The sequence below is a fragment of the Pelobates fuscus genome, chromosome 5 (assembly GCF_036172605.1).
Source record: "Pelobates fuscus isolate aPelFus1 chromosome 5, aPelFus1.pri, whole genome shotgun sequence".
Taxonomy (NCBI): Eukaryota; Metazoa; Chordata; class Amphibia; order Anura; family Pelobatidae; genus Pelobates; species Pelobates fuscus.
The window spans coordinates 290,641,713-290,930,070 of NC_086321.1; the positions used below are offsets into that span (position 1 = coordinate 290,641,713).

Consider the following 288,358-nt stretch of genomic DNA (forward strand, 5'->3'; position numbering starts at 1 on the left):
CCTTATTGGCCTGGCTTCTGCGAGTAGGATGTCAGCGGCGCCGTGTGGCCTCGGGTGCCGTGGGTGCCTTAGGGCTGGTAGAGTTTTACAGCCCCCATGTTGAGAGGAAAAGGGTGCCGGTTAAGTCAGGTCTACCATAATCTATGGCCGTACTGCCATGTGTTAAGGAGTGTGCCCTTATGGAGTACCCTTATGGGAGTATGGTGGTGGATCAGCTCCATCCTGTCTGACTAAAAATACATATTTTTATTTTGTCAATCATTTTTTATTGAAGTACAGAATCGCATGGGGTACAGAAAGAAGATTGGGATACAGTACAGATTATACATAGCAGGTGTAGTCTAGTACATTGCATATCAACCCCAGTCTCTCATAGATCATATAATGCAATAAACACTTGGAACTAAAACGCAGTAATATGTCTTAATATTGAGTTTGGCCGATCTCTCGGTTGAGGGATCGTTTAGCTGCTCGTTAACCTACGTTCTTTTCTTTTCTTTTCTTTTATGTTCTCCTATGTTAGTGTCTTTCCTTCCCCTCTCCTCCCATTCCTACCTCTCTTCCCTCCCCTTCATTCCCCTCCCGTTTCCACTCTCCCCCTCAGCTCCTTCCTCCTCCATTCCTCCTCTCCCTTCCGTAGAAAGTGCCATCCCTGTGGAGTGATGCGTTCATGCGTGGTAGTGACCGAAGCCGCGTGTGCAGGGGTAGATTTTGCGTTCAGGTGATTAGTGAGCAGCTTGTGTGTAGGATTAGTGTTCTTCCCCGTGATCCTCCCCCCCCATCCCCTTCTCCCTTTCTTGGGGGGGGGGGGGGAGGGGATGCTGTTCCTCCGTCTGGTCTGGCAAGAGTGTACCCATGATGAGAGATCGCGCAATGGCCCGAGCGTGCCACAGGTGAGGAGCGTTGTCAGGTGTATGTGGGTGACGGCTGGGACGTGTCAAGGCCGTCTCCTGGTGCGTGTTACTACGGGGCTATGTGCGTGTTAGGTCCGAGGCGACTACCCGATAAGTTACTGTTGCCTGTCCCAGTCGTCCATCCCGGGTGTCTCCATCGGGTGTACCCTGTCCCCATTGCATGGATCTAATTTTCACGGCTGCTCAAGTCATGAGCTCCCCTCTCGCTCCATATCTCCGTCTCGGCTCCACCGGGCCCCTATCCCTCCAATCGTGGGGGGGGGGGCTGGGAAGCAGGGTGGGTGAGCGGGGCCACAGAGAGAAAAAAAAAGGGGGGGGAGGGGGGGGAAATTAAAAAGAAAGAAAGAAAAAGAGGAAGAAAAATCCGGTATCTCCCTAGGTCTTGACGTCTAGGCGGTGGTCGTCCCAGCGGCCATGTTCTGCCTCTGGGCCATGAAGGTACACCAGGGGAACCACGTGATGGCGCATTTGTCTCCTGTTCCGTGTAGCGATGCCGTAAGGGATTCCATACTATATATATCCTCTACCCTGGTCATCCACTGTTCCGTCGGCGGCTCCGTCGAGCGCCATTTAAGTGGGATGAGAGACTTGGCTGCATTAAGCAGATGTTTGGTGAGGGACCGTTTATAGGTGGCAATGGGGCGTGTGGTGTGGTGGAGTAACATTGGCAGAGGCTGGAACGGGAGTTCCGGCTCTGCTATGTTCGTGATTTTGGAGTGGATTTGTTTCCAGTACTGCTGAATTTTGGGACATAACCACCAGATGTGGATGTCTGTCCCTCCTTCGGCTCCACATCGCCAGCAGGTGTCTGGGAGCTCGCTATTCATGCGGTGTAGTCTTGCAGGGGTCCTGTACCAGTTGACCATAATTTTATAATTAAGCTCCTGGAGTTTTGAGCATACTGTGCCTTGGTGTGCGAGGACATGAATCTTCTCCCACTGTTGGTCCGTTATCGACTGTTCCGTGGCTCGCTCCCAGTGTGACATGTATTTTGGTGGCGCCCGTGGTGCGGTCGTGATCATCATGGTGTAGAGGAGGGTGATCCCCTTCAGCGGTCTATCTCTGGCTGCGCACATATGTTCGAAAGCGGTGAGCTCTCTATGAAACAGGTGTTTGCCTGTCGTGGCCCGGTAGTAATGTTGTATCTGGAGGTATCGGAATCTGTCCATTAATGAGGTGGTGCCTTCCGGTCCCAGCTCCCTGAGTGGCTTCAGTCGTGTCGCGGAGCATAGGTGCCTCATGTAAGTCCAGTCCATGCCCCCGAGACCCGTCACGTCTGCTGGTCGCAGGCCGTCAGCGATTTCCGGGTTATGGGTGATAGCCGTCAGGGGGCCCGGCGTCGTGGTAAGCCTGTATGTCAGTCGGGTGGTGATCCATATCTGCATCGTGGCCCGGATAAACGGGTTTCGGGTCGTGGTGAGGCATTTTAGAGGGTATCTCGTCCACACCGCGGACGGTAGTTTATGGTTCGTTTGGTCGTCTTTTAGTTTCCGCCAAATTTTGTCCGATGTTGGGACGTGCCAGTCCACCAGACGTAGTAGATGGGTTGCTCTGTAGTAGTGTATTATGGATGGGAGACCCAGTCCCCCCATTCGTTTGGGTAGGGACAGGAGCGTCCCGCTAACCCTGGGCCTACTCGTTTTCCATACAAATCGTATTATATCGGTGTTGAGCGTCCAAAAGAAGGCTCTGGGTATCATGATCGGGATCGCTTGAAATAGATAGAGGAGTCTCGGGAGCAGGTTTAACTTCAGTGCATTGATTCTCCCGAACCAGGAGATACATAGGCTACCCCAGGTCGTCATATCTTTTTGCAGTGTGCGGAGGATAGGTATGAAATTTTCTTGATAAAGGCGAGTCGTGTCTCTGGTGAGCCAGATCCCTAAATATTTGATCTTGTCCGCGCACCATCTAAAGGGGTACTGCGTTTGAATGTGGGATGTGTCCGAGGTGGGTAGATGGAGTGGGCATGCTTCTGATTTATCAGTATTGAGCTTTAGATTGGACAGGGTTCCATACTCTCGGAACCTAGCGAGGAGGTTCGGGAGTGAGACGAGTGGGTTGGCCAGGAAAAAGAGGAGGTCATCCGTGTAGGCCGCCACCCTCTGTTCCATGCCATGGCATTTGAGGCCCGTCACTCCCCCATCCCGTCTGACCGCCCCCAGGAAGGGTTCCAGGGAGAGGGCAAACAGGAGGGGGGATTGCGGATGTTGAACGGTTGTGATAAGGCGCCGTTGATGCGCAAACGGGCAGTGGGAGTTGTATAGAGGGAGGCAATCCAAGTTAACATGTGCGGTCCGAATCCCACCGCACGGAGTGTCGCCAGTCCACCCGATCAAGCTAGCTTCAATCATGCGGTGAGGTCGTGGAGGCACCGGTCAGTCACTGTTTACTCCTCCGCCCCCGCTGGTCCTCCCCAGCGGCGCGGCGGCGACATGCGGCTCAGGCTGGTGGCTGTAGACCCACATCTTCGCCTCTTCTGTGGCCCACCGGTTCCTCCAGGAGCTAGTTGCGGAACCGTGTGTGCGGCAGGTGGAGTGCACGGAGAAATCGTGCAGCGTCATCCGGCATCTTAATCGTGTGCCACGTAGTTCCCTGACGGGCTTGGAGACTGAAGGGGAATCCCCACTTATATGGGATTCCCTTGTCGCGGAGGGCCGTGGTGATAGGCCGCAAAGCCCTTCTGGCATCCAGTGTGCGGCTTTGCGTTGTCGGGGGACAAATGGAATGGACGTTGCCGGATCTCCCATCTCAGGCGATGTGGTGGTTGTTTGTGATCCTCTCGAAGGTAGGAGTTCCTGGCGTATGCCTAGAGTAGGGAGGAGGTCTCGTGCTCCTTGCATGTCTTGGACCGTGTGCTGGGAGTTGCCGTGGAGGATTTGTAGCGCTTGTGGGCCTTTTCATTTATAGGTGATGTTTTGTGCCCGTAGTAAAGACGTAAAAGGTTGGAAAGAGCGGCGCCAGGTCATCGTGGACCGTGAAAAATCTGTGTAGAACGATACTGACATATTTTCAAACACATAGGGGGTCTGGTTTCTTGTAGCATTCATCACCGCTATTTTATCCCTGTGATTAGGGAAGCGAACCAATAGGTCCCTGGGTAAGGAACTTGTTGCTTTGGCAGGCCGTGGGAGACGAAACATCCCTTCAGGGATTATCTGTTTGGCATGTTTAGGTGTCAGGAGGGCTGAGAGGAGCCTCCGTACAAGGTGGGGCAGCTCAGTCTCCGGCGTTTCCTCTGTTATGCCCCTTATCTTAATATTCTTGCTTCTCCTCTGATCCTCCATTGCCGCCAACTGGCGTTCGAATTTTACATTTTGTTGTTGCAGCTCAGTAACTTGTTGCTGCAGCTGCTGCGTTTGTATAGCGTTCTGGTTCGCGCCATGTTCCAGGGCGCCCATGCGGCCTGTCAGGCCCTGCAGGTCCGTTCGCATCTGGGCTATGTCGGGCTGCAGTGCGAGCTGGACGCCAGCGAGTAGGTCCTTCAGTACTGTCGCCGTGACAGGGGCTGAGTCAGCTGGTGGGGGCGACTTGTGGGGTTTTATTGATGCTGGTGTAGGCTCTACCTCCAGACTTGGTGTAAAGTCGTCTGAGAAGTCGGAGTAGTCATCCTGAAGGGCAGCCATGTTTGTGCCCAGAGCGTCCTGTGCCTGTTTCCAGAGGTCGCCAATGCTTGCTTGTTGCCGCGGCTTGTCGGGTTTGGATTTTTTTGTTTTCCGCCCCATCTTTGCTCCAGCTGCCCTGGTACCCGTTTTAAGTCCGGTAAGTCGCGGGTAGCCGGTGTATTCGGGGTAGAAGTTGCCGTTTGGATCGGAGCTAAGACGGCGTGCGGCCATTCAGTTCAGTGGTTTGGCTCCGCCCCCGCTTCCCCCATATTTTGGGGTCTAATGCCGACTAGGGTTGGGGGCAGCTGACTGTGACAAGTATAGGAAAAAGGGGAAATGGGGTATGAACTTGGAAGTGAATAATCGATGAAGACTAATAAAGGGAATAGAAAAAAAAACGCAAGGGCAAGGGGTCCACGTCTGGATTACGGGCAGTCCATACACGAGAGATACAGCAACAAGGCTGAAACGATCGTCTGGGGTTGCTGTATCTCTCGTGCAGAGAAAACTTGCTGGCATTTCGGATCTGGACTGCCCGTATGGGTGGGACCAGTCTGATATGCTTCAGATATGTTCTCTCTGTAATGGCACAAGATGAGCTAAAACCAGCTTGAGTTCTGAGCGGGGACCCACCGAAGGGCAGGCTATTTCAGCTGCTGTCCGTTCTCAGAATACTCTTGCGACCCGTTTTTTTCTCTCCATAAGTTTAAAGGGTAATCCAGATGTGGACCCCTTGCTCACGGTGCCTAGAGAGATATCAGCTATGCCTCACTGATGATGCCTAACAAGGCTGAAACGATCGTCTGGGGTTGCTGTATCTCTCGTGCAGAGAGAACTTGCTGGCATTTTGGATCTGGACTGCCCGTATGGGTGGGACCAGTCTGATATGCTTCAGATATGTTCTCTCTGTAATGACACAAGATGAGCTAAAACCAGCTTGAGTTCTGAGCGGGGACCCACCGAAGGGCAGGCTATTTCAGCTGCTGTCCGTTCTCAGAATACTCTTGCGACCCGTTTTTTTCCCCCCTAATAAAGGGAATAGCTTATAACCCAGTTTGGGTCATTATAAGTACTCATACATTGTCAATTGATAATCTGTTTGTTGTCTTTGTTGTTTGTTGTCTTTGTACTTTTGTATTATGTGTTAAAGTAATATTATTGTAAAGTATTTTTTTATGTAAATGAATTTTATATACTTTGTGATAAAACTAATTAAAAAAAAGACACTTAAGGATTGGGTATTTAATTGCCCTGGTGTATTAACTGAATTGCAGTTGGCACACTTAATGTTTACTTAGATTGGGGTATAAGTTGTGTTTGGATTTAATTTGGTGGCACTATATAATGTCGATGTATTCTTAGGCTTGTACTTGGTAGCAATGTAGTAGGATTGTAGTCTTACGTATTCGCGAATTGTGGTATCAAGTATAACTGTAAACCTTACACTGGAAGTGCATCTTTTTTTAAAAATAGTATTTCAAATTACTGCTGCATATCTGTTCAGAAGCCAACTGTGTTTCATTGCCCTTGTTTGTACATGGTACAGTGACAAAGTTGAATCTGCATCTGTTCATTTCTTCGACTGTCTGCAGTCAGCTTGTGGATTAAGAGCAGTGCGCATACATTTGATAAGGAATTCTTTCTGGTGAGTGGCTAAGGAGGCTGACTTTTGAGCAGTATTTGGCAAAAAAATATTCTGCAATAAACTATAAAGATTTGAGCATGTAAAAAAAATATACAGCATTTTAATTGGGCCTGCATATATCAAATCCGTTATAGTTGTTTGTGTGCCCTAAGAATCCCTTTAGGCAGGAGAACCCACTCCTAACTCTCACTGTGGCAATTGGGAATGGAGCCTTGCGTCATGTTCAGACCTTTTCTTTATTTCTGATTCTTGTTATGATTCAATAATGACTGCTGCATTTAACAAAGCCTTTGAAGAAATGTGCACCCAATTTTATCTTGCATGGCCAAGCGCATCTCGCGCTTTATACCGGATCAGCATGTGGTCATAAGCCCTAGACAAGGCAGACACTCCTTGACCCCTCAACTATATGCATCACACTGCCACCTACCAAGGCCGCGAGCCATGGAGGGGAACCCCCTTTTACACAGCCCACAACCCAAGGGGGTCTCCTATCCACAGTATTTATGCTCTGTGGAACCTACCTTGGTTACTGATTCAGATGCCTGGATCAGTTCGACAGACACACACCAACTCAATCAGCAGTTATAGGAATAAGATTGCCCTTGCGACCAACATGCCTGCAGTAGGTGGGGAAGGATAAATGTCTTACATATATATCTGGGGATGTATAGGCAGAGTATATAGATATTGATTTGAACATTTTCTTTTTATTTGCAAGCACTATGATTACTTCAGTAGGCCTAAGTTTTTTTTCCAAAGAGTTTCCCAGCCCTCACTATTTGCTCGTTTATTGAATCTGCATTGCCACCAAGTAGTCTTATTGAGAAGTACTTGTTCTAGTTGTTTAATGACATTGTATTGCACCGCACGAGAAATGTAGGATATGTCGTTTTGCCAAGTCGTCTCTATTATTACATATTTTCTGTTACGGAACAAGCTGCGAATGTGATATCCCTTTAATTTAAAAAACTCTTTCCACGAGTTGTACCGAGCATATTGTATATGCTATGCTATATTCTGTCAACTGTGGATAGATGTTTGCTTCTAAATGTGTTACATATAACATATGTTGAATGAGCAATAAACAAAAATAAAGATCTAATTATTTAAATCATATAACTCCCATGAGAATAGATTAACATTTGTCACTCCTCTCCCAAATCCAAACATTATCTAGCAATTCAGCAAAGATCATTTTTACGTTCCATCTTTTAAAGAAAAGATGTGCATACCATATTAGATATAATTGACAAAAAAATAACATACCTAAATTGCCTCAAATACACTGAATACATCATATTCTCGGTTTCTGTGACTCTGTCCTCTTGTGGTTTTCCGCTTATTAATTGGGTTCCATAACCACCTGTACGCTGATGACACCCAGATATATATCTCCTCCCCGGACCTCTCCCCTGCCGTCCTGCAACGTGTCACTGCTTGCCTTTCTTCCATCTCTGACTGGATGTCCTCCCGCTTTCTGAAACTCAATCTCTCTAAAACTGAGCTCCTTGTCTTTCCTCCTCCTAATACTGATCCTCCTTTTTCGCTCTCCCTTCAAGTTAGTGGTATCCACATAAGTCCATCCTTGCAAGCGTGCTGTCTTGGCGCCATACTTGATTCTGGCCTCACCTTTGAGCCTCACATCCAGTATGTTGCCAAATCCTGTAGATTTCATCTTAAAAACATAGCCCGCATCAGCCCGTCTTACGCAAGCTGCTACCAAGGAACTTGTCCATGCTCTAGTAATTTCCCACACGCATTATTGTAACCCTCTCCTAATTGGTCTACCCAAAAGCCGTATTGCCCCTCTACAGTCTGTAATGAATGCTGCCACCAGACTGATTTTCCTCTCTAGTCGGTCCTCTCACACCTCACCCCCCTCTGTCAGTCATTACATTGGCTTCCTGTATCCTATAGGAGTCAATTCAATGTGCTAACCCATACCTATCAAGCACTGAACAATTCTGGCCCCTCATATCTCACAGATCCACAGGTATGCCCCTTCTCGGTCTCTCCTTTCTGCCCGTGACCTTCTCCTGTCCGTTGCTCGCATCCGTACGGCCAATTCACGCTTGCAGGACTTCTCGCAGGCGGCTCCCTTCCTATGGAATAGCCTGCCTGCCATCATCAGACTCTCCCCTAGTCTTCAATCGTTTAAGAAGTGCCTTAAAACCCATCTCTTTAGGAAAGCGTATGGCCTCCCAGACTAACCTCTACCTCACATACCTGTCTCTTGCTGTCTCCTAAATGGCAGCATTCTACTCTCTCCTCCAGCTCTGCTTCACTCCCACCTTATTTGATTGCTATTTCCTGTCCTAATGAGTTTTATACACAACCTCCTATACACCGTAAGCTCATTTGAGCAGGGTCCTCTTCAACCTATCGTTCCTGTAAGTTTTCTTGTAATTGTCCTATTTATATTTAAATCCCCCCACTCATAATATTGTAAGTTGCTACGGAATTTGTTGGCGCTATATAAATGGCAATAATAATAATAAATCTTAAAGATACATGTTCAATTCAATGTAAAATATGGAGATATACGTACTCCTCACCTCTGTTTCAGCTCTGCCATTTTCTAATTTTCGTGGGTGTTACTCTTTGTGGAGCATCCACCTCCTGTGCATCCTTGGCTCCTCCTGATGTCTTCTTTGATTTGCTCTGCTTAGAGAGGCTACAGCATTGGCAAGAAAGCTTCCATAGCAACCACTTCACATGTGCTGAAATCACCGGCAAAGAGTCTATCTATGCCAAAGAAGTGACTGAGAAGCGGTATAAATATTTATTTTATTTTGATTAAGGTTTTTCTCCCAATTTGTACATTTTCTAGCACCGTATATATATATATATATATATAACCGTATATATATATATATATAAATTCATGCCTTATCTAAAAAAAATGAATGGTTTGGGGCATGACAGGTCCTCTTTAAATTAAACACCATAGCCAGATTAGCCATGTACAGTACAGCAGCTATAACTTGTTCCTGCTGGTAAATGTTAACATACGAACTGGAGCCTGTGGGTTTTTATTCCATTTTCAAGGTGAACGGATCCACAGATTCAGAGCTGGCTAATGTGAAAGACACTATACAATACAGAAATTACAGCATATAAGACACATTTCTGCAGAGAATAAAAATTACAGCACAAATGAAACATGTTTGAGCTGAAAGGATCTTTTCCATTAAAAAGACACTTCCGCTTGCTGAAGTGCTTTATGCGTGAAGGATATAGATTTGTAGATTTTAATAGAAATTGACACTTTTATAAATAAATCTTGTTACACCCCCTGGCTGTCAATCAGACAGTCAGTCCAGTTACTTCCTGGTTGCTTCTCTTAGTGGAGCTAAACTCAAGAGGCAGACAATAGCTCTGAACACCTGCTTTGTAAAGACTTGGAAGCTGCACAAAGTCTGGGCTGGGGAACAAGGGAATGCTGTGTTGTTGTTTTTTTAAATTTGGGTTATGAAGTGTCCCTTTAATGCTGCTAGATTCTGACTATACATCATAAGCAATCCTGATAATGATGTAACTAGCTCTCTAACAACATGCTTGAATTGAATACAAATTTATATAAGACAAAAGACAAGTTCCAAAAAAGTAACTTTTCATTTATTATATTAAAACAATAACATTTATTTTATATTAAACAGTAGACACACATAACAGATTAATATTTAATATATATCCCTTCCTCTGCCCTAACAACTATTGTTTTTTAAAATTATTTTTTTCATATTGTATAGGGTTCCAGTGGGTATGATCCTGGAGATATGGGTATCTGACAATTCTTGGCATATTACACTGCAAAAGAGGGACAAAAATATGTACAGATTTCCATATCCCCTCCCCCCCCCCCCCCCCCCCCCTGAGCTGTGACTCCAGCAGAGTTCAAAGTGCAGTGATGTAGGGTAGCTTTACTCCTCCTTAATGAAAAGCAAAGCTATCTCCAGCTAAAGTAATAATTCTCATTTTGTCCATATCATGTTTAATATAGATCTAGCTAGATATCCAAACAAAATTTGCATTTAAATTACCAGTGGTGATTTCAACAACTGGGCTATTTGAGAAAAGCAGATGACATAACAAGGAAGAGGTTAGTCTCTGACATGCATATAGATGGATTTAAAAGCACACTTGAGTTAAACATCAACAGGTGACAGCTGGCTGTAAATATTGTATAATTCATTGATTTCAAAAGAACTCTTCATTAATGCAGATTCACATTTTTCAGTTTTATGTATCTATATATATTGTTGTTGCACTAAAATGTATGCAAATATATGTTGGTGTTTTAATGTTACCCCTCACACCAATGCTGAGAAAATGCGTTAACCAGGCTTCAAAAATAACTTGGAGAGCCAATTCACACGCTAGACACCAACACGTGCTTTAGATAGATTTTGGCAACATATTCACATAACTCTGCCTCACTGCCAATAACCATCTTCTTCTTATCTGCCTCCTTAGTGTAATCAAGTCAGCAGTACTGCTTACCTTCCAATCAGAAAGAGGTTTGTTAACTTTTTTTTTTCTTTAAACAAAAACTAAAAAGATTTGAATGTGGAGAAATCCCCAGCATGACTGAGGCCCAAAACCTCAAATCAACACAGTAAAGAAGGAGACTAGATTTAAAGGAAGAAAAACTACCACAACAAGAGGACATAGTCTTAAATTAGAGGGGCAAAGTTTTAAAAATAATATCAGGAAGTATTACTTTACTGAGAGGGTAGTGGATGCATGGAATAGCCTTCCAGCTGAAGTGGTAGAGGTTAACCCAGTGAGGGAGTTTAAGTATGCGTGGGATAGGCATAAGGCTCTCCTAACTATAATATAAGGCCATGGACTCATGAAAGTATTTTAAAAAAATTGGGCAGACTAGATGGGCCGAATGGTTCTTATCTGCTGTCACATTCTATGTTTCTACTTAAAGGACAACTGTCACCTCCCACCTATTTTAATATTACAACTCTTTCATCAAGTTTTGCAAATAGTTTTTTATATTTTAAGTTAAGTATATAAAAAACAAAAAAACAACCTCATTCCTACCTTTGGTATATGACAGGATCCTTTAGCCATTCACATACACCATGGGTCAGACAGTGTTTTAAAACCAACAGTTAGTCTCTGTGATCTTCCCTGCGCCACTCCCTGCACCGAAGCAAGGAAGACCAGCGAGACTGTCCGTTTTCAAATACGGTCTGACCCAAGATGTATATATTCAGAAAAAGAGTTTGAATATATACACCTTCAACAAGCAGCTGAAGTAAAGTGACATTTCCTTGTTCCTTTACCCCAGTAAAAATTATTTGAAGAAAAAAACATACCTCCGCAGTACTTCTAAATTGAGGCATCTTCACTGTCCAACATGTGCACTTTCTCGAACATAAAAATTCTGTATGCAGAGGCACCCTTTCTATCCAGAAAGAGAACTAATGTATACACCTGACCCAGTTTATATTTAAATATAGAAATAGACTATTAGTTAAGTATTTGGTTGTGTACAATACATTTGACTGCTATTCTGTGGTCAAGGAGGATTTATTTCCTAGTTTGTTGCAATTTTTTTTTTTTTTTTTGGATCAACAGGAAAAACAGATGGGAGAAAGGCTGAACTTTATGGACACTTCTCTTTTCAGCCTAAGTAACAAGTGACATTTCCTCTAAGTTGTGTTGGTGCCCAGAATGTTACTTTAATGCCAAGTGAATCCACTCTAGGCCATTCGCTCATTAGACTTGCTGAAAACCTGTTGGTGCTATATATTTTAATCAAACTCTTAATTTGGCATGTTTATTATCTATTTACTAGTGCCCACTGTTTAATGAATGGCTGTCCCGCTAACTGGCATAATAACCATTGCGAAAGTTCTAAACTATGAACTATAAAAGAAAATAATTTGAATGACAGCTTTTAAAATTTTATTTTAAACATTTACCCATAAACTGGATATGCTAGCAACCATTTGCATATTTACGTCCCTGGTTCATACATAATTTAGCAGAGAGTGCCATCAAGGTATCACTAAAATGAATGGGACATTTTAATTCATTGTGCTCTGTCCTGTGAGAAATCCTAAATGATAAAGGTAAATGATCTGTATTTTTTATTCTCTGTTATGACTGATATTAGTGTTTGCAATGCAAGTCTCAGCACATTCCCACCTGAGAAATGTAACCTATCAAAATACAGAGCCCAAATGCACATAATTCCTAGGTATGTATATAAAGACACATTTATGTGGACTTTATGTATTCTCCTGCTATCTGCCATCAGTTGCTAAAACATTTTCAAGATACAGTCTATAAAGTCTTATTTAGGAAGCAGTGACCATACTCTGCAAGTAGTCCAGCATTTATGGAAGCCACAGTGAGCATTTCAAAAGCATAAGAGACGTCTTTTAAAATACATGACCATCCCTGGTAGCATTAGGCCATGTATGAAACCAATACAGGCAATGGCATTTCAAGATTCTCACCCAAGAACATTATTGGCAGTTAAAAAAATACTAGGATGTTAATTTAGATTTAATTAGTGCCATCATAAGTAAGCAGCATTTACAGAAAACAAAAGTACATTGCTAGTACAACCTGTATGTCCTCTAGCTCAGTGGATATACAGAGTTGATGGTTCCTTGTTTCCACTGGTTTATTATAAATACAAGCTGTGTCCAATGACAATGTGTTGTCATAATTTTAAGGCAGTTTTTGCTTCACACAACTCTGAATTAATGCTAAAAAAGATCAAATAAAAAATACACATTTAAATAGGGTAAAATAATGGAATAACAGCCAATAAAAAGTTCAGAGATCCTAACATTTACTAAGGTCTGCATCTTTGAGCGAAAATGTAATTTAACCCCTTAAGGACACATGACATGTGTGACATGTCATGATTCCCTTTTATTCCAGAAGTTTGGTCCTTAAGGGGTTAAAGGGTTACTCCAACCACCATGACCACTTCAATAAAGCTACTACTTCTGAACCTGCAGAAAAATACCTACGAGCTGTAAAGTGGTGATAACCATATTATTTTGTGAGGCTTTTTTTTTTTTTTTTACCCATGGAACTATATTATTTACCTTTCTATCTGCAAATCCAAAGGATATAGCAACATAATTATTCTAAAATGTTTTGCAAAGGCAAAAGAAAATAAACCCCCAGCTTAACAGCTATAACAAAAAACAAAACTAAAACCTTAAAGATTTCAATGTTAATTGCTATACATATTCTATGTTTAGTGGATATTTACTGAAATACCATCACCACCTGCATAAAATGCTATTTCTGTTTGAATTCCTTCATCAGTTTTACCCCGATCAGTTCCTTCATTTTAAATCATCAATAATATTTGCTGCAATTTTATTTATTTTAACTGGGGATACGTCTTCAATAGCTGCCTTTTTCTATGAAAGGTTAGGGATAAGAAAAAAAATGGTTAGCAATCTAAAAACCAGCTCCAATTATGAAAATTTAATATAATCTGCAAAAAAGAGTTAAAAAAATAAAATATGCAACACAAATGCACTAGTTGACATTAGATTTAAGCTGCTTGACCCTGAATACATACCTTGCGCATGTTTGTGATGAGGGATTTGTAGTATGAGGAAGTAAAAATAAGACAAATACCCCCCAGATTAAATAAAATTTAAACATGAGATGATAAGTGGAGAATTCCTATGGGGTACTAAAGAATAATATTGCTGTCACAGCTCCCCAGTTATTGGCTAAAAGTTCAGACAAAAAAGATGGCTATTTTTAGTTGAAGTCATATTGGTGTTCCTATTCCCCTTTGAGGGAGTAATTTGCAATGCAGTTGGCGTTTGGGGTCCAGTGAACTGGAGGCTTTGATTCTCATGAGCTTGGCATTTCTGCTTTGCTGAGGGCAATTGCTAGCTCCAAGTCTTCTTGCTCCTGTCGTTTTAGGCGATCTAGTCTCTCCTTCTCAGCCCGCTGGCTCTCTCGTTTGGCCCAGGCTAGCTGCTGCTCCTCGTTCCCAAACTGTGGGGTAGAAACATGGATGCATCGGTAACTTTGCCCTTCACAGCTGAAGACCATCAATGAACATAGACATAACTCATGAAAGAGCAAAAAATACTACCTATTTGTTCCACACAAGCTACAGTTTTTTCTACTCATTCAAAAATCTTGGATTCTGGGTATCTTTTTTTTTTTTATATTAATTTGTTTTCCAAATGTACAATGCCTCACTTTTTCTAATGCTTCTAATAATGCTTTTTCTAATTTTCTAATGCTGAGATCATCAGAGAAGCCTCTTGCTAGCATTGCAAGTGAAATTAAAGCACCGTTTTTCTTTTCCAAGAACTGACCACTTCTACTGAAATTTTAAGGCTAATCTAGTGTCTACCTATTCCTGATATCCTGGCCAATACTCCTATAACCTGCACATCATTTACAGATCTCATGTAGAACCTTGGGAAAAGTCCACCTTGGACATAGCCATTCTCTAAAAATTCCCTAGAATTACAAGCTCAAAATGCAAATGAACACAGATAGGCATCATGTTTTAGTTAGACTTTGCCGTGTGTATATTTTATACATATATCAGAGGAAATACACCTTATAAGACCCAGATTACAGGTAATACCAAGAAACAGTGCATCAGGACTAGTTTTATAATAATAATAAAAAAAAAAAAAATCAATACAATGTGTATCTAGTACTTGCTCACAAAACCTGTGAGGTACAAAGAGTATCAAGTCTTGGTTAAAAGGGTCCTGCAAACGAGCACTTTTCTGTGCAAATCAAGCAACAGTATACAATTTAAAAAACAGATGTACTTCAGGGGAAATGTCACTTCCCAAGGATTTTCATATTATGTTTACCTATAAATATAACAGTGTCAATTTGTCCTCTTCATTTTCCCCGGTTTAGCCTGGTCTATACTGGTATGATGTATGAGGTCATTTTCCAAAGTTAAAATAAAACTGAGCATTTGATGGAACAAAAGGTTAAACAAACACTTGAAGCACCAGAACCAATACAGTGTGGTGCGGTGCCCTTTATCTGTATTCAAACTGTTTTAAAGCGTCTTGACTTGTTGCCTCGGGTCCACCTTCTCTATAGCTGACAAAGGGACAGAAACTCTCGGAGCTAAGCCCGGCAGTGCAGGGATTGGCTCATTAGCTGAGAGTGATCAGCTGACACTCAGCCAATGAGATGGATCTGCACTGCAGGCCTTAGCTCACAAGAGCTGATGGAAGCTACAAAGCAAGAGCTGATGGATCTATGTTGGCTGTAGTGAAGGTGGTGTAGTGGCACCTGGTGCACCCTAGATAAAAAGCTAGCCATTCCAAAAATGTGCGCTGCAGTGTTTATGGTGTTTGGAGTGTTCCTTTAACACACGTTGTAGGTGATTTTTAATGTTTTATTTAATGATGTAACTTATAGTGACAGTTCTCTTTTATAATTAGGTCCACCAAAGCATTAGCAATAGCATTCACACAAGGCACACTTACCCTTCTTACCAATTTTCTCTCTACAGGAAACCAATTTTACATTCACAAAAACACAAACCTCTTGAAGACTAAATTACATACTTTACATTTCTTGGTATGTATATTCGTTTATAGCTAGTAAACTAGTAATTTTGCATATAAGACTAATTCAGCACCTATTTCTCGTTACTTTAAATATATTAAAGGGACACTATAGTCACCCAGACCACTTCATTGATGTGTAGTGTCCCTATTATTTTAACCTTGCAATGTAAAACAATACAGTTTTTTTTCTTCTTTTTCATAAGAAATGCAGCTTTTGTAAACTGTATTAAGATATACACTTAATGAATGAATGTATGTATTCATCGGAGTGTACCTATTGAACAGTAATTTATATATTTTTCCAATGTGAGCAGCGAAATGTTAATTTAAGTCTACTTCTAGTGGCTGTCAGTACAGCCACTAAAAGTGCTTAGTAAATCTCGATCATATGATGAGGAAGCCTCATAGGAAAGCATAAATTCAATGCTTTCCTATGGGGAAATTTGAATGCAAGTGCATGAGGATCCCAATACTCCTCTATGAGTAGTACTGGATTGGACATTGACGGAGGAGGCCGTTGCAGGTCTCCTCCGTAACGGTGCAGGAGGCAGGGGTGTAAGCAGAGCCAAGGAAGCTTTGGCACTTTTTAAGAGGGGAGAGGATGAGATTAAATGAGAGTAGGGACAGTAACACTATAGCAATAGGAATACAGATTTGTATTACTAACGTTATAGTGGTCCTTTAAGTTGGCCTGTGAAGAGGGATATCTATGAAACAATCTACTATTTTACATAAACCAAGAGACCAGCCAGTAGATTTCTGGTAAGCCTCTCTGGCTGATGCGGCCTTACTAGATGAGCACAATAGATTGTGCCAGTAAATGTATTTATCACATATATGAGGAGATTAAAATCTGCACTTCATATATGGGATATCAGGCACCATGCATATCATGAAAATTAAATGTACACTTATTACTTCCAATTTTGCACAATCTGTGGTTTTGTGGCTACAGTGTGTCACTTGCATTTTCTAATCCCATAGATTATTTTAGGAATAGCCTGAATGAGATTTAGAGATGGAATGAAAGGTTGGGCTAATGTGAGAAAGCATCTGTAAATATGATAGATCTATCAATTTAAAATACCTGAGATTATTTAATCGGTTTCATTTCCAATCTGCAAATTAAACATTAGATATAAAAACACCCTTATCTATATCCCCATCTTTTCAAATAAATCCCTTAAAAGACCATTTAAATCCTGCTGATTATTTAATGAAAGAATTTCATTTCCTTCTTCATGTTAACATTCCAAAGTGTAAATCTATCACTGTTGCTACAGCTACTGCTATATTTAAAGGGACAGTATAGTCACCAGTGCAACTACATGTATTCCTAACCCTATATTTTTAACACAACCATCTAGCCCCCCAGGGTCCCTCATGCATCCATAAATATAGTAAAAATCTTATGGTATTCAAGCCAGAAGCTGTAAATCTGCATGCTGAGACATGGAAAAACCAGCAGTCTGCTGACATGTGAAAGCCTGATCCAATCACAGTGCTTCCCCATAGGATTGGCTGAGACTGACAAGGAGGCAGATCAGGGACAGAGCCAGCATGATTCAAACACAGCCCTGGCCAATCAGCATCTCCTCATAGAGATGAATTGAATCAATGACTCTCTATGGGGAAAGTTCAGTGTCTGCATGAAGTGGGAGGAGATACTGAATTACAGGATGCTCGTGCACAGCAGATCTGAGTGGATGCAGTTATATTATGCCTCCATCAACTCAGAAGTCCCTCTCGTTCACTCTGAGTGACTGCAACTGGGGGTGTTCCTAGCTTTCAATGTAAACACTGTATTTTCTCAGAAAATACAGTGTTTACATGAGAAAGGCTGCAGGGAGCTATAGTTCTCACCTGAACAACCTAATTAAGCTGAAAATGTTCAGGTGACATGAGTGTCCCTTTAAATAAATTCTACCTCTAATCTTTCAACTTAAACATTTTACAGTTGCATATCTCCCTCTATTAACTCATCCACTAAATTATATATAATTAAAATTTCGGCTCTACTTTTAAACTATGCGAGCATATTTTCCATCCCACTTTCTATACTATTTATTAAAAATCAAAACAATTTGCAGTTCATGGACTGATCAATAATAGGTAGTGTAGAGTAAGACTATCCTTCCTCACTGGTAATTAACTCATGGCATCATTATGATAAATTGATTACTAGTTGGTTTGTAAAATAAGGCTCCTATATAAACAAAGCATAACAAGGCCATTGGGTAGTAAAATATATATCAAAAAGCAATAAAATAATTACGTAATTTAGGAGTTTGATATGTCCACACAAATTTTATTATTATTGTACATAATATTGTGTGCTTTTTCAAAAGGTGCTGCCGACATTCTGTCAAAAATTTCTGACTGTCAAAAACATACCACAACACTAGGACTTTATTCATTCAGTGCAATCATTATAGCGTCATTTGTAAAAGTAGCATCCTGCTATGGTTAGGATGTACATTGCTGTACACTCTGGTTTGAGTGCCCACAAATCCCAGTGCCCGCATTAGTTAGGAGGTATAACTGCACTCAGTATTGTATGGATTGTTATCCAATAATTTCTGCCCACAACAACTCCAGTATACACGGGATAGGTGATAAACTACTATGTCCCCACAGTGATCCAATGTTACACCACTGTAGGATTACAATATAACAACAAATACCATTTTGGCTGGCACTGCAATGAGCATGAACTTTAACAAATGTAGTGCTATTACAAAGCCTCGGTGATGCCACATAGTATTTTAAACTAAGATTTCCCAGTTTGAAAGATATAAAATCATGTATATAAAAAAATATTTTTTTTTAAACGGCGCAACTTCACAAACTGAAATGTTGAAATATATATTGCTAAAACATATTTATATGTGTCCTCTGTTTTTCTATGTATACAGCACTCATCTCTACCACAGGTGCCTCAAATGGCCTTGTGAATACCAAGAATTACAAAGGCTCTGAGAAGACAATAGCCCAAAAGAGTGGATTAACCATTAGAGGAGAGGCTTGACCACTGTATTGCAAAAAAATTGCCATTATTGTCCCCATAAAGATTATTTAATTAATACTGTGAATGCTATGAAAATATATCCTCTAGTTATATTGTGCATTTATATTAAGTTTATTTCAACAGACAGATCACATATGCAAATTCCATACATTCCTTATAAAATGATACACACACTTACATGGTTTCATGATCCCTAAAAAGCCCCTCATCATCACCTTTCATCACTTCTGTTGTTCAATACGAATGGCATTTACATCTCTTCTCTGCATTCAAAAGTGAGAAATAATAGTTTAATCTATCCTTCTAATTGAATTAGTTGCCTGTATTTTACCAACCAATAGATAAAATGCTTTTAAAACCTAAAATTGCTTACCTTCAACTTGTCCTGGAGGTCTCTGATGATGTCCCACATGACTTCTGCTTTTAATTTAAGTTGATAGAAAACTCCTGCCCAAACGGTATTGTATTATCTAGGAAGCTATATGGCTATCTTAGAGTCTCAGATAGAATTCTGTTCAAATTACTTAGAAGCTCTTTAACATTAAAGTTTCTATGTTAATTTCAAACTAGAAAGCCAATGAACATGAAGGAGAAGAAAGGTTTGAGCTTCAGGAGCTTAAAGAAATCACGGATGAAATGGATTGGCTTATGGGGAAAAACATATTCATTAAAAAGACATTAAGGAACGGGAAAAGAAGACCACAATTAGTAAAGTCTGGTACTAGAAAGAAACTGTTTAAAAGGGGTTAACTTATGTTATAGAATAAGTTGTTGAATTCTCTACATATTGAGGCTTTTAGGAGTTAAAACTGATATATAGCAGAAGTATGTATCTAACAATCATGTGCAAATCTTTAAGAATTGTTTTTTGTTTTTCTTTTCTTTCTTTCTTTCTTTCAAACTGAAAGTGTCCAAATTCTGCATGGATAGTTATTTTGGTGAATTCTCCAACACTACCTGCCAGAATCCAATCACACAGGGAGTTCTGGTAGTATGTGACATCACTTTATATTATGAAAATATCATAAAAAAAGTAAGTTATTCTACAACTCATATTTATTCCAAGGCCATTTTTGTAGGAACTCCTAACTAATTATTATTAGGTTGGATGGATCCACTGTTTTGCCTCAGGAAAAACAGCACTACATTCAAGCAGCATTGGAAACATCCCTTAGGGATTTGTGTGCACAGATTAACATCCCACCAACAAGTGGTTTAGTTCAATCCTGATCCTAACAAATATAATGAAAAAATTCTGATCCAATATGTGAGATTTCCAGTCATTAGTTTTGACCATGTGTGCACAATAACTACTTGTTCTTAGCTGGCAGCAATGGAACCCAATATTGCTGCTCTTGTAGGCCACCTAGGTCTGGACACAATGAATATTTTGATGTCCTTCATCACACTTATTGTTTTGTTCAAGTGTATATGGCCTGCCAGCTTTAAGAAATCATTAATTCTCCTGTCAGCTCGACCGAATAATTCATTCCATGAGCTCTGTTTTTTCCCAAGGATAGAAAGAACATTTGTTGGGTGTTTTACAGTAAGATTTGATTTTTGGGATCTTTGCACAACTCTGTGTAAACTACAGAAGCTGTAATAAAGTTAGCTATTTCAGAGATGCTGATACCACCACATCTAGCATTAATAATCTCACTGCAGACAAACTTTATCATGCCATGCCTTAGTCATAGATGTTGCTTACTGAGTTGCCTCAATTTACAAAACACCTACTTAGGTTAAAGAGTCGATATAAGCTTCAGATTCACACATTGTTGAACCACATTTCCCACAATGCTCAGTCAGGTTTCTCTAATTTAAGAGACAAGTAATATAAGTAACACTTTAAAAAATATCCTATAACAGCTACACTGTTACAAAGATCATTAACACATTAAGTGTATTCTGATAATTATAGTGTCATATTTAGGAAAAAGGCCAAATTTGAGATGGTTTTAGAAAGAAAGAAAAAAAAGGAAAAAAAAGAAAAGTCAATCACTGTTACATTTGATAACAGGATGCTGTTCTGCCCACATTGATTTGGTTGATTTGGTTTCTGCAATGCTGGTTGCAGGGTAAACTAGCTTAATACAGATGATGTTTTCAGTTGTGGAACCACAATACACTCAACACTCCTGACATTCTGACTTGAGGTAGAGTACTGTTTGCCAGATGTAATACAAACTGCAAAACATGCTATCCATTTTTCAGGAGGAATTGATCATTTACTCTGTAATCTTCAAGTATCCAAAATATAAAAGTGTAAAACTCATGCACCAATTTATTTTCTCTGGTTTATTAAGTCCATTTGAAACGGATTATGATTCTATAAGTAAGTGGCGACTTTAGTAAGAGTAAAGATTGAGGTACTACCCTAGGGTTCAATCACTTAACTAAAGCTCATAACTAGACCTCATATCAGTTAATATTTACACATTGATTTTTGTACGGTGGGACAAAAATAAGGGCGATAAACAGTAAGGAACACTATAGATTCAGAAATACGAACATGTATTCCTGATCCTATAGTGTTAAAAAAACAATATAGCCCTACCTGCTCCCCCCCTCCCCCATTGCCCCCTTACTTTGATCCTAGTCTGCTGGTGCTGGCTCTGTCCCTGATCTGCCTCCTTGGCCAACATCATCAGAAGTAGTGATCTCCACCAATCACAATGTTTTCCCATAGAAAGGCATTGGATTGGCTGAGATTGTCACAGAGCCAGCACAAGCCAAACACAGCCCTAGCCAATCAGCATCTCCTCATGGAGATGCATTGAATCACTGAAGCACTGACCCAGTAAGCACCTCTAGTAGCCATCTGTGCAGTGACCAGTAGAGGTATCCTCTAGGCCAGGGATAGGCAACCTTCGGCTCTACAGATGTTGTGGACTACATCCCCCATAAGGCTCTTACACACATAATGCTGGCAAAGCATCATGGGAGGTGTAGTCCAAAACATCTGCAGAGCCGAAGGTTGCCTATCCCTGCCCTAGGCTGTAATGTAAACACTGCTTTTTTTTTCTGAAAAGATAGTGTTTACAGCAAAAATCCTGCAGGGACTGACTATACTCACCAGAACAACTACAATAAGCTGTAGTTCTGGTGACTATAGTGCCCCTTTAAATAGTTAAAGCTTATTGGAAGTGGTGTATGGTCTCTCATCTGTAACATGCTACTGCTACCTTGAGAGATACAGGATTAAAGGAAATTAAACAAATGTGACACATGGGTGCACCTAAGGGTATTTGTCTGGTGACTGTTCTATTTAAAGTGTTTGTTTACATATCCCAATATTTACAGTTAGCACAAAATAAGTCACAACAATATAGTACGATAAGAGTGTAACTGCTCTGCAAAGTGAACTGGGAGTAAATAAGTAAAAATAAACTTGCATTGTAAGGTATTTAAAGAATTCTCCAAGCACCATAACTGCACGCTCTAGTGTGCTACAACCTGTTTCAATATTCCTTTAACATATGCTCTGCAAATGACTACAAATTGATCTTAATTATAACACATTTTTAATGTATTACCTTGATCTAACAAACCTATTAAACACAGAAGGACCTGTTTAAATAGATTTAAAAAACAAAACAAAAACGGGATCTCTAATATATTTGCATAACAAAGTTACTCATTCTTACATGTATTTGTTGTGTGTGTTTATTTTTCTAACGTGTCCCGTTTTCAAGTATTATGGAATTTCTGGGATTACTTTACCTTGACAGCTTCTCTTCCTTGAAGTAGTATTAGAATATCAACTGTCTTCCCTTTCAGTACGAATGTACTCATGGACAAGACAGCCAACATTTGTCAGATTGTTTCCTTGACATTTCACCAGGGTTGCCATCTTTAAACCCAACTAAAGTCCATGCAGATAAGCAAGAGCTTTTAGCTTGTTTCAGGTGTTAAGATTGCACTTTGTTGGCAGATAGCTGGTGTTTTTGACTAAAAAAGACAAAGATGTCTACCTCTGCAGAGCTAGAGTAAATCAAGAGATGTATTCAAATATGTTTTTACACACATTGGTAAGTGGAAATTCAGTCCCATTCTCTGTGAGGATCCCCAGTGCTGTTTCAAGGCAGTAACGTATTAATATTGGTGGCACAAGTGATCCATGTGGCTTTAAACAATAATGTGGGGCACAGGATGTTTAAGGCTCAGTAGAGATTAGAGATATCTGACCATTAGCCACCAGCAACAACCAAATCAAGCACAAGCGACAGAGTGCAACAAAAATAAAAGAGTCCAGATAAGTGTTTGTCAAAGCAAACTTAACATATTGGTCCTTTACCTTTTACATTAGTAGCCATATTATAGGAAGTGATGGACATGGAGTAGCTTTTGGCCAGCCTAGTAGTTGACTTGGAATTGTGAGCCTTGAGACATATATTCCTAAATTCAGACTGCCTGCAGGATGAGCATCCAATAAATGTAAAATGGTAAGTCACTTGTCAACACCCACTTGAAAACTGGACACAGAGAAATCCCATCTTAAATAAAAGTCACAGAAAAATAAAGAAATCTGTTCCCCAAAAATTACAGACCCAAGTTAAAAAAAACAAAACAAAAAAACGAAATAATTTTAGTAATTACAACCCCCTTCATTTATGTGCTTCCAAGAGCAGTATTCAGAAGCTTTTTAACCATTCTATTTCTCTTAATCTGCCTATATGGATTTTTACAAATGTATTTAAAATGTGTTCTATTTTATACTTAGCATTTTTATTAGACATCTTACTGAAGATGGTTTAAGAATAATTGAAAATGCTTATTAGATTCCAGTGCTAAAACCCTCTTATTTTGTTGATTTCACATGTAGGCTCTTAAGTATAGGCTGATCTCACCCAAAGTAACAAGGGGCAGACAATTAATATTCTGATTTTGCAGCAGGAAGAGGAACAGACAATTTGTAGACAGATTTTGAGAAATAATTTTGCCACATGGAGAAACTATCTAGTCAGTAAGTTATCCTGGGAAAGTGGTCACTGACTACCAATTTCTGACTTGTATTAGGTTTTTGTCAGTGTATGGTCTTCATTCAAGTACCAATCGGTTTTTATTTAAACTCACATTACTAAACAGGGAACAGATGAGGTGTGCTTTGTTGGCAGACTCAGATATAATCCCTACTCAGCAATTCAACTTCTTAATGTATGCAGTCACATGATTTGCGAACAAGATGCTGGTGAAAGTCTAAACTTCACTGCTCCAGACTCTGTTCATTATTAGCACTTTGTATTGTACTTATATTCTGACATATACAATAGTTAGTTTACCGCTTATCTGGAAAACTAATCCGAGATCACAACCCTTATAAAGCAGGAATAGATGATAGCAGAGACATGAAAGGAAGAGACCCACAGAGAAATAAATAAAGGAAGGGGAATGCTGGAAACGGTTTTCATTTATTGAAAAAAAACACACAAATTCTTACTGTACACATAAAGAAAATACAACATAGCAAGGCAGACAATGCATGGAACATTAAACCAGAAGCAGTAAAGATGAAGAGTTCAAAGTAAGCTATTAACAAACGGGCTACCTGATTGACTTTTATAGAGGTCAACAACATGCCCAGAAAATGACAAACAAAAAGTTTTGTATGTGTGCTTCAGCCACTTGTGTGATCGCGACAATAATAAGGTTCCCAAATAATTTTCAGCCTGGGTACATACAGTGATACTGCTAGAAGCATACACATGCCACACACCACACACACACTCACACACATACACACATACATTCATACATATACACACACATACTCTAGAGCTGGAAATGTTCACTTTAAGGTGACAAGTAAAACAAAACATCCAGCTTCCAATATATTTTTGATGACAGTCTGCCTACTTAATTTATTTTAGTTAAAACCAAGCAGTAGTGATAACTTTCCAACATGATCTCTCACATTACACACACACACACACATATCAAAACAATGGAATATAAATTAAAAGAATAATACACAATACTAAGAGGATACAATTTTAAATAACCAGGACAACAGTAAACCTTGATTTTGATAAACATGAAACATGGTCATCACTAGTGTAAATATTTTGGGCTAGACTATAAAGGGTCTCTATTGTACTGATATTCCTATAAATGATATGGGTGAAAATTATAAACCAATTAAAAGCAGTCATATCTCATATGAACATAACACTCAATAATACACAAAAGTATGAGGTATGATTAATTTACTTCTGATATTATAATTATGAGTGTACAGTAGGCAAGTAGCTGCATATTTTGTAACCAGATGTAAAATATAAAACATGGAGGGATCAATAGTGGTTCATAGCATTTCAATGGAATACAGATCGATACAGCCAGGAAACCATCCAAGCATTGTTTATTTACTACTGTGATCCACTGCAATAGAGGGATAGCAGCATTATACCGGGCTACAAAATCACTGCATGGGAAGAAACTTTGCGGTGTTATACTAAAAGACGCCTCTATACAGGGAGATGGGAGATTCAACTTACAGAGCCAAAGTTTGCAAACCCGGCAGATGTTCCCTTAGAGTGTTTTCCTGGCTGTGAGGAGGCGAATGGGTCTTTGCCACTGAAGGGGTCAACAAAGGCCTTCCGGCTCTGGAAAGGGTCTCCTTGTTCTGTTCCAAATGGCTGGAAGGGGTCATGGCTCTTCGGGAAATGTGCTGTCCCAAGTTGACTCACTGGTGTGCTCTTACCTAAGGAAAATCACATAAAATAGCAAAACTGAGGAATTGTGAACATCTACCCACACAACAAAATATGGTGTTACAAGATAAAATAAAATCATTTGTAACACTGACACTGGAAGATTTCAGTTCAGAGAACTTAACAGTAAGCTAGAATGCAGGCAAAAAAAAAAAAAAAAAAAAGTATTCAAATTAAATAATATGACATATTTAAAGGGACACTATAGACACCCAGACCACTTCAGCTCAATGAAGTGGTCTGGGTGCCAGGTCCCTGAGGTTTTAACCCTTTAGACGCAAACATAGCAGTTTCAGAGAAACTGCTATGTTTACATTTGGGGTTAATCCAGCCTCTAGTGGCTGTCTTCCGGACAGCCACTAGAGGCGCATCTGTGACGGTGGATGCGAATTTCGCATTTATCGCGCAGAGCGTCCATAGTAAAGCATTGAGAAATGCTTTCCTATGGACACTTTGAATGCGCGCGCGGCACTTGCCGTGCATGCGGCTCCACTGACGTCGGACGGGGGAGCTGACGTTGGACAGGGAGTAGAGGACACCAGCGCCGAGGGAGCCCGGTGCTGGATTAAAGTAAGTAACTGAAGGGGTTTTAACTCCTTCAGGACTACGGGAGGGGGACCCTGAGCGTGGGGGCACTATAGTGTCAGGAAAACGGGTTTGTTTTCCCGACACTATAGTGATCCTTTAATAATAATTAAATGTCATCTTTATATAATAAAGTAAAAAACAAACTGGCAACATGCTGCTTTGTAATTTATTTGAAAGTCATACAAACATAGAAAAAGTGGCAAATGCAGCAACTGGCAAGCTTACTTATGAACTTCCATTGTTATATGATGTCCATGGGTAATTGGCTGAGGTTATCTAGGCATCATTATAGGGTAAATATTTTGTAACAATGCCTATGAGATCTCTAAGTGTACATACAAGTTATCCCCAGTATCTGCTGTCTCATAGGATCATACAAAGCCACCATTTTGCCAACGGTGATGTAGAAACAGACCAGGCTTCCAAGAGTTTTAATGAAAAGAGGTTCCTATAATCAGTAAAAACGACACATTTATTTAATTCCTCCTTGATAAGTGGAGCATCAGTTTTAGGCCATTTTGCATGAAAAAACTCCAAACACGGTACGATATGAGCTAACATAATTTTCAGATATGTGCTTACCTAATAAATGAATTTATTTGTTCGTAGTCAAAGAAATGAAGTAATCCTTATATGTAGAATTTTACTTCATGGGCTGTCAAATAAATTCTAAACCAATGCAAAGTACTAATCAGAAGAGAAATAGTTAAATGTTTTAATCCGATTTTGAAGGGACACAGCCTAATGTAGTTTTTCTTATGTATACAGCCTGTCCCTGCAGGCATCTTAATGTAAACACTAGATTTTCAGAGAATAGGCAGTGTATACATTACTGTCTAGTAACACCTCCAGTCACCCAGATGGCCACTAGAGGTGCTTTCTGGGTCACTGCTGCACAGTGTGCAGGACCTACATTCAGCGTTTCCCCGCTCTGCACGGAGGTGCTGAACGTTCCATATAAATATGCATTGGTTCAAAACATCTCTATGAAGAGAAGCTGATTGGCGCAGCGCTGTTTTTTTAGATTGGCTGAGATCGACAAATATGATCATCTCAACCACAGAGATGGGGCAAGACCAGTGCAGTGCTGGGAAAAAAGGGAGTAAACTCAACCTATTACATTAAACAGAAGGGGCCAGGGACATAAATGTTGATTTTACCACTATAGTATTCCTTTAACCACACCTCAAGTACAAGTAACAAGTCTTTAGTTTAGCACACCGTGTGTATAGGTGTATAAGGTTTGGAGGTTGATAGCCAGATGAAGTGTAAAATTTTGGTTGGTGCTCATTTACAAATTCGCATTGCATTTTTATATTTTCACAGTGCTCTCACAACATAATTAATAAATCCATTTTAGTTCATTTAGCACTATTTCATTTCTCTCCCATGTTAAAATTAGTGTAGGACCCACCGATATTGGGGTACTGTGGCATAGTGGTGCGCTTAAAACAATATGGCCATGTGGTAGAACAGAATCCCCATATTTGTTTGCCAAGATAGGTGATTTTAAATAGACTTGTAAAGTTTCAGTTAATTTATCGTGCTGTTGTGTGCTGTTCCTTAAGTTGTATTGTGTATAAATGTTGGTCTCTACTGACGCACCACTGCTGAGAAATGCATGTTCTGGGTGTGTTCCCAATACCCATTTTTTCTATCCCATATTTATGTCATTTTAGATGAGCCTCCCTAACTATTGTTTAAAAAAGAAAATTTTAGGACATGGCACTCAAAGTGAGAGCCAAAGTAAATTAAATACAATTTCCCTCCTGAGCCACGTAAAATGGAAGAGAATATCAATAGTAAAAAAACAAAAAAATAAAAATAAATAAAATATTGTTGGTCATTACAGCTGTGGTGTTGGCTCTAAGTTGTCTGCAATCAGAGGACATGCACCCCTATATCATAACTTTCATGATCTATGTGTGGTTGACAGCACAGGGAGCTGTGACGTTCAAGCCAACAAAGGATAATCTGGCCAGAAATTCATGCAGCCCACACTCCTGATGTGACACTCAAGTGTGGATGCAGTATTGGCTCGCCAATCTATACCTTCACACTGTAAATGGCATGTTATCCAAACGATGATCAGTATTTCCCTCCCATCTCTGATATGTGCTCCAAACGTATAAGTCAGCGGAGGAGCAAAGACATAGAACCTGGATGAGAAGTACTGAATTACTTTTTGTTACATATTTTATAAAGCAAGAGTATACTGACAATTTTTTATATATTTTGTATATGTTTGTCTGCATTTAAGTTGTATGTTAGTGTCATTTTTTTCCTTATATTTGTATTTGCTTTGCCAGAATGTTTTCAGACCAACACTGCACAGTCTACACTCATATAAAGGGAGTCTAAATCCTAGAGCATACCTGCAGATTAAAGCTTGCTTACTATAGGGGACAGATTGAAGATGGTGCAAACGGACAATGAGGAATGGTTTTTGAGATTCCCAAGGGAAAATTAGATTTGTGCATATGCATTGTCATTACACATACTTTCATAGTGTAATGTAAAGCTTGAGAAAAGGAAGTACAAGATAAAAATGCACAATGTTTTTTAACCACTCGAATAACCTTATAAACAACCTGACCATGTATAAAAAACAAAAACAAAGAAAAAACAAACCATAGTGGGTAAAATAGAGCACCCTCAGAGATGCGCCTAGTTTCAGTATTGAATTATTTCCTCTACTTACTAGTCATGCAAGATCTCTTGAATGCATTACACCTCTACGAACTTAAGTTTCCCTATGTTTTAAAATCACCCATTTGCATTTTGCTGGTAGATGGTTTTGTGTAACCGACATGTACTTTATACATATATTATAAAAGATTACGTTTTACTGGTTAAGTGATGGCCATACCAGTGTGGTGAACATAATACAGGCCTGGCTTATCTTTTGTAAGTACACATCCCTAATTGCTGACAGAGTATCATGCTAGTGTTGGACATCACTGGTATATATTTAACACCCCACAAGAGTGCGCATTATTCTTTCATCATATAGGTAGGGGAGTTTGCAATTGCTTACCACCAGAGAGCAGGGTGTGTAAATTTTGAACTTCATTCTAAAGCCATATTTTACAGTTTTTGACAAATGCCAGACTGCATGGACTTGGTTCTAGAACCATAAACACATAAATAAACTGAAGTGGTTATGGTGCCTAGAGTGTCCTTTTAAGTTTTCTTTTCACTTCATTCGGGCCCTGGTCAATGCTCCCACAATTGGATCCTAAGCGTGAAACACAAATGGGAGAGAGGGGAGAGGGGTAAGAGGCACAAGAAAGGAAGGCAAAACAACATCATCTCAATTGTTTATGGTTCCTGGAATTCTATAGCACTTTCTAACCAGTCAGCAGCTCTCCTCTTTTGCTCCAGGTTAATGCAGAAACATGCATTACAGGAATGCAAGAACTTCAGCTGACTCAGAACTAATCGCTGCCGCCCCTTCGCTGCTCCCATTAATACTTCTGGCAAGCAACGCACACTCACCATGAAATTATTAAAGAACAGAATAACACTTAAAGGTGCCAGGGTACTCCACGCACAATTACACCGTCATTAGGATGAAGATGTGGTGCTAGGAAGAATCCTTTTAATACAGAGAAAGCTGCTAATCACATCAACAGAGCACAAACATAGGACCCCAGCCTTGCAACAATTTCCATTAAAATCACTTTGAAATGGGTATCCTTTTCGATGTGCAATTTTCTACTCATTTCCATTCGTCATCAGATAGCATGGCAATACTGCAAATTTACAAAGGATAACTCCAACCACCATGACACCTTCAATAATTTGAAGTGGACATGGAGGTAGAAGATTGGATGTGCAGTGTTTCTGTTTCACCAGTAGTCCTATCTGAGGAAGCCGCTCCTGGTGAAACGCGTTTCAGACTAAAGATAAGCACGATTGTTTGATTACTGCACTTTAATTTTGTTATTGTTTTTAAATATACTTTTACATAATAAATAGCAATTTTCTGGATAGAGGAAATGTCCCAGTGTATCTGTTGAAGAGTAATACTACCATGGGAGCAGGGGGTCTACTACACAAATAGAGCGGGTAGAAAAAGGCTCTTTACCAAGTGAGTGTATTACCAATTTTTTTATATTATTAAAAACATATTACACTATTTTGCTGTTCTCTCATTTCTTATACCAACACCAAAGTGAAGTATAAGAAGGTTTCTGAAAGTGGGAATCCAGGTTCTGAGTCCCCAGGTGTTATAGACTCCACAAGCTTTCATTATTGAGCCGATATAAGGGCTCTTCAAATGTGAGTTGGCAATTTATTCGCCCTCCATATTGTATATTTCACTTTCAAATATAGAGACTTTTTGCACTGATGTTTTTTGCATTGGTATTTCTGAGGTTCTCTGCAAACTACAAGGTTACAAACCTGAAAATGTTAAATGTCCAACACTTCGCTATCGAATACGTTGATTAATTAAGTATAAACCAAATATTTTTTATGGTACCAGTTCACCTATTGGTATTGTTTATTTTATATATTGTGTCCTGTGATAATCCCTTATTTGGTTTATTATAAGAAGGAAAACTGGAACATTGAAGGTCTTGCATCAATAGGGCACAGAAGAGGGTAACCCTAGGTAAACAGTATATTATAGAGAAGAACTTGCCCTATAATAATCTCTAAAACGTAACGTTTAATATATTCATTTTCAAACACATTTAATCCCAAAGTAAAATAGTGTGAAAAGTAAACCCAATTACAGTCAATTTAATATAAAGGAAAAGTGAGAAGAAAAAGAGAAAAAAATAATACATGCATAGTTAATAACCAATCGATCATCGAATTAGAGATCAATACGTTTAATTTCCTGCTAGGTATATGGAGGTAGAAAAATATTTGTAATCTTGTGATGTTAGTCAGAATGCAAGAAAAACAAAAACTGACAGTCTGAAATGACAACAGTATCAGGAAGAGTAAGTGTAGCAAAGTATAAGTATTTGCAACTAGATACCAATGTAGCAATTGTCCTTGAAGTGGGCTGCTATACTAGCTATTAGGAAAGCTCTAACTGGAACAGAAAAATCTACCTATGCCCAATGGTAGTTTTAGCAAGGAAACAAACCTGATTAAAAATATATCAAACTAAATATATATATAAAAACTTTATTCTAAATGCATTTAATATATATCTAAATACATTTATCTAATACATATATCTATATCATGAAAGACCCTCACGGGGAAACACCACCATCTAACTACCGACCAATCACCTGCCTCCCCACAACATGGAAGGCCCTGTCAGGCATCATAGCCACCAAGATCGAGGGGCATGAGTCACTACATAAGCACCAGTGGATAAAAACACCAACTACTGATAGACCAAGCAGTTGTGCAGGATTCTAAGACCAGACAGACCAATCTGTGCACAGCCGGGATTGACTACAATAAACCCTATGACACAAAGCCACACACATGGATACTGGAATGCTTGGCTCTATACAAGGTCAACAATATTATAAAAGCCTGCATCAAGAACTTGATGGGCAAGTGGAAAACAACTCTAGAAGCCAATTCCAGGACAATAACTCAAGTAAACATCAAATGTGGCATATACCAAGGTGATGCACTATCCCCAATGCTGTTCTGCATAGGCCTGAGCTCCCTAAGCCAGATCATAAAGAAGAGTGGATACGGACACAGGTTGAAGAGTGGAGCCATCAGCCACCTACTCCACATGGATGATATCAAGCTGTATGCCAAGAATGAGTGGCACATTGACTGCAAGGATAAGCGCAATAAGAGGGAAGAAGATCAGGACAGAAGGAGCTCAAGTACCAGAAGGCCAAATAGGAGATGTAGAGAATAGCTACAAATACCTGGGGGTACCACAAGCACATTGCAAACACGAGAAAGAGGTAAGGAAGATAGTAACATCCATGTACCTCCAGAGAGTCAGATGGGTCCTGAAGTCCCAGCTCAATGGCACGAACAAGATCCTTAATACATATGCCCTACCGGTCATCAGGTACTCAGCTGGAATAATAACCTGGTCAAGAGAAGAACTGGTCACCATGGATGACAAGACCTGGAAACTACTCACAATGAATGGAGGATTCAACCCGAAATCCAGCACCCAGAGACTGTACATCTGCCGGAAGGAAGGATGAGTGTCAAGGCCACAGTCCTGAATGAAACACAGAGCATCCACAAAAACATCACGAAGATGGCTCCCAAAGATGAACTGCTAAAGGAATGCATGAGACTTCAACAGATACAGGATGCAGAAAAGGAGGAGGTTCCATGGCAAGACCAACCTCTCCATGGGGTGTACCACCAGCAGATGATAGATGTGGCTCACATAACAAAATCCTACCAGTGGTTGGAAAAGGAAAGACTGAAAGACAGCAGTAAGGCATTAATCCTAGCAGCACAGGACGAGGCACTCAGCACCAGAACAATAGAAGCAGGGATCTAGCACACCAGGTGCAGACCTCTGAAACAATCCAGCACATAGTGGCCGGCTGCAAGATGTTAGCAGGAACAGCATACACTGAGAGGCACAACCAAGTTGCTGGGATTGTGTACCGAGACATCTGCACAGAATAGGGGCTGGACCATCACCCAGGTCCAGATGCTAGATACCACAAAGGGTAGTTGAGAACGACAGAGCCAAGATCTTGTGAGACTTTCACATCCAGACGGACAAGCAAGTGCTGGCTAACCGACCTCACATCATGGTCGTAGACAAGGAATGGAATAGTGGTGGATTTGGCAATACCCAGTGACTATAACATCAGGAAGAAAGAACATTAGAAAATTGAAAAATGCCTAGAACTCAAAGAAGAAATAGAAAGATTGTGGTATGTGAAGACAGTAGTAATGCCAGTTGTGATAGGAGCAACCGGGGCTGTGACTCCCAAGTTGGGGCAGTGGCTTCAACAGATTCCCGGTGGGACATCTGAGATCACTATCCAGAAGAGTGCAGTACTAGGAACAGCTAATATACTGCGCAGAACCCTCAAAGTCCCAGGGCTCTGGTAGAGGACTGAGAAGGAGGAATAAACATACCAGCCAGGAGGGGTGAGAAATCAATATATATATTTTAACTTTAAAGTATATTTTGAGATATATATATCTATATATAAATATTAAAATACACTAAGAATGATAGTGTATGTATATAAAAGTACTTATAGATCATATATTTATATGATCCAAGTACTTTTTATTGAATTAATAAACGGTTTTAAAACTTTTTTGCAGGCATATGGGAGCTGTCTGACATCTAATGCAGTCACAGCTGCAGACAGCCATTCCGTCTATGTGATTGCGATGACCCCAAGATCACATGGCCCGGGAGCGGCGAGTACACCAGAGACGGCTGCCTTGGATATCAGGCAGTCGTCAGGATCATAACTCATGAACTTGTCTAAATACATTTATAAGCTATACAGTTCAGCACTTGCCCTTCATTTTGTCAAAATAAGTTTTATATGCAGCAGCATCTCCATCTCCTTAAAGGAATACTATCGTTTAGAATACTCATAATACTATAGTGTCCATTTCCAGCCTCCCCTTCACCTCAGTGTATAAAGGGTTAAGAACTCTTGTAACACTTACCTGACCAGCGATTACATGCTAATGAGGAAACCCAATGTGCATGCACATTGAAACAATGTTTTCCTATGGGGGATGTTGAAGATGTTGATTCGCGGAGTTGAACTCTGTTAGACTCCAGGAAGTGCCACTAGTGGCTTTCTGGAAAAAAATCCACTAGCTGTTGCCTTAACTCTGCACTGTAAGTGTGAGGATGGGCTTATTGTTGCAGAGATGTTTTGCAAACTAAGGGAGTTATAAGATACATTCTGTGCGGGTACAGTGATGAGAGACCTAATTGCACCAAAGGATGCAATTAGCATGTCATTATAGCGCTTCAGGAGTACATCATTAAAGGCTGGAGTCCATATCTCTGTCTTTTTCCCCCCCTTTATCCTGTGTAGTACTTTGCTAACTGGCTCAAGATACCAAGGTCCCATTCACATATACCCAATTTGTAAAAAATCACAGCAACTAAAGCTAGTATATTTACATTACTAATTAGCCCCGAGGAGCACATGGAGGAAACCAGGAAAGCCTTAATAGCATGGATGAGAAACTGAAAGCAATATTTAGATGGACTATTAATATATTAAAAATAACCCCTGCTTGTTACATTTATCCGTGTATTAATTATTATGTAACATTCTATGAAAACCTTGGGGGTTTTCATAGAATGTTACATATTATTAATGGTGGCACGTGGGCTGAACTACATACTCTTGCAAAAATAATCCTCGTTGGTGACCCGTGCCCATAAGTATTTGAATAGTTTTTTGCCACAAACTGTGGTAGAAAAGTCACGCCTTGCAAAACAACATCTAAATTCCCGGCAATGCAACAATGTTTATTTACCAATGTTTAAATTAACTAGAAAACCAATATTTTGTTTTATTCTTTTTTTAAAAACCACAGGCATTGGTTTCAAGCATTTACAACAATGGCGCTGTTAAAACCACACCAGAGTGAAGATGAAAGCAGATGACAATTAAATTCAAACCCTTAATATATACGTTAGATAGGCTTAGTCCAATCAGGATTTTAGATAAATAATTCTTCATTCGCAGGCTGATCATGTCATCTGCAGTATAAAACTGAGGTATTTTAAACTGTTTGCATGTGTGAAACTTTAACCGTTAAAAGATAAGCCTTCTATAAAACATTAGTTGAAGTTTGGTGATGTTTTTTTTTTATAGAACTTCTATTACAAGCTGAATTTTGGTAGCAACAAATTGAAGCGGCACTGTCATGCCGAATCCAGTTTTGTTTTTTTAACCCCCCTCCCGCCTCTACTACATCCAAATGACCCCCTAGTCACCCCCAAATGCCACTAAGCCCCCCCAGATTACCTATTTATTAATCTGTATTTTCTGTCCCGATCTATATTCAGGGCGCCGTCATCTTTGTGTGGGTAGATGAAGTCCCTGTGGGACACGTCATCTGCCCACACTAGATAGCACTGAGATTCCCGCACATGCCCAGTGAAACACTTGGACATGCGAACTGGAATTTATTCTATTCATTCATTCATCAGACAGACGAATGAATGAATAGAAAAATCAGACGAACAAACAAACACTGAGTATCAGTGTTCGTTTGTTCGTTCAGTTTATTACAAGGAGGGAGCTACCGGCACGCAGCTCCCTCCTTGTAATATGTAAAGATAGAAGCGTCAGGGAGCAGTGCTCCCCACCACTTCATAAGCCCCCCAGGTCCCCCCTCTCACTCTATAGGGGTCAATATGACCCCCATAATAGCACAAGGGATATTAAAATCTCCCCAATGCCCCTACTCGCTATACCGCGAGTAGGGGCATGTCTACTAAACAGTGAGCAGCCTGTGGCTTCTCACTGTAAAATAAAATCCCTACTATCCGGCCCCCACCCCTGCGCGGAGGGTGGGGGCCATAAATTACAATGGGGGGATGGGGACCTACTGTCCTCCCCCCGCCCCCACCCCTGGGCGGCGGGTGGGGGCCATAATGATAATGGGGGGGGGACACCTACTGTCCTCCCCCCTGGGCGGCGGCCATAATGATAATGAAGGGGGGGGGACACCTACTGTCCTCCCCCCCCGGCCCCAACCCTGGGCGGCAGGTGGGGGCCATAAAGATAACGAGGGGGGGACCTACTTTCCTCCCCCTCTCCGGCCCCCACCCCTGGGCGGCGGCCATAATGATAATGGGGGTGGACGACGACACCTACTGTCCTCCCCCCCCACCCCTGGGCGGCGGGTGGGGGCCCTAAATCAAATAAACCCCCCCCACTCCATCAAAGGTGACTAGGGGTCCCCAAGCCCCTAGTCACCCACCCCCCACCCAAATAAAAAAGCCCCTACCTACCCCCCTCACCCTAAAAAATAGTGAGGGGGAATAAAATCACTACCCTGTAAATAAAATTAAACTTACCATTCGACGTCTTCTTTTTTCTAAAATCTTCATTTTTCAGCCCCCAAAAAGGCCAAATAAAAATCCATTATACCCGTCGAACTTAGAATAAAATAAAAAACCCGAGCGCAAAAAAAAAAAAACCTGATGAAAATGAAAAAAGCAGAGCGCCAAAAAATAATCCATCTTCACCCATGGAGGGCTCCGCGCAGACTGAGCTCTGCAGGGCGGGGGAAGGCTTATAAAGCCTTGCCCCGCCCTGCAATTAGGCTAAGAACACTCTGATTGGTGGGTTTAAGCCAATCAGAGTGCTCTTTGTCATTTTACACAGCGTGGGAAAATTCCAAAGAACTTTCCCACGCTGTGTAAAATGACACAGAGCACTCTGATTGCGTGGCTTAAAATCCATCAAATCACAGTGTTTTACTTTACAGGGTAGTAATTTTATTCCCCCTTCGCTATTTTTTAGGGGGGTGGGGGGGGCAGGGGGGAGGGGGTAGGTAGGGGCTTTTTTATTTGGATGGGGGGGTGGGTGACTAGGTGCTTGGGGACCCCTAGTCACCTTTGATGTGGGGGGGGGGGGAGGGGGATTTTCATTTAGGGCCCCCAACCGCCGCTCAGGGGTGGGGGCAGGGGTGATGGCAGTAGGTCCCCCCCCATTATTCTATTATAGGGCCCCCACCCGCCGCGCAGGGGTGGGGGCCGGGGGAGGACAGTAGGTCCCCCCCCATTCTTTTATTGATCCCTCACCCGCCGCGCAGGAGTGGGGGCCGGGGGGAGGACAGTAGGTCCCCCCCCATTATTCTTTTATAGGACCCCCACCCGCAGCTCAGGGGTGGGGGCCCAGGGGAGGGCAGTAGGTCCCCCCATTGTAACTTAGGGCCCCCACCCGCAGCTCAAGGGTGGGGGCCGGGGGGGGGAGTACAATAGCCCCCCCCCCTCATTATCCTTTAGGGTAATAGGGTTTTTTTGTTTCTTTTTACAGTGAGTAGCCAAAGGCTGCTTACTAGACATGCCCCTACTCAAGGTATAGCGAGTAGGGGCAGATCATTTTCTAATACCAAGTAATTTTTACTTAGTATTAGTAAATGTGGCTGAAAGACCAATTTAGGTCTTTCAGCCTTTTAGTAGATAGCTCCCTAATACCGTGGGAATTAGGGAGTTATCTACTAAGCAGCTGCAAGATGCAGCCACAGCAATGAATAGGATCGGAGTTTCATTCATTAGAATGAAATTCCAATCTGAACAAAGTCCCGAATTGCGTTCTAACACGAATGGAGAAACTGTTAGAACGCAATTCGTCAGTTTTGCAGGCGTCCTGTCTAAGTGACAGGAAGCATCGCGGGAACAGATAGGAAAGCAAAGGATCATGGGAAAATTGCTGTGACCACCGGAAACGAAGCACACTTTGCTCCTCTGCTGGTCACCGGTGGTCACTGCGTAGGAAACCTCCATAAGAGAAATAGTCCCTACTTTGTCTTATGTTTTAAAGAAAACTAGAGCAGATTGGAAGAAAAGAACAACAGATCCTGAGGGAGGGAGAGAAGAGGAATCTTTTTGGGAAAGGTAAGTTCGGCATGACAGTGCTGCTTTAAGTGTTTAAAAGGAGGAAACGAGCTATAAGGAAAACAAGAGGAGGACATGGGAGCTGCTCATCATTCCGCAGTTAAAGGTAAATAAGTATAAAACACACACAGAGTATAGAGATAATGCAAGAGGGGAGGGAGAGGATTAAAAGAAAAAATAAAGATACTAAAAAAAAAAAAAAAAATTAGAAAAAAAAAAGCTGCACTGACAGAGAGAAGCTGTCTGCTGCTTTAGGCAAAAACCTATTGGTATTCCATGAACCACTGTCCAAGAAAGTTTATTGGATAAGTAGTGTATCTACCTTTACCACTTTTACACACATCACACAAGATGAGTGGAGCTGCTTAATAACCATACAGGGCTTAATGCATTGATCAATTCAAAAGCCCAAAACACTGGCAGAACACATGGAAGCTGCATTCCTAAGCATCAGCTGCCACCATATTCTCTCTGGTCTGGAGCAATGAATGACAGGTACTGGTACTCTATCTCCCAACTAACCTTCGACAACAATGATACATGTAAGCTACAATGCTGCCCTACAGACCCCCCACCCCCTGCTGCCATAACCTATACATTACCTACCCTAAAACCAACCATTAGCCCTCAAACTCCCCTAAACTCTTACTTAAACACTTGCAGTACTCCTAACCGTAAATGTAACCCTAACACACTGGCCTTAGCCTACAAATATAAAACATCTTTTAAAAAAACAAAAACAAAAAAAAATACATTAGATTCTAGCCAACATTCCTCTAACACCAGCATCATTCCAGCCATTTAAACTACCTCAGGGAAATTTCATCCTGTCAGTGTGTGTGCATGCATGTGTGTCTGTCAGAGTATGTGTGCCCAGTGGCGTACATACCGGGGGTCGCGGCTGCGACCGGGCCCGGCCCACCAGGGAGCCCGGCCGCCCTGCGACCCAGGTATGTACCCACTGGGCCAGCCTCTTCTCCTGGGGGGCCCAGGAACCGGCCACCTCAGGGCCCCCCCGAGGCTGACCCTGCTGTCACCCGGCGCGCAGGCTAACAGGTGCGCGAGGGAGCACTCTACCCTGTGTGCTTCCTCTTCAGCTCCCTCATGCACCGCACTGATACCGGTGCCGGAAGATGATGTCATCTTCCGGGTCCGATATCAGTACGCGGCGCGCGAGGGAGCTGAAGAGGAAGCACACAGGGGAGAGTGCTCCCTTGCCCGCCCATTAGCCAGCCCGCCGGGTGACACCACTGGACCCCAGGGAATCCCCTCAGCACTCCCACAGGTAAGGAGGCTGAGGGGATTAAATAAAAAAAAAAGTGTGAGTGTGTGAGCGTGTGTGTTAGTGTTAGAGTGTGTGTGTGTTAGGGTTAGAGTATGTGTGAGTGTTAGTGTGTGTTAGTGTGTGTGTGTGTTAGAGTGTGTGTGTTAATGTTAGAGTGTGTGTGTGTGTTAGTGTGTCAGTGAGTGTGTTACTGTGTGTGTCTGTTACTGAGTGTGTTTGTGTGCGTCTGTTAGTGAGAGTGTGTCTGTATGTCTGTTATTGAGTGTGTGTCTGTCAGTAAATGTGTGTGTCTGTTCATGAGAGTGTGTGTCTTAAGCACTTACCTGAGAGGCGGATCGGGGGTCGGAGAGATCCCCAGCGCTGGGGATCTCTCCGCCCTGATCTACCTCTCAGCTCCGAATGCGCATGCGTGGCAAGAGCCACGCGCGCATTCAAACCGCCCATAGGAAAGCATTACTCAATGCTTTCCTATGGACATTCAGCGTCTTCTCACTCTGATTTTCACAGTGAGAATCGCAGAAGCTCCTCTAGACGCTGGATTAACCCTCAGTGAAACATAGCAGTTTCTCTGAAACTGCTATGTTTTCAGTTGCAGGGTTAAAACTAGAGAGACCTGGCACCCAGACCACTTAATTGAGCTGATGTGATCTGCGTGTCTGTAGTGGTCCTTTAAGTGTATGTGTTTATGCATGCACTGGCGTACATACCGCGGTCGCAGCCCTGCGACCAGGTGCCCGCCGCCATGTGTTGCGGCCCCAGCACGCGCAGAGTAAGTGTGCGGGGGGCCCACGGATCAGTTTTTGCACCGGGGCCCCATGGGTTGTGTGTTCGCTACTGTGTGTCTGTTAATGTGTGCCTGTCACAGTGTGTGTTGTGTGTGTGTAAGCCTGTCAGAGAGTGTGTGGGTCTGTTTAGGCATCTGCCCCTCTCTGATCACATGAGAAAGGTGATTTTACTTACCTTTTTTTCCGCCGTAGCTGGTCCAGCCTCTATGGCAGAGATAATCTTTATGATCATAGCTAAGCCAATGTTTCCCTTAGGAAAGCATTGGGAGGATGTTGCGGATGTTCTCTACGGGTAATATTCAGCGGCTGCAAGCAGAGACGCTGCACTGACATAGGACTCTCTATTGGCCGTCTGAGTGACTGTCACTAGAGGTGCTACTAGGCAGCAATGTAAACACTGCCTGTTCTCTGTGTTTACATTGAAAAGGTTAAAGGGACAGGCTTTAGACACAAGAACAACTACATTAATCTGTAGTGGTTCTGGTGACTACAGTGTCCCTTTAAGAATTGCCCTTTTCTCATTGAAAATGAAACTTTGTTAGTTTAAAAAAACAAAAAACGGTCTCCTAACTTTTTTAGCTGGTTCTAGATTCCAAACAAATGTGTGAAGCCCTGCACTACCTTATCCATATTCACTTAATTTGATCTTGCCACTAACAGCAAGTACTCCTATCACACCTACTATGTAATAGTATTGATGAAGTGCATATACCTAATTATAGTTTAAGTTATGAGCAGAAGATCAACCGTATACAAAGTTTCCACTGATATAGAATGTCTTAGTTTGGGATTCTTCCAGAGTACTTGTGTTTAATTTTGTTCCATTCAGTGGCGGAACAAACATAGGAAGAGTCCTGGTGCAAAGTTTTTTTGGGCCCCCCTCTAACATACGGGTGACCAAAATGTATACCCATCTGTCAAACTCCCACGATGCTATGCCAGCTGGGGATTTACCATTTGCCCATCTTTGCAATATTTTGTATTTGTGCAATAGAATGTAAGCATGTTTTTGTATAGAGTATGTGAGTGCATGCATGTACTGTTGCCAGTGAAATGCAGTGGTGTACTTGTGTGTAGTATTTATGTTTGATTAAAAGTTGAGTTTGTATGTAGTGTTGCCTTTCAATAGTTTAGTGACCGCGGATCTACATGGTACGTCAGTCAAAAAACTGTTGTTAACGACCGCTGACGTACCCTGTACATCTGCCGCAAAATGAGCGCTGGAAGCTGCTCTAAGGCTATTACACGATGCCTCGATATCGAGTCGCCCGGCAGGGTAGTGCAGAGCATCGGAAGCCTCTGCCTGTACGGAGTGCCTTCTTCTGAGGAGGACTGTCTGGGCTCCCCCATCTGTAATTTAGGACCCCCAGGGGCTATGTGACCGCTCTAAAAGAGGTGTGCACAGTGCTGCCAGCAGGGGGACTGACTGAACTGACAGGCAGTCCCCCTGCTGGTGAAAATTATATAATATATATATATATATAAAACGTCATACTAAGTATTTTTTTATTAATATATACATATATTAATATAAAAATATACCTCCAGTAAAATTACACACACACACACACACATATATATATGTATAATATATAACTATATATATTATAAAACATTTATATAACATATATTATAAAACATTTATAATAATTGAAAATAAACAAACTAAAAAGATTTTTTTTGAAACTGTATTCTAACTGTATTCCCCAGGCTGCTTAAAAGTAAAAATAATTAAAGCAGTTAATAATATATTATACATATATAATGTAATAATTTATATGATTTCATTATAAGTGTACTTTGAGATATATACTCATATATCTCAAAATACACTTATAATAAAATCATATATGTATAATATATTATAAATTAATTATAATATATTATACATATACAGGAAATAAAAGTGTGTGTATATATTTATATGCACATACACACATACAAATTATATACACACATATTGTATATATATATATATATATATATATATATATACACACATATAATCCACAAAGAGTACACTCGTAGGGCTTTTAAATTCAAATACGGTAAGTGTTTTATTTAGACAAATAAATGCATATAAAGTCGACATTTCAGTCCAGACGGACTTTTATCAAGACCAATATATATATACATACGTGTGTGTGTGTGTGTGTGTGTGTGTGTGTATATATAATAAATAGGGGGGGGGGGGGGGGAACACATTTATAAAAAAAAAAAAAAACGAATAAAAACGCAAACTTTTCTGACTAAGTGGCTACGACAAAAGAATGGACATACCCCATTTTGAATACCCTGGTTTGTCTATGGTATGCTATGATGGGGTTATTTCACATTCCAGGGCTACCATATAGTCTCAAAATGCAACACAGACCCAGCAAAACAATCTGGCAAACTGAATTGGGCAAGACCTATATGGTCCCTGTAACTTTCAAACAGACCATAAAACCTGTACATGGGGAGATTTCGGAGATTGGAGATTTCGCTGAACACAAATATGAGTGTTATAAATCAGTAAAACCTATCACGACGATAAAATAAAATATCACCATCTGAAATACCCTAGGGTGTCTACTTTTCAAAAATATATGGTTTGATGGGGGTAAATTACATTGGCCGGCATCAAAAATGTCCCAAATAGGACATGGGTGCATGATGACCAGCTGTGAAAATTCCAAATTGGAAAACTGGAATGCGCACCCTCTAAATAAGGTCTTTTAGCCCCCAGAGAACCCAACACACCTATACATGGGGGGTATCACTGTACTCAGGAGATGTTGCTGAACACATATTAGGGGGTTCTTTGGCGGTAACCCTTAAAGTTCTCCGTACACGTATTCTTAAATTGCTGTGTGTGTCCAAATAACCACAAATTATTATAATATATATATATTTTTTTTAAATCTGGCATAGATTGGTGGTAAAATAGTTATATGAAAAGAATCAAATACCCCAAGTTTATTATCTTAGATTGTCTTCTTTTAAAAAATATATACATGTGAAGGGTTATTCAGGGATTCCTGACAGATATTAGTGTTACAATGCATACATTTTTGAAAAAAAATGGTTTGGAAATCGCAAAGTACTTATTGCCCTAGAACTTTCCAAAAAAAGCTAAGAACATGTTAACATTGCGTATTTATAAACTCAGGACAAAATTTAGAAACTATTTAGCATGTGTTAATTTTGGGGTTGTAGATGCGTAAAAGATTCTGGGGGTCAAAGTTCAAAAAAGTGTTATTTTTTACATTTTTTTCTTCATATTTTTATAGTAAATGATATATGATATGATGAAAATAATGGTATATTTAGAAAGATAATTTAAAGGCGAGAAAAATTATATAATATGTGTGGGTACAGTAAATGAGTAAGAGGAAAAGTACAGCTAAACACAAACACTGCAGAAATTTAAAAACAGCCCTGGTCCCAAACGGTAAGAAAATTGAGTGGTCTGGTCACTAAGGGGTTAAATGTGGGTGTACAATTATTTGGTGTTTGAATAAAGGGGTGTGTTTATATTAAATGTTTGTGTTTGATTGCAAGGGTGTGTTTGCATGTTGTGTTAGTGTTTGATTGTGGGGATGTATGCACATATACTGCCACATACATACATACATACATACAAACTTACATAGATATATATATACACATTAACACCCACAGAGACACACGCACACACTTAGTTACATATACCGACATATGCACACCTTGACACAGAAATACACACACTGACACATAGAGTTGCAAGAAAAAGTATGTGAACCCTTTGGAATGATATGGATTTCTGCACAAATTGGTCATAAAATGTGATCTGATCATCATCTAAGTCACAACAATAGACAATCACAGTCTGCTTAAACTAATAACACAATGCAATGAATGAAATGTTGCCATGTTTTTATTGAACACACCATGTAAACATTCACAGTGCAGGTGGAAAAAGTATGTGAACCCCATAGACTAATGACCTCTCCAAGAGCTAGTTGGAGTGAGATGTCAGCCAACTGGAGTCCAATCAATGAGATGAGATTGGAGGTGTTGGTTACAGCTGCCCTGACCTATAAAAAACACACACCAGTTCTGGGTTTGCTTTTCACAAGAAGCATTGCCTGATGTAAATGATGCCTCGCACAAAAGAGCTCTCAGAAGACCTACGATTAAGAATTGTTGACTTGCATAAAGCTGGAAAGAGTTATAAAAGTATCTCCAAAAGCCTTGCTGTTCATCAGTCCACAGTAAGACAAATTGTCTATAAATGGAGAAAGTTCAGCACTGCTGCTACTCTCCCTAGTAGTGGCCGTCCTGTAAAGATGACTGCAAGAGCACCTAGAGTGTGAGCTAAAGACTTACAAAAGTCACTGGCAAATGCTAACATCCCTGTTAGCGAATCTACAATACGTTAAACACTAAACAAGAATGCACGTTTACAGTTTGCACAAGAGCACCTGGATGTTCCACAGCAATACTGGCAAAATATTCTGTGGACAGATGAAACCAAAGTTGAGTTGTTTGGAAGAAACACACAACACTATGTGTCGCGAAAAAGAGGCACAACACACCAACATCAAAACCTCATCCCAACTGTGAAGTATGGTGGTGGGGGCATCATGGTTTGGGGCTGCTTTGCTGCGTCAGGGCCTGGACAGATTGCTATCATCGAAGAAAAAATGAATTCCCAAGTTTATCAAGACATTTTGCAGGAGAACTTAAGGCCATCTGTCTACCAGCTAAAGCTCAACAGAAGATGGGTGTTGCAACAGGACAATGACCCAAAGCATAGAAGTAAATCAACAACAGAATGGCTTAAACAGAAGAAAATACGCCTTCTGAAGTGGCCCAGTCAGAGTCCTGACCTCAAACCGATTGAGATGCTGTGGCATGACCTCAAGAAAGCGATTCACACCAGACATCCCAAGAATATTGCTGAACTGAAACAGTTCTGTAAAGAGGAATGGTCAAGAATTACTCCTGACCGTTGTGCATGTCTGATCTGCAACTACAGGAAACGTTTGGTTGAAGTTATTGCTGCCAAAGGTGGTTCAACCAGTTATTAAATCCAAGGGTTCACATACTTTTTCCACCTGCACTGTGAATGTTTACATGGTGTGTTCAATAAAAACATGGCAACATTTCATTCTTTGTGTGTTATTAGTTTAACCCCTTAAGGACCAAACTTCTGGAATAAAAGGGAATCATGACATGTCACACATGTCATGTGTCCTTAAGGGGTTAAGCAGACTGTGCTTGTCTATTGTTGTGACTTAGATGATGATCAGATCACATTTTATGACCAATTTGTGCAGAAATCCATATCATTCCAAAGGGCTCACATACTTTTTCTTGCAACTGTACACATATCAATGCATCTCTATGAGGAAATGCTGATTGGCGCAGTGCGGCATCTTGCTGTGCATGTGCAATAGCCTCCCAATCCTTTCCTATGGGAGGAGTGATTATATCAGCCATGGAGACGGGGCAAGTCATGGTGAGACCAGCATGGCATGGGAAAAGGGTGAGTAAAAATACCTTTCCCGTGCGATCAGAGGGGGGCTCGTAACCTACATTCCCTGACAGACACACACGCACCGACAGACACGCATACTCACTGAAAGAAAGACTCACTGAGAGAGAGACACACATACTCACTGACAAAAAAACAATACAACAATTAAGCACAAAGCCAAGACAATGCAAGAGTGGCTTAGAGACAACCCTGTAAATTTCTTTGTGTGGCCCTGTAAGAACTTGGGTCATGAACCCAATAAAACATCTCTGGAAAGACCTGAAAATTACACCAAGTCGACGTGTGCAAACCTTGTTGCATCATACCCAAAAAGACTTGAGGCTGTAATTGTATCCAAAGATGCTTCACTTAAGTACTGATGTAAGGTTCTGAATACCCATATCAATCTGATATTTCAGTTTTTCATATATAATATATTTGCAATTGTGTCAAGAGTAGTTTTTTAGCTTCGTCATTATGGGGTATTAATGTAGAGTGTAGATAATAATCATTTAAACAATTGCAGCATAAGACTGAAACATCTAAATACTTTCTGAATATATAAACGTATATACACACACACACAGTTTGTATAAATATATAGAAAATAATACACTCAAAGTTTAATATAAAAAACTTAAAGATCACTTGTGTCACTTTATCAGCAAAACTTATCTTTACTCAAAGTAATCTTATTCATATATCTGCAGTAAACAATCCGCTTTTCATTTATAGATAATTAGCACTTTCAGCGGGTGAATGATGGAGGCATATTGTTAACACTATCTGATATGCTTGAGAGAGAAAAAAAAAACACAAAACAAAACGTGGGAACGGAACTGAGAGGCTTAATTAGAAGGGAGAGGTGTTAACCACATGGCCATACTGATGGCACAGTGTCACACTGATGGCATACCGACAATCATTTAGACAGACTACCATTATTTTTAACGCCTCTAAAGCTGGATTTTGCTAAAGCTCATATCACTAAGTGCTGTGTTTGTGGGGGTTATGGGGAGTTAAGATTCCATGATGTATAGAGTTTGGATTATCTTAATATGCATGAATTAAGCATGTTTGTGGGAGTCTAGAATCCATATGTATTGTGAATGTGTCATAAGAGGAGCATCTATGATGCTAACCCAAATACAAATTACACTAAATATACCTGAATGAATGCTTCACCCAGATCAGCAGTTAGGGAGTTACAACACCTACAAAATTATATACATATACATGAAGATCTCCCTCTCCGGGCCATTTCAGGCATGTATGGTGATGTGGTAGGGTGAGGGTAAAAGACTTTAAGCTTCCACTTCTGGCAGTTCCATTGCTTCTCATGCACGAGTCCCGGGTGTCAGAGTACTGCCATAGGTTTCACATTGTTCCGGGACCCATGAAAAGAGCCTGCACATGGCAGAGGTGAAGCCTGGGAGCCTTTGGAGTACCACCTTAACACTAAGGAATGTAGTGTCTCCCCCCTCCCTGACAAGAGGTAAGAATCAGGGGGGAATCTTCAATAAAACAAAAAAAACTGCTTCCCTCTCTCACCTGCCACAGAACACACACAGAAACACACAATGCATCCCTTACACCTACACTGCATCCAAGATGCAACCACACAAACATTCATCCACTATACACACTGCATCACTTACACACTCAAAAACTGCATCCACTATACACACTGCATCATTTACACACTCAAAAACTGCATCCACTATACACACTGCATCATTTACACACTCAAAAACTGCATTCACTATACACATACACACTGCATTCCCCATCCACACACACTGGATTCCCTGTACAATAAATTCCCTAAACACACAGACTACATCCTCTACACACTTACACTAGATTTGTGGACAGGCCTTGAGCTGTGTAAGAAGGCCCAAATCTGATGGCAGCTCTGGCACCACTTCTTGCAAGTCAACACATTTGATAATGTGCCACCTTCTGCTAATGTACATGCATGGCTCATCATCTAAAACTACTGCATATTCTTAATTCATGCAACACATATTCATGCTGGATACACCATTTCCTGATATTAAGCACACCTGATGCATGCACCACCTTCTGATTCTGAGAAAATTCTCCTGTTACTATGCACACCACCTCCTCATACCATGTAACTTAGATGCATGTAAAACTGCCTGATACTCTACACACCTGGCGCATGTACTGCATTACTAACACTGTGCATATTTGTTGCCTGTACTATTGCCTTATTTTACACTTGAACCATGTCCTGACAGTGTCAGCCAGTTATCAAAACCTGACATGGTACAAGTTAATACAGTAATGCACAAGCACTTGACACTGTACACATCACCAGTGGTATATTTCCCCCTGAGGCTAACAAGAGCTCATGCACCCCCCTAACCCCCCCCCCCCCTCCCCCCTCAGGCTTTCGAATGCTAGAGGCGGGGCAATATCCAAAATACACCACTGCACATCACCTACATGCATCACAAACCTAAACTACATACCAAAGGTTTTAAACCAGTGTGTTCTAAGCCTCCAATGGGTGTTTTTTGTGCAAATTATAAAAATCTACCAGACCCTCAGGTGTCAAAAGATACCTGGTGCTCCCTGTTTTAAGCTGGGGGCATACTCCAAATTACTGCGGCAGAGCGGGATGACTCAGCCGAGATATTTAAATGGATTTAAAGGGCTGTGTACAGTGCTGACTGAGTGCTGCATAGCTCATCTATTAGTCTGAGGCCAGTAACTGTGGCCCCCACAAACAGAAATGACCCTCAGCTATCCAGTGATACCAGGGACTTCTTGATAGCAGCATGGATTATATCCTGCTAGCACTTAATTCATTACGTCAACCAGCATTAAAAAACCCTGCACTGCATAGACCGTCATGTGGTCGTGATTTGATTAATATACATAATTTCTTTCAGTGACAGATTTGTGACTTTTTCTACCACTTTTTCTGACAAAAAAAAAAAAGTGGCATTATTTTTCCAGCCACTTTAAATTTGTCAGTCTTCTAAAATGGAAATTTCTGCAAAGGCTGGAGGAATTTACTCTAAAGAAAACAGTTGCCTGTTAGATCACTTTAATAAATACTCTCACAAGACGGACAGAATTTAACCGCTACTTTTAGAACACTTTGATAAATATCCCTTATTGACAAAAAGGTCGAGATCAGTCCTGAAAATGAAAAAAACAAAAAAACAAAAGGTGTATCTTGGAAAATGTTCTCATCTTGTGCCTTGGTCCAGAAAAGGTTGGGAACCACTCATGTACACAAATAACTAATGCACAACTTCCTAAAACTGTAAGCACCTAATGCATGTGCCAGTATCTAGTCCTCTACACATCAAATTAGTATTGTTACTGGGATTTATAAAGTGTCAACAAATTCCACGGTACTGTACAGTTTGGGGAAAAGGACAATACAATATACACAGACCAATACAAAATGCCCTGCCCATTAACTGAATGCATGCACCACTTGATAGTATGCACACTATATGACTCCACCATCACTTGAGTCTATATCTACCCCCTGTTATGGTGCACACCTAACGCATGCATGACTTACTGTGCAACTTGATGCACACACCACCACCTCTTTACACCGTACACATCCAGGGCATGTACTACCACATGAAACGGCATGCCTAATTAAAGAAAATGCAACACATTGAAAACATGCACCGTTACTAATATTGCTCTATGATTTGTGCACCAGTCAGGGTAATAAGTTATACATAAACATGATATTTTCTTTTGTGTGGGATGGTGTCAAAGTGACGTGCATTATTGGGTTTCCATCAGGAGCTACTAATATATTCAAACCAGAACGTGTTACTTTTCCCAGTACTGATGACTGCAAAATGTCCGTTCTCTACCAATAACTTGGTCAGGGTTAAAAGTTTACCACCTCTGCATGTGGCAAGTAGAATTAAAAGGTTATATGCTAGTCAAGATGGGTACACATAGCAGCAAACATCCCACAAATGTCTTTGTTAATATAATGCATTAGCACTGCAGAAGACAAATAATAGAGAAGGGGAAAAAACAAAACAAAAAAAAAAAAAACATTAAAAATGGGAAGTGGTCACGGGTGGGGCACTATAACCTCCCATCTGCAACCAAAGTAGAGAGACCACGAAGTACACTCACACTAATCTCTGACACCCACACAAAGGCTTCCGGAATGCACGAGAAAAAAAAAAAAAATCTGTTCCTCTCTTTTACTAATCAACAACTTTTACCTCGAAACGAGGTAAGCGTTTTACATAGTGAGAAGGAAAATTATGATCATAATATTTAAACAATATTTTCATTTTCATGCCACACTGATTAATAAGACTATTAATTGCAGAGAATGATCAAGTTCTTTTTCAAATAAAAAAATAAAAAATACAAGACACAAACAAACAAAAGACTTGGAAGTTAAAACCTGTATTTGTTAAATACAGTGAAAGAATATGTAATTCTCCTGTGTGTCTACATATAAATATATGCGCACACACACGTATGGACACACTTAAATGTACAGTGTAAAAAAAAATTATTCTGGTAAATGCATGTGACTTTTAAAATTTCATATAAAAAAACCAAACTACATTTATTCAAAAGGACAGATGGCAGACGATAAACAATTGGGATATTAGCTAAACTGAAATGAGTAGTATGCCTTGTGGTACGGCTGTTTTTTGCCTGTTAATGCTTAGCATCATACGAGAGATGCAGAATAGAAACTGTTGCATAAGATAATGGATTTAGAAGCTTTGATTCTGTGCAGTGTGGTCTTTACCCAATACTCTGAGGGTAGGGTGGGGAAACATATGGAGTACACCACACAAATGTATTAATCTATAAATAGCAATCACAACTATATGTGAGGAAGACCCTAGGGGTAGGTAACCTTTGGAACTCCAGGTGTTGTGGACTACATCTCCCATAATGCTCTTCCAGCCATACTGCTGGCAAAGCATCAAAGGGAAATGTAGTACACAACATCTGGAGTGACTAAGGCTGCCCACTCCTGCAAAGCAACACCAACTGGAACTTTATACAGTAGAATATGGCTTTAAGGGACACTACTGGTAATAAATCACAAATCTGTATTTAATGTCATGCTAACAGAGGGTTATTTTGTTGCCTGTATCACTGCTCTCAGTGATTCTCTCATTATCAATAGTGAGTACGAAACAAGGTACAGTTGTAAGAATGGAAGCACTAGTCAGAACACACTACATACTAGAGGCGAGATAGAGGAAGGAGAGGTCAAATAGCTGCGTAGCTGGGGAGACCAGCTTTGGTTCTGCAAAAAAAAAAAAAAAAAATAGCTGTGTGAATGCAACAGCATCCCATGATGGAATAAAATTCACAGTTACAGGGGAAGTTCTACTGCGTAAAAATCCAACTACTATTTAACTAAAACCCCACAAACCATGGTTTTAAACTAGGTGTCAAAAAATAAACGTTTGCTACAATAGTTCCTAAGAGTATACTGGTATAATGTGTATTGTTTCCCACATTAAGCACAGTAGCAAGCAAGAACAAATGTTAATAGAAAATATCAGTTTGACGATTTTTTTTTTACTACCCATAAAAAAAAAATGCTTATTGCCGTGTGCAGTTTTAGTGATTCTAGAAAGCTGGATGACAAATAACAGTCATAACTAGCAAGTACTCTGAGAACAGCACCAAAACAGGTAAAGCATAATTTTGGTAAAAGGATATACGTTGATTACACACACGATTAAATCTTGTCATAAACAACTCCTTCCCAGAAACAGAGAAGCAAACTGCAACAATTCTGCACGACGAATGTTAGAGCCACATAGACAGATAAAACAAGAGAAGATAGATATAACAAGTTGAATAAACAGAATAGTTTAGAATCGAGCTGGCTATATTTGGAGACACTGCAGAGTGATTTTTTCCGCTTATTAAAATGCATTATATAGATAAATGAAAAAAGTTAATTATGGCATATTTTTCTCTGCTATTAGATCTACCTTCCCTGATTATCTCTTTATACAGGAAGTGTATAAGGCTTCTTAGCCAATTCCTGATCTCCTACAGCTTCTGTGACAATTAGCCGGTATTTCTTAATATAGTTTTATGGGAATCAATGTTATGTGGCTGCTATTTTTTGTTGTTATTTTTAATTACGCAGGTGTCCACTTCCATAAATTTTCTTCTCCATTTTATACAGATGCGTTCTCTAGAGAAGTGATCTCAAATTCTACAACTCCCAAAATTCTTCGAATAAAAGTAGATGGTGAGAAATTTATGGAAATTAGAGTTCGGCAACACCTGGGAGACCAGAGTGTACGAGGAAATTAGCAGGTAGGGACTGTCACTAGGCTTGACATTTTAACCATTTATATTTCCAATCACAATTTATATCTTCCATTTATTTAACACTATCTTTCATCACTGTAAGTCTAGGAACACGCTTCTGTGCATCACAATGAGAATGCTTTGCTGGGATATCAAAATTAACTCAGCGAATCGCTTTTAAAAGACACTCATATTTCTGTGATCTGTTTTTAGTAATATCCCACTACTATGCAAATCATATGAACCAAACCTTTGGTTTGGATATATAGAACACTATTAAAAAAAAAAAAAAAAATGAAAAATAATTGCTGAGGACTGGCTTATTGGTTCATATTTTCAAAGTTCCCGTTTAGCCCTACTGCATGCATGTCTCAGATTTTTTTTATAAGGACATATGTCAGTTGACACCAAGGTAAATGCTTGTGCCGATAAGTACTCCGTTTTAACATGAAAACAAGAAATATGCACATTTTGTTTTAAGAATTCACTTTGCAAGTAAAGTGTGCTTAATTTCAGAACTCAAAAGTATTTTTTTGACAAAAGTTGTCAAAACCTACATAGCACTGGTGTTCACAGGATTTCCATGTGAAGTTTTGGGGTTAAATAAGCAATCGGAAATCTGGCCCATTGTAAAATGGTTTATAGCTACAATTATATAAAAGTTAAACTTCAGTAGACAGACTATTCAAAATGACTTTAGCAACTCAGACAAAAGTGCCTTTTTCTTTATCAAACTACTCCTTCTACTACTCCATTTACCCTTGGTACAATGTTGAACATCTACTGTTCCTTATTTATTTATTTTTTTCTAGTTTATCTTCTGCAAGGTAATCTTCGAAAGAGCTATGCATATATCTGGCTCTAGATCGAGAACATTCTTCAGAAATCTGATTGCAAACATGTTACATTCAAGAAAGCATGAACTAATAAAAGGTGTCAAAGTGCAAAGTATTTTGTTTATGGTAAGAGCCCACCGGTAAAATCTGACAATGCTGTTTGCCGATGAAAACCAACTAAGCTATGCTGATGTTCTTTAACAGTTTTACCCGCTATTTCTCATATACAAAACATATTGCAACTGAACTTTCAGGTTTACTCATCTCCTAACTTTTCAAGGGTAACCACAGATTACCGTGTTTTTTTTATCCCTTATGCCAATCTAGAAAGAGACTTGTTTTTTTCAGTTATAAAAAAGAGAAAAAAATGCACTGACTTAGATAAAATTAAAAAATTGTGAAGTGAAATGCAACCGTCGCTGTGAAACAGGCAGGAAAGTAAAGTCAATATTTTAGTGAGATTTGTGAACATCTTTCTACATGATGTTACATTTCAACCTGCTACATTACAGTTTTTTGAAAAGATGTCAAGGAAACGTGTTGCCTATTTGACTATTTGGAATATGGTTTTATCCAATCTCATAATTGAAATAAGGCACAGCTGATTTTTTTTTTCTAGCAAGAAATTTATGATGACAAGCTTGTGATAGAATTGCCTGAAAAGTTTGTGACTTATGTATTATAGAAAGAATGTGAGCAATGGGACGTGTGCATGACTTTACTTGTCATGCCAAAAGAGGATCACTGCTTTTTAGGAGTGATTCAGTACAAAGTACAAGTTTGTTACATGATGTTAAGATGACATTATTTTGACATTGCCCCTATATTAACAAGACTGCCATTTAGATTATTCAAAGGTTACACTATGGTCAATTTTTTCACAATGTCTACCTTGTGAGTTACTTATTATTGTGCTACCTTACACTGTTTATTTTTGTATTTCTTTTTAGGGATTCAGTATAGGATAACATGATGCAATAGATATGGTGCTAGCAGTCCTATGGCAAAGCTCGATGGTAAACTGTTGAACTGTTCAAGGAGGATCTGACACCTATCTCTGTCGGCTGCTCAAACTGCTTCCTGTGTGAGCTGGTATGATAAAGATTATGTTTAATATGGTATGTTGAAGCTGAAGTTTTTATTATCTCACCACGTTGGCTGAGACCCATCAACTGACACTCATAGCTTGCGAATATTGTCCCAGTTTTGTAACAATTGGTATAATAAGCTGTAAGTATGAGCTTATGTTTCCCCATACCAGCATAGCCCAGAAGCAGCACAGTCAGCTCATTAGGACAGATTAAACATTCAGACAGTTCATCGTCTGACTGCACAAAGGGCTCTTGGCACTATACATTACCAATAGTAATTATTTTTGGACTTTCTTATATGCCAACAAAATAATTCATGATGTGTGACTAGACAGTGTTCCTTCAGAAACAGCAAGTCTCATTCAAACATTCTAATCTTTTATGATGATGTTGCCTACAAAGTAGGCTAATAGGAAATTTACAAAGGAAGCATTTTTACACGACAGAAAAATCCTTGGAGGAGTTCCGAGGCCCTGGCTTGACGCAGCCGCGGGTGGCTATTGCTCTTCCTTCCATTTACGCTTTTTTTTTTTCACATATTATTATTGGTATTTATATAGCACCAACTAATTCCGCAGCAATTTACAACATTATGAAAGGAGGGACATTTACAATAAATTAGACAATTACACAATGACACAGGAACAATAGGTAGATGAGGACCCTGCTCAAACGAGCTTACAGTCTAGAGGAGGTGGGGTACAAATACACAACAGGGCAGCAAGGGTGACAGTCACCAAACAAGGTGGAAAAGTAGCAGAGCTGGAGGTGAGAGTGGAGTATGGCTCTTTTAGGAGAGCGAGAGACTGATTTGGATAATTATAGATAAGTTACTCTGGGAGTCCATAAGCATTTCTAATTGTGGGTGGGGAAGCATTGAGTTGTTACAAACAGATCAAGGAAAAAGCAGATCAGAAAGAATTTAAATTTAAAGATATGAGGGAATGGCAGAGATAAGATAGGTCAAAGTCATAAATAGGGAACATCATAAATTAACAAGGCTTTGAGTGCAAAAACAAACACTAAAAAAAAACAAAGTTTAACCAAACAAGAGTTAAGGATGAAGGGTGCAATAGTCATCAATTAATCAGTATAACTGCAGGGGAGTCTAGGAGAAGAGCAGAGAAAGTCACGACCCCTCCTCCTGACATCAGGAACTGCCGGCCGACTCCACTGACTGACTGCTGGCTCCTGTGCAGCCCTCCCTGGTAAGGTAAGACTCGGGGAGGGGGGAATACACTTTAAGTTTTTGTCCTCTTCCTTAGCTCCTGCTCCCCCCCCCCCCCCAACCCCTGTCCCCACCTCTCAGCTCCTGTCCCCCCTTACCACAGCCCCCATAACATCCCCACGACAGCTCGTCTCCCCCAATTTCAACCCATATCACCAACACCACAGCCCCTTTCCCAAATTGTAGCCATCAACCTACTGCAGTTTTTTTTTTTTTTTGCCGTCCAGTATGACAGCCACTAGAAGCACTTCCACAGTACCAACTGAGTAAAAACTTGGTTACGTGACACAGAAACCACAACCATTTAAATAAAACCAGATTGGTTCAAATCCATAAAACCCATGAGAAAAAACAAAAACGTAAAACGTAATTAAGATTAAGAAGAAAAGATAACTGATGCCAAGGCGCTCAAAATATAGGTCATATTGTTTGCACCTAGATGTGATTTTACAGACTTTTTCCACAGGTTGCTTAACACAAGGACATTGCTTCATATATCTCACTTCATTGAAATGTTTCTATATATGGTGCTCCGCTCAAGACTATGGCCGCATCCACATGACATAAAACTGCAGTCACTAAACAGTGGAACAATGTGAGTCAATGTCCATAATCTTTTAATAGGTTTTTTTTCCCCTCTTGTGTAGAAGAAAAAAAAGCAACCATTTTTGAAATATGGTAAATATGCTAATATATATAAATATTATATAAATACACATATAGCATATTTCAAAAATGGTTGCTTATTTTTCTTATACACAAGAAAACAAAATAACCTATGTCCTAAAGATTATGGACATTGACTCACATTGTTTTCTCTCTCTCTCTCTCTCTCTCTCTCTCTCTCTCTCTCTCTATATATATATATATATATATATATATATATATATATATATTTTTTTTTATTTTTTTTTTTTGCTTTTAATAGCTTTAAAAGAATACAATTAAAGGATCATTCCAGACCCATATACAACTTAACTTGCATGTGTGAAGAGTGTGTCCTCTTTTTTTCCTTTTGCAAAAAAGATTTCAATAATAAAGTTACATTTTTATAAATTATTCTGGTTAAATCCTCTTGGCTTTCAAGCAGGCAACAGGTAATGTTACTTCCTGGCTTCGTTGACTCAATGCAGCTGATCTCAAGACACAGCAATTGTCCAGAGATCCTGACTTACAAATACTTCTCATTGAGCCGATTGGACAGCCACAGAAAGTCTGGGTGAAGTTAGAATGGGAGGATGTGCAAAGGCTGCAGACAAGAGAACTGCAGGTTTTGCAAGCTGATTTTAGATATATCCCCAATGAAAATATACATAATTAAACGCATGCAAGTTTTCCTTTGGGGAATATATATTAAACAGTCCTTTATTATGTATTTTGTATTTGGGCAGTGGAGTGTTCCCATGTAAACAACCAATCTTCCAATTGGTCAGTGTGACAAATGCTCCTTCCCTCAGACGTTTGCCACAAACTCCTGGAGGAGTTCTCCTGCCCACCGACTATGTTCCTGGCTGAGACAACATTTTGGAGTTAACCTGCCCAGCCACCATTAGCAGCTTTCCCTGGGTGCCCCTGGTTCTGCACTTTCCCTTCTCATGAATGGAACTGAACGCAAGCTCCCTGGCAGCCATTTGCATGAACCAAACCTACGAAGGGTCCTCAGTGGTACTTAGCCGCGAACGCTATGGAACTAATTTCAGCAGAAAGACTTCGTGGGTCCCTGGTCACCTCAGTGGTACTTAGCCGGGAATGTTATGGAAATGTTTTCGGCATGACGTGACTGTGCGGTTCCCGGACAACTTGGCTCAGGGTTTTGAACTGCATTGCAACCCGCCAGGAGAGTTCTTTTTGGAGGGAAGGTGCCTGAGACTAAAGGGAACAAGCACTGTCTGAGAGCCAGGCGGAGCACCCCGTATTACGGCCGCAGGAGCTCCCGAAAGTTGACCAGCAAAAGCACCAAATGCCCGGAACTATTTTGGGTATAGGACTACATGTGCGACCAGCCCGAACTTTAACACGGTGGCGCTTCCCCTACACTGCATGGATCTGAGCGCTATTTGGAGAACTTAGGCGCTCAGATCAGGGCTATTTAAGGATGTATGATATGTGGGGTTACTGTATATTTTAATGATGTTTTGCGGGAACTTATGGTTTTATGTTTTGTGTTGGGCTCTCTGTTCCTAGGAGATAATTAGCTTACTGGTCTTTAACTCAACTATCTCCCAAGCCCAGAGATTCCTGGAAGGTGCTTGTGTTGAATACAATGGAGACCCCATGCTGGGATCTTTGCATAAAAGGCCGAGTTTGGCTCATTAAAATCAGTTGTACTCCTAGAACTATGTGCCGTCCAGTCAAAAGGAGGGGAAAGGGCTAGTCACTGCTCAGCACCTTGTTCCAGTTCGTAGAGGATTTGGTGGGGAAAGTTCTTGTAAGGAATAAAGCTAGTCCCCTATCCTGTTCCAGGACGGAGAGGTTCCAGGAGGACCCCAGTCAAGCCACGGCAACTAGGGCAAAAGCGCTGAGATTTGTAACCAGTTCCAGCTAGGAAGCAGTCCTTGGTACAGGTACCCAGCCGGGGTACAGGGAGCTCCGCTACAGTCAGTTTGGTGATGATGTTTACTATGCAAGTAAAAAGTGAGAAAGTATTCATAGAACTGGCCTATCACAAGTTTAATACGGCACAAGGACCTGCCAAAAAATGGGGTACATTGGCGTTGTGGCAGGCTTATTTAATGTTTGATCATATTTTTTAACTTGGGACCACACAGCCTGCACCTAGCAGAGAAGATACACTGGGCCATCAGGGAAAGGCGATATGTGTAATGATGTATGTGATTATATTTGCAATGTATCTATGTGTAACAGTTTGTGTATATCTGAATATTTGAGTGTGTATGTATAATATGGTGTGTGTTTTTAAGTATGTGTAACAGTTTGTGTATATCTTAATGTCGCATGTGTATGTATGCAACAGTGTGTACCTGTGAGAATGTGTAACCGTGTGTGTATATCTGAGTGTATGTATGTGTATATGTGTTTGCATCTGACAAAGCGTGGGTCAGGCTAGGTGGGTCTGAGCTCCTGTCTTTATCCACCTAGCAATGCCCCTGAGTAAGCATATGAGGCGATATCCCTGTCCTTCAAATCAACAAGAACTAATGACAGCTGAGAGTAGTCTATTTACCGTACTACTTCTTGTATCACAAAACACATTAAAACAACTAGGGTAGGTTTCTGTGTGATAAATAAGCATGACAAATTGTATGTGTGGGAGGGGATAACCAGAAGAGGGAAACACTAGGAAATATATCTTGAAATACTGGGGATTGCCCTTAGAAATGAGATAGAAGGTTTTCTGCAACTTTATGTATAATAAGCACACCTGCAATATTCTGTGTGCCCATAATGCAATATGCAAGAATTTTTGGATGGCAAGTGCAAAGGAGATGAACCCACAGTTTACGTGAATAGGTTTTAAAAACCATGACAGTTCGAGTATTTGTTGTCAACCAGAAAAATTTCACCTCACCTTGTAATCTAGATAAACAGAGTTTAGTACCCGCGAAAATGAATTTGCATGGTGCCCCTTTCACATAAAAGGTTATTTACATGCAAGCACACATTTTGTATTTCTTTCTTGTGTGAATAACTCTCAGTTCTGCTTTATACCACAATTAAATATTTTGTTTTTGCTTAACACATAGTATGCTTTACTTGATATCAAAGTTTGGGTGTGTCATTTCAGCTACTGCAAGTCTGTATGTGGTCATGTCGTCTCGCACCTAACATACCTTGGAAAACGATAAGGGGGGGGCGGGGGAGGGGGGGAAATGATACGACTAAAAACAAACGCGCGCGCGCGCACACACACACACTTTTTTAAAATCTAAATAATTAATATTCAACCGTAATTGTTAAATAACTCTTTGAAGTTCATAAGGCAACTTATTTAAAGGGTCACTATAGGCACCCAGACCACTCCATCTCTTTGAAGTGGTCTGGGTGCAGTGCCCCTGACCCCCTTAGTCCTGCAATGTAAAACATTGTAGATTTTGAGAAACTGAAATTTAATGCAGGACTAAGACTGGACTAAGACTGTATCACACAGTCACTAAAGGCGCTTCCGTGATTCTAAGTGACTCTTAGTTCCTTAAACAACGCTGGACATTCTCATGAGGGGAAATTAATTGTCAAGCCTCATAGGAAAGCATTGAGGCAATGCGTTTAATGACATCGGAGGAGGCGGAATGAGAGAGTGCTGAGAGCTGAGGGAGAGTGACCCTTTTCATCCTTTAAATGCCTCGGGGAGGGAAGCGGGGGAGAGGGGGACGAGAAGGCACTATATTGTTAGGAATACAGATTTGTATTCCTAACACTATAGATTCCTTTTAATTCAAACACAATTCAAAAATGTAATTGATGTTTTTAACTAAACACCCCCCCCCCTAATGAATCACATGTTCTACGTAATAATTCGTGATAATTAAATTTTAAAGTTAGGATACATTTGTCACAACTACTGTAGGGTACACAATTTATTTTTGTGCTTACTTGTCAAGGCTAAACCAAGTGATAGGAAGTTAGAAATTATTATTGTGTTTTCGTTCCATATGGGAATATCATATGGAACAAAAAAAGTGGTGTAAAATATAAAAAAAAAGTTGCGTTGCCCATAAGCAATGATACTTTGTTTACGTTTATATTAATTTTCTATTCAGGGTTTGTTCTGGATTTGCTAGAGAACATAGGGTTTCAAAATCTAAAAGATGAATGTCCACCATTTTTACAGCAAAGTGTGTTCACTATAGAAGGTCTTATCTCCTGTTCTGATAATTGAACGTTAATCATTCACAGGAGAATGTTACTTAATTGGTCCCTATTGCTTTGCTATGAACAGCATTGGATTGGACAGAAGATAAACTGAACAGATGATCCTAGCCAATGGAGATGTAGCTGGGACTGCCTAAACAGAAAAAAAACTGATGTAATTCCCAATTAGCAGAGAAATAAGCAGTGAGACTGCAGGGGCATGGTCTATAAACCTAAACCACTTCATTAAGCTAAAGTTGTTATGGTGGTTAAGAGTGTCCATTCAATGCTTTTAGTTTTATAACTAAAATCTAACAGAATGACAGCATTTGGGAGACAAAAAATAATAAATTTAAGGGTACAACTTTACATTTTAAAACATATTGTGTATCTACTTTACAGGACGCACTGCATTCCTATCAATATAGTTAATGTATATGCAACACTAATTAAACAAAACTATTTTCTCCAATGTACATAAAGGAACGGCACTGTACAACACAAACTGATTTTAATATGGTACATTGATGTATCAAGCTACCGTTGACATAAGTAGAGAGATCACAAGAGGCTCTGAAAGTGAAGTGGTTTCCTCTACAATATGGGTGTCTAATAAGGAGATGTACCAAATGCGAAATTGAAAGGAAGGTTTGTTATTTTTCACAGAATTACAGGTAAAAGGGCCAACTGTCAAAAAGTATCTTACACCATCCACGTCTCTGGTTAAAGTTGCATCTGTCACAAAACAAAACTTTTTACAAAAATCTCAGACAGTAAGCAAGGTTTCTAAAGAGATCTACACTACACACATTATACAATCACACAACATCTAATATTTGAAGTGTGAATACATCAATACTGACTGATAAAATAATGGTATGCAGTTTCCATCAACGTGTATTTCTTCCAGTAAAAAACTGTTACCTGTGGTCTTCTTTTCTTTATACTGGACTCACGAATGGACTCAACTTGTGCTCAAGCTATGTCATACAAATTCAGTTTTTGCTTTGCACACCAAATCTACATATGTAATGATACATAATTTGCTCCTTTACACAATCTGTTCTTTAAAACCGTAAACAGTATGCCGGTATTTTACAGATAGATTAGCAGACAAAATGCTTGTTTGTTGAAATTATATGCACAATGTGTATGACAACCAAAAGGAGTTCACATTCTGAAAAACAAAGACCTATGTTTAATCTGTCTCCCTCAACCAACAATCACCACTACTTTAGTACCTCCAGATTCAAACAGAGCTATTTATTAAAGTGAGAATTCAAAGCCAAAATAGCTGGACTGGAAAATCAGCTATGCTTTCAATTTGGCTACAAAGGTCTTACATTTGAAAATTCACTTGTAATTTTCATTTTAGTAAATAAACCAGAATAAGTAAAAAAAAAAACACATCAATTTAACTTTTTTTCACTGTAGCAGACATAGTGCTTTATCTTAACTAACTTACCACTTGGAGGTTTTGGCCGTGGCGGGACACTTCTTTTGGGTGGTAGTGCAGGGGTCTCATGCTTGCTTTTAAAGGGGTCCTCTGAGAATCCAGTGCCTGGAAATGTGGCAGAAAAGGGGTCTGGTGTTTGGTGCTGTGAAAACAAAATGTGAAGGTTTATTAAACAGTTTTTTCTATTATACTAAATAAATTACTGTATAAATGAAGAAAAACAAACAATGCATATCTTGGAAATAAAAGGTAATTCAATACTTCTCCACGCATACATACACTCCAACAGACAGTTTTTTTTTTATCATTCTTTATTTTTGATTTGCAGGATTACTTACATAGATTGACAATGACATTAGAGGTTTAACATAACGAGGAAGAACTGGCTTGAAATATGGAAAATTAACAGAGTGGAAGCCTAGTGTAAGGTAAATTAGTAAGGCAGTGGAGGGGGTTAACCCTAAATAGAAAAGAGGAGGAACACTGCTGTAAAAGTAATTCAAACATAACTTTTAATAGTGAAAAAATACAATAGTGATAGTTATACAAAACATTAGCCTAGAGCTGGACATTCAAATTCCCATCATATCTGTCTATTTTGACATATTAATTGATGTCAATTAATTTAATACCTTTTTAAACTTCACATATTATCTCTCTTTATTCTCTCTCGGTACGTTGAGGTCAATTGAGAGCAATTTTTTGTATAGCTATCACTATCGTATTTTTTCACTATTAAAAGTTATGTTTTAATTACTTTATTTACGGCAGTGTTCCTCCTCTTTTTTGGGGGCTTGAAATATGAGCCCAAAATGTCATGAAGTAAGCACATTTATTTATTTTTTATAGTAAAAACAAGAGAAGCTCTAGTAGTTTAACTGAAGAGTGAACCTTGGGAAGCTCCCGGGTGAGTAGTGTGAGAGGAGAGAATAATATGGGAGGCAAGTAACAGTAGGGAAAAAGATGAGTAAAATACAATAGCATATATCAACTTGCGCAAGGTTAGTGTTCAGCCATTGATCAGAACCTCAGAGTGACTGTTCCACCCGACGCCATCATTGGGCAGAACACAGTCCTGCAATATAGGAGCATTCTTTGGGCCCCTAAGCCCATAAGGAAACAGGTGGGTCCATTAGCTTGGTAGGATCTGGGTTCCCTGCCACTCTTCCAACAATCTGTTCGATTCCGGTAAGGGCTGCAAGGGCTCACTCTCCCGTGTTGACCAACTCAGAAACATTGGAGGGAGCATATGTCTCCGCCATTTTAGGGCCTTCTCCACCGCATGGTCTGAGGGTTCCAATGTGGATCAAGGAATGGCACGCTGGGTGAGTTGGGACTCGCTTGTGGTGGGTCATAGTGGTGCATCTTTTGTTCCAGCTTTCCCCAGAAAACGTAAAAAATGCGATCCATGGCTGAAATATCAGGGTATTGTGAGCCGAAGCTGTAGGTACCGACCGCGTCTGCCAAGATGATGGAGTCACCACTAGCTTCATCTGCTCCTCCAGCTCTCCCCTATGTAGCTTCCCGGACCGGATTGCCTCCCTTAATTGGACCGTGATAACACCCGTCAGTCCAAGGGGGTGGGAGGTAAGGGGGCATTTTGTTTGCTCTGGAGGGCTATTAGGCACCTCGGGACGTGGAGATCGTCCGCCTTTCCCGCCCGGTGCGCACTAGGCCACATGATTCAATGTGAAGCAAGTAGACTCTGGCTGTGTGTCAGACTATCGCAAGGTAAGTTCCCTTAGGAGAGGGTCTGATAATGCAGGGGTTTTTATCTTAACACGAGCAGTTAGAGCCTAGAAAAAAAAATGCCTGTTTTCTTAGAATAGTGGAGGAGCTTGCTTGGGACATGTCTTTCTACCATGACGGTCAGTCCCCCCGCCCCCTCCCCCCACAGACACAGTTTTAATCTATATGGAGATTAATCAGTGAGCTTTTTAAAGAATGAATGGAAATAAATAATGAAATGTACCTTCTGAGGTCTTCTACTGGCAGACTATTTATTGATCAAACATTTTCTATTTTGCATGTATTACACATTTGTCCAGTATGCCCCGATGCATTAAAGGGGTACTAAAAGCAACATAAGCAATAAAGGGCCTGATCTCTGGTTAAATATGAAACCACTTAAAGGGACACTATAGGCACCCAGACCACTTTAGCTCATTAAAGTGGTCTGAGTGCAGTATCCCAGTCCTCTTAACCCTGCAATTGTAATTATTGCAGTTTCTAATCCCAGAGGAACTTCTGGGTGGTTAGGCGAATTTTGGACGCCTAGCTGACGCTGGCGCTCACCCAAAACCACAGAGGAAAGCATTATACAATGCTTTCCTATGGGGGAAGTTCATGCACTTTAGGACCCCCATTTAGCTGCATTGATAATGTAAATGACATCAATTGCTGAAAATGCTGGGCTAACACACCTCAGTAGTCAGCCACTAAATGATGTCCAAGTTTATATCAAACTGGAGGATGGTACCCGGGGAACACTAGCAAACTGAGGTAGTTATGTTGCATACAAAACTTCTTTATTTTACTGATTAAAATAATATATTTATAAGGACAATAATAATACATGCCTGGTATGATTACAAAAAGTAGTTACTCAAATATTTAATGGTTATGGGACTAATGGTAAGCCTTCTTTAAACAAATTAAAATGTGGGTAGTTAATTGATTGAAAACTTTTTGAGAACTATGGGTGTACATTAAAAAAAAAAATAGCGGTCAGCCAAGTTACACAGTTATTTGTAGTTCTCCAAAACAGAGCCTTTATTCTGTTGAAGCCTGGGCAAGAAATCTGAATGCCATGGAGCCTCCAAGCAGCAGAGATCATGAGATATTGGAGATATATTTACTCAGCTTGCAAAGTTATTTAAAGTCTGCACACCAAGAGAATATGGGGAACTGCTGTTCAACTAGAACAATAAGGAGCCTTTGTAGCCAATGTGGGAAAAAAATCCATTCTATAGAAGGGCGCAAGTAGTAGAAGATGACAGATTGGCCTTGCATGTACACAGTATGTCTCACTGGAAACTCTTGACGCACAGCTCCAACAGGCTTAACAGTCCTTTGCTCATCAACTGGATGCCATGCATGACAGGAACAGGAGTAAGAATGTAAGGATCAAGGGCATACTTAGAGACATGGATCTTTTAGAGCTTCCACACTATATTGGGTAAGTCCAAGACACATTACACAGTACAAACACCTAAGCAAACTAAAGTAACCACAATAGATGATGTGCATCAAATACCTAAATCTTCAGCAGATTCCTCAACAATGTTATTGTCCGTTTCAAAACAGTCTAGTGCAAGCCACTTTGAGGACAGCTGTGCAGTCATTCCTCCTATACTTTTGAACAGCCAAACTCTGTTTTTTATGTTGTTTTTTTCTTTCTTCCCCGAAGACCTATCAGGACAGACATTGCTGTGGAGGCACTGATTTAAGCAATTTACCACAAGACTCCCCACAAACTCCATCCCATTTCACTGGGCCAATGCTAGAAGCTTGATTGTAGTCAAAGGTGATAGCTCCCTTAGAATCCATGATGTGTCAGAGAATGAAAATTCTCTCAATTTGTTCAGAATGCGACTGCATACAGAGCCTAATGCAAATTATCATAAATGGGACTTGTCTAAAGTGGTTCCACTGCAACCTTAACCTACAATACCGTGCTTCAGAACAGCCAACTCGAGCTGCTTCTGACCTGAAAGAATTTGGGACGTGTAGATTGTAGAGGAGACTGACATACTCACATACTCCATATTTTGATTAGGCTGAGTTATTTGGTTATTTTGCTTTATTTAAGTTGTCTCCCCATTCTCTTAGGAATTTCTTGATTTCATATAGATCATGTGGCCACTTTGTAGATGAGCTCTATAGGTGTTTTGTTACAAAAGATTCCAGAAAGTAGCTACCGTCATGGTAGCAGAGAGGCCAGCATAACTTAAGTGGAGATGTATTAGCTTTAGAAAAAACTAATTTAAATCCAGTTTACCAAACATGCATATGAGGGGTCTTCTAGCCCATTTTTCAGTTCTAAGATGCAAACAAAAAAATGGGTGTATACGAAATATGTCTTCAGTATGAAATTTCATTACAACCACTGGGGTATTTACCAGAATATCTGTTGCTTCTACTGGAGCAGGAAAGTGAAAGGTGCTCTTTCTAATGATACATCATTAGATTTGTTCTCCCCAGTTTTACCACTAGTTGGGGAAACAATATCTCTTGTCCACTTGCACCAGCTGTCGGTTTAAGTTTCCTTCCCTGCTATCTAAAGAATGCCTTTGGCTGACAATGTTACGCTGACATCAGATTGGCAATATTGGATGCCACCTACTTGGTGGCCACACTTCTTCTGACTCCCAAGCAAATTAAAGCAAATTAAAGGGACACGCCGGTCACCATATCAACTTTATTTAAATCAAGTAGTTATGGTGCCAGGAGGAGCCTGGATGCACTCTTGCCTTAAGGCGTTAAACTATTGTCGAACTCTTTAACTCCGAAGTGTTCCTCCAGCGCCGATCTGCAGGTCCCCTGGGCGGCACATGGCTTGTGAATCTCAGTTCCAGGAAGCGCAGAGTGGAAAAGCGCAAAGGCGCAGTTGATTGGTGTAGAACAGTCAGCTGATGCTCTAAGTCAATCAGTAGCTACCCATTGAAATAAAAAAAGAAAGAAAATATGATGCCCTTGCCCATCACCACTCTGCGCTTCCTGAAAGTAAGATTCAAATTCCGGATGCTGCCTGGAGGACCTGCAGATTGGTGCCAGAGGCACACTTTGGGGTTAAACCATTTGAGAACAGTTTAAGCCCTTAAGGGGAGAATAGACAGTTGTTATGGTGACCGGAGTGTCTCTTTGATTTCCTCACTGTAATAATTCTTGCATGCAGCTCAGTGCAATGTACTAGAATAACCCTTGAAGTGGCAGTGTCATTTTTAATTTTTTCTTTTTCTTTAAAGGATCACTATAGGGTCGGGAACACAAACATGTATTCCTGACCCTATAGTTTTAAAACCACCATCTATATCTGCCTCCATAAATATAGTAAAAATCTTAATTTATTCAAGCCTGAAGCTCTAACTCTGCATGCTGTTAGACACAGAAAAAAAGCAGTCTGCTGACATCATCAGAAGTGGTGGCCTGATCCAATCACAATGCTTCTCCATAGGATTGGCTGAGACTGACAAGGAGGCAGATCAGGGGCAGAGCCAGCATGATTCAAACACAGCCCTGACCAATCAGCATCTCCTCATAGAGATGAATGGAATCAATGAATCTCTATGAGGAAAGTTCAGTGTCTGCATGCAGAGGGAGGAGATACTGAATGTTTGGATGCATTTTAGGCAGCCATGACCCAGGAAGGATCTGTAACAGCTATCTGAGGAGTGGCCAGTGAAGTTATCACTAGGCTGTAATGTAAACACTGCATTTTCTCTGAAAAGACAGTGTTTACAGCAAAACGCCTGAAGGTAATGATTCTACTCACCAGAACAAATTCAATAAGCTGTAGTTGTTCTGGTGACTACAGTGTCCCTTTAAGTTTTCCTTATGTCCCTGTACCTTAACCCCTTAAGGGCCAAACTTCTGGAATCAAAGGGAATCATGACATGTCACACACATCATGTGTCCTTAAGGGGTTAAAGGACCACTACACAACCACAAATCACGTCAGCTGGGAAGGGACATCACATTTCAATGGCATTTATTATTTGGCAAATAGGCACTTTTATAACTCAATTAAAAAATGACCACCTCGCTGTCAAACAAACACAGCGTGCCTGCTTTCTACCAAATGTCACTGTGAGCGTACGTGTCCACAGGGCTCCAAAATGACCTGGTCCACACTGGCTGCCTCTCTCACTGCGCTTACATGCACAGAAGTGTGTGTGAATATTTACACTTCCGGATCGAAGCTTCTCAATGAGTCATGGTCATTTCCCCAGTACAGACTAATTTTAGATAAACCCCCAATGACAATATGCATAAATAAATGCTTCATTTAATGATTGTACTCCCTCTCCTGCCACTTTTCTTTATTTATATTTATTATATTTTCTTTCCTGCAGCGAATTTCAATACCTGGGAGCAGCCTTTTTAGTCTCTCCTACTCATAATACATTTGTCCTTCTGCTGGATTCCCCCGCCGTACAGTAAATACACATCACTGTGGCCAGCCGGGGCAGCAGGGAAGTAGGTGCTAATAGCAAGTGCCCAAAATATAGTTATCTTGTGTCCACAATGTTGTACCCACAAGTGAATTAAACCATGAGAACACATTAAAGGAGCACTATAGGGTCAGGAACACAAACATGTATTCCTGACCCTATAGTGTTAAAACCACCATCTAGCCACCCTGGGCCCCTCATGCCTCCCTAAAAATAGTAAAATCTTACTTTTATTCAAGCCTGAAGCTGTAACTCTGCATGCTGATTGCCTCAGAAAAACAAGCTGTCTGCTGACATCATCAGAAGTGGTAGCCTGATCCAATCACAATGTTTCCCCATAGGATTGGCTGAGACTGACAAGGAGGCAGATCAGGGGCAGAGCCAGCACAATTCAAACACAGCCCTGGCCAATCAGCATCTCCTCATAGAGATGAATTGAATCAATTATGAAGAAAGTTCAGTGTCTGCATGCAGAGGGTGGAGACACTGAATGTTTGGATGCATTTTAGGCAGCCATGACCCAGGAAGTATCTCTAACGGCTACTGATGAGTAGTCAGTGGAGCTATCACTAGGCTGTAATGTAAACCATGCATTTTCTCTGAAAAGACAGTGTTTACAGCAAAAAGCCTGAAGGTAATGATTCTACTCACCAGAACAAATTCAATAAGCTGTAGTTGTTCTGGTGATTATAGTGTCCCTTTAATGATCTATTAATCTGTGCACACAAAATATTACAGTGTGCCCGCAATTTAAATAAATAAATAAACCTTTTAAATATTACCTTTGGAGCTCCATAGAAAGAAAATACTACAGATTGTTAATTGTGCAACTGGCATATGACATCTTGCAAAGGTCAACTTTCCACATAGTTGAATTTTTGTACAAAAAAAACTAGCTATGAAAATATTGATACAAAACACACAGATCAAAAAGTTGTTTCTTTGTGAAGAAATCACCTTGCTCCAGCAATGTCACAATTTTAATTTAATTAGAAAACATAAAAATGTATTTGGGTGTGAATTGTTTAGCCTTATTGACACTCTGTACTAGGAGTATTTAACTGAAAACTGCTTGTAATGAGCATATAATGAGGCGTTGGTACTTGTTCAGAGATAACAGAGTTCTGAAAGTAAAGCGGTTTCCTCTAAGTTTTGTTTTTTCAGTCTGAGAATTGGAAAACAGAGCGGTGATGGTAGGTTGAGGGGGAGGCAAAGAACCCCTTAGTTTAAAAAGTATTGATTAAGTACAGAAAATAGCATATATAACCCAGACCTGAAATACACTTTCATTAGCTAGTTCTAACTTTGTAATGGATAGACATATAAAATCACATTACCATTAAGCCTGATAATGATAAAATGTAGTCAGAAGTTCACTTCCCACTAAACAGAAAACTGGCCTTATCTGAATCACTCATCAGGATCTGCAATGACTTACTGTGACCTACCAAAATAACCTTTATTAGACCATAACACAGCACTCTCTAAGCCAGTCCTAGTAAACTGAAGTCATGATACAAAACCAGCATTGTGTGATGTTATAGTGATAATTGAAACCAATCTCTCAACAGCAATAACACCTCACACTGAGATCCAAAATGTGCATTATTAGTTAATTATTATGTTGCAAAGGGTCCAGGTCAGCAATCTAAAACGTACATTTAAAAATAATTTTAAAATGCTCCAAAAAAAAAAAAAAAAGGGGTGTTTTTTTTTCCGACAGACAAGATTTCATGCAAACCTGAAGACTATTTGACATCAAAACATGTCCTGTTCGCTTTATCTCTAAGATCAGTGGAGCAGTGTAATCGTGGTTATGCTGCCAGTGATGAGAAAATTCTCACAAGACAAAACTGCAAACTTCTCAGCATAGCCATGTTACACAGACCATTTCATGGTATACTTTTGCAAAATATTATATAAATAATAGGACTATGAGACAAAACGAAAAAGTCTAGTGTTTTATTTGCAGCACATAGAAGCATGGCACTGCCTATCATGCCATATTCTGTGGGGCACAGATGGTTAGAGCAGGCACATCGAATTTTGTCAGGCACCAAGGTATCTGCCCACAGTAAGCAGTTTACTGGAGAGAATCAATTGAAGGTGTTTTATACAATGCATTTTCTTAGAATGTGTCATTGGGCTAATTTTAAAACTGAAGAATACGATGCTAAAGAAATGCAGCTACGTTATTTAAGCTGAAGCAAAGCAATAAAGAAATAAGCAAGCATTTTAATGTGACACCCTACAGACCTAAAGCACTGCAGTTTTCTGAAACACTTAATGGAATTGTGTACCAAGGGAACAAGGATATAATATAATCAGCAGAGGCTGATTTCTGCCTTCCAGACTTGGAATAGGAAAATAAGAAAATAAAGGGGCGATGAGCCAGGTCGGGTGAAATGTGCACATCAGGGGTCCTTGTCAGTGCTATCTTTTTTGACCTAATGACAGCACATGGGCTTGCTACCGTGCCTACTATTATTTTTTAACTCACATATGCACGGTTATCTGACTTTGTTAGGGATCATGCTTTATCAGTTTAAATGGGTAAAGGAATAGGTGCCCTCGAAGGCACGGCAGGGAGATTGTAGCAGTTATTATAGCTATTAATTGACTATGGATTTAACTTTATACTACTGCATGATCTATTCTCAGACTACTCAAACAAATGATCTTACCTCTCCCTTTAGGAAGTATCTGCTATCAGTCATTATGAACACAGCATTAGATGCCCTTGAACACATGAGAGTGACACTGCAGTAAGATAAGCACCGCTACTATTTGGAACACACACCAAACTCCAACTACTTTAGGATCAACTCTCCTGTTATTTAAAGGAGCACTATAGGGTCAGGAACATCTAGCCACCCTGGTCCCCTCTTGCCTCCCTAAAAATAATAAAATCTTACTTATTTTCAAGTCTGGAGCTGCAGGCTTTGTCCCTTTTTCCTTTAGACCTGCCCACTGCCTGCTGACATCAGCAGAAGTGGTAGCCTGATCCAATCACAATGCTTCATCATAGGATTGGCTGAGACTGACAAAGAGGCAGATCAGGGGCAGAGCCAGAACAATTCAAACACAGCCCTGGCCAATCAGCATCTCCTCATATAGATGAATTGAATCAATGAATCTCTATGAGGAAAGTTCAGTGTCTGCATACAGAGGGAGGAGATACTGAATGTTTGGATGCATGACCCAGGAAGGATCTCTAACAGCCATCTAAGGAGTGGCCAGTGAAGGCTGTAATGTAAACCATGCATTTTCTCTGAAAAGACAGTGTTTACAGAAAAAAGTCTGAAGGTAATGATTCTACTCACTATAGTGTCACTTTAAGCATTGACAGATCGCTGTTTAGCACAAAAGGGAGATTGTAGCTAGACTATCACTGTAATGAATTAAAGTGCACATTTAACTCTAATTACTTTAGGACCAACTCTCCTCCCAGTCAATATTAACAGATCGTTGTTTAGCATTAGAGGGAGACTGCTGGAAAAAACTCTCGGACCCTCTCTCCGGCTATTGAAATACTGACAGATCGGTGTTCAGTATTTGGTATCTACCTACGGCACTTCACCCCCCCCCCCCCCCTACTCCCTCCTCCTTAACAGATCGTAGTTTAGCACTAGAGGGGGACTGCAGTATGAGTAGTATCCAACTCTAATAACTTTAGGACCCTCTCTCCTGCTAATTATACGGACAGATCGATGTTCAGCATTTGAGATTACCTAAAAACAGAATACAAAGAGTTGTCGTTAATGGTAAATTTTCAAGCTGGACAGAGGTGGCAAGTGGTGTCCCTCTGGGGTCTGTTCTGGGACCCCTTCTATTTAACATTTTTATAAATGATCTTGAAGACAGCATTGAAAGTCATGTTTCAGTGTTTGCAGATGACACAAAACTTTGTAAAATAATACAATGTGAGCAAGATATTACTTTGCTGCAGAAGGATTTAGATAGACTGGAGGACTGGGCACTCAAATGGCAGATGAAATTTTATGTTGAAAAATGCAAAGTTATGCACTTCGGCGTAAAGAATACACAAGCAACGTATACCCTTAATGGAAGTGAATTAGGGATAACAACACACGAAAAGGACTTGGGAATTGTTATAGACAACAAACTATGCAACAATGTGCAATGTCAATCAGCAGTGGCCAAGGCCAGTAAGGTATTGTCATGCATGAAAAAGGGCATTCATTCTCGGGACGAGAATATCATTTTGCCTCTCTATAAATCACTGGTAACACCACATATTGAATATGCTGTGCAATTTTGGGCACCTGTTCTAAAGAAGGATATCATGGCACTAGAAAAAGTGCAGAGGCGAGCTACAAAATTAATAAAAGGAATGGAACATATCAGCTATGAAGAAAGGTTAACAAATTTAAACCTATTTAGTTTAGAAAAACGTCGCCTGAGAGGGGATATGATAACCTTATACAAATATATTCGGGGCCAATACAAACCATTGTGTGGAAATCTATTCACAAACCGGACTTTACATAGGACACGAGGCCATGCGTTTAGACTGGAAGAAAGAAGATTTCGTCTAAGGCAAAGGAAAGGTTTTTTTACTGTAAGAACAATGAGGATGTAGAATTCTCTGCCTGAAGAAGTGGTTTTATCAGAGTCCATACAGATGTTCAAACAGCTACTAGATGCATACTTGCAAAGACAGAATATTCAAGGATATAATCTTTCAATGTAGGGTAATAACTGCTTGATTCAAGGACTGCCATTCTGGGGTCAAGAAGGAATTTTTTGTCCTAGCTTGTTGCAAAATTGTGCTTCAAACGGGGTTTGTTTTTTTTGCCTTTTGGATCAACAGCAAAAAACAAGTGTGAGGAAGGCTGAACTTGATGGACGCAAGTCTCTTTTCAGCTATCTAACTATGTAACTATGTACGGATCTTTACTCTGCAGGGGGTATAGGCTCTTCCCTCCCCTCCTCATTTTCCGTTATATTCCTTATTACTCTATTAGGATCATATGTGTCTGATTGTACCCATATATATCTTGGCACATATGTGTGCATAGATATATTAAAGTGTGTGTATATATATATATATATATATATATATATATATATCTACTACATTTTGGAGTAATGCTGTATTCTAATCCTTAAATAGGTAGGTCGATTAGTATCACTTCTTTCATAAGGTTAGAACCAACTATTGTGAAATTATTCAAGCTGGTTACTATTTATCATACTGATCGTATAAATATTGTCCCACTCTTGTTTTACATAATTATACATGAGCACGATTCTACTTAGTTCCACATTGAGTTTATTTGAACAATTTTTTAATAAAATGTATTTATTTTCTTATTTTCCTATTCCAAGTCTGGAAGGCAGCGGACACCCTTTGCTGATTAGATTATATTCCAGTTCCCTTGGTACACTATTCTCTGTCTATTTAATAGTTTCCTTTTAGGGTTACCCCTCATTACTAGTGTACTATTTAGATTATTTGGCTCGACTTCATCCCCCTTTTTCTCCACTTAATGGAATTGTCCCAATTCATTGAGCTTAAGTGGTCTGGGTGCCTATAGTGGTCCTTTAAGTGCTTCATGGCTGAAGAGTGTCCCTTTCAAATGGCACTCTTTAAAGGTGCGCTGATTTCTGTGAGAAACAAACACTGTTATGATTAACTAATAGGTGTGAAGAGGTACTTTAAACTTCTGCAAATAAACAAACCAAACCAATACGGTATCTCACCTATGTAGCTTAACTGTGTTAGCTATATTTGTAACTGGAGGTCAACAAGCACCGCTTAAAAGTACTAGGGATAGACTATTATCGGTTCCGTCGATTATAAGAGCCGATTTTCTCTCTTGTAATTTACAGATATTATCGATAACCTACTCACCTCTCCCAGTCATTGCACACCTTCTTCCGCATCCAGAAACTCACCTGAAGGCAGTGAGGTGAAACAGTGAATAATTCACTCTAATTTACTTGGCCGGCTGCCTGAAAGTGATAGGAGTGTGATTGCTGTGAAGACTTCTCATTGGGAAGTCTGTGATTGGACAGTCACAGAAAGTGTGGGCGGGGTTAGCTTTTGCGAGCTGTTTCTAGATATGCTCACAATTAAAAAATACATAACTGCATGCTACTTTTCATTGGGGTATATCTACTAAATAATAATTGTACTTATTTTTCTTAGGGCAACTAACTTATCAAGCTGCTTGAAACTATCAGGGTCATTCCCAGTACTGGGGAAGTATAAAATTAGCTACTAGAGCTGCTTCCTATCTCAATCTTGCCTAGAGTGCATCACAACACATCAGTATTTCCACCTTCTGCATGCAGACACTGAACTTTCCTCATAGAGATTCATTGATTCAATTCATCTCTATAAGGAGATGCTGATTGGCCAGGTCTGTGTTTGACTTGTGCTGGCTCTGCCCCTGATCTGCCTCCTTGACAGTCTCAGGCAATCCAAGGCGGAAGTATTGTGATTGGCTCACACCACCACTTCTGATGATGTCAGAGGTCAGTAGCAGGTCAGAGGCAGAGACAGCAGCTCCAGACTTAAATAAAAGTAAGATTTTACTATATTTAGGGAGGCAAGGGAGGGCCAGGGGGCTAGATGGTGGTTTAGTACTGTAGGGTCAGAAATAAATGTTTGTGTTCTTGATCCTATAGTGTTCCTTTAACTTTACTTTACTAGTGCCTCTAAGCTTACGTAGCTTCTCTTCAACAAATTCAGGCTAGAGCCAGAGTAAAAGGCATCTCAGCTTGAGCTGCTCTAGCCAACATGCCTTTGTGCTCTTACATGCAGGAGAACTGTATGCAAATACAGAACATGTGGCAGTTATTTCAAGAACTTGAGTTAAATATTTTACTCCTTCTATTGCCAGTGTAAAACAAACCGCAATAATTTTTAATTTTTTTTTAAAGTGCACAGCAGTATCTTTTGCAGAATATTATGTGTAGTTAAAACCATCTAAAAGCAAAATGAAATATTGCTGCACAAAATTTCACTATCGGAAGTATGATCAGTGTTACAAAGAAAAATCATAAGCGTATATTTTGTAAACCACAGATAGCACAGGTGAAAACACTGGCAAACCAGAACAAGATTTGATAGAATAAAAATAACCTGAGTGTCAGGTAAGCACTTTATATAACACAGGAAGGAGCCAGCATTCTATAATCTGGCGTTTGTGCCTCCTCTTATTGACCTCAGGATCTTTTTTGCAATTGCACAGTACTTCTCAGTCTAAGTATTTTTTACTGATGTTATTGCACATTAGTCAATCAGGAGAACAGAAGTCCAAACTTTAAGAATTCTTATGTAATTCTTATTCTAATGTAATACAATCATGGCATCCGTTCACATCCCCATTTTTAAAACTATGATATCGTTACCAAACAAACGAAACTCATATATCAATATAAAAGAACTGTTAAATTAATATATGCATCTCCAGCTTTTGTTGCACTTCCAGCAAATCTTTGCAACTACTTTATACAAATTTTGTAAATGGAAGTCACCTTTATAAAAATTCCACCATTAAATAAAAAATGTTTTTTTTTTTGTTTTTTTTACATCAGCTGTAACTAAAGTGATGATTCTTTCATAGGATGCACGTAATGCTTTTAAATGTATGTAAAGATTTAGCAGTTGACATCACAATCCAGTTTAGTCCAGGCACAGCCAAGGCACACATTGCATTGGAAAAGGATATACAGAAATATCAGCTGAGCACTCTAAGCCAAGGAGCGTTATCCAGCATGGCCCTCCTTAGCCAACCAGATTCTCCTAAAGAAGAGTCCTGGAACTAGGGTATGTAGCAGTAGGCTAATGGAAGGACACAGGTAAGTTAAACAATACTAAAAGGTCTGGTAAATTATACTGGGAAGGCGCATGGGTATCCCTGGCACCATAACCACTAAAGTGGGACAGAAGATCTCAGAAGAGGAGCCAAGGTAGATATGGATAGGACAGCATAAACAAAGTGGTTGAACACTTTAATGTCAGAGAACTGATGGCATGAGTTGTATATAAAATCTGCTTACTTAGACTATGATGATTCTATTGGGATGAAGAGAGGTTCATGACAATCCTCCATAGCCTCTTTCAAACAGACTGCATGTGGACCTAGGGTAACCAGAAAGGTATTCTCTATAGATCAAAGCCACGGGGAAGGAATTAGGGTCACACTGCTCGACTGTAGTAGTTTGACAGTTCAAATTACCCCATAAGTGCATATTAATTTTAAAAGTAGACATGACACCAATTTATTTCAAAGTTCATGGAATTATTTTATGTTACATTACTTGTGAACTTGTAAATTCCCCTGAGTACAAAATGACCCCCTTTGCATAAATCATGTCAAGTTTACATAATACAGGGCTGAATGTATATATCCTGCCCAGTGCAAAAATGGCAAATTGAAGATGGGTCTTTTTTTGTAGTTTACATATTAAATCCACTAAATCACCCTCGGACATTACTATACCACCAATGCAGAATTAAACTCTGCTTTTTATGAAAATTACGACCCTTAATGTCAAGGGACTCAACACCTCTGTTAAACTGAGCCTCCTGCTCAGAGATCTAAAGAAAGAGAATAGATGTTGCATGTGTCCAAGAGACACTTCAAAAGAGACCACACGCCAGCTATCTATAGTAAATTCTACCGACCCAGTTCCACACCCTTTCTGGAAACAAAGCCAAGGGAGTCTCATACACAAGGACACAACGCTTACACTGCATAGTAAAATCATAGACACTAAGGGTGGATTTATCATCCTTGTGGGCCTATTCAACAACACGTTGTATACCTTAGTAACAACACTTTCCCAACACAGAAGCCAAGCAGTACCTTTGAACTCTCCTCCTGACCATTGATGATGTCAAAGCAGGGGACCTGATCCTATGTGGAAATTTCAATTTTATCCAAATGCAGACACTTGATACTACAGCCCGCCCCACAGGTCGGAGAAAAACCTACATGAAGACACATGCAAAGCTATCACTAAATTACTCACACAACAAGGTCTATATGACGCCTGGTGTACTCTACACCCCCATAGGCTGACTACACGTTTCACTCAAAAGTACACAATATGAATACCCATATAGATACCTTTTTCCTTGACAATGCCACCCTAGCACAGCTGCAGGACTGCAGAATAGGGGAGATCACCTGGTCTGACCACGGCCCAGTCCATTTACATCTCCATGATGAGTTTCAATTTAGAGGACGGGGGCGGTGGCGCCTCAATAAATCTCTATTAACAGATGGTACCTTCCAGATTTGGTCCAGATAGCATTAACGGAATACTTCCACACAAATGGGACAGGGGAAGTACCAGACGAAACTGTATGGAGCGCCCATAAGGCGGTAGTTTGGGGGCTTTTTATCAGACGGTCCTCCTATCTTAAAAGACAAAACCATCTCACACTTCTGGAATCCTACAAGGAACTAACCGCACTCACCACAAAAAAACAAGCCCAACCTACACAGGCATATTTAATTAAAATTAATGCCCTACACTCGACCATTGCCAAACAGGTGGAAAAAAAACAAACCGCCTCCTCTATAAACTCAGAGCCACCACATACCACACCTCAGGTAAAGTCACCACATACTTAGCAGCAAGGCTCAGGGCTAGATTGACCCAGTCCAAAATATCCCACATAATAGACGAAGACGGCAGTAAGCACATAGACCCACAAGCAATTAGTGACATTTTTACTCCAAGCTATACAATCTACAACTCGATGACACTAAGGCCCACCCCCTCAACCCTCAGAAGTCGCTCAATACCTAGCAGACGTTAGACTGCCCAGATTGTCGGACAAACACTGCCAGGCCCTACTGCAGCTTATCACTATACAAGAAATCACACAAACTATAAGGCAGCTTCCCCCAGGGAAATCCCCAGGTGTACCAACAAACAGCATCTTCAGGCAGCTTTCCCCCTGATGTGCTACTGTCTACAATAGTGACAATCCCCAAACCTGACAAACCCCAAGTCACATGCAAAAACTACAGACCCATATCCTTACTAAACACAGATGAATAAATCTACACTAAGATCCTTGCAAATAGATTGAGCCCAATTCTGCCAAATTTGATCCATGACGACCAGACGGGATTTGTGATGGGCCGACAAGGCCTAGACAATACCCGAAAACTCACCCTCATACAACGGGAGCTCGGGAGGTCTGGTCGAGGGTTTCTCTTCTTGGCACTGGATGCAGAGAGAGCTTTCGACCGCCTCGGCTGGGCCTTCCTGAAGCAAGTATTGGACAAATTTGGATTCCCCCCGCAAATAACCCAACAAATCTTTGCACTATACTCCTCGCCCTCAACCAGGTTGGATTCCTTTCCCCTACCTTTAGAATAACAAATGGTATGAGACAGGGGTGCCCCCTATCCCCGCTCTTATACGTCCACGCACTAGAACCCCTCATAAGACAAAATGAGACAATACAGGGAATACACCTGGGCGACAAGCAGATTAAAATCAGCGCATTTGCCGATGATGTACTACTGTATATTGCGAACCCCCAAAATCCCTACCTACACTGATGTACATGCTTCAAGCTTATGGACAGGTTTCATATTACTCTGTTAATGCATCCAAGACACAGGCCTTGCCTATTGGCATCCCAGCCCCAATACTTCGTACCCTCACGCACACCTATGACTTTGACTGGAGAACAGAGTCCATACGATACTTAGGACTAACAATTACCAAAAACCCTGCAAACCTCATGGCGGCAAACTATGTCTCTGTTTGGAACAAGTGCAGTCAGCTACTGACACAGTGGACTCCGATGTACCTATCCTGGACAGACGGCATAGTGACACTGAAAATGTTCATCTTGAGGCTACTGTACCTCTTCCGCACCATTCCACTCCGCCTCCCTCCCTCTTACTTCAAAACGATCCAGGCCTACATGGGAAGGTTTGTGTGGGCGGGAGGTAAAGCCCAGGTACCCGTTAACATCTTACAAGCCCCCAGGAAACTGGGTGGCCTAGCACTGCCTAATATCCAAGCCTATGAACATGCAGCAGTACTAGCCAGGGCTGTCCCACATATAACCTCCGAGACCAGACCACAATGGGTGTCGCTAGAACGAGATCTAATGGGCAATCATGAAATCTCACACTTGCTCTGGACACCGACACATCTCAGACCTAACTTAACCTTGCCTTGATGGCGCAGCAATTAATAGCAAGGAGATGGAAGTCCAAGATCCTCCCCAAGAAAGAGATCCTAATAGCGGAATTGCACAAACAGTGGATTTACAAGACTTCCTATAAGTCCCTCTTCCCCCCTTCCACACTCTACCGAAAAACATGGGAGCTTTGGCAAACATGGAGATATGGTAATATACTATGTTTGCAGTCCTGAAAAGACCCTGGGGTTCATCAGCCGCACCAGACTGCCTACAGGCTGTAGCGATACCGGACGGCTACTTAACCCTCATCGCCCTGCTGGTATGAACACCGCTGTACACGGCTGTATGAATGTCGACATACTGCTTGACTGCTTATTACTGTGATGCACGCCCCCTCCCCCCCCCCCCTTTTTCTGTTTTGTACCCGCTCCCTGTGTAACATGCAAATGAACAAAGCTATTCCTACCCACCTCCCCTTTTCTCTTCTGTACCCCCAAATACGTTGGTTAATAACAAAATAAAAATTGTAAAATAAAAAAAAAAAAAAAAAAAATCAAATAAAGCCATAATAAAATGTAATCCTAAACATCACAATATATTTTTAAGGTTTGAGGAATTATACCCCCACCCAATATTTGAGGTACTAATTTTTACACTATATTTTTTACACATATATTGTATTTTTGCTGCAAATTTTTTTAAGTAGAATGTATGCCTTTTTTAAATCTCATAAATAATAAAATTACATTAACTGTACTTAGCAACATCTCCTGATTACAATAACCCATTTCTATACAGGTACTGTTGCAAAGTATCAATCCTAATGCAAAACCAAACCTAATCCTAGCAATAGTGTTAAATGTGATTTCATATGAAATTCACTTGCTGATTTCAGCTGAGGGATTCCCTTGCTGGTGCTAATCCTAAGGGTTTCCATCTGTTAGCATCAGTACTGATATTATCAAAGAGATTTCTACGCTAAAACAGTAAAGCATGGTCTGTGACGGCCATCTACTGGCTGTTTCCTCATGACATGGATATCTCCCTCTTATGATGAAGCTCTAAGCCGATCACAACTGACAGAGGCATACTGTGACATCATGGGAAACTCCCTTAACCCCTTAGGGACAAAACTTCTGGAATAAAAGGGAATCATGACATGTCACACATGTCATGTGTCCTTATGGGGTTAAACTGCTTGCAGTAATAGAATCAACACAGCTGAGGGCGACCACTGCTGCAGTGATTTCAATGAATTTAAAGGGCTGTATGCAGTGCTCATTTTGCGTGTTGCATACAGGTACTTACCTGAAACAGTTCCCTGTAGATGCTGTCAGGTCCTGGTATTCATTCACAAAAAGAGATGCGTCAGTGGTGTACTGTTGTGCATGAGCGATGGAACAATGGAAGCTGTTCAGCTTTTGGCCACATCAGGCCCATGAGAAAGTATTCCCTGCTTTGATTATAATATATGTTGACTGTGTTGGAGTTTCAATTAAATTCCAATACAATCAATGTGAGTATTTCAGAAAATTTTATTTTTATGAAATACTCAAAATGTTTGGTTAGGTAACAGAGCCACTTTAATTAGACTTAAAACATTTAAAATTGTAGTTTGTGTCCACTCTGATTTCTGGTTATTTTGTATTAATTGTATTTTTCAACATCATCACTATTTGGCAATGCACAAAAGGTACTGCTTATTACTTATTGTCTCCTGCATTTATGGCTGAAATAAGCATATTGAGTAATTAAGTTAAGACTCATGATCAACTATCCCATTTTTAATTATTTTTATAGGAAGTAATTTGAAAATGAAGAAAGAAAAAACACAGATGTTATTTGTGTTCGGGGCATTCTCATACGATATAGAATAAGATGGTTGTAGCGATGTAGCTTTAGGAATCATCTGTTTAGATGTGCCGAAACCGACGTATGCTGTAGGCCGGTAAAAAGTGGGCTTACATAGAGGAAATATGAACAATGGGAGTGGAGGGTGGGGCTATTCGTCTGACCCACAAAGGTAAGTAGGGAAAGGGGGGAGTCCCTTTTGTAGGTCTATAGCCCCTCCCACAACTTCAGGCCATGCCTTCCAATATGTGGTTTTAAAAAGTATGTTAAAAAATGTACATGAGAATGGCAATATTTTGTTTAACAAATGTTGCCATTCTCGTGTAAAGTTTGTAATGTAATTTTTGAACATTTGTGTGAAACGCCTATCTTTATCTATCTTTTCTTAAAATGCATAAAATTTGCATATTTTACAGTTTGCTTTATATGCATCATCTAATCTTTAGAACTTCAGCATGATCTATATAAATTCATCAAGAGCAGGCGATTTTAGGCATACACTGCAGGCAACAAGCTTTGTAACAAACACAGTTGCAGGGTAGCTCTTTGTAGTATAACAGCTGGGACAGACATCGCTTTGATGTGCATGCAATATTTCCTTCGTACCGAGGTTGGTGCGTGCAGATTTACATCTAAGAATCAAAGATGTTTTGCACACAGTTACAACTTATTGATCTATGACTGCCACAAAGCAGTGTACATATTATACTTTTTTTTTTTTTTTTTTTTTTTATACGGAAAAACTATTTCCTCTTGAAATAATTTAGCTAGGTGAAATGCGTAATAGGGAAGACACCAAACAAAATGGCACAGTGAGGAGCTATGCTTTCCCTGCCCGTTATGTATTTCTACAGTGTGTGCCTACTCTGCAAGTCCCTGCACCCTCTAAAATTTGCCTTTATAGTATGCATGACAGTATTTTGTATAGCATTTTGCTTTTACCCTGTGCATTTTTTTTTTTTATTAAACCATGTCAATATACCTATCCTTAATCAAAATGTTTAGCCCTTGCTATTATTCTGCTGGAATGGTTAAACTAAAAAGTAATAGTTCATAGCAAAAGAGAGCAAGACCAACCCCAAAATGTTTTTTTCCCCTTATTTAAAAAGTACATTAACGCAAAAAGGTTACAAATGAAAGAGTTGGTGCACTGGAATCTGATAAGGGTGTGTTAATCAAGGATTATCAGGATAAAGCAGAAATTCGAAACAATTTCTTCTTTTTTTTTTTCTTCTTTATTTTTGCTGTGCACGAAATAACTTTCGCATGTCATCAATGCCACAACATTATTCGCAAACAATTTGAAAACACATATTCGTTGACTGTTGTACAGCATTCAGGTTAAACGCACAATTTTTTTTAGGTTAACAGTACAAGTTGAGTACAAGCTGGGTAACTACGTCTATCATAATGGATTTGTCGGTTAGTAACAATAGCTGAAGATTAATATTTATGTTGCCTGGCTGTGTCATCTAGAAATTTAAAGTGTATGCGACATCTAGATCTAACAGAATATTTAATAGATTGTAAAAACCACTGGTAGTCAGTATTAGTGCAGAGAGTATTGGTAAAGGCAAATTAAGGGAACTGCTGCAGAACAGTAACTCAGCTGCAGTGGAAACTTGGAGTCTGCCTGTTTGCCTTCAGGCTGTGCCTCCCTTGGGCTAGTGTATGGGGGAGAGACCAGTGTCAAGTAGTGTATCTAGATTAGCGTGGCTAATAATAGAGGAGTGTGCCTAGTATTGAGAGGTAACTGGGCAGTAAGCTGTAATATTAGGGGAGGTTACCCAAGGCTAGAGAAGGGGAGCTGTAACCCCTTGGGGGTCGTACATTAAACAAGGTGTCAGTTCATGCAGATTAGACAGTTTGACAGCCGGAAAGTGTGTGCTCACGATGTGAAGTACGGCTTGTCGGCTGTGGGGCTGAGTAATGGACGTCTCAGCCTATGCCCAGAGCTGGAATATCCCCTGGTCTGTCGCAGCAGGCACCTCCGATGAAGCCTCTGGGCTCGGTTCCTGCTCTAGCGGTGTTCGGCATGACTGTCTCCTGTTCAGCAGTGCAGAGATCATCCGATGCCGTGTGGAGCTGGGCTGATCTGTGAGTCTTGGATCGGGTTGGTTGCGTGCAGGTGAGGCTTGCTTGATGCATCAGCTCCCGTGTGAGCGGGAGTGTCCGTCCGAGTTGCGTGTCGCTGTTTCTCGCTTTGTCGTCTGCGATGTCTGCTCAGCCTGATGTTCGCTCTGGATGTGTGTAGTAAGTGCCCATATTGGCGGCGCCGGGTGGATCCAGGAGGCCACTGTTTTGACTGCTAGGTAGTAGGGCATTCCACGCTGAAAGAGCACTGACCAAAAACTCCTGCAGAGACAATTGAAAGCCTCCAGAGATTGCGTAGGTGGCTGGGTTAATGTGCTCTTTGTCTGCGGCTTGCCCTGAGCCGCCATCTTGCGTGTGCCTTGGCAGTCCGTTGCCCCCGCAGATTATGTAGCCAGTAGGTTTGGCAAGAGTTCTGATCTGAGTGTCCAGTGGGGACCGGGATAACCTCCACCAAAGAGGGGGGTGGGGGGGGGAGGAGATTAGCAAAGTTGCTCAAGGGGGTCCGGTGTCGGGGACAGTGGCCGCCTCTCCAATTTGAGTGGGCCACACGTAGCATTCTGTGCCCCTGGCCCCAACGGGCTCCAGAAAGGTGTCGCTTGATTCAGTGGTGCACCCCTGACCTGGGTGGTGCACCCTGGTAGTCCCTTGGGCTGTTTAGCACAGATTTTGCCCCAATTTCTGTTTGCCAGGCAGGAGCTCGTGTGACCCACGTCTGCTCTGCCTGGGGGTCAAGCTCCGCCCCCCCACAATTTCTTCTTTTTATAACATTTGTATATTATATACGTTGAGATGGAGTATTCATGTTAAGTGTTAAAGGAGAGACCAGTCCCTGGCTTTCCTCTATTCAGCTCTACTACACTGCGATTGGGAGAGGAGGTTAAAAGGATTGCAGTTAGAATCAAGTAACTTCCAAAGTACTGAAGTCAGAGAGATAAATTACAGACACGCACTGATCTGCTGGCTATTTCACATGAGGTATTTTAAGAATGATCATTGCCTGCTAACCATCAATTTCTGTTGCAAACATGTACTTTTTTTTTGGGTGCGGGGTGGAGACAACAGTTTCACACACACTACATTTTCACCAAGAAAGCCTCACTACTTTCACACCAAAACTGTATTCAGCTAGAACTCCTGAGTACATTAATGGCCACAATAAATTACCTTAGCCAGGTTTGAAGGAAATTATATAGACGTGCTGCCCAGAGAACATCTGATGAAGTGAACCGATCTGTGTCACTATATTGACCCGTGTCTTCATGGTATGAGCAGAAAAAATAGAGTTTAAAAATCTCACTTTATAAATTATGAAGATTCTCTAGGTAACCACTTGATCTTATTGAATGGCAATGGTGTATGTATCACCTTTCCAGTTTTATTTTAATTCAATTATTTTTCACTTTGTCACAATAGGACTTTAAAGCGAACTTCATGGCACTATCTTTAATGCCTCTCAATCAGAAAGACAGGACTTATTCTTCCTGGCACCAATGACATATTAGTACTGACTGTGTGCTGACCAAACAAGAGCAGATGCAGATCCCCGACTTCGAAGAGGCATTTCTGTAAATATATAAATCCAAAGGCGTTTGAACTCCAGAGCCGCACCATGACAATAGCAATTTGACTGCTGAAACATAGTGTCATATAGATACAGTATATCGAACATCATAACCTCCAAGCTTCTTGGGAAACATAAGTGAACATTACATAACATAACATTTTATATGGCCCAATCACACAGAAATAGGTTACCAGTGTCTATAAAGGTTTTGGCATTAAATGTTACAATCCTATATTTATTTATTTAGGGCAAAACTGTGATGTCACACAATAACTATAAATGAGTGAATAACCATACATAACTATTTTGAGCAACGTGACACTTAAATGCTTTCCTCTCTCTTCATGCCCTTGTGCATTTGTTACAAAACGAAATCTGAGCCAGATCATGTCTTACAATTCCAGCTATATTATTTTTCTCTTATTATTTATAATGCTCCAACAAATCCCACAGCGCTGTACAATTTGGAGGACTAACAGACCTGTGTTTGTAACCAAATGAGTTGGGTGCACAGGAAAAGAGGGTGTTGAGGGCATTGCTCAAATGAGCTTACATTTTAGAGGGAGTGCGTTCTTAAGAACTGAGCTTCCATCAGTGTTGACGGTTTGCGCAAATGGTCAGTTCTGTCGTAAACTTTCAGAATATGCAGCAATATATGTGTACCTTGTTTACTTCACCCTATACAAGGCTTTGAAGTGGTGGTTCAGATGTTAGAAAACTTCATTTCATTCTTAGTAGATGGCATTAGTTGCTCTGTATGTGACACCTACTGGTTATGGAAAAAGCAACTTTTCAGAGGGGAAAATTTGCTGAAAATCATCGCCAAACAAAAAAAGAAGAGAAAAAAAAACAAGAGAAATACTCACCTGTATGAGTATATTTGATGCAAATACACAAAAGATGAATCCTGACTGACAAGGAATTGGCTGAAACCCCTTAATCGAAGTACTCCTTTCTATGGGAGTTTTATAAACAGCGATTTAAAAAAAGAAAACAGAAAAAAACACCATACTACAGCCTGGGGGAAGGAACATCCCCCAGTTATGCTTAAGAAAATGTAGGAACTACTTTTTCATATGGGAAGCATGATCTTTTGAAATAGGTGGCACTTAAGCAAAATCTAATTTCAAATGTGATCACAATTTACCCACAATCCAACATTCAAAAGAATCCCAACAGAAGGGAAAACCGCAGACATTTGGGCAGAGGAAAACACAAAGGTAGGCATCCAGATATTGAGATATGGCATAATGAAAAAAAGATAATAAATATAGACATGGGGTATGGGGTGAGAACTCATTACTATACGGGGGGAGGGAAAATAAGGAAAGAAAAATGGAAAGGTAACCAAAAAAAAACAAAACAAAAAAAAAACACATGCTACTTTAAGAAAGAAAAGAAATAAAAAAGTGATCACAACTTACTGTAACATAAACGCAAGTACAGCATTTAATGACCAGTATGAGTGTCTATAAATTTACTTTAATCCTTAATAGTTCTGGGAACATTATAAGAGGAGAAGTGTGGTGGCTTCAATTACCTTTGACATGTGACTAAAATCTGCAAAGCTTTCATTGCTGCTGAATGTGCTGCTCCCAAAAGGGTCTAGAGTTCCAAACGGATCTGAAGAACAACAAAGTTAATTAACAACTCATACATTTCACTATTAAACTGTTACCTATAATTGAAGTTTTCTTTCTTATTATTTATTATTAAATACATAAAAAAAAATGTATTGTATTAAACAGTGCACCCTGGAATAATGAATAGAATCCTGGAATAATCATGAATGCAATTCCGGGCTGAAATGGAAAGCAGAATTTAATATATCATAAAACAGATTATTTCAAGTGGCAGGGAAATTAACAATATTCTAAATTTAAGAGCTCCTGAATGGAAGTGATGTATAAAACAAACTGGAAACTAACCAGACTGGGAATTATTTTCCCACAGCTACCTTTTGCCTAAATGCTACAAATTAATGGCAAAACGGAGGCTAAAATAGTTACAACTTAGCCTTTGTAGCCTCAATGTTGCCATTCCATTTAATTCTTTAAAAGGTTGGTGTTTAGAAACTAACAGTATCAGTGAAAATATTATTTTGATGTAAAATGCATTGAGGGCTTCCACAAGTTGATTAACTTGGGTGTAATGACATAACCCATAGTTGAATAAAGAAACAGTCAATGTCAGTTTAGATGCAATTCACCCACAATGTATAGAAGTTAGGCAAACTGTGAATTTACAAAGTCTGTTTACATCAAAGGCTTTGAGTTCCCTCTGATATTGATCAAACTAAACTCACAGCCATATGAAAACTCCATACTTTGAAATTCCTAGATACATGAAAACACAGAAATGCAAAGCCACCCACTTTAAATACCTAGTTAAGGGGAAACTATAGTCACCAGAACAACTACAGCTTAATGTAGTAGTTCTGGTGAGTATAATAGCTCAGAGAAAAGGCAGTGTTTACATTGCCCTTAGGGACACCTCCAAGTGGCCACTCCTTAGATGGCCCCTGGAGGGGCTTCCTGGCTCAGGGCTGCACAGTAGGCAGCCCTGCTGTTCAGTCTCCCTACGCTCTGCATGGAGACGCTGAATTTTCCTCATAGAGATGCATTGATTCAATGCATTTCTATGAGGAGGTGCTGATTGGCCAAAACTGTGTTTTACCCTGCCCCCTTGCCGATTTTAGTCAATCCAATGCTTTCCTCTTGAGAAAGCATTGGATTGGGTAAAAATCAGCAATTTTGATGATGTCACCAAGGGGGCGGGGCCTGTGCAGCAGACCCGTGGAGAGCAAAGAATAAAGGCGAGTTTTAACCTATTCTGAGGGGGCTAAGGGGGGAGTGCAAGCCACCTAAATGATGGGATTTCACTATAGGGTCAGGAATACATGTTTTTGTTCCTGACACTATAGTGATCCTTTAAGCAAATTATCCAAGGAAAATTAGATGAAATAATGTGGTATAGAATTAGAAAATAAGAAGGGAAATATAGAGATAATGCAAACAATATTAAATGGGCCAAGCCTTTCTTTCCCCTTTATTCATCGTGGTGGCCTTTAAACATCTAAATTTAATGATGGTTTTAAATATATGTTAAAAAATAGTATTAATAGAATATCTTACAATAACATTGCTTACGTCATAGATGAAGCTTAATGTCATTCGCAAATAACAAAATTAAATAAATTATAATATTGTTGTGATTACTGAGGCCTTTACTATCTTTCCACTTTGTGGTGCACCTGTTTGTTCGTGTGGTCTATGGACAGCACTATCACTAACAAAACAAAAGGCCTCCATAAGACCGCAGTAGTAAACAGAAGTGAACCACAAAATGGAAAAAGAAAAGAATATAAAACTAGTATGCTTTAAACAAAGGTCTACAGAAATATCAATTTAATGAGACTGTTTCTACAAATATAAATTACAAAGAATATATATATGAAAATAGATAGAAAGAAAGAGTGGGTGAGTGTAGTTGGACTAGCCAGCTCCCACACACTCCAAATGGGTTACTGGAGGTATATATGGGGCTTAACCCCAGATAATGTCAAGAAAAGAAAAAATTATTATGAAAGCTGAATATGGAGGACACTCATAAACAATGAGTGTAGACCAAATATGCCTTCAAATATATATACCTCAAAATTATGAAAGTCACATATAGAGGGAAAGGGGAGGAAAAAATTGGGGTAAACCTTTATTGAAAAAACAATTATAATTAAGGTTAAAACATGGCCGTAAAAAAATGGCCACAAAATACCAATACACACTAAGACCTAAAAGGTAGGTAACAGGAGTATCTTAGAACAGATTGTGGATGAGGAGCCGAAAGCTCTAAGGTACAAATTCTTGAAAAATATTCAAAGTGGAAGGGGTAGCCCCAGGGGGCAGGAGAGAGAAAAAAGAGGCAAACAATGTCAATAAAGACACTAAGAACCCCTAAAATCGAGGTATTAACACAAAAGGTGTGTGAATAACACTATATGCATGGGGGTGTATAAACTTATCCTGGGGAGTGCAAGGGCTATAGTTTCTGCCAAGGGCAAAAGTGTGGGCAGTGGGGTACACAGGAGCGAGGGAAACGCACCAACAAGAGGAGACACAGCACAGCGTAGCTAGTGTCCACACCTCTCCCACATGACACAGTACCCATAAGACATACAAAACACAGGAACGTCTCAAAGCTTGCCCTAGGTTAGCTGTCTAACTCACATCAGTGAGTGTCAGAACTACCTGCTACTTCGAGGCAGCCTCAAATTGTCCCTAGCTCCCCAGACAATATACCATGCAAAATTGCATCAAACTCTCTCTCACCCCTTAGTAAATAAACCCCATAACGAAAAATTCCCAAAATACAGAGTGTTGGCCCATCCAGATAGGCAGCTTAGAAGTGTAAATAAAGTAAACTAAAATGTGCACTCAAAATTAAACTTGAAGAATTAGCGTCGGCTAGAATCATTCCCAGTTAAGAGTGTAGAGGCTAGGAGTGAGCATTGGCTCAAATTTAGACGCTCGGCTAGGAGTGAGCATTGGCTCAAATTTAGACGCTCAACGCGCGTTTCGGCGTATCTGCACGCCTTTGTCAAGAGCTGTTTGTTTTTTTCAATAAAGGTTTACCCCAATTTTTTCCTCCCCTTTCCCTCTATATGTGACTTTCATAATTTTGAGGTATATATATTTGAAGGCATATTTGGTCTACACTCATTGTTTATGAGTGTCCTCCATATTCAGCTTTCATAATAATTTTTTCTTTTCTTGAGAATATATATATGTATATCTGTCAACTGCTTACAAGGAAACTAGAATTCCTCAAAGAACAATTCTGAAATATCACAGAACAGGTAGTAAGATAATTTATGTCGCACTAAACCATGATGCCTACAGTTACTCCTAACTTTATTTTGGAGACTGGAGTCCTACCACAATGCACCGGTGTTTTAGCAGAATTTTTTTTCTAATTGTGTGCAGCTCATCTATTTTGTAATAATGCTCATTAACAGCAAGTCACTGGATTGTATGACACTCTTTACCTGCTATATATAAGCATGTTTATAGCTATTTAGTCTTGATATCAGGCCAGTAGCCAGATTATTAACAGCAGATTAGTGCAGTTTAATCATGTACCTGATATAAATCTATTCTGCAAGGAAAATGTACACATATTTGATAATCACTAATCTAAAGAAATGAGAGGTGTGCAATTTTTACAAACTTATCAAAAAGTATAGAAAGCGAGTGACCTTTTAATTGCTTACCTAGGATGACATATGCTTTGCACATACTTGCTGCTGTAAGCACAACTCTGAACACTTAGCCAACTGCTATAATCTTTCTAGATCTCAGGCTTGGAATTGTTTTAAAGGGACACTATAGTCACCTGAACAACTTTAGCTTAATGAAGCAGTTTTGGTGTATAGAACATGCCCCTGCAGCCTCACTGCTCAATCCTCTGCCATTTAGGAGTTAAATCCATTTGTTTATGAACCCTAGTCACACCTCCCTGCATGTGACTTGCACAGCCTTCCATAAACACTTCCTGTAAAGAGAGCCCTATTTAGGCTTTCTTTATTGCACGTTCCGTTTAATTAAGATTTTCTTATCCCCTGCTATGTTAATAGCTTGCTAGACCCTGCAAGAGCCTCCTGTATGTGATTAAAGTTCAATTTAGAGATTGAGATACAATTATTTAAGGTAAATTACATCTGTTTGAAAGTGAAACCAGTTGTTTTTATCATGCAGGCTCTGTCAATCATAGCCAGGGAAGGTGTGGCTAGGGCTGCATAAACAGAAACAAAGTGATTTAACTCCTAAATGACAGTGAATTGAGCAGTGAAATTGCAGGGGAATGATCTATACACTAAAACTGCTTTATTTAGCTAAAGTAATTTAGGTGACTATAGTGTTCCTTTAAGCAATAGAAAAAGTTATTTAGTATCCCCTGGGTGGGAATATCACCACAGGGGTGGTCAGTATGAAAGGCAACCAGTCACTCTGGGAATGAACCCTAGAAATTTTATATAAAAATGTCCAAAATAGTTCCAGATCAAAATAATCTGAGGGGCTGATGGTTTACTTTATAGGTGGCATTATTCTTAACTAACATTCAGTTAATACATTTTAGGCAACTATAATAAAGCCTATTGGTTTATCCATTTGAATTACATTTTGTCCTGCTCTATATAATAGATATTTCCTTGTTATGTTTTAACAACTACACCTACCTAATTCAGCCTTCCGTATACTAGTACCCAAGCAGGATTTCCCCAAGAAGAATTTCCTTTTTATATTGGAATTTTATTAACTCACACTAGATCACCTGTTGAACTTCCAACACAGTAATAGACTGGCAAATCCTGTTTGCGCAATCATACATACAATTCAATCAAAAGCAATAAAAAAATGTTTAAAAATAAGAAGAACCCTAATTACGACTATCTTTATAATAGGAACTATAGATCAAAAAGTATATGTTGAACATTTTTATTATTTTATTAAAGCATGCTCATCTTATGCAGGCTGTCAAACACTATTATTATTTTATATAGCGCCAGCAAATTCCGTAGCCCTGTACAATGGGTGGACTAACGGACACGTAATTGTAACCAAACAAATGGACGCACAGGAACAGAGGGGTTGAGGGCCCTGCTCAATGAGATTACATGCTAGAGGGATTGGGGTATAGTGACACAAAAGGTATAAGTAGGGGTAATGAAATAGGATGCTAGAAAAGTATTCACTGAGAACTATTGTTTAGTGCTAGTGTAACTAGCTTTTCCCCTTTCTGTCCACCATGTGAGAATAAAGACATCTGCCCATCTAATACAAAAATGTAAGATGTAAGATACAAATATAGCTTACCATGAATTGAACAAGCATAAAATAAAATAAAAAACATTGTATTTTTGGGGCAGTCTGGAATAAAGCGATATGGAATTTATAAAATTGTATTTTTACCAGAAGAAAACAAAACTGAGTAACATACCTCTAGAACCAGGTTGGCCAAACATGTAAATATTCTGGACCACATTAAGCTGCTTTCTCTATCACCAAGTCTAATGAATTAGATAGCAGTGGGCGGGGGAGGGAAAAAAACAGTAATTTGAAATTCCTGATGGTCTATATGTAATATTCTTTTTATTTAGAATTGGTTTTGCTTAATACTGTGTGACACGAGTACTGCATAGTGTTGAAATTCAATCTAGCAAGCAGGTTTCTTTACAGTCCAGTACCAAAAACAAAAAGAAAAACATTCCAAAATGTGCCATTAACACACAGTACAAAACCGAAAAATTATTGACGTCACTGCAGGAAGTTAATTGCAGGAACTTCTGTTCCTATAAAATCTAATACTTATTTGGGGGAGTTGAGGGATATTCCTTACTCACCTGGCTCTTTCTTAGGTAATGTGGAAGAGGAGAAAGGATCACTGCTCTCAAAAGGATCAGACTGAGGAGAGAAAGAAACATCGTGACTAAATAATAAAAAAAAAAAATGCTGAAGCAAATAAAAGATATTCAAGGTTCTATTTTCTGCCAGAGAGGATTAAAGGACCACTATAGGCACCTAGACCACTTCAGCTTAAGAACACTATAGTCACCTAAATTACTTTAGCTAAATAAAGCAGTATTAGTGTGTAGATCATTCCCCTGCAATTTCCCTGCTCAATTCACTGTCATTTAGGAGCTAAATCACTTTGTTTCTGTTTATGCAGCCCAAGCCGCACCTCCCCTGGCTATGATTGACAGAGCCTGCATGAGAAAAAAAAAAGCTGGTTTCACTTTCAAACAGATGTAATTTACCTTAAATATTTGTATCTCAATCTCTAAATTGAACTTCAATCAAATACAGGAGGCTCTTGCAGGGTCTAGCAAGCTATTAACGTAGCAGGGGATAAGAATATCTTAATTAAACAGAACTTGCAATAAAAAAAAGCCTAAATAGGGCTCTATTTACAGGAAGTGTTTATGGAAGGCTGTGCAAGTCACATGCAGGGAGGTGTGACTAGGGTTCATAAACAAAGGGATTTAACTCCTAAATGGCAGAGGAGTGAGCAGTGAGGCTGCAGGGGCATGTTCTATACACCAAAACTACTTCATTAAGCTAAAGTTGTTCAGGTGACTATAGTGTCCCTTTAACCCCTTAAGGACACATGACATGTGTGACATGTCATGATTCCGTTTTATTACAGAAGTTTGGTTCTTAAGGGGTTAATGAAGTGGTCTGGGTGCCAGGTCCAGCTAGGATTAACCCTTTCTTCTATAAACATAGTAGTTTCAGAGAAACTGCTATGTTTATAATAGACATGAATGAAAAAGAAAAAAGGAAAGAGAAAAAAACTACCAATAAGTGTCTCAATAACAAAATCAATATTATCATAAGTAGAATGAATGTTAAAATATAACTTTTAATAGATTTCTAAAAAGTAAAAATATGAGAATAGATGAAATAAAAACTAAGCTAAGGCTAAGCACTGAACCCTCCAATAGCAAAAGTAGTCAAGAGAGTCTCAGTGAGAAAGAAGATACTTAGTAAATCAGAGTATATTACTTGCTGCAAACCTGTATAGCAAGAATGGTAGAGGGGAGCACAGAGTACATCTATACTCCAGGCTCTCCTGCAGTAAAGAGTCTACTGGATATAGAAGAGATGTCTCTTGTGCTCCAGATATCCTAAACATCACCCCTGTGTGGTTAGGAAGATGATAATGCAATAATTATCAGTGTAAATGAAGTACCTATAGCACAGTATAAGACACAGAAAGACCGCTAGGGTTAGTATGTAGTAATCAAATAAAAAAAAGGTATGAACTGTAATAGTCCTAGCGCTGGCTTGTAGGTAAAGATCTAAGTGCCTTCGAGGGCACCCCTTATAAAGTGCCTATACTGTCTCTATAACCCCCCATTATAAACTAGAAAACGAGACTAAGAAAAGAAAAGAACAAAACGGATGCCTGGATAAAGGAGCGATATCGCTGACAAAATCGCGGTTGTGTTAATACAGCAGCAGGAGTATGCCCAACTAAGCATCCAGAGCCCCTGACGTGCGCGTTTCGTCTGGGTTAGAGGGGAACTGAAGACAGGTAAGTAATTTTTAAATGTTAGGGTAACCAATAAGGATAGAGGGGAGGGCTTTAGTTTTCTCACTACTAATTGTTAACCCTATAGAAACTTAACTGTAGCGATGTGACAATGTTATAAAATATGAAAGGTTGTAACAAGCTAATACATAAAGATAAAGATCACTGGTTATACAGTGATCTGTGAATGAATACACAGGATAGAAATACAAAAATATGATATGGCCATTTGGTATTAGTTCTATGCCGAGTGACAGCAAAAAATGAAAAAATTAATTGCAAGATGAATCAATGGGACAGGTTCTATGGACAGTATTTGATGCATGCTGTCCATGGGAGTATTACAGATACTGTATATAACCTGAGCTATCTACAGTGCTCCTCTGAGAGGAGCACTGATGCACCGCTACGGGACGTGACATGGCACTCAAGGGAGATGAGTAAATGGATCCAGGGCCAATGACAAAGTTGACAAAGGCAGTAGAGTTCACCTAAAGCTCCACCCGTAATCAACTTTTTTTTAACTAAAGAGGGGATATTGGACATGCTTACAAAAAAAAAGTAAACAATTCTGCTTTAACCCCTTAAGGACCAAACTTCTGGAATAAAAGGGAATCATGACATGTCACACGTCATGTGTCCTTAAGGGGTTAAAAAGCTGTTATCAAATTTATAAATAAAATCCGTTTATTAAATGGATTTTTAAATGATGTATGCTGATTTTGTGTGTGGAAAATGTAACTTTTTGTTATCAAGCTAGATTCTACTGTTATCGGACCAACTGCTGATCAAGCTAATTTGCCTGCTACTGCAGGAAGCTTATGCTAAGCAGTAACTGGACAGATAATAGTAGAATTTGACCCATCATGGCTAAGGCCAGTTAAAGGAAATTTTCTTAAAAAAACAAATGAATATATAGAGCTTAAAAAAAATGAAAAGTTTAATTACATATATTTATAAGAGACTGAAAATTATATGACAATTGTCCTTTAAAGAAGAGTAGGCACCAATCCCCTACACCTTTCCAAACTCACACTATAGTCTTTGTTCCCTCTTGTATTCCTCCCCCCTTTTTAAATCGTCCTCTCCAACGACTTCCTCTTAATAGTGACATGCAGAGAAAGCAAGGGATTTGCAAGCACAATCCACAAAACACACTTTCAGATGTTCCCCTAAGAAAGTGAAAGGGCTGGTATGCACCATAGTGCTGACACTGCCACCCTTACACTTCCTCCTGCTCTACTACTTGGCCTTGCAATTAGTAATGATGCAAACATTTTCATAATGTAGTGTTAGAAGATAAATTCAGATAAATAGAAAAAGATGGCTTTGATAACTGGTTTGAGAAAGGTTTTTCTTAAACCTCAGCTGAAAGCCTGTATCATATTTAGAAGACTGCTTCACGGGCTTACTTGTTGCCAACATGTTTGCTACTTAAAGTCCAAATTCTGCATTCAAGACATCTGTGGAAATGCTACCTTTCAGATTTCCTATTCCGAAATAGTAAGTTATTTCACTTAAACATGTGGCAAGCTGGATAAAGTTCTTGTCATTTTCCACTCTCACACTTATTAACAAATAAATCAATCCCTGATTTGCATCCAGGGCCGTCTAAGGAAGTTACCACTGGGGGGCCTAAGGCAGCTACCCCATGGGCCCCCTGCAGCACCTTAGGTAATCAGGAGCCCCCGGCCCTTTAATACTGTTCCGGACCGGGGCACTGTAATATGGGGTGGCTGACTACATACTCACAGCTAGCCCTCTCACAAACTGCCCTGTGATTCTCTTTGTTTCCTGGGAGGAAGTGAGGTCAGATCGCTTCCTCCCAGTAAGAACAGATCACTTCCTTCTCAGTGCCGCTGGGGAGGGGGCACACACCACACAAAGGAGGTTGCACAAATGATGGAGGAGAGGGCTTGGGAAAGCTGATGGCAGACTCCTATCAGCCTGGGCCAGCAGGCTCCCACTGGACCCCAGGGAAACCACCCTTCTGTACCCAAAAGGTAAGGAAACAGGAGGGTGGCTACATTTTCGTCGTCGAGATTGCTTATTAACAAGAGGGTGGAGGGGGTTGACAGGGGACCATGCTGCAGCAGCTAAATTGTATTATTTTTCTCTGGTCTAGCCACCTTACTTGATGATCTTATTACGTTTAGTTAGGTAGCCGTGTTGACCGCTCGGCTGCCGTTCTACTGCAGAGGGCAATTCGATTTTACCTCTAAGGTGGCACAGAATGATGGGAGTTTGGGGGGTAGTTAATTGAAAGATAGATACTATATATCATATAGTGTCTTTTTGTCTATACCTCTTTTTTCCCCTGTGCCACTAGTGCTTGCCAATCAGACAGGGGCAGAACGGGCTAACTATCATTTGTCTCCTCTCAGTCTTTTATTTATTTGCTTTTCATTTTCAGTTATTTTAACTATTAGAATTAAAAGTTACATTTTATTTCTCATTATGAGAAGAACACCCGGGTTGCTGTTATAGTACTAGAATTTCCAGAGGGGTTTCTTGCTAGATATCTCTTTTTTCCCCTTATATGGACTTCTTGTAAGTTTTTTCTTCTTTGTTTGAGTTGAGGTTGTAATTGCATGCCCGGGAGGTGAGGGGGCAGGGTCCAGGGGGCCCAAGCAAATGTTTGCCATGGGTCCAATCAATATTAAACACGGCCCTGTTTGCATCACTGGCTTATAAAATGAGGGGGCGGCATATACCTATATTTTCCACATTGTCAGTTGTTTCCGGTATATATATTTTAACTCTATTAATAACTATCAGGCAACAATATCAGCTGAGTGGTCTACATTGTGACAGTAGCAATTTGGGGTCTACAAATAAAAAAAATTGTGCTCTTTGATTCACATCTCACCTTTAGAGGTAATGTCATTGAGTGTATGCTATTCTTAGTGAAGGGATCAGCAGAGAAGGGGTCAGTCTTTGCTGGCTTTTGAAATGGGTCAATTGATGTAGGAGCATGGAAGGGATCGCTCTCTTTAAATGGGTCATCACCAAAAGGATCTATGAAGAAAGAATCTGCTTGTTTAATCATTCAACATATAGATATACATATAAATACATACACAAATTAAAAAAAAAGGTATACAAAAGGTATTTACTAGGGATCGACCGATATTGATTTTTTAGAGCCGAAACCGATATTCTGTGAACTTTCAGGCCGATAGCCGATATAATTTGCCGATATTCTGTACATTTACCATTTTGGAAAATAAAAAACTATTTTGAAAGGTAAATGCACAAAATATACATGCCACGTGTAGTGGATGCAGTGTGTTTAGACAGGGGAGCTGTGTATGTGTGTGTGTAGTGGATGCAGTGTTTGTGCAGTGTGTGTGTAGTGGATGCAGTGTGTGTGTGTGTGTAGTGGATGCAGTGTGTGTTTGTGTAGTGTGAGTGGTGTGGATGCAGTGTGTGTTTGTCTAGTGTGTATATAATGAAAGCAGAGTGTGTGTAGTGTGTGGGTAGTGTGCGTAAAGTGAATGCAGTGTGTGTAAAGTGAATGCTGTATATACTAAATGCAAAGTGTGTGTGTTTGTGTAGTGTGTGTATATAAGGAATGCAGAGTGTGTGTATTTGTGTAGTGTGTGTATAGTGAATGTAGTGTGTTTATATAATGCAGAGTGTGTGTGTTTTTATAGTGTTTGTATATAATGCAGAGTGTGTGTAGTGTGCATTATATAAACACACTACACGAACACACTGCACAAACACACACTGAATTATATAAACACACTACACAAACACACTGTGTATATAATGCAGTGTTTATTTAATGCAGTGTGTTTGTGTAATGTTTATATAATGCAGTGTGTTTGTGTAGTGTTTATATAATGCAATGTGTTTGTATAGTGTGTGTGTATATAATGCAGTGTGCTTGTATAGAGTGTGTGTATATAATGCAGTGTGTGTATATAATGCAGTGTGTGTTTGAAATAGTGTGTGTATATAATGCAGTGTGTGTTTGAAATAGTGTGTGTATATAATGCAGTGTGTGTTTGTATAGTGTGTGTGTATATAATGCAGTGTGTGTGTGTGTATATAATGCAGTGTGTGTTTGTATAGTGTGTGTGTGTATATAATGCAGTGTGTGTTTGTATAGTGTGTGTGTGTATATAATGCAGTTTTTTTTAGTGTGTGTGTATATAATGCAGTGTGTGTTTGTATAGTGTGTGTATATAATGCAGTGTGTGTTTGTATAGTGTGTGTATATAATGCAGTGTGTGTGTGTATAATGCAGTGTGTGTGTATAATGCAGTGTTGTGTTTGTATAGTGTGTGTGTGTATATAATACAGTGTGTTTGTGTAGTGTGCATTATATACACACACTATACAAACACACGGCATTATATATACACACACTATACAAACACTGAATTATATACACAGTGTGTTTGTGTAGTGTATGTGTATGTGTGAGGGGGCATTTTTTATTTTTATATTAAATTATTTTTTATATATATATTTAATTATTATCATTTATTTTTTGTTGTCCCCCCTCCCTGCTTGTTGCCTTGCCAGGGAGCATGTAAGCTCATTGAGCAGGGCCCTCAACCCCCTCTGTTCCTGTACGTCCAGTGGTCTGATCTCAATTATGTGTCTGTTAGTCCACCCATTGTACAGCGCTACGGAATTTGTTGGCGCTATATAAATAATAAAATAATAATAATAATAATAATATGTTAATCCCTGGTGGTCCAGTGGCATTGGCTTAGCTGGGGGAGGTGAGGGGGGGTGGTGGGGTGGGCAGCAAGCGTTTACTCACCTCCCAGCAGCTCCTCCAGCTCCCCAGTGTAAATCTCGCGAGAACCGTGGCCGTCAGAGCTGGCCGCGGGTCTCGCGAGATTTACACTGGGGTGCTGGAGGAGCTGCAGGGAGGTGAGTAAACGCTTGCTGCCCGCCCCCCCAGGACCGCCGGGCTTGTAATGAGCCTGGCGGTCCTGGGAGGTATTATCGGCAATATCGGTATCCCTATTGGCCGATACCGATATTGCCGAAAATACAGAATATCGGCCGATTATATCGGTAAAACCGATAATCGGTCGATCCCTAGTATTTACCGATTTATTTTTGACAACTTACTGCTTTTAAATGGATCTGCTCCTTTGAATGGATCCGACGTAAAGGGGTCTTCGGCCTGAAATGGGTCAGAGTAGGGTTCTGGACCATTGTTGCTGAACAGAAGTGCTTTGTTCTTGAAGGGATCAGCCTGCAAGGAAAACATATTTCTCATTGTAATAACATTGTAGTATGTTTTTAATCAGAAGATTCAAATAAAAATAAATTGTGGATCGTGCAACAGACATTTTTAAAATTTGAAGTGTTATAAAGGATTCAATTAATCTAGCAGTAAAAGATGTATGCTGTTTTATGAAACTTTCTGACTTGCTGTTTGCTATTATTATTATTATTATTATTAATATTAAAGTATAGAAAAGCTGTAAAGGCTTTCAAAGCATCATTTGGCATATAATGTAAACCGGTGGTACCCTATGATGAACCTGTGTGCAATCCTACAGCATCATTATAAAACATATGTGTAATGAGAAAATTATGTTGCACACTTGGTTGGGATACCATAGGAAATTATCACTGTCAGTGCTGGAGAAATGAATAGGGTTATTTAATCCGCTTCTTCCCAAGCCAGTTTTGTAAATGGTGAGTCACTGATAGGCTGACAGCGTCAATGCCAGAAGTTGCAAAGCAGCCCCAGAGCTTCACCGAGCCACCACAATGCTTAACAGAGTGATCTTTTCAGCATATGCTTCATTCTTCTTCCTTCAGACATACTGATGACATGCTAATCCATTGGGCCGAAAAGTTCCAGTTTTGTTTCATCGCTCCACAAAACAGAATCCCAAAACATCCATGGCTTATTTACATGATTTTTAGCGTATTGAAGCCAACCTTTCTTGTGTTTTTGAGTCAGTAGTGGTGTGCTTCTTAGAGTTATGGCATGGAAACCTTCTGCATTTAGTACTCGCCTTACTGTTGCCACCAAGTCTTGCTGCAGGCACTCAAGGGTTTTTAACAACCTGCCTTCTCAGAAATCTGGTTGCAGCCATAGATAGCTTCCCTTTTCAGCCACGTCCAGATAGTGTAACTACTGTTCTTTCAACTCTGAACATGCAAACTATGCTTCCAACCGTGTCTCAAGGAACATTCAGTGCCTTAGCTATCTTTTTGTATCCTGTTCCATGTTTGTGAAGGGCAATGATCTCTTTCTTCTCTTTACTTTGTGGACCATTCTTTTGACTTTTCCATTTGTCTAACATGCAGTCAAATGTGACACTCAACAAACTCCTAGCCAGTTTAGGAATTTTAAATGTCCCAGCTCAAGCACACCTGGGGCAGCTAATGAAGGCCTTGATAAGTTGCATTAGGTGTGTTTGAGACAACACCTCTTTTGCATATTTGAACTGTTGTGAGGGATTCTATTAAAGGGGTTGAATAATTTTGAGACTAGAGAAGTCATTAGAAGTTGCATGTTCAGTTGAATTTGGGTAAACTACTTGAAGCATTAGTTGTATTGAGCTATTTCAATTGCTTTGCTTGAACAGCTGAAAGTCTGTACATTTTGACAAAAACCTGATATTTAATGGGAGTTGAATATTTTATTTACAACTGTTCATAGAAGACACTTGTTATATGGAGTGCTGTACCACTATTTCTTCATTGGATTTCTGATAATAATGTGGCAAAACCATTTAATTAAAGGACCACTATAGTGCCGGGAAAACAAACTCGTTTTCCTGGCACTATAGGGTTGTTATTAGGTCCCCCCCATCCGCTGGGCTGAAGGGGTTAAAACTCCTTCAACCACTTATCTTTCTCCAGCGCAGGGCTCCCTCGGCGCTGGGGAACTTTCTTCCTCCTGCCGTCAGCACCGAATGCGCATGCGCGGCAAGAGCCGCCCGCGCATTCAAACAGCCCATAAGAAAGAATTACTCAATGCTTTCCTATGGACGTCAGCGTCTTCTCACTGATTTTCACAGTGAGAATCGCAGAACTGGCCTCTAGTGGCTGTCAGTAAGACAGCCACTAGAGGCTGGATTAACCCTCAGTTCAGGGTTGAAACTAGAGGGACCTGGCACTCAGACCACTTCACTGAGCTGAAGTGGTGTGGGTGCCTATAGTGGTCCTTTAAGTGTTCCTCCATTTAGTGACTTTTGGAACCATTGAAAAAGTGACAGCATCTCTTTAACATCAGAGACAGCATTACAGTGGCACTCTGACACCTAATTAATTACCACACTTAATTGTAGAGTAAATGCTACAATGAGTCCCATCAACTTGATCTGCCAAACTGGTTTGGAGTGGTTTGACAAAAAAAAGGACTCTCCTTGAGATACAGGTGATAGAATATCAAGCAAAAGTTCATTTATTTCAGTAATGCAACGTAAAGGGATAGACGCATTACATGCAAAGCAAAATAGTTCAAGCGATGTACGATGATTATGGCTTACAGCTCATGAAAACCCCAAATCCACAAACTCAGTAAATTAGAATATTGTGAAAAGGTGCAATATTCTAGGCTCACAGTGTCCCACTCTAATCAGCTAAGTAAGCCATAACCTGCAAAGGGTTTCTGAGCCTTTAAATGGTCTGCTTCAGTAGGAATCACAATTATGGGGAAGACTGCTGACCTGACAGTTGTGCAGAAAACCATCATTGACACCCTCCATATATACACACACACAAATGCATGCACACAGACGTACAAACACACACAAAAACACATACATACAGACGCATACATAGAAACACACACACACACACACACACACACACACAGACATACAGACACACATACATACAAACACACACACACACAAACAAAATGTTTTAGTCACTCTCCAGGTTTCCTACCTTTAACCCCTTAAGGACACATGACATGTCTGACACGTCATGATTCCCTTTTATTCCAGAAGTTTGTTCCTTAAGGGGTTAAGGTGCAGGAGGGTGACTTTTCCTGGGGTCCAGTGACTCAGCCTGATGGGAGCAAGAGTTCCCACTCTGACTCCCTCCTTTCCTTCCTCCTCCCGCACGGCTCCCGGTGTAAGCTGGGAGGAGTGACCGGGGCAGCCACTTCCTCCCAGCTCTGATGTAATCTCAGGGGGGGTTGGACGTGCCGTTAAAACGCAGCAGTGCTGACCGGGCCCCCTGGAAAGTCATTGCCATCGGGTGGCCCTACCAGCATGGGCCAGCCGTTGGACCCCTTCAATGCGGCCCCAGCGGTTAAAGCTGGCGGGCACCGCGGTCGCATATATATTTATTTATTTCCTGGCCATATCCATGGCAGCACAACAATGCATAGCTCCTCCCTATCCCTAATTAGACAGGAACCTAATTAAAACAGAATGTATTTGTTTCTGTCCTATCACTAGGACAAACTTCGTCATTTCAGGACTAAAAAAGTTTGTTTTCCTGACACTATAGTGGTCCTTTCAATGCCTGCTTGGTCCTCAACCAATACTTTTTTCAGACATTTTCTTTGGTACATTTGAGTAGGTAAATCTGGTAATGTGGCAATAGTGGGCAATCAGTTTTTAATTTCCAATGCCCTTATGAGGTGTGTGTGTTTTCACTTTGCATTCATAATTTGGAAATCTTGTGTACTTCTTTCCCTCCCTTGGTTATTGCTTGGGTATTACCCATAGTTGTGCTGCAATGGATATGGCCAGGAAAAAGGAAAATGTATTCCTACTTACCGTAATTTTCTTTTCCTGGTCATAGGCCATGGCAACACAAAGATACCGCCTTCGGATATTGCTGGAAACAAGACTGAGGGTGGGAGAGGTAGGAGGGGTTACTTATACCTTCTGTTTTAATTAGGTTCCTGTCTGTTAAGGGATAGGGAGGAGCTACCCATTGTTGTGCTGCCATGGCCTATGACCAGGAAAAGGAAATTACGGAGAGTTGGAATAAATTATATATATATATATACACACATAAACATATATATATATATATATATATATATATATATATATACACACAAAATAGTTACTGGTGTTATTGCCCGGTACTTGTCAGCATTAATAGACAAATTGAATTCATATAGCACTCCCAGGACTCCAAAGTATTCAAGGTAAAAAACTTCGCTTTTATTGCTCAAAAATTAAAAGAGCGACGTTTCAGTTTATAATCCAAATTTTATCAGGTGAAAGTTTAGATTACAAACTGAAACGTTGATCTTTTAATTTCTGATAAAAAAGGTAAGTTTTACATTGAATATGTTGGAGTCCTGGGAGTGCTATCTGAATACAATTTTGGGAGATATATATATATATAAATCTGTGCAAACCTGAATGGCAATTATAAGGGTGACGACAAGCAACTTCAGCTCTCTCTGAAAACCGATGCCATCCAAGGTTGTGCAGATTCATATGAATAATGCAGATGTCTACCTTGAATAGACTATACAATAAGTACCAGATACTGATCCTGAACCATTGTTGTCTCTTACCTTTGGAGCTGAAAGATCCAACTTCTCTCTGCTAGGAAAAGACTCAACCTCTGAAAAGTTATTAAGGCTGTTCCTATGGTCTCCATTTAGGGTGTCATTGTATTGCTCTATACTTTTGTTCATTTCCTCCTGGCTCTCTCGCAGTTGTGACAGTTTGCTTCGGGCCTGACAGCGGAACATAATGCAAGAGGATTACAAATCAAGAGAGCACACTTACAAATCTTGAAGGTCTAGAAATCTAGGGAGGTTGCAGGAATATGGGAGATTAAATTTTAATAGTCAAGAAAATCAGGACTAGTTCACGCCACACAGATAAAAACATGGATGCTATTTACAAACGGTAAATATAATGAGGGTCAGAGGGGGAACAGTTTAGCCAGTCTGCTAAGTGCATCTGTTCATGTCATTTACGACAAAAACTGGGCAAATCCTGAATATATGCAATGGAGTATATAATAATATTTGACAAGATGATAACAAAGGTGCATCGGTTCCTATGGGTAGTAAGGTACAAACAATTTATGTGGCTGTAGGCAACACATTTTAATATGAGAGCAAAAAGCAATGTGGCTCTTATTTGCGGTCAAATGTTCATATGCACTGCTTCTTCACCTGATTGATCTCCTCCTGGGTGGATTTGAGTGACTTTATAATTGTCTCCAGCTGAACTCTGCCAGCCTGAATACTCTGTTCCAGCTGAGTCTCCTCTTGCTGCAGCCTGTGCAACTCTGATTTGGCTCTGCTCAACTCCTCCTCCTGTGCTTGAACATCTGACTCCTGAGACTGAATCTGTATTTTCAAGGAAGAAATCTGAAAGTGAAAATAAAAGAGAAGACCGATTATAAATATGGCATCAGATTTGCCATTTGTAAACATTAAGATGCTCATACAAAAAGAATCAGTGACTAACATTTTAGAAGTGCAGAAAGATCTATATGTTGCCAATACCCGAAAGTTAAGATAATGGAGTGGAAAAGCAATTGTATTTCCCTCTATATACAATGCAAGCATATCTGAAACGTCTCTTAATTTTTTTAACTCATTCAGCTTTTATTGAATACATGTCATGTAGTAGATCTGTAGGCAATAACAGAGGACAATGAAAGAAAAAATAAAAATACAGGATTAATAAACACGTCAAGTCCAGTTCAGATAACAAGATGTAACTTAAAGGACCACTATAGGCACCCAGACCACTTCAGCTTAATGAAGTGGTCTGGGTGCCAGGTCCAGCTAGGGTTAACCCTTTTTGCTGTAAACATAGCAGTTTCAGATAAACTGCTATGTTTCAAATTTAAAAAGCAACTTAATAAATAAACGCCAGTATCCACTGGTGAATAATTTCTCAAGTTTAGATAATGAGACCGGATATGTATACCATAACCACTGTGTCACTGCCGAAATAACCGCCACCTACGGTTGAAGAGTATGAATATAGAATATCTATTGAAAATCAATAGAAGTTTGCAGGACTCTGTGGAAACGGTTGCAATATAATTACCATAGATAACAAAATAACCAAATGGTATAACAAAATGTATCAGCTGTTTGTATCTATTCTTCCCATGTAAGGGCAAGAAGGATGAAAAAAATCAGCTGAAAATAAATAATCTAGTAAAGGTTCCACAATATATGTTGACCAGTACACTTGAGGATGAAATAAATTAGGGAAAAATTGCATGTAATCCCACTGTAGTAGAAAACGAAATTCGTCAATTATACTGTGCAGCCGACAGATTGGTTAAAATATACACGGTTTTATTTAACAACACTTAACTGTCAAAGACTCACACATAAAATATAAAAGACATTAAAAGTTCATGGGAGTTCCCAGATATGGAGAGCAACTGCTGTCTGGTTAAAGTTACGAGTGTCCAAAGAGATGTAAAAATCTTTTCTCACCGGCCGGATGAAGTCAGATGTGGACCTCCTCGTGTTTGTGGACAAACTTGCTGGCAGCCGCGTGCGTTCCACTGCGGCTCCGGTTTGCGTTCCAGCTTGCTCCCCTGGGACTCAGAGTAGAATGCCGCCTTACGCGTTTCGTGATCCAGAGATCACTTCATCAGAGGATGGCATTCTCGGTTCTCTCAACTGTTAAGTACATTCTGGTCTAATTGTTTCATTGAAACAGTAACTCTTTCTTTGCTGGAGCACATTCCATTTTGGTGTCGAATTAGTACTACATAAATCCTTTAACATTCATTATACAATTATCATAGTGGCATTAGCTCTTACTCTGCTAGAGCCTATTTCATTTAAAATCAAATTTCTACTACATTAATCCTTTTATATTCGTTATAAAATCCATACATTTAAATAATTTTCATTATCGATAAAATGAATTAAATCACTTTGTACATTCAATGAGACAGGTATCAATCAGCCCATAATTACTTGTAAAAAACGACAAAAATTTAGTTCATTAAATGTTAGCATTACTTGAGCATATCCTATCATAAGTTAAAAATAATACTGTTTGGAAGATTATGCATTGAACAGCAGTTTATCTCTCTGAGTGAGAAGTAGTAAAGTACAAGAAATACAAATAAGAGATAATAAAATTGAATTGGAATCCGGAAAATAAAAATAAAGATAAAAATAAAAATAAAAATAAAAATAAAAATAAAAATAAAGATAAAAATAATAAAAATAATAAAAATAAAAAAAAAAAAAAAAAAAAAATAAAGAACGAAAAATGAAAAATAAAAATGGAAATGAGAATGAAAATGAAAATGAAAATGAAAATAAAAATAAAAATAAAAATAAAAATAAAAATAAAGATAAAGATCAAGATAAAAATGAAAATAAAAATAAAAATAAGAATAAAAATAAATAAAAATAAAAATAAAAATAAAAACAAAATAAAATAAAATAAAAGAAAAATAAATATAAATAAAAATAAAGATAAAATAAAAAACAAATAGATATAAAAATCGACTACATTGAAAGATTCTTAGAATGTAATATACTGGAAAATGTAATCTAAAAATTATTAACTCGTTAAAATTGAATAAAAATAGGGATACTTTTGACATAATAGCTAGTTCTCCTTTCGATGGTTTTCTGAAAGACATAAAAAATTCTCGTTATTGAGCCATCCTATCATAAAGGGATATAATGATACTAAAAGGTATACATATTCATATAAAAAGTGGTAAAACATATTACAAAAATGCATTCAATTCAAAATCAATATTGAGTCCTAATGGTTCCAGACTATTGAGTTTAAAGATCCATTTAGCCTCAGCTCTATCCAGGGCTTTCTCTGGATCTCCTCCTCTCCAATGTACGTTGACTTTCTCAATAGCTAAAAATTTAAGACCTTCTGGATTATTTGAATGGAAATTGGAGAAATGTCTTGAAAGGTTGTGGGTGCTTAATCCTTTCTTAATATTCCTTATATGTTCACCCAACCTTGTTTTAAATTTTCTTTTGGTCCGTCCCACATAGTGTCTTCCACAGGGGCATATCAGGAGATAGATCACACCACTCGTATTACAACTCAGGGTTGTTCTGATTTTAAAATCCTCATCTTGTTTCATGTTTTGAAATAATTTAGTTGTTGTTGCCTGAGTTGGGTTATTCTTGCAACCCAAACATTTGCCACATTTGTGGAAACCCACGTTATCTAAATTTCCATTCTTTTGTTTTATGTCCTTAAGTGTCGGGGCTAACATATTTTTCAGATTGGGTGCACGTGAGTAAATGATTCTAGGTTTTACATCTAAAGTAGTGCCTAATACACTGTCCCCCTTCAGAACTTTCCAGTGTTTGTTCAAAATGTTCTTTATTGTTCCTGCTTGGTTACTAAATTGTGTTATGAAAGCTGGGGTTTCACTGTCAATTCTCCGTGGTTCTTGCCTAGTTTCTAAGGTTGCTTGTCTCGGCAATTCCAGGGCTTTCTCCATAGCACTAGTTAATCTTCTTTCATCATATCCTTTGTTCCGGAATTGTGTTTTCATCTTTTCCATTTGGATTTTACAAACATCCAATTCTGTACAGTTGCGTCTAATACGCCTAAACTGTCCATAAGGTATATTGTCAAGCCATGTCCTTTTGTGGTGGCTGTTCGAGGGAATAAAGCTATTGCAATCAACGGGTTTGCTGAAGGTTTTGGTACAAAGCATCTCTTCTTTAACATATATCTCCAGATCCAGGAATTCAACTGAGGTTTTAGAGTGATTAAAAGAAAACTTCAAATTGTAAGGGTTAAAATTTAAATACTCCTTAAAATCTTCCAATGACGAGAGGCTTCCTTCCCAGATGAATATGCAGTCATCAATATAGCGTCGCCATAGGACCAGGCTTGCGCCGAATGGGGAATTATTCCAAATGAACTCCTCTTCCCATTTTCCCATAAAGAGATTAGCATAGCTCGGCGCAAACCTGGTTCCCATGGCGGTGCCCTCTATCTGTAGGAAAAACCTTTGTTGTGCCCAAAATGAGTTGTGACTAAGGATAAAAGCAATAGATTGGACAAGAAAGCTAATCTGATCATTTTGTAGTTCTGAGCACTTGGCAAAAGAATGTTGGATGGCCTCACACCCTTGAAGATGTTGAATCACTGTATATAAGGACGTCACATCTGCAGTGACTAGGATGTATTCCTTTTTCCATTTTATAGTTGACAGCGTATTGATTACTTGTGTTGTATCTCTCAAGTGTGACTGTAATTGGATCACCATAGGTTGGAGAAATTGATCTACATATTGGGATAGGTTTGATGTGAGTGAGTTTATTCCTGAGATAATAGGTCTCCCAGGGGGTGATGAAAGAAGATTAACTAGTGCTATGGAGAAAGCCCTGGAATTGCCGAGACAAGCAACCTTAGAAACTAGGCAAGAACCACGGAGAATTGACAGTGAAACCCCAGCTTTCATAACACAATTTAGTAACCAAGCAGGAACAATAAAGAACATTTTGAACAAACACTGGAAAGTTCTGAAGGGGGACAGTGTATTAGGCACTACTTTAGATGTAAAACCTAGAATCATTTACTCACGTGCACCCAATCTGAAAAATATGTTAGCCCCGACACTTAAGGACATAAAACAAAAGAATGGAAATTTAGATAACGTGGGTTTCCACAAATGTGGCAAATGTTTGGGTTGCAAGAATAACCCAACTCAGGCAACAACAACTAAATTATTTCAAAACATGAAACAAGATGAGGATTTTAAAATCAGAACAACCCTGAGTTGTAATACGAGTGGTGTGATCTATCTCCTGATATGCCCCTGTGGAAGACACTATGTGGGACGGACCAAAAGAAAATTTAAAACAAGGTTGGGTGAACATATAAGGAATATTAAGAAAGGATTAAGCACCCACAACCTTTCAAGACATTTCTCCAATTTCCATTCAAATAATCCAGAAGGTCTTAAATTTTTAGCTATTGAGAAAGTCAACGTACATTGGAGAGGAGGAGATCCAGAGAAAGCCCTGGATAGAGCTGAGGCTAAATGGATCTTTAAACTCAATAGTCTGGAACCATTAGGACTCAATATTGATTTTGAATTGAATGCATTTTTGTAATATGTTTTACCACTTTTTATATGAATATGTATACCTTTTAGTATCATTATATCCCTTTATGATAGGATGGCTCAATAACGAGAATTTTTTATGTCTTTCAGAAAACCATCGAAAGGAGAACTAGCTATTATGTCAAAAGTATCCCTATTTTTATTCAATTTTAACGAGTTAATAATTTTTAGATTACATTTTCCAGTATATTACATTCTAAGAATCTTTCAATGTAGTCGATTTTTATATCTATTTGTTTTTTATTTTATCTTTATTTTTATTTATATTTATTTTTCTTTTATTTTATTTTATTTTGTTTTTATTTTTATTTTTATTTTTATTTATTTTTATTCTTATTTTTATTTTTATTTTCATTTTTATCTTGATCTTTATCTTTATTTTTATTTTTATTTTTATTTTTATTTTTATTTTTATTTTCATTTTCATTTTCATTCTCATTTCCATTTTTATTTTTCATTTTTCGTTCTTTATTTTTATTTTTATTTTTATTTTTATTTTTATTATTTTTATTATTTTTATCTTTATCTTTATTTTTATTTTTATTTTTATCTTTATTTTTATTTTCCGGATTCCAATTCAATTTTATTATCTCTTATTTGTATTTCTTGTACTTTACTACTTCTCACTCAGAGAGATAAACTGCTGTTCAATGCATAATCTTCCAAACAGTATTATTTTTAACTTATGATAGGATATGCTCAAGTAATGCTAACATTTAATGAACTAAATTTTTGTCGTTTTTTACAAGTAATTATGGGCTGATTGATACCTGTCTCATTGAATGTACAAAGTGATTTAATTCATTTTATCGATAATGAAAATTATTTAAATGTATGGATTTTATAACGAATATAAAAGGATTAATGTAGTAGAAATTTGATTTTAAATGAAATAGGCTCTAGCAGAGTAAGAGCTAATGCCACTATGATAATTGTATAATGAATGTTAAAGGATTTATGTAGTACTAATTCGACACCAAAATGGAATGTGCTCCAGCAAAGAAAGAGTTACTGTTTCAATGAAACAATTAGACCAGAATGTACTTAACAGTTGAGAGAACCGAGAATGCCATCCTCTGATGAAGTGATCTCTGGATCACGAAACGCGTAAGGCGGCATTCTACTCTGAGTCCCAGGGGAGCAAGCTGGAACGCAAACCGGAGCCGCAGTGGAACGCACGCGGCTGCCAGCAAGTTTGTCCACAAACACGAGGAGGTCCACATCTGACTTCATCCGGCCGGTGAGAAAAGATTTTTACATCTCTTTGGACACTCGTAACTTTAACCAGACAGCAGTTGCTCTCCATATCTGGGAACTCCCATGAACTTTTAATGTCTTTTATATTTTATGTGTGAGTCTTTGACAGTTAAGTGTTGTTAAATAAAACCGTGTATATTTTAACCAATCTGTCGGCTGCACAGTATAATTGACGAATTTCGTTTTCTACTACAGTGGGATTACATGCAATTTTTCCCTAATTTATTTCATCCTCAAGTGTACTGGTCAACATATATTGTGGAACCTTTACTAGATTATTTATTTTCAGCTGATTTTTTTCATCCTTCTTGCCCTTACATGGGAAGAATAGATACAAACAGCTGATACATTTTGTTATACCATTTGGTTATTTTGTTATCTATGGTAATTATATTGCAACCGTTTCCACAGAGTCCTGCAAACTTCTATTGATTTTCAATAGATATTCTATATTCAAACTGCTATGTTTACCTATGGGCTAATCCAGCCTCTAGTGACTGTCTCACTGACAGCCGCTAGAGGCGCTTCATAGTGAGAAGACGCCAGCGTCCATAGGAAAGCATTGAGAATGCTTTCCTATGGACTGGCTGAATGCGCGTGCGGCTCTTGCCACGCATGCGCATTCAGCCGATGACGGCGAAAAGGAGAAGGAGAGTTACCCGCGCCGAGGGAGCCCGGCGGGGTGAAAAGGTAAGGGATTAACCTCTTCCACCCCCTAGAGCCCGACGCGAGGGGGACCTAGAGATCCTGTAGTGCCAGGAAAACGAGTATGTTTTCCTGGCTCTATAGTGGTCCTTTAAGCCCAACTTTCCATTAAAAAAAAATTATGAAACGTGATCAGTTTATAGTACCTATATAAAAAGCTAAAAAAAAAGTGTGCATTATAATTTTACCATTATTAACCAAAAGAGGATAATAAAGAATCTTGAAAAAACACTGAAAAAAAATGCTTCAGGTATTACATTATAGCAGTAAAAGAGAAAAAAAACGAATAAGGAGAAAAAAATTATCATAACATTATTAAAATACAGGAGGCTGCATAACAAAAAGCAGACTAATGAAAGTATTTAGAAAATTGGGCAGACTAGATGGGCCGAATGGTTCTTATCTGCCGTCACATTCTATGTTTCTATGTAGGCTAAACTAGTGGAGTTGTAGAAAATTTCCAACTCCACTTTAGTCACAGTTTAGCTATTTTTGCCTTAGTTTTACAATTTGGATTAACTTTGCTAATATTAGTATTTAGTGTGTAACACTGAGATCGTGTAAGATAGAAATATCAGTTGTTTGAGAAAATACAACAGTTGGCTCTCCTTTATATTCAGATGGACCAAGATTGACAGTAGGGAGAAGATCCGATGAAACAGAGCCCAGACTTTACATGGGAAAAGGGACCAACTATCTGTAACGTTCCTTTTAGTCAGTATACAAGAGTATGCATTAAGAATATATTGAGACTTCTGCTCACCATTTGTCCCTCCTCCTGACATTTCTGCCGTACATCATTTAGCATATCTTTTAGCTTAGCTTTCTGCTGGTCCATTTCATCCAGACGGTCTTGGGCATCCTGCTTCTGTGCCTCCAACTCCTGTAATGTGGAAGTCTCCCTGTCTAGATCATTTTGCAGCTCCTGAAAGCATAAGAAGCATAATCACCTAAAAAAAAAGATCTAAGGAGTTCTTATTTAATTAGAACGGTTTCTGGAAGAATTATGGAAATGTCATTTAAAGGAAACTCTGTGACCAATGCAAACTTTTTCCAAGGTTTGTGTTGATATAATGTATAACAAATAAATAGAAAATGTTGATTTTTGCATTAATAAGTTGGAAGTTGTAGCATGTTTTCTCTCACCACATCTTTTCTAATAGTTTGCTATATACTGGAAGAAAGACTTCAACTCCTAAGTCAGAAATGACACCATGCAGAAAAGACACAGAAGGCCAACTTTTCTAATGATGCCTGTAGAAATGCAGGATGAGATCTAAAACATGATGCCCTCCTGTACTCATTTGATGGGAATTCTGTAAAAATTATAGAAACATGTTTTCTCGGAATTACGGTTCCCTAAGCATACTTTTCCCAAGGTATGACTTCATAAATGTAGATGACACAACAGAAAATGTTAAAGGGAAAAAAAAAGAACAATGGGATATACACATTTGAGAATTAACTGGATTAAAGAGGAACTGTTATATAAGATGCATGGACAACCTGCTCACCAAGTTATTTTTGCTATTTTTACCAACATTTTCATAAGGTTTTTTTTTCTTTTTTTTATTGACATGTACAGGCACAACCAAAGCATACCATGCAAATTAACTTAACTCCGACATGCGGAATTCAATAGGTGGTCAAGCACAACCAAAGCATCATGGGGAGTCAAAGTCTCCCTGAATACAAAATGCAGTTTTTTGTTTTTTTCTTTATTTACTTAAAGAAACGTGATAGATCCACTTTAAAGAATAGTTCCACTTTAAATGAATAATCCAGTCACTATAACCAATACAACTCACTTAGCCACAGTTTGATCAGCTGACACTCTCAAACAATGATCTACGCACTGTATTGTAGGACTTAGCACAGTACAGCAAACATAAAGAACAGTGGAACAATGCCCTGTCAGAATTTATTTTCTTTTGTATGAAATGAGAAACTTATAAAGAAAGCATTTTAAAACAAACTACGTATGTATGCATATTTGCATGAAATTTCCACATACTGAAGAATCAATGCAACATCTGCAAAAAATAAGTACGTTAAGAATTGAAAAAAATAAAATAATTTTTCTATGCCAAAATTCTACATATCATTCTTTATATTGTGCAATCAGTGCTGTAGAAATGATCATTTGCCATATGAAATTACAAAACTTCCAAATTAAAAGTTTGCAGTTGCGCCCTTCCTGTTTTTAACATAAAAATTTCCTCCCACCACTGCAGGAAAGTTGCACTTTTAAAGGGGATCTGTCACTTTATTACATTAAGGATCCAAATCTGGATTATCCTTTTGATTTAAGATAACCCCAATCACATGCAGACAAATCAAAATAGAATTTAAAGGGGTACTCCAAGAATCATAACAACTACAGAGTTGATGGTGCTATCCCACAGTAAGAGGTCAACAATTTTAGTGTGGTTTGACAAGTTACTTGAGCCCTGCCGGCCCCTACACCCATAAAACAGTATGACATCTTAAGGTGGAACAGTGCCTGGGCACTGGTGGGATAATACCCACTGCAGTGTAGCAGTTTGTTCTTTTAAGAGAAGATCGTAAACTTTATACAAATACAAATATTTTATTTGTATTAAATGACTACTGCCATTTAATTTGATTCACATCTACCAAGGTCTTAAAGCAAAGGAGGAGCTGTGTGGTTTAATTAAATTCCTTCCCTGTACTGTACACATCATTTAATGCTTCATGCTATTGTCTAAAATTAATATCAAAAATTGACACTGAATTTTAAATAATACTTATTTATAATATAAATGATCACTATAGGGTTAGGAACACAAACATATATTCCTGACCCTATAGTGTTAACACCACCATCTAGCCCCCCTTGGCCCCTCGTGCCTCCATAAATATAGTACAAATCTTACTGTATTCAAGCTTGAAGCTGAACTCTGCATGCTGTTAGACTCAGAAAAACAAACAGTATGCTGACATCATCAGAGGTGGTAGCCTGATCCAATCACAATGCTTCCCCAGAGCCAGCATGATTCAAACACAGCCCTGGCCAATCAGCATCTCCTCATGGAGATGAATTGAATCAATGAATCTCTATGAGGTGAGTTCAGTTTCTGCATGCAGAGGGAGGAGACACTTAATGTTTGGATAAATTTTAGGCAGCCATGACCCAGGAAGGATCTCTAACAGCCATTTGAGGAGTGGCCAGTGAAGTTATCACTAGGCTGTAATGTAAACACTGCTTTTTCTCTGAAAATACAGTGTTTACAGCAAAAAGCCTGAAGGTAATGATTCTACTCACCAGAACAAATTTAATAAGCTGTAGTTGTTCTGGTGACTATAGTGTCCCTATAAGTATTATAATAAATATTTAATATAAATATTAGTAATAATGGAAATTTTGGAAGCATTGCACCTCTACGTTTTACCTTGTGCATTTTGCTTTTGTTGTTCACACAGATGTGAGTAACTGGCAAATTAAAAAAAAAAAAAAAAAAAAAAGGCATTTAAAGCTATGAACTATCAGGCAGATCGACCTACAGTCGAAGGTCTTCTGCCAGGAAAGAATAAGTAGAACTGTCCAGTTGGTTTGTAATATTTGCTCCTATGGCAAAATGATATTTTACAACCTTAAGAAGGATTATTCATCCCTGAAGAAATTTTGCAATCGTTATGAGAAACCAATGCAGGATCTTCCGACTAAGCAATGGTAGCAAAACCAGAGTACATTGATTTTGAAGGCTATTCATGTCTGATAAAGCTCTGCTTATTTGAAGATTAAATTGGGTATAGGCAAATTACAAAATGAGTACCTGTACTTCTGTTGTTTTTTGTCTTATGGCCTCTTCTTTGTCTCTGATGTCTTGTTCAAGTGCATATTTTTCCCTGCAGGAGACAAGTTACACATTATGCATTATTCAGCTGTGGTAAGCAGATTCAGATAGTAGAAATAAAACCACTAACACTCAAAATCTGCCCATTAAAAGAAGCACATGCATTTCTCATAAAATAACAGAGGATAAAATAAATAAGTGGGTGAATGCATAGGTGTATCCAGAAACCTGAATAATAGAACATTTTGTTATATTTTTTAGCAGGAAAATCTATGATGAGGGTCAATGACCAACAGTAGGCATATACATTATAAAAGTATTTGTGAATGATTTGAGGTGTAGAGGACAGACCAAACCACAAGTACAGTAACTTTTACAAAACAACAAATGTGGCAACAGTTACATGTCAGCACCAATATATTAAATTAGTTTAAAAATTAAAAAAACTAACTTGAACAATGAATTCCATCATTACTTTAACTGGACACCTACTTCTAAACAAATGTGTGGACATCACACTGCCCAGAAAAAATAAATAAAAAAAAATAAAAAAAGAAGGTCCCATCTATCAACATAAGATTTCTAAGTGGTTCAGAAGGAGATTAAAGGAACTCTACAGCACCCTAACCACTATACACAACCACAATCTTTTCATCCACTGATAACGCTCTTCAGTCCAAGCAGTTACAGCAACTGTCTGCCCATTAAATCGTTATACACTGGGTAGGAAATATCACTACACAAATAAAACCCTTGAACAAAATACATATTGGCTGCAGATGAAGTATTTATATTGAAAGAAATATCAAGTGATGTTGCCAATTTTATGGCAAGACAGGAGGCTTCATATTTGCTTATCTTTCTTTACTGAAACTCCCAGCAGCAAAGAAACAGTTAACAGCAGTGTAAAAAAGTTTAACCAATCAGAGTGCATCACAGCAATATAAACTGTCATCAGGCTCCTCCCAATTCCTCTTTCTTTGCTGCTTAGCCTCCCAGGTGAGTCTATTCTAATTATACTCCTATTTATGCTCAATTTTTATATATATTTATATGAGTATATTGCTTTAATATTATATATATTTATTCATTTACTTATTCTAGTATTTTTCTCAGCCTTTCTGTGCTTTTACACTCTGCTTAGGTGACATGGGCTGACTCCCCAGTCAACCTATAAACACAATTGCCTCTCTTATTTTTTCTACCATACTTGTATTCTTATACTGTCTGTTTAACTGACACACTTTCCCCGCAGCGCCCGGCATTTTGCCGGTCCGCTCCGCTCAGTTTTTTCCCTCACACACTTCGTGTGTTGCTTTGCGTCTCCATAGAGACGCTTCCCGCCCTTTTCTTTCCGCGGCCATTTCTATTTACCTTTTCCCGGGCTTCCTCTCAGCGCCATCTTGCGGAAATTTTATGCGCGGCGGTTCACTCGCATTTCAGCTCCCACTGCAGAACACGACCCAGCTGTTCGGTAAGTACTTTTTATCCCTTAAAGCCCCAGACCTTTTTATTTTAAATCATTAGGATACATACTCAAAATTTCCCTTTTTCTTGACAGGTTTTTTCAACTTAAAAAATCCTTGCTTGATACTGAGGGTGACCCCCTCAAGCCTTTATTCAGAGGGTGACCCCCTCTAGCCTTCCTTCAAGGGTGACCCCCTTTTTTCTGCCTCTATACAGGGTAATCCCTATTTGATGACACAGGCACATACCTGTTATTTGATTTTGGACATTTCATTGTCCTTCCTCTCTGGGTGAACCCCATTGATATATTGTGGATGAACCCCACTGTTACAAAAATTACTTTCTGTATAAGTCCACCGCCTCATTGTAATTAGTTTGTCTGCATACCAAAATTAAAAATAATTAAAAATAATAAAAATGTATAAAAAAAAAAAAAAAAATTTAAACTATATATATATATTGTATATTATATTATTCTCTTTGTGGTGACCCCACTGTTATTGACATTATGTCTGATGTGCCAGAACCAGCAGTTTCTGCCGAACTTAAGGCTTGGCTATTCAATGCCATCACTGAATCTATTCCTAAAGCTTTAGCGGCTTTCAGCGAGCAGACAATACCAGCCCCTACGGCGGCCATTACCCAACTCTCAGATTCCGAAGATTCTCACACTTCGGAACATGAAGGAGCCCCTCGCAAACGCCCTTGGAAGGGCGATAGCGCCACCGCCGGTAAAGGCAAAGCGCCCGCTAAACACCCTAAAGTGCCCTATTCAAAACCCAAACATGATAAATTTGACGCATTTGAGGGTTCTACCTCTGATTTTAACCTCCAAGTATTAGACGAATACTACGCAGAACACTCTGATACTGAGGCTCCGCCTCATAAGACATTCCGAGACCTTTATCCATCCGATTCTGCAACTAATGAACCCCTCATACCTCTAGAGGAACTCCAATCGGAGTCTGACCCCATAGATACCTTATTTGACACCTCTGGACGCCCTCTATTTGACCCCAGGTGCATTAAGCACCCTAGATCGGCCGAATGGACACCCCCAGACCACATTGCCAAATACTGTAGAATGTGGCTCCGTCGGCCTTTAGAAAAAGAGGTGAGAGCCAAATTAAGGGCTGAATGCCCACGCCCCACCATCCCAGACAAGGTGGCCAATACACCAGAATTCGACCCCTTCCTTGTGACCTTTCTAACCAAGTCAGGGAAAGACCCCCGTAAAGGTCTAGAACAGGGTCTTAAAACTGCTCAAGACAAGTTGATGGATGTGGCGGGCCCGCTCACACAAATCTTCATTATTGCAGACGAGGCTTTATCAGGTGGCACATTTGACGCACATATGGTGCGAGAGTGGGCACAAAGGGCCTTATGCCTTTTAGGCAATGCCAATGTGGCAATATCAACAGAGCGGCGGAAAGCCGTCCTTTATAAAATTGATGCTAAACTTGCCGAACTAGGCACCAAAGAACTTGGTCCAGAAGCTCAAGGCATGTTATTTGGAGACAAGTTCATAAAAGAACTAAGTAAACACGTCTCTGTTTTTACAACACTGACAAAGGCACAATCCTCTATTCGCAAGGTATTTCGCTCTCAGCGTTTTTCTGGAAGAGCTGGTCGCTATAGAGGCCGAGCGACTGGCAGAGCCGCCTTCACAGGCTACAGGCCTCGACCTTCAGACACCTGGAATTCGGGCAATACCCGATTCCAACACAGACAATTTTTTCCCTCTCGCGGAGCAATCCGAGGACGTGGATCCGCTTCCCTACGCGGTCGCTCTGCTACAGGTAATGGACCTTCCTTATTCTCTTATTCCTATTGCAGGCCGGTTAACCCTTTTTTCCCAACAGTGGTCTCAACTAACTCAGGATCCTTGGATCCTTCAAACGGTGTCCGGGTTCCACCTGGATTTTTCAGTCGAACCAATTCAAAATTCCCTTCCTACCCCAATAAAAATGTCTTTGCTAGACGAGTCGACTCTACGGAGCGAACTCAACGATCTATGCACCAAAGGTGCGATTGAAAGAGTTGTGGGCCCACAGGTCTTCGTAAGCAACATGTTTCTGGTAAAGAAAAAATCAGGGGGTCTACGACCAGTCATCAACCTGAAAGATCTGAACAATTTCATCGTATACCGTCACTTCAAAATGGAAGGGATCCATTTATTGAGAGACCTACTCTCCGAGGGAGATTGGTTCTCTCGCTTCGACCTAAAGGATGCATACCTCACGGTGCCGGTAACACCAGCACACCGCTGCCTCCTTCAGTTTCGTTGGGAACAGACACTATGGCAGTTCACCTGCCTCCCCTTCGGCCTATCTTCCGCACCCTGGTGCTTTACCAAACTAATGAAACCAGTGATGGCCTTACTGCGGTCTCAAGGAATCCGCTCCATAATCTATCTGGACGATATCCTTCTCATGGCACAGGACCAGGAAACCCTCCTCCATCATACAAACATGACCTCCGCCCTATTGCAGAATCTTGGCTTCGTGATCAATCACCAGAAATCATCTCTAACACCGTCCCAGACGATACAATTCCTGGGATTCCAGATAGACTCCGTTCAAGCAGTCCTTCAACTTCCGGCACCCAGAATAAAATCCATAAAAAGAGACATTCGGAAGTTACTGATATCACCACACCTTCGCCTACGGGATCTAGCCCGCACCATCGGCTTGCTCTCCGCCTCAATACAGGCTATATTCCCTGCCCCACTGCACTACCGGGCACTGCAACGATTAAAGACCCAATACCTACACCAGTCGACATCTTACGACCAACAGATCACACTCACGGACGAGGTCCGGCTCGAGCTCCATTGGTGGCTACAACATATGGATGCCTGGAATGGAAGAGCCATTTTCGGATCCCAACCAGACTTCATCCTGGAATCAGATGCAAGTTTGCTCGGATGGGGCGCAACCTGCTCGGAAACCTCTACAGGAGGACTCTGGTCCCACTCAGAACGCGCACTTCACATCAACTGCCTCGAACTGATTGCAGGCTCATTTGCAATCCGCAGCTTCGCCAAAGATGTCTACAACTGTTCAGTTGTGCTGAAGATGGACAACGTGTCCGCAGTCCGCTACGTGAATCATCTAGGAGGTTCCAAATCAAAGATGCTCTCAGACCTGACCAAGGAATTATATCAGTTCTGCCTAGACAGGAATATCTCCCTGCGAGCGGAATATCTGCCGGGAACAGACAACCTCGTCGCAGACTGGTTCTCCCGCCACTGGAGGGACTCCAGCGATTGGCAACTGAATCCACAAATATTTCAGCATCTCCAGATTTGCCGGGGACCATTCAACCTGGACCTCTTTGCATCTCGCCTCAACAGGCAGACGGACGCTTTTTACAGCTGGTTACCGGACCCAGCGTGCCTTGCAGTCGATGCCTTCCTACAGAAGTGGCCGATGTCAGGGGCATATGCGTTCCCTCCATTCTCCATGATTCCACGCACGCTACAACTTCTCAGAACTCAAGGTGTCAAGATAACTCTAGTGACCCCGCTATGGCGGGCCCAACCATGGTACCCTTACCTACTGGAAATGTCAGTGGACTTTCCCCTGCTGCTACCCTGCACCCACAACCTCCTCAGAGACTCGATAGGCAACTTTCACCCATTGGCGATCCAAGACCATCTCCAACTAGTGGCTTGGACCATTTCAGGGGATCGTGGAATGTCTCAGGCCTTTCGACAACTGCTCAGGGACTCCTTTGGGACTCATGGGCCCCAGGAACCAGACGCTCTTACATCTCTGCATGGCGCCTATGGAGTTGCTGGTGCTTGGAAAGGAACCTTGATCCCTTTTCAACACCTATAATTAATATTATTAACTTCCTGTCGTCTCTATTCGACCAGGGTAAATCCTACCGGACCATTACCGTGTTTCGGTCTGCTATTTCTGCAGCGCACGTTCCTATAGAAGGCTCTTCGGTGGGCAAACATCCGTCTGTCTGCAGACTTTTGCGGGGCATCCGCATCGCTAGACCCCCGAATCCCAAATAAATCAATTCTGGGACGTTGCCGTCATGCTCACGTTCTTGGAAGCTTGGCCGGACAACGAAGCGCTTTCCCTACGCCAATTATCAGCCAAATTAGCTCTCCTCCTCTGCTTGGTCTCCTTCCGAAGAGTTTCCGACATCAGGGCTTTCGACTTTCACGCCCTCGATTTCACACCAGAGGGGGTACACTTTCACATCACTAGACGCACTAAGACCAACTCATCTACCGTGAGCTACCCTTACTTCTCGGAGAGACCACTCCTATGCGTAGCCCGGTGCATAAGACACTATATCGCTCGCACTACCCTTCTCAGAGCACCTACCGGGCCCCTCCTGGTATCCTATGTACGGCCTCACAACCAGTTTCGTGCCCTACCATTGCACGCTGGATTAAATGGCTCCTAGCCCTGGCTGGCATTGATGCATCTTTCGGGGCTCACTCGGTTAGAGGCGCGGCCGCCTCTTCAGCACTCTTAGCTGGAGGTTCCTTAGCGGAAATTCTATCCTCCGCTGATTGGTCTAGAGAATCCACCTTCCGTACCTTTTATTTTAGACACTCTCCTCATGTTTCTCTGTCCTTGCTATCTGTGCGTTAAAATAGCAAATATGAAGCCTCCTGTCTTGCCATAAAATTCGGGATTATTCTAGCTCCTAGTGACCGAATAATCTAAATTTTATTAAAGACAGGAGGCGAATATTTTCCCACCCTAGTTTTCTCTTCCCACCCTTCTAGGTAAGTATCCTGTACTACCTCCAATTTCTAACTATGACTTACATCCTCTCTTTCGCTAACCTAGACTCATTAGGTCGTTATTATTATAACCCGTTTTTTATATTATATTTAGTTCATTAAATTCTAGATGGTCATTTACTGTTATACCACTCTGTTATTACCATAGTTAGAGCTTGCACTAAATTGGAAGTCAGTTCACTGCATTTATTTGGTTTTCTTTTGCCAAAGAGACCATACTTTCACGATGTTTCTCCTTCCTCCTAGTGTGAAGATCGCTTGCCTTCTGCCTTGACTCTACCTGCGGGTTGATCACTACCTTCATCCTTAAAGATACCTTCACCGTTACCTGTTCATCGTTTTAATGACTACTTTTACATGGTTGACTCTACAACTGATCGGCTACATCAAGAAAGAGGAATTGGGAGGAGCCTGATGACAGTTTATATTGCTGTGATGCACTCTGATTGGTTAAACTTTTTTACACTGCTGTTAACTGTTTCTTTGCTGCTGGGAGTTTCAGTAAAGAAAGATAAGCAAATATTCGCCTCCTGTCTTTAATAAAATTTAGATTATTCGGTCACTAGGAGCTAGAATAATCCCGAATTCATTGCTGGGCATTAAAATGAGACCATGATAATTTGAAGAGCTCTCTGCAGCAATCTTTGCATGCTGCAAAGAGCTCATTATTCACTGTGGGACCCCATTTGATTGAGGGGAGCACAATGTATCAAACGAAACGATAGTGTCATGGTACCAGTAGTGAAATAGCACCTGTAGCCTCATTGATGGAACTATAGCGCTAGGTGTCCTTACATCCCATGTAAGGACACATGCATCCCATTTCATCCCATTTCAATGGTCCCATGTTTACCATAATACCAGGTGCAGTCTAATATATTTAAGGGAACACAATACAGATATCAAATCTTTTTTTAAGACTTACTTGCACAGGCCCCTCCTGGCATCATGTATCTGTCAACTATATGTAGTCTGTTCTGAATATTGTGTTATATATCACCACTGTATCACAGTAAAGTTTGCAAAATATGCTGGTGCTATTAAAAAAAAATATATGTGCTAATAGCAATAATAAATAGACCCTGCTGTAAGTAACCTGTAAGTAACCTATTATAATATCTTTGTTGAAGCTTTTAGCTCATGAATGCCAATAATGCCATCTAGTGGTCATTTTGAGTGATTACAATCTGTAGTTTATTATATACGGTATGCACAATGTTAAAAGAACACACTATTGCATTTATTTATTTTAAGTTTAGTATGCACACCCCCCTTTTACCATTTATTTTTGTTCTGCATGTTTCCTTTGCCATTCTGTGAAAAAACAGCTTCCAAAAGCTGCATGACTGAGCTCTGCAGCTTTTGCAAGCCCTCTGCTTTATCCTCGATCAAGACTTTCAACTCTGTACCAGGGAACTCACCAATTATTCAGAAGCCTCTATGGTGGAGCCACGAGCATGCACGAAATTGCAGTCTACCAATGCTCCTCAATTAACACAGCTCATTGAGAAGAAGGGAATGCTGGCACGCTCTAGCCCAGTGTGCCTGTTACTACCATTAGTTCTGTGGAGCTTATGTAAGTAGGAAATCTAACAGCCAGTTAGCCGTTTCTGCCTCCAGTTATAAAAGTGTTGATTTTTATTGAAGACATTTTTTTTTTTTTTTTTTTTTTAAAGACAAGACTTCACACACACACAGCACGTGCCTGGAGTTTTCCTTTAATACAAAAGGGATGTCCGTATATTCACACTATACATTGATTTAGGGCAGTTACTATGAGAATCTTTTTCTGTGGTTTGTGGTTTTCAGTTATATAGAACCACCAGGATTCCATAGATTCAGCCTGATCAAGAAGCATTACATAAACCTTCTGTATATAAACATATATCATGATCAATAATCCAAGCTCTAAGCATTGGGCCAGCAACATCAATTGTATTTGATTCACAGCTTAAAGTAGAATGGTGATTTAGAAACTACAGGATGCTGTTGACTGTAAACAATGACCTATAATAATGAACTGATCAAACTAGTGGGATATGTACAGATCAAACTAGATGAGTTTTTTTTTGTCACTGGTGCACATTGAGACAATAAGGTTGTCACTGGTGCAAAGTGATTAAGTCTTTGAGCGAACTTAGTACAATATCAACCTAATATAGGTATGATACATGCACTTTTAAAGGTTTAAATCAGAAAAAGACAAATATATGTATGTGTAGCATTAATATGAAGCTAGTGTTTAGTGATAGTGTATGTTGAGGAAATGTAAGAGTTATTGTGTAGCACAACACATAATGCTAATTTTTTTTCATTTTATTTCCCTTTTTTCACATACCTACACAACAAGAGCCTTCTACCAATAAACAGTCACACACCTGTGTCTAGTATAATTAGTAAATGCTGTGCTTCAGAGAAATGCAAATCACCCAGTGTGATTTTAACAGAAGTCTCCCACTCACCTCTGTAACTGGGCAATTTCTTGGCTTATTTCATCCAGTTCTCTCACTCCTGTAAATTCCCCAGATCCAACCGAGCTGGAACTATCCTGAGAGAGGTATGCATTAGAAGGTTAACCGTGGAAAAACAGATCAAGTTACCCTCTCAAATAAATTGCCAATTAAATGCAGTATATTCCTTGGATTCACTGTGTAAAAATAACAGTCACATTTCAAGGCTACAGTACTTCCTATATAAAATGGGAATAATTGAATAACTAACAGGAAATGGCATTTACTTTTTTCTGTAACCCTTAAAATGCTACAAAATTATCCACAGCTTTACATTTATATTATATATATACATAGGGCATCAATCTTGCACTAGAGGTAGAGACACTGATTGTAGGATCAATGCATGAATGCCAAGATCTCTGGGAGCAAGCTGTAGGTCTATGGAAGAAGCAATGTTACTACAGACAGTGGCACAAGAGAAAGGACTTTGTTGGGACATTTGCAAATGACAGTCTAAGACACTTTCCAGTATTTCTGAAGCTCACATTAAAAAATGTTCTTGCAGTGAAGAACTGCATCTTTGTCTTGACTGTACTGTATTTCATGGGGCAACACTGTAGTAGAAACATTATTTCTATAGCAATGACTACCCAAAAGCCTGATGATGTTCTGGGTTGAGTGTAAAAAAAAAAAAAAAAAAAATTGCAATAAGTGTCAGAAACGCATGCTTGTGTTCATACGGCATTCTTTCTTTCCAATGTCATGCCCATGCTTACGGGTCAGTAGCTGTTAGATGAATTTACATGGCATGTTTTCAATGTGTCGGAACAGTCAGGTGAACAATATAGGTTACACAATTCTATACGATTGTTTTTTGTTTTTTTTTATTTAAAGCATTGGGTTTTGGCTCACGCTCAGTTAGCTATCAGCTTCAGCAAGAGACATTTTGCTGTAAAATTACAATGTCCTCCATCTTTAACGTAAATACCTTAAGCAGCTCTCAGTACCTATCAGGTCTGGGTGGCAACAATGATGAATTATATGATTAAATATTTTAAAGACATGCATTCATTGTTTAAAGCAAGCTTGTCAGAATTACAAAGCCATGGTATGATGGCTTTCATGGCAGATTACTTGTTTAGACAAAATTTTCCATTACACTTTATTCGGGCACGACATGTTTTATTGCTTAAAACAAAAATGAAAAGCACTTAAAACTAGAAAATCATATCATGTCATAAATATAACATATTAACTAAATAATATAGTTTGTGATTTTGCATTGGAGTGCTGCACACCTTTTATCCATAGCACTGCCTAAAACATATATTCTATGGCCACAGTAACGGCCAAGTAAATACTTACCAGACGTAACTGCAGAAGGACATTTTGGCTGGGAATTGTTAAAAGCAAGTAAAACTGTTGAAATTGGCTAGTTGCATTTGAAATGAGGTATTGCTCAATTTTAATATTAAAACAAAAAAACATTAATAGTTACACACTCTTAACCCTTCAACCAGTCAGAATGTACTTAAAGTTGCAACACAAAATACACTAAAATTATCATCATGCCAGAAGACAGCATGCATGGATGCAGGAACATTCTGCATGCCAAAGGTGAGGTATGAGAATGAGGAGCATCGTTTACAGGAGTTTACTCACACGGCGCATTTCTGTTAAGCTGGCCATTTCATTTCCTACTGGGGTCATGTAACCCGAGAGGGTCTGGAGGAGAGGAGAAATCCGGGCAGAAAAGAAGCCACAGACTGAACATGTAATAAAAATAATGCAAGTCGAAAGCCAGTGCTACTGCAAATGGTTGTCTGGGCTAAAATGTCTAGCATGGCAACAGGTAGTTAGTATCTGGTATGATATAACAGGAGACAAAGGGTTTCAGTCTCTAAACAGTGAATTGTAGTGAATAGAAAGCCAAATTGCAATATTTAGGCTAAAATAGGTTAAGTACTAATACTTTTACGTAGTAACAGTTGGGATGGAGATTATTTTTCCAATTATTTTGACCCATTTATTACCTTTTGCAATTTGGTTTTCCATGCACAATTTGGTCACTGAATGATTTCAGTCACAACTTGTTAAGTTAAATACAAGACATTAAACACTTACAGGAACACTTTAGTGTCAGGAACACAAAGCACATATTCTGACACTACAGTGGTGAAATCACTGTTAAGGTAGCCAGCCCCCTTTGCCTCACTTTGAAAAGGTGTATTACTTATACTTTTCAGTGCCACGCAGGTCTTGCCACGGTTGGCCCTACCTCCATAGCTGATATTCACAAACGTGATGTCTCAGCCAATCCAATGCTATCCCAAAGGAATGCATTGGGTTGCTATTATGCATGTGCTGCAAAAAGCCGAACTGTGTCAATCAGCATCTCCACATAGAGACTAATTGAATCAATGCATCTTTATAAGGAACATTTAGCACCTCCATGAAGAGCGTGGAGATGCTGAATGCCAGCACAGGAAGCACCTCTAGTGGCCGTCTGAGTGATTGCCACGAGAGGTGTTACTAGTCTGTTATGCAAACATTGCCTTTTCTCTTAGCCTGCAGGGACAGACTATATACACCAAAACAACTACATTAAGTTGTGGTTGTTCTGTTGACTATAGTGTCACTTTAACAATCAATCATTCTCCAAACAAGTGTCATTAGCAACCGACTTATTTAGCAAAGCATAAACAAAATGTTACTCGATACAATTGATAAAATAAGATGAAATGTTACTTGGCAATGTCTGATTAAGAAACTCTGGTTACATTTTGTTATTGATACACAGTTTTCTGATGAAGAGACCAATACTACAAGGTACTAAATCAGGGAAAACTTTGCATTTATTTTTTACTATTAATACAGTATCAGTAACACATATGAAATCTGGCATATAATATACGTGACCCCAGGGCAGGGGTTTAAATATTAAGCTGATGGTTTAAGTCCTTGCACATTTAAGTAAACTATTCCATATGTGCACGTTTTTATGTAGCTGTCTTTTCCATATGTTAAAAATATGCCTAATCTCATACTCTGGATCTTTAACGCCACTATCCTAAAGTTTTGGCTTCCGTCCTACACGCATTCATTGTGGAGATGCTTTAGACAATCACCGTCTCAGGTAAGCCCTCCATTCTCCAGACCTCACTCAAGAGGCAGCGGGAAGCAGCGTGCATACACACGTCAAGTCATATATTCTGGATCTTAGAATGCAAACTCTTGCCGAATGAAGAACTTATACCAGAAAATCAATTATTTTGACACTGGAATTAGGGCTGAAGAAAACCATTCACCATTACTACAATTTATATTTGTTCATATTCCACCCAAAACACTACGGTGCAACCATATTCAGGAACTTACAGTACACATTTCACAAACCAAATTAGAAATGCTGCACTGAACTTTCCTCCTCTTTTGATATTGAACCACTAAAACACAAAAGTGGTTATGCTCATGTTGCATTGTATTATAGATTATGTATTATATAGCGTGTGTTTTAAATAAATGTAAAAAAATAAATAAAAGAATAGCAATCAAGTGAAACATTGAAGGTAACTGTGTTAATAGGGGCTTCCATGTGTGCTCCATTACACTTATAGTTGTATTTACTAAAGTGAGAATTCAGGTCAGGTGAAAATAGTCAAACTGGTAAAAAGTCTCTAAGTCAACCGTGTTTTCATTTCAGCTAGTCTTGCCTTAAAATCTGAAATTCCATTCAAATTCACACTTTAGTAACCCTGCTACCTTTTCAGAACACTGTGAACAAACTGTTCACTGATCAGCCCATGGTTTTAAAGAATATAGTCCATATTCACAAATAGAGATACTGTGGTAATCCCAGTTAATACAATTAGATCAATAAACAGGAAATCAATGTTTCATCAAAACATCAGGAACAATGAAGACAAAGCCTTCAAAACTTAATGCTCAAACTAAAAGGAGACAACGGTAAACGGCAGTGGTATTATGGAATTGAGGTGTGTCAGTAGTATGTTAAGAGCTCAAAATAAGTCTGGTCTGTACAGGAACATGGCATAAAGAAGTTACTCAAAAGGATAACCTGCAAAAATTTAGAGTTTGCAGCGATTCAGCTGCACTTTGGAAAAAGGTTTTATAAAATCAAGATGAAAAAACAGAGCTTTTTAGACAACTCACAACAATGTTTTACAAAACTAATAAGCAATATAAACTGGCATTAGAAAAAGACACGTCATCACAGCAACTGGAAGGACATGGTTTACACCTTGATCTAATACCATCATTCTAGTACTATGTATTATCTCTTAAAAAATAAGTTGCTTAACACATATTAAAATGCTTAAAAAAATATTTTATACCTGTACTGGAGTATTCCTTTCTGCTGGGGGTATCATGTCAGGGGACAAGACTTGTGGTGGGTCAATCCCTTTACTGACTTTCTGCTGAATGAGATACATTGCCAGAGCGAACTGGTCCTTGCTCAGTTTTCCCATTTGCCTGGTGTCAGCCAGAGACCTGTGACAAATAAATGAATATGTATAGCTGTTCTGCTCTACAGTAACAGCTTATTTTATACAAAGTCAATAAACTACACAATGTGCAATGTTAAGGCAAGGACCTTTCAATATGGATTCATCACTTATTTATTTTGATGGGTTATAGAAACGTGTCCCTCTTCACTTTAAGCAAAATACTGCTTGACCAATCTTGGGATTCCCACAGATTTCTATGGGAGAATTACCATGCATTCTATTCACTTCAACAATCAACACTGCAAGAATGTTTATGAGAAAGCCACAGCTCTATCAATAGGTACTGTGGTCACAGCCAAAGCAAAAGGATGAACATGAATGGTTAGAGGGTATCAGGTGACCTATACTTGGTGAAATAATGAGCTTTCCTAAACTTCAGCTGTAAGTCACTATTGCAATCAGACATCACATGTAGAAGCTATAGGACTATTACATAAACACTATTCCTTCAAACTCTCCCATACCGTAATAGGATGGAATGGGTCAGTACATGGAATCTCACTCACCATATGTGCGCTAAGAGATTCTGATGTAGGCCAGACTGCATAAAGATGTCTTTTACTTCCAGTCCACTCACATATCCATCCATATCCAAGTCTGTCTGTAAGAAGATGTCATCGTAACGCATCTTTTCCGTTAGAGGAACCACCCAATTTGCTGTTGGCTTTACAAAGAGAAAATATATATTCATGTCAATTTCCTTGACACCATTTTAGCTTTGTTTTTAGATTTCCCTGAATGGGAAAGCTTTTGTTAACATAAAATACATATGGTAACATATTGCACCTGGAATTGACAATGTTTCCTTGGCATATTGACAACACTTACTTTAAAAACAAAACAAAAACCGTATTAAATACCTGAGTTGGTTTAGAAGAGTGTTTGGGGGACAAACTACCAGCACTGTTTAAACTGCTCATGCTACCATGGGATGGGGTAGAACGTAGACTGTCCTTCGGTGGAGGACTGGCAGGGAGAACAGGTACGGCCCCAGCGAACGTTTTCTTCCTCTTGCTTGGCGGAATAAGAGATTGAGGCAATACAGATGGCACAGGCTCTTTTTCCAGAGCTCTATATACAAGATGCATGGCCTGTAAGATACATGGATAGCACTTTTGTAAGTGTTATACAAGAACACTAAACATATGTTTTAAGTTAAAAGTAAAGCAACCTTTCAAAAGAGACTAAACCAACTTTTGCAATGATTGGAGGTGTGTATGTATTTGTAAGAATCATGGGTGTACATATAAATGTATAATTAGTAACACATTTCAAAGTTCTGGGAGGAGGCACATTACATGTATGGACATTCCTAGCAATATATGTCAGTGATCCCACATAGGTTGGTATTCAGAAAGACTTCCACATTCTCAAATGTAAACAAATTCTAGATTTCATAAATGCGTAAGTGGATTTTCTATATTTTGAATGAATATTTTACTCACCACTGCAAATTCATCCCTGTCCAAATGACCATCTTTGTCTATGTCACTTAGATCCCACACCTGAGTTCAAATGACAACATCATTATTAATACAGTAAAATAAATCAATAAAGTCCAAGGTGGTTCATTTCAAAGATGTTGTTAATCTTATACAACAGAGGAAAAGAAAACAAGTGTGCATTAAACCATCAGCTCTCACAAACTACAGACACACAGGGTTTTACAGTAACATTACAGAAAATTATACCAAAACTATTTGGGCATGGTAGAGGGCTTTAGAAATTACAAAAGGATTGCAAAGATCTTCATACTACTGATTTTTCTATACGATTAACAAATGTTTTAGCTTTTCAAACATGCATTTCTGTTCAGGACATTCTTTACGTAGTTTCAAATTCCACTACATGAAACAGTATGTACACACTATAAACTTGGAAACTTTCCAAAAAAGGTTGTACAGACTATGTTACAGGATAGCTAGCTACATACAATCTGCTGTTTAAAGTGGGGTTAAGAAAACTGTAAAACATAAAATACAACAGAAAGAGTGTATTTTCATAAAGTTTTTAATGCCATTCAAAAATGCAAGATGTGAAAAAGTAAAGGAGCGGGGTCTGAGAGCCACGCAAACTGGATGCACAAGGTGCCTAAGTTCTGAAAGATAAGCAGAATTGTGAGTCTTTAGATGGCTTTAAACTTACATTTTATGATTTTGCACCGTTATGTTCCTCTAGCAACTAGTGTGATCACGGTTTAAGAATTTTGGAATGGTTTTCAAGCTACCTTGAAGCTCTAGAGACCTTGGGCCTAATCTGACAACAGAGTGAGGAAGGCAGCCACTGCCTACCTCTATCTCTATCTCACACCAATCTTTTCTTCACGAATAGTGACTCCCCGCACCCCCATACCCCTCTGGACCAGTGGGGGTATCCTGTTTCTCACAGAGGAAGCGGTTGGTGGATTTTGCACACCGAGCCGGGACATCGTCTGGGCTTTTTTTATTCTCAAGATGTCTGCAACAACGAATTTCCTGCATTATAGCCTTAAAACTGCAAAGTTTTTGGTAACCTTTAATAGAAGGCTTCGAAATAAATTTTGGGCGCGATTGAACCAACACTCAAACCATGTAAGCAAACAGTCCTCATGGCCCAACAAAACTCCAGGTTTTGTCCGTATCTCCATTGGAATAAAAAAAGGAAATACATAAATTCCGGACTGTTGGTATGCCATGAGGACTGGTTTGGAAACCACTGATCTAAAGCATATTACATATGGAGGTAGAGAGGAGTTGGCTAGGAGGAAGGTCTCGACCAGGCATTTAGAAAATAAGCAGCAGCACACCTCTACAGTGTAGCCTACCCAGGCTGAGAGAGATATCCTCAACACACCACCCACATATGTGGATGGAAACCTTGAGGAGACAGCGGAAATTCAAATCCAATTCTGGTCCATTTTCAGATTCCTAGGGGGGATGGACTGGAGCACTAATAGTTGCTTGGTCCGTGGAGTAAAGGTGTTGGCTCCTTCCCTAGCTCGGGTCTGGTACAGTTGTCCACCAGTGCCTGCCGGGATGCCTATTCGAGTGACCTTGTGAAAGATCTCTGCCATTAACTAGCTTTGGCATCAGCTGACTATGCGAAGTCCATGGGTTACCTGGCTCAGTACATGGTTGTTATAAAATACTTTACTAGTGCACCAGTCTTTTGGGGCTTCCCTGTGGTCACTCTATATATAGTTTAAAATGCAGCCAGTGCATATGTCTCTATTATTTGTTTTTTTCTCTTAATTTTGTTATATGCGCACTGTACCATATGTCTACTCATTTAAACAAAAAACCCTCATTCCACATGCTAATGCCTGTAATGTCATATTATGCTATTTTCCATTAATTATTTTGTGTATATGACAAACAAGTATGTGGCTTGAGCGATAAATAGAAAAATAAAATAGAAAAAGTTAAAGTAAAAATAACATTATGAGGTTAAATAACATTATGAATTATTAAAGTTCAACTGTCACCTCAAAATAATTTTAGTAACCCTTTAATCAAGGTTTGAAAGAAAGATTATTTTTTTAAAAGATCTAACCTGTACGAACTTGCTCTTACGAACATAAAGGTTAACTGCATGTTAACCTTCTATATACCGTGATACTGCTGTTGTGGCGTAACAAGGCTGTTTGTTACTCTTGTGCACAACAAAAAAATAAATAAATAAATGAGTATCTCATTCCTACGTTTAGTAAATGATAGGATCCTTCAGCCATATACATACAACTTTGGTCAGACAGTTTTTTAAATCCAACAGTTGTTCTCTATGGTCTTCCCTGCTTCACGTACTACACAGTAGTAGGGAAGACCAGAGAGACTGACTGTTTTTAAACTCTGTCTGACCTAAGGTGCATGTATATGGCTGAAGAATCCGGTCATATACTAAAGGTAGGGATGAGTTTTGTAATTTGTTTTATACATATACTTCATTTAACAACAAATCTATTTCCTTTCAAAACTTTATTAAATAATAATTATATTTAAAAAAAAAAAAAAATTGAGGTGACAGTTGCCCTTTAAGTGGATGTTAAGCATACTCACCCTCCCCAGGATATCCAGAGGTAGTTTGGAGTTTATAAGTACCGGTTTGACCTTGTCTCCTGAGAGCAAGCCATTCACAGGCACCAAGCTGTCAAAAATACCATCAAACTTTGCTTTCTCTTCTATCTAGTGGATAAAATAAACAGGAATTTAGTATTTATTCAGTGAAGAAGTAGCAGGTTTACCCTGTCCAATTATTTACTGAGACTTTATCTGGAGTGTACACAGCTAATGTTAAATGTTCCTGGTAGAATGCACGGTAATTTAGGAAAGATGGGTTTATTTCAAAATCCTCTAAATGAAAGGAACGATCTATAAACTTTTATATCTAAAGTACAATACATAAAATAGCAAAATAAACTATTTACAGGAATTTAGAAATTTCATTTATTTATGATGGCACTTACCCGAACTGACCAATGTGCCTCAACAGGGGGTGGCGTAATTAGCTGTGGGCTGCTGGTGTCATGCTAAAAAGAGATAAAGAGTAGTAGAGATGCATAATTTTAGAAAACAACAAATGTGAATCACATGTAAAATAAAACACTCAAATGCAGAAAAATGAATACATTTAAATGCAGTAAATTTCAAAAGAATGTGCTCTGTAGTGGAAAATATTATCCATATCTATGTTCTAAATCTCCATACTGGCTTTTCCCATTCCTCTGCAGATTACACACTCCACAAAAGATATGAGCATTTCGACCCTTTAAAACCCGGCTCCAAGAAGAGGCTTTTTTACCTCTTCCCTTGATATAACACACTGCACAACTTTCACATCTCCATATTCTTCTTAGATTACAACGTCCACTACTGCTCATTATGCCTTCCTGCTCGTGCACAAATAACACTTTTCATCTACTCCGAGGTACACACATTTCACGACTGCCTTATTGCCTAGAATACATATTTCTGATGGGAAGAGTACCATGCATGCCCTCACGCTTGTGTTGAAAGTGACTAAAACTGCAGAAACCTATAAACAATTATAGCGCGCACAAAACCTGGGCAAAGCCATCTTTCCTTTAAGAGAGAAATTTCTAAAATTTAAGTTGCCATTCCACCAAGGGAAAATATAACTAGTGTTCCAGCAGCTCATGCAAAATAAAGGACCCCCCACCCCCACTTTTCTATCTTGGCCAGCATTAAGTGTTTTAGCAATTTGAGCTACAGTAGCTCATCTGTCTGATCTGGCCATGTGCATCAATGAGCCCTGGGTGCCCATGATCCCAACACCAGTTCACCAGTTGTCAATCCTTGCACCACTTTTGGTAGGTACTAAGGCACTGCACACCTGGAACACCCCACAGGACTTGCTGTTTTGGAGAGGTTCTAACCCAGTCAACTATTTGGCCCTTGTCAAAGTCATTCAGATCTTTTCGCTTGCCCATTTTGAAATTCAAGAACTCACTTGCTGCTTAATATATCCCACCCCTTGACAGATGCCACTGTAACAATATAATCAATGTTTTTCACTTCGCCTGTCAGTGGTTTTAATGTTGTGGATGATCAGTGTATAGAGTTGAATGGTTTCTTTTACGTGCAGAAATGTTTGCAAAAAAAAAAAAAAGATTATTTTACTTACCTATTCCAGTGCCAAGGCTCCCACTACACTGCTCACCTCTCGGGAGGCATGGTCTCCAACAGCGATGGTCCAATGCTCCTATGAGAGGAGCCCTGGGGACCTGATGTGCATCCACGGCAATCCAAACCCTGCCACCCAAACTCCCACATACAAAACCATTGTATCACCAATGACACATCGCGTCATTGAGTTTTACGCAGGAAGACAGTCACTAGAGGTGTATTTAACCCTGCAATGCGAATATTGCCATTTCTTAAAAAAAAAAAGGTAATGTTTTACATTGCAGTGTTAAAAAACAGGACCTACACGGAAACCATGCAGCGATATAATGAGATAATCCAATATATTTAACACCATAAAGAAGTCATTTAAAAGAATATAACTTACAAACTTGGGAGGCGGTACCGGAACATTTAGACTGGCTAAGTTGACTTCATGTCCACTCTGTGCACATGCCACAAGCCTCAGTGCTACATAAAACCCCTAGAAAATAATATAAAAGGGCTTTTCAGACACCCATACATGTTGGTTAGATCACAGCTAGTTAAGATGGTGTGTATTTTCCTAGGAAACTTTTTTTTTTTTTTTTTTTTTTATAAAAATGTTTTGATCTATGAGTGCTTGTAAGGTTACCTGTGACACTTTCTCATAGCTGCATCATTCTAGAGTCAAACCTGAGGTGGATTGGCAAATATCTGATAGTGTTAAGCCTGGCCATTATAAGAATCAGTAATACAAGTCCACCTATTTATACGTATCTGTACCTATGTTAGCGTATTATAGAAAAAGTAATTTGCTAGTAGCAGTTATTATGATCACTGTAGACGGTTCTATTTTACAGCCTTTTCCTGTAATTGACATTTTGTGTGATATACATTTTCCTCCTTTTTTGTAATTCAGAAATAAAAATTGAATTAAATTAAAAAAACTAAACAAAAAAATGAATAAATAAAATAAATGGCTTGCTACATCCATAAAGTATCAGTTATGGGATAGGCCAAGTAGTTATGCAGAAAGTTAGTATTATTACAGACTGAGTCTATTCTCGTTTCAGTGGAAGCTCTCAGCACAAGTTGAAAAAATCTAAGAATTAGTAGAAAAATATGGAAATATATTTTAGAATCAAGGGGCAGCGATGGAAAACAAAGCTACAGCCTAGATTGTTATAATTGTAATTTCTGTGAATTGACTAAGAATTATTCATGTTGGGAAGATGGCTAAAAGGACCAGCTTTACCTACCTGTTTATCCAAATAGCCTTTCCCCTCTGGGTCGGCTAAATCCCAAATCTGTAAAGCAATAAACACAGAGACTGGTTTTATATAATCTTACATTTTTAAGTACCTATTACATTGAGGAAAAAAACATAGAAACGGTTAGGACAGGGGTTGGCAACCTTGTACATTCTAGATGTTGTGGACATCGCCCTTGATGCTTTGCTGTCAGTATGACTGTAAGAGCATTATGGGAGTTGTAGACCACCACACCTGTGCCGAAGGTTACCCACCTCTGGGTTAGGAGTTAAATTCCCACTGATGTCTAGTTTCTTTAATCTAAATTTCAGAGAGAGAGAGTAAGGTTATATTTTAATTGATCTTTAATTTACAGGGACATTCCACAGCCAACATTTTTTCCAAAATATGCAACCTTCGTAAAAAGAGATTCACTTAAAAATATATATATATATTTTAAATAAATAAATCAAAATATTAATATCGCCGAAGAAGAAAAAAAGATTTACCAGGCCCAATAGCCCATTAATATGCTTGAGCATTCTTTAACTTTACTTTAAAATGCATATCCTGTACATATTAGAGGACCACTATAGTGCCAGGAAAATAAACTCTTTTTCCTGGCACTATAGTGTTAATAGGACCCCCACCCTCATGGCCTATAGTGGTCCGTAAATGTCCAGGTAGTGGTTTCTTATTCAGCATAATCTCAGATTTTCATGAATTCCAAAATGTGTGTAAAAATCCTGCATCACAATCAAACATTTGTATATGTTCTTTATATTGTAATATACAAGAAAACTAATTAATTATTATCCAAGAGGTAAATGTGCAAAATGTGTGTTAAAAAATAGAAGTAGAAATTCAAAATTACTTACTATGACAGGCTACAATGAAAGAACCAAGCCTCAAAATAAAGTTAAAAAGTTGTTGGGGGAGGGGGCGGGCAGTAGTCCAAGGCAGTCGCATGGTGCTAAAGCTCCACAGGGAAATCCTGATAAACAGCCTAAAATTGGACTAAAACTGTCATTTTTCTGGCGAAATTGTGCCTACAATCCTGAGGAGCACTCTGCTCGACACCTTTCTGCCTGACTCAAGCAGACACAGTCCGGGCTAGGCTACCCTGAGGCTTGCAGCCATACCAGAGGTGGGGGAGGTGGCCGATCCCCTGCCTCTAATTAGAGCCCGCAGGCTTTGAACCAACAGGGATATCCCGGTCCACACTGGAATACTTGTGCGGTGAACGCTGCAGGATATACTGTCTCCCAGTGCACAGAGGTTTCACAGTCACAATGGCAGCCACACCAGGGCCTACAGCACCTCCTCATGGTCACCCATGTCCTTGGACCAGCTACTCATGGCGTTTGATCAAGTGTGTGCTAAGTTCTGGGAAAGGTTCTAAGCTCGAGAAAGTACCTCTGCTTCTCTGGGCCTAGTCTCAGCACCCCAGACCCATCCTGCTGGACAACGCTTCAGGATCATCAGCGAGTGCCCAGACTAACCTTGCTGAGGAGACGGCGTGGGAGGATGCCACGAAGTGTAAATACCTCGCACAGCCCTCGCCTTCCCACCGGTACTCACTCACCCCAATTACAGCGTGATAAGCATTCTCACCTCCAACACTGCCTGCAAGATCGAGAGATCTGTGTTTCCCGCTGCCAGGTGTGCATGGCAGTGGAAAAGACTATGCTGAATGGCCTGGGGACTCGAGTTCAGGGGAAATGCCCTATCGAGGAGCCTGATAGTGGCAAAGGCTGGGACTCTCCCGCTTCAGTAAACATACATTTTATCCTATAGAATGTAAGCTCGATTCAGCAGGGTCCTCTTCAACCTATTGTTCCCGTAAGTTTTTTATGTGTAATTGTCCTCTTTATAGTTAAATCCCCCTCTCATATTATTGTAAAGCGCTACGGAATCTGTTGGCGCTGTATAAATGGCAATAATATTAATCAGCAGCTTATCTGTTTTGCGGAGGATCTCCTAGTTCTCGATGTTCTACACACTGATGTTATTATAGTATATTGAAGTGCCTTACCTATTTATCTTCTGTTATTTTTGATTGCCCAGTGGTACTCACCTCGTTTTCCTCTACAGTTCTACCCTATGACCTATCTCACTCTTTCTCTTACAAGATAGAACTGTATTCCTGATGCTTTGCAAACCTATAAAATGTGCAACCTGCAACTAGCGTACAATATACTGAATATTGTTCTATTCTTGATCTGATGCTGACCAATATGCACATATTCTTGTTACATCATTGCACTTAAAAAAAATGTAATTCTTTATTTTTGAAGTTGTTTCTTTATATTTCATGCATTCACTCAGACACACTAGCAAATGCTAAAGTGACAAGATCCGATTACATCATATGTCCTATCTGTGTTGGGAACATGATTGTATCTATGTACATCAGTGTCTGTGCTTACAACATCATGGGAATAAGCGCGTACTGTTAATGTGTTACTTTATTAAAGTCATGGTGATGATTCCAAACATTTCTCTCTCTCCGTTGCAAAGTTAAAAATGAACATAAAAAGATTGCAATTCTCATAATGGCCAACAAGAGATGGAGGAACATGAAGGGGTCCCTGACAATCACATTTACATTAAATTCCAGCAGCCAGCCAGCCCAAATGAAAAGGTAAACTGTCACTTCACAGTATTTTTTTTTGTTTTTGTTTTTTATATTAGTCCCTATATTTAACAAACGTGTTTGTGAGGTGTGGAAAATGAAATTAAATGTGAAAATCAACACTTTATCCAGTAACTGGGTACTTTGACATTGGTGTCCTGTAAATCATTGTTCTAATCTAACCTATTTTGTTTGCACTTGCAGCCAGCACAAAGTAAGCATACCTAGAAGAGGAGAAATTAAACAAGGTTTCTATTTCTCTTCCTCATCCGCAATAAGTGCTATGGCTAAGCTTAGAATGAACTGGATTGTGATAAAGCAGCTCTTCCACTCGCATCCTCCTTCAAAATGAATAATTCATAAAGATTAAAGGACCACTATAGTGCCAGGAAAACAAACTTGTTTTCCTGGCTCTATAGGGTCCTTTGGGTCCCCCACACCCTCTGGGTCCCCTTTCCGCCGGGCCCAACGTAATCCGCTGAATGTGCATGCGCGGCAAGAGCCGCGCGCACAGTAAGTCCATATGCTCAATGCTTTCCTATGGACGGCAGCGTCTGCTCACTGAGAAAAATCACAGTGATACGCGTGGAAGCGCCTCTAGCGGCTGTCAATGAGACAGCCACTAGAGGCTTGATTAACCCTATTGTAAACATAGCAGTTTCTCTGAAACTGCTATGTTTACAGCTGCAGGGTTGACCCTAGATCAGGTATAGGCAACCTTCGGCTCTGCAGATGTTTTGGACTACACCTCCCATGATGCTTTGCCAGCATTATGTGTGTAAGAGCATTATGGGGGATGTAGTCCACAACATCTGGAGAGCCGAAGGTTGCCTATACCTGCCCTAGATGGACCAGGCACCCAGACCACTTCATTGAGCTGCAGTGGTCCTTTAAATCTTGATCAAATACAGTTTGACTGTGTTTGAATTTCACTGAAATTGCAACATGGTCAAAAGATATACCAAGAAAAAAGTAGGGGCTTTTATTCTACTCCTGACGAAACTTGACCAAATGTGGAGTTGCCTTTTTTTAAGATTTGTCACCTTCCCCAGGAGGAGGACCATGGCGGCAGACATGAGGGACTTTCTACTTAAGAGGAAATAATTTTAAAATAAATCATTGTAAAAGGAGGGGGGGGGGGGGGTTTGACCAATAAATCAGCACCTAACACGTATTTAAATGTAGTACTTAGAATAAATGTTTGGAATGCACTTTATATGGTTTTGAATTTATCACACAAAATTGAAAGAAGAAAAAAGAAAATCTATTATAGGAAATATTGATGAGAAAGAGTGTATGAGGGATTTTATTTAAGAAAAGCTAAAAAAAAAATTGAAAAGGGAGAAGGTTTTTTTTTTTTTTTTCCTTCTTCTCTGGGAGAGGTAGATTGGGAAGGAACATTGAATGCATTAGACTCCACCTATTACCCTGATCCTGTCAGCAACTGTGATTTAGCCTAGATATAAATATAGGTTAGGATTCTGTCTATTTAGACATTGTCTTAAGACAGTAAGGATGAATGTAAGATTGTCTTGTCCCGGTTGTGTGAGGCGTTGGCAGGGGGGACTTTGGCAGGCTCTGAATAGATGACATTAAAAGTCTTTTCAATTAACGCACTGGGTCTCAATACAACTCAAAACAGAGGCTTTTTATATGACTCTATAGTAAAAAATAAATCCGATTTATGCTTTGTGCAAGAGACCCATTGGAAGACTGGTGTAGCACACCTATGGCGGTTTACCATATTTCCTCGGGTTTTCTGCTCGGGTCTTCCAAATAAAAAGAAGAGTTGCAATTATCCTTGCAGAATGGCTAAAATTTGAGCAGATTGTAGAATTAAAAGATCCCAAAGGAAGATACTTGATACTGGTATGTAATATAAATGACAGATGCTACACCCTTGTTAAAGGACCACTCTAGTGCCAGGAAAACATACTCGTTTTCCTGGCACTAGAGTGCCCTGAGGGTGCCCCCACCCTCAGGGACCCCCTCCCGCCCGGCTCTGGAAAGGGGAAAGTGTTTAAAACTTACCTTTTTCCAGCGGTGGGCGGAGAGCTCTCCTCCTCCGATCCTCCTCTTCTCCTCCCCGTCGGCTGAATGCGCACGCACGGCAAGAGCTGCGCGCGCATTCAGCCGGTCACATAGGAAAGCATTCATAATGCTTTCCTATGGACGCTTGCATGCTCTCACTGTGATTTTCACAGTGAGAATCACGCAAGCGCCTCTAGCGGCTGTCAATGAGACAGCCACTAGAGGAAATAGGGGAAGGCTTAACCCATTCACAAACATAGCAGTTTCTCTGAAACTGCTATGTTTATGAAAAAATGGATTAACCCTAGAAGGACCTGGCACCCAGACCAGTTCATTAAGCTGAAGTGGTCTGGGTGCCTAGAGTGGTCCTTTAATGTTTAGTCCCCCAAATTATACGCTCAAAAGTTCTTTAACCCCTTAAGGACCAACCTTCTGGAATAAAAGGGAATCATGACATGTCACACATGTCATGTGTCCTTAAGGGGTTAAAAATATATTTTCTAAAATAGATCAGGTCAAAAAAGGAATCCTGTTGATTGCTGGGGACATGAATACGGTACCAGATATACAAGCAGATAAAAAAAATATTGCATGAAGGCATCAGAAAGGGGGAGTAAGAGGAATTGTGTTTCCTTCCAGGAAGTCCTGCATGAATTCGGCCTATTTGACATCTGGAGGGCACAATACCCAAATGATCACGTTTTTACTTTTTTTTTTTTGAAAGTTCGCAAATCTTATTCAAGAATTGATACATTTTTATCTAAAAGCTGCAACCTGGTTGAATTTCGGAATCCAAAATTTATATAATTAGTTGGTCTGATCATGCCCCAAGACTTGTACAGATAGTGGAAAAAGGGCAGAGGGAGGGCAGAACTTCCAGAAAGTTAAATGAAGAACTTATACATTAGGATGAAACCAGGAAGTATCTGCTAAGACAGGCTGAAGAATTATTTATGAATAATGACTATAATGAGGTTAGTGGAGGCACTAACTAAAATTGAACCAACGTTGGTACCATGAGGATAATAGAGTTAGCAAGCATTTTTCAGACAAACTTAAGTTTAAATAAAGAAGCCAAATAATTAGGAAGATAATTAAGGAAGACAAAGTTAATATCTGTCCATCAGATACGGGTAAAGCTTTTGTCTCATATTACAGGGCTCTGTATAGTCTCCCATCGGAACGGGCAACCGCAGAGGCAAGCCGTGAGTTTCTCAAAACATTTAAATGACCAAGACAGGATGACTTGAAGAAATTTAGTTCTCCTCTGACCCTGGATGAGATCTCTAAATCTATTAAAAACCTTAAGGAGGGAAAATCCCCAGGGCCGGATGGTTACACAGCCCATTTCTATAAGATAATGGTGCCTACCATAACTCCAATCTTACTAAAAGTATTTGTAGAGGGGGCGGAGCCTGGCATCCATGCAGGATAGACGTGTGGGGCTCGAGCTCCCAGGCTTTCCGAACTCTTTGGGGTGAAAACCCTGATTAATCGTAGGTACCCTGACACTGGGGGGCATCACCGTGAAGCTGAGCTTGTGTTATACGCACAGATACCTGAATCTAGCCTGTAACCCCTTGGAGACCTGAGCCAACGCTGCTGCTGCCTACTGGGAGAAGGCTGGGGAGAGGCGGACGATCTCCTCGCCTTGAAAACCCCCATCTGGCTCGGCGGCGATCCAACCCCCCTCCCCCTCCCCCTGGACCGGTGGGGGATATCCCGGTCCATACCGGGCAACAAGCACGGCTACAGTCTCCTGCCACAGACTGGCTCCCGGAGGAATGTCTGATACACCAAGCCACAAAATGGCAGCCACCTGCTTGCCGACCACGCAGCACTTACACCCCTCCATAGAGAATCAACACAGCCTGGAATCTACACTGCAGCGCCTGGATGACATTTTTCAGAGATTCTGGCGGAGGATTCTGGAGAGGGAGCAGACCGTCATGGCTGAGAGGGAAATCCCTCCTAAGAGCACGGAGCAGCCGAGAGGAAACAGGCCTCCCCTGGGCAAAGCACACAAGCCTGCGCCCACTCACTCATCTGCTCGCCCGCCCGGGCTGAGAACCCCTCAGAGCACAACCCCCAAGCATCAGGCGCCAAAGCGGAGGATAACCCGCCGGCACAGGCGCATAAAATCTAAACCCACTACTTACCCAAAGAGAAGGAAGAGCCTGGCTCCAGCGAACACCAGAGTCAGCATAAAAATGAAGCAGGCACTCATCCAAGCCTAGGGCGGAAACGAAGCCCTGCATCGCTATGCCAACGCCGATCACCGTAACGCTCAAGCACAGGCCACACATATGCCACAAGCGAGGGTCGGATGAACCAGACGCAGCACAAGCTTCGCTCCCCGGGTGGTCTCACTGCTTTAGCCCAGTACCAATAACATGTCTCACAATCTACGTTACAAACTTTATATACCTACATGTCTATGAACTTGCATGCATACAATAGAAGATCTTGCTTAGAATCTCCTCTAGACATGCTCTGCCTAGCTTGTACTCCCTATCACCATAAGAAAATGTGTAGTACAATCAAATGCCTTATAACTGTTATGCATTGTTCAGCTCATTATCTTGCCATTGCTGTTGAGGCACTGAAAGAATGTCTGTCACTCTCATGCACACAAAAATAAAGAATTTAAAAAAAATAAAAAGTATTTGGAGAAATAGATAAGGGTTGCCCGTTCCTACTGGAGATGCAACAAGCCTGTATAAACCCGATTCCTAAACCAGACAAAGATCATAATTCCGTCACTATCACCCCATATCCCTGTTGAATACCGATATTAAAATATTTTCCAAGATCCTGGCGGAGAGATTAAAGGATTTCATTCCCAATTTAGTTCATCCTGATCAAACAGGCTTTGTTAAGGACCATGAGGGAAGCGATAACGTTCGCAAACTGTTACATGTGATCCATATCTGCAAATCTATTTCCTCCCCGGTGGCCTTTGTGGCTCTGGATGCCGAAAACGCCTTTGACAGAGTTAGCTGGCGCTGTCGGATGTCTTGGGGCCCATGAGTCACAGAGCCTCTACTGGATAAGATTAAGAGTCCATCTGCCAGGGTCTCGGGTTCAACTCAGAATGGTTTGGGTTAGCTAATGGGAAGAGACAAGGGTGGCCCATTGGCCCGAATGTTGTATGCACTTTCATTAGAACCCTTGGCAACTTATATAAGACAGGAGGAGGAAATCCTGGAAATTCGCTATGGCGACCAGACTTCAAAGTTCATGTTATATGCAGATGATGTAGTTCTGACACTTTCTAATCCAAAAACCTCTCTGTTGGCAGTTTTGAAATGCATTCATAATTTTGGGAGAATTTCTAACTATAAATTACATTTAAAAAAGACAAGTAATTAATTCTAGTGTCCCAACTGACCAACTACATAGATTGGGCGATTCTTACCCATTTAATTGGTTTAAGAATGAAATGTTTTATTTGGGGATAAAATTAAGTTTCAATTGGTTTAAGATTGTAAACAATAATTATAATGACTTACATCAGGGCTTAAAACTTACCATAAGCAAATGGGGGAATTTATATATACCATGGCTGGGGAAAATAAACGCAGTACGATCTTTTTTAGTCCCTAAACTGGAATACCTATTAAGAACTCTTCCTATAAGAGAACCCAAACTTACGCTAAACAAATTTACGTTTGTATGGGGGAGGCGTAGACCCAGACTTTACTCCTCAAATTTGTCTCGCAAATTAAAAGATGGGGGAACATGTATACTTGATTTATAACTCCATAATGCTATCCCATTTGATTAAATGTAAATTTAAAGTCTCAGAAAATAGTTTATGGTTAGTTTATGAAAGACAAGTTTTATCCAACAAGAATCCTTTTTTCTTGCTTTGGGCAGATAACTTGGCTATAAAATGACTTAATGTGGAAAATAAAGGCTTCGGTGAAATTTATCATGGTACCCATCTTGTAAGACGGAAGCATAATAGTAAAGATTGTATCTCCTTGGATGCTCCTATAGAAGCTTTGTCCCTATATCTTGATAATATAAATATAAAGAGTTGGGTAAATGCTGGCATTGTATATATCGGATAATTATTTGACGGAGTAATTTTTAGACCATTCACTACTCTATGTGCAAATCATGGAATTTCCAGCAAGGAATACCTTACTTACTTTAAATTAAAAAACTTTTTTGAAAAAGAAGGAAATTAAGAGCGGTAATAAGCTGGATAAACTCTATGACCTAGATAATTGCTCCAATTTGCCTTCTATGATTAGAGAATTATTGTATACAAGTAAAACGGGTACAAAGCTTTGTGGGGTTATGAAATGGGAAAGGGAGCTGAGCACAGAATTTGTATCCAGTGAATGGGTAACCGCTTTAAATCTGACAAAAAAAAAACTATTCATAGTATTTCACGGTTTGAGAATTATCTCAACATTTTACACAGATGGTATCTGACACCAGACAGGTTAAGTAAGTTTCAACCCAACATTAAGGATCTTTGTTGGAGATGCGAGAAGGAAACTGGAACTATACGGCATATGGTGGGAATGTACCTGCCTATTACCTTTGAAGGTCAAGTTAGAAAATGAACTTACAAGTTTAACACAGTCCCATATTGAACTGATCCCCCAACTCTTTTTGTTACATTTGGATTTCCCCAAATTGAAAGAAGAAATGAAAATGCTAATTGTGCATATATTAATGGCCACCAAATTCTTTTTTGGCGGGAAATGGAGATCTGAGGCGATCCCTAAGTGGACTGAAATAGCCTCACAGATTAACTATCAGAGATTCATGGTGAAAGCTGTATATATTAGTCTTGAGAACTTGGGGTTATATAATGACATATGAAAACTATAGCCTCTGGGTACAGACTTGACTAAAACTCCTTCCAACCAACGCCTCCACTCTCACGCCGGGACAGGTATGAATGGTTGTGTGATTGGAATTTGATTTTCCACGTTAAAGTATTTGTTATAGATATTTTTAATAGAATTACTTTTTATCACTTTATTAGATTTAAAATACGTTTTGGATTACGGAAAGGGAAAGGAAACGAAGGGAAGGAGGGAAAAAAAGGCGGGAAAATAGGGAAGGAGGGAGTGAAAAAGAACAAAGATTGCAAAAGATTGCAGCAAATAAAACTGTCTCTTTAATTTTCCTACCCTTTTGATCAATTCCCTTCAGCATCATACATATTTGAATCACGTATTTTATCACTGAGGAATTGTAAAAATAAAAATACAAAAAAAAAAAAATTACAGAGAGCTTAAAGAATTGTTATTTTTGATACTAGAAAGTAACCATGTATTCACAAAATGGGGCCCATTGCCTGAAACATGTAAGGTGCAATAATGTCAAGACAATGATAAAACATGCTTGTGTAAGCATGCAATATAAAATAAATACATAAATTACCCAGCATTTACATTTGCTCTAGCAGCAGCATCCTATTTTAAACTCTATAACCAATGTGTTTTGTTTTATATAGAATAGACCTAAATTTTATGTAATAAAATGCATTAAACGTGACTAGGTCACAAATTAACTGACTTGACAGCCTTGAGGTAACAAGCATACCTTCCCAAGGATATTGTCTGAAAGAGCAGACTTTTTAAGGAAAAGAGCAGCTTCTGCTGGTCCTACTCTCCCGGTATGAGATGGATCCACCTGCAGGACACAGAAGATATTCAATCAAATAAAACACCCACAAAATACTATGTATGACGACACTTTCCAACAGCAAACAAAAAAAAAGTTATCCTGGTTTTCAATAGAACAGTGTATGTTAAGAATATGTGACAACATGGAGATTGAAATTATCAGTTATAGCTAAAAGGGAGACAACATTTAGCAAACTCGTTTTCAATTCACTTCTATTTGGTTCAATAACCATATTGAGAAATTTAAATCTGAATGCAAAAGTTGAGATAACTACTATTTTCTAAATGTGTGACTGAAGGTCTTTTTAGATACAATTATATGTTTCTATTTTGTTTTGTATCCTTTCCATTTAATGGACAGTGATCTGATTTGAAATATGTCTATTTGTACAAGACTAGTAAGTCATTAAGCATGGTGGTTTCATTTCAAATGTGTCAATTATTTATTTTCTCCTTTGCCAAAACTGTAATGGGACAAATATTTATTACAGAACTCTGTAGGTGCCAATGAGGTTTTGTTTCTTCAAATAAAAATCGTTCACACAGAATAGTAAATCGTTTCTAAGATATAAGTATATAGTGCCCACATTGCGTGCACGATTTTATAGCCTTTACACACCAAATTTCAGAAAAGAAATCAACTTGCGACATGAATGCTTTGTCCTGGGATCCGTGCTATTAAATTAACCAAACAGCCCATCAGATGCAGATTTGAGCGGTTTTGTCATCATGCTTTGCTATCACAGAGTCCCAGAAGCCACATGCATGCTGCTTTTCGGTCAATCCCATGCTTTCCCATAGGAAAACATTGGAATGCTATTGTGCATGTCATGCTGTACCAATCAGCATCTCCTCAGAGATGCAGTGGATCATTAGATATCTTTGGGGAGCATTCAGCGTTCGCAGTGTAGCACTGAAATAGAAAGCCCCTCTAGTGGCTGTCTGAGTGACTAGGCAGCAATGTAAACGCTGTCTTTTTTCTGAAATAGAGAGGGAAATACACACACACAATATACAAGCACTGCATCCACTACACATGCACTAACGCACAGCTTGTCCACTTTACACACACAATGCATTCAATACACAAATTCACACACTGCATTCACACACTGCATCCACAGCGCACACACCCTGTGTCTACTCTACATATACTGCATTCTTGTGGGGGGACTTGGAGGTGGACCTCGAGGGGCAAGACCTTGAGGTGTGTATGGGGCCCCAATAATTGTGATGGCAGGGCTTAGCTCATTCGAGCTAATGGTAGCTCTTGAAGGCTTCACAGGACACTACACCCCAGGTTAGTCGTCAAAGTATTTACAAGCAATTTGACTACTAACCCTGGGAGGCTGTAGTGGATATGGTAATACCAATAGGAATACAATCCTACACGTACTAGGAGATCTTCTACCAGATAACTCAAAACACTCAATGGTTTACTTTTTAAAAAGCCCTCAACAGGCATGAATAAATAGTGCACATTCAAACTATGAGCATAACAGATGGAGTAAGGTAAATAAAATGCATACAATAAAGTTGAGAAGAACATGGTTATCAGCAAAAATCAGCACGGTTTTATGAAGCACAGGTCGTGTCAAACTAACTTGATTGCATTCTACGAAGAAGTAAGTAGAAGTATAGATCAGGGTGTTGCAGTGGATGTGATCTATTTGGATTTTGCCAAGGCATTTGGTACAGTTCCACACAGAAGATTAGTGTTCAAACTCAAGGAAATCGGTCTAGATGAAAATGCTTGTTCTTGGGTAGAACATTGGCTTAAAAACAGAGTACAAAGAGTTGTCGTTAATGGTAAATTTTCAAGCTGGACAGAGGTGGCAAGTGGTGTCCCTCAGGGGTCGGTTCTGGGACCCCTTCTATTTAACATGTTTATAAATGATCTTGAAGACAGCATTGAAAGTCATGTTTCAGTGTTTGCAGATGACACAAAACTTTGTAAAATAATACAATGTGAGCAAGATATTACTTTGCTGCAGAGGGATTTAGATAGACTGGAGGACTGGGCACTCAAATGGCAGATGAAATTTAATGTTGAAAAATGCAAAGTTATGCACTTTCGGCGTAAAGAATACACAAGCAACGTATACCCTTAATGGAAGCGAATTAGGAATAACAACACACGAAAAGGACTTGGGAATTGTTATAGACAACAAACTATGCAACAATGTGCAATGTCAATCAGCAGTGGTCAAGGCCAGTAGGGTATTGTCATGCATGAAAAATGGCATTCATTCTCGGGACGAGAATATCATTTTGCCACTTTATAAATCACTGGTAAGACCACACATTGAATATGCTGTGCAATTTTGGGCACCTGTTCTAAAGAAGGATATTATGGCACTAGAAAAAGTGCAGAGGCGGGCTACAAAATTAATAAAAGGAATGGAACATATCAGCTATGAAGAAAGGTTAACAAATTTAAACCTATTTAGTTTAGAAAAACGTTGCCTGAGAGGGGATATGATAACATTATACAAATATATTCGAGGCCAATACAAACCATTGTGTGGAAATATATTCACAAACCGGACTTTACATAGGACACAAGGTCATGCGTTTAGACTAGAAGAAAGAAGATTTCGTCTAAGGCAAAGGAAAGGTTTTTTTTACTGTAAGAACAATCAGGATGTGGAATTCTCTGCCTGAATAAGTGGTTTTATCAGAGTCCACACAGATGTTCAAACAGCTACTAGATGCATACTTGCAAAAACAGAATATTCAAGGATATAATCTTTCAATGTAGGGTAATAATTGCTTGATCCAAGGATAAATCTGACTGCCATTCTGGGGTCAAGAAGGAATTTTTTTCCTAGGTTGTTGCAAAATTGGAAGTGCTTCAAACTGTTTTTTTTTTTTGCCTTCTTTTGGATCAACAGCAAAAAACATATGTGAGGAAGGCTGAACTTGATGGACGCAAGTCTCTTTTCAGCTATGTAATTATGTAACTATATGTAACTATGTAAAGTAAAATAGCACTAAGGAATTAGCCTCTGATGAAGTGACCCTGCCGAGTCACGAAACGCGTTAGGCTTTATGACAGTAGCCGCACACACATCCAAAAACCGAGACTAAAACTAACATGTTTTCTGTTACTGCATTTACCTGCTTGTAATATGATTCATATACTGGATTGCCACTGGAGAGCTGAAGAAAAACAAGACAGAAAAATGGTCAGAGTAATTGTCACAATCCAAATCATATCAGAGACAGCAAAATCATACCATAATGTTATATTTACGAATAAATACATACATACATAACACTGCACCGCAAAAAATCGTGTCTGCGTATAGGTGTCAGTTTGTGTGAAAATATACAAGAGTGCATAGTGATATTGATTTGGTACTGACCAAAAACATCAACCTAAACCTAGACTGCAGTAAGATCACAGCTCATTATAATTCATCGCAATTAACAAATGTCTGAGAAACAATTATCCACAACTGGGGAATTACAATATAGAGCATCAAGATTTTAGGCTGTAGCAAATAATTTCACCTATATTGCTACCCTACTTCATTTTCATAAATTAATATTTAATACGGAGAAGAGGAAGGCATCTTTTGATAGGGTTTAAGACGGGGATTGACAAATTCCAGGTGCCAAGACGACGTGTAGATTAGAAATTGTGTCCTGCAGCATGAATATTTGTCAGTCCGTTCCCTCCAAGGCAGGTTGATGGCTGGCAGTAAGGAATGGAGGCGGAGAGGGAACTGTAATCTTCTTGCTCTGCTCGCATGCCCTGCAGTGTGCCGGAACATGACGTTATGTGTGTTTGTCAATGTGTGTGGATAGGTTTAGGTGACTGGAACCCCTCCAATCGCAAAGGAATGGTGCTTTTACTCACGTTTCCCCACGCTGTGTCGGTCTCGCCATGGCTGGCCCTGCCTCCATGGCAGAAACAATCAAGCTTGACAATCTCAGCCAATCCAATGCTTTCCCGTTGAAAAATATTAGGAGGCTATTGCACATGCGTGGCAAAACACTGCGCAATCAGAATCTCCTCTTGCAATGAATCAACATTCAGCGTTGCATCCAGAGATGCAATGAATCAACACTCAGCGACTCCATGCAGTGTGTGGAGACACTGAATGTAGGTGCTGCACACTATATAGTACTGAGATAGGAAGTATTTTAGTGGCCCGTCTGGGTAACGCTGCCTGTTCTCTGAAAAGGAAGTGTTTACATTGAAAAGCCTGCAGTGACCGGCTCTAGACACCAGAAGCACAACATTAAGTTGTAGCTCTTCTGGTGACTATAGTGTCCCTTTAAGAATTGTATTGTCTTTCAAAGTAAAGCTTTATTAGTTTACAAAAACCTGGATCACAACTTGTTTAGCTTCTCCTAGATTTAACCCCTTACTGTTTTTGCGATGTTGTACATTTGCGACCAGGCATCTTTTTACACTTTTGTGGTGTTTGTGTTTAGCTGTAATTTTCCGCGCTCTCATTTACTGTTCCCATACAAATTATATATTGTTTTTTTCAGGACAAAAGGGGCTTTCTTTACATACCATTATTTATATAATCTCATGTAACTGAATTTTTAAAAAATGAAAAAATATGATGAAAAATTAAAAAATACATGTTTTTTGACTTTTATGTGAAAAATATTTTAACATCTACAAAAGCGAATGAAAAAAACTGCTAAATAGATTAAAAATTTTGTCCTAAATTTAAAAATGCCCAGTGTTTACATGCTTTTTGCTACTTTTTTCCATGTTATAGGGCTATAAGTACAAGTAGGATATTGCGGTTTCAAAACATACATTTTTAAAGTGACATTGTAACACTATTATCTGCCATAAATCGCTGAATAACACCCCACATGTACATATTTTTTTTAAAGTAGACAACCCAGGGTATTCAATATGGGGTATGTCCAGACTTTTTTAGTAGCCACTTAGTCGCAAACACTGGCCAAAGTTAGCGTTCATATTTGTTTGTGTGTGAAAAAAGTAAAAAACTAAATTGAACGCTAATTTTGGCCAGTGTTTGTGACTAAGTGGTTACTAAAAAAGACTGGACATACCCCATTTGCAATACCTTGGGTTGTCTTCTTTTGCAAATGGTATGCCATCATGGGGGTAATTCTCATTCCTGGGCTACCATATGCTCTCAAAGGCAACGTAACCAACCTGGCCATTTTCAATGTAAAAATATTTGACCCATATATTTGACCCTGTAACTTTCAAAAACGCTATAAAACCTGTACATGGGGGGTACTTTTATACTCAGGAGAATTTGCTGAACACAAATATTAGTGTTTCAAAACTGGAAAATGTATCACAACAATTATATCATCAGTAAAAGTGCTGTTTGTGTGTGAAAAATGCAAAAAAAAAGTCACTTTCACTGACAATATCATCGCTGTGATATGTTTTACTGTTTTGAATCACTAATATTTGTGTTCAGCAAAGTCTCCCGAATAAAACAGTACCCCCCATGTACAGGTTTTAGGGTGTCGTAGAACGTTACAGGGTAAAATACAGTGACAGCAAATTAAATTCTCTGGACTTTCGGCTTGGGTTGGCAGGCAGGTCCCTTAAATTGCAATCAATAAAATTACTTAATTATGTAAAAATATTACATAAATACGCACGTATAATTTAAATATATATGCATATTTATATATTTGAAGTCTACGTGTATATTTATATAATTATTTATGTAATTTTGTATATGGACATATGAATAGTTCGTATTCTTTTTATTTATTTATATATACATAGATATATATACAATTTCATTCTAAGTGTATTTTGATATAAATATATATATATTAATATCAAAATACAGTTAGAATAAAATTTCGTATACGGTAGATATATAATTTTTTTAAAATTTTTATTATTATTTTTACATGTTTAATTTAAATTACTTTTTATTTGTATTTTATAATAATATATATATCCAATATATATAGTTATTATATATATTATATATATATATACACGTGTGTAATTTAATTATAAGTGTATTTTTATATTAATATATGTACATATTAATATAAAAATACACTTAGTATGACATTATATATATGATATATAGACACATATTATATAGGTATAATATATGTCTATATATCATATATATATATATATATATATATATATATATATATATACACACATATATAATAATCATTTTTTTTTATTAACTATAACTTTAATTTTTTATTTTATTTTACACTTGCAGGGAGACTGCCTGTCAGCACAGACAGTCCCCCTGCAGGCAGACACATGGACACCTATTGTGACCATGTGGTCGCCCTCTTGGGCGATCACATGGCCACAGGGGTCCTAATCCGCCATGGGGAGACTGTCTGGGCTGCAGGCAGTCTCCCCACACCGGGAGCACCGCCGATCGCCGCCGGGGGAACGACGGCGATCGGGTAAGTACCTCTTAAATTTAGGACGGTTCAGGACCGTCGTCGGTCGGCAAGGGAAAAATGCCGATGACGGTCCTGAACCGTCCTGCGTCGTTAAGGCAAATTTGTCAAGCACTGATTTTGGGGTTTTAACTATTTATGATATGCATTAAAAAGCTAGTAAACATTTAAAAACCACACTATTTCATATTATTAAGCGCAATCAATCTCTTTAATTACACTTTTCAGAGGTTTTAATTTTATCTTGAAAATATATCATAGTAAGTACATAAGTCTTTGGTGCATGACACTATCTATAACTTGTGCCAGCCAAATTGCTAGAAATCTGTAGATTTAAATATTAATATTTATAATTTGAAACTTTATACTTGCTAAAAGGCTACTGGAAATTTTGCGCCCTGATGTGTATTTTATATTACCAAGCATGGAAGTTGGCCTGCACTGCAGATGGCTCTCTGTTGCCAGCACGCTATACGTGCTGACCAAAAAGGAAATTAGCGAATGTTGTACTTATTCACAAGAAAGGTAATAGGGAGGAGTCGGGCAACTATAGGCCAGTAAGCCTTACTTCAGTAGTGGGCAAAGTGATGGAAACCATGTTAAAGGATCACTCTAGGCACCCAGACCACTTCAGCTTAATGAACTGGTCTGGGTGCCAGGTCCAGCTAGCTTTTACCCCCTTTTTTTTATAAACATAGCAGTTTCAGAGAAACTGCTATGTTTATACTGAGGGTTAAGCCAGCCTCCAGAGCCTCTAGTGGCTGTCTCATTGACAGCCGCTAGAGGCGCTTGCGTGCTTCTCACTGTGAAAGTCACAGTGAGAGCACGCAAGCGTCCATAGGAAAGCATTATGAATGCTTTCCTATGCGACCGGCTGAATGCGAGCGCGGCTCCTGCCGCGCATGCGCATTCAGCCGATGACGTCGCGAGGAAGAAGAGGAGGAAAGCTCCCCGCCCGGTGCTGGAGAAAGAGGTAAGTTTAACCCCTTCCTCCCCCCCAGAGCCCGGCGGGAGTGGGTCCCTGAGGATGGGGGCAACCTCAGGGCACTCTAGTGCCAGGAAAACGAGTATGTTTTCCTGGCACTAGAGTGGTCCTTTAAAGGATAGGATTGTTGAACATCTAAAATCACATGGATTTCAAGATCTGAGACAATATGGTTTTACTTGATTTTTTTGATTGGGTAACTAAAATAATAGATCAGGATGGTGCGGTAGAAATTGCCTACCTAGATTTCAGTAAGGCTTTTGACACTGTTCCACATATAAGTTTGGATTGCAATATTGTTGAATGGGTTAGACAGTGGCTAAATGACAGGCAATAGAGGGTTGTTGTCAACGGAGGATATTTGAAGCAAGGTCTAATTACCAGTGGGGTACCTCAGGGATCTGTACTTGGACCCATTCTCTTTAATATTTGTATTAGTGATATTGCAGCAGAAGGTCTTGATGGTAAGGTATGTCTTTTTGCTGATGATCCTAAGATATGTAACAGGGTTGATGTTCCAGGAGGGATAAACCAAATAGCAATTTATTTAGGTAAACTAGAAAAATGGTCAGAGCTCAGGCAACTGGCATTTAATGCGGATAAGTGCAAGATAATGCACCTTGGATGTAAAAACCCAAGGGCCGAGTAAAAGATATTTGATACCCTACTAACCTCAACATCTGAGGAAAGGTATTTAGGAGTAATTATTTCGGATGACAAAGGTAGGAAGACAATGAAATAGAGTAGCTGGAAATGCTAGCAGAATGTTTAGTTGTATAGGGAGAGGTATTAGCCGTAGAAAGAGAGAAGTGCTCATGCCACTGTACAGAACACTGGTGAGACCTCACGGAGTATTGTACACAGTACTGGAGACCGTACCTTCAGAAGGATATTGATACTTTAGAAAGAGTTCAGAGAAGGGCTACTAAGCTGGTTCATGGATTGAAGGATAAAACTTACCAGGAAAGGTTAAAGGATCTCAACATGTATAGCTTGGAGGAAAGATGAGACAGGGGGGATATGATAGAAACATTTAAATACATAAAGGGAATCAACACAGTAAAGGAGGAGACTATATTTAAAAAAAGAAAAACTACCACAACAAGAGGACAGTCTTAAATTAGAGGGGCAAAGGTTTAAAATAATTTCAGGAAGTATTACTTTACTGAGAGGGTAGCGGATGCATGTTATAGCCTTCCAGCTGAAGTGGTATAGGTAAACCCAGTGAGGGAGTTTAGGCATGCGCGGGATAGGCATAAGGCTATCCTAGACTAAGGATAAGGCCAGGAACTAATTAAAAGTATTTAGAAAATTGGGCAGACTAGATGGGCTGAATGGTTCTTATCTGCCGTCACATTCTATGTACAAAATTCACACCAGCCAGCCCAAAAGTCTTGTACATTGGTCATAGTGCTTGGAGTGTCCCTTTAACTGCAAGCCTCGGAAACCCCTTCTCATAGAAGAAATCAGGTTTTGCAAAAAGTCCCTTGCCCCCAACACACGGCTCAAACACAGGTAATTTTGAATCAACTCATTTATAGAAAAATATAAGCAAATTTTTTCTGTCACATTTCCAATCTCTGCAAACATAGGCCCTAATTTAATGATTTTGGATACGTTTTTCAAATGAGTTTATATTTTTGGAGAAACTGTTAATATTTCATATTTAGAAAAAAAAAACTTAATATTATGATATATGTTGCTACATTGATATACTTTTTATTTATTTTATAATTCTTTTTTTTTTGTGCATTGGATTAAAGGTAACAATTGAATTTGCTGTGCCACGACAGCGTTAGCAAGAATTGACATAACATATGATAAAACAGCACAATTTTGCATTTAGACATTCAGGCTGGGAATGTTTGAGTAAACTTGAAAACCTGAACAGGCTTATCATGTATGAGTATACTGAGCTAAGGGAATCAGGTTCGCTCAATTACACAGAATTAAACAATGAAAGCATATTGAACAGAAACTAGTTGTGAATAAACTATCTAGCTATACAAATACCATCTGCTCATCAGGCCAAGAAATTTGCTTTCCCCTCAACTTGCTGTATCTACAGGTTTCATGAGGAGCTAGATTTGCCAGAGATAGTATTGTCACAGCTTTCATGGAGGTCAGCTCAGAGTCCAGCCGTGAGTCTCATTGTCGGGCCCCCTGCCACCCACTTGAGTAGAGACATGCATTAGGTTGACAAGTATATAATAGGTCTAGCAAGGCCTGCTGTATATTTATCGGTGTTATCCGGATCCGGCTTGGTGAATGATGTAGGCATCTCAGTAACTTCAGTGCAGGCTTTGGTTGGAAGCTGGATGCAGATGAAATTTGCAGTGTCGGGGGCGGGGCCGGACCGCCGAGCAGAGCGGACGCTAAGCAGAGCAGCTCCTGCTCACGACCGCACAAATTATGGCATAACTGCTCGAAAAGTGCATATACTCGACAAATAAGGCGGCCCAGCAACCGGTGAAGCTAAGGGGCATCCAACGGTACCACTCATGCAGACCTACCAGCGAGAACCCCCCGACCGTACCTTGAGGCCTACAAGCAAGGCAGTCGCGGGAGAGACGGCCGCTCTCCCACTGCCTAACGAAGCTGGAAGGCTGGCTGCGGGCCCTTATCCTCCCCCCTATGGACCGGTGGGGGTTATCCCGGTCCCAGGAGGCCGCCCGCATGCCTTAAAGCAACGACCGCAACTCACTACTCCTGGCATGGCGGAACACTCCCGTGGGCCTCCTGCAGAAGCGAAGCCACGCGCTACACTCGACAGCATCGACGCCATCTTTGCAGCCTTTTGGCTCCGTCTGGAGCTGAGAATGAGAAGCTCTCCTCTGCCCACGCAAAGCCACTCACCTACCAAAGGTGCAGAAAACCTCTCGACCAGGCTGATACCAGTCAAAGCACAGATGCAACGAAATACTCTGGCTGGGCCGACCCTGGGCTGAAATAGTGAGTGGAGCGGAGAGAAGCGGGGAGCGAGCAGACCCTCCCAGGGCGCAGCTACCACGTCTCAGCAAAAACTAGCAAATACTGGCCCACCTGGGTCGAGAGCCCACAGGGAGGCACACTCCCGGCATCGTCCACATAAGCGGAGGCTCCGACGCCGCAGGCGGCGTAGAAACACCAGGAGCTCCAGCTATCCCCGACATGGGAAGGATCCAGACTCCAGCACGAGCCACCGACTCCGTGGTGCTAAGATGCGAGCTCTCTGCAGAACCTGGGGCTGGAGGGCCACTGATCTCTGCCCCTGCCGTCTAACGCCCCACAGCTGCTTCAAGGAGATCCAGAGCACAGGTGTAGGTTGAACACCAACGGCATCGAGTGAGGACTTAAACATATCCGTTGCCCGACTACCAGCCTGGAAACACAATAGGACTTGAGATGCTCTGATTGCCATTGCTAACAAGTATACACTATTAATGTGGGACCATGCCGTTTAAACTTTGTTTTATGTCAGACGTTTACAATGTTGAGATAGGACATGTTACAACCCTTAGTTTAACCATATAACTATTATTTTGACGTACTGCTGGGCCTTCCTAGCTGCCATGTTAGCTTAGAATGTATAGTAACCTAAGGCAATGCAGTCGACAATAGTTTATGCTCACTCTATAGCGACACTGTGGTTTATCAATTCTGTGTACACATCTTGAAATATGAGTCGCAAGCTATCAGCTAGCATGTACTGTTGTTACTGTTTCTTCACTTACTGACAAACAGGTAATATGCCAAACCTAGCTGTTTCATGTCCTCTGTCTGTTACCGCTTTATTAATGTAAACTATTTTGTTGATCTTGGATAATAATACTATACTACTGTACTATACTACTGTCCCAATGCCTTGCTTAAGTCTGACCGTGAAAATGATTGTCCTAGCTGACGTGGCACGGACAAATGTCTTTAGAAATGTTTAATCGTCTCTAACCACTACCATATATGTTAGCATCATAGCACGTTTATTGTTTTCAGCTGGATGACTCCGCCGTGGCCTAACACAATAGACGAGCAAAACTAGCTTGTACTTAATACGTTTAAGTTGTAAAAATGTTACTAGCCTGTCTTAATTATAAAAAAAATGTGCAGTATATTCTTGCCATAACAATGTATACTATTGAAACGCCTGTAATCGCTGTTGTGGCGCCATAGGCTACTCTGTTAAGTACTCAAATGCACAAAGAAAAATAAAGAATTTAAAAAAAAAAAAAGAAATTTGCAGTGTCTTGCGATGAGACATAGCCGCCTCCCCATCATGTGTTGTGTGGGTTTGCGAGCAGGCGGGAGAGATCGTCTTCATCTGTGCCATCTTCAAGCTCTCTTTGTTTGGGGAACTGTGCATCCAATGGCGGGAGTACATGGGCAGCACCCTTGGTGAGTATTCATCTAGTTTGTGTGCAGTTGCCTGCTGCTCTCTGCTTGCCAATTTCATCTAAAAGTGATCAAATATGGCCTTGTCAGGATATCGGGCTTTTCTAAACACTGAGAAGCACACGTGGCGCCTGCCATTGTGCAGGCATCAGCATCTGTGAGCTGCTCGCGTGCCCTCACCCTCTGTATTTGTTGCAGAGGGTGAGGGGGGAGACGACACTAGATATCCGTGGCTCCGTGTCGCCGATGTAAGGGAGAGGAGAGCGGCCACCTCTCCCTGGCTTCATCACCCGCATGCCACGGTGAGTCACCTCGGCCTCACAAATGTGGAAAACTCTTGATTGAGGTATCAGGAGGTTCACCAGGGTGTCTCTAACTTGGGTAGTGCACTCCGACGTGCTTATGCCGGTGAGTATTTCCATAAAATCATGCATAAATGTATAGTAGGAGCCCACTTACATGATCTACATTCTGGTGAAGGTACATTCTGGTGTAAGCAGTGACCAGGGCTGATGAATTTAAACTCTGAGACCTTGATCCAAAAGCAGGAACTTTTCAATGTTAATTGTGCAAATGAATTATCAATATTATTTTTTAGACAGTGGGACAGAAAATGCCCTTTAAAGGGAATCTCCAGTGCCAGGAAAACAATCAGTTTTCCTGGCACTGGAGGTTCCTTCTCCCTCCCACACCCCAATCCTCAGTTACTGAAGGGGTGAAAACCCCTTCAGTCACTTACCCGAGGCAACGATGATGTCCCTCGTCGCTGTCTCACCCTCCGCGCCGCTCCTCCTTCTTACTCCGTCGGCCGGTTGGCGAGACTGATCCCGCCCACCGGCCGAGGAGACTTAATGCGCATGCGCGGAAATGCCGCGCATGCGCATTAGGTCTCCCCATAGGAAAGCATTGAAACGAATTTCAATGCTTTCCTATGGAGATTTGAGCGACGCTGGAGGTCCTCACACAGCGTGAGGACGTCCAGCGACGCTCTAGCACAGATAATCAGGAAGTTCCCTCTAGTGGCTGTCTAGTAGACAGCCACTAGAGGTGGAGTTAACCCTGCAAGGTAATTATTGCAGTTTATAAAAAACTGCAATAATTACACTTGCAGGGTTAAGAGTAGTGGGAGTTCTCTCCGGGCACAGGTACGGCGACTGCAGCCTCATACACACACCTCCCCCCGGTCCAGTGGGGGTTATCCTGGACCACACAGAACCGCAGTGGAGAACCTCTGAACGCTGACAGCAAGCGAGCGGAATTGAATAATCGGAAGAAGCGAGGGGCAGTCGGAGCGTGTCCAAGATGGCCGCCCGACAGCAACCACAGCGACAGACCACGAGCAGCAGTCAGATGCCCAACTCCCTAGAGGCCCTCGACAGACTCTGTTCAGCCTTTTATGACATAATGTGCAGTCGGGGTATGCCCTACCATCAAGCGGCCCGAACTGTGGCCACGTGGATCCGCCCAACGACCCGCCGAAGCTACTATGATGTTCCCCAGCGGATATTACAGGCGGGCGTCCGACGGAGCAAGCACAGACAAACACACAGGCGGGAAACAGACCGCGCTAACCCGGACACGCATACTTACACAAGCAGTGAAAAAAAAAACGGACATTCCCAAACAGCCGATACCGATACCCAGAAGGTCCCTATCCCTGCATCAGGAGTACAAGTGATACTTGCCTACAGAGCTGCATTGGGAGCGAAGAGGTCGACTTGCCGCCAGGCCCAGACCCCCTCCACTCGAGGTACTCACGGAGGATTGGGGGGCAGAGACAGAACCACACCAGCTCACTTGACCCACGACGCCGAGGCTCGGTGTTCATACTGGTTGCGGGACTTTGTAACTCGGAGGGCGGGCATAGGTTGAAAATGCCGCAGCCTCACGGACTTACAAGCCATCCACCTCACCCACAACAAGCGGGGGAAATGGCATATAATGATAAACGGACGTTATTCTGACTCTTAATGTTAAATGTGTTGCAGCCATTCACACTAGACAGTCGATATGTAACTATACCTCTCGGAATATGTGAATCTTTATTCCATACTTTTTGCCTCATATCCTTATGCTTAGTGATACTTCACCGCACCTGAAGAGAGATGGGCCACTACACCATTAGAAATGCTTACCGTACACACCACGAGTGGCATTATCCCTACTCATTCCTCACTTATGCACACATGTAACAACATGCTACCTGGTACATATGCATAGAGAGCAGCCTACTAGGTGATGACCTGTTACCTTAACACAGACAAGAACTCACTGAATATGACACCTGCCTCAGTCTGCCCTACGAATAAATGAACACCATACACAACACTGCTGCCCTAGCACGTAAAGCTGAAGCCCAGAGCCGAGACCTCACTTTTATAACATTTAAGCTCTCCACAGAGCGCATCATGCGTCATTTTTAGCTGATAGAGCCTCCTACATTGTTTGTTAATGCATCTTAAACATACAAGTTAACATGTTTCACAACACGACTATGACAACTTCTTTCTCTTGCAATACTTTTTGTTTAATTCATGTTCCTACTCGAAAAAAAAAAAGTGCAGCACCTCTTGACTATATGCATCAACTGTTTGTAATAATATTGTATACTAAACATGTCATCGATTAAGCTTGTAATCATCTCTGCACTCAAAAAAAAAAAAAAAAATAAGAAAAAAAAAAAAGAGTAGTGGGAGTTGGCACCCAGACCACTCCATCAGGCAGAAGTGGTCTGGGTGCCTGGAGTGTCCCTTTAATCATTGCTTTAACCCCTTAAGGACCAAACATCTGGAATAAAAGGGAATCATGACATGTCACACATGTCATGTGTTCTTAAAGGGTTAAACGGAAGAAAGAAAAATGTACTTTTCACAAACCAGCAAATTTCATAAACTGTACTCACATCTACTTCTCTATTTTGTTACAGCTAATGTGCTGAACAATCCTGGCCATAATAAACAAATCTAAAATGTTATCACAAAGATTTTTCAAGAGTCTTGCAGAAAAAACAAAAATCTGCTACATAATTGTTTTAACTGCAAAAAGTATAATTCACTGTAGAAGTCTTGTATTGAGAAGAGATAAAAGATGTGCTCTCTAAATCTACCTTGTCAAGAAAGGGATCAGCTGTATACTGTCTCTTATGCTATTACTATATGATTCATTTGTACAGCTAATTACTCTAGAGTTGTGAAAGATCAGGGTATGGGCCCTTTAAAATTATAAACATGTATATGCATATAAGCTTAGTCACTCACCCAAAAAAAATCTGTTCCAGTTTCGAGGTACTCATGGAATGACGATTGCAACAGATGCCACATACATAATTATATAGGCATATAAGGTTTTTCGGATTGCACACAGAAACTATTGTACATGATATAAACACTGCTATGGGTAACTAGTAGGGATATAAAATGATATGTTCTTCAGTCCACAACCGCACTAAAACTGAAAACTTTGTCGGGCTCTAAAATATGCTGGTCCTATCTTGCAGAAGGGAATTATCAAGCATTTGGTAATGATGCTATGATGCCACAGTGCAATCGTAATTTTCAAGTCATACAAATTTGTATATTTTGTGTTAACTCTCTGGGGTACAAATTTCACAGCATAGCATCCCATTTAAGTGATATGTGCGGACACTAAATAAAATGCTAAATCCAGATCTAATACTTCTTAACAATGTTATATGTTTTGTGATATTTCACACAAAAAATGAAAGTCAAATTAAAATGTTGGCTCCAGCTCCTATGAAAATTTGTCAAGCCCTGCAGTCAGGGCTTCTTGCAGCTGTGGCAATATTTATAGGCTACAAACAGGGGAGACAAGATTTTATGAATGATATGCCAGGAAAATTACAGTTAAATACAATTCTATTAAATCCAGGGGGTAAAGGGCTGTTAAAGGAACACTATAGTCACCAAAACAACTTTAGCTTAATAAAGCAGTTTTTGTGTATAGATCATGCCTCTGAAGTTCTACTGCTCAATTCCCTGTCATTTAGGAGTTAAAGGGACAGACCACATCAGCTCATTGATGTGGTTTGGGTGCTTTGTGCCTTTTGCTCCTTGTGCTGCAATGTTAAACATTGCAGTTCCAGAGAACTGCAATCTTTACATTGCAGCACTAACTCTGCCCTCTGGGGCGCTTCCGGAATCCAAACTCACTTTTGGTCCATTATCTGATGTTGGACATCCTCATGCTCTGCATGAGGACCTCCAGCGCATGGTTGGACTGGCCCACCGCGATACCGGGAAATTTCCCGGTGTACCGCAGAACCTGGGGCTGGGCTGATAGCCCTAATTATCAGACTCATGTCATTTAAATATTTTCCCCTCGGACTGTACCAGTCTGTGTCAGTGCGAGGGAAGTAAAGAGGGAGGAGCTGGGGGCTGGTGCAGCTGCAATTAGGCACAATTTACAGCACAATTTACAGCACTTCTGGCCGCATGCCCTGCCTCCGCACACAAGCACCGCCTCCTGAAGATAGTTCCGCTTCCCGCACACAAGTCCGTCCTTACACACATTGGTGACCTCGCTGAAAGGAAGAGGCCACAAAATGGTAACTTACCTACCAGTGTCATAAGTTTTAGCTTGTGTGTGTGTGTGCGCCTGCTAGTGAGTGAGCTTGTGTGTGTGTTTGTGTGTGGCTGCTAGTGAGTGAGCTTGTGTGTGTGTTTGTGTGTGGCTGCTAGTGAGTGAGCTTGTGTGTGTGTGTCAGTGAACTTGTCTGTAGTGAGCATTTGTGTGTTAGTGAGCTTGTCTGTAGTGTCTGTTTAAAATGTAATGAGGCAAAAATTTGATTCTTTGTTAAACTAATTTGCATATGCCGACCCAGAATACTTTGCGGTAGTAACATCGCTGCAAATGTGTGATTTCTGTGGGAAAAGCAAATCTTATGGTTTGATTGGTGTGCAGATTTTTGTTTAACATTGTATTAACTATCCACAGACTTCAAGTGGAAGGGGTTTTCAATCACAAATTCTTCCCCACCATAACCTTTTTGGTTTTTGCTATATTATATATATACATAGCCTTATATATGACAATACAAGGCGCAATGACTTGTGGGGCTGGCATAGATTTTTTTTTTCCCAGGGATGCTTTGTATCCCCAGTCTGGCCCTGCTCCAGTGTCAGATTTTTTTCCCCATGGGAAAGCATTGATTCAATGCTTTCCTATGGGGAAGTCTAATGCGCGCACGGCATTTGCCGCGAATGCACATTAGACCACACTCGTTGCGGGTCAGAGGAGGGGGCATCGGTGCTGGGATCAGGTAAATAAAGGGTTTCTAACCCTTTATTTACCGGGTAGGAGGGGGCGCGAGGCAGGGAAAAGGCAGAGGGATCGGTAGTGCCAGGAATACATCTTTGCATACCTGGCACTGCAGTATCCCTTTAAATCACTTTTGTTTCTGTTTATGCAGCTCTAGCTACACCTCCCCAGGAAATTGTAATTGAAATGCTGCATGAAACAAAATGTGGTTTCATTCTCAATCAGAAGTTACTTACGTTAAAAGTTTTTATCTCCTGCTCTGAAAATTGAACTTTACTTACACATAGGATGCTCAGGCTGGGTCTAGAAGTTATCAACAGAGCTGGAGATAAGAAATTCTAAATGAAGCAATTTTCAAGTGTTAGCATTAGATGACTCTTTGAAGGAAGTGTTTAAGAAGGCTATGTAAGTCACATGCAGGGAGGTGTAACTAGGTCTGTATAAACAAAGTGATTTAATTCCTAAATGGCAGATAATTGAGCAGTGAGACTGCAGAGGCATGATCTGCACACATAAACGGCTTAATTACGCTAAAGTGGTGTTGGTGACTATAGTGTAGTGTCCCTTTAACTTAAAAACCAGAAGCAAAATGATGTAGCATAAGTGGAATATAAATCTAATTAAAGGAATACTATAGTGTCATGAACACAAACTTGACCCTATAGTATTAAACACTACTTAGGTCCCTGGCCCACCTTAAAGGAACACTCCACTGCCAAAACACAAAATAAATAAATATTACTGCTTTGTAGATATACCCCAAATTAAACCACACCTGAATTTAATTATGTATTGCTTCAGTGGGTGTATATCTAAAAACAGCTTGCAAAACCTGCAGTTCTCTTGACTGCTGCCTTTGCAAACCCTCACCTATGCCTGCCCAGACTTTCTGTGGCTGTCCAATCACAGATTTCACAATTCAGGTTAATGAGAAGTCTTTGCAAGAGGTAGGTGCTCTTGGCAATTGCTACCTCTTGAGCCAAACAAGGAACTAACAGGACCTGTTGTCTGCTTGAAAGCCATGAGGGTGTAACCAGCTTCTTAATTTACAAAAATGCCAAATTCTATTGAAATCTGCACTTTCTGCAAAAAAAACAAGACGCTCTTCACATAAGCTAAAGTGCTTTAAAGGTTTGGAGTATCCCTTTAAATTGAGTAAAAAATCCACTCTATTCCACATAGAGATGCATTGATTCAAAGCATCTCAATAAGAAAATGCTGATTGGCCCTACCCCCGATCCGTCTCCTTGTCTGACATCATCATAATTGCTGATCTCGGACAATTCCAAATGAAAGCCGTGGATCGTGGCTGACAGTGCCAATTCTAATGATCTCAGTCAAGGAGGTGGGGCAAAGCAAAACACAGCATTGGCCAATCAGCATCTCCTCAAAAACATGCATCTCTATGGGGAAAGTTCAGCGTCTCCATGCAGAGGGTGGAGGTGTCCCTAGGTAGCAATGTTAATACTGCCTTTTCTCTGAAAAGGTAGTGTTTACATGAAAATGCCTGCAGAGACTGACTATACTCAAAAGAACAACTCCATTTAGCTGTAGTTGTTCTGGTGACTATAGTGTCCCTTTAACTTAGAATTGAGAAGCCATAAGAGTGAGTGTCTATTTATAAAACCCCAAGAGATACTAGAGACTTTATTTTAAAAACAGGTTCCACTGCCCTAACTACTTTCAAATGACAGCACTGGCAAGGTGGAACTGATTTGGCTCAAGCACTATAAATCACCTACTGAAAAGGCTGGGATGGTAGGGTGGGGATGCTTACATAAAGGGCTCTGTCACCTCAAACTTACCCCTTCTCCTACGTTTGCTCTATTCTTCCAGAATCTGATATTTGCATAATGTCTGTCCTTTTTTTTTGTTTAAATCATAAGACAAAGGGACCACTTTGTCTTATGTATCTTCGCCATGCTTAACAATTGTGTTTTAACCTACACCATTTTTAAAGATTGCCAAGTATAAAAACAATACATAAAAGAATCCCTACTTCGTCTTATGATTAAAAAAGCTGCACTACGGACAAAAGTATTGAGACACATGTAAATTATTGAATTCATACTCATTGCCACAGGTGTATAAAATCAAGCACCTAGCCATGCCGTGTGCATTTATAAACATTTGTTATAAAAACAGGTCGTTGAATTCAAGCATGGTACTGTGATAGGATGCCACCTTTGCAATAAATCAGTTTGTGCAATTTCATCCCTGCTAGATATTCCACGGTCAACTGTTAGTGGTATTATTGGAAAGTGGAAGCGTTTAGGAACCGCAGCAACTCCATGAAACGGAAGGCCACAAAGTAATAGAGTAAGGTCACCAAGTGCTAAGGCGCATGGTGCGTAAACGTCACCAACGCTCTGCTGATTCCATAGCTGAAGAGTTCCAAACTTTCACTGGCAATAATTTCAGCACAAAAACCACAAAAAACTGTGCAACGGAGCTTCATGGAATGGGTTTCCATGGCCGAGCAGCTGCATCACCATGTACAATGCCAAGTGTCGGAGCAATGGAAACGTGTTTTCTTGAGTGGCGAATCACGCTTCCCTCTTTTGCAGTCTGATGGGTAAGTCTGGGTTTGGTGCAAGCCAGGAGAACGTTACCTTCCTGACTGCCCTGTGCCAACTGTAAAGTTTGGTGGATGAGGGATAATGAAATAAGGATGTTTTTCAAGGATTCGGCTAGACCACTTATTTTCAGTAAATCTTAATGCTTCAGCATACCAATATATTGAGGAAAGTGCTATGTTTCCAACTTTGTCTAAACAGTTTGGTAAAGGCCCTTTTCTATTCCAGTGCCCATAAAGACATGGCTGGATGTGATTGGTGAGGAAGAACTTGATTGGCCTGCACAGAGCCCCGACTTCAATTTAATCAAACACTTTTGAGATTAACTGGATTGGAGATTGCAAACCAGGTCTTCTCGTCCAACATCAGTGCCTCACCTTCCAAATGCTCTACTGGATGAATGGGCACAAATTCACACAAAATTACTCCAAAATCTTGTGTAAAGCTTTCCCAGAAGAAGGGATGCTGTTAGACCTACAAAAGGGAGGGGGAGGGCAACTACATTTTAATTTATGTATTTACAATATAATTAAAGGTCATAATTTCCTGATTGTGTAATGGTCAGGTGTCCCACTACTTTTGTCCATATAGTGTAGATCAGTAATGAAGAAAACAAGAACAGATTCTGGAAGAGAAGAGGAAACAATAGGAGAAAGGTAAGTTTGAGGTGACTGAGCACTTTAAAGGAACAAAGCAGGCACCATAACAAATTAATTGGAGCCCAGGGGCCCCTGCCACTAGCTTACCTTTAGGGGTTAAATCGTTCACAAACTGTTTAAACACAAAGTCCAGTATCCAGCGCCCAATTACTCTGCCCCCTACCAAACCACTGCTCAGATTCTTGAAAAAGGAAGACTCAGACGGGGACGCCGGTGAATGGCTGAAAACATCAGCTGATGGTGATCAAGAGTTCCCCATTCACAAAACAGCTTGAGAAACTTACCTATTTTTATCACTGGAACGTTCTGTTCTGGGCAGCCGAATATAATTTTTGTTCAATTTTTACAACAGCTCTTGGGAAATAAACTATTTATTTCATAAAGGAAGTCTCATTGACCAGAATTTTTAAATTGACCTTTAACCGGGTGGCGATCCTACATCGTACAGAGAATCGGGGCATCATTTCAACTGTATACAGCGGACGGGTTTAACTATCTGAGAATACCTGATATGTTGGGATTTACTAGTAGAGATATTTATGTTTTGGGGTATTTTGTAAAGGTTCCCAGATGTCTTGAGGTTAATTAGATTAGAAGTTCTCAAACTAGTTATCACCCAGACACAGAGGTGCCTGGGTGGAACCTGTATAGTTTTAATGACCCCTACAAGGGGTCTGTATATAAATGTATGTACTGTGACCAATGAAGGCATTCCTATTTTCACCAGGTTTCGACTGATGTTTGTGTTTTGGCGGCTAAATCACAGATCACTCTGCGTGAAAAGGGGAGAGACTTTGGCATAGATACTTTGGTTGAGTATTGAATCTCTGCCACACTCCCATTTTTTATTTAGTTTTTTTTTGCAATCCTTATGCATTATCTGTATAATGCATTGAAAATATGGGTAATTTCTAGGCTACCCTTAAGGGAAATGCACACGTTTTTGAATTGTTATTTTTGTATGCAAGTCCCTGTAAGTGCCTTTCAATACCAGCAAGTATAATCTTTATTGAATAAATAAACAACATAATGTATATTTTTCTGATATGCTTTAACTCAGTACTTACTGAAAAGTAAAATGCAAAGGCATGTCAATGCTACCATACATGCAGCTTATTTAGGTAGCAATCTCAAATCTGCATTATGATTCAGATTGCGACCACCTACTGCCTCATTTGTTAATTTAGATCATATATAATAAATTGTTACTAAGAACATCACAGAGGCAAACATGGCCAAACACTTTACCATTTAAAAGTAATTAAGTACATTTCTTTTTGCTATAAACTCACTTCCCTGATTCCAATTGCAGAACATTAAGTCTATCAATATCTAGGAACAAAACATACATATAGCAACCTCTCATGATATCAGTCTGCTCACCTATCAATTAACAAATCCATATTACTCAGCAGGAAATGGACAAAGCAGGCAGTTATTATTGAACTGATTTCCTTATACAGGAAGGAAAGAACTTGTGCCTCCCAAAGGCCATTCCTCTTCTTATACATTCTTCCAAACAAATTATCCTCGCGGGATTTCCCTTTGCAAGCAAACTCAATAAAAGCCATACATACACAGTTAATGAGTCTAATTCAGGAATATCATTACAGTATGACATTAACCATGGTTGCATAATGGTCAGAGTTTGACAAACTACACTCATTTATAATTAATTGACTTAATTTGAAAAAAAATATTTTTATTAACACAAAGATCATCGTAAAATACTTGATCATATATTTGTTAATGGAGCTGAAAAATAGACGGAAAAGCTCAGCTAGGTCATATAACTATGTAAAAAAAAAAATCATATATATATATATATATATATAGTTTAATACAGGAAGTGTCATTTACACATTTTTCAGTTTCATGAAGTTCCATCCCTGCGTATCAAACCTCAAACCATGTTAAAATATTAATTATGAAGTATGCAAACTTTAGCTTTTTTACAGATGCTTCCTCTTCCCAAGGAAGGGGAAGATATAATCTTGTAACAACCAGGTTCAGCTACTCTAGACATATATAAAAGCCAAAAAGGTTTAAACAAAAGATTAGAGCCTTGCTAGATATTCATTCCTACATAGTAGTCAGCTAGAAGTATTCAGGGTCTGGCTGGTGTGATGTTTCCACTACTATGCACCAAAAGTAAAAGTGAACAGCCAGATCCCAATGGGGAGACCAAAGAAAATGAGCATTAATCAAAATAAAGGGGGGGGGGGGGGAATAAATTTGCTCTACTAATGACAACTGGTATTTGGGTGTAGACATCAGGGGAGACAGGGAAACACTGTCTGGTGGATTTTGTGCTTATGAGCACTTCATAAATATTCAAGACTGATGAAGTGCACATATGCCTCAAGTTGTGTCTCTTTTTATAGTGTCCCTTTTGGAGTCTGAATCCTCAATTTTTCAGCCTCAAACAACATCTCAGCCATTCACAGTAAACATATAAAAAGAAAGAACCAGATGGTGATGTTTTGTTTGTGTGTGTGTCATTTGTATACATGTATACACACATACACACACACATATATATATATATATATATATATATATATATATACACACACATGCGTTTACACATAAATGCACAAACACCACACATAGACAATACCAGGTCATATGAATAACTTAATTATTCAGTACGTCCATATGTTGGACATCATTGCTACCAAGCACATGACTTATAAAACACTTAAAGGGAGTCTCCAGTGCCAGGAAAACATATCCGTTTTCCTGGCACTGCAGGAACCTGAAGTGCCGGTCTCCCTCCCAGCCCCCATCCCATGTTAATAGACCTTCACTGACTTACCTAAATCTAGCACCGATGTCCCTCGGTGCTGGGTCAGGCTCCACCCACGCTCCTCCCCCGCCAAAGTCAGCCGGCGGGGGAGACCTAATGCGCATGCGCAGCAATGACCGTGCGCACACACATTAGACCCCATTATTCAATGCTTTCCTATGGGGATTCCGGTGACAATGGAGGTCCTCATGCATAGCGTGACAATGCCCAGCGTCGTTTAAAACACTTTTCGTGTTCTAAGAACACGGAAGTCCCTCTAGTGGCTGTCTGATAGACAGCCACTAGAGGAGGACTTAACCCTGCAAGGTAATTATTGCAGTTTATAAAAACTGCAATAATTACACTTGCAGGGTTATGGGAGTTGGCATCCAGACCACTCCAATGGGCAGACGTGGTCTGGGTGCATGGAGTGTCCCTTTAATACAAGAATGTTGCTGGAGTGCCTAAACTAGTTTGGACAAATAAAAGGCCCTCGTAGGCCTCTAGCCAGGCATTGCAGTATGCACAGTTATACAGCCATACGCCTCAGTGCACTGCAGATTTTAAATAGCACAGTCTATTTAACATTGATGAAAAAAGGGCAGTTTCTTTCACAAGCAGTGTTTCTCTGGTTCCCAATTAAATCATGGATTCATTATGTATTACTTGGAAAATGTGTTCGAACATTCAACATTACACATACGAACAATAAAATATATTAAAAGTACAGTCCAGAGTTAATTACCACCCATTTTACAATTCACAATAAAAAAAATTAGTTTACAAAACTGACATGGCAGTTCATTAAACTCTGAATTGTAACTCTTAGAACCTATTTTAGCTTTTATAGTTTAACTTTTGCCATTTGGGTTTCAGTTCACTGAGATTTGGAATTCACTGAATCATCATGTACATATCTCTCTTTAAAGACTAATCATAAGCAAATTATCAGGCTCTTAAAGGGCCACAATAGTCACCAGAACAACGACAGCTTATTGTATATGTTCTGGTGAGTATAATCAGTCCCTTCAGCCTTTTTGCAGTAAACACCATGTTTTCAGAGAAAAGGCAGCGTTTACATTACAGCCTAGGGATACCTCCACTGGCCACTCCTCAGATGGCTACTAGAGGTGCTTACTGGGGCAGTGCTGCACACTGTGACCCTCTGTGTGGAGACACTGAACTTTCCTCCTAGAGATGCATTCATTTCCTCATAGAAATGCAGAGCCATAGGAGCTGGATGTTGTTTTTAACACTATAGGGTCAAGAATACATGTTTAAGAATTGACCAAGATATGCCAGTCAATACCTTGGGTTTTTTTCAGGAGGATAACAGAAGCATTACACTACAGGGAAATATAATGTACTTTGTGTGTTGAGGGTTTTTGGGGAGAACACCAGAACGCAGAGGCAGGGAAAAGCACAACCATAAAAATCACTACTGCAGGAGAAGGCCTATTATAGGAACAGGCTAACAGGGAGTGTGCTGTGTCATGTGGATTTACACACAAAATCAGTAAGTCAAAAGAAAAAAAAACACTACTTGGTGATCCAGGAACAGAGTCTAGAGGCTGAATTGTCCTAAGCGTTAAGGTCAGTATGGCTTATAAAAAGCTTGATCAGGTCCTGTCTATTAGACAGCAAATGGTCATTTTCTGTAAGGCAGGCCATGGATAAGAAATACAACAAGCATCAACAGCAAAAGCCGGCTACAGGACAAATGTTCCACAGGTTGGTGAGGAGCACTACAATTACCGAGCATTGTCTGGAGTTCGCAGAGGGAAGTATTAGTAAACAGAGATAAAATTACCTGAGAAAGTAAACTATGAATATCATTATCACAATGGTAGGTACTTTTCTATTAAGCCCACATGGCACTGTGTTCAGGATAAAACAGCACAATAACTTGTTCTTTAGGGTAACAATGCAAAACATGATACCTAGTCATTCTAGATGTTGAGAATGCTACATGTAACTAGTGATGGTACAGGTAGAAAGGATGCTGCATGTAACAAGTGATGAAGCATCATGTAACTAGAGAAAGGATAGTTAGCAAGGAAGATGCACGGAACTGATCATTCAGCAAAGATACTGGATGTAGATAATTATGTTACAGAACGTCAAGCTGCATGCACCTTGTAATGGTCCAGATAAAGAGAAAACTGCATCAAACTAGTGATGCTGCAAGAAGAATTACTGAAAGTGACTAGTGATGGTACTGTTATAGTACTAGTGATAGTAGGGCAGCAAAGAAGCAAGTAGCCAGTGATGCTGTAAGTAAAAGAAACTGAATGTGCTGGTACAGATAGTGAGGAAGTTCCATGTAACTACCATTTCTTTATAGAGAAGAAGTTGTATGTAACTAGTCATAATGCAAAGAGAGGATACCTGAAGTAACTAGTAAATCTAGTGATATTACATAAGTGCCTGTTGAGCCTATAAATAGCATTCTGCACATACTTTAAATAGTTACAACGATGGGAAGCTGCCATGCAAACAGTAATAGTAACCAGAAGCAACAAAGCAGCATTAACTAGTGATGATAGGGTTAGCTGCATGTATTTGGTGATGCTACACAGAGAGGATATTTAATATGTAACTTATGAAGGTACAGATGCTAAGGAAATTAGTGGTGCTACATAGAAAGGATGTGGATGAGTAAAAGTACCTGCTAACCCTAGAAATAGGGAGTATGCAGAACATAGCTAGAAATGGTACAAGGAGAGGATGAGGTTAGTGATGGCTGAGTCCAGGCACTAGAGAACCTAAGGGATAATTTGCCACATATAACAAGTGTTACTTACAGACAGTGACTGTTATGAATGTAACTAGCAATGCTGTAAAGTAGTGTGTTTGCTGAATGTAAATAGAAGCTTACAAATAATAGGCTCCCTGTAACCTTGCTATATGCCAGATATGGTAGCTGCCTATAAAAGGCAGAAATACATGTATTAAAGTTGCTATTAGAAACTAGATACTCTACAGACAGAATGCATCGCACACTTAATGATGACAATAGTATAGAGCAGGGTAAGGCAACCTTTTGAGCACCTCAGATGTTGTGGACTACATTTCCCCTGACGCTTTGCCAGCATTACGGCTCTAAATGCATTATAGGAAATGTAGCATTGTCCACAACATCTGGAGTGCCAAAGGTTGCCTCCCCATGGAATACAGTACAATGCATGGAAGCATCATGTAAATGATGATGCTGTAGGGATAGGATGCTGGATCTAGTGATGCTGTAGGGATAAGATGCTGGATCTAGTGACGCTGTAGGGATAGGATGATGGATCTAGTGACGCTGTAGGGATAGGATGATGGATCTAGTGATGCTGTAGGGATAGGATGATGGATCTAGTGATGCTGTAGGGATAGGATGCTGGATCTAGTGATGCTGTAGGGATAGGATGCTGGATCTAGTGATGCTGTAGGGATAGGATGCTGGATCTAGTGATGCTGTAGGGATAGAATGCTGGATCTAGTGATGCTGTAGGGATCGAATGCTGGATCTAGTGATGCTGTAGGGATCGAATGTTGGATCTAGTGATGCTGTAGGGATAGAATGCTGGATCTAGTGATGCTGTAGGGATAGAATGCTGGATCTAGTGATGCTGTAGGGATAGAATGCTGGATCTAGTGATGCTGTAGGGATAGAATGCTGGATCAAGTGATGCTGTAGGGATAGAATGCTGGATCTAGTGATGTTGTAGGGATAGGATGCTGGATCTAGTGATGCTGTAGGGATAGGATGCTGGATCTAGTGATGCTGTAGGGATAGAATGCTGGATCTAGTGATGCTGTAGGGATAGAATGCTGGATCTAGTGATGCTGTGGGATAGGATGCTGGATCTAGTGATGCTGTAGGAATAGGATGCTGGATCTAGTGATGCTGTAGGGATAGGATGCTGGATCTAGTGATACTAGACCAGAGTGGGTGAATGATTTATGTTAACTATTGATACCATAGGTTGTGGGAGCTATATACATTATTAGCCTTCACTGGGTGTGTGGTAATGCCATAATGTCCAATAGTTATGAGGATAATTAAACCAACACCCAAAAGGATCCCATAAGGAAGCACTATGATGTAAAATTTATAAAGTATTTATCATTTAGCTCCCAGTACACTCCCCAGGCCTCAGCCTCATCCCATATAAGAGGGGGCAGACACACAGGACACAAACTCCCCATTCACGCCCTCCGGTACGGCTGATTTCTATGACAGCTTTCAGTTATCTTTCTCTCAGCCCATTCCTGCTACCGCTCCCTCCCAGCTCCTCAATGTCAGTGTGCAGGCGATAGTTACCTGTGTGAGAGAGATGAGCGCCGCCATCTTGCCAGCCAGCCACGGGAGCGCGCCCAGCGTCAGCCGCTTCACACAGGGCGCGCCCGAGAGAGCTGGGCGGGGCTAGGAGGATGGGCGACAGCCAGGGCGGGGCCATGAATGCGTGAATGGGGCGTGGCTTGAGAGACGGGGAGCCTCTTGTGACCACCAGGAAGTAAGAGTGGAATGATGCTGCAAAGATTAGAACGTTAGAGCTTGTTGCCGTGGTTACCATTACTGCATCCGTATGGGTACCAGAACCTGATGCATTGGAGGAGGGAGTAAAGTAAAGATGTTCTGAAGTATATCTGTCAACAATCAAAGCCAGTTTAAATTTTTTTTTAAAACTGCACACTGTCATAATGTGTTGACAGTATAAGAAAGAACTACGATGTATTTGTTGGTCTGACATAGCTGATCTGTTAATATATTATCAATATACTAGTTATAAATCATTGAATGCACCATGGATACGTGAGCTGTGTAGTAAGAAATGTTACATAACCTTTCTGATGGGTGTTTTGTATTACATTTAATTTACGTATTAAAATACTATAAGGAATAAGCAAACCAACCATAAGGCAGGCGCATAGGCCCAGGCGGCTCAATGTGTGGATGGCCGGCAACAGGGGAGTCATTACATGCCAGTCACTCCATGTAGTTTTACCACACGGACCATAGTAGAGGATCTTATTTAGTCTCTACCCGGTCTGACAGATGCTGCTCGCTGGGAAAAGCAAACAGCTTCCTGTCAGCCCGGGTAGCAGATAAAGAAGATTATCTACAGCGGTCCCTACAGCCACTCTACAAAAGAGAGGCAAGCAGACACAGAAGGGGAAAGGACCACAAAGGTGCTGGGGGGAGAGACACACAGAGAGGAAGGGGGGAAAGAGAAATATAGAGGTGCTGGGGGGAAGAGGCACACAGAAGGGCTGAGGAATGGGAGAGAGACACACAAAAGGGTCTGGAAGAAAAAGGAGACAAACAAATGGGCTAAGGGGGTAGCGATACAAAAGGGGCTCTGGAAAGGGAAAAAGAGACACACGTAGGGGCTGAGTGCGAAAAAGACATGCAAAGGGGCTGAAGGGGAAGGAAGCACACAAAGGGTCTGTGGGAAAAATAAATACACAAAAATGCTTGGGGAAGTAAGAGACACACAAGGGGCTGGGGGAAAGTAAGAGACACATAAAGGGTCTGTAAGACACACATAGTGCTTCCTTATGGTAGTAACACAAGGAGGGCTGTAAGACACACAAAGGGGAAAAGTGGTGGAAAGATACACAAAGGCTGACAAGATACACTAAAGGGGAGTGTAAGAAACAAAAGGGGGATAAGATACACTAAAAGGCATAAGACATTCAAAAGATGGGAAAAGAAAAACAAACGGTGTAAGAAATTAAAAAGAGGGGCTTAAGAGACACACAGGTGAAGATGTGTTTTGTGGGGGGGGGGGGGATTTATTTTCCTCAGTGTAGCTAAAAATCCTTGTACAGGCCCTGAGTGTTGGTGTGCTCCTTTAGGGGTGCACACATGGGTGAACCTCAATTAGCACAACAACCAAAACATTACCAAATGTTGCAATCCACCATGAGAGAGATAATAGAAAGGGAATATTTGTATGGAATAAGATTACCAATGCCAGATATAGCATCTGATCCCATAAATTTATTTTTATGATCTTCTACCTTCCTCCAAAACGTATTCATTTTCGGGCATTTCCAAATCATATGTAAAAAATCACCTCCCTCAGCCCCACACCTTCAACAATTATCACATGAGAGTAAGCCAATCCGAAAGAGTTCCACAGGGGCCTTATATCATCTGGCCAATAATTTATAAGATTGTTCCTAACATTTAGCTGCCTCTGAACAAGCTCTGCTCAATCTAAAACATTTTTTAGATTGTCCAATGAAATAGCTAGATTTGAGTGGCACTACTATAGATAGTAGTGCTCTTGCCCTTTAATAGTGCAATAGGGCCCCTCTAAAGATGGCAGCGCTGGGATGAAATGACAGCCGGCCATTTCCTGCCAGATAACACAGAGCCACGCGGGAGAAGCACAGATGTATGGGTGGGTTCCAAAAGAGACTCTTACCAACAGCCATGCCAGCCAACTGAATCCAAGGGAAGCCACACTCCTGCACACAAAAGGTAGGAAGCAGGAGGGTGGCTAAAAAAGTAAATTTTGCATGTGTGTATCTGTGTGTCTGTATGTATGCATGTCTGTGGATCTATCTGTGTGTCTGTATATGTATCTGTGTATCTATGTCTGTATGTGTATCTACATGTGTGTCAGTGTCTGACACTGTATCTGTATGTGTGTCATTCTGTGTATCTGAATGTGTGTCTGTGTATCTGCATGTGTGTGTTAGTGTGTGTCTGTGTACCTGCATGTGTGTTAGAGTATGTGTCTGTTTATCTGCATGTGTGTGTTTGTGTATTTGCATGGGCATCAGTGTGTTAATCTGTGAGTCTGTGTATGTGTGTTTGTTAGTGTGTGTCTGCGTATCTGCTTGGTGTCAGTATGTGGCCCTGTGTGTCTGTTTATCTGTATGCAGGCAGATCAGGGGCAGAGGCAGCAGCTGCCGACTTGAATACAAGTAAGATTTGACTATACTTAGGGAGGCCAGAGGGGCGAGAGGGTGGTTTCAACACTATAGCGTCAGGAATACATGTTTGTGTTTCTGACCCTATAGTGTTCCTTTAAGGTTTCAACGTTTTTCACTAAACTTGATCTAAGATGGGTTTATAATCTGGTAACAATAAGGGGAGATGAGTGGACGACTGCCTTTTCTACTCATAGCAGGCATTATGAATATCTAGCCATGCCGTTTGGACTATGCAATGCTCTGACAGTCTTCCAGGATCCTATTAATGGCTATACAATATTTGAATCCATTCCTCAGACCTCCACTCTCATCACCAACATGTCAGGATAGTATTAACTAAGTTTATAAAAGCTGCTTTAGTACAGTAAATTAGAGGAATGCCTCTTTGACCAGAAGACAGTTAAATTCTTGATATATGTGATTTCTGAAACAGGGTTAAGCATGGATCCTACTAATCTAGAGGCCAAACAATCAGGGCAGCTACCACAGGGACTTAAAGCAATTCAATGCTTTATAGGGTGTGACGAAACCAACCTCGCTACTGGGCATTGGAGAAGCCTGTTTGGCCGCCTCCTACCTTTGGACTATGGCCCTGGGAGATTGGGCCCTTTAAAAACAGTGTTCGGCCCTAACAGAGTGCATGTCACTCATTCTGGCCCTTTAATTACTGTGGGAGAAGGATTGGCACTTTTTATATGGCACTTCGGATGCTGCCGAAGTTGCCGAAGTTACCGAAGTTGTCAAAGTCGTCGAAGTGACCGGCAACGTACAAAGGACCACGTGGCGGCGGCCATTTTAACGTCGAACACCGCCGACCCTTACCATCGCCTCCACTTCGACACTTCAACTAAAGCCGAAGTTACCGAAGTCGTCGAAGTGACCGGCATCAGACAAAGGACCACGTGGCGGCGGCCATTTTAACGTCGAACACCGCCGACCCTTACCATCGCCTCCACTTCGACACTTCGACTAAAGTCGAAGTACCGGCAACACTTCGAACGGGACTTAGCCGTTTTTTATGCAGGAAATTGACCGACCGCACAGCCCAAATCCATGGAACTGTTTTGGGCAAGAAAATGTGCTTGCGGTCGGTCATAAAAGGACTTCCGTGTAACTTTTTATCTACTGGAGGGATTTGTATGATTTTTGAGAATGTTAATGTTTATGTTGATGATTTTTATGGAGATTGGATGTATGGTTTTAGAGTTATGAAAGTTGGGTAAAAAGTATGTTTTAACTGTATGTATAATTGGGTTTCCTCTCAGGATAAGGGGAGGGAATATGTGGGATGTAACTGTGATATGATTGGTTATTTTATCCCTCCCTGTGGGCGGTCCTGTATTTGCAACAACTGTAATAAAAGCCAGACTGGGTGTGCTAGCACCTCAGATCATCTTGGACCTTCATGAAGTTTCGGCTCATGTTTGGGGGATTGGAGAACTACACTCTGGGGATTGCTATAATCACTATACTCCCCAGGGTATAATCCCTAAGCTCTGCTAAGAGCTTGTTTTTGTTCCTGCTCTCTGGAATTCGGAGAGGTCCACCTACTGGAAGCTGGACCCTGGTCCTGGACCCAGAGTGGGTGGAGACGGTGAGACCCCAACCAAGCTGCGGCGTTTCGTGGGGTCTGCAGTGGTTATGGTGTCGGGCAGAGTGCTTGGAGTCCTCGGAAAGCACTAGGAGCATCCGTCAGCGGAGGGTACCCGGTCGGGGTGCCAGCGGTTCCGTTACATAGGGTTCTCAAATTATTACAGAATGTTCATCAATAACGTTTCTACTATTTCCTACTAGTTTCAACACAAATTACGAAAAAAGATACCAACATTCAGAAATAGCCACCTGAGGCATTGAAAGCTTTTAAAGCATTAAAAATGCTTTTCCCATGGCCCCTATCTTGGTGCACCCTGACATAGCAATATCATAGTAACTGATGCCTCAGAATCTGGTATTGGTGCAGTTTTGTCTTAAAGAAATAAACCAGAAGACTCATTGCACCCATGTTGTTTTTATTCTATAAAATTGACAGATTCTGTAAGGAACTATGTCATACAGAACAGGGAACTTTTGGCTATAGTTTTAAGGAATTGAGGCACTTATTGTAAAAATCTAAGCACTCCATATTGGTATTAACTGACCACAAAAATGTATCCTATATTGCTGAAGCTAAACGTCTGTTGCAAAGACAGGCTCATTGGTCATTCTTCTTGTCACATTTTAATTATGTGATAACAACCCGGGTAGACGTATTATCCAGACAGTTTGAACTAATGGAGGTGGTTGACAAGGACCCTAAACCCAATAAAGAAGTTGTTGAGTTCATTCAAGCATGTACTACTTGTGTATTTCAGAGACCAGCTGGTTTACTCATGCCATTGCCCATTCCAAAAATGCCATGTCCATTCATTTTATTGTTGAGTCACCCCCTTCTGAAGGTAACACTGTTATCCTAATTGTTGTTGACAGGAATTTCCAAGATCACCTATTTTATTCCTCTTAAGATGTTACCCACTGTTGAACTCTTGGCCAAAGTATTTGCAAATATATGATATTCAGATTGCATGGTATCCTTCTAGAAATAGTCTCTGACAGAAGATCCCAGTTTATATCCATATTCTTTGATCTTGGTATTCTCTCTGACTCCTTTACCGTTAGTCCGGCCACTCTAAGGACCAGTACACGGCTAGTCTATTTATTGTGTTATAGTCTGCACATTTATGTTCCACACTGATCCTGACAGACCTCGAACAACTGCTCTACAAGCTTCCCAAAGAATCATTTTATTTACACCAGAATTTTAATTTTGATGGAAATACTATTTAATAACCCTACTAGTATCCTCCAGGTCTTGTTTATTCATTAACAAACTATCATTGGGTTTCCTGTTAGAGCTTTTCTGAGACTTATGCATGAATTCAATGGAACTCATAATTGTCTATGTAATTTACTTCAAATCTGACCAATTTGCAGACTTGTCTGTATAAAAAATGTTTTATCAAAATTAGACTTCCTATATCTAAATATTATCAAAATTAGACTTCCTATGTCTTTTCCTATCATTGTCCTGCAAGAGTATGTCTCAATTTCTCTGTTTTGCAATATTATAGCCCTTTTCAATTAAACGAGGACTATAGCCTGAGGCATAAAATGCTTATTAAAGGACCACTATAGGCACCCGGACCACTTCAGCTTAATGAAGTGGTCTGGGTGCCAGGTCCATCTAGGATTAACCCTGCCTGCTGAAACTGCTATGTTTACAAATGGGTTAATCCAGCCTCTAGTGGCTGTCTTATTGACAGCCGCTAGAGGAGCTTCCACGCTTCTCACTGTGATTTTCACAGTGAGAAGACGCCAGCGTCCATAGGAAAGCATTGAGACTGGCTGAATGCGCGTTTTCCTGGCATAGTGGTCCTTTAACCCCTTAAGGACACATGACGTGTGAGACATGTCATGATTCCCTTTTATTCCAGAAGTTTGGTCCTTAAGGGGTTAAGGTCTTGAGACTGATCCTCAAAATCTGAAATGAAACAACTTCTCTTTAACCCCGTAAGGACCAAGCTTCTGGAATTAAAGGGAATCATGACATGTCACACATGTCATGTGCCCTTAAGGGATTAAAGGGAAACTCTAAACACCAAAGCAACTTTAGATTAACCCTTTAAGACCGGAGGGCGTACTATTACGCCCTATTTTAAGCGGCTCTAAACGCCGCCGGGCGTAATAGTACGCCCTCCGGTCTTTTGTTACTTAACCGGTCGCCGGCGATCCCACGCCGGCGATCGCGGTTGGGGGGACTCCCAGGGAGCCCCCCGCAGCACGTCCATCCTCCTTCAGCCCCCCCGGGCCATGTGAGAGTGAGGTCCTTGCGAGGACCTCACAATCACATGGCCGGGTTAGCTGGCTCAGGCATTGCCAGCAGGGGGACTAACTGTAATGACAGTTAGTCCCCCTGCTGGCTGGAAATAAAATAAAATTAAATGAATAAGTGTAAAAATAAATAAATAATATACTTAGATCATATATATATTATATATATATGATCTAAGTATATATATATACACATATACATACACACACATACACTGTCTAGGTGTATTTTACTATTAATATATATATATAATTATATATATATATTAATATCAAATTACACGTAGACTGATACTGATTAAATATATATATAATTATTGTTATATATATATTTATATATAATATAAAAATATATATATGTAAATACGTAAAAAAATAAAATTTCAAAAATCATTAAAAATAAATAATTAAAAAATATATAGATGTGTGTTATTTCTTTCTAACTGTATTGTGATATTAAAATATATATATATTTATATTAAAATACACGTAAAACGAAATAATATATATATCTATATACATAAATATATACGTATATATCACTATATATATATATATACCTATATATAAATACAAATATTTAAAAAAAATTATATATATATATATATATACACATACGTATATATACATATATTAATTCTACACATATATTTATGTAATATTTTTACATAATTAGGTATCTTAATTAATTACAATTAGTGGGACCTGCCTGACAACCCATGCCGAAAGTAAAGGGAATTTAATTTGCTAGCACTATAGTTAACCCTATAACTTTCCAAGACACCATAAAACCTGTACATGGGGGGTACTGTTCTACTCGGGAGACTTCGCTGAACACAAATATTAGTGTTTCAAAACGGTAAAATGTATTACAACGATGATATCGCCAGTAAGTGACGTTTTTTGCATTTTTCACGCACAAACAGCACTTGCATAGTCTTGCATAGTCTGTTTATTTAGACTTTCTTATTTCCTGTCAAAGTACTAACAGGTAAAAAAACAAACAGGTCTAAGCATTATATTAGGTCTAAGAGTGAAAGGGGAAACATATAGACCCAAAAGTAACATGAGAAGGGGAGAAGGAACACAGATTTAACACAGAGTATTTATTGTTGCAATACTTTTTACTGTTTTGAAACACAAATATTTGTGTTCAGCGAAGTATCCACAATATTAAAATACAGTTGATACAATACAATCAAAAAACAGGCTGTTTTTTGATTGTATTGTATCAACTGTATTTTAATATTGTGGTCCCTGAGGAAGTCCCTATTTTGTAAAAGGGACGAAACGCGTAGGACCTTGTTTATATTTATTTTATCTTAATTTTTTTTTCAAAACTTCACCCGGAGTCCTGTGTTGGAGTAGAAATATCCAGGGGATCTCCCCAGGCCCCCCATATCTTCAGGGGAGGCACCATACATGCTTTAATTGTCCAAAATCCTGTGAGTGCATTTCATATTGCGCAGTGTTTATATTGTAAACTGTATTACACTATATTTTCTTTATTCATTCTTATTTAGACCAACAGCCGGTTCCCTCGTTGTGTTTTGCATATTCTTGTGGTCAAGCTGATCGCTAGCTGGGAGCGATCTGAGGGAGGCTGTATTCATCTACATTTGATAAGTATCCTTGTATATATATTGTGTGTGTATAAGGTACATTGTCGTTGGTTGTTAAAGTATAACATATGCATGGCATTTGAAGAGTCAGCAGAATTTTGAAAGTAATAACAGGTGAAAAAACAAACAGGTCTAAGCATTATATTAGGTCTAAGAGTGAAAGGGGAAACATATAGACCCAAAAGTAACATGAGAAGGGGAGAAGGAACACAGATTTAACACAGAGTATTTAGATACATTTCATGTGTCAGCAGGATACGAGGCAGAACCTTTAACTGGGGTATTGTCCTCACTGTTAGGCTTCAAATGAATCTCTACCCAGGTCCAGAATACACGCGCCGCTTGTACTGAGAGTGTTGGGAGTTGCGGCAGGACAGGCGTAGCACAGGGCACCCCTCCAGCCCCAGGCCAGTTTGCTGGCTGGCATCTTCAAGCCACAGACTTGGAGGCTCAGTGAGTCCCAGTCCTTCCCTGATGAGGAGAAACAGAAGGCCATGATGGTATAGTGCTGCAGCCTGCAGTCAGTCTTCTGGCCGTGTGGACGAAGCGAAGGGGTCTTGCCCCGTTCAGCCCTCGACCTAGGTGGACGAGCAGCAGGAGGTACGTGCGCGTTGCCAATAGTAAGGACCCCTCACCACCCGTCCTTCGCCCTATCCATTGCCTGCCTGTGGCTTTGGCGATACTCCAGCCTGGTGAGCTGCCAATGAAGTGCATGTCCAGTTGCTTCAAGAAGTATTAAACCTGAGCATGGCATTCCTTCCCAGGCTGCAGGGCCTCGGTGCTACAAGGAGAGTACGTGGACACCATCTTGTAGAACAGGTTATGTTCCAAGTTGGAGCAGGTGAAATAGCCAAGATATTCGTTGGACTGTGGTAGTGGCCAGGACTGGTAATGTTCAAGATAAGGCTTGTTTGGCGAGCTGGCAAGCAGTTATGCCACCAGGGGAGGGCTGGCAGCCTTAGGCCTGGGGGACAAAACCAGTCAAGTGGCCCATTGCGCCACCAAATCAGTTCACCATCCATGCCCACCTTTTCCTGGTTTTATAACGGATATTGATGTTATGCTAATCCGTAGCTCTTTGCCATACCCGCTCCTTCACGGCTCTGACTTTCAATGTTGTCAGAGCACAGGCTGAGAATCTCTGAGCCTGTGCTCTGACTCACTAACTGAGCGCCGGAACCACGAGGGAGAGGATATGATCTGACTGCACCTACTGCTGGTGCGCACCAGTGGACCACCAGCGAATCGTTTAAATTAAATATGCTGGTGTACCCAACTTGTGAGCTGTGTTGGCCGCCGGGTGCCTCTGTTGTCATGGCACCCTGCGTGACCGCACAGCTTGCCCACCCCAACGGCTGGCCCTGCTGACACACACTAACGTTACTACTTAGACATCCCTCAATATTAATACAGACATCAGAGTAAACACCAATAAACTGTGGAAACAGAGCTGATCCCCCCCAAATTTATAAAGGTTTGCTTAGAGGATTTATTGTAAGATTAAATCATGCCTCCTCCTCTCTCTCCCCCATGCGCTGCTCTGTAGGCTGGGAGGAAGTGAAGAGTAATCACAGTCTCCCAGCACAACGCCACCTGTGGCTGCATGGGGAACAGCTGTTTAATGTAATGCTTGCAGGACGGCCAGCTGCCGCAGAACCTCTTTGTTTCCGTCTCTGCAAAGGGCTCCAGGCACTGCTTGTTGTGAGTGTGAGCCACTGTAAATTAAGGGCAGAGGGCACTTTCACTGCGGTCAAGACGGGTCTGGGCAGGAGGAGAGTGCAGTGCAATCAGTGAACTCCCCTCCTGTGGGTCACCAGTAGACTGGTGCACCTGCCCAGGATCAGAGCCGGTGCAAGGATTTTTGCCGCCGTAGACAAAATATAAATTTGCCGCCCCCCCATGTGACATCACAATGCCCCACCCATATGATCTGCCATATGAACTAACGCCAGTGCTGCACACAGTGTGTGTTTACATTAAAAAGCCTGCAAGGACCGGCTATAGACACCACAACCACTTCATTAAGCTATAGTGTCCCTTTAATGTGAGGTAAATTGTAGATTAGTGTCACTAATAATATACTAGATTGCCTACTTACAATTAGATGAGGATGATGATGAGCTGCAGTTTGGCTCCACTGGTCTGGTGTATAACAGGATCTCTGGAGGCTGTTTGCAACTGTGGTCACAAAATTCAATGTTCTGGGAGAATTAGAAGCAGCTCCATTTTTTGGGGGCCTCTTACACAGCTCAAGGTCTGGGCCCCAGGGCCTGACGGTGGGTATGCCCATAAGGCCCACTCATAAGTCCACTTATATGTTCCACCCACCCATGAGTTCGCTCACAGGGAGTGGAATGTGTAGGGGATGTGTTATGAGTTATTGTAGAGGATCTAATATGTGTGCTTATGGTATGTAGTTTATAGGGATACCAGTTTGTGCAGGTGATGCAGTGTGTTTGTGTGTAGTGGAAGCAGTGTGTATTTGTGTATAAGGGATGTATTATGTGTTTCTGGTTGTGTGTAAGGGATGCATTGTGTGAATCTGTGTTTGTATGCATAAGGGATTCAAGGTGTGTGTCTGTATGTGTGTGCATTGAGTGTAAGAGATGCATTGTGTTTCTGTGTGTATGTAAGAAAAGCAGTGTGTGTGTGTTTGCATTGTCTGTTTCTGTGTATGTGTGCAAAGGATGCATTGTCTTTGTGTGGGGGTTGCATTGTGTGTGTGTGTAATGGATGCATTGTGTGTTTCTCTGTGTGTAAGGGAAGCATGTTGTGTTTCTGTGTATGTATAGGGATGCATTGTGTGTTTCTGTGTATGTATAGGGATGCATTGTGTGTGTGTGTGTGTGTGTGTGTGTGCGCATAGTGTGAAAGAGCTCCCTGTCTTGCCCCCTGTCCTATAGAGCTGTCCCTTCTGTCCCTTAGAGCTTCTTAACCCTCCTACTTCTTCTTACTCCCCCTTCTTCTTCTTACCCCCTCTTTTCCCCCTTCTTCTTCTTCTTACTCCCCCCTCTTCTTCTTACTTCCCCCTCTCCTTCTTACTCCCCACTCTTCTTAGTCCACACTCTTCTTCTTACCCCCCTCTTTTTCTTATCTCCCCTCCTTCTTACTCCCCCTCTCCCTCTTCTTACTCCCCCTCCCCTTCCCCCTCTTTTTTTATCTCCCCTCCTTCTTATCTCCCCTCCTTCTTACTCGCCCCTCTTCTTCTTACTCCCCCTTCTTCTTCTTCTTCTTACTCCCCACTCTTCTTACTCCCCCCTATTTTTCTTACTCCCCCTTCTTCTTCTTACCCTCTTCTTTTTCTTATCTCCCCTCCTTCTTATTCCCCCTCTCCTCTTCTTACTCCCCCTCCCCTTCCCCCCTCTTTTTCTTATCTCCCCTCCTTCTTACTCACCTTCCCACTCTTCTTCTTACTCCCCCTCCCCCTCTTCTTCTTACTTCCCCTTCTTCTTCTTAACACCCTCTTTTTCTTATCTCCCCTCCTTCTTACTCCCCCCTCTTCTTACTCACCCCCTTCTTTTTCTTATCTCCCCTCCTTCTTACTCCCCCCCTCTTCTTATTCCCCCTCTCCCTCTTCTTACTCCACCTCCCCCTCTTTTCCCCCCCTTTTTCTTATCTCCCCTCCTTCTTACTGCCCCTTCTTCTTACTCCCCCTCTTCTTATTCCCCCTCTCCCTCTTCTTACTCCCCCTCCCTCTCTTCTTACTCCCCCTCCCTCTCTTCTTCTTACTCCCCCTCCCCTCTTCTTACTCCCCACCTCCCTCTCCACCTCCTCTCTAACTCCCCCCTCCCCTCTTACTCTCCCCCTCCCCTCTTCTTACTTCCCACCCCTTCTTCTTACACTCCCTCCCCTCTTCTTACTCCCCCTCTCCCCTCCCCTCACTCCCCCTCCCTCTCCCCCCTCCCCTCACTCCCCCCTCCCTACTCTCCCCCCTCCCCTCCCCTCTTCTTACTCCCCCATCTTCTTATTCCCCCCTCCCCTCTTCTTATTCCCCACCTCCCCTCTTACTCCCCCACCTCCCCTCTTACTCCCCCCTCCCCTCTTCTTACTCCCCCCTTTTCTTATTCCCCCCTCCCCTCTTCTTATTCCCCCCCTCCCCTCTTCTTATTCCCCCCTCTCCCCTCTTCTTATTCCCCCGTCTCCCCTCTTCTTATTCCCCCTCTCCCCTCTTCTTCTTCCCCCCTCTCCCCTCTTCTTATTCCCCCCTCTCCCCTCTTCTTATCCCCCCTCTCCCCTCTTCTTATTCCCCCCTCTCCCCTCTTCTTATTCCCCCCCTCTCCCCTCTTCTTATTCCCCCCTCCCGTCTTCTTATTCCCCCCCTCTCCCCTCTTCTTATTCCCCCCTCTCCCCTCTTCTTATTCCCCCCCTCCCCTCTTCTTATTCCACCTCTCCCCTCTTCTTATTCCCCCCCTCCCCCCTCTTCTTATTCCCCCCTCTCCCCTCTTCTTATTCCCCCCCTCTCCCCTCTTCTTATTCCCCTTCCTCTCCCCTCTTCTTATTCCCCTTCCTCTCCCCTCTTCTTATTCCCCCCCTCCCCTCTTCTTATTCCCCCCCTCTCCCCTCTTCTTATTCCCCCCTCTTCTTATCCCCCCCCTCTTCTTATCCCCCTTTCTCTCCCCTCTTCTTATTCCCCCCTCTCCCCTCTTCTTATTCCCCCCCTCTCCCCTCTTCTTATTCCCCCCTCTCCCCTCTTCTTATTCCCCCCTCTCCCCTCTTCTTTTTCCCCCCCTCTCCCCTCTTCTTATTCCCCCCTCTCCCCTCTTCTTATTCCCCCCTCCCCTCTTCTTATTCCCCCCCTCTCCCCTCTTCTTATTCCCCCCTCTCCCCTCTTCTTATTCCCCCCTCCCTTCTTCTTATTCCCCCCTCTCCCCTCTTCTTATTCCCCCCCTCTCCCCTCTTCTTATTCCCCCCCTCTCCCCTCTTCTTATTCCCCCCTCTCCCCTCTTCTTATTCCCCCCCTCTCCCCTCTTCTTATTCCCCTTCCTCTCCCCTCTTCTTATTCCCCTTCCTCTCCCCTCTTCTTATTCCCCTTCCTCTCCCCTCTTCTTATTCCCCTTCCTCTCCCCTCTTCTTATTCCCCCCCTCCCCTCTTCTTATTCCCCCCCTCTCCCCTCTTCTTATTCCCCCCTCTCTCCTCTTCTTATCCCCCCCTCTCCCCTCTTCTTATCCCCCTTCCTCTCCCCTCTTCTTATTCCCCCCCTCCCCTCTTCTTATTCCCCCCTCTCCCCTCTTCTTATTCCCCCCCCCCTCTCCCCTCTTCTTACTCCCCCCCCTTCCCTCTTCTTACCCCCTCCCCTGTAGTGTGGCCGAGCTGCTTTCCGGTCCGCGGTGCCCGGCCGGAGTGATAGGAAGGTGCACGCTCAGTGTGCACTTCCTGTCAGTCCGTCCGGTTACAGGAAACAGAAACTCCGCGCGGAACAGGAGTTTCTGTTTCCTGTAACCGGCCGGACTGACAGGAAGTGCACACTCAGTGTGCACCTTCCCATCACTCCGGCCGGGACCGCGGACCGGAGACCAGCTCGGCCACGCTACAGGGGAGGGGAGGGAAAAGCTGCTGCAGCCGTCTGAGCGCTCTTTACAGAGTGCTCGGCGGCTGCAGCATTTAAAGGGCCGGCCCGCCGCGGCCGGTCCTAAAAAAATTTCGGGCGGCCTGGGGGGCAATTGCCTCCCTGCCCCCCGGCCCAGCCCGCCCCTGTATGCCACTGAATTACAAGATTAAGCTTGGAGCTCACACAATGTGCATCCAGCCGCAATTAGGTGCAGTCCCCGACCCCCCGAAGGAATCGGTTCTAGTGTATAAATCAGCGGTTCCCAACCCAGTCCTCAAGTACCCTCTAACAGTCCAGGTTTAGGGATTACCCAGTTTAGAAAAAAAAAAAAACACACTGGGGTACTTGAGGACAGGATTGGGAACCCCTGGTATAGGTAAAGCAAATGCATTCTCAATTTTCTGCCAGTAAAATCACTGTTTCTATTCCCCTAGCTGTGACTCATACAGCCTCCATAAAAAAAAAAAAATATTTTATTTTCAATCAGATTTGGTAGAACAGTGTTCTCCTGCTCTGTTAATTAAACTGCAATCCCACAAAGAAGACCGCTGCTGGCTCTAACTGTCTGTTAACAGGAAATAAGAAAGTCTAAATTAAACAGACTATGCAATAAAGGAGGTTCATACATTGAATGTTTCGTTACAAGAAATGTGTAGGTGAGCTGTGTTGGACACCGGCATGCTGACTATTATGTATTTTTAATGTTGCAGCTGATCGGTGTACACCAGTATCATTTGTGACGTTCTATGCTTTTTAAAAAGCTGTGCCACTAGGGGGGCGGAGCCAAGCAGCAGAGCGGACAAGTCGCATGGCGGAGTAGCTCCTGCGACCCAACTACGAATTAAGTCTATTCCTCTGGTACATACCGACCAAAACAGAAAAAAAAAACAGGTCATAGAGGGGGAACCGCTATGGGACGGAAGTTTATACAAAACTGTGCTCGAACCCACATGTACCTCTATATATACTTGTTAATTCTGCGTTGGAGGAGTGCGTTTGGGGTACCTCACAACTGTTGTTATCAGCTTAGCACCACAAAAATAAAGATAAAAAAAAAAAGCTGTGCCACAAAAGAGATTATTCAACAATATTAAGTTTAAGACATCCATATATATTTTTTTTAATTCTTTATTTATGTCAGTGCAAATGAATACATACTAGTCTGTCAAGCCACAACAGCCTTGGCAAACTCTGCAGGTATATACATGGTGGTACATTGGCATGACGTTTAGAGAAAATAAAATCACACTTTTTGTTTTTTTAACAAATAAAATAACAATAAAGAACACAAGTTAGGCATTACATCGAGGCTGAGATTGAGTTGAGGTCAAGGGGGTGTGGTGCTTTAGTCAGTTGAGTGTTTAGACTGAGCAATGGCGTTTGTGTTACAAGCCTCAAACCTCAGTACCTGTTTAAAATTATCATGGAAAGATAGAAAATTACATTTAAAGTCAGGCTGAGAAACCACAGATACGTAATAGCTTTAACATTTCTCATATACGCAATCGGGCTTAGGAGTAAAGCCTGTAATAACCTATGAGAGGGTGTAGGTATGAGAGAAGGCCCACTGTTTTAGCTGTGTACCACGCTAAGTTATAACGCTAAAAAACGACTCTTGCTTGCGTGACCCCTAATCAAGGGGTTCTCAGGGGTGGGGGGGGGGGTTGAAGGGGGTGTAACACACCTCTCTAAGTGAGCAGGGCCTTTACCATATAGGCCTCAGGTGGACTAACCCTCCGGTTTAACCATGATGCCGGGAGGCTGCTTTGGTAAACATGAACTTGGTAAACTTCACAAACTGAAAAGCATTGCCTAAAAAACTGTTGTCAAACATAACTAGAATTAAGCAATCCAGTGGGGCTTTCAGCCACAGTGTCCTTGGTCTTAGTCAGGACTCTAGTCGAGGAGTCAGTCGCCAGCGAGGTGTGAAGAGGACTACAGTTGTCGGGTTCCAGGTGTGGGTGCGTAGTCGGTGTACAGAGGTATTGCAGGTATTGCCAGACCCAGAGTGCCGTGCAGTTTGAATGCTTCCTCTTCAGTAGATATTTTATATATAGTCCCGTTGTGAGTTACCAGAAGGGATCGCGGTGATGTTCACCTGTATATCACTCCAGCCGTTCTCAATATTGTTGTCGCTGGGCTTAGTGATTTCCGCCAGAGCAAAGTAGGTCGTAAGAGATCTTGGAAAAACATGAGGTCAGCTCATTCAAAGAAGTAGGGTGTCTTGTTTTGCAGCGTTGTCATTACAGGGAGTGCAGAATTATTAGGCAAGTTGTATTTTTGAGGATTAATTTTATTATTGAACAACAACCATGTTCTCAATGAACCCAAAAAACTCATTAATATCAAAGCTGAATATTTTTGGAAGTAGTTTTTAGTTTGTTTTTAGTTATAGCTATTTTAGGGGGATATCTGTGTGTGCAGGTGACTATTACTGTGCATAATTATTAGGCAACTTAACAAAAAACAAATATATACCCATTTCAATTATTTATTTTTACCAGTGAAACCAATATAGCATCTCAACATTCACAAATATACATTTCTGACATTCAAAAACATAACAAAAACAAATCAGTGACCAATATAGCCACCTTTCTTTGCAAGGACACTCAAAAGCCTGCCATCCATGGATTCTGTCAGTGTTTTGATCTGTTCACCATCAACATTGCGTGCAGCAGCAACCACAGCCTCCAAGACACTGTTCAGAGTACTGTTGTCCCTCCTTGTAAATCTCACATTTGATGATGGACCACAGGTTCTCAATGGGGTTCAGATCAGGTGAACATTAGATTTTCTTCTTTTATACCCTTTCTTGCCAGCCACGCTGTGGAGTACTTGGACGCGTGTGATGGAGCATTGTCCTGCATGAAAATCATGTTTTTCTTGAAGGATGCAGACTTCTTCCTGTACCACTGCTTGAAGAAGGTGTCTTCCAGAAACTGGCAGTAGGACTGGGAGTTGAGCTTGACTCCGTCCTCAACCCGAAAAGGCCCCACAAGCTCATCTTTGATGATACCAGCCCAAACCAGTACTCCACCTCCACCTTGCTGGCGTCTGAGTCGGACTGGAGCTCTCTGCCCTTTACCAATCCAGCCACGGGCCCATCAATCTGGCCCATCAAGACTCACTCTCATTTCATCAGTCCATAAAACTTAGAAAAATCAGTCTTGAGATATTTCTTGGCCCAGTCTTGACGTTTCAGCTTGTGTGTCTTGTTCAGTGGTGGTCGTCTTTCAGCCTTTCTTACCTTGGCCATGTCTCTGAGTATTGCACACCTTGTGCTTTTGGGCACTCCAGTGATGTTGCAGCTCTGAAATATGGCCAAACTGGTGGCAAGTGGCATCTTGGCAGCTGCACACTTGACTTTTCTCAGTTCATGGGCAGTTATTTTGCTCCTTGGTTTCTCCACACGCTTCTTGCGACCCTGTTGACTATTTTGAATGAAACGCTTGATTGTTCGATGATCACGCTTCAGAAGCTTTGCAATTTTAAGAGTGCTGCATCCCTCTGCAAGATATCTCACTATTTTTGACTTTTCTGAGCCTGTCAAGTCCTTCTTTTGACCCATTTTGCCAAAGGAAAGGAAGTTGCCTAATAATTATGCACACCTGATATAGGGTGTTGATGTCATTAGACCACACCCCTTCTCATTACAGAGATGCACATCACCTAATATGCTTAATTGGTAGTAGGCTTTCAAGCCTATACAGCTTGGAGTAAGACAACATGCATAAAGAGGATGATGTGGTCAAAATACTAATTTGCCTAATAATTCTGCACTCCCTGTAGTTATCTTTTGTCGCTTGCTTTCCTTTTGTGAGTATACCTCCTTTTATTTTGCTCTTATAACAACAAAACAGAGAGCACTATTTTTCTGTTTTTATTCTCATTTTATGTACTTGGTGAATATCTGTGACACTGCAATTTGGAGGGAAAAACCCGTGACCGCTCAACACTCTGACACTTGATCCTGACCTACCATCTACAAGGAACCAAGCTGAACGATATATCCACAGGCAGGGATCATACCGTCCAGGCGCATATATCTGGAGCTGAACATAAGCTCCAGAAAATTGTAAGTGGCATTTTTCTTATTTTACCTCACCACATATAGAATATACTACACTATATTCTGTTTTTTTGTCCTCATGTTTTCCATACTTACCACCAATACGAGTTTGAGGACACCCAGAAGACGCTGCTTTCCTGTACCCTTTCCTGACCTATACCTAGTTACTGCAAGATAGAAGAGACTCTGGTTTGGGAAGTACCAGCTGCCATACCCGGATCTAACAAGCGCTAGGAACCTCACCATCGCCCGTGCTTGAGCCTAATTTTAGGCAGGTTTGACAGCGTGTCTCCAGAGCTGGAGAAAATGGCGTCTGCTCACTTCTGTGGTTAAGCCCCGACATCCATACTTTTTTATATGATTTAAATGTATATATAATTTAATCTTTGTAGTGCTCAATTGTTATATAAAGTGAGAAATTGTTAGCTTAAGGCTTGACAAATTTGTTTTGAATGCTTTGTTTTCAACGACAAAAATACAATTCTTAAAGGACCACTCTAGGCACCCAGACCACTTCAGCTTAATGAAGTGGTCTGGGTGCCAGGTCCTTCTAGGGTTAACCCATTTTTTCATAAACATAGCAGTTTCAGAGAAACTGCTATGTTTATGAATGGGTTAAGCCTTCCCCCTATGTCCTCTAGTGGCTGTCTCATTGACAGCCGCTAGAGGCGCTTGCGTGCTTCTCACTGTGATTTTCACAGTGAGAGCACGCCAGCGTCCATAGGAAAGCATTATGAATGCTTTCCTATGTGACCGGCTGAATGCGCGCGCAGCTCTTGCCGCGCGTGCGCATTCAGCCAACGGGGAGGAGAAGAGGAGGATCGGAGGAGGAGAGCAGGAGGAGAGCTCTCCGCCCAGCGCTGGAAAAAGGTAAGATTTAACCCCTATCCCCTTTCCAGAGCCGGGCGGGAGGGGGTCCCTGAGGGTGGGGGCACCCTCAGGGCACTCTAGTGCCAGGAAAACGAGTATGCTTTCCTGGCACTAGAGTGGTCCTTTAACGAGACACTATAGTCACCAGAAACACGACCGCTTAATGTAGTGGTTTTGGTGTCTAAGGCTGTCCCTGCAGGCTTTTCAAACACTGTCTTTTCAAGAAAACATTGCTGCCTAGTAACACCTCTTGTGACTCAGACGGCCACTAGAGGTGCTTCCTAGTCTAGTGCTGCCTACATTCAGCGTCTTTGTCTGGGATCATAGGCGTGCGCAGCCTGTTGCATTAGGGTGTGCACCTTAAAGCACAAACACACGCCGCGTGTATATGTATTTTTATATACACATACACATACATATACATACATTCACACACACATATATATATATATACAAATATAAATAGGTGCAGTGTGTGTGATTGGGAGTGGTGCAGCGTGTAAGGGGTGCAGTGTGTGTGATTGCGAGGGGTACAGTGTGTGTGTGTAATTGTAAAAGGTACAGTGTGGTGTAATTGTGAAGGGTGCAGTGTGTGTAATTGTAAGGGGTACAGTGTGTGTAATTGTGAGGAATACAGTGTGTGTGGGGCACAGTGTGTATGATTGTGAGGGGTGCAGTGTGTGGGGGGTAAAGTGTGTGTAATTGTAAGGGGTACAGTGTGTGTAATTGTGAGGGGTACAGTGTGTGTGTGATTGTGACGGATGCAGTGTGTGTGTGGTACAGTGTGTATAGGTGCACTGTGTGGGCGACAGGGGTTAGGGGGTGGAGGGGCAGTGACAGGGGTTAAAGGGGTAGGGAGGCAGTAACAGGGGATGTGGGGGAGTGGAGGGGCAGTGACAGGGGGTAGAGGGGTAGTGACAGGGTTTAGGGGTGTGGAGGGGCAGTGACAGGGGGTAGCGGGGGTAGACGGTTAGTGACAGGGGTTAGGGGGGTAGAGGGGCAGTGACAGGGGTTAGGAGGTAGTGGGCTAGTGACAGGGCTTGGGGGGTAGAGGGGTAGTGACAGGGGTTAGGGGGTAGAGGGGCAGTGACAGGGGTTAGGGGGTAGAGGGGTAGTGACAGGGCTTGGGGGTAGAGGGGTAGTGACAGGGGTTAGGTAGGTAGAGGGGTAATGACAGCGGTTAGGGGGGTAGATGGGCAGTGACAGGGGGTGAGGGGAATGGAGGGTAGTAAATGGGCAGTAAGTGACAGGGGGTAGAAATGGGGGCAGTAAGTGACAGGGGGTAGAAAGGGGGTTTAAATAACTTCCCTGGTGGTCCAGTGGGCGCCCTCTCTCTTCAGTCTGCAGCTCCACCGGGAGTGAGCTGCAGACCACATGGTGAGTCTCGCGATCTCCAGGCAGAGCGTTGCCGCGGCAACGCTCTGACAGTCTGGAGATCGCGAGACACCTCAGTCTGCAGCTCACTCCCGGCGGAGCTGCAGACTGAGGCTGGATCTCCGCCAGGGCAGACGGACAGGAGGGGCCTCGCACCCGGCGGCAATGTGGGCAAGCCGCCGGCCCCCTCCTGTGTCGGGTCCGAGGACCCGACATGTTAGTCTGCCCTAAGGCAGTGCAGCACGGAGGTGTGATTAGGGTGTGCCCAGGCACACCCGGCACACCCCGTGCGCACGCCTATGTCTGGGATGTTACCCATAGAGATGCATTGATTCAGTTCATCTCTATGAGGAGATGCTGACTGGCATTTTGACATGCATTCACTTAAACCTACCAATAACTGATTATCTCAGCCATCGAGACGAGGCACCTTTCTCATGCGATCGGAGGTGGGCCAGTCACACTCACTGACAGACAGATACACACACTGACACTAGAGTTGCTCCTTGTAGTTTCACGGAGTTTGACTACCTGAAATGATGCTGCATGTCCTCACGCTTCGTATGAGGTTGTCCAGCGTCTTTTAAATCCCTATAGGAAAGCATTGAGTTAATACTTTCCTATGTGGAAGACCTAATGCGTGCGTGGCGCTCGCCACACACACGCATTGGGTTTCCCTCGTTGGCTGACATCGGCGGAGGAGGACTGCAACCCAGCACCGAGGGAAATCTGTGCTGGAATCAAGTAAGTAAAATGCTATTTTCCTTCTTCAATAAATAGTTAAGATCCTGATAAACCGTGACACCTACAGTTTTTTTATCGATGGATTAAAAAAGATTTTAAATTCGAGTTTGTGGCTGGAGGTGGTGATTCCTTACTTATTGAATCCAACGCTAACAAGGGGATGATCCTACCAGGGCTTGAAAGGTGCGAGTGGAACTATAAATGATGTGGAATTATTAAAAATCTTTATTGTACTTGTATCGAATTATTGTACTAACTCCATTTTAACTTTATACTGTGACTTCGTCCTCCATTTTGTCCTCCTAACCTGACTTCTTCAATCCTCCATTTTGTCCTCATGACTTAACTTGTTCATTTTAAAACTACATTACGTGACTGAACTTCTCAACCCAATTAATACAGTAGACAAAGACCGTGTTTCCTTCAAGGACAAGTACCAGGAGGTGCTGGCTACTCCTTAAGACTTGCTGGCTACTCCTTAAGAGTTTGTAAGATAGTATAGTTTGAAGGCCACAGAACACAGTAGTAATGAAATGTTCTATTCATAAGAGACCTTGCACCTGGACATAAAGCCTGATATCACTGACCGTGTAAAATGACGCTTAGGACCCCCTTGTCCCCCACCCGTGTCCAGAATAATCCCACCTCTGATGGGTGGGCACGGGACTAACCTCTTAATTTTACTAACCAATAGGTAAGACACTAACTCCGTCACTTAACAATTAATCCAATTGATGATGTTTATTTGCTGATATTCTAATAATCAATGATGACGCAAAATGCCTCTTAAAAGGGCCTGCGCGCCCGCTTTTACTTCACTTGCCAATAAACTCTCTCGAAGTTATTTTAACCTGAACCTCGTGTGTCAGACTTAATTACTTCAGCGTATATACGCAATTTAATTTTATTGATTTGGACAGGAACAGATAGACTTTAAACATTTTGGTTTACTTTCAAAAAGTACCATAACAACTTGGCGCCCAACGTGGGGCACCGGGCTATGTCTGGCCGGTGAGCCGTCCTAAGGAAGACAAGGGTGGACGGAGGAATCCAGGGGGAAGGAAGGGAGATTGATCACCTCCAGATACACGGTAGAGACTTCTGCAGAGCCACCGGTACGTTCCGGCCCCTTTGATTGACCCGTCCACGTGTCTGTGACTGCTTCCCGGGAGGACATCAAAGACAGGTAATATCTTGCCCGGTGCCTCGTTACTCACTTGTTTACCTGCATTTTAGTCTATCTGTTGCCTGGGTGTGTTTGAATTGTTTGCCTGTTTTCCCCTTTTTGGGATAAAGGGGGGTGGACCTGAGGGGACTTGCCTGGGTCTTCGGTTTGTCTGTTTATCTGTTTGTATTTTACCTCTTTTGGGATAAAGGGGGGTGGACCTGTGGATTCGTTCCTGGGGGTCTTCTGTTGCCTGTTTTACCTCTTTTAGGAACCACGGTGCTGTGGTTGTAAGGAAAAAGGGGGGTTGACCTGTGGATGTGTTCCTGGGGGTCATCTTTTCCTGTTTAACTCTTTTAGGAGCCTCGTGGCTGGGGCTGTAGGGAAAAAGAGGTGTGTTGGATCTGTGGAGATTGTGTAGACTCATAGTTTCCTGGGGATCCTTCTTGTGCCACTTTGATAGCCTAGCTAGCTTCTCTGTGCACGTTACTCTGCTTGCAGAGTGGTGGTACCCTCCAGCTTTGAGCGCTGAGCTGGAGCCATTCCAATTTTTATTTTGTGGTGTGTGAATTCGGGCAGGCATTGCTGTCTTCATCACCACGGAGTAGTGGGACTTATAAAGTGGGTCTTTATAGGGGCACTACAAGAGTGAGGGTAGCGCAGACACTATTAGTGGGCTGCTGTGACGAGGGAGGCATATGGATTTCGGACCGGTGTTAGTTGTTATCCTTGGCCGTTGGTAGTAAGATACTACGGGATTGAGGGAGGTGACTTTGGAGTAAGCACACGAGTAAAGGAAAGGAATTATTGTTGATTTCATTTGAATTGTGATGCATGCACTGTATTTCAACTGTATTGTTGTCTTGTTTGTTTAATAGGAGTCTCATGAACTCCTGTGTCTGTCTCTAAGGATTTTCCTTGCCTCTCATCTTTTCTGTACTTCCTATATTATTATACTATCCACTCCCATTCCTCTTGAAGGAGAAGTGATTGGTCACACACTTCTCACCTCGCTCCAATCCGTGTCTACCACCCCGGGTAGGCGGATTCAGTGACTAGTCTACGTTTTGGGAAGACGCACCTGAGAAAGTTTTACGATTCTCGGGTGGCAGTCGAGCATTGTAGACGTTCTTGTTCCGTTTTCCTTCTCTCTCCCTATATCTAGGACGCTGGTATAGGGGTAAAGGGATTATGGGGCAGGATTTAAGCAAACCCAATAAGGGCTGGTTAGCATGTGATTTGGTAGAAAACAGAGAGGGTGAGGAGATGGTTAAAGGTGTTGTAAAGATTGCAAAAGTATGTAAAATTACTGTACCAACGGGTGGAAGATTGCAACCAGAAAGTTGGCGTAAGTTACTGGCAGAAATGAAAGGCAAGCTTACAGATAATGGTTTATTAAAGACTGCTGAAGCATGGTACAGAGTAGCGAAGGCTATTCAGCTAGAAGGTTGGGTTGAGGAAGAAATAAATCACAAGGGTGTGAAATTGTTTGTGTATCATCAGAATTGTGTTGCTGGGGTCTACCCTCAGCCAGCGCCCCAAAGTGGCGCCCAGGGGACATCTATCCCCAAGGTTCAGTCAGCAGTAGGTGATAGCCAGCTGACTATGTTCCCCGCTCCCAATCCTCCTAACACTCATCCCGCCACCTCCCCTGTTTGCCCGGTCCTGAATTCTGATGGATCTTTCTTTTCCCCCTCCCCGTCCCTAACACTCCCATCATCCTCGTCCACCCCTACGCTACCTGCTGTACCTCCCACTAACATTTCATCTGCCATTCCTTCCCTACGTTCCCTCTCCGTTCATGACCCCCTCCCCTCCTCATCCGCCCAACTAACCACCTCTTCCACCCTCGCCCCGACTCCTCCCCCTCCCATCTCCATCCCAGTCCAATACCCCACCTCCTTCCCCTCCCCAGCCTGGCCCTACCCCTTCCCGTATCCCACGACTCTGCCCTATCCCGGATATCCACTACCCCTTCCCCAAGCCACTCCCCAGATCCCGGTCATGCCCAGTCCGACACAGTCTGCCCCGGATGTGCCCTCTTCCAACATGGCCGCCGCTTCTTCCCTTAACCCTAATGTAACACCTTCTCCGGCCACCAATATGGCGGCCCCCAGTTCGGCCCTGATGCCGGTAATCCCCGGTGACTACCTATCCCCAGGTTATGACTCACTAGCCACCCCCGCATCTGGGGCTCGTTCCCAACCACCGATCCTTTCACCTCATTCGGGCCCTGCACCACGCAAAAGAGCCAATATCATAGAATTCGATGATGACGAGATGGACAGGGTGTCCCATGTCTCATCGGAGCTTGCCGCGGGAGCCCCAACTCACCGTTCTATCGATGACCCTTTTGGCCACAAGGGTCGGGGAGAACAGGCCCCTTCTAAATATGTTGCCTTTAACCCCACTCAAGCTAGCGCATTAATGAAATCGCTCCCCGACCCAGAAAAACAACCTATGCCTTTTTACCGAGGGATAGTTCAAATTCAAAAGACTTATTCCGCCGCATGGCGTGATCTACTCAGCATTTGTGCTATTAAAGCAGGGGATGCCTATTGGCCAAGTATGGCCCGTCACCTCAGTACAGATCTGCTTTCCAGTGATGTTGATTACCCCTCCGGGGTAACCTTTTGCACCCAATTAAGAGAATGGGCTAAGGACAAACTTGCAGATCAGGCTGCTGGCCTTACTGATGTTGTTCAAGAAAAAGGGGAATCAGTGGAAAAGTTTCATGCAAGACTGTATCAAATGTTCACAGATCTGGGGTTTGATCTTACTGACAAAATTCATTCACAAATGCTGTCAGGTGCGTTTGTCCAAGGCGTTAAAGACTCTATACGCAAGGGAATTATTGCTGCACGCCCTGAATATAAGGTTGTTCCCCTGGATACCCTGCTTTTAGTCGCTAGGGGCCTAGAATCTGCCCAGACCCCCAAAAGGCCAAGCTCTGCTCCTCTTATGGTTTCACGCAGTATCCCTGTTCCCAGGGGCACCAGACCAGAGGATAGCTTCTGCTTTAATTGCAAAGCTAAAGGCCATTTTAAAAGTGATTGCCCGGAACCCAAAAGAGAGATAAGAAAGCCATCCAGACCTGCCCCGGTCACTAAGACCGAAAAAGGGGTCCCAATAGTTGAGGAACCCGATGAATAGGAAACTGGCAAGCCTGTGTCTGTAACCCCTGTAATGGCAGTGTCTACAGGGGATAAGGGGGGACCACTTGCCACAGTGACTCTGCCCATTGAAGGCCACCCCACCACATTTCTAGTTGACACAGGTGCAGCCCGTAGTGTTCTACGAGAACAAGACTTGCCAGACCCATCTTTTCTGTCAAATATTGATGTCTCTTGTGTTGGAGTGGATGGCCAGCCGAGACATAGCCCTCTAACAACCCCGCTACGAGTTGGTTCTAGCCTGCTCGCTCGCTTTGTAGTATCCTCCACATGCCCCATTAACCTGTTAGGTGCTGATGTCCTCTCACGCCTGCAAGCATCCATCACGTTTACCCCGGATGGGCAGGTAGAAATGTTTACACCCCTGTCTGTATCAGACACTTCAGCCCTATGCTCTTTGCCTCTGATGCTGCATTTAGAAAAGCCCCGTGAGGAGACAGCAGAATTAAGGTCCAATTTCCCAGAGGAATTAAAAACACAGGTGCCCGCAAAGTTATGGTCCTCAGGCCCAGAGGACATAGGTCACCTAAATGTTCCCCCTGTGGTGGTAAAGCTTATTCCAGGAGCTAAGTTACCAAGAAAACCACAGTATCCATTAAAACCAGCACAGTCAGCTGCAATTTCTGTCCACATTAAGGCACTCTTGGAGAAGGGTGCCCTTGTCAAATGTAAATCTGAATGCAACACCCCGTTATTTCCTGTGAAGAAGAAAACTCCGAAGGGTGAGCCAGAGAAGTACAGGATGGTTCAGGATCTCCGTGCTGTTAATGAAGCTACAGTCCTGGACACCCCTCTTGTACCAAATCCTCATACTCTGCTTTCTGGAGTCCCACCATCTGCAAAATTCTTCACAGTTATTGACCTAGCAAATGCTTTTTTCAGTGTCCCACTGGACCCATCCTGCCAATATCTGTTTGCTTTCACTCATGAGATGCAACAGTATACCTGGACTGTCATGCCCCAAGGGGCACAAAATTCACCAAGTCAATTTGCAAAGGCCATGGCCACCATCCTTGACCCGTGGCAAGCCGAGCACCCAGAAGTTGTTCTGCTTCAGTATGTGGATGATTTGCTGCTCTGTGGAGATGACATACCCACCACCGAAGAGTGCTCAATTAGTCTGCTTTGTTATTTGGCAGAACAAGGATGCAAAGCTTCGCTCATCAAGCTACAGTTCTGCCAGCCTTCAGTAATTTTCCTTGGACACTGCCTATCTCAAGGTACCAGACATCTTACTCGGGACCGGGTGAGAGCTGTGCTGGATATTCCGCCTCCAAGGACTTCTAAGTCTCTTCATGCCTTCCTAGGCCTCATTTCCTACTGCAGAGCATGGATCCCAGAAGCCTCTCTGCTCATGCAACCTCTCTATGACGCACTTAAGTCTGACCCTTTCTGTTTAACTAAAGAAGCTATGGACAATTTTACTGCTCTCAAACGAGCCATTGCTTCTGCTCCTGCCTTGGGCCTCCCTGACTACTCCAAAACTTTCAAATTGTTTGTCTCTGAAAGACAGGGCCACGCAACAGGAGTGCTCACCCAAACTAATGACTTAAGAGGCCGCCAGAGGCCTATTGGATATTTCTCATGTCAACTGGACATTGTGGCCAGAGGGACTCCTTCCTGCCTCAGGGCTGTTTTTGCTGCGAGAGAACTCATAGAGAAGACCTCAGACCTGGTCCTTGGCCACCCTCTGGTTGTTTTGGCCCCTCATGACATCTCTGCCATCATCAACCAAGTCCAGCTCAAGCACGTGTCTCCAGCCAGACACCTGCGCTTACAGTGTCATCTTCTTTTGCCTGACAACATTTCCATCCAAAGATGTCAGGTGCTTAATCCGTCCACTCTTCTTCCACTCCCTGAGGGGGGTATCTATTATGGATTTATCACGGATGAAACCTACATTCACCTGCTCTGTGGATGTATTAAGAAAGTCATGCATCCACATTTGACATTTTATGAAGGAGAAAAACCTCTCTGTGAAGGCCCAGATCACGCCTTCTGCACCACGTGGTACAAACCAAACATTACCCCTGAACCTTGCTATGAAGATGAGCTTTACCACCGGACCGATGTAAAGCTCACTGCACAAGACTTCTATTGTGACTCTGAAGGCAATAGCATGGTCTTGATCCAGCTACCTCAACAACTTAACTACCTCTACCGTCATTGGGATACTGCTATCCCACATATTCCTGTTACCAAGTTGAAGACAAGGTCATGGAATGATCTTGGGCCTATGGCAAAACTATGGGCCACCATGGATGAAGAACAGCTACAGGAAAATGGTATTGTCAAATACCCAACAACTGACCTTCTAGAAGCATGGCCACGCCATTTCCTGGAGAAGGAATTCCAAGATCTAGTCATAAAGAATGATTATGACCCAGAAACACCTCATGACTGTTTTGAACAGATGAAAATGGAAACAGTGCACTTACCAACTGTGCATGAGAACCCATTACCAGATCCGGATTTTACCCTGTTTGTGGACGGATCGAGATATGCCGATGAAGGAGGAACATATCATACAGGATATGCCGTAACCACAACAGATGAAGTTATTAAATCATCATCCTTACCACCAGCAATGTCTGCACAAGAAGCTGAATTACAGGCTCTGACTTCAGCCTGCAAAATTTCCGAAGGAAAACGTGCCAACATCTATACAGATTCAAGATATGCTCTAGGCGTGGCACATGACTTCGGCCTAATTTGGAAGACTAGAGGATTTCTTACCACCGCCGGTACACCAGTCAAACACAGCACTGCAATCAAGGAGCTAATGGATGCCCTCCTACTCCCCAAAGAAGTGGCTGTTTTGAAAGTAAAGGCCCATGGGAAATTGGATACAGATGAAGCAAGGGGCAACCATTTGGCTGATCAGGCTGCTAAGTTAGCGGCCAGGGATTTGCAGGAAGTGGATGAAGAAGTGTCCGGACAAGAAGAAGAAGTCCCTATTTTTGCCCTGCAAACTCTTCCTACTGATTTGCGAATTTTACAAGAACAGCAAGCTGCAGTCACTCCTGAAGAAGTCCAGAAATGGAAAAAGAAAGGAGCTGTCCAAAAGGACGGAATATATTACAACAACTTCAAATTTTGTCTTCCCAGAAATTTGTATCCAGCAGTTGTCCAATGGGCACATGGGCCTGCACACCTGTCAAAAGAATTGATGGCCGCCCTCATACAGAAGTATTATGAAGCACCTGGAATCACAACATTGATCAATAGCTTCTGCAAGGCCTGTGTCATTTGTGCAAAATGCAATCCAGGAAAACCAGTTAAAGTACCTGCGAAACACCTGGCAAAGCCCATGTACCCCTTCCAGCGGATTCAAATTGACCACATCCAAATGCCCAAGAGTGGGCCCCATGAATATGCACTAGTAATAGTGGACACGTTCTCAGGCTGGCCAGAAGCCTACCCAGTGGCCAATATCACTGCAAAAACAACCGCAAAGCGCCTACTTACAGATATTGTATGTAGATTCGGACTCCCAGAAGTTATTGAGAGTGATCAAGGCCCAGCCTTTACAGCAACTGTGACTAAAGAAATTTGGACTGCTCTAGGGGTGACTCTAGCCTTCCACACCCCTTACCACCCACAAAGTAGTGGTAAAGTGGAGCGCATGAATGGCACCCTAAAAACTAGAATGTTAAAAATGTCACAAGAAACAAAGATGCCCTGGCCAGAAAGCCTACCAATAGCTCTATTTAGTGTTAGGCACACACCTAGAGGGAAGCATTCACTGTCCCCATATGAGGTTCTATTTGGGACAGCACCCAGACTAGGTTGTTACTATCCGCAGCAGTTGCAACTCCAATCAGATGTTTTAGTAGACTATGTAACTGAACTTGCAAATGTCCTAAACAAAATACATGCCCAAGTTTTCTCTTCAATTCCAGATCCCGAATTGGATACAGGTTCCCATAACCTACTTCCCGGAGATTGGGTCCTGGTCAAGAAGTTTGTGCGGAAAAATACCCTGGAACCAAGATTTGACGGTCCATTCCAAGTTCTCCTGATTACCGCAACCTCCGTCAAATTGGCCGGTAGGCCAAATTGGATCCACGCTTCCCACTGCAAGAAATCTCCTGCCCCAGAGGAAGCGAATATCGCACAAACATGTATCTCTGGTACATCTTCTCCTTAATTAGCCTTATGAAGGCCCAGCAAGTAGCCATTACCAAAGACATTAGTGGGTACACCTTCTGGTATAATTCATCATGCACCCAGGTGGCTACTTATACCTTTGACTACTGTGATATTGTAGAATGCCCATTTCCCACACCACAAATCCAGAGCATCTATAGAGATATCCCTCATTCGAAAGACCCATATGTTTGTGTAGTTGACAAACAATGGGGGCACAATTGTGATCACTGGGGGGCGGCGGGATGGAATGCCGGGCCTGCCTGGGGTTACAAACCAAAAAGTGCCGTAGCTAAAGTAGATGATCATGGTAGATCGCTTCTCCAGAGAATGACTTTGAGAAAGCCTGGGGGGAGCACACCAATGAAATTAATCCTTAACATTGAGCGCCCAAGCCCAACAGATGCAGACCAGTATGTGATGGGAATGTACTGGAAAAAGGGTTCCTACCAGAAATTAGGGCATTTCTACCTCAAAGATATGTGCAACTCTTCTGAGTGGCAAGGGGCCACCCATATGGTCCCTAACCCATTAAAACCCCATATCCAGACCTTTCAGGACATGATGGCCATTGCTAACCCCACTTTTGAAGATACCATGGCCGCTGAAACAGGTTTTAATGATGTAAATTTATGGTTAGAATGGATGAAATATAATGCTAATAAACATAATAGAACCGCATGTTATGTGTGTGGAGGTGCCCGGCCTCACCTGGGTACCGTACCTTTAATCCTACCCGTAGATATAGAAGAATGTGTTTTAAGCCTTTTTGCCTATCACTATAATTTTAACAGGTCCATATGTATTGCATGGACAAAGGAGTATCCTCTTCTAGCCAAAGACGTCAAACCCCCTGATGGTATTACCGTATATAAAGGTAATTACACTTGCTATGCCATGTACGATGGTATTGGTAAATTTGTAGGTAACTTTTCCAAAGGCTATTGTGCTACATACAGAACTGTCCCTGTACGTTTGCTGCAACATCACACTAGGTCACTAGGAGACATTTATTGGTTGTGTGGGGATTTACAGCTAAGATCCAGAATGGACACAGAATGGTGGGGAGAGTGTACTTTGACTAAGGCCATTATGCCTATACATATTATTTCTGACACACACCTCAACACCCATGAGTTCAGCCACACTAAGGTTAAACGTGACGCCCCAGTGAAGGGAAGTTTTGATCCTCATGTATATATTGATGCCATTGGAGTGCCCAGGGGGGTGCCCAATGAGTTTAAAGCTAGGGATGAAGTTGCTGCAGGATTTGAATCAATTTTTACCATAGTTACCGCAAACAAGAATCTAAATTGGATAAACTACATTTATTATAATCAACAACGTTTTGTCAATTACACCAGAGACGCCCTCCAGGGATTGGCCGAACAGTTACAGGCCACATCCCAAATGACTTTTCAGAATAGGATGGCCCTAGATATGATCTTAGCCGAAAAAGGAGGGGTTTGTAAGATTTTGCCCGACACCATGACATGTTGTACCTACATCCCAGAAAACACAGGCCCTAATGGTAAAGTCACACTAGCTATAGAAAAATTAAATGACTTGTCTGAAGAGTTAAAAAGGAATTCTGGGATAAAAGATCCCTGGGAAAGATGGTTTGGTTGGATGACAGGATGGCAAAAGGCTTTAATGCAGATTGGTATGGCTATACTAATTTTTCTCTTTATTTTTGCTCTTCTCTTTTGTTGTGTCCTCCCATGTCTGAGAAAATCCCTCATGAAGACTGTTGACCAAGCGGCACCCGCTTTTACCCATCTCGAAGTTGATGACCAAGAATCTCAAGACATCAACTCACCCTGTCTGCCGCTGCAAACATTCCCTTTTGTCGATAAAGTGCAGGAATTCTAGGAAGGGACTAGATTAGGGACAGCATCTGTCAGTGAATGGTAAAGGCCCCATGTGGAGAAGTGGTGGGTTAGCTGCCATGGGATACCCTTGGGTGTGAAGCGTTCGAGAGCCATACTGACGGATGGTTAGCCTATTAGGGTCAGATCTAGGGACAGCCTTGCACTTTGCATTAACATCTAGCTAGCGGCCACGGGGTTTCTGTGCCTTTGGGTTAACACGTCTTCTGATACTAACATAATAAAGTTTTATCTCTTAGAATCTAACATTTCATAGGGGGGACTGATGTGGAATTATTAAAAATCTTTATTGTACTTGTATCGAATTATTGTACTAACTCCATTTTAACTTTATACTGTGACTTCGTCCTCCATTTTGTCCTCCTAACCTGACTTCTTCAATCCTCCATTTTGTCCTCATGACTTAACTTGTTCATTTTAAAACTACATTACGTGACTGAACTTCTCAACCCAATTAATACAGTAGACAAAGACCGTGTTTCCTTCAAGGACAAGTACCAGGAGGTGCTGGCTACTCCTTAAGACTTGCTGGCTACTCCTTAAGAGTTTGTAAGATAGTATAGTTTGAAGGCCACAGAACACAGTAGTAATGAAATGTTCTATTCATAAGAGACCTTGCACCTGGACATAAAGCCTGATATCACTGACCGTGTAAAATGACGCTTAGGACCCCCTTGTCCCCCACCCGTGTCCAGAATAATCCCACCTCTGATGGGTGGGCACGGGACTAACCTCTTAATTTTACTAACCAATAGGTAAGACACTAACTCCGTCACTTAACAATTAATCCAATTGATGATGTTTATTTGCTGATATTCTAATAATCAATGATGACGCAAAATGCCTCTTAAAAGGGCCTGCGCGCCCGCTTTTACTTCACTTGCCAATAAACTCTCTCGAAGTTATTTTAACCTGAACCTCGTGTGTCAGACTTAATTACTTCAGCGTATATACGCAATTTAATTTTATTGATTTGGACAGGAACAGATAGACTTTAAACATTTTGGTTTACTTTCAAAAAGTACCATAACATAAACGCTGCTATCTTATGAGTGCAAGTCCATTCTGATGAATTATCATTCATGTATATGTTTTAGAGTGTTGCACTAGGTCTTTTTTTTTCTTTTTCATTCATAGCACGTTACATGCTAAATATTTTTGCACTACTTGTTTCCCGTTTTAAAATTCCTCAAAATTGATTATAGTGTTTTACTGCACTTTTTTAAACGTATAATCTTTCTTGAAGAGTATTTTTTTTTTTTTCAAGATGCGTACAGACACAAAGGTTACATGACACCACATTAATAATGGAACAGTACATGGAGATATATCAGTGCTATACATATCAGCACATTCGTGGGCAACCAAATAATTATATTGTAACATTGAAATAGTACTATAATATTTCTGCACTGTTTCTGCAATACATATGTGTTGCAGAAACACATATGTATATGTTCTCATTAGTGAACAAAACTACATCCTATACCATCTGAGAGGAGAGAAAGGCAAAGATAAAGTACAGGGGGTTGGGGAAAGGTGAAGGTTTGCACCCAGCGGACTTCCTGGGCGATGGAGAAGGCTCCTAGCTCAGGTGCTGTAATGCTCTTCCCATGTATTCCAGATTTTGTGAAATTTCTTCATGGGTCATTGGGTATGCACCATCTCCTCATATATATTTTGTGATGTTATTTTCGGTCGCCATAAGGACATGGAATACTACTACTCGTTCCGTCTTCGGCAGTGTATCCGGCAACATGTCCAGGAGGTAGCCATGGGGCTGGAGGGATAGTGACTTCTTCAGTAACTTCTGCAGAATATCTTGAAATCCTTTTACTAAATTCATGCCTGGTTGGGGAAGATCTTCCTTATTGATTAGTGATGTCCAAGTGTCAAGTGAAGGAATACCCAGGCTGGTATTTCTGCTCAATTATCTTCTATGTCTAGCAACACATCTATGTTGTTTGTGAACTTGTGTCTATCGTTGATGTTAACTGGTGGGTTGGTAAACTTTCACTATGAGCCACTAAACTTTTTGTGTCCCCAAGTTGTCAGCTCTCTCCCCTGCTGCCCACCTCCTTGGCACTAATGGTAACAAATAGGCACATGGGCAGTTCCAAGAAAAACAATGTTAAAATTATAACCATATTGCATATGACTGCAACATCAGTAAACAATTGAAAAAAATAGATCCAGGTTTAAAAGATGGCACGGAAGTAGAGAGAGATGGAGAAAGAGTGCGTACGTATTTATGCATATATATATATATATATATATATATATATTGTTTTTATTTATTGTGAATCAAATTTTCCAGCTTAAATCCTCAAAAAAAAAAAAAAGGCTACAGAGAATTGCAAACCGAATGACCAAAAATAGGCTAAAATACCCAAACTGTGACAATAAATGCGTAGGATATATTTTACAAATCAGTTTTAAAAAAAAGAAATTCGGTTCAATGCAATTTACAATTTAGTGAATAAAACCTTTGTGGTTGCTATGGTTTCCGTCGCTGAAACATTCCATCCTAACGTAAGGAGGAACCTGCAATGAGAACGAGGCATGGAACGCAGTGGGGGTGGACTCTGTGACCTGGTTGCTGAGATGGAAGCTGTTAGATGATTGGAGTGCGGTTGCTTGGAAGCTGGCGGTATGCGTTCTAGCGTACAAGCATAGAACACACCGGATTTTATGGATGGATAAAGAAGATACATTGTAGTAACTGGTAATTCAGGGTTCAACAAGCATTTGTTAGTGTCATCTGTTCCTAGCATACTGCTACAGCAGCTGTGAATCTATAGATCCTATATTTATACAATAATTATGTGCTTTATGTATATTTCTAACACTAAACCTTGCAATTGATTGTTTGGACGCATATTACATTACTTTACAAACGCAGATTCTTTTTTTTTGTCCTAGTACCTTGTGAATTTATTTAACTCTCGGCTAGTCGGCTGATAACGGTAGTTGGATGTAAATGTAACCTTCTGGCTGTTATTGTAATATCTATTCTGACATTAACCAGTATTCAATTTCCTTCATGTGCAGTGGTTCCCTATTCTACTCACTCCATTTGTGATGATTGGTTTACATGTATAGTGTCTTTGAGTATATTTTTATATTGAGCTAAATCTATTACTTAGCTTAATGTCTACTAATCTTTTGCCAAGTTTAATCCCTTCTGAATGCACTTCTGTGTTGCAGAATTAAATGGGAAATGCCTTGGGTTGGAATGGAGGGTCGGAAACCGTGATTTGTTATGGAACAAAATGACTTAATAAAAAAACAGCCCAGGATAACCAGCTGTGTATTTAAGAGTTAGTCCAACCACTTTAAGGAGTGGTGATATTGGTAGGAGTCTAGATATATTATTTATATAGCGCCAGCAAATTTCGTAGCGCTGTACAATGGGTGGATAAACAGACACGTAATTGTAACCAGACAAACGGATGCACAGGAACAGAGAGGTCGCGGGCCCTGCTCAATGAGCTTGCATGCTAGAAGGAATGGTGGGTTATAGTGACACAAAGGGTATAAGGGGTAATGAAATAGGTTGCTAGAAAAGTAATCACTGAGAACTTAGTAGGTTATTTTTAACAGTTGCAGGAGAGGAGTCAATCTGCATGCTCGCGGGAGGTACTGCCTCCCAGGTCCTCCCTTTCCTGCTGCCATGGGTCTTCCCGCCCTCTTTCTAATGAAGGGCCTTTGGCCCGGTGAGGGAGATCTTTTATCTCCCCACCAGCCCAAGAGGGCCCAAAGCAAGGAAACAAGGCCTGCTCTCCGTAGGCTGACAGGGGAGATCAAAGGACCTCCCCTGTCAGCATGGGCATCACGGTGGGGCCCCTATGCTTGTGGGACCCCCATGCTTGTGGGACCCCCGGTCAAGTGCCCATGCAGAATGATGGCCCTGCAGTGCACATGACTTAGGCAGCCAAGAACTCTGTTTTCTGAATCAGTTCTCTATGAGAAACTTTTTTGTGCAGTTGTCATGTAGTTTTGAACCATTTTTTTTTTCTTCTTAACATATTTGTAGAAATCTTGTAAAAGTATACGTTGCCATGTAGCGTACGAATAGCACATTATGCTGTAGATTATACTTTTTTTACATGCATACAAAGTAATGAGCTATGAGCCATCCGTTACATATGCATCCAAGTGGAATTAGTGTGTAGCCAATAAGTTGACCTAAACAGTAATGCTGAGTTAAAGGGACACTGTAGTCACATGAACAACGTTCGCTTAATGAAGCAGTTTTGGTGTATAGATCATGCCTCTGAAGATTCACTGCTCAATTCTCTGCCATTTATGATTTAAATCTCTTTTGTTTATCTTTTCTAGGCACACCTCCCTGCATGTGACTTACACAGCCTTCCTGTAAAGTGTCATCTAATGTTTACACTTCCATTATTGTAAATTATTTTTAATTTAGAATTTCATATCTTTTGCTCTGTTAATAGCTTGCTAGACTTGCATGGGCAAGCGTAATTAAAGTTTAATTTACAAAGCAGGGGGAAAAAACTTTTAAAGTAAGTTACGTCAGTCACAGCCAGGGGAGGTGTGGCTAGGGCTGTATAAACAGAAACAGATGTGGTTTGGCAGGGAATTGAACAGTCAAACTTCAAAGTCACAAACTTGTTTTGGTGACTGTAGTGTCCCTTTAAGGCACTGTTCCTGTCTACTGAATTTCCAGTCGGGCTGTGCACGCTACATGGGTAACCTGTTTGTAAATATGATTTTTATTGTCGATAATGCAAATAAACTCAAGCATTAAGAGTTGACAAAGAGACACGCAGGTTTTATATTTTCATATATCAATGTATCTGGTGTAACACCATATTCCTACGGGCTCGCAGGCCACATTATCAGTGGGTCGCTGTTCGGCTCGCAGGCCTCCTTCGTCCCATAGCATTGTCATTACCACGGTAATTCCCCTTATCTAATACGTATTCCTGTGATCTGGGTGTTATGTACCGTTTATCTGGGTAGACAGGTTTATCTGTTTGTGAGATGGGGAACTCTGTCCCAGTATTCCCTAGGGTTTGTGTGTTTATTAGTGCTGTCCCCTTGCGTGATTTGTGCCCTCCCTTTCGGGTCCCGGGACCCTGTCTTATGGTGGGTTTCTTTCTGGCCCGGGGAGATTAGTCGTAGCGACCTAGGTGTCAGTTTTGTGCGTTCCACTCATGAGCATTGCTTTTTGATATGTGTGCGTTACTTTGGCCCCTGCGGTTCGTTAGGTCTCTCCTATTTCCTGGGGTCTCTGTCCCCTTGTCCCCGGTGTCTAGTAGTGCGTGTTATGTGTAACCTGTTTGAATTCTTTTGAAGTCCTGAAAGACGGGCCTGTGATTGGTCAGCCCATATTTAAGCAGAAATCTTCATACAAATGTGGCAAACAAAAATAAAAAAGGGGCAAGGACAAAAAACGTCAGCTGTTACGCTTCTTAATAGGTCTGAATGTTGATAACCATTAGTAGGTCGAAGTTGTCATTGTGGCTTATCTAACCTACGGCATCATTGTGCTCTAGGTAGTTTTAACTTTTTAATGTAAAATGTTGCCATTTTGAAAAACAGCAATTTTTGCATTAAAGGGTTAAGCATGCCTCTAGTGAATAAAATTTTAAATAGCATAAATTATTAGTAAGTCACCTAAAATTTCTTAGAACATGCTTGCCCTTGCCACATCCTCACTTACACCCCTAAAATTAAACTGTCCTTTTGTCTTTTTGAAATGTTGGTTGATATGCTTGGGTACCCGTTCCAAACCTTCCATATACCATTCTTGATGTAGTGACATCTTAGTTTGTGCATAACTAGATCCCACTTGTTTGCATGTTTTATTAGGATGTTGGTACTTTAGCCGGTGAAATAGCTCAGTGGGCTAATGCATCAGCAGAATCTGTTCTAACCCTTGGGTTTTCGTTTTTATTGTTTCCTTTTTTACTTTCACGTTTTTTGATCTCCCACAGTCAGCAGCACTTGGTACCGTGCCAGACATTTTATCTCTACACCGCCAGTGGGATTATTACCAGCTGTACATATATCCATATAATTTATACCTTATGAAAGATAACAGTATTTATACAGGGTTTGCCGATATTTGTAAATAGCAACTGTACATACGATTAAATTAATCCATAGCAACTGTACATATGATAAAATTAATCTATGGAAAACAATTGTACTTGCATAGAATCACTTATTGTCTGTATTTTTCTAAAGTATTATATTAGGTTAAGGGAATAATAAACCAATTGCTTCATTACTAACACCTTTCATTGATATTTGTCATATATATGACTTGAGTGTGGTATTCATGTTTATATATTTCTAGATATTAGGAGGTCCTACCGGGGTTAACATCGAATACCTGCACCTAGCACATCTTGTATTTTTTTCAACTAGTCACCTACCACTAAACGTACAGAATACATTGAAATATGTAATTCTCTTATAAAATAAAAATACTCCAGATATACATTTTTGGTTTATTCTTATTCTATCTTAGTAATACGGATGATTTAAAAAAAAAAAAAGGATTCTCAAAGTACCATAATCTGTCCAAGGTATTGTAGTGTCTGTAAGTGAAGTCCCTCTAGTGGCAAGCCTTTCGTTATGACATAAGCCAGCAGATTTCCCAACATGCAAAATCCACCCTCTCTGCTGGAGACGCTGCAGTGGTGGCTGAAGGAATATATATAATATTACATTGGCTTTCTTAAACATGAAGTGGGTAGGACATGAATGGGCAGTTCCTTGTCCCCCTTTTGTAATATTAATTCATCATGTAGTTGCATATGGTGTGAGGAAATAGGTGAATATTCTCCCCTGCCCATCAATATTGGACTTTGAAACATCAGCTTTGGTTTCTTTTCTTTTACCTCGACCTCTCATTTTGTGCATGTGAGGGTAGAAGAGGTAGCCATGTCAGTGTTAATTTTCCTTTAATTGTTTTTAATTCTATATATGCAGGTTGCTTATAGCAACCTCATTTTATTTCAGAATACTATTTTGTGTTGTATAAATAAAAATTAACTCAACATTGCATGCAAAGTATAGGTTTTCATATATGTCTTGGTATATTCTTTTTAGCAAATTATAGAGTATGTCATGCATTTGGACCAAGCAGTTAAAAACAAATGTATTTACAAATGTAACTGCCAAAAAATTCTCATTTTGCTTTTCTTGCTTTGTGCATCTAACTGATCCTCCCCCCCCTATTGTCCAGCACAAACATCCTTGTCTGTGCTGAGCACTGTCCAGTCAAATGCTTCTCAAAGAACATTATGGACATAGGATAATTATATTGACCTATTGTAAAAACACTCAAATAACATTTTATTTAACATAACGCAAACACATTTAGAATCTATAAAGAATCCTAAATGAAAATATCGATTAGCTTGCCTTGGTGCTCTTGAATCAGAGATAGGTGAGAAGTCCGAGATTGTTCCACATATATTCCCATTACAAATCTGTGTGTGTGTGTATTCAGACATGCTAGCTATGTGAAGGATTAGTGTGTACATTTTTCTTGTTTTTACCATCTACATGTCACTCGTCCTCTCCTTTGTACTTGGTAAGTGACATGAAGAGTTGTGTACATGTGAAGAGCTTGTGACATGTCACTTTTCCCCATTTCCTCACCATCTCTGTCCCTACCTACCTTATCACGTATCACCCCTCCCCGCCATGCTATATAATATTCTTCCATGTACTATGTTTCCCATTCCCTCTTCTCATGTCTCACGAGACCTATGCTTCCTGCTTTGCTACAGATTGAGCAGCCAGGAGCTGTGCAGTGATTTGCTAATCGAATAACATCTCTTGGGGCTTGCGTGTTGTGTCCGCATTAAAAGAGAAATATTAAGATCCTACAGGTCCCTGGGCAGGTGAACAGTCTGGGCCTTCAGTATAAACTAGCTTAACACACAAAGTGCAAGTGAAACAGGGTGTTCTGAGTGGCAATATATATCTCTCCTTTTCTCTGAACAGCCTGAAGGGAACGATTATACTCAGTAGAACAAATACAAACATCTGTAATTGTTCTGGTGACTATATTGCCCCTTCAATGGAAGATCCAAACTAAAAATACAAGAAAGACACTGGGGAAGATAGAGAGAGATATATATATATATTTACATTAAAGCCTAGGGCAGTGATGGCTAACCTTGACACCACAAATTGTTTCTGGACTACATTTCCCATGATGCTCAGCTAGCTTTTAGACTCTAAAAGCTAGCTGAGCATCATGGGAAATGTAGTCCAGAAACAATTTGTGGTGTCAAGGTTAGCCATCACTGCCCTAGGGATACCTTCTCTCACCACTTCTCAGATGACTACTAGATGTGCTTCCTGGAGCAGTGCTGCACAGTGTCTCCACCCTCTGCATGGAGACACTTGACTCTCCTCAAAGAAATGCATTGATTCAATGCATTTCTATAAGGAGATGTTGGTTGGCCAAAGCAGTGTCTGGCTTATGCTGGCTCTGCCCCTGATCTGCATCATTGACAGTTTCAGCCAATCCAACACTTCCCTATAGGAAAGCATTGTGATTGGCTTTGATCAACACTTCTGATGATTTCAACCAAGCAGGCAGATCAGGGTCAGAGCCAGTAGCAGCAGACTGGAATAAAGGTAAGGTTTTTACTATATTCAGGCGGGCCAGGTGGGGCTAGATGGTGTTTTCAACACTACAGGGTCATGAATACATGTTTGTGAAATGAACCACCAGGACAGGGTTACATCATAATCCTGCTCTTATCATCAGAGGCAAAAAAGCCCTGCTCCTGACTTATGACTTAGTCTGCTTTTTACCAGATGACTGTATGTGATGCCACATAAAATATAACTTTCACCAAGGCTCAATTTCCACCTGCCAATAGTATATATCCAACATTCTGTAAAATTATGGTTACCATTATCGATATCAAAGAAATAGTATGTTTGTTTGTTTGTGTATGCTGTAGAAAAAGGGAATACTTATAGCCATAGAGTGCTGTATAAGATATGGATGCTCCCTCCTGGCTAGAGAAAATTCAATCACAGTTAAACATGCTCTATCAGTGGGCTTTCTGTGCAAGAGGATTTCCTTATCCTTTGTGTCTTCTTCCTTTCTGTGTTCTCTCATATCCCTTATTTGCTGAGTTGCTGCTTACATGGTTTATATGTTGTTACATGGTTTATTGTTAGGTTAGAATACACCAATATTGTTGGAAGTCATCGGTTTTTTTTTTGTTTGTTTTTTTCAACTTTGTCTAATCTTTCAAAAGTTTATTTTTGTTATTCATTCTCTATAGTCAGACAAAACTTGGCATAACTTGGTTAATTCAACATTAATTTTGAGGCATGGCTAACACATCTTCTTTTCCTTATGTAGAATAAGATATGTCTCGTGGAATCCCGAGAAATTCTGTGCTGGCCCGAGCTCAGGCTCAGTTGGCGGGTAAAAGAGTTCCTGTAAAATCGGAGGATCCCACAGATGAACATCAGGTACACATGGAAAGACAGATAATAGGAATTCTAGAGATTCCATTGGGTATCGAGACAGTGTTTACCAACATTGACCAAAGATGCAACTGCTATATTCTGTAATCACAGTGGAATATCTTTTTAGAACTATGTATTCTCTATTCAACACATTGAAAGTTAGTGTTTTTTATTATGATTTCACATGTATCCTTTCAAGACAACAGAAGTGAGACTTGCCTGTCATAGTGCTCTGGTTGGTTTACAAGCCAACCAATCATAGTGCTCTGTGATTGCATAGTGGGAAAAGCGTTATAGAAGCTTTTCCCACTATGCAAGCATAGTCTGAGTGGAGCCCTTAATGGGCTAACATTGATTTATTTTTAAGGCATCACTTGTGACTTTTTTTAAATGTTTTTTTTTTTTTTTTTTTATAAATTAATAACTATCATTTAATAACCTCCACCTATAGGTGGGGACTAGTGGGACATTAGGTCTCCCACAAGTTAATATTGATTCAACAGTCCACACTCGCTGCCTGTTGATGGGATCTGAGAGGTAAGTAGTTGTCGTCACCCCCACCACATCGTTTAGTATTTAATTAGGACTCCCCTATTTTCCAGCTACCTGTTCCAGGTCTCCTTGTACGTTTTTAGTAACCGGGCAGTCGCTATTTGTTTTTTATGTCAAGCAGCCACTGGATGCTTGTATTTTAGTGAACATGTCCCACCTGCAGCATGTTGTCTGGGGACATAAGAAAGGTTTCATACTGATATAAGGGTCACATTGACTCCATAGTCGTTAAAAAAAAAAAGAAATAAAAACAAAGTTTAACATGCTTAGTAATTTAAAGAAAGGAGAAAAAAAGCTAATAAAGTGACTTATGAGGCACATTTATCAAAAATTTTGTTTCAGCTATGACACAAGTCATTCAATATATTGGTTATCATAAAGACAAAACCTATTTTTCAGGAGCACAGGCAGGTCTTGGAAATATTTTGCCATTTGGCCAATCATTCAATCGTCTTTTTATTAAAAGAACACTATAGTGTTAGGAATACAAACCGTATAATGCTTTCCGATGAGCTGATGTGTCACTTGACTGAATTGTACTCAGTAGGCGCCGCACAAGCGACCTCTAGTGACTGGTAGTTGTTTAACCCTGCAATGTAAACATTGCAGTTTCTACAATTCTGCAATGCTTTACAGTGCAGGAGTACAATCACGGCACCTCTGCACCCAGACTACTTCATTGAGGTGAAATGGCCTGGGTGATGTTGGTGAGTCTAAGAATAGCCAAGAACATAATATAGGTGATTGCAGCCACACAAATATATTTATGACAAGCATACATTCAAACTAAACACATTGTGAGGCTGTGTGAGTCATTGCCAGGGAAGGTGTGACCAGGGCTTCATAAATAAAGGGATTTAGAGGAACAATCTAGGCACTATAGCAATTTTATTTGAATTGATTATAGTGCCTGGATTACCTTGATGCTGTCACTCCATTCAGTGTTAACCCGGTTTTGAGTAATTTAACAGTTAATTTGGGTCTCTGGCCACGCACAGCTCAGCTACAACTGGGGGTATCTCACCCTCCCATGGCTGGTCAGGCTATTGAGGAAGCAGCTTAGAGGGGACCTGCTGCTATGGTGTCGGGGCTACAGACACTATGATCACTTCAATAAGAGTTAAAAGGAACACTATCTTTACTGTAACTGCTTCATCTCAAACTGTAGAGAATGTTACAGTAACACTGCAGTGGTATTCTCTATAAGACTTCATTAAGCTAAAGTTGTTTTGTTGATTAGAGGATCCCTCTTAATCAAAACCTAAAGACGTAACATATGGACTTTAGAACGATATTATACGGTGCCAGTGTTAAATAAGGTTTCAGAAATTATTGGTACTAAAACATTTGACTATTGCTTTTCCTCTTCTTATTTTGTTAGAAGTACATTGATGAACTCCACAAAAAAACAAGAGCCTTAAAACTTGCTCAGCCATCATTTGCAGATCTAAGTGACTTTTCAGCTGATGAGCAGATAACTGAGAAATACAATGAGAATGAAGCCTTTCGTTGGCCAGCAGGAACACAGAGCCGGTTCCTGAAGAAAAAAACATTGGATTCGAACAACACTCTTGCTTCCTCAAATGAAAAGGCATTACCTGATCATTTATACCCTACTAAGTCAAAGCCACTTTCCATAGCTGATCAGAAGAGATTGACAGAGACTAATAACAGACTCCAAATATGGTAATATATTTTCTATTTGGTTTTTTTGTTTTTGTTTTGTGCAATGTTCTGCTGTTTTTGTATCTTAAACCTAGTGGCTGCATCATATTCTGGTATAGTTCTAGATCAGATGTTTCCAAAGGTAGGCCTCCAGCAGTTGTAGAACCTTAAGTTTCTTGGTTGTTTGTCAGCTCTAAGTTATTATTGTCAGTGTAGTTATACAACATTGGGATTTCTAAATTTGCACCCACCCGTTCTAGAGCATTTTGAATTTTTCCTAAAATTGTCTACCACGTCACCTCATTTCTTATTTCTAAGTCAAGTCTACAAACCCATTGTTCTGAAAAGCTATTAAAATAAGTCTAAATTTAGATTTCTCAAGTTTTCAAATATGTCCTTGTTACTTTATTTACTTGATCGTTTACATTTGTATGGTCTTTCTTTGCAGGAAATCTGAATTGGATGTTTCTATTAATGACTCTGACCTGCGAACCTCTGAGGATGGGCCATTCTCTAATAGGTCAAGCAGTGACTTCAGCACAAGAGGTGCCAAATTCTTGAAGAAAAAGGTTAGCAATGAGCCAGTGCACAAAGGAGGACTTGCAATCTTGAACCTATCAACAGAGAGTAAGAAAGTTGCTTTTGAAAATGAAGAAGGGGAACCCTTGCAGACTCTTAGCTCAGTCGAAGCATCAGAAGAATTGGAGAAGTGGTGGAAAGCAGCGGTGAGCATTTTTATATTTTAATAAATAATACTGCCTTGGTAGAATTCATGGAAATTCTAATCTTCCAGATATTTTTACATTTTAGATGTCAGCATTGATCCTTCAGTGTAACATGGTTTGATTTATGGTATCGAAAAATTGGTACAAACACTCCTAATGTTTTCATTAAATCAAAAGGTATAAAACATAAACGTCACACAAAAAAGGACAATAATACGGAAGTAAGTAATACGTTTCAGTACTTAAGAAGCTTGAAATCCTTAAAATTAAGCCAAAAGAATGTGTTGGTACTTTATGAATGCCAGTAATAAATAAATGTATCAATGTAATGGAGTAGAAAGTATCAAGCTCACCTGGTTATGAGCTATAGTCCTAGCTCAAAGAAAATTACATTAGCAGTATATAGTGGAACATGGCATCATGTAGTAAAAACATTACCGTAGTTTTAAATAACATAACCATCAAACATATCTTTACTGCTATTGCCTTTCTCTGAGCTAGGACTCTAGCTCCTAAAATTGTGAGTGCAATACTTTCTACTCCATTACATAGAGACATTTTTCATAACTGTAGAGTCAGACTATATATATTTGCTTCTTTCTCATATTGGTACAATGCTGAAAAGAACACTTCCAGCAAGATAGATACATTTTATTTGGGCGTCACTTTGATTTATTGTTTGTTTTGTCTAAAACATCAATGTCACGAACGCACAATACTTCAAGAGTGTGCGTGACTTAGTTGTGATGGTTAAAGTTTACTATTTGTCTGCACTAGACCGGAAATAATGATACCCCCCCCCTTAACACCACCCACACTTAAGCATAATAATATAAATATTACTATTTTAACGCTGCCACCACCAAGACAACTTATAAATGGGGTGCCTTGGTTCCCCAGGTAACTTAATACTAAAATCCCACCAAATACAACTTGGCAAAATACATATGCAATTGCAAAATACTCATTAATTAGTCTCTTCAGGTAACGTGATTCTTTACCAGACGAAGGCAGAACTCAATAAAGGAACATTTATTGTGAGCAAAATATTGTCACAGTACATACAAAAATATAGATGATAAACATATTATTTACACCAACAGATAAAAACAAAAGGGATAAAATAACAGAATCACTTACTTCTTAGGTTTTTTAAAGTAAAGCTTCTGCCCAGGGGGTCTCTGGCAAGGAAGATGGTGACTCACTCAAAATTAGATTTTGGTCCCAAGCAAGTACAGTACACATTTCAATATCATTTGATATATACCCTGTGGATTACCAAGCCTGGCCCAGAGGTGGAGATAATGTGTACCTATAGAGACAATAAGTGACCACTCCTTTGTGTTCCAGACCAACATCAATCCAAATGGAAACATTTGATTCTATATCCTCTTATGTACTTGCCACAGAAATAATAATTGCATCTATGAATTTGTTACCATTTTTCCATTCCATAGATGTGTCACACTTCTTACTTGTGACCCAATATAGCAGACATCACAATCCATTCCCATATGGTTAAGTTAAGCAATCATGTTTAGGCTTGATTAGAAGATTGTGCTTGTCCCATTCCAACGATAATAAGTGAGGCTTAATTATTAATCTGTGGGTAAGTATTAATGTTTCTTTTGGATATGATACTGGAACACAAGTTGTTTGTTGAAAGCTAATTACCATTCATATCAAAGGACTCCCTATCTAAGAGGGAATCTAGACATATGGCAAATTAGAGTGTTAGTTTATATTTAAACCAGACTTCCAGGCCACTTATATGTGACTTCTCACTCCGTACAGAGTAGCTTTGTTGGGGTCCTCCGCTTCAAAGAGGAATTTAGGTTCTAAACCATCTGACCTCCCATACAATGAAATTAACCCCTTTGGAAATTGGCAATACCACCTCTACCAAGTGGCCAATTCATATATGCACTACAAAAATTACATTAAATGGCAATATTTTATAGTTCAACAATAATTTTGCACCCTTGCCGTGACATATTGTAATATCGAACTGCCTTAAAGATAAACCACTCTTTTATAAACAAATGTGATCTATGCATCATATCTACTGTAAATAATTTTAAAAACTAGAAGTTAAAAATCCACACAGGAATAAATGACAATGTTGGGTAAAAAGCAGTGTGGCATTGTGAGACAACTTTCAACCCTTCATTGCAAGCCTCTCAGGGGAGATCTGTGCCTCCCACTACACTCTTCAGTGCTCCTGTGGGTTGAGCACAACCCAAAACCTGTAAAAACAATATCTTCATATCTCTATTTCTACTATGCACTAGAAACCAGCCAGGACTCCATCACCTCCTAGCAAAGGGACCCCACGCAGGAGCTTACGTCGGAGTCCACCAGCTCCAGGCTTCATCTCTCCACGAAGACCACTTTCACGATTTCTCTCCAGGACTCCCTCACCACCAAGTCGAGGAACACCTAGGTTCCGCAGAACACCGTCCTTAACCCGCTTGGCATCCCGTTCTCCCTCACTGTCAGCAAGGAGCTCTATAACTAACTCCTCCCCAAGGCTCAGGTTCAGACGTAGCCAAACACCATTATCTCAGAGAAGTGACTTTAAATCTCTTGATGAGCTTTTCTCCAGAACAGAAGATGTCAGCAGTGCCAGTTCCAATGGTTTGTACTTCTTAACATTTTTACTTTACATAGTTAATTGTTGCAATATATTTTTATGGTTAAAAGATACATTTTGCAAACTACACTAATAACTGGAAATTCTGGCTCCCGATGTTATATCCTGTGTAATCGCAATTATTCCAGATGTCTGAAGGAAAGTTGATGTGACCAGTATGTCTCTCCAACCAAAGGGACCCATAGCTTTTGTTGAACAATACACTCAAAATTGTTAATTTATTATGGGGGCTCAAAAAACATGCATTATTTTCCTGCAGAAATTTGCAAAACTCACTGCAGTTATATGCCTACTACACCAATGTAAAATTTCATGTCCTGTGCCACTAGCCAGGCTTTAGAAGTTACTTGCCAGTGCAAGTTTGAGTGGTCCATGGCACTCTCATGATATTGCACACAATTAACATATCCAGCCGAATTGTCCACACAAAAACATTACATTGCGCTTACAAAGAAAATGGACCCATGGCGACTTGTCTGTATGTATATATGTGTGAGTGTGTTTATAACCATCTTTCTGTATGTGTGGGAGAGTGCACATATGAGCTCCTGGATGTGTGTATGTACATAGATGCATATCCACAATCTCCCATACATACAGACATCAGTAAGTGAGAATGTCTGTATAATAGAATGTGGGTATGACTGCATGTATGCCTTTATGTATAAGAGCATGCCCATTTTCATACCTACAAGTATGAGAGCGCATAGCTATAACTGGGTTTGAACCTGTGTAGTTTATTTTAAGATGCGGCTATAGAATTGTTGGGTAGGGTCACATGCACAGTAGAATAGGTTTCAGCTTTATAAATGCTATTAAAGGAACACCATAACCACTTTAGCAATTTGTATTGGTTACAGTGCAAGGTGTGCCCCAGTGCCCACCCATTGTAAGGCAACAAACCACATTTGGAATGGTTTAACTTCTTACTTGTGTTCCACCGGTCATCCCTGTCTGCCTCCACTACTGCTCTCTGAGAGCGGGAATCTCTCTTTACTGAGCTTTGCTCTCACTGAGCTGCAGAGGAGGTGTGGAGCCGGTCATGGCAGACCTCAGGCAAGAGGTAAAACCATTCTATGCTAAAGTGCCCTGTAGTGATTAATGGCACATGTAGTGTTCCTTTTAATGAAGTGTAATTTTAATTAGGGACTGTTGTAGATAGGTACACTGTTGTAGGGTTATGTCATTTGCTCTAGACGTCTATCGATAGCATAAATAAGGGGCTTGTACAAGAACTGTTAAAATAACACTTCATTTGAAGAAAAATAAAAAAATCTACGTAGTAGATATACCCACAAAGAAAATATGCATGTCATTTGTTTTTCATGTTTTCTTTGGGAGTTTATGAAGTCTTGGCTTACAATAGCTTCACATGTTACTGCAAACCCTCCCAGTATTCCCCTGAACAGTCGTTCTTTTTTTTTTTTTTGACAATCTTTATTTTTGTGTAAGTTTTTCAATAATAATGTGGCCGGATGGTGTGTTGGTTTAGGAGGCCTGTCTGTCCTCCGAGATGTACAGGAGGTCATGGCTTCCATGGCCTGGCTTCCATGGCCTGTGGGGGCCGCCGTTTGCTTCCAAAGTGTTGGAATCAGGGATTTCGCAGCCGTCAATAGGTGTTTCGTCAGAGACTTCGTGTAGGTTTTCAATGACATGGTTGTGTGGTGTAGTAACATGGGCAAGGGTTGTAGCGGAAGTTCTGGGTCCGAAATTTCCCTGATTTTAGTATTTACCATCTCCCAGTGTGGGGAGATGACTGCGCACGACCACCAGACATGGATCATGGTACATCTTTCTGTTCCACATCGCCAGCACGTCTCCTCCACCTCTGGGTCCATGCGGTGTATTATATCAGGGGTCCTGTACCAGGTTGTCAGTACTTTATAACTCATCTCCTGGAATTTCGAGCTAATGGAGCTCTTGTGTGTGTGTGAGTAGTAATATTTTATCCCATTCCTGTGTGGTCAGGTCCTCTCCTGTTTCTCTCTCCCATCTGGTGATGAACTTCGTTGTCGGCCCATTTTCTTTCTCTAGTAGCATCCCGTTGTAACGGACCGTTTTGCTCACCAGAAGTTAAAAATTGTTTAGGCGATATTCCCCTTTCCAGATGCACAGGCAGCTACTGTAAGCACCAATCTCCCGAACTGCAAACTACACGAATCCTGGAAACCGCTGAACAGGAAAAACCATACGAAAGGTTTACACTCCTGGCAGTCAGCATACAATCCAATTCCCCCAATAACGAGACGACACTTCGTTTTGAGGATTAAGCAGAATCTGCCTGTCCTGGCACATACAGCCTCTTTTATTCCCAATCCACAACCACAGTACAGCCCACAGGGTTTTACAGAACAACCAATCAATCTGTACAGTACACAGACACTCCCACACAAAATCCTCCCCTCTGCCTGTGATATGATTACTGAACACAATGGGTAATCTCATTATCACAGGCAGAGGAATACAGTTTTTACACAATATTTATAACTTCTAAAATATACATGTCACAAACATAAAACATACATTTTCATAATCAGCATGCGAGAAATAAACACATACTCAAAAATCAGGGCAATCGGTTCAGGGGTTAAAAAGTTAGATGGAAGTCCTTCATGACCGACTGCAAGCACATTTTCCTGCCCAAAACCGTTCCATAGATTTGGGCTGTGCGGTCGGTCTATTTCATGCTGAAAAAATGACTAAGTCCCATTCAAACGAGCGTTCGAATCTTCGAACGGGACTTAGTCTCTGAGGCTGCAAAATCATTGTGGGAGAAGGTAAGGCTCAGCGGTGTTCGCGGAACTGTGTAGCCGATTTCAGTTCCATGAATTTGGCTACCCATACCGCTGACCGCATGGAATGAACCAAGATGGCCGCCGTCACGTGTTCGTTTTTTGAATGGCGGCCACTTCGACAGCATTTGAAGTGCCAATTTAACCCCTTAAGGACACATGACATGTGTGACATGCCATGATTCCCTTTTATTCCAGAAGTTTGGTCCTTAAGGGGTTAAAAGTACAAACCCTTTCTCTGGGAGTTAAAGGGCCAGCAGCAGCACAACAAAAATCCATTATGCCCAAATCTGCTATTACAAGGGCCAAACCTCCCAGGGACCATAATCACGAGGGCAAGAGGCTGGCAAGCAGTCCTCTCCAGACACAAGTGGCGGGGCTGGTTCCGCCACACACTCTCTCCCTCTCTCCATATGTTGTCCAGACGTGAATATCTTCTCGAAGTCTGTGAGGTCCCGGTGAAATTGGTGTTTAGCTGCCACATTGGAGTAGAAGGACTTGACTTGATAGTAATGGAATCGGTGAAGGCCTGTTGGGGCGGTGTCAGGGAGCAGGTCTGTCATAGTTTTTAGGCTGCCGTTGCCACACCATTGGCATCTGTATTTCCAGTCCGTTTGTGCATAGTTTCTTAGGTCGGCTAGTGTCAGTCCACCTCCTATGTCAGAGTTGTGGACTATGGGTGTGAGTGGCCTGGTGTGGGTGGTCAACTGTTGCGGATGGTGTAGTGTGCACCAGATCTTCAAGGTAGCATCTATCAGGGGGTTACCTATTTTGACCTCGTTGGGTGTTACTCCGGTCCTCCACAGCATCGCGGGAATCTGTCCTCCGGTCTGTGTGATTTTGTTGCGCACCCAGAGTTTTTCCGTCTGACGGGCATGCCAGTCAGTGATTCTCAGAAGGTGAGTTGCACGGTGGTAGCCTATGATTGAGGGTAGCCCCGCTCCCCCCCTCTGCTTGGGTTGTTCAAGTTGTTTGCTGACCCGTGGGGCTCCCCTCCTCCAGTGCACAGTCTTTCTGTATCACAACTTATTCGGAAATCTTTACTAGGCAGATGCTCTGTTTAGTTGCCTGCCTCTTGAGTTTATTTCCACTGAGCTGAACTACCAGAAAGTAAAAGGGCGGGCTGTCTGACAGCCAGGGAGGTGTATCAAGGTTCATTTGTAAACGTGCCCATTTTAGGATGTATTTTGAGTGCCCTTTGAATGGAGATAATATGGTGGTAGATCATGTTATCCTGTCTACCAAAAAGGTAGATTTCATGCTGCTACAATTGACACCTCTGTGATAGGTCCTTGTAGCTGTTTAATTTACCAGATCTGTGTAGGGATTATGAAGTGTATATATAATCCCTTCCTCAAAAACTATGGAGAAACTAGGATTTGTTGAAAGATATTAGACAAAAGTTCACTGCAGGAAGTTGCAAACCTTGGGGACACAGTATGTTCAAGCCCTCCTCCTCACTTGACAAACTCCTTTGTTCAGTGTGAAGGGGCCTGATCCATGACTGAGTACATATATGACCACATCTATAGATTTATTCTAAAAGCTTTGTTTACATGTCCCTAAAGTCCTGCTCATCCTTCATTGAAAACAATAGAAGCTTCATGATTGACTGAACCATGGTTTGATGAAAGCTCACTGGAGAAACTGCAAACATGCCACTCTAACAACTTGGTCTGAGCAGTCCTCAAAGTCAAGCCATGGGCTATATTAGCACGGCATGGGACTGACAGTCACTTCACACAGCCTGGTTCATTAACCAGTGAGCCAGTCATTGAGTAAATAGCAGGCATATTGTAGCTGCCTCAATCATTTTACAGAGTGTTTCCACTCATCCTATGTGGTCAGTGGAACTACTGTTGGGTATAAATACTCCTTTTTTTATTTTATTATAATCTAAATCTTCTTCCCTTGGACAAGGTGGTGTGAATAATTCATGGGGCAGGAAAGTGGCTAGTTTTCTAAATGTGTGTTAGAGTAATTTCTGCTGTGCGGTTTGTTGAGAGCTAACTTTATTCGTCATTCTTCCATCCTAGATTTTAAATTGAATATTTTAAGCCTTGATGATTTGGCACCAGCAGCAGATAAAGAGGAAACCAGCGGACAGGTGAGTAGGTGTTGAACCTTCTGTTTTTTACAGCGCACAAACAATTTATTGATCGGAACATACTGAAAACATAAAAGCCTTATTCTGTCAGTGCCGAGCTTCAGGATATTATCTCATGAAATACAGAATATTCGGAGCAAACGTGAACGTTTCTGAAGTCAATCACACGAGATTTGTTGTTGTTAGTAAGCATTGTTGTCCTACACTCTGATCAGAGGAGTGGAATGTACCACTCCCCCCATTTCACCAAGTCCAGGATGGTACTTCCATAAGGTTTAATAGATATAGGAAAAGTGTACTTTGATATATTGTCCACCAGTATTAATAAAAATGCCATAATATTCAGGGGTATATGTACACTATAAAATGTGTAGAAAACAAAAGAACACAAACATACCATAGCTTAGCCTGCATATAACTGGGGCCTAACACTTTGGTTTCATTTTCAAAGGTGGATAATATCGCTTCCATCTATAGAGGGGAAAAATTTGCAACAAAATTGTCACATTGCTGCCAGCCACCTCATGTGTTCCCTATTAAAGGGATACTATAGTTTCAGGAATACAAAGCTGTATTCCTGGCAGTATTGTGCCCCACACTCCTGATGATGATTTTTTTTTTTTTTTTAAATGCCATCCATTTTTCCCTATGAAAAAAGGTACATACGCTTGCCACTAATATTCTGGTTGCCAGTTCTAACACTTCTATGGGCTGTATTTGGGATTTTGGAAGGGAAGCAGGGTTAGCCATTCCCTACAAGAATAGAGGTCATTCTACTTGAAATGGTCAGAGATATTGCTTTATAAAGACTCCCTTAGAGATTTTTAAGTGAGGTGAGCACCCTAATATCAAATTTCCCATACATCAGTACACCGAATGGTATTTGCTATAAAATTCTCCTATACGTAGCATACGGTGCCCTTCCATTTCTACATGTGAATCGAATGCTACAGGAAGGCTGAAGCCCTTCAGTAGCATGACCATCCAAAATTTTCAAGTGTGTTTTGCTGCTGGCAGATTGTCTGGCTAGAAAAGTCAATGTTGGCGTTCTCAAAGGCATTGTGAATCAAACTGCTCTTTATGCTGCAACTGAATAGAGGTGTTAAATGTTGCATATGTTTTTTGAGCATTAACACACTTTTCATTTGTCCCACTGTGTCCCTGTCTTAAACAAAAACCGTTTAAAAATAAATAAATAAAAAGGTTGTCTTGGTTTATACCATTAAGAGGATATAAGATATTTGGATATCTGTGCAAGAGAACCAGAAACTTGTATTACTCCAGAAAAACTCTTATACAATTTATTTAGCCAGAGATATCTAGCAAATATGCACTTTCTAACATTTTGTTCCTAGACCTATTTGAGCAATTTACACATTAACCTTTTTAGCAAATGTTCTCTTCAACAGATTTTGATCAACAGATTTTGGTTTTCAATTATTTATTTTTCAGAAAGAGAATACAATTACGGGAAATGCCAAGTTTATTCAACATCTATCTGATGACCAAGACAGAGCACCTTCACCTGAGGCAGAAGATATTAGTGAGAAAAGTCCTTCAATCGAGAGCTCTGTGATATCAGAACATGTGCACAGCAACCTGTCCAGGTCATCTGATGATCCCTCTAAGGAAATAGATGATGAAAACACCATTGACTCTGTTTACTCTGAGGATTTTGAAGATTCTGTGGATAACTTACCCTCAGAGTCAGAAAATAGCTCAAACTCCGAGTCGTCTTCGAAAGAGAAATCATATACAGGACGCAGACGATCCTCAAGTCTCTCATCACACTCTCGCCACCGCAAACATCTTCATCAAAGAAAAGTACAGAAAAGGACTGTAAAGGAAACGGCTATACAGACCTGTGACTCTGGCTTTCCCAGTTACTGGTCACATGGTAATTGTTTACATTATAAAGGTTCTGTGGGGAGTTACTGAGAATTAGACTTTGATAAGGAAATTATATTTTTTTAAATTAAATTAGTTGGGGGGGGGGGGGAGACACTGAAATTCAGAATATTTTATCCAAATGCTAGTGTACATCTTTCAATTTAATTATTATCCTTGTTTTATTTTTACTATTCTGTCCAATTTCACTGCTGGCTAACTCTGGCACAGATTTCTGTGAAATATACTTTAAAGGATTCCCTGAAGAGGAAATATTTCTCATGATCCTCTGACGGAATCTGAAGGGGGCCATCACTGGCCTATACAACATAGCTTTAGCACTTGATGTTCAGCAGCAAAACGGCCTTAGTCTTCTGTGAACACACGCCAGGTATCTGAATTGAGTTAGGATATGGCTTCCAATTTATGCTGGGTGCTGAAAAGAGTGTTGGCATGGCATATTGTAAGTTGGAACACGCATAGAAGTTGTAATGTGTTCCACCTTGATCTTGGCTTCTATTATTTGAATTGAATTTTGTGTAAGCAGGAAAAGTGTGTCAGGTTGTTAGTAAGGTGTGGGGGGTAACGCCTAACTGGAATATGTAAGAACGAAAGAAAAGAAAGGATCGGAGGTGGAAAGTAACTCATACCTCACAAGCCTATACTTTCAATTTACAAGTGCAACCCTTGAACTAGTAATTGAATTGATTATAACATAACATTTAATAAATGAAATGTTAAAAACTGGTATGTAAAAAGTATCACAGCTATTTTAGCTGAAAGTAAGAGGGACGGGAAATAACAACAACAACAACAGGGAAAAGAGAAGGGAGTATACTCTAACAATAGGAGAAACCTATGTACATCAAATATCAACTAAAGTGCCTTCGTGGGAACCCCTTAAAGTATAGACACCCATAGCCTCTAATTCCCAAAGCCCGTACAAAAAGAAAGAGCGCAAGACTCCTCCCCCTCACACTGATTGCTAACCGTTGCTAGCTGGTAAAGTAAAAAGATTAAAAGACTATCATACAATGTTCACCCCTTGGATACTTAGCTTTATAACTTAATTTATACCCATATGAATAGTTTGGGTTAAAGCGCGCTCATGGATCACTTTTGGATACATGAAGTGTATCCATCTACTGATATTTATGTAGCCATTTTGTTACAAACGACTTAACATATTTTTCTCCTCCTTTATAGAATGAAAGGCAACACTATTATGGTTGCAGTTCATTTGAAGGGTGCATTGTCATCGGAGCAATGACGATTAATTCACTGATGATCAGCATTCACGGATTGGCTTCTGATGATCTAGGGGGTGTGCTGAGACTGCTTTATAATCAGATCCTAGCTCAGTTAACTTTCAGCTCTTGACAAAGGCGTATGAAAACGCCGAAAGGCGCGTCGAGCATTTTGCCGATGCATTTACTTTAATTAAGCATTTCTTTTTTATTTTTACCTGGGTATGACGGATGTCCGTTTCATTTATTTATTTTTTCCAACTATGCGCTTATATAAGTTTATAGGGACTTGTTAGGCTGCCTCGAAGCAGCAGTTAGTATCTATGGCCAGCCTGTGGGCTAGACAGTAAGTCCAGGGTTTTCTAGGATACTGTCTCCTTTCCTCTTAAGTTACCGATTTCGGAGGGGGCTTTTTGGGTTCAAGGTACCGTTGTTATATACCGCTGTGGATTCTATGTGTCTTTATGTCTCACATTAGGGGATATATCACTATTGGATATCCCCTATAGTTTATACTGCCAAACGAGACATCTAGCCTCCCAGAGAGTCTGTACAGCAGGGTCGGCTACATAGTTTAACACCCGTTTGAGCTCCTCCGTGAATCTAATTTCCACTAGTGAGCTATTTTGATATACTTTTCTGAGGCACTGACCACAGTTTAACTTCATTACTATACTGGCATTGTTACTACTGCTAGGCACCACGATCCCAGTTATATATATTACTTACGGACTTTGCCGTTTTAGCGCGACTTTTCAGGTTTTTTTGTACGGAGCAGTCTGTACTTATGCTCCCTTTCTCTTGTATATTGGTTCACATATTGGATGTCCCTATAGTCTAACTTTGTCCTCTTTTGAGGCCTTACTATTATTTATTTTAGTGGACTTTACATGTATGTGCACATACAAACAATATATATATATTACCAAGGAGCATATTCCCAGGCTTTTAACTCTTCACCCTCACGTGATTTTCACTAACACAATCTCTATGGTGTTTCTATTCAGGGTAGGTTTTATACCTATTTATTATTATTATTACTTTTTTGCTTATTTCTAGTTTAATAAAGGTTATTACCATTTTCTTTGCAACGTTTACTTTAGGAGGTAATCTTTTAGAGTGAGATCGAATCCCATTCACTTTTGAGTGAGTGGCTTTTTCTATCACATTCTTTCAGTTGGTAGTTATTTAACTTGTTAAGGGGTTTAAGCCCCCGTGTTACCTCTTGTAACCTACTTTGGGGTTCTGACGTTGGCTAGTCCAACATCAACACTCCTATCTCATATTAAAGTAAAAAGATTATTTCATACTAAAATCACAGCGTGGTGGCTTGTCTAAAGATTAGAATATAGCTGCAGCATCACCCCTTATCTAACTGCCACTCACTACTCAAAACTGTCCCTTTGACGCGCATTTCGCTGAATAATGGCTCTTCCAGGGGAAACAAGTCTAACAGTGGTTTCAATATCCCTCCCTCGGCTCCGATTGGATGTTAGTTCCACCAACCGGACTGAAGGGCAAAGATGATGTGAGTAATGTTTATTAACCCTTTGTAATAAGGGTGATCTTAAGTAAATTAGTGTAATTAAATGATATCCAATTCTCTTAATAAAAGGAAAGAAAAGGAGAAAGTAGGCTAGATAATCATAGCCGGAAAAAATCCCTTGGTGAATATCTGTGTAGAAAGAACATTATTAAATCATCGTTATATTAAACTAAAACGTGCAGTAAAGTAGAAATCTAGTACGGGATCTGTGCTTGATCGGAGGTGTAATAAGCCACTAACAGCAAATGTTACTAAGTAGCCACAATAGCGATGTGAATGGGAAAAATATTCGGTTCAGTTCATCATTCCGAAATTTGGGACTTTGGCACTTCACGAGGTAGGGTTAGGGGTAGAATAGGGTTAGGAGTATGGTTAGGGTTACCCTACCACTAACCTAACCCTACCCCAACCCTCTCCTGTTTTGCCACTTTTCAGAAATCTGAAGCACTTTGGCACTTCTGAAATTTGGTGGTTCGGTTCGGAATTTCTAAATTCGGCACTTGTTCGGTTCGGCATTCCGAAATTTGGCACTTAAGAAATTCGGCAATTCGGCACTTTGTTCATTTGGAAGCATCCAAATTTCCGAATTTGCATTTGAAACGAAACGCACATGTCTAAAGAACAATTACAACCGCCCCCAGCCAACTGTATGTACAGATACAATGTTACTAGTCAGTATATCTGAACAGTCTTAATGTCAGTGGTGAACCGGCATCCCAAAAGGGAAACACACACATGGTTTAACCCCTTAAGGACCAAACTTCTGGAATAAAAGGGAATCATGACATGTCACACATGTCATGTGTCCTTAAGGGGTTAAAACAGCCGATGTGAAAAATGTGTTCTACAGTTAAGTGAATTTATGGGTAACGATATTGTATCGATACTAATAAAGCATCTTATTTTAAATTTATTTTTATTAAATAAAAAATGTTGTTTAGAAGCTGCCTTCATAGAAAAACAGATATATTTAAGTTGCTGAGGATAAACCAGCCGTTGTTAGACTTAATAATAGTACCCATACAGTGGCCAGGTATTAAAATGACAGAAATAGTCTTTATGTATTTCTACTACAGTCCTCAACAAAACTAAAAGACAGACCCGTTGATACCTTATTAAATGACATCCTAAAATATACTGGTGATTTAAAGCCAGTTGGTTTAGATGCCCCAATTAAACAGTTGTAAGGAAGGGGGAAATAAAGCCCCCTTTATTCTAAGGATGGATGAATGGAGTAAAATTAAACTCCTTATTTAGTCCTTTGGGATATAAGGTCCTAAACTGATAGATCCAACGAGATTCGGCCTTTAGTAACGCTATATTAATATCTCCTTTGCAGTGATTTAGTAAAAATGTGTCTGTCTTTGCATTGTAATACAAAATGGAGTCACCTCTGTTTTGATGGTGACTTACAGTATACACTTTTAATTTCCGTCTTAACACACGATGTCTGCCAGTATAAATATACTGACAACGGGCTTTGGGTATTGGAGGCTATGGGTGTCTATACTTTTTAAGGGGTGCCCACAAAGGCACTTTAGTTGATATTTGGTGTACATAGGTTTCTCCTATTGTTAGAGTATACTCCCTTCCCTTTTCCCTGTTGTTGTTGTTGTTGTTATTTCCCTTCCCTCTTACTTTCAGCTAAAATAGCTGTGATACTTTTTACATACCTGTTTTAACATTTAATTTATTAAAGGTTCTGATCTAATCAATTCAATTACTAGTTCATGGGTTGCACTTGTACTTTGAAAGTATAGGCTTGTGAGGTATGAGTTACTTTCCACCTCCAATCCTTTCATTCTTACATAAGTTTAGGGTTAATGCTGCAGGTTGGAGTTTACAAATATAGACGTATTTAGTATTCTGAATTAAGTCAGAGTCTTGGTGTTCTAATGTGATTCAAAGAACGTGTTAATTTAAGTTTGCACATATTATGTGATTATAAGGCGAGGTGACAAGCAGGGCCATAAAATGTATGGCCCCTTGTGCATTTCTAACCTTAACACATGTTGAAATGTTTTTGTGTTTTTTATTCATTTATTTTCTTTCGTTTTCTTTACGATGTCTAATCCAACTAAGTCTTGGAATTCCTTGGAACATAGAAAAGACCAAAACAAAAAACATTTGACATTTGTGATGCAATTTGTAACGTACCTTTACCTTATGGGTACAAGACAAGGTTGTACTCCTGTGTTCTAGAGATGCTGCTAAGAGAGCCAAAATAGCATTGCATATGAGCTGGCTCCAGCCCAATTTATTGGATGTCAGGCTGCTTTACAGTCTGTTCCTACATCTAAGGATGCAACCAACAGTGGGGTTCTTAAGTTGATTTTTAGTTTTTAGTGGTGGGGGGGTCTTAATCATGTCAAAAGCCTTTAAACTTGGCTGTTTGTTTTTGCTGGTATTTATAGTCAAAGGGGAGGAGTAAGGTTGCTAGCTAATAAATGAAAGCGTTTATATCCACTTAAGTGCTGCCTGGAAGTATGAATGAGAAACCCATATGTGATCACTGATGATAATCAAGTTGATAGGGAAATTTTCAGCAACTAAATTTTTGTTTTTTGTTTTTTTTTGTTACACAGCAGCCACTATCCTTGAACATGGTCCAGCCTTCACGTTTTTGGAACCAGTTTCAATTGCCAGTCATGTTGTGAGACCAGAGCTAATAGATGGTAAGTTAACGTGAGAATATATATGAAGTGATTTTTAGAAACTTCAGCGAGCACAGCACTATATATTCTTTCTTATAGGCAAGATCAGTCTGATATGCAAATGCTATACGTTATCTTTATAATGGCACAAGTGAGCAAAATAATTTGTGATTCAGCGCTGTGGAATCTGTTGGCGCTTTATAAATACCAGTAAGAAATAAATAAAATAAAAATACGTGAGCATTGTACAGCGCTACGGAATTTGCTGGCGCTATATAAATAATATAATAATAATAATAATATCAGGGACTAACTGAAGGGCAGCTATGAGTTTCTCTAGGCTTATGTCCGTTCTCAGAGTTCTCATGCTCTCTGGTTTTTGTCCTCCCATTCAGCATTAAAAGGTTTTTAATGCTTTAATGCTAAACAAGAGTCCCCAGCCACCCATCCCCTTTGTACTGTTTGCACTAATGACCAGCATTAGCCTGAGAAACAATGGGCTGCTGTGATTGGCTGATAGGCTAAATGAAGTTCTCTGACACTCTCCTAGTGCCATTGCAGGTATCAATCCATTGCTACACAGAAGTGTGTAATCTCTGCCAGTGGGGGCAGAACTATGGGAAGCCAGGGACCTAGTTCAGTGTTAGACTGCTAAAAAGGACAGTGCTGCGGGATGCCAAGCACTAGAACAAATTAAATTCGATGAAATGTGTCCCTTTACAGTAAATTGACAAAGTTGGAAGCTGTGAGCAATGCAAAGTGGAAGTGAATGAAAGTCAATGCTATCTTCCATTGTTCGATACACTTGTGTACAAAACACAAAGATAAAGCACCGCGCTTACAGCAGCAGTAGCTTAGTATCCAACAGCTTAAAATACATAGTAAAAACAAAGAGAACGTTACCTGCGCTCTGGCCTAAATCCCCATGTGCGTTTAAACAAAATACACTTGTGTGACTATTATTTATGTGACAAACTGCACATTAAAAAACGTAATTGGTGGGGGGGCGGAGCCTAGCCACCAAAGAGAGAAGTCGCACGCCACTGCAGCTCCGAACCAAAAGCCGACAAAATCTGACTTTTCAGGGCCATTTCCCGCTACACCGAGGTCACAATATCGGCCTTAAAGGGACTCCTTGCAGAACTACAGACCACCCTGCAGCCGACATTGCCACGATACGTGGAGAGCTGCAGGGACTAACAGGCCGAATCGACACACTGGAAACTACCACTCACCAGGACTCCCAGCGGATACAGGTGCTGGAGAGAGCGGTGCAGGACCTCCAGCAGCAAAATCAGGCCCACGAACGCCGCTTCGCAGCCCAAGAAGACCTACAACGGAGGAACAATTTGAAACTCAGGGGGGTGCCCGACGCGGTCCCCGAAGAGGAGCTGCCGCACTTAATGTGAAGAATGATGGGAGACCTACTACCACCCAAGCAGGCACCCAGGCACTACCACCCAAGCACCCAAAAAGCCTGGACGGGCTTTTTCGGATCCCCAAACCAACCAAAGCCCCATCGACGGCATTGAGCGACCTGATAATACAATTCAGGCACGGAGCAGACAAGATGGCAATCCTGAAGGCAATCAGGGGTAAGCCAAACTACCGCTTTGAAAATATGGCATTGGAATTTTACAGTGACCTGTCCGGCAGTACAATGGCCTGCCGGAGGTCGTTCAAGCCCCTTACATCACTACTAGACAGCGCAACATAGGGTACCGCTGGCGCCTGCCCTGCATGCTCCAGGTCAAACACGGAGAGACCACACACCAAATCCAGGAGCTACGAGACGCAGGCACACTCCTAAGGGACTTTTATTAATACCTCAGCCGCAACCTGATCCCAGGCCCACGCATACCTGGGACCCAAGCAAAATCACCCCGTTTACACCACGACGACACACAGCGGAACCGTATGCTACAGCAACCACATGAAACCACAAGAGACTCTCTGACCGGGACTGACAGCGGTCGAGATGGCCACCATGTTACTTCTCATTGATAACTTAAGTTCTGAGCTCACCGTTTATTTAGACTTGACAAGGCACACCCCACTAGGCACTGCATGCCTACCAACAGGTTCGCGGCACCTCTCACTTCATAAGTTAACCCCTGCCGACACAGCACCATACACGCCTAGGCTGGGTTCACTTCACTAAAACAACGACACTACAGCAGTTCCTGGCTGGCATCCCTCAAACCACACTGGCATACACTACATCTATTCGGCGGTGTATAACTCCCATGTCTCTCACGTACACAATATACTCGCACATCTCACCGCATCCATGCTGCCAACTACTGTAGCACAACATGTATCATCCACAGGAACCCAGATTATCCATAAGCGACACACTCATCATCAGCTAAACTTAATAAACATTACGTTACCCCTCTGAGACATCCACACGACTCCGAACAACATATGTCTACAAATGTATATATGCATATATAGCTTGAACCAGAATGTTGTAAACACTAAATACTGTGCAGTACTTTCGTACCAATCTGTGAATCTCGATAGATAACAAATGTGTGCTGGTGTGGCACATTATATTCAAACAAACACGTAAGTTAGTTAAGCTTGTTAATTTATTATTTTATAACGGGGCGGTAAGCGAATTTGTATCTACACCTGCATTTATAATCTCATCTGACACATAAGACTAAAGATCTAGATCACATTACTCCACTGTAGGTGTGTGCGAGCAGCTATGTTTCATGCTTCCCGCTGTTAACTGTCAACTGCCGACGTACATCCCAACACTTGTTTAACTATTTATATCAACCTTACAAAAAGCATAACTTAGCAGGCAAATGATCTCCAAGCTACCTCCCTGAGAGTAGTATTCAGCACTGAGTTTAGCTAAAAAATATTGACACACATAGACGAGCAATCGGACCACTAACATATTGTTTTCTAACCAATTTAAATCAACTGTGTACTACAAATGGCAACGTACGAAGAGCTTGTTCATAACTTAACATTTAAAAATGTGCAGATATTTCCGTGTCACTACTATATAACTAGTGTGTTTATATATCTTAATTCTGCTGGCATGGCCAAACGTTCTGGCAATCTTTGCACAAAGAAAAATAAAGAATTTAAAAAAAAAAACGTAATTGGCGGTAAAGGAAATTACTTCATTGGAATTTATTTTTATTTTGTTTGAGAATAGAGATTGAAAGTCAGAAAATGACACCGCCAACTACTCAAGATCAATAATCATACATCTGCTATTCTTATTCTGAACCCAGCTTTAAAAATAAAAATTGCATAAAATGCAAACGTGTGTTTGGGTGTGCGCGCGCGTGCAAAGGTGCCAAGAGCTTCTCTGAATGTTTTTAACAATACCATTTCACCCCTCCCAGCTCTGTCCACATACAACCCTATGGCTCTGGCCTTGAATGACATGCTCAAGCAGCAACTTCTGCTGACCAAGAACTTTGTGGAAATGGCTCGACAGCAGTACCTGTCTACAGTGAGTGCTCTTGAAAATGAGATATACCATTACACCACACTGGAGGACACCAAAGAGGTAAATACCGAGGATTAGAACTAATATTTAGAGAAGTCAAAAGCCAAACTATTTTTTTATTCAGCATGAACTTGTACCACCAGTACATTTTGAATTCCTGTTTTTTTTCTGTCATATAGCGGCTGTACACATGGGTTTTCGACCTGTATTGGACAAGTGTCCTATAAAAAGTTAGACTAAGAACATAAGATCTACGTCCCACCTATTCCCTCCCCAAACAACTATAGAAACTTACCGGTACTTGCCTGAAAACGTGTGGGACAGCTACGTATCTTAGGAGGAGGGACTCTGCAGGACCATCATGGCAGTCTATAATTTATGTCCAGCTGATGTGGTTGACTCAAGCAGTGTGTGTTCCAAAGCTACTAGAAAGGCTAGTTCAGGAGATGGCAAAATAGAATCTGTATTCCATGGCTTAACTTTGCACTAGTGAACATGCATGAGCATTAAGCGGGCTTGACACCAATATTTGAAAAAGATATTTAAATGCTTCTGTACCAATATGTTCCAAGAGTGTAAGTCAATTCAGATGTGCCGCCTCTTCTCCCATGTAAATATAGACCCTCTAAGGTGAGCGATACTATCTCTAATTATAAATACTTTGCTTATTTGTATTATTTGATATAAATTTCTTATAGACGTCCAGCCCACCTGCAAAGTAGTGGAAAAGCCTGAAAAAAATAAATAAAAAACAGACTACTATTTATAAGCTTTAAGCAACTTCTAAATCTGAACATTTAAGCTGTGTGGGTGCATTATTTTATTGCCTGATGATGTATGAAAAATAAAAAATAAACATAGTAATCAGTGTGCTAAGGAATTGCTTAAAAATCTAAGCAGCAGGATTTGTTGGCTTTCTTAATCTTTTACTATGAGCAGCATAACCACTATGTCCCAACTTATTTTTAGAATGCCTGGAGTACCCTGGCCAGGTTCCTCAGGAATTGGGAAAAACGTTAAATGTTGTTAAAACTGGGTCCCAGTGACATGCTTCCAGCTCCTGCACAGTTGCAGAAGCCACGAGCGCATCAGCTAACCATTCTCAGTCAACGACTGACAATGAAAGTTGCACAAAGTTGACTTTAGCTGTCAAGAAACTCTAGTTGCAGGCTGGCTGATGACAGACCAATTCCAAAATGAGAGAATGGAAAAATAGAGATAAAGAGGCTGTAGAGGCCTTGTCAGCTTTTCTCCCTAATACAGTTTTTCATGCAGATAAGGTAGTGTTAAACGTAAGACTGTCTTTCTTTCCTAAAGTGTACTTCAACAATTAATCAATAAGTAAATCTGTCTATCTTTTGTAACTATTCAAAATCTTCTAAAGAAATTAGATTGCATACTTTGGATGCTAAAAGAGCAATGGAATTTAAATTGTAAAAGACACCCAGAAGATCAGAACATCTGTACAATGTAAAGGAACACACAAAGGAAAACAAGCTTCCAAGGCCAATATATCTCTACTCAAGCTATGTCATCAAAAAGGGCTACAAAAGCATGTGCCTTTTCCTGAAAGGATCTGCCAAGCAGGAAACTAGGCAACCATTCAATACATTCATAAAACATTACAGGCCGAACGTCTTGGTCCCCATCTATTGTTTCATTTGGGTATTACGTGCTACATGCAATAGTTATATTGGCCTCATCTGATGCTTCGTTTGGATGTAAGGTGCTATGCACGATTGTTACATAGAAAATCTGATCCAACTTGTAAGTGTGATATTGTTTAACTATATTCCATGTGTACTGCCGCTATACAACAGAATTTTAATTACTGTAAATTCTTTTTTTCCTTAGTATTGGCTAACGTACAACTTCCCTTTCTATTTAATAAATTAATATTTTAGCACACCGTTTATTTTGGGTTTTTTGGGGGGGAAAGACTGTATTGGAGATGCTGACACTGGACTAGAAAGCGCCTCTAGTGGCCATCTGAGTGACTGTCATTAGAGATGTTACAGGGCAGCAATGTAAACACTGCCTTTTCCCTGTGATATAGCCCTTTGAAACATGAGTTCCGGGCTAATGTTCATTTTGTGCATACTGGGTATCTCTCATCGGCACACATAATATGCGTGCTTAACATGTAATGTAATATTGATGGGAAGTGCATGTTGTATTTCTGACTTGTAGTTTAATACTTCATTACTCTGAATAAGCAAAACTTGTGAAAAGACAGTTTTATTTACAATACTGTAATATTCCTAGTTATGTGTGCATCACATACTGTTGTGGATTCTGTTATCCTGGGTTTCTCACATGGGTTTTGTGAGAAGGTTGGGTAACAATTGATGGTGCATGAGTACTTGAATGTCGGGAAAGTAACTCATTTGTAGGAATTCCTACAAAAAAATCCTAAATATTTTTTCTTCTCCTAATAGTGTGTAAAGTTGAAATTTCTTATGGTAATTGATATTTGCGTGGTGCAGGAAAGTACTGTACATGAGCTAATATTTCAGGTTTTGCAATGATTTGATTTGTTCCTAGTGCGAGCTGTACCGTTGTTCTGACATTGTTTTATATCTGCAGTATATTAGGCAGCAGAAGTCTCTGAGACAAAAGAAGAGACTAGGAGTAGAAGCAGACAGGAGTCACCCTGCAGCTCGACAAAGAGAGCAGTAATAAAGATACGAATCGGACTTTAAATGCAGGTGCTGAATGGAGGCCTGCTCAGTCATACACACAGCTGCCTGGAACTGGACCTTTCAGGCCTAATAAAAGGTTTTACACTTTTGAAATGAAATGCATCCAAGGAAAACTTATTTGTGAGGACTTGGATCCCGTCACGTCAGCACACACTACAGATGGACAGACGCCAATACCGCAATTGCATACGTACTGTATGTACAGCTCACCATTTCTTTAACATGTTATGGTAATATGTGTCCATTGTTATTGAATTGTATCAGAGAGCATGTCCCTTTTAGTGCCAAGGTAAAGAAAAGGACTTCAGCAACTGCTTTCATGAATCTGTCCTCGTTGGCATCTTTTGAAAACCTTGATTCTGATAGGACTGACAAGACCAGCACAATATATAGGAAGGGTTAATTCTAATGTCTAGGTCACAGTGTTTAGGGCCAGTATTGTTGGGAGTCCCAAAGGTGAAGTGAATTAATCTCTGAAGAAAATATCTATTGGTCAACCACTTCTTTCTGCACCCTTCTTAACTCCCTAAGGACAGAGGCGATTGTCCAAGTGCTGAAACAAAACATTGAATTGGTTATCTATTTGTTCCACCATATTTATTTAAACAAAAAAAAAAAGAAAAATCTATAATATGGATGGGCCACTTGAAGAGAAACACATAAAGGACAGAACATTACTGATGAATAACATTTTCACAATGGGGGAAAAAAGCAACAATTGTTTTTCAAATTTTTGCTTCTAATTTTTACATATCCACTGCAACTAAATAAAAATAAGTTGAAATAGATTATTATACTACTCCTGATTATTAAATTCTAAATATATAGGATCTAAATTAATTTTTGGTGTTAAAAACTAATCCCAAATCAACCCTCATATTAACTTTATACCAACCATACTTCTTACCCATTGCTTACTGTTACTAACCGTATACTAATTCCTAGATTTTACTAGTAGCATGACGTAAAGTCATGATTTTATTAATGACACGGAGGTGAGTATTATGCTTCTCTTTCTTTAATTTTCCCTCAGCAGCGAAGAGAGAAATGAGTGAAAAGAGAAAAAACATATCATTAACATATATACATATTCAACATATTCCACAGTGCTACATAAGGGAACCTCCCCCTTCCAGTATATAAGGTGTAGCACTCTCTTCCTCTTCCTCTTTTCGTAGCGATCCAAAGACCAGTAAACCGAACCAGAACTTGAACTTGAACTGTAATCTTGGGAAGTTGAACATATCTTCCTAGGGAATGCGGAGTCAACCTTGAAGCTCCTGTAAGTTCCATTGGTTTGTGGAATCATGCTAAAAAAGAGAGGAGAAATATGGTAAAATCTCAACTGACAACTGGGTGTAACATATTCCAGTATTTCTAGTAACCTTTACTTCTGAAAAGGAAATAAATGTCATATTAAATAGACATAATATTAGATATGCAACGGTTATGATCAAATTAAGCTAATGTCAACTATGCCTGAAAGAAAAAGGCGTCAAATAGTTAAGCATAACGTAATAAACTTGGGCCAGGAAGACCCATCCTAAAGGTATGAGTGTAAGTCGTGAGTCAGTCTAGAATAACAGGTTGTAAAAGAAAAACATACCACCACTTCCAACCCAGGGAGGGAGGGAATAATACTCGCCTCCGTGTCATTAATAAAATCATGACTTTACGTCATGCTACTAGTAAAATCTAGGAATTTTATTAAAGACACGGAGGCTCCTATTATGCTTTTTCAAAGCTGAGCTATAACTTTATCTGAAAAATGTTGTATCGGTCTAAAGTAAAAGTTCCTGAAGGTGGATTCCGTAGACCAATCTGCAGCCTTCAGAATGTCTTCCAAGCGGCATCCGGCTGCCGATGCTTTTGAGGCCATGGCGCCTCTAACAGAGTGTGATGAGAAAATAGATGAGACATCGATCCCGGCCGTAGCTAACAGCCATTTGATCCATCGTGCCAGCGTCGGCGTGGATACAGGTAGATGAGGTTTCTTCAGGGAGATGAACAGAGGGCCGTCATTGGACGGGCGCAGTGTAGAGGTGCGAGACTCGTACTCTTTTAGGCATGCTATTGGGCATAAGTTAGGCAAGCACGGTATTCGTGGATAGCAAACCTGTTTGGTGGCCGACTTAGTTCTTCGTGAGATATCGAACGACACCCCCTCCGGGGTGCGGAAGGCCTTGCCTGACTCGAACAGGTGTGTAAGGAAATCTAGTACCGACTTCACAGGGGCTGATACCGGATCCAATGATCGTCCCAAGCACCAATTGGCCCACTGTCTCCATGCCGCAGCATAAGCTTGTCGTGTACCAGGTGCCCATGCGTTTGCCAGGAGTTGCATAGTCGTGCTCGAAACCTCTGTGATCTCCCAGGGTCCCCGGAAAGGAGCCATGCCATGAGACGGAGAAGGCCCTGTTCCACTAGGGAGTGGTTCTCCCTGTCTGGGTTGGTCAGTAGAGATGGATGGTCCGGCAGTAGCCTTGGGTGGTCTATCGCCATCTCCAGCAGGTGTGAGAACCAAGGTTGAGATCTCCAGCACGGGGTTATCAGGACTAACGAGCTCTTGAAGCGTCGGAGGTGCGCCAGACAACAAGCTATTAGATTGAACGGTGGGAAGCCGTAAGCCCTGTCCTCAGACCAATCTTGGAGGAAAGCGTCTGTCGCTATGGCCTCTGGGTCTGGTCGCCAGCTGCAGAACCTCGGTAGTTGTATGTTGAGTCTGGATGTGAACAGGTCCATGCTCAAAGGTCCCCATAGGGATGAGATTCTGCGGAATACGCTCGGTAGCAGTCTCCAATCTCCCGAGTCCCTCAAGTAGCGGGAGTTCCAGTCCGCGGTGTAGTTGTCCAGGCCCGGGATGTGTTCCGCGGTAACGGACACGCTGTTCTGTAAGCAGTAATTCCAGAAGTCTCTGGCCAAAACCGCTAGGATGCGGGACCTGGTTCCCCCTAGATGGTTTATGTATCGCACCGCTGAGACATTGTCCAGCTTGAGAAGAATCGAGCATGAGATGCCTTTGGGTGATAGACTGCGAATGGCGAACGAGGCCGCCAGCAGTTCCAGAGAGTTTATGTGTAAGAAGGACTCTTCCGTGGACCATCTGCCTCCTGTGGATATATTGCCGCAGCGTGCGCCCCAACCATGTAAGCTGGCGTCCGATTCGATCACCAGATCTGGAGTGGACCCGAAGATCGCCCGGCCGTTCCAAGCCCCCATGTGGGTTAGCCACCAGTTCAGTTCCTCCCTCGACTCCGTGTCCAGGGAAATGTGGGATTCGTACGAGTGCCCACTTCGTAGGCAGGCCGCTTTCAGTCGTTGTAAGGCTCTGTAGTGTAGCGGGCCTGGGAAAATCGCCTGGATAGAGGCTGCCAACAGGCCGATGACCCGTGCCAGTTGGCGCAGGGATATGTCCGGCCGTTGCATAAGTTTCCTTATTTCCCTCTTGATGTTGGACATCTTCTCCGCCGGGAGGCAGAGAACTTGTAGTACTGAGTCGATTCGGAATCCGAGGAATTCCATTTGTTGAGAGGGGATCAGAACCGATTTCTTCCAGTTTACAAGGAAGCCCAGGTTCTGTATGAGGTGTAGGGCCCACCCTAAGTGCTATAGTAAGAGGGATCGAGTCCCGGAGAGTATGAGGATGTCGTCCAGGTATATGATAAGGCGGACCCCGTGTAATCTGAGGAAGGCCACCACCGGTTTCAGTACTTTTGTGAAGCACCATGGGGCGGAGGACAGACCGAAGGGTAGGCATGTGAAACGCCACTTCTTGCCTTCCCAGCAGAACTGGAGTAGGTTCCTGTGAATTGAGGCTACGGGGATCGTTAGGTAAGCATCTTGCAAGTCTAATTTGACCATCCAGTCTCCGGGTAGGAGCAGGTCTCTGAGGCAATGAATGCCTTCCATCTTGAAATGCCGGTATTGTATGAAGGCATTCAGGGGCCGTAGGTTGATGACCGGGCGGACCCCGCCTCCCTTTTTGGGCACTAGAAAAAGGTTGCTTAAGAAACCTGGTGTGTCTAGAGGGACTTCCTCTATGGCCCTCTTTGTAATTCTCTGATCTCTGTAGAGATAAGGTCTAAGTGCGCAGTCGGCATGTGAATCGCCCTTGGGGGAGAGGTCTGAATGGGGGGAGCAGTCAATTCTAGGTGGTAGCCCTCTATCGTCTGTAACACCCAACTGTCTGACGTGATCAGTGTCCATGCCCGAGTGAACAGGGCCAGTCTGCCCCCTACCCGTATATGGGAAGAAAGGGGAAACATGGTACTCACCATAAGGGCGTTTTCCCGTGGGTGCTCCTCGACTGCCGCGGGTATGCCAAGCCCGTCCTCGTGAGGGGAAGAACGGGGCGAAGGACCGTTCCTGGGTCGGTCTCTGTTGGCTGAAGGAGCCTCTGCCCGGTCTTGAGAAACCCCGGGGGTTGCGGCCGGGTAGACGGCTCCTACCTCTACCGGCCCCGCCAAAAACCTTTGGGCTAAATACCCGCTTGATGGAGGATTGGGCCTTGTCCAAAGCCGTGAAGGTCTTAACGTAAGACCCCAGGTCCTTTACGAAGGACTCCCCAAATAGAAGGCCTTTTGCGGAGGCACCGGGCTCATTGGAGGCCATGCTCGCGACCTTGGGCTCAATCTTAAGCAGGATGGCTTTCCTGCGTTCCGTTGACATAGCCGTATTGGCGTTGCCTATTATACATATTAGACGTTGGAGCCATCCGAACGCCACATCAAAATCTATTGGAGCCCCACTAGACTGAGCCGTTTCTAGCAGCTCATACAGTTTGGTGACTGGGCCCAGGGTGTCAAGGAATTTGTCCTGACAGTTGCGCATGGAGTAGTCCAGGCCCTTTTTGGGTTTCCAACCCGTCTTGCCCAGGAACTGTATAATCTGGGGGTCTACCTCAGGGGTCTTGGCTGCCGCATCGGGTATGATCGGGCGGGGGCATTTCGCCCTCAGTTTGTTCCGACCCTCCTGTGAGAGGGATTTACGGACCCTAAGGGCCAGGTACCGGGCTATATGGTCCGAAGGCTCCCATTCCGCGGAGCCAGGGTGCCTGAGGTTGTCTGGGTCAAATGCCAGGGCATCTTTATCGTCAGAGGTTAGCTCTGCATCATGGGCCCCTGAAAGGGCTTTGGTCTGGGTTGGCTTGGAAGGGAATTGTGACCCCGGGAGGTCATCGTCCCCTGAAACCTCGTCCCCGTAGGGATCCGAGAACTGATTGTCTGACTCCTCGTCCCCATCCTCGTCCGAATCGGACAATAAATCATGGGCACGCGCCCGTTTCCATTCTCTGGCCGCCGTAGCCCGGCCAGTAGCTCTACTGCGCGGTTGTTGCGCGCCATCATCGACAGCCTGAGGCGTGTCATTCAAACCAGGCTTTACCTGGGCATGGGGGTGGTCAGCAGTGTGTCTACGTTTGCCAGGCGCCTTGCGCCCTGGGGTAGTCCCTTCAGGGGAGATGGGAGAGGGTCCTGGCCCAGACTGGGCAGGGAGGGCCTGCCTAAGGGCCTGAGAGATGGACAGGGAGATGCTAGAGGACATAGCTCCCATGGCCGAGGAAATGGCCTTGTTAATGGAGGTGGACATAGTGGTGTCCAGGAGGCTTTGGAACTCCTCAGAGCCTATAAGGTTGGAGTCAGCCTGGGAGTCAGAAGCTGTGGTACCCCTAGGGGGAACAGGGTGGGGAATTAAATCACCACAGGCAGACTGCATAATTACAGATAATGTAAAGCAATATCTAAGACTATATAGGACAGAGACAGGTGCTGGATTGCTTAACCCACGCACAAAGGACAGAGCAGGAGAGAAAATACCCGGTATAGGAGCAGGAGCAGGGAGCATGCAGCCTCCTCGGAGCAAAAAACGCAGCGGAATGGGGCCTAAAATGGCCGCCGGCACTACCGGCGACAGGAAACCAACAAAATGTCCGCCACGCGTGTTCCGAGCATGCGCAGATCGCGCTCGCGGCGGAACCGGCGAAGATAAAAAACCGCTGGGGAAAAAATTCTAAGGGTGCCGAAAACGGTAAAGGGGGGGGGGTGGGGGGAATTGCCAGGGGCACAGAAGAGCCCAGGGACCCGGGTGGAAACGGGTCGGGTCAAAACAGCCCAGGGGGAAAGAGGGGCAAGAGCCCACCCCCAAAGGATAGAATAAATATAGTGGTGAAAATATGATAGGAATAAATGAAACAGAAAAAACAAGCCCTGCAGAAAAACTGTAGGCAATGCAGGTACAAATGACAATAGAATGATATAGTCAATAAAGGTACTTAGCTGGTCTGAGGGAGCAGCGAAGGAAGAGGAAGAGAGTGCTACACCTTATATACTGGAAGGGGGAGGTTCCCTTATGTAGCACTGTGGAATATGTTGAATATGTATATATGTTAATGATATGTTTTTTCTCTTTTCACTCATTTCTCTCTTCGCTGCTGAGGGAAAATTAAAGAAAGAGAAGCATAATACTCGCCTCCGTGTCTTTAATAAAATCTTAACTTTAACCCTACACTGTCCTAACTCTAATACAGCATTTATCACTACCATGACACTACAGCTAACTCTACCATAGTGACGAAATCTTCTTTCTTCCAGTCTAAACGCATGACCTTGTGTCCTAAGTAAAGTCCGGTTTGTGAATAGATTTCCACACAATGGTTTGTATTGGCCCGAATATATTTGTATAATGTTATCATATCCCCTCTCAGGCTATGTTTTTCTAAACTAAATAGGTTTAAATGTGTTAGCCTTTCTTCATAGCTGATATGTTCCATTCCTTGTATTACATTTGTAGCCCGCCGCTGCACTTTTTCTAGTGCCATAATATCCTTCTTTAGAACAGGTGCCCAAAATTGCACAGCATATTCAGTATGTGGTCTTACCAGGGATTTATAAAGAGGCAAAATGATATTCTAGTCTTGAGAATGAATGTCCTTTTTCATGCATGACAATACCTTACTGACCTAAGCCACTGCTGATTGACATTGCACATTGTTGCATAGTTTGTTGTCTATAACAATTCCCAATCCCAAGTCCTTTTCGTGTGTTGTTATCCCTGATTTGCTTCCATTAAGAGTATACGTTGCTTGTGCATTCTTTACGCCGAAGTGCATAACTTAGCATTTTTCAACATTAAATTTCATCAGCCATTTGAGTGCCCAGTCCCCCCAGTCTATTTAAATCCCTCTGCAGCAAAGTAATATCTTGCTCACATACCATAACTCTAACCCTACCCTACTTTTAACCCTAAATCTAACCCTGCCATTAACACAGAGGAAACCCTCTGCTGATATCAATTCTGATAATTGAAAATGGGCTTCCTAGTCAAAAAAAGCAGATGGTGGTCTGTGACCGACATCGACTTGCTGTTTTCATAATTGCATTTAATGTAATTATAAATGGAGCCTACATCCAGGTAATAATATTGTGATCTGTTCTGGGCTGCTAACTGGTCAGCATTGGCTAGGGACAGGCAGGGAGACCTTGCCTGGAGCATTTAAGACCGCTTTTATATTTTTTATTTTTTTTAGGCAGCTCATCAAAAAGTCTGGGACCTCTAAAAATGTCCCTAGCAGACAGAGGGGAACCCCAGGTATCCAATGATTTAACCCGGCTTACACCAAAACTGCAAGACGTTCAATGCAGTTCTACAGAAAATTGAGCCAACTCTGGGTAGGATGGCTTGGAATGTTCTAACGTCGGGGCAAGGTTAAAGGAACATTCCAAGCGCCATAATTACAACACCATGCTGCAGCTACTCTGCTTACAGGAATGCCCTGATGCCTACTAGTATAATTTACCTGTGGCCAAAAAGATAGATCACACAACTTTTAGTAATAATGTTGGCTCAGCATATGTATTAATGTCCAGACACTCAATCCACCTTCCTGCTAATTAAAACCGAATCCAAATATCTACAATATAAATCCTAAATCACAATCATAAAGCAATAACAGGCCAAAGGCCACTGGTCCTTAAATATGAGGTGCAATTTTGGGCACCAATTTTAATTGGCTTTGTTTTTGTTAAATAAATCATGACAACATGTAATATGTCATATGTTCATCTGAGGTTGTACTTAATTTTAAGAAATGCTAAGGCACAGATGATTATGATATGTAAAACCATAATATTCAAAGAGAATGTACTTTCTTTTTGCCATGACTGTACAACTGTTCAATATGGCAAAAAAATATTTAGACCTTTAAAAAAAATAAAAATAAAAAAAAAATAAGTTTCTGTGGTTATTTTCTCTGGGCCAGATGCACATTAAGTTTGCCCAGGGCCCTAGGTAGAATGCCATAATGGCCCCTCCTGGAGCCCTGGGCTCTTTTCTGTTGTGTGTTGAGTGTTGTATGTGAGGAGGAGGCTGAGAACTTAAAAGGACACTGTAGGCACCCAAACCATTTTTGAGAAACTGTAATAATTACCTCTGAGGGTTAACTCCTCCTCTAGTGGATGTCTACGAGACAGCCACTAGAGGGACTTCCGTAATAAAAACGGATCTTTGGTCCGTTATCTGACGCTGGATGTCCTCACGCACTGCATGAGGAGCTCCAGAATCAGATTTTTCCCCATAGGAAAGATTTTAATGTGTTCCTATAGGTAAATCCTAATGCGAGCGTGGCCATAGCCATGCATGCACATTTGGCGGGGGAGGAGTGTGGGCAGAGTCTGACCCAGCGCTGAGGGACGTCGGAACTGGATTCAGGTAAGTGACTGAAGTTTTAACCCCTTCAGCTGCTCAGGAGGATGGCAGCGAGGGAGGGGGGCACTGCAGGATTCTACAGTGCCAGGGTTTATTTTCCTGGCACTATAGAATCCCTTTAATGTGGGATTTTGGCTGAGTGTATCTTTGTGTACTGGTTGAGAGGTGTGTACAGTGGCTGGATTTTGTGGAGTCTAACAGCGTATTTATGAAAACGAATTTTAAACGCAAAAATCGCCATATTGGAAATATTCTCTAAATCAGCTATGCTTACAGTTTACTCTGATCTAAAACTTTAATTATCACTTTAGTGAATAACTCTGTAAGTGCAGTGGGGGGCCGGCGGAGGTCTGATTGTGGCTGAGTGTTGGGTGCTGTCTGAGTATTGTAGGAGGTTTAATAATTTGCAGCCCTTCCTGCTTTCCTTTTTGTTATCTCTGGTGGTCCAGTGAAGCAAGGCACACAAAGAGCAGGTGGTCTGCACCTTTATTGGGTGCAGATCACTATAAGAGCTCCTTCGCAGTTCCAGCAGTCAACAATGCTCCCTCAAAGAGGTGAGAGGACAGGGGTGAACTGGGAATAAAAAGTATTTTATTCAGCAAACTTATTAGCAAAGTAGGTGTCAGAGAATACATTCACTCTTCAAATAAATCCTTAAGGGTCCTTATAGGGTCAGCAACAGAAACATGTATGCCTGACCCTATAGTGTTTAATCCACCATTTAGGTTGTTTACCCCCATTAGCCAACTTACAAAATGTTAAAACTCACCTTATTTCCAGCGCAGCATGGGTCTGCCGACGCTGGTCCCACTTCCGATCCGCCTCCTTGGTGACTTCACAATTTCTTGTCTGAAATTAGCAGGAAGGTGAGATAGGGCGGGGCCAAACACAGTTTTGGCCAATCAGCACCTCCTCATAGATATGCATTGAATCAATGCATCTCTATGAGAAAATTTCAGTGTCTCCATGCAGAGCGTGGAGACTCTGAACGGCACTGCCCCAGGAAGCACCTCCAGTGGCCATCTGAGGAGTGGCCACTTGGAGATGTCCCTAGGGGCAATAACAGACGTCCTAATCACTTAAGTTTTCAAAGTAAAACTTCTACCCAGGGGGTCTCTGTCAAGGAAGATGGTGACTCACTCAAAATTAGATTGTGGCCCTAAGCAAGTGCAATACACATTTCAATATCATTTGATATATATCCAAGCCAGGCCCAAAGGTGGAGATAAGGCATACCTATAGAGACAATAAGTGACCACCCCCTTGTGTTCCAGACCAACATCAATCCAAATAGTTACACAACTCATGCCTAGACTTGATTAGAAGACTGTGCTTGTCCCATTCTAAATATAATAAAAATTAGGCTTAATTATTAATCTGTGGGTAAGTATTAATTTTTCTTTTGGATATGATACTGGAACACAAGGCTAATGGCCATTAACATATCAAAGGACCCCTATCTAAGAGGGAGTCTAGACATATGGCAAATTTGTTAGCTTATATTTAAACCAGACTTCCAGGCCACTTATGTGTGACTTCTCACACCTTACAGAGTAGCTCTGTTAGGGTCCCAGCATCAAAGAGGAATTTAGGTTGTAAACCTAGTGCCCTCCCATGCAATCAAATAAACCCCTTTTGGAATTGACAATACCACCTCTACCAAGCAGCAAGTTCATCTATGCACTACACACATTACAATAAATGACCATATTCTATAGTGCAACAATGAATTATGCACCCTTACCGTGGCGCCCAATACCTCCTTGTGTGTCTAAACCACCTTTTAACAAATTGTTCTTAAAGGGAAACTATAGTGCCAGGAAAACAACATTGTTTTCCTGGCATTATAGCTCCCTAAAGTGCCGTCACCCCTTCCCGTATGGTGCAGAAGGGGTTTAAAACCCCTTCTGTCACTTTCCTGAATCTAGCGCCAATGTCCCTCAGCGCTGGTTCAGGGTCCTTCCACCACCGACTTCAGCCGGCGAGTGGGGGACCTAATGCACATGCGCTGCAAGCTGGTATTAGGACTTTCCCATAGAAAAGCCATGTATAATGCTTTCCTATGGGGTTTTAGGTTACGCTGGATGCCATTGTGCATAACCAAAAGTCACCTAACCACCTGGAAGTCCCTCTAGTGGCTGTCTGGTGGAGTTAACCCTTCAAGGCAATTATTGCAGTTTCTCAGGAATTACAATAATTACCTGCTCAGGGTTAAGGGACCTGGGCCACTGCACCTAGACCATTTCAATGAGCTGAAGTGGTGTGGGCGCCTATAGTGTTTCCATTTAAAACCCGGTAACTTTTTGTGTTCTTAAACCCTGGTATCTCCTTGTGTTTCTAAACCCTCTTGTTTGTCTCATAACCTATTGTTTGTTTTATAGCCTCCTTGGGTCTATTTTCATGTCTTTCCTCTTAACCCTTTGTCTCTTATCTCCCCTCTTATCTCGCCAGGTTATACTGTATTTTTTTCCTGTTTGGTCCGACTGGGAGCTTCATGCAGTATGCAGAGAATAAAGGGGAATCCCTAGTCCCTACACTCTCTACATGTGTCTTTAAGCTTCCCTGTCAGACTAACCAGAGGTTAATGAAGAAGGCAATATATAGAGGCAAATTAAAGTTCATCCAAGAAATAGAACAGTGTGTGGGATATTAAATGTGAATGATTTGGTCATTTTCAATAGGCCTCTCATTGCCTGGTGTTATTAAACGTTGATAAGAAGTGTAGATTTATTTTCCGGAAATTAAACGATAAGCGTTTCATTCTGAGCCAAAATCTACGGCCTTGAGTGGTAGACTGCCATAAATATTCAAGGTCAAGATAACCCACATGGACCTTCATAAGTGGGAATTCGTATTTGGAATGTAGTCACGTGTAGTATGAGACCAACTTGTTAAATTAATGTTATGGCTATTCTTAAATGAATCATTAAGTCATAATCTCATGTGGTATTTAATACTTATGCTCTATAAAAGTAGTAGCTTCTAGTTGAGTACAATTGTGCATGATATTTTACACATCTGATACATATGTCTTCTTATAACAGTGTCTAGAACAGAAAGGGTAAAATAAACTCTGGGAACGTCTCTTATCTGAAATGTTACGCTATCGCATGGAGTGTAGGCCAAAGTTTTCTTTCCATTTGAGATAAAGAAGTTTGTGATCTCTGGCAAGTTGTATAAAGTTCATTAACTCAAACAAAAGGAATGTTGGACATCTGTTTATTAGTTAAAATATTTTTGTATTGAAATTTTAGCTTATTCTAGAGCTCCTCCATTAGGTGATGGAGTTCCCCCAAGATTCCATTAATTTGTGGTGGCACATACACAAGAGAGGCATGATACAGAGTTCAGTTCCAGGTTATTTTGTGGTTTAAAAAAAACAAAACATTATCTTTATTACACAACACAAGATGGTGTGCCCAGTACAAGAAAGTGTAACCTCATATGCAAGTCTGGCTATAAATAATGCAAGTATTTCTGTTGCTACTTAACACATAGAGGAAGATCCGAGTGTACCTTAGAGGCACACAAAAGTAACATAACGAACACATACCTTCGATAAATAATATAGGACGGTGTAAGTGAAGAGACTAACACCTATAAGTGGAGCGCCAAAATAAATATAACACTTGCAAAACTTACCAAACGTTTCTTGGTTGAAAGTGAAAGTGTAAAATACATACAAAAGGAACAAAGGGTACAATATAGTGCAGATGGTACTTAAAAGTTAAATCCGATATATAGTATAACAGACAGAACACTCACATTTGGAGGAGCCTGTGTATAGGTACTGGCTCCATAAACAGGCCTATGTGCTTTTATGGTAGCACCACCTTTCCACTTCGGCTTGGAATGGTTCTCATAAACAAAACATAAGGGAAAAAGGTGGACCAATGTGTAGTCTGTAGTAATGTAAAACAAAAGTATCAAATAGTAAATTGGGTGCTCACCTAGTTCTGAGCCTACTGGTCCCAGCTCTGAGGTATGTGGGTTTTGTGCCAATTTGGATGGGGATGGCACTACCTCTGAAGATTCCTGGAGGCTGCAAAGAAGGACTTACATAGGATGTATCGAATAAAATAACATTTATTGTTGTACAATGAAAACATAAAAGTGTATGTAAATAGTACTTTAAAAGTCCTTTAAAATTGGCCAATACGCGTTTCACTCTCAAAAGATCTTCCTCAGTCAGCTGTGATGATGGTCCTCTGAATATTCCATTTTAAATGTCCTTTAGTCCTTCCCCTTTAATGATCCTGATGAACGACATTTAAAATGGAAGATTCAGATGGAAGTTTTGCAAAGGGTTTCTTAGCCTTTAAATGGTCTCTCAGTCTGGTTCAGTAGGAATCACAATCATGGGGAAGACTGCTGACCTGACAGTCGTGCAGAAAACCATCATTGATACCCTCCATAAGGAGAGAAAGCCTCAAAAGGTAATTGCGAAGGAAGTTGGATGTCCTCAAAGTGCTGTGTCAAAGCACATTAATAGAAAGTTGTGTGGAAGAAAAGTGCCCAAGCAGCAGGAATGACCACAGCCTGGAGAGGATTGTCAGGAAAATGCCATTCAAATGTGTTGGGGACTTTCACAAGGAGTGGACTGAGGCTGGAGTCAGTGCATCAAGAGCCACCACACACAGACGGATCCTGGACATGGGCTTCAGATGTCGTATTCCTCTTGTCAAGCCGCTCCTGAACAACAAACAACGTCAGAAGAGTCTTACCTGGGCAAAAGAAAACAGACCTGGTCTGTTGCTCTGTGGTCCAAATTCCTCTTTTCTGATGAGAGCAACTTTTGCATCTCATCTTCTAACTGTGCTCAGATATATGCAGGTGAAGCACTTCTACGATAGCATGCACAATAAAGACCAACTTCACAGAGACCTGACATGGTTCGAAGCACTATGTGAAAGGGGCTCCTCTCTAGGTAAAGCGATATCCAATCTTTACCAACATCACCTGTCGGACATCTCACGGAAAATAATACCTTTCGCAGGCAATGGGAGACGATGCTAAACACCATTTTTACATCCTCACAATGGGAAGGCGCTTTATTTTGGCAACACAAGAGCTCCATAAGCTCATCTTACCAGGAAACAAACTATAAAATTATTGCACTATGGTACCGGACACTGCTGCTACACAAGATCTTCCCGTCAACACCTCCGACGTGTTGGAGATGCCAAACGAAGAGAGGCACGATGATACACATCTGGTGGGAATGCAGTTCACTAGCTCCATATTGGGAAATGGTAAGACAAAACATTACTGAAATTCTGGGAGACACCCCTGCTTGGTCTGCAGCCCTAGCACTCCTGCACATCTCACAAACACCGATCTCGGGATACAAGAAATCGATCCTACGCCACTTACTCAACGCAGCTAAAGCCCTGATACCTATATATTGGGAAAAATCGGAGATACCTGGTACGGAGGAGTGGATACGCAGAGTAGAGGACATTCAGGGGGCGGAGGCGATGCAAGCATCCCTACTCGGCAGAGGGGAAAGACACGCGGAGATGTGGCGACCATGGTACGCATTTGTGTCTAGGGTCCGATAAAGAGGAAAGGAGGGGGGACCCGCAGGGGGATTTCGGACCCTCGGGGCGAGACCCATTCTTCTCCTATACCTCGATTGTCAGACTTAAAAAAAAAAAAAAAAAAAAGGAGAGGGGGGCGGGGAGGTTGGAAGGCAACTATTCCCAGCCACATGCAACGCGAAAATAGAGACAGGAGGGAACCCCTCTTCTCCACCACCCCCTTTTTTCACCCTCAGCTCACCTACCTACTATCCACACTCCTTTCTCTCTACACACATACACAACCTGCTCACAGACATACACAACACAGAGACACAACCTCGCTCCGATCCAGCCTAACTAAGACGAGGGGGAGAAACATGTCACACAGCTACCATTTCAACCGCATCTCATAGACAAGCCACCAGAGGAGACAAAATCGTACACAATCATGTGGAACAGGGTGTCAAGGTAACTCAGCCAGCTGACATGTTGTACCATACCGCAGATATCGTATGGAGATAGACGACACAATGACTTGCGGGTACTTGAAATGGCACTTAACCGTCACCATCACTACATGCCAACTGACAGACCTCACGGGCAGTCATGCCTCTATTGTTAAGCCCTTACAAGGAGAGCTCGTGTTGCGTCCCCTACGTTACATACATGCGCACTGAGAAGACACTGAGAGAGTCTTGTGAAAGTTACCATATAGTTGTTGAGTTACGTTTGTTCACATCACATCAACTTGGGAAGATTATTATCTACTACTGATATTGCATGTATTACCGTATTTTTCGCTCCATAAGACGCACTTTTTTCCCCCTCAAAAGTGAGGGGAAATGTCTGTGCGTCTTATGGAGCGAATATGAAGTTTTACTTACCTGTCTTGTAGCGTTTCTCGGCAGCACAGGGCGCACCGCGGTACTGGAACTTGAATTTCATGTTCCGGTTTCCGGCGGGACTGAAAGGAAGTGCGCACTCAGCTCAGTGTGCGCACTTCCTTTCAGTCCCGCCGGAAACCGAAACATGAAATTCAAGTTCCAGTACCGCGGTGCGCCCTGTGCTGCCGAGAAACGCTACAAGACAGGTAAGTAATTATGGGACAAGGGGAGGGGGACAGTATGGGAGAGAAGAGAAGACTATGGGGAGGGATGGGGAGGGGGGATGAAGACGATGGGGAGGGGGGATGAAGACTATGGGGAGGGATGGGGAGGGGGGATGAAGACTATGGGGAGGGGGGATGAAGACTATGGGGAGGGATGGGGAGGGGGGATGAAGACTATGGGGAGGGGAGGGGAGGGGAGGGGGGATGAAGACTGAGGGGAGGAGAGGGGGGATGAAGACTATGGGGAGGAGAGGGGGGATGAAGACTATGGGGAGGAGAGGGGGGATGAAGACTATGGGGAGGGGAGGGGGGATGAAGACTATGGGGAGGGGGATGAAGACTATGGGGAGGGGAGGGGAGGGGGATGAAGACTATGGGGAGGGGAGGGGAGGGGGATGAAGACTATGGGGAGGGGGTGGGAGAAGACTATGGGAGGGGGGACACTATGGGACAGGGGAGAAAAAAAATGGGGAGGGGATGGGGATGAAGACTATGGGGAGGGGAGGGGAGGGGGATGAAGACTATGGGGAGGGGGATGAAGACTATGGGGAGGGGAGGGGAGGGGGATGAAGACTATGGGGAGGGGGTGGGAGAAGACTATGGGAGGGGGGACACTATGGGACAGGGGAGAAAAAAAATATTCTGAACAAACTGTCCCATAGTAAGAAACACTATGGGACAGTTTGTTCAGAATATATTGTTTTCTGGGTTTCTTCCTCTAAAAACGAGGTGCGTCTTATGGTGAGGTGCGTCTTATGGAGCGAAAAATACGGTACATGATAATGAATACATCATAACGGGTACAAACAGGTCGTGCATGACCTTCACCTGATTATGGTTGCATTGAATAATGCTGTTCTCTCTCTTTATAACTCAATAAAAACAGATTTACAAAAAAAAAAAAAATTTGCATCTCATTTGGAAACCAAGGACCCAGAGTCTGGAGGCAGAATGGAGAGGCACACACTGCAAGATGCTTGAAGTTCAGTGTGAAGTTTCCACATTCTGTGTTGATTTGGGGAGCCATATCATCTGCTGGTGTTGGTCCACTGTGCTTCATTAAGTCCTGGGTCAATGCAGCCGTCTACCAGGAGATTTTGGAGCACTTCATGCTTCCTTCCGCAGACTAGCTTTATGGTGATGCTGACTTCATTTTCCAGCAGAACTTGGCACCTGCCCACACTGCCAAAAGCACCAAAGCGTGGTTCAATGACTGTGGGATTACTGTGCCTGATTGGCCAGCAAACTTGCCTGACCTGAACCCCATAGAGAATCTATGGGTCATTGCCAAGAGAAAGATGAGACATGAGACCGAACAATGCAGAAAAGCTGAAGGCCGCTATTGAAGCATCCTGGTCTTCCATAACACCTCAGCAGTGCCACAGGCTGATAGCTTCCATGCCACGCCGCATTGAGGCAATAATTGCTGCAAAAGGGGCCCAAACCAAGTACTGAGTCCATATGCATGCTTATTCTTTTCAGAGGTCCGATATTGTTCTATGTACACTATTTGTTTTATTGATTGCATGTAATATTCTAATTTACTGAGATTGTGGATTTGGGGTTTTCGTGAGCTGTAAGCCATAATCATCGCACTTATGACAAATCACGGCTTGAACTATCTTGCTTTGCATGTAATGCGTCTATCTCATATACTAGTTTCCCCTTTTACGTTGCATTACTGAAATAAATGAACTTTTGTACGATATTCTAATTTTTCGAGTATCACCTGTAATATGGACACTTCAATTAGATCCATGGATGACTCCTATGGTTGTCACCCTGTGCCTATTGCGGGTCGCAGCGTGTGTGTAATGTAATTGTTTAGTTTTAAATGTAAGTGAGCTATCCTGTCTTGCTAATGCTTGCGGTCAACTAGGTGGAGGTGGCTGTGGAGCCAGTAGAGCGCCACCTGTTGGTTGCAAGAATCTAGCAACAGCTGTATGCACTACCTGAATAGCAAGGAATGCTCATTTGCATATTCAGGTAGATTTGCATGTTGCTGTTTCTGCAGGCAGTAGAGATGTTTTGAGTTTTATATTGTCTTCACCACACCTTAACCCCTCGGGGATTAAATGGGGACTTCAAAATCTGTCACTTTCTATATGATATATGCAAATATTCTCACTTTGGATCCAGTTTTTTATGTTGTATATTATTTTAATATTATGTTTAACATATTTCTTATTTTTCCCTAGACTGGGGTAATATATTTTCTATATCGGTTTTATTTGGGGGGGGGTCCCTTGCTACTATCTTTGAGATAATTAAAAATCCCCATCCCTATTGATATAGATGGAAGACTATTGCACTCTTACAGCATTCTTTACAGCTGTGTGGCAGAATAGATCTCCAGCCATATATCGGGTCGAGGCACCTAATTTTACCACAAAAAACTGGGAAAGCTTATTGACTCGAGTATAAGCCTAGGGTGGAAAATGCAGCAGCTACTAGTAAATAGACAGACAGACACACACACAAAGATACATATTACAGACAGACACATGCCTACAAACAAACAGACACATTAAATATATATAATATTTAAGTCACCCTCCTGTTGCCTACCTTTTAGGTGCAGGAGGGTGACTCAGGTTGATGGGAGTCTGAATCCCTGTTCTTCCTCCCGCGCAGGCTCAGTGATAGCTGGGAGGAGTGACGTGCAGTCACTTCTTCCCAGCAGTTATGATCTTATCTCAGGTGGCCCGGTCTCGCTGCTAAAGCACCCAGCGCTGACCGGGCCCCCTGACAATCCCTATCCATCGGGTGGATCTGACAGCATGGTTGGCCGTATGGGCCGGGGCCGCAAATGATGATGGCGGCAGGTACCCGCCATCATCATCACTCGACCCTCACTCGAGTATAAGCCAAGGGGGGGCTTTTTCAGCACAAATAATGTGCTGAAAAAGTCTGCTTATACTCGAGTATATATGGTATGTATTAGATTAATGAGAGCTGCTGTAGGTGTATATATCAGGGGTGGGGGACCTTCGGCACTCCAGATGTTTTGGACTACAACTCCCTTGATGCTTTGCCAGCATTATGGAACATGTAGTCCAAAACATCTGGAGGGCCAAAGGTTCCCCACCCCTGGTATATATGAATGTTTGTACATAGGTTTTTATTTAGATAATAAAGTAATCTTTACCACACATTGTGGTTTATGCATTAGCAGTTTGTTAGAACTTTTCTTTGGTGTCTATGTGAATGAGGACTGACATTATCCCAGTAAAACACTCCCCATAGAGGAGGGACAAGACTAACTCTCTGTGAGGAAGCCACACCCCCTGGACCAATGGAAACGGAAGAGGGGAGGCACTAGATATTTAAAAGGAGCTAGTGATCCATGACGTTGTCGGAAGAAGCCAGAGATGGGTGGCAAAACGCGTCACACAAGGCATCACTAGAGAGGTGGACCCTGAGCGATCACTGCATCAGGACTGGCGAAACTGGGAAGTGACTGACTGGCGTTTTTACTCTGTATACACATGCTTTTACATGGGTAGTTTTTCTGGCATGCCCACCAATTGCAAAGTACCATTTTTAAAAATAAAGTGTTTGTGATACTATTTACTTATGGGTTGTCTCTCTCTCACATTGCATTAAAAAAAAATTGAGAAAATGGTTTGACAACTCACATGGGAAGGGAGGCGTGGTAAGGGACAGACTTGCCCACCAGGATGTTTCCTGGTGGGCCGGCATACTATCGGGCAGGAGCAGCCACCTAGTGTGCACCAGCCTGCAGGTCGCACAGTGCAATTACAGGGTAACTATCAGAAGGGGATGCGCTCCCCTCCTGCTGGTCACTCCATGTAACATGGCCAAGCTACTGTTCCCCCTATCCGGTCTGGGGGCGGGAGAGAGGAAGCTTATGGGACACAAGGGGGCTGGGGGAAGCTATAGGGACACTTGGAGGGCTGGGGGCTAATGGGACTCATGGGGGGCTACTGAAATACATGGGAGGGCCAATGAGACAAATATAGGGCTGAGAAGGAGCTAATGGGACACATGGAGGGCTGGAAGGGGGGTATAGGGACACATGGAGGGCTGGGAAGAAGGACTAATAGTACACGTGGTGGGCTGGGGGGGATGGATTGAGACACATGGAGGGGCTGGGAGGGCTATGGGAACCTATGGAGGGGCTGAGGGAGCAAATAAGGCATATGGCGATCTGGGGGGATGGTTTGAGACACGGAGGGCTTAGGGGGTAATGAGACACATGTAAGGCTAGAGGGGGTTCAGTGAGACACATGGAGCGTTGGGTGGGGGTGATGAGACACATGGAGGACTGGGAGGGGGCTACAGGGACACAGAGGGCTGGGATGTTGATTGAGACATGGAGCTCTGGGGGTTGGATTGAGAATCATGGAGGAGTGGGGGGGTAAAGATACACATGTAAGGCTGGAGGGGGTGGAATGAGACACATGGCGGGCTTGGGGGTAATGAGACATGTTAGACTAGGAAGAAAAAGAAGACATGGAGGGGTGTGGGGTGAAAGAGACAGGGGCTGGGAAAGGGCAATAAGACGCACAGAAAAGCTGAGGAAGACGAACAAGAGACACACAGAGGGGCTGGGGAAAGGGAGAAAGACATAGAATAGCTGTGTGGAAAGAGAGAGACAGATGTGCTGGGGCCTGGGAAAGACTCACAGAAGTGCTGGTGAAGGGGAGAATGACACACACTGAGGCGCTGTGCGGAAAGAGACACTGATGTGCTGGGGCCTGGAAAAGAGACTAAAAGAAGGGCTGGGAAAGGGGAGAAAGAGACAAAGGGGCTTGGGGGAGAAAGACACAAACACAATGCATCTTCACTTGTGTCTCTGGCTCTCCCTGTAACTCAGAGTCTACCGGTGAGAGAAATACATTGTATTAAAGGGACACTATAGTCACCAGAACTACTACAGTTTAATGTAGTGGTTCTGGTGGCTATAGCCTGTCCCTGTAGGCTGAGCTCTGTAAATGCTGCCTCTTCAGAGAAAAAGCAATGTTTACATTGCTGCCTAGGAACATCTCTAGTGAGTCACTCAGACGGCCACTAGAGCTGCTTCCTAGTCCACTGCTCTATGATGAACATCTCCACGCTTCTGCATTGATGCGCTGAATGCTCCCCATAGAGATGCATTAATGCAATGCATCTCTATGAGGAGATGCTGATTGGTGCGATGAAGCGCATCATTTTGCCACACAAGCGCAATAGCCTCCCAATGCTTTCTTATGGGAATTGAATTGGTGTTGACGGAGATCATCCAGTTTTCATCCAAAGTGAAAAGCACACTCTTATTACTTCAAAATAAACGTCTTATTTTTTTACTGCTGTGCAATAGCATATATTCACAATGTCAGTCCAATTACCAAACTATTCTTTATATGTCAAGCTAGTTTGACTGAAACATTGATTATTTGCAAATGCACGTCTGCTTACAATAAATCCACTCTTGTTTATATTGAATCCCTATGAGTGCTTTCTTTCAGGTTTGAGTGATAGTTCAGTCCTAAGGTTTTGTTTTTTCCCCACTTCCATATCTGCACACTATGCTGGCACAATTCATTACGGGGCTGGTATAGAATTATTTTCCAGGGCTGCTTTTCACTTACAGTGCGGCCCTGGGCGAGATCTAGGGTACTCTTGGCACTATAACCACAACAGTGAGCCATGGTGGAATCTTACTATAATATAAAGCATGTGTTGAGCTATTTAAAAAGATACATAAAAAAAAATATTAAACATTATTTCTATAAAACAATTGCCTTTGGGTGCATAGTGTTTATATATAAAAAAAATAAAAAATACATGGACACAAAAATAGTAATAACCACTTTACTTTACAAAAGAGATTGTGTGAAAGGAAGGATGCTCACATACAAAAACAAAAGCTGTACTATCAAACCTTTTAACCTGCAAGCTAGTCACAGATACAGCTATGAGCGGAACCCATGGGGGATCAGCTTAAATGTTCTCACCTACATCACAGATTCCAAATGTTATAAATCATTAAGAACAGCGCTTTTACTGAAAACAATGAGAACTGTATAGTTTACCCTTTAAAATAGGGCTTCTCAACTAAATGTCATCTTTCAATATAGATTAAATTAAAAAAAGTGTGTTTTGAAGAGGAGCTTGGAAATCCACTGCCTTGAGTTCGGTGGAGTTGTTGTTGGTAAACAAATCCTGCAGATTACATAGAACAGCTGCTTTCCACATTGTAGGTTGTTTCTCCCAAACAATCTGTAGAATTTTGCCATGAGTTCATCTTCCTTTCTGCATGAGTATGTATAGGAGGCCAGCAAATTTACTTGAATTCAGAATATTAATCTTCCCAGAGCTTGCTGAAGATGAAATGATTACCTTTTACATTTTTATTGTTGACATGGAGACACATTCAAGTGATCAAGGGCTTGGCAATTCCTAAAAATCCCTCCCCTCCTTATTAATCCTTGCTCCATGAATCATCAGATGGGTAAAAACACACAAAACCAAAAAATTTCAGATTTTAAGTCTTGGGTTGTTTCATTCCTGTGCAGGAGGTTCTGGACCCTCTCGTTTCACTAAAAAAACACAAAAAAAAAAAAACACGTTATTCAGTTATTTTTATGGTTTTCAAACACAGGAAATCAGAGCTTGAATTAAAGTTTTAAAATTTCCTCAATTAGTGAATTCAATATGTCATTGGGGTTAAATGGAGGTCTCCTGGGAAGGTTTATGGATTATTAGTTAGATGTAAGTTTGAAAAAAATATTTGGAATTCAATTTGATGAACTGATGCCACTGAACTGCTGGAGAATTTAAAGGCACATTTGTGATATTTACCAGAAAATAGAAAAAGTAACCTATTCTAAACTAAAACTCATATTAAAGGGATACTCCTCTGCCTAAATAAATAGAAATAAAAATAAGAATGGTTGTTCATTTGATATACATCCAATGAAAACATGCATGCATTTAATTAAGCATTTTGTTTTCATTGGAGGGTTAACTAAAAACAGTGTCTTGGTGGAAGCTTTTGCAAGCCATTTGCTTCTAACCATGTCCAGACTTTCTGTGGCTGTCCAATTATAGACTTCCCAATGATTAATCTTTGCAAGGTAGGTGCTCTGGCCAATTGCCTACCTACTGAGTTTAGTTCCGCTGGACTACACAACAAGGATCTGTTTTCTGATTGAAAGCTGTTGTTGGTGTAACTAAGCTAATTGAAATCTGCACTTTTGTAAAATAGAAAAAGAAGGGGGTCTGGACGGTCACATCAAGATTTATAATAGCCCCCACAGCTATATTGAGGGGTGGGGATGAACAGCAGAAAATAGCTGAATAAGAGGGCTAATGAATTTGTCGCTACGTGGCTGAGACAAAACAGTTTTGAGGAAATAGAAAACTAAAGATTAAGTGAATACAGGGTACTTACTATTGCCTGGGGGGGCTGCACCTGGGGGAAACGGACCACCTGCTTTAAAATCTGCATCAGAAAGAAGGAGAAAAAAGTTAGAAAAACCAAACAGTCACAAATGTATATTTTGCTAACAGAAGTCTCTTTAGGTCAATCAATTCTATCAAATTGAAACTTTTATAAAAACCTTTGAGCTGAGGTACCACAAAGGTTTACTGAATTCTACCAGCCGGTAAGTCAGTTATAGGAAGGTTGCAACGATAGATATATTTATCTATATGTATATATTTATTGGTGGGGTCTTTGGTCAGCATGAAATAAATATGGGAGATGCTTCTCTTCTTTTCAACACTCACTCTCATCCCTAGCTTTCATACGGGCGATAAAGGAGTAACTTTTGTTTCTGCGGTAATTTTCATAAGGGTCATCCAGGGATACCCCTACTCCCTTGTACTGGTCCCACTTGTCACGGATGTCTCCGCCTTTTATAGGGTCTTGGATTCCCTGCTCATTTGCACCAAGTCCCCCTGCGCCACTCCACCCTGCATTAGGAAAAAAAAAAAAAAAAAAAAGAATTTAGAATTCACCGTTTAGAAAAACAGGGACTTTTTTTTAGGCAAAGCAAAATATTTACTACATGAAAATATATAAAGAATCCAATTCAAAGTACTGAAAATTCACAAACTGCAATATTAAAGACTTGATATAAAATTTGAATTATTCAAAATAGTACATGGAGGACGTCTAAATATTGTATAAATGCACACTCTGAATTAGCAGTTCCTTAAAGTAAGTTCTGGTGCCTCCAGGTCTTTGTGAATACACTTGCAAATTCCCTCATTCTGTATTTCCAGAGAAAATAAAAGGCATTCTCCCATTATCATTTTCCTAATTTACGCTGTTGAAACCTAATTTGTAATAAATCTAAAAAAAAAAAAAGCATACTACTGCCAGTTGCTAGAGAGGTGAATAGCAAGTCTGGTGCAATATTGGTACCAGTTTCTGAATGATATACAACATTTAACGGTCTATGCTGCTTTTATAGGTATATGGGCATAGTTTGTGGACTGGGAAATTTCCAAATGCTCAGAATTTATTAAATATGAAATGTTTATCTTTAGGTTAAAGGGACACCTTAATCACTAAAACCACCTTATGTAAATTAAGTGGATTTGCAACAGTCACATCTCCTAGATGGGAAAGACACTGCTTCCTTGAAATACAAACTATTTAATTTTCAGTATAATTTAGAATTTATTCTGTTCGTTGAACTTTAAATCATACATGGGAGGCAGCTGCAAGCTCTAATTGCAGGAGAAAGATTTTAAATTAAAGAGACACTACAGGCAACTGAACCACTTCATAGCAATGGTCTGTGTGCAGTATCCCTAGCGTTTTGCTTCCAATAATGTAAACATTGCCATTTGGAGATTTGGCAAAGTTTACATTGCGGGGCTAAACACACCTCTAGTGGCTGTTACACAAACAGCCACTAGATGGTGCTTCTGCAGTGAGAACCAAGTCAGACTAGATTCTTGACATTTAACATTCTCATGCATTTCATCAGGTCGTTGAAAGCTCTCTGCTGCTTCTCAGAGAGGAGCATTAGATTTCAAGGTTCTCAATAAGAAGCATTTAGTTGGCGCGTTTTGGCAATCGCAGCGCATGCACAATAACTTCACAATGCTTCTTTATGAGAAGCATTAGATTAGACAAGCCTTATGACATCAGCGGAGGAGGAGCAGGCTGCAGAGAAGATGCTGTTTCTGCGCTGGATTCTAGGTAAGCAATGGGTTGATCTACTTTACACTAAAAAGGGTGCCCTGAAAGACCCCTCTAACAACGTGGGGAAATAAAATGATAATGTTATGGAGCACAACCTTTAAACAAACTGTGCAATACTAGACCTGTAAGAAGACCCATGCAGATTCATTCCCTGAACTCAAAATTATGGAAAAAGAACTTGCAATATTTAGGGCAAAATTGCTAATTGGGAGAACAGTAAACAACCCAGCTATTTTTATTTTTTTTTGCAATTTGTTGTCAACTCTCCACAATTTGACTTCTTGTGAATAACTGTGCTTTACATTAATGACACTGAAAAGGTTAAAACGATTCATATGACTTACCCATTTTAACTAGCATTTGGTGGCCTTTGTTCTCCTCTCCTAGACGGATAGTGGGCAAAGGTGCTCCTGATCCAGAACCTAAACCTGAAGAGGAACTAATGAGAGACTGAGCAGTTACTAAATGTGTTACAAAAGGACGGTTCCTCCAACAGCAGTAGGTTTATTTCATTAATAACAAATGCACAAAGAGCACATAACAGTACACAAAAGGATTTGAGATGTATTAAAATATTATGGCTTCTAACTGCAGACACAAATACAATCTACAGAGTACTAGAATTACAAAAGTTAAAGTTACAATAATTTTGATACTTACGGAGGAGTGGCACTGCGAGATCTAGATCTAGGTCGCCTACTAGGTGAGAAAGATTTAGACCTGGATCTTGATCTTGACCGGCTGCGAGAAGAGCGAGACCGACTTCCACTCCTGAAAAAGTAAAATAAAAGAATCAGAATTCTGATGAATTTATTATTTATATACCCCGGGTGGACTAGTATGTTTTCAAATATTTCAACAAAGACTGAAGGACTCTAGCAGATAAGAAGGAGGCCCTGGAAAAGTGCCAAGCCAGGAGCATTAAACAAATGGACGAAGTTGTGGTGCAAAATCATGCTTTAATTTTTCTTAAAGAATGTTTTTGAAAAAAATCTATAAAAAAACTGATATCCCAAATGCAATTAGAAGTCATTACAAATCAAAGTAAGTAATACTTTGACTTATGACAAGACAATTTTTAGTAAAATATGAAACTTCAAGCAGCTTCCACTACCACATCTTGCTATTTAACATCAGTGTTTGCTCTCATCTCAAGTGCAAAAGATTTCTACAGCATCTTGTAGGATTGATCACAAAGCCTCATTTTATACCCTAGCATTCAGTGATGCAAGTTCAGGCCACAAGCTCGCGATAAGGCTGGAGAAGATGCCAGATCAGAAAAGAAGATTATCAACCCCCTTCCCTAGACTGCAATTATATAAGTAGACACGACACTACGGGAGTCTCCATGCGACCCATTTTGACAGAATTTTCAGTTTATGGTTTACCCCAATCTACAACGGTTTCAGTTCTTCCGACAGTTTCCCACTCAACTGAAGTACCATTGCATTTGGCTGATGACCTCACTCAACTTTTTATAAAAACACTCTGGGCACCGTAACTTAATCTAAATGAAGTTTGTTACGGTATCAGGAGCCCCCATGCACACACTTATCTAAAGGGGTTAAACTGTTCCCGGCTGCATTCTGCACTGATCTCTAGGTCCAGCAGGCAGCATCTTTCTTTTGAATCTGAGTAACAGGAAGCTCAGAGTGTTAACGGGCAGGGTCTGATATATTTTTATGAATGGGGAGCTACCAATTGGCCTCACTGGCTGTAATCAAACAGCGGACGTTCTCAGCCAATGAGTTAGCCATGCAGAAAGCGCTCATGCAATGAATAAAATAAATATATTTATGATAGGAGATCACAATATCAAAATATTTAAGGATAGAAATATATAATAGTCCAATGCAAATGAATAGTACCTACAGAGTACCTTTTGATTTTGCTGTTCTTTTGAAAATCTTTCATAATTTACCTTGATCTAGACCTAGAGTAGGATCTGGAGCGGGAGCGGGAGCCAGAACGAGATCCGGAATAGGACCGTGAAGACTTGGAAGATCTTGAATTGGAACGAGATGAAGAGTGGCCACGACTTTTAGATCGGCTTTGTGATCTTGACTGCCGACTGTAAAACACAAATAGGTAACAAGTGGTTGCATCAGTTTTAACAGCTGAGCTAGTATGATGAACAAGCAAATCAGATAGAGGAGTTCCAACAGTAAGGGAACAAATTTGTGGCCTTCTGCTTCACTTTGGTGTTTGTTACCTGTTTCTTTTGTCCTGTCCTTTCCTCCTACGGGCCCTCATTTTAGCTCGGAAAAATTCATACAGACCATTCTGCTCCCAGCCCTCACTGTGCAAGACAAAAAAAAAGGGAACATCAATAAACTCCTTTACAAACATTACCAAAATAGGTACATATTTTGCTGTAATGGACTACTAATTAAATGACATCTCATAAAAGAAGTAGTATTTTATAATATAAAAAAAAAAAAAAAAAAAACAGCCAATACAATGTATTAAGCAATGATTTTGCAACAAGGTGGAGAAAAGCTAACAAGAAGTACAGTGCAAACCTTTTTCAACAATACTGATGTCATCAATACAGACATGCTTCATTGGAGATGCACTGACATTTTTTAATTTTGTATTTATTTCTATTAAGAACACACAACAAAAGAACCAACAAGCACATGTATTCAGATTCTTATTGAGAAAGTAGAAATACTTAATTTGGTCTCTTTTAATAAAATCTAGCAAACTAAATAAATATATATTTTATGTTACAATCAAAATGGAAAACAAAAAATATTGTACTGTGTAAACTTATGAGGGGATTGATCAGAATAAAAATGTTGGTGTATAAAATTGTAAGGGTACCTAATGTCACTTTGTGGTAAAAACAAAATAATGATAAACTTAATTTTCTTCAGGCCTCTTTAAATTTAAAGGGACACCATAGTCACCAATACAACTTTAGCTTAATGAAACAGTTTTGATGCATAGATCATGCCCCTGCAGTCTCACCGCTCAATTCCCTGTCATTTAGGAGTTAAATAACTTTGGTTATGCAGCTCTTAGCACGCCTCCCTGCATGTGACTTACATAGCCACATCTAATGTTTAACCCTTCCTTTACTGCCAATGCTGTTTAATTTAGAATATCTTATCTCCTTCTCTGTTAATAGCTTGCAAGACCCTGCAGAAGCCCCCTGTATGTAAATAAAGTTTACTTTACAGAGGAGGAGATAAAAAAATTCTAAAATAAGTTTCATCTGATTGAAAATGAAACCATTTTGTTTTCATCGAAACTGTGTCAGTCATAGCCAGGGGAGGTGTGGCTAGGGTGCATAAACTGAAACAAAAGTGATTTAACTCCTAAATGGTAGGGAATTAAGCAGTGAGATTGCAAAGGCATGATCCATACACAAAAACTGCTTCATTAAGCTAAAGTTGTTTTGGTGACTATAGTATCCCTTTAAGTCGTCATCATCAGTTTATGTTTTTAAAATGCAAGTGACACTAGGCTTGAAAATAGATACAATGGGTAAATTCTTCTAATGCACCAATATTATAGTCAGTACTACACTTGTGACCAAACCCTATAAAGATGTGCATTGCAAAGGGAAAAAATGACATCTAAAAACAATTCCAATGCAAATTGCCAGACACCAACCTGTTTCGGGGTCTGTCATGAGAGGGGGGGCTGTAAAATGCCTCAACAGCAGCTAAAAGTCTGTCACTTGGGGGCATTGGAGGAGGAAGGCGGATATCCTTGGGATCAAGAGGTTTGTATTCATGGTCTTCCAGCTGCAAAAGGTAGTAGAGATTAGTGGACCTTTTACCAAGGTATTAATCAATTATGTAAGGGTTAATTCTCTACACCGCTACATGTAATTCATTTTCAAGCCCGGACAGAACGTAATTGACTCCAGCCAAAAAGAAAAAGAAATAACATAACAGTGTTGGCTCCTGCAGAGTTTGCAACAATATCGCATAAAGCAAGAAATACTACCTACCTTCACAAGAGGGGCCATTAGCCCAGCAGGTAGATCAAAATAGGGCACATTGGGCACCAAGCTAGGGTCATCATGATTGACATGTGGAGGACCCTGCCTGCGCATGTGAGGTGGTTGTCCATTAAATCCATGTGGTGGTGGACCAAAATCTTGGTGCTGCGGTCCTCCCCATGGTGGATGTTCATTCATATTGGGATGTGGCATCCTGTGGCCCTGGTGGTGGTGGGGTGGACCCATGTCTAGAGATAAGAGACATGACAATTACTTACATTTTCTCTCAAGAATCATTCAACTTTTTGTAATACTGCACAATAAATCAATATCCTATCATCTTGTTACCTTTGTCTCAATACTAATGTAAATATTTGTTGCTATATGCATCAAGTTTTTTGTTTTTTTACCATCAGAAATGTATTTATCCAATAAATGTTCTCTATTAATTCCGGGTTTCTCCATTTGTTACCAGCTATGAACTAATTTCATCTGTAGTTCATATAAACGTATGCAATGTATCGCCTTCTTAAGCAGAAAAAAAACGATTCCAACCACTGATCCAATGAGAACTCACAACCTATTTAATTTCCCATTTCAACATTGATTTAATTTTATCCTTATTGTACCTTTTATGTATAACTTTTTTTTTTGAGACCATATTCCATTTATGTTCTATTTCCAACAATTTATATCTGAAGTATTATTAATTAGGTTAGTTTGTATGAAGCGTTTGATTCGAAGATATGAAAATTGTTCTTTATCAAACCCTTTTATTTTTGTAAGAATCTGTTGAAACGATTTTATATGCAGATCTGTATTTAATAGATCAGCTAATCTTACCAGACCGTTCTCCTTCCATTTTTCTTATACTGATATCCTCAAAATATATCTGCAATAGTTCTATTGGTGATTTTGTTGTTAGTTGATCATTAATCCCTCATTTTCTTTTTAACATTTGCATATTAGAAAAAAATATCAACAATTATTTTAGTTTTAATTTCTAATCTGTTAAAGGGACACTGTAGTCACCTGAACAACTACAGCTTAATGTAGTTGTTCAGGTATACTCTATAGCTCCCTGCAGGCAATCTAATGTAAACACTGTATTTTCATACAGACCATTATATATTCAGAGAAAATACAGTGTTTACATTGATTGATAGGAATACCTCCAGTGGACGGCCACCAGAGGGACTTCCTATCATGCAGGGCCTTAAAAAGGCCCTGTACACATCAGACGTATTAAAATACGTCTGACGTGTGCAGGAGAGAGAAGGCACTGTGTGCGCGCCTTTTCTCTCCAGCCAGTCAGCAGAAGAGGGGAGCGGGCAAAGACCGCAAGCTGAGCTGTCAGTCAGCTCAGCTTGCGGCCGCTCACACCGCGCGCATGCGCGGTAGTGCGCTCAGGACTTCAGAGGGCGGCATGAATGCGCACAAAGGAACAATGACGCTTCCAAATGGAAGCGTCTGATTGCTCCCTGCTCGCGCCCGCCTATTTCGTCATTTTGACGAAATAGGGGGCGCGGCTTCACGAGGCTCCCGGTGCTGGAACGAGGTGAGTAAAAGACTCTGCCTGGAGAGTCCCTTTAAATGTCAGGATATAAACCCAGTATAATAATTTAAGGTTATTGGAGTACTGGAGATTTGTTCCTGTTCTATCCACATGTTATCTCCATGGTTATACGTATTCCATTCTAATATATGTGAGAGCATAATTGCTTCATATATTTGCTGCAAGTTTTTCCATAAAGGGACACTATAGTCACCAAAACAACATTAGCTTAAGGAAGCCATTTTAGTGTATAGATCATGATCCAGCAGTCTCACTGCTCAAATCTCTGCAATTTAGGAGTTTAATCCCTTTTGTTTCTGTCCATGCAGCCCTAGTCACACCTCCCCTGGCTGTGACGCACACACCATGCATGAAAAAAAATGGTTTAACTTTCAATTAGATGTAACTAACTTTGAAAGTTATTATTGCCTGCTCTCTAAAGTGAACTTTAATCATACACAGAATGCTTCTGTGGGGTCTAGCTAGCTATCAACAGTGCAGGGGATAATACATTTTAAATTAAATAGAATTTTCAATAAGAGAAGTGTAAACATTAGCTGACTACAGGAAGTCTTTAGGAAGGCTGTGCAAGTCACATGCAGGGAGGTGTGACTAGGGTGCATAAATAAAGTGATTTAACTCCTAAATGGCAGAGAATTGAGCAGTGACACTGCAGGGAAATGATCTACACACCAAAACTGCTTCAATAAGCTAAAGTTGTTTTGGTGATTATAGTGTCCCTTTAAGCTACATAGTACCTTACTGCAGGCACAAGCTATACCGTACTGCAGGCACATGAGCACCATTCATATTAAACAAGCATTTTAACGATAAACTCACTTGGTACTATTTTAATGAAACACTCCAGCTTTAGTATAAAAATCTACCATCTTTACGCCTGCATTATAACTTCAGACTAATGAGAAATGTATGCCATTTATAATATTTTTTTTTTAAACATTTATGTAACAATACAGAGGTTTTTACATTACCTGCAGGGAATTCACCCTGAGGATAATCAAATCGATGAGGGAACGGTGGTCTCTCAAATGGATGTCGAGGAGGAAAGTCTTCCTGCATAAAACGTGGTGGGAAACGATTGAAGTTATGGGGATGAGGAGGCTGATTAAATTGAGGTGGATGTTGTTGATGAGGTGGGAAAGGTCCTCGGAAATGAGGTGGACGCTGCATTCTAAAGTGAGGATCTCTTTGTGCCCCTCCACCACCCCAGGGCGGCTGTTCATGCTGATTGCTCCAAGGAGCATCAAACTGATTGTTCCATGGTGGTTCTCGTTGACTGTTCCATGCTGGTTCAGGTTCATTGTTCCAATTTGGATCCCGTTGCTCATTCCACATGCCTTCATGGCTATTATTCCATGGTGGGCAGTGAGGTGGAGCTGGATGGTGAGGAAAAGGTGGTTGTTCACACGACTGCATAGAAAAATGAAAACACATTAAATGTATGCCCACCCGAAGTGGTCTTTAAAAACAATGTCTACTTCCCTTGAGTATATTTGCCACTTGTTCTTCATCCTTCACCAACTGATCAATACACACTCACCCACATCTAAGTTCCCATGTCTGAACACCCACTATCAAGAAAATGCAGATAAAGTTCATGTTCAGAGGGTATCTTATGCTAGCTAGATTGGCATGAATCTTCGCCTCCAGGGGAAAAAGGAGTCACTGGTTGAAATCTGAGTTTTTAGCATTATTTTATGGACTACTTGAGGTCACATTAGACTAGCTACACCAACTTAAATATTGACTTATCTGCTTTTAAATGTTATGTTTACAACAGTTTTTCCTTTATATTCCTACACCTACGACTAAATATATACATGTATTAAATAAATATGTAGTTAACATCAAATGATAAAGGAATGCTATAAAGCAGGGGTTCTTAACCCAGTCCTCAAGTACAGTCCAGGATTGAAGGAAAACACCGTAGACACAACTTGGGATTCCCTAAATCCTGGACTGTTAGGGGTACTGGAGGACTTGGCCGGGAACCACTGATATAGGGTCAGGAATCAATGCATCTCTATTAGGAAAGTTTTAAGTCTCTTTGCAGAGCGTAGAGATGCTGAACGGTAGTGCAGCACAGCCCTAGGAAGCACCTTTAGTAGCCATCTGTGTTGTGGCCACTGGGGGGATCCCTAAGGTGCAATGTAAAGACTGCCTTTTCTCTGAAAAGACAATGTTTACTGGAAAAGGGCTGAAGGGACTCTTTTAACCATAATACAATAAGCTGTATTTGTTCTGGTGACTATAGTGTCCCTTTAATATTTGTATTCTACTTGTATATAATTCACACCTCTCCCATACTGTTCTAGATGATATATATTATTAGTAGATTGATAATAAAAACAAAGTCTTAACGTTTTTCAAGATTTCCATGATTGAGATAGTATAGTTTATAAATCATCCAAATGAAACAAACATATTTCAGTTTGTTAACCATAAAGAGAAATGCATTTCTGCATTTGTATTCTTTTACATTCTTAAAATAACACCATAGTGCTAGGAATATATTTAAGGATTCCTAACGCTATAGATCCTTGCCAGTTTTAGGTCCCGGCCCCATCCCCTCCCCGATAAGGGAGTAGAAATGGCATTTTTACTTACCCTTTCTCCCTTGCAGTACCATCCTCCGTGCTTCAGTCCTGCCTCCTTGGCTGAGGTAATCGATATCAATGACCTTGGCCAATCCAACGCTTTCCATAGGAAAGCATTTGGAGGCTAGTGTACATGTGTGACCATGCTGCGCCAATCAGATTGTCTCATAGAGCTGAGCTTTGCTATTCTATGTGGAAGCTCCACTAGCGCTCTAAATATAAACGCCACTAGAGGCATTTAAACCCTGTAATGTTTTACATTGCAGACTTGAACAGACAGGGACATAGAACCCAGACCACTTCACTGAGTTTGAGGTCAAGTAGTGCTGTATAGCTAACATTACCTGTTGTTGACCCCAGGGCGCAATGGGCTGTGGCTGCTCAAACCAAGGTGGTTTGTTAGGAGGGATCTGCTCGTGGGGAGCTGGGCCTCGAGTCCCTCCAGTAGTGGGATCTTGTACATTGCCAGGAGGAGGAGATTCAAATTCAGCTGGAGTTATGGCAGGTTGCACTTCCTCTGTAAGTGACAGGAATATGAGTAACACAAATTGGGAAAAAAAATAAAAAATAAAAAAACAGGAGAAAATTCCAAATCGAAAAAGTAGGCATCAATTACCTGGAGGTGCCACTTGAGCAGGAGCAGGAGCAGGGGCAGGGGCTGGTGGTGGAGCTGGGGGCTCTGGAATAGGCTCCATTACAGCAATCTGTATTTGCTGCTGTTGCTGTTTCAGTCCAGTCACAAACTCTTCATGTTGGGTCTTTAAGGTTTGGATCTGCTGCTGGAAGGCTACAAGTATAGGCTGAACCACATTTGAATATTCAGCTAATAAAGCAGCCTAAGCACAAGAACAAGAAACAGGAGACAGGACACAAGTAAGCCACTGCATAATGCTACAAAAACTATATGGTAGGAGTATTACTTTAAAATCCCCCCCCAAAAACATAGCTAATATCTAGAAAATGCCTGATTGTCTTGAACATTTTATGGTACTCTCCAAAGATGTCCAAGCCTATCAATAGACTCCAAATTCTTGAACCCGATCTTATAATTGTCCATCCTTTCTCATTGTTTAAAGCCTGACTGCTTTCCTATATAGACATCAAACTATCTACACCCCACCAATGACATGCACAATACGTCAACCATAGACTGTATCAGAATTAAATTAGACATCTAATTCACAAGATATAGTCCTCCTGGCCTAAAGACGTCCGTCACCTTGATACATAAGTTTTAATAAAAGCGAGTCTTCTATTTATCCGATTGTACCCCACTTCCTTGTATTACAACAGGGGTCGCAGAAAGCAACTGTCTAAATGTGAATCCCAAAGCCGATTTATTTCAGTCTATGGAAGTGTCTTTCTACCCAGTTTACGCCTCTGATTGGCCTGTTTAGGCATCCTTGCTAACAATCTTGATCTCAAAATATCAAGATTGCAATAAGGACATAAAGTACTGTTCCATTCTCTGTGGGCTACTGCTAGAAAAGCTTTATAATGCTTCTCGATCATTTTGATAGATTTTGATTTTACAATAGACTATTTTCTTTTACTATGACTGGATGGAAACCTCTCAACATAAAGACAAAATAATATATATGAAATGGTAAGCTTTGGAACTTGCGTCTTTGGATACCAACCAGGTTTGACTTATTGCTTGTGGGTACAACTTTCTCTCAATAATTAAATGATTGTCTCATGCAGGACTCTGTACAATATTTTAGGTAAAGAAGATTTCTGTTTTTGCTGCCATAGTCAAGTATTTTAGATTTGCAGCTGGTTTCAGCATGCAACAGCTGCTGCAACACTCAGGGCTTGTACATGCTACTACTTTCTGCCAAAAGGTCTATTATCACATGCTTATTCCACCTCCAGACTGTGCCTCTTAGTCCAATGCTCCTATCCAGCAGCGGAGACCAGCGGGAAACAATCAGAGGAATGGCGCACCTTACCAGGCGCAACCCAGAAATCCCCTGTTATACCAGATTGGATTGCAGAATTGCAGCAATCTGGTCAAACTTTATCGAGGTCGCTCTCAGTCCAAGGACCATGAAACAGGGCACTATATGGAGGAGCGATAGAGGAGGTGTTAAGGCATCAAACGACACCCAAGACGGGAGGGAGCTTCGGGTTCCTGCAATGAACGGTGTCATCAAAAGTGACCAGGACTTGCCACCCAGCCCTACTGAACTCTGTGCCGGATTGGAGGATGATCACTCATCATCCAGACTACTCAGGCGAGACACCTCTGATGCGAGTACTTTTTGGACTGAACATTTGTCTCAGGGAGAGCTATCCGGGGGTGAAAATAGTTTGAGGATATGGGCATAGGAACCCAGGTTTTCAGGGTGAAAAACTGTTTGGCGCCGAGGTGTCTGGTCATTAATAAAATGATCTCATCAGGTATGGACACTTGGGCTCCAGGTATTGCACAATGTCATTGTTCTCCTGGTGATCCCCTGCGGTGGACCCAGGTATAAAAACGTGACATTCACGCCAATAAAACACACACTTGTTTCACTCTTGCATTAAGCCTTGGCTAATGACCAAGTCTTGGCAACAACACTTTGGTCACCTGATAGGAGGATGCCACACAGCAAAAAGCACAAAGATTTGTTTAGTGAGTTAATGTGTTATTTTTTGCAAACAAAATTGTTGGTGAGGGCTTACCTGATGCTGTCCTAATCCAAGTGCAGGGCTCTGTAATTGCTGGATTGTGGCTTCATCAAAGTATCCATTTTTTTCCCAGAGTTGAAGCAGCTTGAGTGAAACACAAACATATGTATTTAACTACTAAAATTGTGCCACTTCTGCTACCTTTATTGAGTCATTATTTCATGAGTTCTTAACCCATTTGTTCTGTTTTTTTTGTTTGTTTTTTTTAAGGTTTATACATATTATCATATAGATCAAAGTGCCGTGTCACAATTTTTTTTTTTTTTTTAGACCGACACTTGCTAACTCACCCGTGCAATCTTCTGCTGCTTATCCTCCTCCACTGCTAGGAAGCTGGTACAATAGATGGGAACAACTACTTTCTGAAGGGCAGCTAGCAGCTCCCGTGCCTGTTTTCGCTGACTAGTATAAGAAAAAAAAAAAAAAAAAGATTGTTACATATAACAATGCTTAAAAGGAACACTATAGAGTTATAAATACAAACATGTATTACTGACACTATAGTTGTAAAACTACAGTTTAGGCTTCCGGCCCCCCTCTACTTTCTTTAAAAAGATTATATTACTCATCTTTCTTCCAGCACTGCGCCAGTGTTGTCATGGCTGGCCCTGCTCCAGTGTTGTCATGGTTGGTCCTGCTACGTCTCTTTTGCTGAGATCAGATTTGACGATCTCACCCAATCCAATGCTTTCCTATAGAAAAGCATTGGCAGGCCATGCTGGCCAATCTGCACCTTCTCATAGAGATGCATTGAACCAATGCATCTCTATGGGGAGGGTTCTGCCACAAGAGGTGTTCCTAGTCGGTAATGTAAACACTGCCTATTCTCTGAAAAGGTAATGTTTACATTAAAAAGCCTGCAGAGATAGACTGTAGACACCATAACAACAAGATTAAGTTGTAGTTGTTCTGGGGACTATAGTGTCCCTTTAAGACTTATATTAAGCCAGTGATACAAAAGCAAAAAAAATTTTGCATTATATTTATTAATTAGTGAACATTTTTGTGTGTTTGTATATAGAAGACTGATTGTGTGTGGGGGTGATTTGACCTACTTTAAGTATCTCCTATCAAGCAAACTTGCTAATGATTATTTTTGTTTTCTTTTAATTGTGTAAACCTGAATGTTATCTGCATTATCTGAGCATTGTCTGAGCATCCCAGAATATACTAGAAAATGACAAAATTCTTCTTAGTAAAACAGTTTCACAAAATATAAAGTTTTGAGTGGCAGCTGCCCCATTGTACAAATGACTAGTCTACAATAACTTCAGAAAATCTCTAAATTCCTTACCAATGATGCAGCACGTCGTTGGTCAAATAGATTAGGTGTAATCGCAATTCAAAGTGTGCCCCTTCCGCTGTGATGCGGTTGCGGAGATGTCCAGCCATTAGCTCACAGTGCTGTGGAGACTTTGCATTGCTGAACATCCAGTTCTTTCCAGCCTATGCATATATTTACAGAGAAAGATATTATGTAACTGGCACTGATATAGGAGAAGAGTAATTTGCAATTTCACAATGTTAGGCGTAGACATTGAAAGCTGGCACAAGCAATTTAAACTGACTAATGAATATAACTTGGATGTTTGTAAAAGTAACAATGTAATAGGAATCAAAGTGAGACAAAACTGAAATAATCAAAAATAAGAAATGATCATTGGGAGCTTGCTACTGTTACATAAACATCTTGCTATCATTGATGTAGACAAGCATTTGTGTCGCAATCTGATTAAGAGGTTGAACGTTGGAAAGTAACAATCCACCAGTTCATTTAGAAATCATGGATGGCCAAAAATGTTTTTTTTTTTTAAATCAATGGCGATTAGAAAACACACTTTGCTCTAGCTCAAGCAGGTCAAACTTGCGGCTCACCTGCCCTTTGGCAGCTTTGTACTGTGGTTGAGACCAGCCGCAAGACAGGAAAGATATGTCCTGTCTGCTTCTTATCTTCACTCCCATGGACACAAGACAGCAGAGTGGCTGTCTGTCTGCAGAGCAGTCCAGCCACTTCCCCTTCCCTCCTGCTCACAGTGCTAGAGGAGAGGCTGGTATGCTTGAGCAGAGCTGGAACAGGAGGATGGTAGGGAAATATATTTGTTTGGGGGAAGGGGCAGTGTGTTAAATTGGGGGATGGAGGAGGGCAGTGTATTAAATTGGGGGAGGGCAGTGTATTCAATTAGAGTGCAGGGAGGAGGGATAGTGTGTTAGATTAAGGGGCAGTGTATTAGAGTGGAGGTAGGGGGGACAGTTTATTGGATTTGGGGGCAATGTATTAGAATGGGGGAAGGAGCAGTTTATTAGATTTGGTCTGCATGGAGGAGATGAACGTTCCATGTGAAGTTGCCGATTAGCCACACATGCACAATAGTATCCCAATGCTTTCCTATGGGAAAGCATTCGATCGTCTGAGAACACCAAGTTTGATGATCGGCCAAAGTGAAGAACACACTCATAGGACTTCAAAATCAACAAGATAACATTATTTGTGGTTTTGTGTTTTACAGCTGTGCAACAGCATACATTCTCCATTTCATTAAACTTTTTTCAATATGTCAAGGTAGTTGGACTGAAACATTGATTATATGCAAATGCACATCTCCTTAAAATAAATTCACTCTTTCGTTTACTTTGAAGCCCTACAAACGCGTGGACGTCCAGTGTCAGTTAGGCAACTTTTTTATACGGTAGTTATTGTTTTTTGCAGCCCACATGAACTAGCTAGACTCCAAACAAAAAGTCAAGCATGCAAGAGACACAGTGAGAGGAGAAAAAAAACTAAAATTTTTAATTTATGTATGTAAGGGAAATGGTAAAAACAAAAGCTACTCACAGATATTGCATCCTTTGTGCAGGTGTCAATTATGGGCTGCAGCAAGTTGTCAAATTCAGTCATATCAAGTTGGGTCTCTTCTCGAAGATTCTGCATCTGTTGTTCAGCTGCATGTGCCACTGCAGATGTGATTTGCTCCTATACCGGAGAATATAGAAGATTGAAATCATAATCTACTGGGAGACTTTAAATTAGCAGGTGAAAACTGCATATACTTTGAGAAATTGTTCTCCTACCTGTCTAATTGAGAGGAGTTGCTGTTCCTGCTGTTGGACATTCCACTGGCTCTGCTGAATAAGATCCTCAATTGGTGGGGCACCCTGTGGTGGTACTACAAGAGTAGGAGGTGGAGGTAATGTAGGTGGTGGGATGGTGGGTATAGTAGTGATGGTGGCAATTTGTGCTTTGGGCTCCAAGTCCTGAGCCTGCTTGCACAGAACTGTGATAAAAAGAGAATGCATATTAGAAGCAAAATACAAGTCTCTGGCATTTCATAATCTGGCATTTGCAAATTTAATTTCAATGTACAATAAAATGTTGCTACTTTCAGAAATAACCTATATAAAAAAAATGAAACCTCCAAACCTTGGACAGGAAGATACAACATGCATCTGTTTTACAAGGTCACTTTTCATAAAACAAACACTGCTCAATTTTAAACCCACACAATCATGTATACAAAAGCTAAGTTTCATTTTGCACTGCAAACCAAAGCAAAACTATACATAGCAACAGCCTTTCCCTCCAGTTCTTGTTTCTATCATGAGGAGAAACAGTTAGGCAGAGATATAACAAAAGCATGAAACAGCATCTACAAGGCTAAAAAGTAGTGAAACAAACAATCTTTAAGTAAAGTGTGTGCAGACCGCAGTGACAACCTTTCTATGTCCTATATATAGTAGATGACAAGTTTTACCTGAGCAGCAGTTTAATATATTTGACACTTAAAAAAAAAAAAAAAATAACTTAATAAAGTGACAATTTAGTCAAGTAGTTTATTTTAATCTTGTTTAATAATGTTTAGCTTTTACTAAGCTGTATTACTGACACTATAGTCAGGAATATAGCTGCAGACACTCCATATTAGTTATAGGTCCCCTCTTCGTTCCCAGTATAAACCTGGGGGGAGGTGTCACGTCCCGTTCAATTCTGCAGATATATCTGGCCCTGGCTTCGGATATCCAGTACTCTTTTTACAATTCTTGTTTAGCTTTTCTGGTTTTCTATTCTGTGTCTGGTTTGCTGTATGCTGGGTTTTGTGGGCTCATTCCTTTATTCCATTCCTGGAATTCCCAGTCTCCTGGATTTCTTTAAATGTTTGCTTTTTGTTGCCGCACCCATTCCTTTGCCATTTAATCCTTTTTGTTTGTCTGTTCCTGCTAGCAGTGTTCTCATTTCCTCTGCTCCTTTCTTTGCAGGTAAGTGCTGTGTGTGTTTTATTGTTGTTTATTTAGTCATGCATATCTAGGCAGTAAGAACCCACCGTAATTGGAGTACTTTGGCGCAGTGGTGGGCTGCATACATCTTGGCCATTTATGTAGGTCTAAATCTCCAATGTTTATTACATATATAGTACTTGTCTCCTCTTGGTTTGCCTTGTATCTCTCTGTCTTGTTTTATTTCGTCTTCTATTCCCAGTTCATGTACAATCCTGTCCTGTTAATTTTTCCCTCATGTATTGTGTACATGTTCTGGGTTCTTCTAGTCTTCTCTTGTGATCTTGTTTGGTGCCTGTTCTAGGCTTGCCTGGGATCCTTAGAAGCTGCATCAGGGCCCTGGTATGTGGCCTGGTGTGGTTACCCTGCACCAGGCCCTGATAGTCCATTTCCACGCTGTGACTCCAATCTTCATCAGGCACACAGGGGTCCCGGTCTTCGGACCGCCAACCGCAACATGAGGAAGCTGCTGACAACTCCGCCTGCCTCAATGTCCCGATGACCAATCCAATGCTGCTCATACAGCAGCATTGGAAATTGATGCACATGCATGACAAGCACCACAAGCGTTCAAATATTTGTTATAGTGATTAATTTAATGCTTCCAATGAACTGCAACCTCAGGTGAATGAGTAAAACGCTGTTGGTTGTACAGGAAGCACCACTAGGGACTGTCTTAAGAGCTGACCTACAATGTGGACATTGAGCCCTCACTATCCTGGGCAATATAGCTCTCATCCGGCTGATCCAAAGTGGATCCCAGCAGTTTACAAGCAACAGGTCAACATTGAACCATACGGTTTTCTTTCATATTCTGTTAAACCTTATTTCTACCTTACTCCTGCAGTATATGTTCTGTTACATGTCTTTCTATCAATACTCACTTTAGTTACCAATATCTAGCATGCTTACACTCATAGGCAGTAAGTGTTTTTCTATGTTTACTTTATGCTCAAATTGACTCCAGTGCATGGCTTACACTAAGATTTAAATGTTTTGCTGAATAGCATCAGCAGATATAGTGTACACTTTTTTTTTATATATATATATAGATTTTTCTTTTCTTTCTATAAAAAGTGCAATGTTCTTGATTTGTTCTGTATTGTAATTGCAACTTCTCATGCCTTATTAAGTGTTCTTGCATAGCAAGACCACTTACTGTTATCTCACATATATATTATTCTTATTATAGCCAAATTTACCACCCTAACTCCTCCCACAGTTTTTACACTACATAGACAGTAATATACCGAAACGTGCGGATTGTTCCCGATTGGTGTGCTATTACTTTGTGGAACGTTTCGCCGAATGGTTCTCGAAATATCGTCGTTCTTGTGGCGAAATTGGTCCCATAGGAATGAATGGCAAAATGTTAAAAACTAGAGTGGGAGCTGGCAAAAGCTGAAAAATCAGGACATGATTTCTAAACTGCCACCACTCCCTCATTTTCAAGCCCACCTACACAAATCTTATATCAAAACGTTCAGTTATCCCTCCTGCCACTAAAAATGTCCACGGCTAATCCATAGTCCTGATAGTTTTCACAATATGACCATTTGTTTGCAACTCACGCCGTCCATTGACATTCATTGAAACTCCACTCTAGCCAGCTCAAACTTGAAGGGCAATTTCTAAACTGCGGCTGTGCCTTCATTTTTAATACTTCAGAGACATACTATGCATCAAAATGTAGGTTTGGGTCTTGTGATTCTCACAATATAAAGCTCTTCGCTGTAGGATGTATAGTTTTTAAAATACGACAGTTTGAAGATGGCAACCGCCAAAATACTCTGACCTGTGCCAGGCTGGAGCAGCAAGTGATGTCATAGACAGGGCCTTTTGTACATCTGTTTTTATAAATGTATGTTTTAATGTAACTGTGAAGCACTTTGGGCAACAATGTTGCAATTAAATGTGCTATATAAATAAATAATAACAGTTACTCTGCCGACTCCAGTTGTAGACTACTGGTGGAGGCAAGAACACTTCACACAATTTCCCCAGAAATTGTAGCTTTCTAGTTTGTTATATTTTTACTAAACAGGGATTTTTTCCCCCTTAATTTGGACAATGGTGAGTCCCTTGAAGCCCTGCACTATACAAACGGGTTTTTATACGGACAGTAAACAGAGTTGTAGTAATTGTTTGTTATTATGAGGCTGGAAGCTGCCTGATAATATCTCAAAATTACCAACAGAAATAAAACCTAACATATCACCATGTAAAGTTTTGATTGATAATTTAACTGGCTGGTGATATTGACAGCAGAATGGAACATACGTTGCTGCTGTTCCAGAGCAAGTTTACATTTGTAGTAGTTGTAGAATTCTCCTCCAAAAAGGAACGAAAACTTTGGGTTGTCTTTCTGCTTTTCCATAGTCATATTCTCAAATTCAGGTCCATTCCGAGCCACGAACTGAGCCAGTTTGTCAATGACATTACGCAATTCCTGATCTGTGTAGAGAAAGAAAAGAAAAAATGTCATCAACCTAAAATTTGTAAAATATATGTGAAAATCAATATTACTTTATGCTTACTACTATTAGTGTGAGTACAACACTGACATCAGTTCCTGGCAGCTGATTAAGATAGTGCCAGCCGAAACAGGTTCAGATAAGTATAACTCTCCTTCCCCTGCACCCTTTGGCGACCAAACTAGAAGCTGAGCACTCAACTTCAGGGCTCTTTGTAATTTATGCAGAGACCCCATCAGCTTTTATCAAGTCCCACATCAAGGAAATGCTTTTTCTTGGGCATCACAAGAATTGATCTATGGAGAATCCCACATGTCCAAGAGTATATCACTGACGCAGCTCTTGGCAAATGAAATGCCAAGAGTTACATGATTGAGGCCCCCACAGAAAAGAGCTTCAGGTAAGTTCAACTCCCTTCTGCGGTACCCCTAGGACCACTGCACATCAAGCAGGGAGGTCACCTTCCAGGATCTTTACAAAAAATGTAGAGAACATCCCAAATTGAAAAATCCACTTTAACAGGGTTACTCACTAAAGCAGGTGTAGCAAGGGTAAAAAAACAAAAAACATCTACTTGTCTTGGCGATTAAAATGGTAGCCCAATCTACTTGTCCACCATGGCAATCAACATGCCGTGACAATTTCAGAGTGGTTACCTGCCTAGAGCCCTGGTCATAGACAGGATTATTCACTAAACTCACAATTTTCACCAATTAAATCTAATTGAAAAAAAAAAAAAGCCGATTTGGAATATTCTCCAACACAAACATAGTAACACATTTTTACCTCAGTTTATACATTCATATTTAATATGAGAAAATTCGATGACTGTTTCACAGTCTGTCCCAATATAAGGAGCATGAATGTGCAGGCTGTGTGCCAGGTATTTGGTGTGGAATGACTGTGTGTAGTGTGTGATCTGCCTAGTTTGTCTTTGCCTTTATACCCCACCAATACTGTATCTGATCCATCCCTTCCACTGGTTGTGTCTCTGCTGATAACTCACCCCATTAGTGTCCTTACATCGAGCTTCCCCCATTGCGTATCAGCCTCTAGCCAACTACCATTTAGGCCCCTGCCTCTATTCCACCCCCATTAGTATACCTATGGCAGACCCACTCCCATTTTTTTCCCCTGCCACTAAGTGCCTATGACCCTCCCCCTTTACTGTACCTGCCCCTGACTCACAAGTTAGTGTGTCTGCCCCCAACCTCCATATTGTTCTTCTTCCCACTGTGTGACTCCCCGTCTCCAGCCAATCACGGAGCAGACATAAAATAGGTCCCACCCCATACACAAAGCCTCTGGCATAATGTGGATCTAGCGGGTAGGGCAGAGGGAATGGTCAGCAGCTTGATCCAGACAAAAACAATAAGTGGGCACCTTACAATAAAACAGGCAGGCCATGAAGAGTTTCAGGCACTCAGCCCGTAGCAATGTGCAGCCCCATGCTCCCTGTAGCAGCCCGTCCACTAACCCATAGAAGTGCTAAAAGCAGGGGGTATAAAAATCCTACCTGCCTGTCTTGAACTATATGTCTTTGCGTCGGGCAACAGGAATTCCACTTATCACGGTAGGCAAGCTTCGTCACTCCAGATGTTGTGGACTACATATCCCCTGATGCTTTGCCAGCATTCTGGCTATAAGAGCATTTAGGGAGATGTAGTCCACAACATCTGGATTGACAAAAGGTTTCATACCCCTGTAAGAGTAATTTATCAATAATCCATAGTGAAAATTACACAAGCTAAAAACATATACACAAAATTAAATCCTTTGCTCAGACTCCCTCTACTCATGGGCAGCAGCAATGACCATAGTACACTTCAGTTCCAATACATACAATAAAAACCAAAGAAAAAAAAAAACATTACGTGCACTGCACACTATTCCAAATACCTATGAATATTAAAGGACCACTATAGGCACCCAGACCACTTCAGCTTAATGAAGTGGTCTGGGTGCCTGGTCCATCTTGGATTAACCCATTCTGTTGTAAACATAGCAGTTTCAGAGAAACATTGACAGCCGCTAGAGGCGCTTCCGCGCTTCTCACTGTGAGAAGACGTCAACGTCCATAGGAAAGCTTTGAGAATGCTTTCCTATGGACTGGCTGAATGCGCATTCAGCCGATGACATCAGAAGAGGGAGCAGAGTCGCGCTGGAAAAAAGGTAAGGGATTAACCCCTTCCTCCCCCTTCAGCGCCACGGGAGTGGGACCTTGAGGGTGGGGGCACCCTCAGGGCACTATAGTGCCAGGAAAACTAGTTTGTTTTCCTGGCACTATAGTGGTCCTTTAAGATAAATGGAGGTTTTCACTTCCGTCCCAATGGCCATTAGATGTAAGCCCACCTGCCATGTCAAGGCAAAACTTGACGTGGCAGGTGGGCTTACATCTAATGGCCATTGGAGTGGAACGAAAAACCTCCATTTATCTTAACATGCATAGGGATTTGGAATAATTTGCAAGTAACTTTTTTTCCTTTGGTTTGTATTGTAAGCTAAAAACATAGCTTACTCGGTCTAAAGTTTCAATTCATTTTATATTTACCAAAAAAAATGAGTCTAACGAACAACTCTGTTGTTCCTTAAGGGGACATTTACTGAACACAAAGTTGTTTTAAATTATAAAGAAATTGCAAAAAATCTGTCAAAAGAGCAGATCTTGAGAATCTTTTCACCTTGGCAAACAAAAACCATGAATGTGACTATGAGACCATAAAGTCTATAATAACCACAAAGTCCACATTAATACCTAGTAAACCAATTCATGGCTATACACTCAAACGCAAGGTTACATGTTCACCTCCCATAAGTGATAAACCCTAATTATAATGGGATACCATATATTACAAAAACATATTACTATTACATATCCACATACACACTGTTCCCATACTTGAAATAAGAGATAAATCTCAATGTATCCTTCCTGGCAAAATATTTGATAAATAACGTTTACATGCGAAGTGGGTGGGTGAAGGCAAGGACCATTAGGATTTACTAATAATAACCATTTTATGATCAGGGCTTGTCCCATTTAGCCAGCATGGCGGTGCATTGCCAGGTTGGTATACACAGGATAAATCTCATACAGCCTTTCATTGAGAGCAGCTCGGTATTTATTCTCACCGTCTGGGGGTAAAGGGACCTCCATGGCTAAGGCTTGGGCCTGCACCGTATCAGCCTCGGAAAGCAAAACCCTCCAAGCAAGCGCCACCGCCACTAGCACACTGAAAGCGGATGTGTCGCAAAACACGGGCTTGGAACACGGCTTTTCTCCGTCACCATCGCTGGAACGCGAAGGGGTAAAGGAAAGGAAGTCGCCTAAGGTTCATAGTTCTAAACACCAGAGGCAGCGCACACTCCTAACCGCCATGGAACGCATAATGGAACGCAAACCAGAGGTGACTGCGCTGATCAAAAGCGCCCACTGGAAGCGAAAACATAGCGAGAGAGTGTGGTGTAGCTGATAACATTGATGTGGCATTGTAATACTATAAGATAGGAGTATTTCTAACCTAGTGTCATTTCCCATTTGTAGAATCATGCAATAAAGCAAAAGCAATGCGAGCATTTAGTACAGGAGATATGAATCAGAACAACACTGGGCTGCTCGTTAACTGAATCCTTTAATTCTTAAAATAATTTTAGTTTTGTGAGGGAATATATTACAGCTTGCTAAAACTTAATTGGACACTCCCGACCCCTAAATTAATTTAGCTTGCTGAAATGCCCCGCAATTGCCCATAGCCCCTGCCTTGTAAACACTTCTCATTGAGCTGCATTGGGAAGCCTGTGATTGGACAGCCACAGAAGGCCTGGGCTGGGGATGGAGGGGAGGACTGTCAAAGGCTGCAAACTAGAGATTTTCAGCTTTTGCGAGCTGGCTTTAGATATAACCCCAACGGAAAAAAGCATAAATAAAAGCAAGCATGCTTTCATTTGGGGTATCTACTAAACAGGGGAGTGTCCCTTTAACCCCTTAGTGACCATGGACGTATCGGGTATGTTTGTCATATTTATGGAAGGAAATATATTTATCTGTATTATTTGTGTATGTAATATGTTTTTTATGTTACAGTTTGTTGAGGATAAGAAATATGTAGTTTATATCTCTCTCCTTGCATCCCTTTCTTTTGTATTGAGACTTATTTGTGCAGTATGGCCAGTTAGTAAAACGTACATTTAGTAGATAAACCCCTTTTCATTGTGGACTCCAATTCAAGAAAACTATATAGAGACATCTAAATAATTAGCAATCTCAACGCCCATGGCTTTAAACAGCTTTAAAAGACAGGACCAACTGTAGAAGAACGTGATCTGAGGAAGCCGCCTAGGCGAAACGCGTAATCACGTCCGCATACGACGTCACGCTATCACGTGACCGCACAAAGCTCCGAGAACCAGGAATTGCCTTCCAAAGTGCCGAAATTCGGTTAACGCTGACACAGATTGCGGATGTTATTGTTTTTATAAGTGCATCTGTTGGGACATTTGGCCTTTTATGTGAATATGGAAGCTACTCTTTACTGGAAGAAATAAAGTTTGTTTGTTTTTATTGAGCTGGCATCCTGCTGCATTCACTATCATTTAGTCCTGAGCTGTGGACTACAAGCTGGATAAGTTAGACTTCCACTGCTCTTTCCTTGTGAGTTCCATTCCCATTTTTTTTGGTCTTTGCATCCATTTTTATACTGCATTATGCTATGTTCTTCTTTTGTGTTTTTTTTTCATATGTACCATATCTCCTCATCCCATTTGGAGTAACTAAGTGATATTTTATTCTGTAAGTTACTTTTATACTACTTCCTTTAGAAATAGTTTATTTTTTCAAAATGGTAAATGTACAGAATATCGTCAAGTTATTGGCCTGAAAGTTCACAGATTATCGGTATCGGCTCTTAAAATACCAATATTGGTCGATCCCTACCCGTAACCTCCCTCTCCCTCCCCATGTACCTACCGATCTTACCATATACTTTCCGGTCTTCTTCTTAGTGGGGACCCCCTCTCCAATTTAGGAGCCCCAGGGGCCATTTAACTGCTCTAAAAGAGCAGTCACATGGCTGCAATAGGTGTCCCCAGTGCTGCCAGCAGGGGGACTGCCTGAACTGACAGGCAGTCCCCCTGCTGGTGAAAATAGTTTAAAAAAATAAATTAATAAAAGGTAATACATTTAAAAAAAAAAAAAATATATATATATATATATATATATATATAAATAATATGTATATATACACATCTTATGTATAACGTCATACTAAGTGTATTTTTATTAATATATACATATATTAATAAAAATACACTTAGAGTAAAATGACACACGTATATATATATATATATATATATATAATAACTATATATATTGTGTATATATATTATAAAAATAAAAAACTGTAAAAATAATTTTAAAAAATTATATATATATATGTAATTTTATTCTAACTGCATTTTAATATAAAAATATATATATATTTATATCAAAATACATCCAGAATGAAATTTTATATATATCTATGTATATCCTCTTAAAAATGGGATAAGGAGGCGGAGCCTAGCCACGGAGCCGTGCGGACGTGTTTGCCACGAGCTCCCGACAGCCGGGCTGAAAACGGGGGAACAGAGGAGGCCTTATGGCCCAAACTCCTCTAAAGGTGCACCACCCACGTCGGGGGTGCACCGCAGAATCGAAGGATACTACCCCGGGACCTGTCGGGGCCGAGAGAGCGGAGATCCGCGCGCGGCCTACAAGGGCTGGAGCCGGGGGGAGGCGGCCGCTCTCCCCGGTGCAGGAACCCCCAAGCGACTTTACTGCAGCCTGCCCCCCCCACTCACCGGCGGGGGATATCCCGGTCCCCATTGGAAGCATCGACCTAAACGGCACACGGACGAGTACAACCCACGGCGTGCAGGGGCAACAAGTCACCACAGCACTGCCAAGATGGCCACTCCGCGCAGATATAAGGAGAGGGCAGCACACAACAAGCGGTCAACACCTCCACAGGAGACCCTCGACTGGCTTTGCCAAAGATTCTGGGACACGCTACACAAACGGGGAGCTACCTACCGACAAGCAGAATCAATAGTGGCAGCATGGATCCGCCCAGCAGCGAGACGCAGCCATTACAGGCGCTTACCCAGGGCCTCCAAAGCGGTCGTCCGGCAGTGCCGATTGCAGCGGTCCTCAAGGAGGAAATCACGCCCCAACTCCCTACCACATAATCCTGCAGCCGTTCTACAAGCGACGCACGCAAGGGCCTCACCAGACCAGACTACCAATACCCAACGCAACATGCTGCGGATCCCGGCGGACAACACCGCAAACCAAAAATCTGGGCAACAGCACACCCCTCAAAGAACCTCCGGAGCGGTCTCCTGGTATGACGACGCCAAAGCCACAGAGGGGGACTTTATCATACCGCCAGCTGGCGTGGGCTGAGTGTGTCTCAAGTTCTTACAGCCAACTGCCTTCATCGTGCTGACCCATGGGCTGTGGGTCTGCCTAGCCCTATTGATTGTACCAATGATTTCATGTTGTGGGTTCTGACTAATGAGCCACCTACCTAACCCATCCAAACCTCTGCAGGACTTCCTAACCTGTGAAACTTAGATACTGGCAAGCTTATATTCATATGTACTGTATACATAGCCAGAGAATTATAGTAATTAGCTTTATATTGTATGTATGATATTCCTGTCACTTGCATTTTTTGTCACCAATCTTACGCTTAGGAATGACATACTACTGCTCATGGGCGTAATTCCCTCAAGCTTCCTGTTAAGTTTTCTCCCCTTACTACTCATGCTCAAGATATGCTCGGTTTCACTGCATACATCTTCTTAGCCCGTCATGAACAGTGAGCTCCCTCGGATGTAAGCTTATATCTGTTCGGGAAATGCTAGCTTAGGCTGACCCATATAATGGGGACTTTATAAGTTCTTTTCACCCTAGCTAAGCTACTTTGACTTAATCTGTACCATGGGACCACCACCCCCTTCTATTCCACGCTTTAAGTAACGATACACTGCGTCTTACCTGTGACGAATCGTTATATAGCATAGTCAGATATTCTATAAACCTGCTTTGAAAGCCTGCTTTGGAGGCCTGCTTTAGAGGCCTGCTTTCAAAGCCTGATTTAAAAGCCTGATTTAAGAGCCTGATTTAAGAGCCTGTTTTAAGAGCCTGATTTAAGAGCCTGTTTTAAGAGCCTGATCTAAAAGCCTGATTTCAAAACCTGTTTTGTTTTTTTTTCGCCTGATTTACAAGCCTATTTTCTCAGCCTGATGTATATGCCTGTCTTCTAAACCTGTTTTATACGCCTGTTACTCATGCATATTTTGTAGTGCATTGTCTATCTTCCCTCTATTGTAACTAATGTTTTAACACCTACATATGGATTGCCTTTGGGGTACCATAGGTATGCCTGTGACTACTATATGCACTACAAAAATAAAGAATTAAAAAAAAAAAAAAATGGGATAAGGACCGCGGATGTACCCAATACGCCCACGGCAAATAGGAGCCCTGGACTTACCTGGACTGGTCGAGGCATTCAGTAAGTATAAAAATGAACCCGTACCCTCCCTCCCCATGTACTTACCAATCGCCGCCCTTCCCCTGCCGGGGATCGGTCTTCTTCTTAGGGGGGGACCCCCTCTCCAATTTAGGACTCCCAGGGGACATGTGACATGGCCGCAATAGGTGTCCACAGCACTGCCAGCAGGGGGAGTGCCTGAACTGACAGGCAGTCCCCCTGCTGGTGAAAAAGTCGAAGAAAATAAATCAATAAAAGGTAATAAATTAGGGGGACGTGGCCTAGCAGCAAATGTGAGCGGACGCAAATAAACAAAGCTCCCCGCCGGCGGCAACAAAATGCTGGTTAAAAATACCAAAAATCTACAAATGGGCAACAAAAAGAAACCCAACACTAACCTGAACACTCCGGATCAAGGAACTAACAAAAAAACGGAGATTTGGGCAAATACTTCCGAGACACAGAGAAAGTGCTCGGATCAGGCCTGGAAGACAGCCAAACAACGCCATCTTCGCCACGTGGATCAACCCCACAAAGTCTCGCCAGATCAGAGATATCCTCAGACCCTAGAATGGCGGATATTAAAGAAATTCTGCAAAACCTACCTTCGAAAGACGACATTGCAGGCATGCTGGCGAAATTAGAATCCTCCATGCAGGACCAGATCACCTCCCTGACGTCAGATATCAGGCAAGTAAACAACAGGGCTAGGGACCTGGAAGAAGATAGGGATCAAATTTTAGACAGAATACTATCATTAGAACGAAACCAAGAGACCAGAGATGCAAAACTTATGTACATGATAAGAAACACATAAGATCTAGCTAACCGCAGCAGAAGAAATAACATAAGAATTAGGGGGCTGCCAGAAACACAGGGAACCTCTGAAGACCTCCACTTAATACTGTAATCCCTCTTTAAAGGACCACTATAGTGCCCCCACCCTCAGGGTCCCCCTCCCGCCGGACTCTGGAGAGAGGAAGGGGTTAAAATCTTACCTTTCTCCAGCGCCGGGTGGGGAGCTTTCCTCCTCCTCTCCTCCTTCCTAGCGACGTCATCGGCTGAATGCGCATGCGTGGCAGGAGCCGCGCGCGCATTCAGCCAGTTCATAGGAAAGCATTTACAATGCTTTCCTATGGACGCTGGCGTCTTCTCACTGTGATTTTCACAGTGAGAAGCACACAAGCGCCTCTAGCGGCTGTCAATGAGACAGCCACTAGAGGCTCTAGAGGCTGGATTAACCCTCAGTGTAAACATAGCAGTTTCTCTGAAACTGCTATGTTTATAAAAAAAAAAGGGTTAACCCTAGCTGGACCAGGCAGCCAGACCACTTCATTAAGCTGAAGTGGTCTGGGTGCCCATAGTGGTCCTTTAACAGAATACTTCAAAGGCCTGAAGACACACATATTCTGCTAGATAGAGCTCACAGAGCACTAAGTCCCAGAGGCCATAATATGCAGAGTACATTACCATTCAGAAAAAAGAGGCTATCATGAGGAGTGCTAGAGACACCTCAGAAATTATATATAATAATGCGAAAATGTTACTCCTCCCTGACCTCACTTGGCTGACACTGAGAGGGAGAAGAGCTCTAAGACCGATCACACAAGCTCTCCAACAGGCCAATATAAAATACAGATGGAGGTTCCCTTTCCCTTTGACTGCTTCTCATCAAGGGACACAAGCCACGCTTACATCTGCAGCAGATGCAGAAGAATTCTCTCAACGCCTAGGGCTACCTACCTGAGATTCCAGATTGGTATGATATCTCCGAACCAGAGACATTACAAACACAACAACAACGACCAAGAGGACAAGCAACACCAGCATCACCCTTCTTGAGACCCAGGAGGCAACCAACGACTCCAAGGAGAATAAATTGAAAGCAAATAATTACTCCTTTGTTTAGAAACAACTGCTGTTACTGACTGCCACACCAGCTATGAAAGACTACTACCGCATTAACCGCATACTCCATATTTTTCGGAGGTGGTAAATATATAATGTTGTAGCTTTACTTGATAATACCGTGTTTCTCCGAAAATAAGACCGGGTCTTATATTAATTTTAGTCACAAAAAACACACTAGGGCTTATTTTCAGGGTCGGGCTTATTTATTTACGGTAATTAATCCACCCCCTTTAATTAATCCACACCCCCCCTCTAATTAATCCACACACCCCCTCTAATTAATCCACACCCCCCTCTAATTAATCCACACCCCTCTAATTAATCCACCCCCTCTAATCCACACACCCCCTCTAATTAATCCACCCCCTCTAATTAATCCACCCCCTCTAATTAATCCACACCCCCTCTAATTAATCCACCCCCCTCTAATTAATCCACCACCCCTTTAATTAATCCACCACCCCTTTAATTAATCCACCACCCCTTTAATTAATCCACCACCCCTTTAATTAATCTACCCCCTTTAATTAATTCACCCCCCCTTTAATTAATTCACCCTCCCTTTAATTAATTCACCCCCCTTTAATTAATTCACCCTCCCTTTAATTAATTCACCCTACCTTTAATTAACTCACCCCCCTTTAATTAATTCACCCTCCCTTTAATTAATTCACCCCCCCTTTAATTAATTCACCCCCCCTTTAATTAATTCACCCCTCCCTTTAATTAATTAATTAAGTCCCAGACATAAAATGCCGGTATCCACTCACCGTTCAAAGAGTCCGACCACTGGGTGCCTCCGCTGGATCCTTCCGCTGAAGATCCGTGAAGGCAGAATGACGGCGCTGCGCAC

At 41.0% G+C, this 288,358-nt stretch overlaps 3 protein-coding genes across 5 annotated transcripts; 1 reads left to right on the forward strand and 2 right to left on the reverse strand.

The window, feature by feature from the left end:
• Nucleotides 1-13,543: 13,543 nt before the first annotated feature.
• On the reverse strand, nucleotides 13,544-171,485 carry EPS15L1 (epidermal growth factor receptor pathway substrate 15 like 1). 2 transcript variants are annotated; one of them, XM_063455424.1, is made up of 24 exons: nucleotides 171,416-171,485; nucleotides 147,166-147,207; nucleotides 143,963-144,052; nucleotides 133,735-133,782; nucleotides 132,882-132,977; nucleotides 131,317-131,379; nucleotides 130,910-131,035; nucleotides 128,321-128,380; nucleotides 127,736-127,966; nucleotides 127,382-127,539; nucleotides 126,702-126,858; nucleotides 124,009-124,071; nucleotides 122,356-122,441; nucleotides 113,632-113,704; nucleotides 110,598-110,759; nucleotides 102,939-103,136; nucleotides 102,327-102,491; nucleotides 97,940-98,066; nucleotides 95,712-95,860; nucleotides 91,152-91,212; nucleotides 85,293-85,375; nucleotides 60,925-61,057; nucleotides 25,259-25,464; nucleotides 13,544-14,171 (listed from the first exon to the last, which is right to left on the reverse strand). In XM_063455424.1, exons 1-24 carry the CDS (start codon nucleotides 171,440-171,442, stop codon nucleotides 14,025-14,027), a joined length of 2,751 nt encoding a protein of 916 aa, XP_063311494.1. In that variant the 5' UTR covers nucleotides 171,443-171,485; the 3' UTR covers nucleotides 13,544-14,024. The 2 variants fall into 2 exon arrangements, with proteins under 2 accessions (XP_063311494.1, XP_063311495.1); XM_063455425.1 differs by lacking the exon at nucleotides 124,009-124,071.
• A 33,622-nt stretch (nucleotides 171,486-205,107) lies between these two features.
• C5H19orf44 (chromosome 5 C19orf44 homolog) lies at nucleotides 205,108-236,126 on the forward strand. Its single transcript, XM_063457317.1, has 10 exons — nucleotides 205,108-205,241; nucleotides 211,893-212,005; nucleotides 213,936-214,240; nucleotides 214,668-214,944; nucleotides 217,236-217,581; nucleotides 222,426-222,496; nucleotides 223,949-224,393; nucleotides 229,762-229,851; nucleotides 233,205-233,371; nucleotides 235,898-236,126. Exons 2-10 carry the CDS (start codon nucleotides 211,901-211,903, stop codon nucleotides 235,988-235,990), a joined length of 1,899 nt encoding a protein of 632 aa, XP_063313387.1. The 5' UTR covers nucleotides 205,108-205,241; nucleotides 211,893-211,900; the 3' UTR covers nucleotides 235,991-236,126.
• A 21,020-nt stretch (nucleotides 236,127-257,146) lies between these two features.
• Nucleotides 257,147-281,378, reverse strand: CHERP (calcium homeostasis endoplasmic reticulum protein). Of its 2 annotated transcripts, none has more exons than XM_063455416.1 (19): nucleotides 281,189-281,378; nucleotides 277,890-278,036; nucleotides 274,383-274,585; nucleotides 274,147-274,284; nucleotides 272,608-272,759; nucleotides 271,604-271,715; nucleotides 271,308-271,397; nucleotides 269,254-269,473; nucleotides 268,982-269,154; nucleotides 267,012-267,450; nucleotides 264,474-264,712; nucleotides 264,131-264,264; nucleotides 262,722-262,808; nucleotides 262,431-262,580; nucleotides 261,170-261,280; nucleotides 260,854-260,948; nucleotides 259,081-259,266; nucleotides 258,743-258,793; nucleotides 257,147-257,888 (listed from the first exon to the last, which is right to left on the reverse strand). In XM_063455416.1, the coding sequence occupies exons 1-19, from the start codon at nucleotides 281,211-281,213 to the stop codon at nucleotides 257,851-257,853; spliced, it is 2,790 nt and encodes a 929-aa protein (XP_063311486.1). In that variant the 5' UTR covers nucleotides 281,214-281,378; the 3' UTR covers nucleotides 257,147-257,850. The 2 variants fall into 2 exon arrangements, with proteins under 2 accessions (XP_063311486.1, XP_063311485.1); XM_063455415.1 differs by having other exon boundaries at nucleotides 277,863-278,036.
• Nucleotides 281,379-288,358: the final 6,980 nt, after the last annotated feature.

Excerpts from the sequence above, each read along its gene's own strand:
- EPS15L1 (XM_063455424.1), bottom strand. The coding sequence starts at position 171,442 with ATGGCGGCGCTCATCTCTCTCACACAG. Across the intron at positions 133,783-143,962 it reads CAGACAATATCCTTGGGAAG|ATTTGGGATTTAGCCGACCC; the intron begins GTATGCTTGTTA and ends ATTGCTTTACAG. Across the intron at positions 61,058-85,292 it reads ATTTTAGTCACATGTCAAAG|CACCAAACACCAGACCCCTT; the intron begins GTAATTGAAGCC and ends TTGTTTTCACAG.
- C5H19orf44 (XM_063457317.1), top strand. The coding sequence starts at position 211,901 with ATGTCTCGTGGAATCCCGAGAAATTCTGTGCTGGCCCGAGCTCAGGCT. Across the intron at positions 217,582-222,425 it reads CAGCAGTGCCAGTTCCAATG|ATTTTAAATTGAATATTTTA; the intron begins GTTTGTACTTCT and ends CTTCCATCCTAG. Across the intron at positions 233,372-235,897 it reads CACTGGAGGACACCAAAGAG|TATATTAGGCAGCAGAAGTC; the intron begins GTAAATACCGAG and ends TTATATCTGCAG.
- CHERP (XM_063455415.1), bottom strand. The coding sequence starts at position 281,213 with ATGGAGGTCCCTTTACCCCCAGACG. Across the intron at positions 271,398-271,603 it reads AGCAGCAGAAGATTGCACGG|CTGCTTCAACTCTGGGAAAA; the intron begins GTGAGTTAGCAA and ends GTTTCACTCAAG. Across the intron at positions 262,809-264,130 it reads CATGACAGACCCCGAAACAG|TGAGGGCTGGGAGCAGAATG; the intron begins GTTGGTGTCTGG and ends TGTCTTGCACAG.